Source organism: Ictidomys tridecemlineatus, chromosome 4 (genome assembly GCF_052094955.1).
Source record: "Ictidomys tridecemlineatus isolate mIctTri1 chromosome 4, mIctTri1.hap1, whole genome shotgun sequence".
NCBI lineage: Eukaryota > Metazoa > Chordata > Mammalia > Rodentia > Sciuridae > Ictidomys > Ictidomys tridecemlineatus.
The window spans coordinates 192,271,838-192,560,195 of NC_135480.1; the positions used below are offsets into that span (position 1 = coordinate 192,271,838).

At 38.6% G+C, this 288,358-nt stretch overlaps 1 pseudogene; it reads left to right on the forward strand.

Annotated features, from left to right (window-relative positions):
* The first annotated feature begins 52,145 nt into the window (after nucleotides 1-52,145).
* LOC144376714 (DNA-directed RNA polymerases I, II, and III subunit RPABC4 pseudogene) lies at nucleotides 52,146-213,789 on the forward strand (annotated as a pseudogene).
* Nucleotides 213,790-288,358: the final 74,569 nt, after the last annotated feature.

The following is a 288,358-nucleotide window of genomic DNA, read 5'->3' on the forward strand; positions in this document are numbered from 1 at the left end:
TTTTTTTTTCTGGTTTCCAATAGTTTCCTTTCATGAAAGCATGATTCAGTCATTAACTGAATATGAAAGGGGGACCCTCTGCATATCTTCAAGTTTCTATATGTGTGCCTCTCTACTTTCTGGAATTTGTCCCATGAATTCTGAATGCTTTGTCTTCTCTAGACTCATCACTCTGTGTTCTAAATACAGAGAGTCACTGGGCTCCATATTCTATCTTTCTAGTTATGACATGGGAAAATCAAAATAATAAAATGAGGCAATTATAGGACTCATATCTGTGCTAACTTTAAAGAATCCTTATCTTTTTGCTTAATAATGAGTGTCTTGAAAAGTGTTGATACATGTATTTTAAGACTCGTGTGTGTATGTGTGTGTGTGTGTGTGTGAGTGATCCTTGTTTTAGGCGGGAAGATAAGTTATCCTTGTTACTCCACTTTGATTAGAAGCACATTTCATATAGATTTCAGGAGGAGGAAAGCAAATAGAACAAAAGAGGTTAGAGACCATACCTGCATTTAATTTCTGGTTTTTCCTCTTGCTTTGTGAACTTCTAAGTTTGTTTTCTTTTCAAGACCTCAGTCATTCTACTAAAGGTAGAGAAAATTAAGACCTGTCACAAATGATTATTGTGAAAATTAAATAAAGTAGTGGCCACAGCCTAGCACAGCACCCTATGGCGTCCTGTACAACTCATCTGTTGAATGTGTGTCAATAATCATAGTTCCTCCCATCACTGCTTCTGCTTAGTCACAACTACTCAAATAATTCCTGTGTAATCCACAATATGAACTTCAAGGCAGAACTTTATATTGTTATTGTTGTTTGTTTGTTTTGTTTTTAGTGTTTTTTTTTTAATAATGGGGTTGAACTCAGGGGTACTTTACTATCGATATGCATACCCTTTTATTTATTTTTTATTCATTTATCTTTTTATCCAAGCTTGTAGTTATGCATAGTAGTTATTACACAAAATTATACCTCTATGGAATTTAGTTCCAGTTCATTATGTCATCTACTCCTGCCCCTTTTTCCCTTCCATCTCCACCCCCTGGTTTTTCTTCCTCTACTCTGCTAGAAGTCACTTTGTTCATGTATTAATTTACATTTTATTGATTCATTTTACTTATGCATAAATATGAAATTCCCTATAGTATCCTTATATATTCATACAGCATGATTTTTAAGAAGTCATCTTGCATTGTCTCCCTTTCCCATCCCTCCACTCTGCCTCACAATCTCCTTTTTCCACACTACTTATCTTCCCTTTGTGTTATCCCAGTCTTCCCTCACTCTTTCCTTTATCTTACTCTAGCTTCCATGTGTGAGAGAAAACATTCAACCTTGAGTTTCTGAGTGCGGCCTATTTCACTTAGGATGATAGTCTCCATTTCCATTCCTTTACCACCGAATGCCATGACTTCGTTCTTCTTTATGGTTGAGTAGAACTCCATTGTGTAAATCTACCACAACTTTTTAATCCTGTCATCTACTGAGGGGCATCTGGGTTGATTCCATAATTCAGCTATTCTGCATTGTACTGCTTTAAACACTGAGATGGCTAAATTGCTGTAGTATTCTGATTTTTGATCTTCTGGAAAATTTCTGATCTTCAAGGAGTGGGATGGCTGGGTCCTATGGTTGTTCCATCCCTAGTTTTTTAAGGAATTCCATACTGCTATCCAGCGTGGCTGTACTAGTCTGCACTTCCAACAACGTATAAGCGTTCCTTTTTCCCCACAATCATTTCAGCATTTATTATTTATATTATTTTTGGGGGGGGAGGGGGTACTGAAGATTGAACCCAAGGACACTGGATCACTGAGCCACATCCCAGCCCTATTTTGTGTTTCTAGAGATAGTTTTTTTTGCTGAATAGCTTAGTGCTAACACACTCCACTGCCTGTCAGGTGAGGGTTCAAACCCAGGTCCTTCTGTTCTTTTCAGTATACTTTCCTATTCTTCCTCATATATCCGGACATGCCCACCTGTCGCCTGTCTGCATTTATTCAACATTTATTAATGTCTCCATCTGAGTCCTCACAGGAGTACAGTTGACAGCAGATGGTCTGTAGATAGAACTCACAGAGAAGAAGACTTGGCGCATGGAAACTTAAGGTATTCAGAGAAGGCAGGTCCAAAAGTGATTTCCAATTTTAGTCATGCAGTAGAATCATCTTGGAGATTTGTTACAACCATTGATGATCAACTGAGTCATAATTTTTGTGGATGAGGGGGAAATGTATTTAGTTTTTGGTTTCTAAAAGTCCGTAGATGATTTTCAGGTGCACTGGGATTGATAACAATGGACTAGAGGGAGCACATTGAGCATAGTAGTAGTGAGGGGAGAAGTGTCATCAGGTGACTAATGTCATCTACACCTGCACAACTATTAATGACCTAGACTTTACTCCATGGCATTTGGAACCAATGAGCGATTATAAGAAGAGGAGCAAAGCAATCTCATTCACATTTGAAGCCACTGGATGGAGAAATCTACTAATCAGCAAGTAGCCACATGGGAAGAAACCAGTTGCAAAGATAATGGTGAACATGTGCACATAGGCTCATGCACACACAAGTGCACATATATATACAAAAATCATGGAACTAAAGAAGGAAGTAGAAAGTTATGGAAAAATCTTATGAGTTTAAGGACTTGAGGCGGGATTCATGAAATTTGTAGTGGAAAGGGGAGTCAAGAATAATGCCCCATATTTTTGGCTTTGTCTCCCATTCGGTGAAATAAAGTAAAAAGAATATCAATGAAACAGGACTAAGGTAGAAATTCAGTTTTGAGCATTTTCAGTTAGATGTGCTTAGGGGATGTTCAGTTGGACTGTCCAGAGCTATCAATAAATGCATAAGTCTGAAGTCCAAAAGGCAAGACATCTGGCCTGGGTCTGTGGAATCAAAGGTCCTCTGCAAGTAGGGTGGTAAATGAAGTCATACATTGTCCTTTTTTTTCCCGGTTGTCATGGTAATGGCGGTGATTAGTCAATTCATTTAACATTTTGATTGGCGGTTATATTTATTTATTTTTTGCTTTTTCTTGTTATTTGTTTTCTTGATTTTGTTGAATAACCATTCTAAGAACAGATAAAATCAGCTCTATAAAATATATCTGCCTGTAATTACTTTTTTGTTGTTGTTGTTATCATTTTCTTTGGAAAGGGAAAAATAAACAATACATGTATAGTTTTTTTATTATGTTTTGAAATCCTCATGCACATGGTAAATATGGAGTGGTAAAAAGTAAGAAGTAAATTGTTTTGGAACTGGAAAGAAAACTGCCTAGGTCATCAACATATACTTTCAGTCTGGTCATGGTGGAAGGTGAAGATAAATTTCAAAACTAAGCATTTATTCTGGCAAATGTTTCCAAGCACAAGGGTTTGTTCTACTTTCTATCATAAAACCATTTTTTTTTACATTATGGATATTTTGCAAGAAAGTGCCATAAACTGTGGCCTGGGGGTGAGCAGATAACCATTACTCCTGGGACTTTCTAAAGTGCTCTGGGAAATGCATGAACAATATTGGAGTCATTGTGATGATGTGAGCAATTAAAGAACAGCGCTTAGATGAAGTTTCGCAAAGTGGAAGTAAAACATTTTGATATTTGGAAGAGATCTTAATCACACTGCTACTCTCATTTTACATATGGAAAGATCAAGCCTTAATGAGGGGAAGTGACTTGCCTGAGGATACAGATGTGAGATTAGAGCAGCTTTTGTCTGTTTCCAGAGTTCTCCCATTACCAAATTCATCAACGGGGAAGAGTGGGTCCAACCTCCTGATATGAAGGGGAGTAAAAATATCATATACAAATAGAAATTAATTGTCCTCACCTGGGCCTTCCGATGGGAGAGGGAGCACAGTTCATTGCTCTTCTAAATTGTGTGCAATGCCACTCTCACGGCCAATAGCTTTTACTCCAATCATAGAATTGTAGAGAAAGGAAGACATCATACACAATGACGTTAGTGCTTAAAGTTGTTGAATGGGAGTTTGGAAATGGGAAAATTCAATGATAAATGAAAGTAGTAAATAAGGCTTAGTCACTCCCTGCATGGAACAAAAGAAAGTCTAGAGGTAGTCCCGGCTGTCCACATCATATTGAAATGTTGGACTATTTAAATGGTGGACCTCCTGAATTTCCTGAGGGAGGAAATGGTGCTAAAAGGGGGGAATAATGGCCTTTCAGATAGTAAGGCTTATGATTCCAGCACATTTGTTTAGTCTTTCTGCAACTCAGATAAAGCAAAAAGCTTATTAATTTAGAATTGGTGATAATTTGTACAAGGCCTATTCTGAAGTTTACCTTTGCTTTATCTGGCTAAAAGGATTTGGAAAGCAAATTAACAGTGTAAACAGGACAGCAGGCAGCAATATTTAACCTCTTTAGCAGAGCAAACTTTCTCCCAGTATTTTTAAAACACAATTTATACATACAAAGATGGCATGCTAGTTACAGATTATTCTTTTCTATTTATTATAGCAGGGCCCTCATAATTTCTACCTGTGAAAGTTAGTTTAGTGTGATCTAATGTAAATGTTCCTAAGAGAAGTTGATGTACGTTTATTTTATAACCATCAAATTTTAAATATCAAGACTAATTAGACAGGCTATGAGTGCCATAATGAGTTCTACTTGATAAGCCACGACTTTGCTTCTATAAAGCAGGAAACATAGGGCTTTTGGCATTGTATGGGGTGGGATAAAGAGTGGATATGAAAACAGAGGCCTTGAGTTCAAGTTCCTCTTCTTGCATTGATTAGTTTTGTTATCTCATACATATGTTAGGTCACATGGGATTAATTTCCTCTGTATTAGAGTTTCCTAGAAAGATACCCCAATAGAATATGTTATAGATATATGAGAGAGGATCTGTTAGGGACAGTTCCTTCAATCATGGTGGCGGAGGATTCCTATCACAGGTTGGAGGCCCTGGAATGCTGAAAGCAAGGCTCAAAGTCTGAAGACCTCAGAGCCAGGAAAGTCAGTGATGTAACTCTCAGTCTGGGTTTGAAGGCCTGAGAATCTGGGTTTAGAAGGATGCTGGTATAAAGTCCAAAGGGACAGGGATGCTGGGATTCTGGAATTCAAGGCACCAGGAGAATAGTCTATCCCAGCTCTCATACAAGAGACCAGTTTGCCTTCTGCATTTGGCCTCTCCTGGATCCAGGATTGGATAGTGTCCACATCTCTGATCTTTCCTTCTAGTCCACTCAGACTCACAAATTAATCTTCTCTGGAAACACTCTCAAGGATATGCCCCAAATATTGCTTTTCCAGGTTCCTAGATATTCTTCAATCTAGTAAAATTAGTATCTAAAATCAATCATCACATCCTCTCTAGCACTATTTCAGATGGGGATGAAAATATCTCTGCCAAGGGACTCACAGGGCTAATGTAGAGACAGACTTCACTAATTGAAGTGGAAGTGCACTAGGAGGTACTCTCAGCCTAAGAAGTTATCCTATTATTACTTTAGTATAATGAGAAGTTGAAATTTTGAGCAATGCCACCATCTTTTATAAATCAATTACTTATTTTTTAATCCAGAAATGTCACTGTTTATCACTTTATTGGTAACATATTATGCTAGCTAGAATTGCTAGATTTTAACTCTCAGACCTTGATGAAGACTCTCGTTTATGGCTTAGCCACTATGGTTTGTTCAATTTCTGTACCAGGTCTTATTCATTTCTGTATCCAAAAAGCTGGAATACAGCAAATACCCAATATAGGTATATGATTGAATAAATAAGAAGGACTATATGAGATGAGTTGCAAGAACCCACTTTATACCAAGGCCATGATCATGGAACCAGCAGCTCCCTAAGCCCCATCTGAAGGAAACTGTCACACTCATAGTCCCTCCATTAGGAAGTTGCTACTTCCACCATTTGAATCATTTACCACAAGTTATTTAATTAGAGTGGACACCAGAGCCAAGGGCAGACATATCCATAGGTTAGCTAGTCAATAAAGTTGTGCCATGGGAATCTATGTTCCCTGACCACAGAAGAAAGGACAAGAAGTGGCCACTCAACCTGAAGCCAGACGAATCAGACATCATGACCACCAACATCCAATTCCACCTTTCCCTTGACCGGACACTCTGAGATTTGTGCAGGCAGCAATTACTTAGGAAATTTGACTTCATTTTTAGCTCAGAAGTAAAGCCTGATTCGTCAAGGAAATCATAGGAATCTCCTTCCTCTCTTCAATATTTGATTTATACATAGAACTTTCATAAATCTGGTTAGTGAAATATATAAGGTCAATGTGGGGAGTGGGTCTCCTGGTGAATGTTTAGGACATGTTTCTTCATTCTTAAAAACTTCAGTAAGACCAAGGTGTTGCCATGTTTGAGAGACTTAGATCAGTGACAACAGCGACAATGAAGGGAAGCAAGGCTTAGAATCTAACCAACATAGTCAAGATAGTGAGGAGGACAACTGCATCATCAGTGAAATATGGGCTCAGGTGACTCAGAAGAGGCCCTGCTTTAGGATTTCACATCGTTAGACAATGTATTTTCCTATGGTTTAAACCAGTAGGGTTTTCATAACCAAAGACGCTGTAACAAATAACAAATAATAATAATTAAATAGTTAATCGATACATGGACCAATTACCTATGTTGCCGCCCCATGAATAATAATGAGCTAACTTTTCCTTTTCAGAAATTAGAACTTGAAACTACATAAAGAAGGAAGTTTAGGTTAGTAGCTAAAACCCCAAGGCTACTAACTGAAGAAAGATTTTGCAGTTTCCTTCCTAAGTCACTGCCAAACTCAAGTCACAAGGAAGCAATGACTGAATAAGCAAAGGTGGTCAGCTGGCAGAGACAGGAGAGCACAGGAAAAGGTCAGAGAGTCTCTGAAGGAGTGACTATAGGCTCCCTATAGGTCTCTGTAAATGGAGGGAATATTGGATCCTATAAAGTATTTTCTTTATGTCTTTTCTTTTCCATTTCCTATTCACACATATTTTATTTTGTGAGTTTAAAAACGTATCAGTTTGGCCCTTCATGGTCAAAACAACTGAGCAGATACACATATCTACTGGATAAATAGCAACAAAGTGATTTAAGAAGTGAATTTGGGGTTTTCATTTATAAGAATAAAACAAAACAAAAACCACCCAATAAAGCATACAAATATCCCATCTATCTAATCTCTCTTTTTTCTTTTTTTTTTTTTTTTTTTTAATTTTTTTTTATTTTAGTTTTTTTTTTTTTATTGATTGTTCAAAACATTACAGAGCTCAAGACATATCATCTTTCATACATTCGACTCAATTGAGATTTGAACTCCCCAAATACATAATACAGACTCACTTCTGTTACATACTCACGTTTTTACATAATGGCATATTAGTGACTGTTGTATTCTGCTACCTTTCCTATCCCCTACTATCCCCCCTCCCCTCCCCTCCCCTCCCATCTTCCCTCTCTACCTCCTCTGCTGTTGTTCAGTTCTCTCCCCTTTTTTCCCCCCACCCCCTTTCCCCTCATAACCTCTTATAATTTTGTGTATCACTGAAGGTCTCCTACCATTTCCATATGTTTTCCCTTCTCTCTTCCTTTCTCTCCCCCCATTCGTCTTAGTTTACTGGTAGTCTTTTCCTCATGCTCTTCCTTCCTGTTCTATTCTTAGTGGCTCTCTTTATATCAAAGAAGACATTTGACATTTGTTTTTTAGGGCTTGGCTAGCTTCACTTAGCATAATCTGCTCTAATGCCATCCATTTCCCTGCAAATTCTATGATTTTGTCGTTTCTTAGTGCTGCATAATACTCCATTGTGTATAGCTGCCACAATTTTTTTATCCACTCGTCTATTGAAGGGCATCTAGGTTGGTTCCACAGTCTAGCTATTGTGAATTGTGCTGCTATAATCATTGATGTGGCCGTATCCGTATAGTGTGCTCTTTTAAGGTCCTCAGGGAATAGTCCAAGAAGGGCAATAGCTGGGTCAAATGGTGGATCCATTCCCACCTTTCCCAGGAATCTCCATACTGCTTTCCAAATTGGCCTCACCATTTTGCAGTCCCACCAGCAGTGAACAAGTGTGCCTTTTCCCCACATCCTCGCCAACACTTATTGTTGTTTGACTTCATAATGGCTGCCAATCTTACAGGAGTGAAATGGTATCTTAGGGTGGTTTTGATTTGCATTTCTCTGATTGCTAGAGATGGTGAGCATTTTCTCATGTGCTTGTGGATTGATTGTATGTCCTCCTCTGAGAAGTGTCTGTTCAGGTCCTTGGCCCATTTGATGATTGGATTATTTGTTATCTTATTGTTTAATTTTTTGAGTTCTTTGTACATTCTGGATATTAGGGCTCTATCTGAGGTGTGAGGGGTAAAAATTTGTTCCCAGGATGTAGGCTCTCTATTTACCTCTTTTACTGTTTCTCTTGCTGAGAAAAAACTTTTTAGTTTAAGTAGGTCCCATTTGTTTATTCTTGTTATTAACTCTTGGGCTACGGGCGTTCTATTAAGGAATTTGGAGCCCGACCCCACAATATGTAGATCATAGCCAACTTTTCCTTCTATCAGACGCAGTGTCTCTGTTTTTATATCTAGCTCCTTGATCCATTTTGAGTTAACTTTTGTGGCTGGCGAGAGAAAGGGATTCAATTTCATTTTGTTGCATATGGATTTCCAATTTTCCCAACACCATTTATTGAAGATGCTATCCTTCCTCCATTGCATGTTTTTAGCCCCTTTATCAAATATAAGATAGTTGTAACTTTGTGGATTAGTCTCTGTGTCCTCTATTCTGTACCATTGGTCCACCTGCCTGTTTTGGTACCAGTACCATGCTGTTTTTGTTACTATTGCTTTATAGTACAGTTTGAGCTCTGGTATCGCTATACCTCCAGATTCACACTTCCTGCTTAGAATTGCTTTTGCTATTCTGGGTCTTTTGTTTTTCCATATGAATTTCATGATTGCTTTATCTATTTCTACAAGAAATGTCTTTGGGATTCTGATTGGCATCGCATTAAACCTGTAGAGAACTTTGGGTAGTATCGCCATTTTGATGATGTTAGTTCTGCCTATCCATGAACAGGGTACATTTTTCCATCTTCTGAGATCTTCTTCTATCTCTCTCTTTAAGGTTCTGTAGTTTTCATTGTATAAATCTTTCACCTCTTTTGTTAGGTTGATTCCCAAGTATCTTATTTTCTTTGAGGATATTGTGAATGGAGTGGTTTTCCTTATTTCCATTTCAGAGGTTTTGTTGCTGATATACAGGAATGCCTTTGATTTGTGCGTGTTGATTTTATATCCTGCCACTTTGCTGAATTCATTTATTAACTCTAGCAGCTTCTTTGTAGATCGTTTTGGGTCTGTTAAGTAAATTATCATGTCATCTGCAAATAGCGATAATTTAATTTCTTCTTTTCCTATTTTTATGCCTTTAATTTCTTTTGTCTGTCTAATTGCTCTGGCTAGTACTTCGAGAACTAAATTGAATAGAAGTGGTGATAGAGGACATCCCTGTCTTGTTCCAGATTTTAGAGGGAATGCCTTCAGTTTTTCTCCATTTAGGATGATGCTAGCCTGAGGTTTAGCATATATAGCTTTTACAATGTTGAGGTAAGTTCCTGATATCCCTAGTTTTTCTAATGTTTTGAACATAAAGGGATGTTGTATTTTGTCAAATGCTTTTTCTGCATCTATCGAGATGATCATATGGTTCTGGTCTTTAAGCCTATTGATGTGGTGAATAGCATGTATTGATTTCCGTATATTGAACCAGCCTTGCATCCCAGGGATGAATCCTACTTGATCATGGTGCACAAGTTTCCTGATATGTTTTTGTATTCGATTCGCCAGAATTTTATTGAGAATTTTTGCATCCAAGTTCATTAGAGATATTGGTCTGTAGTTTTCTTTCTTTGAAGTGTCTTTGTCTGGTTTTGGGATCAGGGTGATGTTGGCCTCATAGAATGAATTTGGAAGAGCTCCTTCTTTTTCTATTTCTTGAAATAGTTTGAAAAGTATTGGTATTAGTTCTTCTTTGAAGGTTTTGTAGAACTCCGCTGTATACCCATCAGGTCCAGGGCTTTTCTTGGTTGGTAGTCTTTTGATGGCTTCTTCTATTTCTTCCTTTGTTATTGGTCTGTTCAAATTGTGTGTGTCTTCTTGTCTCAATCTGGGCAAATCATATGCCTTAAGAAATTTATCGATATCTTCGCTATCTTCTATTTTATTAGAATATAGGGTTTCAAAATAGTTTCTAATTATCTCCTGTATTTCTGTAGTGTCTGTTGTGATATTGCCTTTTTCATCCCGTATATTAGTAATTTGAGTTCTCTCTCTTCTTCTTTTTGTTAGCATAGCTAAGGGCTTGTCTATCTTATTTATTTTTTCAAAGAACCAACTTTTAGTTTTATCAATTTTTTCAATGGTTTTTTTTTGTTTCAATTTCGTTTATTTCTGCTCTAATTTTAATTATTTCTTGTCTTCTACTACAATTGCTGTTGTTTTGTTCTTCCTTTTCTAGGTTTTTGAGGTGTAGTGTGAGTTCATTTATTTGTTGGTTTTTTCTTTTTTTGATGAAAGAACTCCAGGATATGAATTTCCCTCTTAAAACTGCTTTCATTGTGTCCCATAGATTCCGGTATGTTGTGTCTGTATTATCATTTGACTCTAAGAATTTTTTTATCTCTTCCTTTATGTCTTCTGTAACCCATTGATCATTCAATAACATATTGTTCATTTTCCATGTGGTGTAGGATTTTTCCTTCCTTTTTTTATCATTGATTTCCAATTTCATTCCATTATGGTCAGATATGGTGCATGGTATTATCTCCACACTTTTATATTTACTAAGATTTGCCTTATGGCATAATATATGGTCTATTTTTGAGTAGGATCCATGTGCTGCTGAGAAGAACGTGTATCCACTTGATGATGGTTGGTATATTCTATATATGTCAGTTAGGTCTAGGTTATTGATTGTGCTGTTGAGTTCTATAGTTTCTTTATTCAGTTTTTGTCTAGAGGATCTGTCTAATGGCGAGAGCGGTGTGTTGAAGTCACCCGTAATTATTGTGTTATGGTCTATTTGACTCTTGAACTTGAGGAGCGTTTGTTTTATGTAGATTGCAGCTCCATTGTTTGGTGCATACAAATTGATAATTGTTATGTCTTGTTGGTGGATGGTCCCTTTTAACAGTATATAGTGTCCTTCCTTATCCTTCTTAATTAACTTAGGTTTGAAGTTGATTTTATTTGATATGAGTATGGCCACTCCTGCTTGCTTCCGAGGGCCATGTGAGTGGTATGATTTTTCCCAACCTTTTACCTTCAGCCTGTGTATGTCTTTTCCTATCATATGAGTCTCCTGAAGGCAGCATATTGTTGGATTTGTTTTTTTGATCCAGGTTGCTAGCCTATGTCTCTTGATTGGTGAGTTTAGGCCATTAACATTTAAAGTTACAATTGAGATATGATTTGTACTTCCAGTCATGCTTCTTTATTTATTTATTTTAGTTTGGCTAGTTTTACTTTTTTGGTTATTTTCTTCCTCCTTTACTGAGATACCTCTTGTTGTTAGTTTTGGGCACTATTTTTCAATTCCTCTTCTTGTAGTATATTGCTCAGAATGCTTTGCAGTGCTGGTTTTCTTGCTGCAAATTCTTTTAGCTTTTGTTTATCGTGAAAGATTTTAATTTCGTTGTCAAATCTAAAGCTCAATTTTGCTGGATACAGTATTCTTGGTTGAAATCCATTATTTTTCAGCGTTTGAAATACATTGTTCCAGGATCTTCTCGCTTTCAAAGTCTGTGCTGAGAAATCAGTCGTTAACCTAATTGGTTTACCCCTGAATGTAATCTGTCTCTTTTCTCTGGTAGCTTTTAATATTCTCTCCTTGTCCTGTATGTTGGCTATCTTCATAATTATGTGTCTTGGAGTTGGTCTATTATAGTTTTGAATGTTTGGGGTCCTGTAGGCTTCCAGGATTTGGCAATCCATTCCATCTTTCATCTCTGGGAAGTTTTCTACAATTATTTCATTTAATATGCTGTCCATTCCTTTGGTTTGAATCTCTGTGCCTTCTTCTATCCCGATGACTCTCAAGTTTGGTTTTTTAATGGCATCCCATATCTCTTGAATAGATTGCTCATGGGATTTAAGCATCTTTTCTGTGTTGACTATACTCTTTTCAAGTTGATAAACCTTGTCTTCATTATCTGATGTTCTGACTTCTACTTGATCAAGTCTATTTGTAATATTCTCGTTTGAGTTTTTAATTTGGTTTATAGTTTCCTGCAATTCTAGGATTATATTTTGATTCTTTTTTAAGATCTCTATCTCCTGGTAGAGCTCGTTCTTTGCCATTTGAATTTGTTTGTTTAACTCATTTTCAAAATATATTTTTATTGCTTGGACTTGCTGTCTCATGTCTTCTCTAATATTCCTTTCCATTTGAGTTAGGTATGCCTTGAGTTCTTTCCCTATCCCTGCTTCTGATGTTTCTATGTCCTCTTGTAGAATTAAGTTGTCTTGCATTGTTTGTACTCCTTTTTTCCCTTGTTTTCTCATGTTGTCCCCGTTGCTTTCCAGCTCTATTTGATTGTCGTGTTTCTGTTCTCTTCTATAGATTTGTTTCGGTTCTGTATTACTCTGATGCCTCTCCTTAGTGTTGTTAAACTATGCCTGCTGACGTGGGTTCCACTGTGAAGGCAGATCCGACGTCCGAGCTCCAGTGACGACACTACTTCGCTATGACTGGCCCCAGTTCCTTGCCGGGGTGTCCTGAGGAGGTGGTATGACTGAACTGTCTCTGTTTGATTTCAGCTCCCAGTCGCGGCAGGCAGGCGGTCTCCAGCCGCCCAGTATCACAGGCCGCAGGCGGGTGATCGGTCACCTGCGGCCGGATGTTCTCCTACCGCCCACCTATGCGGGCAGTGGGTGAACTGTCGCCGGCGGGCCTGCAATTTCCAGCTGCCCAGTCTCGAGGGCCTTGCCTCTAGCCTCCTGGTTTCTCCTGCTAGCCTTCTGTAGCTGCAGGGCAGGCCGCACGAATCAGTCGGCCTGGATCTCCGGGGTCCCACAGTTGGCAATTGGGATCCCAGGCACTCTGTCCTTTGGATTTTTCGTGCTTGCCCCTCCCCCAGCTCTAGCTAGACAGGTTTCCTTTTGGCTGCAGATGTGTAGGGGGGGTTGCAGGTCAGGTGCCTCTAGTTCCCCCCCTAGTCTTTATGCAGGCTCACTCTGATTCTCCCTCCCCGGCAAGCCTAGGAGAGATTTTATGCGAGTTCCCAATGTATGGGGGATGGGCTGAGTGCCACACACCTGTTTTGTTGTTGAGATCTGTCGGAGAATGGCGGTGGATATTTCAGCTGTTCAAGATGCTGACTGCTGATTGCCTTGGCGGAGTGTCCGCTGTGGGGGATGGGACTGTACCGCTTCCTTCCCCGTCTAAACTCCCGAACTCAGCCCGGGGGTCAGTGTGGGCTTGGCTGGCGGGATTCCACCTGGTCTCAGCCAAGCCTCTCCCTGCTTGCTAATTAATGGCTTCCCTGGGGCGCCACGCCTTCTGTAGCCGCAGGGCAGGCCGCACGAATCAGTCGGCCTGGATCTCCGGGGTCCCACAGTTGGCAATTGGGATCCCAGGCACTCTGTCCTTTGGATTTTTCCTGCTTGCCCCTCCCCCAGCTCTAGCTAGACAGGTTTCGTTTTGGCTGCAGATGGGTAGGGGGGGTTGCAGGTCAGGTGCCTCTAGTTCCCCCCTAGTCTTTATGCAGGCTCACTCTGATTCTCCCTCCCCCGGCAGGCCTAGGAGAGATTTTATGCGAGTTCCCAATGTATGGGGGATGGGCTGAGTGCCACACACCTGTTTTGTTGTTGAGATCTGTCGGAGAATGGCGGTGGAAATTTCAGCTGTTCAAGATGCTGACTGCTGATTGCCTTGGCGGAGTGTCCGCTGTGGGGGATGGGACTGTACCGCTTCCTTCCCCGTCTAAACTCCCGAACTCAGCCCGGGGGTCAGTGTGGGCTTGGCTGGCGGGATTCCACCTGGTCTCTCTTTTTTCTTAATATAAGTATTTACCTATCCCTCTGCTCTATATTCCTAAAAATGCTTCAGTTTTCAGTAAAAATTCTCTTGGTGCTGACTGCTGTTGACTTATAAAATGCTCCCAGTGAGTTAAAAGTGGAATGGGTTTCTGGAATCCCTGGGTTCATGTCTAAACCTATAGACTGGTAGCCATCAACTAAAACCAAATCTGCGCCCCCCACCAAAATAATTGGTAAGTCTAGAGACATTTTATTTATCTCAGCTGAGGGGCTGCCCTGGCATCTTGGAATCAGAGACCAGAGATGCATCCAAATCTACCACAAACAGAACAACTCTCAAAATAATCATCTCTAATCCAAAATGTCAAGGGCCAAGGGAGAGAAGCTCTGACCTAAGAGGATCTAATACACAATAGAGAGATATCCTTTGGAAGAGGAGACCAAAATACTATAAGTTATGGTTTTTGAGCTCTTCTGTGGGACATTGCATATTTTCTATGATAAGCAAGGCTCAGATTTTATTTGTATGGTGTTGTTATAGGACATAGTTTACAAATTCCGAGATAACTGAAAGTGGAACCACCCTCATTTGGATAGTAAAAAGCAGTGCAATAAACAGTTCTGAAGAAGAGGTGCATTAGACAGATATTCAGAGGTGGTTCATCCGTAGCTTTCTGTGCTTTGGAGCGCAGGCATCCACAGTACCTAGGGAGCTCTCTAATTGAGAATGCACACCCTGGCTTAAGAGTAGATGCTTCATGACCCTAATTTGGAAATGCCTGAGTAATATCCTTGGCTTCCTTCCTGCAGTGGACATCTGTTGTTTTTGTCTCTCTAGCATCCCTACCCTTTTCTTTTGGGAATACCATTCAAATTTCCTATGGGAAGATACCTCTCTCTCTAGGGGTCTTTCCTATAAAGTCTTGATGGAACAATCCATCAGAGATCTTTTACTTTCCTACTATCTTGTGGCCAGGTTCTCAAGCTAAGCCAGTCTGTCTTCATCTCTTCAGGTTTTTAATCTTGAGTGAAGTAATACAAGCACAGGGAACTTTTGAAGCTGATTCATAGTGAAGTGGCTAAGTGCCATTAAGAGAAAGCCTAAAGCTCCTTCTACTTAGATTGCCCATTGTCCCTGTTTTTTTTTCTTTTTTTAACTCAGTTCTTTCAATTGACCCCTCTTTTCTGTAAGTAATCCTCGACTTTTTCAACTAGAGAATTGGTCACTGGGCAGGGAAGGAACAGGCACAATTGGGTTCTCGTGCTATTTCTGCTCTTAACTGGTTTCTCTGGTGGTAGGAAGACATTTCTCCTGTTGTAGCCTGCCTCCTCATCCCTAAAATAGAGTCCTTCATTTTGTGAGTTTAAAAGAATATCAATTTGGCCCTTCATGGTCAAAATAACTGAGAAAAGATACACATATCTGCTGGATAAATAACAACAAAATAACCTAAGAAGTGAATCTGGGTTTTCATTATGGATTAGGTCCTTTATAAAGGTCCTTCTAGCTCTTCGGTCCTAGACTTGTGTTTAATGTCAGACCTTGTCTTTTATGAAAAGGTAAACTAAACGTTCAGCATAACCAGGAGGTGGTGCTCCAGTACCAGGATGATGCACCACTAACAGTCCAAACAGTGCTGCCCCTGTTGGGGCTGAGGGATTCCAAGAATCCTACAGGGTCATTTCCACACCGTCTGGTTGATTGAGTAAATTTTCCTCCTCTGTTGCTCAATACATCTTTGTGTGTGGCTAATGTGGAAAGTCAGTGCTAGGGATAGATAAGTCTCCTTCCTTACACATTTCCCTGTTGGCCAGTGTGGGAATCTTATTCCTTGACATTTGATAAGTCACTGTGATGTTGGATGGAGATGGGTGGTAGCATTGTGCACATGGATAGATCCGTCTAAGTGAGACAAGCAGCTATATACACCACAAGCCTTGCATTTCAGTGCCCACTCTGCCAGGCATTGGCTGTGTAGCTTTGGGAACTGATCCCATATTTTGCTTCAGTTACCTCCTCTGTAAATGATTACATTGGATGAGATCAGAGGTTCCCAAATTTATATTCTGGCAGAGGAAAAACAGTGAGAAAGAATCTTTCCTTAAATAAAGTCATACATGAAATTCTTATCCATAAATACTTCTGGAAACTCTACATTATTAATGACAGACACTGAATTTAAACAGGCTTAAAAGTAAAATGGGGAAATATACTGTCTTAAATAACTAGGAAATCTAAGGGGAACAACAATGTCAAACATGCCTTGTTGAAGGATCAAAAGCTGACATCAGGGATTCAGGCTTCCATTTCCTATGTTCCTCCTTCTACTTGGCTTCATACTCAAAGGGAACCTCGACACGTGGCAGCAAGATGACTCTGGAATAGAGAGAAAGGGAAAATAGGTCTGTCTCCCATCGCAACTTCCTATCTCTGCATCAAACTCCTGCAGATATGAAGGCATATCCTTATATAATGGCATGTCCCTCTTATTGGGATAAAGTGAAGAGGTCCTTCTCAGTTCTGCATGGAAGAGAAGGAAGGGGATGGTAAAGGGAAGAAGGAGGTATGGAAAGGAGAAAAGAGAAGCAGTACTCTAAAAGTAAATGAAGCTGGAATTGTGATTGAAGAAGAGACGTCCAATTTTTTTTTGGCCAGATACTCCCTCAAGTATCTTCATTGAACACCCAAGTTATGACATACAACCTGAAAACTATGGAATTAGGGATCTATAAAGTTTTGAGAAATTCTGAGGGTCTAGACCTAAATGGGGGAAAAAGTGAGCTACTTCTGTCTCCACCCTGCCCTATTAGTCCCGAGTTTCCCCCCATTTTCTGTGGCCTGGCTATTTATTCACATGACAATCAAGGCCCTTGTGATGTAAGCTTTAGGCTACTTGCCCAGCTTCATCCCCACTCTTTCACTTATCTGTCAGCACAGATGATTTTCTTGGCATCTCTCATATATTTTGCTAGTCCCGGTTGCTAGTCTCTGCTCAACAATCCCTATGTGCAGAATACTACCCCATTCCCTCTCTTCTGTTTCATAAATTCCTCCCTCCCTGAGATTCCTGTGGTATGTCCCTTGAAGCATCCTGTGATTCACCTTCTTCGCCAAAGTGTTAATGATACTGCTTTTGCTTCTGCAGTGACATCTCATCCTTGTTCATACGGTTACTCTTGCTAAACTGAGTTGAAGGATCATTTTGTGGACCTAGCACTATGAATGTTATTTCGAATAAATAAATTGTATAGATGTTAGGCTTGAGAGAGTAGTTTAAGATGAAAAACATATTCTTTTCTGAGACCTCTGAAAATATACAGCAGTAGGCATAATTAATATGTCTCTTTGTTGAAAAGCCTGAACTAAGTTCTAGGACAGGATCATTCTCTACAGTATGATTCAGTCACTGTCGCTGGATGCAAGTTAGTCAGTAAGTAGAAATATTATGTACCATTCCCATCTATATTTATCTGGAGAGTGCAGTATATTTATTCTAGAGTATCCTCATTACTGTGTCCTGAAGATGCTGAAGCATATCTTGAAGCTATATTTCAGCTCAAGAGAAAAGCACACTATTATCTGATGATGACATCTACCATCATTTACATCTCATACTTGTTCATATGGTTACTATGACACAGGAGGGAAAACTTTGATAAAAATATGTCAATTGGACGACTTCACTTCAACCAAGCATTCTCAATCTTTTAATTTGAGTTCCACATTCAAAGGATAATGTTCACAGGCCCGACAGATTCTAAGCAGAGTGACAGCTCACAATCAGGTATCTTTGCACAGGTAAAGAGGGTGCAGGTTATATGCAATCCTCAGCTTTTGTTTTGGTCAGCTATTTCACTTCTGTGATGAAAGGACCTGACCAGAACAACTGTAGAGGAGGAAAGGTTTATTTAGGGGGGTCACTGTTTCCGAGGTCTTAGTCCATAGAAATCCAGCTCCATTCTTCAGGGCTCAAGGTGAGGCAGGACAACATGGTAGAAGAGTATGGCAGAGGGAAGCATGATGATCAGGAAGCAGAGAGAAACTCCACTCACCAGATAGAAATATATAGCCCAAAGCCACGACTCAGTTCCCACCTCCTCCAGCCACACCCTGGCACTTCAATTACCACTCAGCTAATCCCTATCAGGGGATTAATTTACTGATTGGGTTAAGGCCCTTAAAACCCAATCATTTCCCCTCTGAACCTTCTTGCATTGTCTCACATGTGAGCCTTTGTGGAACACCACATCTAAAACATAACAGCCTTCCTAAAGAATGCATTTATCCTAGAATAAAGTGAACTCAACCCTAAATTTTGGATGCAACCCAAGCCTGCCATTTAGCTTGCCTTCTCTACTGAGTATTCAAACCCCAGTGTGTGGTACCAGAGGATAAAGCAGCACTTCATCCATTTTTGCATCCAAACTTTCTCTCCTTGTAAGATAAGCACAAACTATTTCACATGTGTTTGTCCTTGAATTGACACCAGCAATAATCATCTCATTTTATCTTTATTACAATCCTATGTGACATGTCTGATTATTCTAACTTCTGAAAAAAATATGGAGGGATCAGAGAAAATATGTATTTCAACCAAAATCAAATAATTTATAAATCCTAGAGTTGGGAACTCAAGTTGCTCTAAATACAAAATGCATTTATTTTAATTATGCTTAATAACTATTTGTCAGATGACCAAGTGAGTGAATGAACTATATTTGGTTTATAAAACCTGAACACCTCTAACTCAATTTATCTGTCTGTCTGCCCAGAAATTGAATATTGTTTTACCTTTGAACTCCTTATAGAAAAATATCAAAATACAATCCTGCTTGGAACCTGACCTTTATATTTCCTAAACTTTCCCTTTGTTTGAAAATGATCATGTCAAATACACATAGCATACCAGAAAAAAAATAGATTAAAATAAACTTATCGAGGTCACCCTTCAAAGGCTTTCTAAAAATATCTTGCAAAATATGTGTTTGTGTGTATGTACGTATTTTCCTAAAAAATAATTGCAATGTTCTCATTCTTTCAAATTTTGGCCTATGCAAAATATTTCTTGGATTAGTAATACAAGGGGATGTGTCATTTCTTTCTGGAAAACAGAACAACTTAATATTTTAAGTCATATTTTTAGCTTGATCCATTATACCTCTTAGAAATGCTCTTGATACAGATATACTTGGCTCTTAAAAAGCCATTATAATTCTTAATTCCTTGTCATTAGGGTTACAAGGTATTGTCTTCATTACCTACTGCACACAGTATCTCATTTTCCTCATACAACCCACTCTCAGCCACTGTCCTTCTACTCTAGCCTTCTGATGTAGGCACTGACCACTCACAAAATGCTCATTTTTTAAAGGATACAAATTAATGTCACCAGGTGGATGTCTCAGTAAAGAGATTTTGATGCCAACTTCCTCAGATCTGCATTCAGCTGGGTCTGCACCAGCATCTCCAAATATAATCTGTTCAGCATTTCTGTTGGTTGATCCTCTTTGTCTTTTGATACATCTCTCTTTGGCCCACCATTGTAATTCAGCTCACTCTTTGCATTTTACTGAACCTGGGGGAAATTCCTACCCAAGTATTGTCCTCATACCTCTCTGCTCAAAGCTTCATTGAAACCTCAGAGCTACCTGAAGAGAAAAAATTGTCTATGTATATTTTATTCTTGTATCTATGATAAAAGCTTTCAAAGCATATAGGTAACAAATAATCTATGAAGAACTTGTGGTAAAATAAAATTTTAGTTATTAAATATATGAAAAAAAATTTATCTGTCAATGAAAATGAAAGAAATAGGTGAACACATAAATGGACAAATCAATGACTGGGAAGACGTATAGATGGATGGATGGTCATTTTCCATGTTGTTTGGAGTGAGTACCAACTGATCAGTTAAATCTGTGCAGAGTGGACTGCAATTATTTCTTGTTGACAAATTATCAGATATATTGATTTGAAAATTATTTTTTCTACTTTTCTATTGTTTAACTTTGTCCTATATGTATTTAATGTTTTAAATCAAATCTTCTAATATTTTGTGAAAACATGACAGTAGGTTAAAATATCTCATTATTTGACATTGAATCCTTCACATATATAGATATATACACATACACACACTTATACATGTGTAAAATGTTTCATGATTTTTTAAAGCTATATGCATTCATTATGTAATTCCAGCACCAATTATAAGAGCTAATAGTAATAGTATTAATTCTGAGGCTCCCAGATGGTTAGTGATATGTCTAAAATCATGCAGCCAGTATGGCCCAGAATGAGTGCCACTCCTATTTCCACTACTGAAAACTAATATTCATTTTATACTTTTCATGTGCCAGAACCTTCCAAAGACCTTCCCACTCAGCCCAATAACAGCCTTATTATGTAAGTGACATTATTGTTGACATTTTATAGTTAAGAAATCTGTGGTTCAAAGACTTTAGTAATTGTCCCCAGTCATAGAGCTAGTAAGCTGGGAAGGCAGAATCTGAACACAAGGTCATTAAAGATCTAGAAGATATTTACAGATAAACAAAAATGGCTTTTGTCCTATAAATGCAGGGAATGTCAAATAGGATCATGATTCTTAAAATACTGGACTTTCAGTTTGAAAAGGATTTTGCAGGACAGCTGGATGCATCTGGAGTGAGGCTGCTTGGGTTTTATCCTACCCCAAGAGGTGATAGTGCTTTGAATCAGGATGATGCTGTGGGGATAAAAGTAGCCCCGATGCAATAGTAGATATGTTCGAGAGGACAATACGCAGAAACTTAGTGTTCGGTTGTGAGTCTATAGGAGGGAGGAACCAATGACATTTCTCAGGGTTTTTTTTGTTTTTTTGTTTTTTTTAAAGAGAGAGTGAGAGAGGGAGGGGAGAGAGAGAGAGAGAGAGAGAGAGAGAGAGAGAGAGAGAGAGAGAGAGAGAGAGAGAGAGAATTTTAATATTTATTTTTTAGTTATCAGCGGACACAACATCTTTGTATGTGGTGCTGAGGATGGAACCAGGCCGCACGCATGCCAGGCAAGCGCGCTACGGCTTGAGCCACATCCCCAGCCCCCATTTCTCAGGTTTAATTCCATGGTTCTAAGATTTCCCATTGTTTGAGATTTTATCTTGAACATGTTATAGAAACATGTTACTATGTTATACTTTGTTGGAAAAAGAAAAAAAATATTGCTTCTGTGTAAATCTTTTGCAGCCTATTTCATCTTACAATATGTGAATCCCTTAAATAGAAGTCCGAGTCTCCTCTTCATAGGACTTCTTCACTACCAAGAATCTGATTTATGGTTACCAAGTACTTCTCATGAAGCAAAAGATACAAGGAGGCAAGGCATTTGATATCTTACTCCAAACTTGCAAAAGATGGAAACCTATGAACTGAAGTCAGCCAGGATTAGTGACACCTTTTATTTGTTTGACCTTTCAGGGAGGTGAAAGATTTGGGGAAGCAAAGTCATTTTGAACATCTTGGCTTCTGTTTTTTTTTTTTTTTGTTGTTGTTGTTGTTTTATTTTTTTTAGTTCTAGTCCTCACCTTCCTATTAAATCAGCATTTCCCTTTTCTAGGAAGGCTTTTATGATTTCAGAACACACAGTTATTTCTCTCTCTCCTTTGACCCCTTTTGACTCCCAATAATTCTTGTTATCTAGATACATCTCTTAGCCTTACCTTAATCTTGCATTCCCTACATCACTGTATAAGATTTATGGGAAAATAAATTTGAGGTATCATATAAATATTTTGTGTATACTCTGATATTTTGTTCTCCAACAGAACTCCAACTCAATCCTATGTACACAGGTTAATAATCTTACAAACTTTTCCATTTCCCTTAGAATCTAGCACAGAAATTCATGTGCACTTCCTATGTATTTCAGTTCATCCAACTTTGATTGTATAGATGTTGTGTTCCAGATTCTATGAAGGAAAATTTATCATAATCTTATGAAAAAATATTCTTCATTGTTTTAGATAAAAAATTATTATCATAAAATGTCAAGATGATCATAATGGTAGTAATGATGATGATAAAAGTCTTCATCCACTAAAGGCCTGCAGGAAACAGTATTCCAATATTTACAAGGTATATGAAAATAAAATTATGAAAATGATAATGCAAAGGTTGAAGGAGAAAATAGAAGCATGATGTAATAAGTTTGTTAAATCACATATGAAATGGTGTAATATTTCATGGTTGAGCAACTGCTAACATATATAAAAGAAAGAATAGCCCGTAAACTACTAGTATAAATATAATAGAATATTAAAATAGTCTATTAACCTAAAAGTAAGTTTTTTGATGTCTACAAAAAATCTGTTTTGATATAAAAGCACAGATAAGTTAGAATTAAAGTAAACAAAATATATTTAACAAGGAAAACTTTATTAAAAGAATGCTAGAAAAACTATATTAATATTGGATAAAACGATTTAGAGTAAGGATATTATAAAAGATGAAGAGAGGCCTAATGGTAAAGAGTTTGATTAATCAACGTAGTGTAACAATCCTGAATGTGCATGCATCTGGTAGTAAGTTTCAAAATACATAAAGCAAAAGCTGAAAGAAATACAAAAGAAATGGAGAAATCTACAAATCTAATTGAAGATTTCAATACTGCTTTCTCGTCATTGATAGATTAAGTAAATAAGCAACAAAAAATTAGTAAGGGCACAAATGTTTTGACTAACACCACAAGCCAACCAGGCTGCTAAAAATTTATAAAACATAGCTGGGTTCAGTAGTGCCTACCTGTAATCCCAGAGGCTTGGGAGGCTGATGCTGGAAGGGTTACAAATTCAAAGTCAATCTCAGCAATTTAGCAAGTCCCTAAGAAACTTAGCAAGACCCTGTCTCAAAATAAAAAATAAAAAGAGGCTGTGATGTGGCACACTCTTTTTGTGGAATATTCACCAATGTAGATCATATTTTAATCTATAGAAAGAATGACAATTAATTTTAAATTATTGAAATGATACTTATTAGGTTCCCCAAATCCCCCCCAAAATTTTTTCACTAGAAATCAATAACCAAAGATATGTGAATCACCAAAGATTCGGAAAATACAACTACTATATTTGCTTGGTATATATTTTGGTAAGAATACTGGAGAACTACACCTTTTTCATTGTTTCTGACCCTCCTAAGATCTGATTTTTGAGCAAACTTCAAGTATACCATACATTATTAATGAAATCGCCATGCTATGCCTGTTATTTTAGTTATTAATCTTACCTAAAGTTAGTACCTTTGACCAACATCTGCCCATTTACCCTTACCTCCTCAAACTCTAGCAACCACCACTACACTCTATTCTATGAATTCATCTTTTTTACATTTCACTTCAAAGTGAGATCATGCAATATTTGCATTTCTGTGTCTGGCACACTACATGTAGCATATTGTTCACTGGGTCCATACACATGTGCAAATGGCAGAATGAACAACATACATATACAAGCTCATACACACATAGATGACTAGGTATGTAAGTAAGTATACATAGCTATATAGACATAGATAACAAACATAGGTGTAGTTATATATGTACTACAGTCTTTCTATATCTTGGCTATTTTGAACAATGTTTTAACTAACATGGCAGTGTAGATATCTATTAGAGTTGATGATTCCATTTCTTTTTAATATATGCTTGGTATTTCTGGATCATATGATAGTCTATCTTTAAATTTCTTTTTTTTCCCATGCTCTTTTCCATAGGAAATGTACCATTTCACAATCCCATCTTCAATGCATACAGGTTTTTTTTCCTTAATATCTCCATAGAATTACTTGCTAGTTTTGACTTTTCTGTCAAATGGCTATCCTATTTTGCTCTAATAGATAATCTAATTAGTGTAACATGATATTTCATTTTATTTTTTATTTCTAATTTTTCCTTTTGATAAGTAATGTTGAATGCCTATTTGAGTACCTGTAGCCTATTTGTAAGTCTTACTTGGAAAATGTTTATGTATATCATTGTCTACTTTGTAGTTAGGTTGTTTTTATGTTTGCTTATTGTTTTATATTTTGTTTTGTTTTCTAAAGAGTTGTGAGTTCTACAATTTTCTTGTTATTAGCCTTCTACTAGAAAAGGAGTTTACAAATATTTTCTCCCAATCTGCAGGTTGTTTCTTTATTGAGTTAATTACTTCCATTGCTGGGCAGAGCTTTTTAGGTTGACATGGTCTTACTTGTTTGACTGCTATTGTTGCCTGTTATTTTGGGGGTTTTATTAGAAAATTATTGCCAAGAACCATGTCAATGAACTTTCATTTCATTCTTTCTTCTAGAATGTTTAGAGTTTCAACTCTACTGTTTAAATTTTTAATACATTTCCAATTCATTTTTGTGAATGGAATAAGATAAAATTCCAAATTGGTGATATAAATTCATACCAAATAATCAAGAATAAAAGGGAGAAAATTAAATTAAGAAAAAAATAAGGATGAAAAGTAATTGGCACTAAAAAATAAATAGATAAAATTAATAGAACCAAAACCTAGCTCTTTTGAAAATCAATAAAAATCATTAACCTCTATACATAATACCACCACCACCACTAACAACAACAACAACAACAGCAACAACTAAAAGGAAAGAAAGAAAGAAAAAAGTTAAAAAGATAGAAAGGATATTATTACAAATATTATATCTATAAAAATTTCAAAGAAAATATATAGTTATATCACGAACAAGTTTATATTAATAAATTTGAAAACTTAGATTAAATAGAAAAAATTCTTTGAAAACCCACTCACTAGCTCAAGAAGATATAAATACACAGAACAATTATATCATCTATCAAATAAATTAAATTTATAGTTAAAATCTTTACTATGAAGAAATTTTAGTCTCAATTAGTGGTGAGTTTTGTTATATGTTCAAGAAAGAAATGATACCATTTTAAAACACATTCTTTCAGAAAAATAGGAAGATCCAATTCTTAACACACAATGACAACAGTTTTATCTTAGCAAACACAGCCAAAACTATTACGAAAATTTAAATTACAGACCAACATCCTTTATAAATATAGGTGCAAATTCTTTTAAATTTTTTAGTAAATTGAATCCTTTAATATCTGAAATATTTTGTATAAATGAGTTTAAATTCCAAATGCAGAGTTAATTTATCAAGAAAGAAACAATCAATGTATTCAATCATTTAATGTGACTTCAGAAAACATGCATTTCTTTCAATAAATGCATAAAAATAAGTTCACAACATTCACTTTCTATACTTTTTATTTAATGGTTCATTTTAGTTATACATGGAAGCAGAATCCATTTTGATATAATTATACAAACACTGATCATATTTTATTCTAATTAGTATCCCATTCTTATTAACTCTTAAAACAAGTCTTAGTCATCTACAAAACCACATCAGTAATAAAAATGAATGGTTAAAGACATGATATTTTCCACAAAACAGAACACAGTGCAAATGTGTTCAATACCAAAACTTTCATTTAACTTTGCATTAGTAGTCTTAGTGCAATAAAACCAAAAGAAAAAGAAAAAGAAAATCAACAAAAATAAAATGCTTATATTTATAGAAAGAGGAAGAGAACATAATTATCTTAGTAGGTGCTGAAAAAACATTTGATAATATCCAGTGCCATTTCATCATGAAAATATTCTGAAAAATAAGAATACAAAAGAATTTCCTTGACATAATGAAAGGAATTATGAAAAAAAATCTTTATTTTTACCTCAAACTCAATGGTAAATGGATTGAAAGCTTTTCCATGAAGGTTAGAGAAAAACAATATCTGCTGTCACCACTGCTATTCCAAATTTTGTTAGAAGCTCTAGCCAGAGTAATTACACAAAGCAGACAAAAAGGTATTCAAAATGTAAAAGGTGAACAAAAATATCCATATTTACAGATGACATAATCCTACATGTAGAAAATCTGAAAGAATTCACAAAGATACCACTAAAGTTAATAAATTAATTCAGTAACCTTTTTATGGATATAAGGCTACCACAAAAATTTAGTTATCATTCTATATATGATCAATGAATGTTCCAAAAATGGAAATTATGAAAACAATTCCATTTACTATACCGTCTAGAAGAATAAAATATCTATTATCAAATCTCTCCAAGAAAATGAAAGACCATACACTGTAAGCTTCAAATGATTGATGAAAGAAATTAAAGAGTAAAATAAATCAACAGATGCCATTTGTTTATAGATTCCAAGATTTACTAGTGTCAAAATATCAATATTACTCAAAGCAGGCAACAGATTCAATTCAATCTGTATCAAAGTTTCAATGACCTTTTTTTTTCTTTTTTTTATTGGTTGTTCAAAACATTACATAGTTCTTGATATATCATATTTCACACTTTGATTCAAGTGGGTTATGAACCAATGACTTTTTTTAATAAATGGAAAAAACAATTCTCAAATTTATATGGAATTGCACATGTCCCAGGTAGCCAAGATAATTTTTAAATAGAAGAACAAAGTTGGAGAATTTATACTCCCTAATTTCAAACTTACTACAAAACTACAATAATCACAACAGTGTAACTGTAAAAATAGACACAAGGACCAAATAGAATATAATTAATTATTCAATTAAACAAATGAATGCATAAATAAATAAATAAAGTGTCTATGATCATCTGATATTTAACAGGGCTCTCAAGATTATTCAAAGAGAGAAAGAATACTCTCTTCAGCAAGTGATACTAGGGCAACTAGATTTCCACTTGAAATAATGGAAAACATTTGAATATCATATATTTGATCAGGGCCTAATATCCAATATATAAAAATAATTCTCACAATGCAATCTCATAAAAATAAACATAACATTTTGAAATAGTCAAAGAATGTCAATAAACATCTCTCCACAGAAAATATGTAACCAACCAACAAGCAAATAAAAACATGCTCAATCCCATTAGTCATCAGTGAAATGAAAGTCAAAATCACAATGAGGTACCAATTCATTTGTGCCACTGGAAGTTATACAAACAACAGAATATTTTCCATCCATAAAGAATGAAGCATTGATTTATGTCACAGTGTAGGTTAACCCAAAATTATGCTAAGTGAAAAAATACACAAAAGGTCATGTAGTGTGTTAGTCATCTTTTTTTTTGTCAAAATTGGGAGAACATACCAGAGAAAAACAAATTAGAGAAGGCAAGATTTATTTTGATTCATAATTTTGTAGGTTCTAGTTCTTAATCAACTGGTTCCATTGCTTTGAGACTGAGGCAAGGCAGAATATCATGGTGGAAGAGTTTGGCAGAGGAAAGCTTCTCAATTAATGGTAGACAGAAAGCAGAGGTTGGAAAGTAAGGAAAGGTCGTGGTGCAAAATATGTTCATCCAGGGTACTCTCCCAGTGACCTACTTCATCCATATAGACCCCACCACCTACATTTTACACTATCTCCAAATAATGCCACTGAATATGAATTCCTTAATTAATTAATCTATTGATGAGGCCGGATGCTCATGATCTAATCACTCCCCCCATCTCCAGCTCTGAACTTTGGTCTATTGAGGAGCAAACTTCAACATGAGTTCTTTGGGGCATATTTAATATACAAGCCATAACACATATTCAGAGTAGTTAAGTCCACAGAGTCAGGAAACAGAGTACTGACTGACTTTTGGGGGCTATGAGAAGGATGTAAGGGGAAAAAACTGATTAGTGGGTAAGGGATTTTACTTTTAAATGATGGAAATGTTTTAGAAGATGATAGAAGAAGTAATGATAGTGAGACATTGTGAGTGTACTAAATACTTTTGGATTTTAAAACTTAAAATTGATAGTTTCAATGCTGGGATGTAGCTCAGTGGTAGAGCATTTGCCTAGCAGGTGAAAAGCCCTGAGTTCAGTCTCCTGCACCATGAAAAAATAATCTGTTAACTTTATATTTTATGATTTTCATCTCAACAAATTATTTTCAAAAAAAAAAAAATTAACAAAAACAACTGAAATTAACTTTTAAAGTACTATTAACAATTACATAAAATTATGAGATATTTAAAGGACATATTTAAAATATATACCAAGAATACACTGAAAGCTAAAAAATATTCCTGAGAAATACTAAAAACTTGAGTGAATGAAGAGATATACCATGTCCATGGATTAAACATGAACATTTATCATTTCTTTTTGGTGTCAACACTCAATATACTTTCTTCTAGTTTTAAAAAATATACATATATTAATGTCATCCATAGTCACTCTATTAAGCATTATCACACCAAAATTGATGAATTTTGTTGTATGTAAATTTTACATCAGTAAAATTATTTTTAAGAAAGATACTAGGATAAATAGATTACAACTATCATTAGTGACAAATTTTTTTGTCAGCTCTCTGTATATCAACTTATAATCTGCTCAACAATATAGTGTCATATCATAGGTCTCTTTAAATCAGAGCCCTCTCCACTTTGGACTCTGAATCAAGGTGTTGTGGGTCAATAATCTTAGATTCTCAGGTCTATGTACTATCTGAGGAAGATTCAATAATTTAAAATTACCTGATGTCCTAACAATGGGTCTCACGACCACACCTTAGATTTGATCTTGATGCAGTTCTCACATGTCACTGCCAGTACCTAGGATTTGATATTTGCCTAGGGGCCATGTCTTACTTTTCTTATTATATGCCAGCTGGAGTAGCTGAGGATTATAAACAGTTTTATTTTCCAACTCTGTAAATCCTGGATTGGAAATATTTTTTTTTAAATTCTTTTTGGAAATGGAACAGATCTTTCTTAATTTGTTTTTCCCTTCACTTAATAGATAGATAAAATAACCAATTAATGGAGTTAACATTACCCATGAAAATCTCCTCAGCAAGATTCACAAGTTCACTAGTTCCATTTTTTTTTCTGAAACTTTCCACTTTGCTATTGTAATAACATTCATAACACATGTCACCCTTTTTTGCAACCTCCAAGAACAATTTCCATACTTCTTTGCCATTCTCCACTAACAGTTTCCTTGACTCCCTTCTGGCCTATGCTACAGCCTGGTCCTGAAGCTGAAGCCATAAATTTCATTTTCTTTCTATGGTAGCACTAACCTATTTTATTTTTTTATTTATCTAGTACTATCTAATATTTCTGCATTACTCAGTGGTTTGAAAACAACAAAGATTTTCTTTCTAATTTATGATTTTTGGATCTGTTGTTGGTTCTTTTGCTCCATATGATATTGACTAGGGTCAATAAATAAGGGGACTTTGCTCAGTTGGAGGCTTGGCTGAAGTTAGTACATCCCAGAGGGCTCAATCAAACATCTGGGACCCACAGTGCAGAATGCATGTGAAAGAGTCTCAGTTCTCATGTGTAAGTCCTCTCTCTGTGTCTCTCTTTCTCTGACTCCTCTTCTGTCTGTCTGACTGTATGTCTGTCTCTCTCTCTCTGTTCTGCACACTATATCCTATAACTGGTGAGAATGGGTAGGGAATGTGTATGTTGTGTATGTACACATTTCCAACTCATTCTTACCAGTCACAGAGTATGGCATATTCTCCCCAGGTCCATAGATTAAATCCCAAAGATATGTTTGAAAGTATTTGTTTTGGTTCAGATAGTAGGTTGTTTGAAAGCTCATGTATGAGAAAATGCAATAAAATTTAGAGGTGAAATGATTGTGTTTTGAGCATCTTAATCTAATTAGTGCATTAACCCTCTAAGAGGGATTAATTGGGAAGTAAGTATGGGCAAGTAGTGTGTCACTGGAGGAAGTGGGTCATGGGAGTGTCCCTTTGGGGGTATAGATTTTGCTCCTATCGAGTAGAGTCTCTGTGTTTCCTGATTCCATCTCCTGAGTTGCTTTCCTACTCCACACGTTACCACCATGATGTTCTGCCTCACCTAGAGTGCAGAGTAATGAGTCATTCATTTGTGGACTGAGAACTCTGAAACCATGAGCCCCCAAATAAACTTTTCCTCCTCTCAGTGTTCTTGTCAGGTCTTTTGGTTGCAGCAGTGAAAGAGTTGACTAAAATAGGACTTTATCCAATCTTCCCCAAAGCATTCTGAAGGCCCTGCATTTCCATGGGAAAAAAAAAAGTTTTCATTGCTAAAGGGCTCATCAGAGCTTTTGATGGCTAATATTCATCATGAATCACAAAATGTGATGCGTGTGATAGTATCTTTTAAATATATTTTCCCACAGGTTTCTTATGTCACCATTTTTAAGAAAAGATGTTCCATGGGATAAGCTCGGTGAGGTTCTGTTACAGTGCAAAGAAGTGGGAATCAGAGGCTCACAGCTTGGGTCATTTGCTTATGGACAGTAGGAGCAGAATCTGGGCCTGTCTCTGAATTTCTAGTCCAGAGCTCCATTATTATCCTTATGGTCCAGGTGTGGACAAGTACCACAAGAACGTGATTTCTCCTGCTACTGTAAGTTCCTTGTGGTCTTTCTTTATTCACCCTTTCCATGCCCGGTCCATTCTGCAGGACTCCACAACTGTGGAGTGACACAAAGGAAGGCTGATGAGAGGTCAACATACATCAGGGATGGTCAGGTGTCCTGTTAGAGCCTCCGGAACAAGTTGCCCCATGGTCACCAGTCTCATCATGTGATCATTAAGAAATATATGACATCAATGCCCTCTTATTACCAAAGATCCAATGATGCAGGGATTTTTTTTTCTGGGGTTAATTCTCATATTTCACAGGTCACTCCTATACTTTTCGGACAAACTTCTATGGTACCAAAACCAACCTCCAAACCTCCTTCTTTCTCCATGAAAACACACATTTGAGCACCTACGTGTGTTTTCCAGACAACCTAAGTGCTTTGGACACATTCTTCTTGACCAACTTGGAGTTCTGGTCGTGTGTAAAACCTTTCCACTCTTTCATGTTTTCCAGACAGTGTCTAGCTGGAATGGAAACTAGCGCAGAACTCGGTGTTTGGTGAAGGAAATGACATGTGGATCTCCTAGAACTGAGGGGTGATGTCACACCCCTCAGATGAAAGCTCTGTCACTTTGTGTCTTTATGGCCAGGGATAAGTGAGGTGGCATGGAAAGAGCACTGGACTGGGAGTCAGGAGGCCTGGATTCCAGTTGTCTTGCTGCAGCTACCATTCTGCTTGATCCTGAGTGCACATGTTTACCAACTTTGCTAAATTCCTGATCTATATCATAAGGCCTGCCCACGTGACTCCTGTCCTCATAAGCTAGATCTATCAACTTAAAATGTCACAATGCAGAAATATAGAAAGAGGATGTAGAAATCTGTCATTTGGACAAAAGACTAAACCCTCTGTGCAGTCTCCAAAATGGCCCTCAACCCCATGGATGGAAATTGCAAAGAGACAGAGTTTGATACTAAGGCTAGAGGGACAATAATGTAAGTTCTGTAGAAGAAATGGAGGAATCACTTAATTTTTGCTTGATGGAGTGTCATTCATTCATGAAGAGTTTTATTTTTTGAATATATATATTTTTAATTATAGATGGACACAATACCTTTATCTTATTTTTATTTTTTTTGTGATGCTGAGGATCAAACCCAGTGCTTCACACATGATAGGCAAGTGCTCCATCACTGAGCAACCCCAGCCCTCGTGAAGAGTTTTATACAGAAGAGTACATATCTTATTTTTTTCTTTTTCATTTTTTAGATTTTTTTTTGTGCCAAGGGATTGAACTCAGAAGTGCTTAAACACTAAGCCATATCCCTTGCCCTTTTTTTTGGGGGGTGGGGGTGGAGAGGACAGAGATAGATTAAGTTTCTTAGGGCCTCACTAAATTACTAAGTCTGGCTTCAGACCTGTGATTATCCTGCCTCAGTCTCCCAAGTCACTGGGATGACAGGAAAGTGCCACCATGACCAGCTAATGATTTATATTTTAGAAAGATCTCCGGCCTTTATGTAGACAGTAGATGACAGGGTTCTATAAGTGTGAGCAGTTAGGGAAATCCAGGAGAAAATGATAGGGCTATGGTGATATGGAGTAGAATTCTTTGGAGGTGTGATAGGAGTTGATACTTCCAGTTCAGGTATGTGCATTTTGCAAATTCCAAGCGTAGATATCAAACAGAATTGTGAGTTAATGCTTTTGTCACCCAGATAATTTTGGGCTAGAGGTAAAATTGAAGAGTGATAAGTAGTTAGTTGACACATGATAAGCTTCTGAGAGGGGATCTTTGAACTGCCTCATGAGGGAGGAGAATGGTTCACAGATTGAGATGGGGAGGAAGTAAAAAGAAGCAACGTGGACCAAGTGAGAAATGCAGAGCCCTCCCTGGGTAAGGCGGAGGTCCACTGGACAAACAGCGTCTGAGCTTGGTCACTGCTCACCATATCTGGAATAGCAGTACTGTCCTTTCTGAAGACACCCACTGGCCATGTTAAACCCATGGACATTGGGATTCAAAATCAATAAACTCTTACAACAAAGAGTAGTTTACTTGACAATAAACGTAGAGCCTATGGGTTATTTCTTCTTCCCTCAAACTAGAGAAACCCCCCCCCATTCTCCCCCCTGAATAACATTGAATTAATCCGTGTGTGTCTTCTCCGAGTCTGGCAACCTCATCCAGAGTAATTCAATTCCGACTTCAGTGTCACAACCCAAGAGGCTAGGAGACATTATAAGCAATTTAGAGATTCCCTGTCACGTTTAATTTGTCTTTGGTCAGGAATTCTGAGTTTATTTCTAAACTTTTATTTTAAATCAGTTCCCCAAATGAGGCAGGATGTCCTTCCTTCAGCCTTTGCTCAGCAGCAAGTGTTCTTACAGCACAGGCTTCAACGGACCCTCAGGACCATGTTGCCTGAGGTTTGGGAATCTCAGGAAGTTCTTGAAATTCTTCTCTTCTGTAAGCATCGTTTTTTGTTCTTTATGGTCCTTTTGTCTCTGAATCCTTCCTGACACTGACTAGTTTGATATTTTTATTTTTAGAAGTGATGCATTACTTTTCTATTTCTATTGTAGTAAGTTACTATAAACTTAGCCACATAAAACAACTCAAGTTTATTATTTTACAGCCTCCAGATCAGAAGTCTTGTAGAAATTCAAGGTGTGAAAATCTACATTTTGGAGAAGCTAAGCAAGCATCCAATTCAGTTTCATGTGCACTGTGGGGATGTGGTTTGTCCCCCAAGGTTTCATGGTTTGGTCCTCTTTGTGGAGGTGGGAGGTGGTAAACCTGTAAGAGGTAGAGCCCAGGGGCAGGTCCTTAGGTCACCAGGGACATGCCCTCAGATGGCATTGCAGGACCCCAGACACTGTCTTCCCAAGTCAAGATGTGATCTCTTGCTCCTATCAACAATCCCACCAAGCGACACCATCTACCATGAACTGCTCACTGAAGCACATTGATGAGCACTGTGCCTCTGAAACTCCAGAACCACGAGCTAAACAAACCTCTGTTGTTTAGGAAGTTAGAGTTTCCCAAGTGTGTCAGTATAACAGTAAAGAATGGACTAGTACACAGTGCTGAAGCACCTCCATCTCCCTTTATTTGCTATGAGTTGGGCCCACTCTTGCCTCTTAGACATCCCTACCTTTCAGAATCAGCACCATAGTGTCCGATCCTTCTCACCTGCCACCTCTCCTGCTGCTTCTCCTATTGTTGCAGCTATCTGGACCTCTGTCCCTTCCTGAGGCCTCATGTAATTAATTTGGGTTTATCCAGATAATCCAAGATAATCTCTTCATCTCGATGACTTTAACCTTAATTATAATGGTAAAGTTTCTTTTGCCATATGGGATAACCCATTCACAGGTTCTGGGTATTAGAATGTGTATCACAGGGGACATTATGCTACACTTGAGAGAGATGAGAAAAAGAATAATAGTTCTCTTTGGCCATGAGGGGAGAAAAAGTACATAGTGTTGTTGGTTTGTATCCAGGAGCAAGGTTCCTATCTGCAAATTCTTTCCACTATGAAAATAACAACAATAATGGTAATAACAATAAAGATGCCTTCAGCTCAAGAATGAATGCAGCTGTCTCACAGAGTAGATCCAAACACTGAGAATACTTAAATACAACAAGCTATACAAAGAAGATGTAGAAGCTTGCTGTTTCAAAAATCAGGTATGTGACATTGAGAAAAGTAGTTTGTCTCTCTGAGCCACAGTTTTCTCATTGGTTAGCTGAAAAGAATAGGCCCTATTTTCAGTGAATATTCAATAAGATATTTATTGAGCACATAGCATAGTATTTATATATAAAAAAATATGCAAATTGGGCATGGTGGCACATGCCTGTAACCCCAGCAGCTCTGGAGGCTATGGCAAGAAGATCGTAAGTTCAAAGCCAGTCTCCGCAACTTAGCAAGGCCCTAAGCAACTCAGCAAGACCCTCAGCAAGTCCATTTTTTACTGTTATACTGACATACATGGCCTGGGGATGTGGCCCAATGGTTAATCGACCCTGGGTTCAACCCCTGGTGTCCCCTCTCATCCCCAAATTACAAAGAGAGGTCCAATTTGAGTTCCTATATTCCGCAGATGAGAAAACAGGCATTGAAATAAAAATAAGAAATTGGCATGAGGCTGTACAGTGGGTTAGTGGCAAACCCCAGGGCAGATTACACAATGGTATGAGAATTTGGAGGGAGAGTAATTACAAGAACAAAATTCCACACCTGCTTTCCACCACATTCCACAAGCAGCTTGGGGACTGAGCTTCTTGCCTCCCTTCCACCCAGGCATCCCACAGGAATTAAAGACAGGCCTGCTGGTTTCATCTGATGTGACAACTTTGGTCTTCCTCTGGCATTTAAGGTTCCCACATTCCTCTTGAACCTCTGACCTTTTAGCTAATGGGATGTCAGCTCACTTAGCACTAAATGTTTCCTGCACATCAAACCATTTTGTATCTGCTTAGGAAAAAAATGGAGGCATCCAGCCTCAATTGACATGAAACAATTTTCCACTTGATGTCAACCCCAAATCACCAATTTCCTGCTACAAGTGACACTCAGTATTGGAAGGAACTTGGAGTCAGTATGAGTTATCATTGCCTAGTTTGCTGCCCTTCTAAGACCACATCCTCCATCTGGGGAGGAAACGGATTAAAGACCTGACTTCGTGCAATTAAATATAAGAATTAAAATTTACCCCATTTTCCTATCAAAGTGATATCTTATTACCTAAAGGGAGAGAATAAGCTGTCATTGAGTTTGTAATTGCATTGGGTCAGTAAGAAAAGAATCTTACATTCATTTGGTAAAAAAAAAAAAATAGAGAACTTCTGTGTTATAGAAACTCAAAGATTAATAGAATCTCTGCTCTTCAAAGAATCACACAGTCCTGTGGGGGCAGCTGAATGTGTACACAGTCAGTAACAAGAAGAGGCATATTGGGTCATACGCAGCTAATATAAATTGTGTCTTATACAACTGGCATTCATACTGTGAAAAATCTTCATTTTCAGGAAGTTTCCCAAAGAAATCCAGTAAATGAATGTAACAGTAGGGGCCCTGCTCTGGCTGCAGTAGGAACAAGGAGCCAAGAGAGCCCAACTGTGAAGCACCTCTCCTCCCAGCCTCTCCCCAGCACTCTAGGTTCTGGTAGAGCTCTTCCTAGGATGTTCAGAGAGTACTGTTTACAGTACTTGAAAATGACTTATTGAATACACTGATCCGTAAGTACACGTAGAAAGTAACTCCTTTTCCATTATTACCCCTTTAACTCACCCTATAGACTAAACTTTCCCATACACCAGGCTTATGTCTCAAGGTATCCTCAAAGTTTTTTGGACACTTCTCAGGTCTCAATGCATAAGCCGTGTTTTCCAGGTACTAAAATGTCCAGTTCAATGTGAAACTGAAGCCAATCTCAGACAATTAAGACTTTCCCACCATGTTGAGGAAAATGACATGATCGCTTCTGTTTTAAGACTAAATATTACACTCACACACACACACACACACAATTATGCAATTATACATATATACATATAGCACTGGGATACACACATTCATATTTTCTCTCTCCTCTCCTCTCCTCTCCTCTCCTCTCCTCTCCTCTCCTCTCCTCTCCTCTCCTCTCCTCTCCTCTCCTCTCCTCTCCTCTCCTCTCCTCTCCTCTTCTCTCTCTCTCTCTCTCTCTCTCTCTCTCTCTCTCTCTCTCTCTCTCTCTCTCCAAATACAAACATATATAACAATTCCTTCCTCCATTCATCTGTTAATGGACACTCCATTTCCACATCTTGTCTACTGTGAATAGTGCTACAGTCAAAAGAGCAGTACAGACACTTGTGTGAAGCAGTGACTTCACTTCCTCCAGTTGTCTGGAAGAGGGATTGCTGGTCCTGTGGAAGTCCTGCCATTTGCAACAATGTGGGTAAACCTAGAGGGCACTCTGCTAAGTGAGATCAGTCAGGTGTAGTAAGTAAAATACTGTATGATCTCATTTATATGCAGAAACTAAAACAAAAAAAATCAACTATGAAGAAGCATACAATAAAATGGTGCTTATTGGTACAGGGTTGAGAGTGGGAGATAGCAGGGAGAGAGAGAGAGAGAGAGAGAGAGAGAGAGAGAGAGAGAGAGAGAGAGAGAGAGAGAGAGAGAAATAAAGGAAGAGAGAGAAATGAAGGAGGGATGGTGGGAAGCAACTTGGAAGGACAGGCAGGATAAAGACAGTGCCACCTTCTTCTTCACTGCTTCCCCACCATGCCCCTCATTCTTTGATTTGTCCCTGAATGGTCAGGGTAAGGTGAGAAAGGAAAGAAGCAAAAGCTGCCTCACCTGCCTCTCGGGGCACTGCATGGTTGTATAGTACGCACACTGCACAGGGGTTCAGAGCCAAGAGAGCGGGAAGTCCAGCTCTCCCCACTAGGGGCGCTGTCTACTCTGGTGAAGGGATGCATCCGCCTGGGATGGTTTTCTTAAATGAACGCAGAAGTGTCACTTTATCACTTAGTTCTTAGTTCCTTGCTGCTTCCTCCAGGAGGTGTTAGAGGAGAGGCAGCCTTGCTGATCAGTACAGTTGGATGCTGGCCCTGCACTGATCATGGGAGGCTTGAAGGCGTGCCCCTGCCTTGCTGAGGTGCCCTGTGAGCTGTTGGGAGTTCCCCTGCTCCCGCTCCTCCATCACAGCACCCTCTGGCTGAGGATCCCTGACCCCATTTCTCCTCTGCTGCACATTATGAGCAATCACCACTCCAGCCTGCTCCATTAGATTCCTCACTCTGAAAGAGTCCCCTTTCTGACTCACCCATCTTGCCAGCAGTGAGACTCCCCACCCACCCTCACCTCCCCCTGCTAAAGGATCCTTCTGCAAATCTTTCCCCGTCAGTCCCTCTTCAGACAGAAGTGCAGTCCATGTCCCAGGCTAAATCCCAGGGTGTGCATATTATTTTCTGAAGGCTCCTTCCACTGGCTCAATCTTCTAGAATCTCCTCTGTACATATAACGGGGGCGGGGAGGAACCAAGGGACAAAACCAGTTCCGTGTTTATTCCTTGCCCTGCATCAACAAGTGGTGATGTATATTCTGTGATTTTGGAGTCTTCTGAAATTCAAAGTCATCTGGAAAGTTCTTGGTACCTAAAACCTAATGACATGGGTAAATCTTTTATATAGGTCTTGGTCTTACAGTTTGAGGTCTTCTTGCTTAAAATATGTTTTATATAATACCAGAAGGGCCCTGCTTGGAAACTCAAAGATACAGGATATACCTTCTAGATGCCATCTATATTGGTTTCTTATTGATGCTTTAACAAAGAAATACAAACTTCATGACTTAAGGCAACATAGATTTAATATTCTGAAGGCCAAGTCTGCAGGGGTCTGACAGGGCTAAATATTAAGGTATTAATGGCCATGTCATTCATTCTGGAGGCTCTAAGAAATAATCTGATTCTTTTTTTTTCACATTTTCTGGATTCTGACTCATGACCCCAAATCACTTCCACTTCTACTCCTCTCATTATAATAATATCTCCTCCTTTGTGACCTGGACTTCTAATGTCCCTTTTATGAGGACTATTGTGATTACACTGGAGCTACTTGGATGATTCAAGGTCATCTTCCCCTTTCAAGGTCCTTAAATTAATCACATTTGAAAAGTCCTTTTTGCCATGTAAGGTAGTGTATTCACAGGGCTAGGGGAGCAGGACATGGGTGTCTTTGGTGGGAGGCATTTGCTTCTTGTCATACCATCATTAATAGGAGTTCATATGTAGAGAAGATGAAAAACAGTTACAAATACAGGCCTTGTAAAGAGTGAACTTGGGTAAATTACTTAAACCAATTCAATCCTCAGTTTCCCCATCTATAAAATGAAGATAATGTTAGTGCCTCCCTAATACAGATGTATTAAATGTGTTAATATTTTTCAAACACACTGAGAACAGCACTTGGTATAATAAGTGCTACATAAATGTTTTGGTTTTAAATCACAAGGGAGTGCTGTCTACATTGCAAAGCTGATGTGAAATCCAGCTGCTTCATTTTTGGCTGATACTGTTACACACTCTAGGATTAATAGCATCAGGGTCTTATTAATTTAATGTCTGTTAATAAATCTCTGGAGTGAATCTGATACAATATTCCATGTATTTACTATCTTTTGCAAAATATTCTAACATATTAATGACTCTCATGTGAGATTAGGAGTGATTTTCATATTCTTTGTACTTGATTTATATTCAATGTTTTCTTTAATTAGCCTATGTACCAGTTATATTCAGAGAAAAAAATAAACAATGTATGAAGCTCTGTGTGTGTGTGTGTGTGTGTGTGTGTGTGTGTGTGTGTGTGTGTGGAAAGGGGGAGATATCAGAGTCACTGTCATTGCAGAAGAACAGGAAAAACATCTTCATGCTCTGCTCAACTCACAAATTAAGTGAACACAAAAAATAATCTTTGGCTGTTGTATATATTCTATACCCAGAAAACTCACATTCAAAACCTCCTAGAAATGGACTCCAATCACCCTTCACACTTGTAGTTCTTTCTTTTCCCATGTTCCTACAAATCGATGCAGCAAAAACTATTTAGCAGCAGAGAGGAGAAATTCTGCAGGACATGCTGGGTCTAAACTCTAAGCAGCAAACCATCTTCCCCCTCAGGGAGTTAACAGTCTAAAAGAAGAGGCAGAATTTTTCACCACAAAAGACAACATGATGGTCTAAATTGTAATTACGGGGAAAATGCTATGAGAAAACCAAGGAGGGCATGACTGGTTGTGAAAGGGTTGGGGCTGGATTCCTGCTCTTGTAAGCTGTGCAGTTAGTGTTCACACTGCAGAGGTCTGGAGGTGGGGAGAGTTTGTCGCTCTGATGCTGCTCTTTTGGCATTCTTCATCGTGTTTGAATGAGGGACCTGGATGGTCATGGTGCACTGGTCTCCAGAAATTATTTAACGGGTCTTGAAAGAGGAGCTTGGGGGTGAGGGACAAATATAAGTGGGAGCTTCAAATATGTCATTGCTAAGAAATACTCAAGGCCACTCAGAGCCACAGGGCTGCCATGTCCCCTTTTAGGCTTTGCATGCCCTGTCAAGTGCTGCAGGAAGAGGAGAGGAGAGGGAAGGCGGGGCGGGGAGACATAGAAGTTGGATAACAGATTGATGGATGTTGATATAAACACACAACACTTTTGTATATGCGCACACTTAAAATCTTACCATGGCCACCTTTGCTTTGTTTAGTGTACCATGGTCCACGTCCATTCATCTTATCATTGATTTCCAACTGTAGCTGTAGGGAAAAAAATAAGGTTTTCTGGGAGTTTTATTTCCCTTTCCTTCCCCCTCTTCCTTCCACTATCTTCTTTTATTTACTCCCTGTCGTCCCTTCATCCCCTCCTTTTTATCTTTCTTTATGTTAAATTTAATGAGAGTGAACAAATATTTTGTTGTTGTTCTTTTCAGATATACATGACAGTAGAGTGTGTTTAACAGATTTGACAGACATGGGGTATGGCTTATTCTAAGTGGGATCCCATTCTTGTGGTTGTACAGAGGTGGAGTTACCCTGGTGATGTGTTCATATGTGAACATAGGAAAGTTATGTCTGATTCATTCTACTCTCTTTCCTTTTCCCATCCACTCCATTCCCTTAATTCCCCTTTGTCTAATCCACTGCACTTACATACTTCCCTCCCATCCCTTATTGTGTGTTAGCATTCACATATTAGAGAGAATATCCGGCCTTTGGTTTTGAGGGACTGTCTTATTTCACTTAGCAAGATAGTCTCCGGTTCCATCCATTGACCAGAAAATGCCATAATTTCATTCTCCTTTATGGTTAAGTAATATTCCATGGTTTATATGTACCATATTTTATTTATGCATTCATCTATTGAAGGACACCTAGGTTGGTTATGTAGCTCTGTTATTATAAATTGAGCTGCTATAAACGTCAATATGACTGCTCAGGGTATGTTGATTTTAAGTCCTTTAGGTATATACCAAGGAGTGGGATGGCTGGGTCAAATGGTGGTTCCATTCCAAGTTTTCTGAGGAGTCTCCATACTGCTTTCTGTAGTGGTTATACCAATTTGCAGTCCCACCAGCAATGTATGAGTGTATCTTTCCCCCCACGTCCTTGCCAACATTTATTGTTACTTGTATTCTTGGTAATTGCCATTCTTACTAGAGTGAGATAGAATCTCGGTGTAGTTTAACTTGCATTGCTCTAATTGCTGGAGATTTTGAACAGTTTTTCAACAAGTCATCTTAAATTTGTTCATTTCAGCATCAGTGGATATTACTTGGGTGATTTCAAATGCAAAATTTTACATTTCATCCCTAGAAATTTTGATCAGCAGGTCTAAGTTGGTTCTGGAGGAGTTACACCCACTAATTCTGGTACCTTCTCTGAGAAACACTACATGAGTCTCGAGCAGGTCTCTAACTGGGCTGGTCCTCTGCTTGAGGGAAGTGCAGTGAGTGTTTCATACAAATTACACTGTTTCCACCTTGACCATGGAAATGAATTTCAAATGAACATGGAGGTGCATCCTAGAAGGGAAAAAAGCCAAAAAAGAGAAACTCACAGCCCGGTGTGGTGTGAACATGAGAAACACTGGTTTCCAAGTGTTCACCCTGCTCCCACTGGATGGTGCTCCACATGTCAAACAGAATTTCTCTTGAAATACAAACCTCTGCAAGTGACCTTCAGCCATGGCACAGCTGCCTCCATATGGAGCTTCGTGGTGGAAACAGCATGAACATTGAAATGAGAAGAGCTGAAATATTTGTCTCTGCCCTGTATGGGTTGTCCATCCTGGGGTTAATCCCTTCCGCTCTCAGTGCCTTGGTTTCAAATTTATAAAAGTGACAGAGTGGTAAGGAACACACGGGAGTTGCAGCTGAGATATTCAATGCCAGGTTCAGAACTTACGCTCTGAAGTCAAACAACTGAGTTCAAATATGAGCCTCTCTTCTTAACAGCTGTGACTTTGAGCAGGTGACTTACCCTCTCTGAGATAAATTAGGATTCTGATCACACCTCCCTTTGGGGTCATTGCAGAGACTAAGTAAGGTAATGTATCATAGCCTTGACTAAGCCCTGGGCTCCTAGGAAGAGTGCCATGAATACTGGTTATACCAAGCACTGGGTAGATGCTTACAAAGCAGAGGGAATTAAAAGGAGTGGGGAAAAGAAGACTGGCAAGTGGAGCCAGTCATACAGTGCATGTGACTGAACTGTCACGTGGATCTTCTCCCCAAGTATGAGCTCTGTACCCAGTGATTTTCCACTGTGGGGAGAAGCAGGGATGGCAGACCAGATTAAGATAATTGTTTTCCTTGGAAGCCGAAGAATCAAAGTTTGCCTCTGGCACCTCGGTGACTACAACCTCAATTCAATCCCCAAATCCCACTGAAATAGTGAATGAAACTTAAAAGCTGCAGAAGAGGAGGAAGAATTGAGGAAAAGAGCCAAAAGGCTTTAGGCTCCAGTTGATCCTCTGCCGCCCTCTCCCCGCCCGTCTTTTCCCCATGCCTCTGCAAGCTTCCCCTCTTTCTGTATCTTTTGGGGCAAATAGCCTTTCTACCTGTGGTTTGCTGCAGTAAGCTTTTCTTTTCTTTTCTTTTCTTTATGGGCAAATGCAAGGTAAAGGTAAGCATGCCTGGGCACTGAGAGGAAGACCCTGGAGGAATAAGTCCTGGACTGCAAAATGCAAAGGAACCAGCTCTCTCTCAAGGCCCTAGATACATTATTGCAACTGCCTCCATGTCCTGGATGTGCTGCCACCCTTCAGGGAGTTATTAGGGCTCCATTATCAAGACCATGAGTTGTCAGGTTTGGGATAACGCCAGTCATGCCAACAAGTCCACAACCCACTCCCTCCATGAATGCTCATGAAGATACTTTAAGTGATAACAACAGTCTTCAAAGAGAAATTAGAATACTACAAGGGAGGGACAAATGAGGTGGACACTACTGTGGACAGTACTGTGGTACAGCGGGAAGCATCTTTAAACAAAAGACATGGACATGGAATCCTAAGGTTGGAAGTGTCCTTGGTATCATTGCTTAGGTGGTGAGCACACCTGGGATGCCCATCTTATCTCATTAAGGCCCTCTTGTACTCAAGAACACGTGCTACAGACTGAGAAGCCCCACCCAAGCTGCCTACTCAAGAGGTCAGGCTTTCCCAGTGATAACAGACTTGAATCATTTTAGTTCACATTCAGGAAACATCTCACCAATGATGATGGGCTCCATTTGCAATGGCGGTTCCATCAATGCTCTTTCCATCTGGATGAAGGAGGTGTGTATGGACCTGGACAACCTCTGCTGAGATGTATTTGATGGTGTGAGCTGGTGTCTAATCAGAGAAGTTCTGCAAGCAACCTGGTTACTTTAACTGTGCTGCCAGCTAGTGTATATTAAAACCGTGGCCTTTGCTAAAGTAATGTGAAATTTCAAGAGATTAGAAATAACAGAGAGGAATTAAAAGAGGGATGGACTGGAAGATGGAAGAGTTTGGATTTCTGTTTCTGTTTATTAATGGATATTAATAGGAGTAGTAATAAGAGTAACAACAACAAAACCAACACTGATCCCAGGTTTTATGGAACTCTTAATATGTCCCAGTTGTTGGGCTAAGAACTTCATGCAGATGGCCATGTTAATTTCTTACAGGAGTTCTATGAGAAAGCGTTATTAGGAGTCTCATCCCAGTTTACAGTTGAGGAAAGACTTGAGAGGGAAAGTAACTTTCCCAAAGTAACACAGATAGAAATGAATGCAGGGCTCCCGCTCTGTGGTTTCACCTGCACCACACACTCACCTGCAAGTGGGGGACCTCTGTAAGTCATTGCCACAGCTTGCTGTCATGTGTTCTACCCTAAGCCAAGAAGGTGGGGCAGTCAATGGTTTTTATAGTGTCTTTGTTTTGAAGAGTCTGTTTTCCCAGGGGATAATTGAGAGGCTTCCTGGAAGAGGTGTGTAAAGACCCAGAGTTTGTAGAATTTGTTTCCTGGATTCCTTTTACTTCATCTCAAACTCCCGTCCTGCGATTCCTTGATTATTTATAGAAGATTTTCACAAAGGGGGCAGCTCCATACTCTGCCTTGCAGATTGCAAAGAGAGATAAATAACACATTCCTCATTCTCTTACTCGCTGGGGAAATTGGGGGCTGTGTTTACATCGCTTCCTTGGTATTTATTCTCCTGCTGACTGTTCCATCCCTCTATTTCATGTTGTTATTTTACTTCCATTAGGGGAGCAGAAAAAACATGAGAAGCCATTCTGATCCACCCCAATCCTCAGAGGGCATTGCTCGGTCAAAGCCAGCATCCTCTCCCTTGTAATTTTCCCTACAAACATCTCATTCAAGAGGCATTTTCCTCTCTCTGAATACTAATGTCCCAATGATGATAAAAATAAATAAATCTCCCCCCTCTCACACATACAAGCAAGCAAGCAAGCAAGCAAGCAAGCAAGCAAGCGCGCGCGCGCACACACACACACACACACACACACACACATATCCAAAACAAAATAGAAAGAAAATGAGAGAACAGAAAATCAATTGCATGCTTGATTCATTTCATGTTTATATCCTTCTGGATTTCCTTCCTGAGCTCCTGGGAATTGCCTAGTTAGGAGTTAGGAAGGGCTGACTGGGTCACTACAGATTTAATGTAGCATTCCTGTCTTCTGTGGCTTTTTGTCCTTGGGAAGGAACTGGACTTTATTAAGAAAACTTCTGAACACATGAACCTCCATTCTTTACCCACCAGGTCCGTGGAGACACTGATACAGTCCATTTTATATGGGGGACTGATGAGATTATTTGTTATTTTTCAGTATTTTTCCAGAAATGGAGATTTTTTACTTCATGAAAACCCTGTGGTTGGTCAAAACAATGTTGGTCATTTGAGTCCTTATTTGGTTAAATTGTCTTTACTCTGACTTTTCAACAAAGGACAAGCATAAACTGAGCGTTTAGCTACATGCTGAAGCAGGTTTCATGTGTTATTCCATCTAATATATTTAATGGACAAAAATGAAGAAAATAACAGTCACCTAATTTTATAGATGGAGAAACTAATACTCAAAATGCCAGTATACCATGTGGGGTGTTGTACTCCTGCAATCCCAGCTACTCAGGAAGTTGAGGCAGGAGGATCACAAGTTCAAGATCTGCTCAGGAATCTTAGTGAGCCCCTCTCCCCCTTCCTCCCTCCCTCCCTCCCTCTCCCTCCCTCACTCTCCCTCTCTCATTATCTAACACACACACACACACACACACACACACACACACAAAGACACACACACAATATAAGTATAATTCTAATTGGGAGATTCTGAGAAATCTTTGCAGCTTGTCAGCTGATTGTTCCGATTTATTTCCCTACGGTAAATTTTAAAAGATAATGTGCTACAGTTCACATTTGTAGATTTTAGGATATTAAATTGGGGTCTCTTACAAGCTGTATCTTGAGAAAAAAAAAAAACCTTCTCTCTGAACCTTACTTTCCATCCTTCTCTTATTGTATTTTATTCCCTGTATCCTAACTGTGTGAAATCTGGATACAGACGTAGGAGACAGATATTTGTTTCCACCATTTACTAATACTGTGCCTTAGCTCAGCTTCCCCCAAAGCAGTGTTGGAGATGAGGAATTCTGCACATAGTGTCTATTAAGGACACATTTCTAGGAGCGGCTGATGACGGAAAAGCTTTCTCTCTGTGGCATCCCATTTGTCACTGGTAAGAGCTACCTAGGATGGAGATGAACTCCAGGGTCCTCTGGCTCTCTGCTTATGCTGAGAAGAGCCTTCAGGTAAGGTGGCAGGTAAGATCTGGGCAGACTCTGTGATCCCAGGGATGAGCTATTATTTTATTTCTTATTTCTCCATCTCTAAAATGAATCAGCTACACTCTACACTCTTTTATAATCGTTCCACCCATATTTTTTTAAAGAGAGAAAGAGAGAGAGGTTTTTCAATATTTATTTTTTAGTTTTTGGTGGACACAACATCCTTATTTTATTTTTATGTGGTGCTGAGGATCGAACCCAGCACCCAGCGCATGCCAGGTGAGCATGCTACCGCTCGAGCCCCATCCCCAGCCCACCCATATTTTTTTTTAATAAGAAGTATATACTTCCCAGTAGAACTTATGATTGTTTGTACAGGAATCTTGACTTTACTCAATAACATATTTCATACTCCTATAAGAAAATGGTTTTAGAAGGAGCTTAATGAATATCTGACAAAAGAATGGATGATGAACAATTGTGCATTCCTCAATTTTTGGATAAGTTTTGTTCAAGACTACTAGACTAATCTGCTAACTATATGATCAAAGTCTTCTCTAATAATACAATGCACATGTTGCACTTATTATGTTGCTGTCGTCATTGGAAATATACCAATAGACAAAAAAAAAATGTAAAACAACTTGAGTGAAAAATGATATATAAACCTACAGAGATATGACAGAGTATACCCTAGACCTTGAAGCCTCCTAGTTCTCAACCTCCCTGTAGGAATGGATTTCTAAGAAAATGACCACTGCTTAGAAGGAGGAGCTCCACAGGTACCAGATGTCCTCTGCTCTATCCTTCTGTCCTCTAAGCGTCTTCCATTTTGGAGACCTGCCTAAGCAATGGCCTGCCCAACAGGTTAAAGGAACTGTAACTGAAGTCTGAGTATCATGTGGGTTTGAGGATTTTATTTATAAAACTAGCATTTTCCATGATGAGAAAGTAACAAAAATATTTTGCTAAGTGAAAGAAGTCACAAAAAATACACATCAGATGATACCATGTGTATGAAATGTTCCAAGTAGGCAAATAGACAGATATATAAAGTAGATTAGTGGGCTGGAAAAGAATGGGGAATGACTCCAATGGATACAAAGTTTCCTTGGGGCAGGATAAACATATTATAAAATTAGGTTATGGTGTTTGTTGTGTAACTCTGTAAATATACTAAAAATTTTGAATTGTACACTTTAAGAAAGTAAACTTTATGGCATATAAATTACATCTCAGCTGAGCTTTTAAACATTGCCAGTGAAATCCCCAAAATGTCTAATATAGGCAAATGAAAATATTCTCTCCAGGGATGAGCTTTCATCTCAGGGCCTGCTGGATTCTCCCAGATAAAACCTCACTGAAGATGAGCTCACAGTCTTTAATTACAAAGCACACAACAAAATAATCCAACAGGAGTGAGTCAGTAGACATAACAAACAGAAGTACCAGGCTTCCAAGACCTGTATTCTGGCTCTGTCAGTTATTCAGTCTTTTTGAACCTGTTTTATCCTCTATGTCAATGGGAATAGCAAGACACACCCTATAAGATTTGTCATATAGATTCAATAAATAGCCAGGCATGTGGTGCATGCCTGAAATCCCAGAGACACAGGAGGCTGAGGCAGGAAGATGGAGAGTTCAAAGCCAGCCTCAGCAAAAGCAAGGCACTAAGCAAGTCAGTGAGACTCTGTCTCTAAATAAAATACAAATCTGGCTCATTGGTTGAGTGACCCGGATTTCGATCCCGACGACCCCCCACCCCCCAAAAAAGAAGATTCAATGAATGAAAGTAAGTCAAGAATGGAAAAATGATGCCCAACATATTAGGCATACTGTATGAATCTTAAGAGTAAGTAACTCCCAACAAGAAAAATAACAATATAGGAAGATAGCTGGATTTAAAAATATATTGATAGGCAAACAGAGTAATAATTCACAGGTGAAACCATCAGAGTTGATACAGATATGGAAGGGTATTTGGTTTAATGGGGAAATGCTCACATGGACCATAAATTTAAAAAGATATGCTGTTTTGATCCTATGATATTGGCAAAAATTACCCTTTTTTTGGTATATCATGCAGAGGTTGCTGAAGGAGTAAAGAAAGGAACTTTGTCACACACACTTGGAGAAAAATCTGCATTAGAACAAATCTTTCTAAGGAGCATTTGGGCAAGTATATATCAGAAAAGATTTGACGCCATTATGAAAACTCATTACATTTTTTAAGAGGCAAGAACTTCCTTGAGTGAAAAAATTACCCAGACCATATAGAGATATTTGCATAAAAGAGAAGGTGGGACACTACAGCTTAGACCGAGGTGGGATTTCCCTGACTCTAAACTTCCCACAGGGAAAGGTTGCTGTGAACTATGTCATTGTTTGGGAGGGATGTCCTAAACAACATTCAGTTCATCTGTGGAAAAGGTGTAGATCTTTGGAAGCCCTTAATTAATGCAGAAGTCTAAATTTCAACTCTCATGCACAAGTATGCCCAGATATTCCTCTCCTGACTCCACTGGAGAATGAACCCCAATCTTTCCATTACTAAGACCCCAGCGACCCTTCACATTTTTTCCCGCCCTGACCTGGTCTTTCTAAGCAGCTACAGCATCTACTCATTTCTTCATCATCCGGATCTCGATTCCTTCTTTAAACTTTTGGTCTTGAAAGTTTCTCTTGTTTTCTTGTGAATTCAGCTCTGTATTTAAAAGGTCTCAGAATCTAGGGCTTCTAAATATTACACAGCAGTGGATCTTTTCTGTTCTCTTATTCTATGGCAAAATAAAATAGAAATTTTATTTTATTTTTTTTTAATTCGAATGATATATTTTACTTGACTCAATATATCAAAAGTATTACTATTGGAGCATCCAAGCAGCATAAAAATTGAGCAATTAAAAACAATGTTCTATTTTCTTTAAGAATCTGGTAGGCATTTTACATTGCATTTGACTAGACATTTGCAAGGGCTCTGTAACCACATGTGTCCTGGGGCTGCCACATTGGAGAGCACACGGTGATGCAGTAATGGGGCTGTCATCCAAGGACCCAGTGACTTCTTGACAGGATTTTTTTGGGTCTAGTCCTTTCCCAGTTCTGATTCTGGGTCTTCCTCATAAATACTTAGTTCCCTTGGAGGTGATTCATTTCTTGCAGGGCAGCTTGGATTAACTAAATATTGATAACACTGGTGGTATATCCAACAGAGGGGATCTTAATTTAGAAATCTAATTGTCAGATTAAAGTCTGTTTCTCTGAATGGGGCCTCTCTAGTAGCTAAAATTCTCTCTCATATATTTCTGTATTCTATTTCCTACAACTGTACCCTTTGCCAGAGTATGGGCTCTGTGCATGCTTATTCGAAGAACTATGACTTTCTGGTATCAGGAACAAGAAGTCACAGTGCGACTTATTAAACTATGGAGTAGTAGGAGAGAAGATTTTCGATGCAACAGTTGGCATCATTTGGAATAATTAATGCATTCTCCATATCACAAAAATTAATTAACATCTAACAAAACTGAAGCCACTTTTTAAGTTCTAAAAAATGAATATACATGTTTCAGCACAATAGTTTCTTGTAATAAATTTCCCTTAAATTATATTTCAGTAGAAAGATTTCTGTGTCTGAGATATTTCTCTCAATATATATTATAATATATAATATAATTTCACATATATTAATAACATATGTGGTAATATATAACAATATGTATTAATAGAGAGAATATATATATATAGAGAGATAGATATAGATAGATAGATAGATTATATATAGAGAGAAAACCTCTCCCTTGCAAAAGTTAGTTCATTTTATATATGATCTGAAGACAAACATTTAACTGCAGTAGAAAAAACACTTGGCTGGGATAGATATTTTCTAACAATGTGACCTTCAACAAGTTACTTTCCTTCACTAGGTACAATTTTCTTTTACCAGCTTTAGAGACTTGTTATGAGAATGATACACAACATTTAAAACATCTGGCCTTTAGAAGGTGCTCAATAAGTCAGAGCCTCTACTATCACATCAAAACATGATACTTCTTTTCCACCACGAGTATTAACTGCCTTGTTGCCTTGTTGAATTCATTTTTCAAGTTCAGAACCTAGACAAGTGTGTGTGTGTGTGTGAGTGTGTGTGTGTGTCTGTGTGTGTGTGTTTTAATAGGGCACAATATGACATCTTGGTACTGATACTAATCCTGTAAAACACATACCAAGATGGGTAGTTATCCCATCATGTTAGTACAAGACAAGATTGAGTTTGCATAGTCTCTTAAGGGATCAAGTAAACACAAAGCAATTCTACTTTGTTGACATTTCCAAATCAGAGCCAGCAGCAGAAATACAGATAGTACCATAATGTCGATGGCTTGAGATTCCCTAAAAAGCAAACGACTTGGTATGACAAAAAGTCTACCACATTGACTGCTGTGAAAACCTCAGGATGTCCAGATGAACTCTTCAGCCCTCAAGGGTTGGGGTATCTCAGTGTCCCTGTCTAGATGGTTAGCATCTCACAAAGACATTTTACCGCATTACCACACTACTCTCATCTGATGCCAAGAATGTGTTGGAAAAGCCAACAGGAAATGAAAACTAGCCAGTTTGGAATTTTTTCTCATGTCTTTTATTTCCCAATGTATGCTTCCATTGATCCTGTAGTGTTCTTGAGGCTGGGATGGACAACAATAGCCTCAGGCAACTTACGGTCTGACCTTGGCAGAGATCTTTTCCTTTGCCACTGAACCTGGTCACGATGGTTCAGATTCCCATGCGTGATGAGCCATGGAAGAATCCCATCTGTAGTTCTTTTGTCTACTTATTAAGAGAAAGCTATGGAAAGGGTGATGGGGAGAATACCCCGTTTGGAGTTTTAGCACTTGTAAGCTGAGAGGTCTTGGGAAAATAATTTTACATCTCCAGACTATCTTTCCTATCTATAAAATGGAGTTTATGAGATTGAAGCTTGAATCCTGGGAGAGACATTTATGAAAATACTTTATAAATGTTAAGTTTCTGTACACATCGTTTGGAAACAGGAAGACAGAGAGAGCACAGGATCACTGGCCTCCAATCCCCAAAAGGAAGCTGCTAAGTGAGAATTACCTAGAGAGGTTATGGAGAGCCCAAGGAAGACCAAGAAGTGCAGCTCCAGAGAGGTCAAGTTCAGAACAAGGAAGGTGTTCTATCAGCAACATGGGTTGTGTTGTGTGCAAGCTCTTTTGTTTCCATGAAGGCTTCAGTCTATACCTGGGCTGTCCTGTCCAGTGAACACTGTCCAGGGATGGAATGGGACATCAGCTGGGGATGGTTCCAGGGAGATCCCAGGTCCCCTCAAGATACAGGATTCTATGGTGTCAAGCAGACATTCTCGATTACTTGAAGAGACTTAAAATCCCAGTTCATTTCCAGGTGATGCACTTGCCTCTCGATTACTTGAAGAGACTTAAAATCCCAGTTCATTTCCAGGTGATGCACTTGCCTCTTAGAAGGCCACAGAGTGAATCATTCAAGAAGCTAATAAAAACATTTTGTTTCTTTAGTGTTTTCCTTTTCTTCTTTGGGGGGCACTTGTTTTTCAAGGTGCTGGTTTTTATCTGAGACTGATTTTAGGCTGATTTTTTTTTTTCTCATTATCACACCAGAGCAAGATTGCAGAAAGTAAAAGATGGCTATTACATTCTTGAATTAGCATTCTTTTTCTCTGGCATGCTAAGTATTTACTAAAGAAATTTGAAAATTGGAATTGGAATTGTCTTTATAACCTTTCAAACTTAACGCATTCAACTATATAAGAAAGAAAGAAATATAATCATCTGGCCATAAAATTCAAGTTTCTCATGCTTCTATTTTGTCCTTGACTCATCCTTAAATCTTAGGAAAGTTAACTTTTCCATATCTCAGTTCCCTATCTGGAAAATGGATATGTTAACAGAGTTTTCTGAATAAGTCCATTCTCAGGTTTATCTAGCTCTTGCCTTTGGTAACATTTATTCCATATTATTTTCCAAGGTCCTATAGAACTGCACTAAAGCATAACATACAGATCTATTGATAACTCCTTACAGTATAAGATTATAAATCAAACCTGTTAGAACATACCATCTTTGCAGACAATTATTGACCAGTGCTCAATCCTGGTGTTAAAAGGAATCCTGCTATATTTCTATAATTTAAGAGAGCACATTCAACAGAATAGTTCATCCCCTCTCCATCTCAATTAGAAGTTATTTAGAGGTAAAATTGTTTTTCATGGGTACTGATCTGATAGGAAAATAATTCCTAAATATTCCCCTTGGATGATTCAAAATGCATTCACTCTCTTACCCCATGGTTTGTCTTCTTTTGCTGTGTATGTCCCTTTGTGGGTTCATGCATTCCTATTATTTTCCAGGTTTGAAATTCTTATTTGCAGGGTAGAATTACAAAAGAGGGAGCAATTGAGAACATCTGCTCTGCTTTCAGATACTGGCAGGCGCCTGCGTCATGTTCCTTTCTGGATCTGGACAATTAGGTCCAACTAGAGGAAGAATTGCTTTTACCTTTGACTGGGACTCTCTTCCTGGCAGGGAATGAATGAAATGTGCTGAACACAGAGGAGCTCTTTTCTCACCCACTGCAGGGATGTGCCCGCCACTCATTCTGATTAGGAACACCTATGTCTTGCAAGACAGAAGTGGTAGAAATCTCAAGCACTGTCAGGTCTTTGTTTTCCTAAAGCTCGGTCTGTGTTTGAGGTGGTGTAAATAATGGCTTAGTTTGGGTTGCCATGGGGTGGGCAAAGTGGGCAGCAGAAAGGAAATTCTCTTACCAGGAGTTTCCAAAATGAATGGAGGCTACAGGAGCTGGAGACACCATGTCAGTCACTGCAATAGATTCATGCTGCGTAGCAGCACCAATGTTCCCTCAGGAGCAGAACATTGCAGACAGCTGTAGAGGGTCAGAGCTGGAAGGCCTGCAGATTTCCAATCCAGTTGTGCTAAAGCAAACCACGACCCAGACACCAGGTTGGCACAGTATTAGTGATAGTTACAAAAGCATTCACCATATGTAAGGCATCATGAGAAGCAATTCAAAAAGACAGATTCCATCCTCACGGAATCTTTCTGAGTCTGGTACTTTCTTTTTTTATTATTTATTTAGGTATTAGGAATTGAACTCAGTGCCACTTAATCACTGAAAGAAACCACCTCTGAGCTCAGAGCTATACAGTTAAAAAGTGAAGTCTTAGGATGTGAACTGAGTTTGAGACCAATATCTGTGCCTCTAACTGCTCCCATGGTAGACAAGCTTTGGAGACCAACCGGAACTTGGATGGGAAAAGAACTCTGCAATTAACCTGTTCCCAATAGAGAGGACAGAGCTCATCTTTCTGAAGATCAATTTTCTCACCCATAAATTACAGATCAAAATAACTGTTTCACAGAGCAGCTGTTGTAATTCATTAGTAATAAATTGAAATGCTGGTTTAAGTACTTGATATTAAAAAGTACGGCAATCATCAAGACTACAGGCAACAATAAATGTTGGCGAGGATGTGGAGGGAAAGGTACACTCATACATTGTTGGTGGGACTGCAAATTAGTGCAATCACTATGGAAAGCAGTATAGAGAATCCTCAGAAAACTGATAATGAAACCACCATTTGACCCAGCTATCCCACTCCTTGGTTTATACCTAAAGGACTTAAAATCAGCATTCTTCAGTAATGCAGCCATGTCACTGTTTATAGCAGCTCAATTCACAATAGCTGAACTATGGAACCAATCTAGGTGTCCCTCAATAGATGAATGGATAATAATCAGTGGAATATTACTCAGCTTTAAAGAAGAGTAAACTCACTCAGCTTTAAAGAAGAGTAAATGGATGGAGTTGGAGAATATCATGCTAAGTGAAATGAGCCAATCCCACAATACCAAAAGCCAGAATATTTTCTCTAATATGCGGATGCTAATTCACAACAAGGCGGGGGGGGGCACTAGAGAGGAATAGTGTTACCTTAGATTAGGTAGAGGGAAGTGATGAGAAGGTAGGGGAGGGGATGTGGGGATAGAAAAGATAGTAGAATAAAACAGATATTATTACTTTATATGTGACTTCATGGCCAATATGATTCTGCAACATATACACTTAGAAAAATGAGAAATTATATCCCATCTATATATGATATATCAAAGTGTTTAAATGCATTCCACTGTCATGTATAACTAATTAAAACAAACAAAAAAATTAACAAAAAAAGTACCACAAAAAATGAATGTAGTTTCCCCTTTCTGAAGATATTTCAATGAAACAGTTACCATCACAGGACATCATCCCCACCTGGTGGAGTGGTGGATCAGCTGGCCTTTCTAATGCCCGATAGCCCAGAGCTTCCATGATGCTGTGAACCACTTACCCAGGATAACAGGATTGTGCTCTGCCTGCCCCCCAGCTCAGGGCTCTTGCTTCACCTTCAGAGTCATCGGAAACAGAGAAGTCATAGTTTCTTATTCAGACTTTCCCAAAAGGACTAGGAATCTCAAATTTAAAAGCTTTGCATCATTAATCAAAGTTTCAATCCTGTCAATAACTGCCACCAGAAACCAATAAAAACAACCAACCCTTCACTGAAGAAAGAATGTGCTTTGGACTCTTTCTTGGAAAAGGAGAGACTCAGATGTGGCAGACAGGCTTCTGGGTTGTAGGTGTGAGGGCCAGTGGGATCTTATCTGGGCCCTGTCACTTCTTGAATGGCTCTATCCTAGACCCCACCTGGACTCATTTACTCCTTTAAATGACCAGATTAATTGAGAACTGGAAGATCACTAGAACCTTTCCCCCTCCCCTCTCCCCGATGGTAGAAACTTTCTAACCCAGTGTGTTTGCTTCTCCTGGTTACCTCTCTTCCTGACCCTTCCTTCATACTGTAACAGTTAATACTTTTGTCATTTGACTGAGCCATAAAGTGCCCGCGTGTCTGATTCAACATTATTCTGGGTTTTTCTGTGAAGGTACTTTTGGATAAGATTAACATTTAGACTGAGTAAAGCAGACTGCCCTTCCTAACGTGGAGGGCCCCATTCCATCAGTTGAAGACGTAAGTTGAACAATAAGGCTGATCTTTCCTCATGTGAGAGAGAATTCTTCCTGCTTGATGGCCTCAAAATTGGGACAGCAATTTCTTTTCTATCTTCAGACTTGAACAGTTTCTTAAATCTACTGGCCCTCAGACGGGGAGTATACTCTCACTCTCCTGAGTCTTCAGTTTGCTGACTCACAGGGCAGACTCGCCAATCTTGGCACTTGCCAGCCTTCAAACTCACAGGTCTTAATTCCTTATGATAAATCTCTTTTTAATAGCACATGTACACATACCCAAAAGTCTTACCTGCCCCAAAGAATCTGCACTCTGTTACCCAATAAACAAATACAATTTAAGATGAGATTAATGGATGAAAATGAAGTTATATAAATAACATTAGCAGTGTATAATTGAATACATCCAAACTAATTTTTGTATTAAATTGTTCTTGGATATCCTTGTCGACCCTAAGAGTAGACTGTATTAATACAACTTTGCAGATACAAAAATAAATAAATAAATGAAAGAGGTGATTGGTCATAGAGCAGGAACAGATTTCCAACTTAAATTGTCCTCAATAAACAGAGACACGCATCTCCATTGCACCAGAACAGATTTCCAACTGATACTTGTATTTAACAAAGGTCTTTGAAAACTCACTCTTTTTTTTTTTTTTGTGCTGGGGATTGAACCCAGGGCCTTATGCATGCAAGGCAAGCACTCTACTAACTGAGCTATATCCTCAGGCTTGAAAAGCCACTCTAAAGTAGGGCATAACCTAAGTGAGTCAGGTCAGATAGCCTGACTGGGGAGAAAGATGGCTGTAGTCTATGGTTTCTTTTCAGTTGAGGGCTAACCTTGGCATAGGACCTAGTCACAGGTGCAGTAATCGCAACCCTGACCACCTGTTCAATGGAGTGGTAGAGAAGCAGTCGAAAATACAGCAGAATGGAATGTGTGCTAAATTTTAGGCTCTGGTATCAGAATTCATCTTCTCCATACAATAGTTTATCCTCTTTTATGAAAAAGACTTTGATAGGTACCTTGGAATGATCCAGGAGAGAGAGAGACTCAGGTCAGAAATGTCCACGCAACAGTAAATGCCCTCTCATTAGACGCTATTAAATTAGTATAAATTTTTGTTTCACTTGTGAAAATCAGATCAGGACATGAGCATGTGGGCTGGAATTAGAGACAAAGGCAGGAAGAGCAAAGCAGTTTGAGACTGTGAGATATGAGGGCAATGAAAATATTTAGGTGTTGGATTGACTTACAATATTTTCAGCCACCTGCAAACTTGTATATTATTTGAAGTTATTTTCTTCACAGCCTTTCCAATACACATTTATGATTCTTCAGATAGTTAAGTAGCAAACTTCAGAGAGACAGGTTTTAGTTTTGTGGGGAGAAGGAAAACCAAAAGAAATGAGTTGAAAAAGTATGGGAAGAAGAAGCACACAGAGATGCTGAAGCCAAGAGACAAAGATGATTGTTGAGAACAAAACCTTGCCAGGAACTCACAGACATATTTAAATCAGCTTTGGATTTGAGTGTAAATTTGGGGCAAGATCAAATCTCAAGATTGAAAGAAGCCCTGCCTATTATCTGAGTTATAGTTCTACACAAGTCAGTGACTAGAATGTTCTTGAGTTCATCTGTTCTGTTTTAACAGTGTGAGATCTTTGTGGAAACTAGAAAATGAGGCTGTTAAAAGATGGTATCTGTCTTCTGAATGCGGTGGTGCAGGCCTGTAATCCCAGCAGCTCAGGAGGCTGAGGCAGGAGGATCATAAGTTCAAAGTCAGCCTCAGAAACTTAGCTAGCCTTAGCAACTCAGTGAGACCCTGTCACTAAATAAAATATTTTAAAAAGGGGCTGGAGATGTAGCTCAGTAGTTAAGTACCCCTGGATTCAATCGTTAGTACCAAAAGATAAAAAATGAAAGAAATAAAAGATGGTGTCTGTAGAATGAATAGGACATAACTTTCCTGTGTTCGTATGTGAACATGCACCCAGTGAAACTCCACATCATGTACAATCACAAAAATAAGAAGTTATACTCCACGTATGTATGATATGTCAAAATACATTCTACTGTCATGTAAAACTAAAAAAAGGAACAAATAAAAATAAATAAATAAAGATGGTGTCTGCCATGTAACAATATCTGCATGTCTTGGATTGAAATGGAATCGAACCTCTCCCAATGTGCCCAGCATTGTGTGGTTGAAGAGCTGAGAGCATCTAGCAATGGAAGTGATTTATGATGAAAACAGCACTTATTATCCTATTCCCCACATCTTTCCCACGTCCACCCTGACCACTGTAAAAGTGTATCTGGTATAACGCATTCCACTGTGGTTGAAAGATGCATCTGGGGTCTGTAGCATATTCCCCTTCCTCATGTTTCCATTACTCAGGGAACATTTTCAAAAGATGAGATCTGCTCAATTTTAGAATAGTTTCCAGAGGGATGTGGCAAAGAGCTGCTTCATCTGATTCACTTAAAATTAGACCAGAGCGAGGAATCCCAGGGTCCCACTGGGAGCGGTTCTGTGCGGGTGGGAGTATAAGAGGAGAGTCATGCCCATTTCTGTTGGAATACAGGAAGCGCTCTGCCTCATTGCCTCATATGACTCCCTGGTGCTGACCATGGCCATTCCAAATACTGATTCTGTCCATGACAGTGCAATACAGTACTTTTCCTGAGCCCCCTGCCCCCAACTTCCTCTCCTACCTCTTACTAGCATTGCCATTCAGGCTTTGTTTATATTAATTCTGGAAGAATTAGTGAACACTTAATGGGGAAAAAAAATAGTGTCACTGTGAACTCAAGCCTGTATTTCAGGTTCTAAGAAGTCACCTTTAGATCATGTTTGTTAAAGATTTAAAATGCCTCCATTGCATGTGGTTGTATCAATCAGCCTAGAAGTCAGAGGGTCAGTATGATCAGGTTCTCTGAGGGCTCTCCTCTTGGCTTGCAGATGGCCACCTTCTCACTGTGTCCTCACGTGATGGAAAAAGAAAGAGATTACTGTCTCCATTCTTCTTATAAGACCAACTTCTTATCAAACTGTCGTCACTTCTTATGACCTCACTTAACCTTAATTACAACCTAAAGACCCGTCTCCAGCTGGGATTCAAGAAGTTAGGGCTTCAATGTCTGAATGGGAGGAGGGAAATACTGTCCATAACCCTGGGATTTCCCAATTTTTTTTTCTGTATTTAATTTCTTAATCCACAGAGATAGATAAAAGAACTGGGTGAGAATTCTCAAGGATTTCCATATGTATATGCTATAGAAGGGAATTTGGACTCATTTGTCTAAAGCAGGTAAGTTCAGTGATCTGACTTGTTCCTGGGTTGGTTTATGAGCTGGAAAGAATTTAACCACTGCAGAGAGGCGATTGAGTTCTCATCCTGAGTAGATTACTGATTTGACTTATGACTTTAGCTTTTTTTCCAACTCTGAAATGAGGATTTTTCCTTAGCCTTCCTAATTCTCTGATATTTCAGGGATCTGAGATGTGTGGACTGGCATTAGATTGTCTTCTGTCACAGACACACTGATTGTCAAAGGCAAAGGATACTCCAGCCCCTTGGGGGTTTACATATTCTCTGGCCTCACAGCCATGATCCTGGAATGGAGGTGACCTAGTTAGGATGTTAGACTTTCTTGGAAGAGGTAGAAGGCAGACGCTGAACCAATGTCCACCAATGAAATCATGGGTCCTTGGGTGGAAAGATTCATGGGCCAAAAAGGGCAGTTCTTGGAGTGCCCTTTCCACTGGCCTGTTTCTATCTTGGGAGGGCGTGGATGAAGAAGACATCACAGTGAGTTAGGGAGTCTAGATACATAGTAAAGGACAGAATCATGATAGTTAACCCTTAACTCACAAGCACTTTCTTCATGCTAGATATTTATAAACAATTTACATTTATTCTATTAAATTTAATTCTTAGCATAGACCTTGAAATATGTACCGTTTTAGTTTCTAAATTCCAGAAGAATAAAATGTCAGAGTGATTCAGTGAGTTGTTAAAAATCACATTGCTCAGAAGGGACAGAGGTCAGATTCCAACAAGTCAGTTGAACTTAGATCTCTTACTGTCTACTCCATTTTTCCAGGGCAGGAAAACTGAGTCTTCATAATGTCCCCCATGTCTCCAACAACTAGGCAGTGTTCCAGGAGGGCAGGGATTAATGCAACCTTTTACCTCTAGCATTTAGACAATGTAAAAAGTATTTGAAAATACAGGTTGGTAGAAGTTCCAAATGAGGATCCTCAAACTTCAAGAAGGAAACAAAGTCTTACTCAAAAAGCATGAATTACATGTGTGTGAATAGCAACTATGCAACAAAAGGAAAAAAGTGAGGGAAGTATACCAGGTGCTAAGAAGAATGACTATGTCAAAAGTTATCCCTTGCTGGATGCAGTGGTACATGCCAGTATCCCAGCTCAGGAGGCTGAGGCAGGAGGATCATGAGTTCAAAGCCAGCCTTAGCAAAAGCAAGGCACTAAGCAACTCAGTGAGACCCTGTATCTAAATAAAATACAAAATAGGATTGGGGATGTGGCTCAGTGGCCAAGCACCCCTGAGTTCAATCCCTGGTTATCCATCCTCAAAACAAAAAATGTTATCCCTCTCATTCTTGGTTACTTTAAAATCCCAAAGTGCTCTACTTACTGAAAAGCAGGCATGAACACACCTGTCTTCATCACAGCATGCTGTCACATGTCTATTTTCACATTGCACTTTATCACCCATCTTTCCTGTATTCCCTGAGGACCCAGCAATCCCATACCAAGCATACAACAAATGCCTAATGCTGGCTGAATCACTAAAGGCATGAAGAATTCCTGACTCCACCCGACTGGCTATATTCACTGAATATTGTATTTAATCTGGTCCTATCTGTTTCCTGGTCACTCTGTAAGCACCACGTGGTTCTGAAAGGCACTAGAGGTATGGATATGGCACGATGTCCCAGGAATGTCTCCATCTGTGGGAATGACAGAAAAATATTGAAGTCACTGAACCCCCTTGTCTCTATATGTGATATGAAGACTAGCAAACTTCTTACAGCTATTCACGGGATGAAGGAAGTGTCTACCAAAATAATGCATGTGAAAAATGCTTTTAAGTTACACAATATAATTCAATGCAAGGTCATAGCTATGATTTTGGTTTTCATTTTGGTTATAAGGGTAGTTATTATTCCAGCTTTTCTGAAATGTAGATCATTGAAAAAGTCATAGGGGTCAAAAGAGGATTTGGGCTGACATCTGAATAACTTTATTTTGATGCTGTTGCCTTTGATCCACAAGGCCCTCCATTTCTGTGGTTTCAATAACCGCCTCTTAATACTCAACTTGTACAACTTCAGGTGATCCAGTACTTGAAAACATGAAAGGCAGAGACTTTGTCCTCCTGCAATTTCTACAGTATGAAAACATTTCACGTAACAGAAAAGAAGGAGGCACAAATTGTGCATGAGTACCTGCATATTTTAAAAAATAAATAAATTCAGGAGCATGTAATGTACTGAGAAGATCATCTTCTTGACAAAATGCATTGCCTGGATTTAAAGATGAGGGAACAGAGGATGGCAACAATTAGCCCATATTCTTCCAAGAGAGTATAAATCAAACAGCCAACAGGGGGACCGGTAGGAAAGAATGGGGAAATGGAAATGGATATTCCCTAGAGTGTATATCTTTGTGAATTCAATTTTAGAACTATAATGGATTATAAGTAAAATATATATATATAAAATAAAAATAAATGACAGATAAACCCCAAATAATAAGAAAGAAAAAGAAAGCAATGCATTTCCACATGGGTCAATTTTAGAGCTAGAATGAGGGAAAAAACAAACAAACAAACAAACAAGGTGAACCTGGAGAACTCATGATGCCCAAGAACAAGGGAATGTCCCACCAGTGATGGGCCATGTAAATATGGCACAGGAGGCAACCAAGTCTGTGAAAAAGTGAGCCACAAGGTAAATACTGATAACGAGCCACATAATGTAACGTGTAAAATAAAGATAATATCCATTATTGTATGCTGACATAATTAATGTAGTAAACAACTAAACGAGAGAGAGGGAATGTTCTTTCCTTAGCAGGATAGGATCCCAGTTAATAAATGGAGGTAGACAGATTCTTTTACCTGGCAAAGACCACAACAATATACAGGCAAGATTTATCCATAGAAACTAACATCAGCAGGAAAGGGATGAGGAGACAAAGATATTGGCCTATAAGCTTCCGAAGTGTCATTGTCATAAGTGAAAAATAAGAATAGAGTAATTAAAATAAAAGACCAAGGACCTGCTCCAGGTTAGAGGACACTGAGGAGACAGGGCACTTAAAAGAAACCTGCGATCCAGGATTGGATCCTGGATCTGAAAAAAAGAACACTAAGGAAACCCATTGACAAATTTCCAATGAGGTTTGTAGGTCAGTTAATAGAAATGCCTCCATGTTGATTTCCTAACTTCAATCATCGTACCAAGATTATGTAAGAGGCTCTTATCTGAAAATGTCTGGGGAAACAGAAACAATGTATATGGTTTTTAAAAAATTTCTTCGTCAACTAAATATATTTAACTCAAATTAAAAATAAAAACAAAAAAAAAAACAGAAAAGAAGAAGAAGAAAAATAAAGAAAGGAAGGAAGGAAGGAAGAGAAACTACTTCATTCTGGTTACCAGGTCCCTGAAGTTAGAAACAAGTGGTCATGAGATCTGTTGCCAGAATCCTGAGGTTGTACTTTGTTGTCTCCTAGAATTCAGCGGGAATTTATGTCTGACTTCCCCAGAATCCCAACAATTTTATATCCAGAATTTGGGGGCAGTGTAAAAGGCAAACCACCAACCTGCAGTGTGCCAGCCCCAGTGCTGGTCACTGTATTTACATCTCTATGTTCCTCTTTATTTTGCCTCCTGTCATTTTCCGGTCCTCCACTGTGTACCATGATTTTAATTCTGTTTTACAGAAAGTGTTCCAAAGCAGTCTATTTCTCTTTCTAAACACAGACAGCAAACAGCTTAATTGGAAATTGCTGTTTTTCTTCTCCCGACGATGGTAAAAATCATTTTCCATTTCTTCAGGCAGTTGAGAGTCATTGCCCTCCAGGGAGTGAGGAACGTTTCCCTGGACTTTATTTTTCTACGTGCCATAAAATTAATTACAGTTTTGTTTTAGTTCAGGGTTGAGGAAGGGATGACAGAGGAGGAGAAGTACATTAGGGCAAAGGAGTAAATAATACACAAACCTATATGGTGCTTTGAAAGGTTGCCAGAGACCAGGTGAATAATTGATGACGATCGGATGCACCCAGATCTCTCCCATGAAACGGACCCTATGCCAAAATGAATCACAGGCTGTCTTCCGTCTTTTTCCCTTGTGTGCATGTGTCTCTCTGTGTGTACACACACTCACACAGGAGACTATGTATTTTGAGCCAACATCACAAATAAGAAACCGATCATATTATTGTTCATCCATTCAGAGTGCCTGAGTAAAGAGACTCATTCACCTCTGCTCTTATTTTCAAGCTCAGTGCCTTTGCCTTGATCTTGACCCACATGTTCTTGTATGTAATGCTGTGCACCTGGTCTTCCTGTCCCAGATCTGGCTGAACTCTGCTTCCTATGGAGTTTTCCCTCCTCTGACTTTACCATGGTCTTCTCAACCAAACAAGTCCATTCTGTACTCAGTGCCCACCTACAAACCACAGCCCACATGTTTTACCCTATTCTACAACACTTTTGGGTATCTAGCCTCTGCCCTCCATTAGAATGGGCACGGCAGACACTGAATCTTTTTTCTCGAAAACTTATTCCCTGCACACGTCCTGACATTTATCATTGTCCTACCTTTGCCCACATAGATCCTCTTTGCCCTCAGCAAAGAATACTCTTTGCCCTCAGCCTGCCAAAATTCTCTCTCACGTGTCCACTTAAGTGTGATCTCTCTGTTGAAACTCTCCTAAATTCTCTAGGTAAAAATTCATTATTTCCTTTTGCATTTCTATTTTCAGTTATTCTCTTAGAAAGCTGCTTCCGATTGCATTAGTTGGCCGCTATCTTTACTCTTAGTCAGGAATCTCCTTAAAGATAGGTAGGATAGGTGTACTTTTTTTTATTTAGTATGTATTCTGCTTTGGGATGAAGAGATAATAGTTCAGAAAGACTGCACACAAATGGTGTAGGAAATGTTGGAATAAATAGGTTAGCATATGTAATTTAGGATTATAGAGAACCTGATTCTATGGAACATAGTATACCACCATGATTCTAGAGAAAAGAAGTGCTGGTCTGTGTGTATTTACATGGAGACTCGACAATATCCTTCTTTATCATTGACCCCTAAAAACTGCTTAGCAGAGTTGGACAGGCTGTATCCATTTTTCTTATGAGAAAACTGGGAGTCAGATTTCTGGCTTACTCAAGTCTGCCCAGAGGACTTAAAAATACACAGAATTGGTAAAAAGTGACAAGAGGATGCCACAGAAGGGGAAGAGTGTGGAAGACACCAGATTCGGGGACCCATAGACTGTCTCCAGTGTAGATCTACCATGTAAGAGCTCAATGGTCTTGGGTAAGTCATTTGAGTTTTCCAGTTTTCTTCGCTGTTCATATAGTTATAGGCAGAATTTTGAGGGGCACTTGTACTTAAAACATGATTGTTGGAGAAGGCCCTTCCCGTTGTGTGCTTCATTCACAGTGGAGGCCCCATCCAACTAGAAGAGCACACTGCCCCGGTCTCTGAAGGGTTGGATTCCATCCTCTATGTGGATCTTCTGGTGCTGACCTTGGACCTCCAGGGGCTGCTCCCTTCCTTGAGTGAGCAACACATCAACACACTTTGAGCCAGTATTTCATCCTGCAGGCTGTGAAGAACAAGCTTTGCTATGGTCATAAGAGACAGGTTAGTGCACAGGTTAAAAACACAAGCTAATGGGGGAGGGCAGACTGCCTGGGCTTGCACCTTGGCTCTACCACAAACTAGTGGTGCCTCAGTCTCTCTCTCTGCCCAGTGAAAATAATAATTGAACTGATTCTGCAATCTGCATTTGGGGTAAAATTGGGAGTTCATAACCCACTTCAATCTAATGTGTGAAATATGTTATGTCAAGAGCTTTGTAATGTTGTGAACAACCAATAAAAAAATAAAAAATTAAAAAAAAATAATTGAACTTATCTCAGAAAGCTGCTCAAGCACTAAAGGGGTCCTGTATGGAAGTCTCTGAGAACAGAGCCTCTAGTTAATAGTAGCTATTTTTATTCCCATGCCAACCAGTCAGGCCTACTGGGAGAATTGAAAGAGAACAGTTTGTAAACTCTAATGTATTAATGGAAAATAAACACTTAGTAGAACTAATATGGTTTTCTATTTAAAATTGGAGAAAAAATTGCCCTCTTGTTCCAAATCCTTCTGGGGTCATAAGAGAAGAATCCCAAGGAACGATTCATACCATTTACAGGACATGATTTTCTCCTCTACATTTTCAAATTGAATTTTCTAGTAAACTTTGCCTCAAAAGCTGTGTTTGAATCAATTTGCCATCTTAGACTTCTGAAAACTTTCTTTTAAATATTCTCCCTCCTAAAAGTAGAAAAACATTCAGGAGTAAACAAACATGAAATAACAAGTTAGAAAAATAATTTTAATCTCTCAAGTTTTCACACTAGAAATATATGTACCATATATTCTCTGCAATAGCTTCTCCCTATAATTTATGTGTTCAAGTAATAACTTAATGGGGTTGGGGGTATAGCTTAGTTGGTAGAGTATTTGCCTCACATATGCAAGGTCCTGGGTTCAATCCCAGCACCATACAAAATAAACATGAAAAAAGACAAAACAAGTAATAACATAAGTTAAAAACCCAGGTTGTTAGTAAGAGAAATTTCTATTTTATTTTTGAAAGCATATATATGCCAAAATGGATGGGCGACCCAAGCTGTTCTTCCCATTTGCAAAGTATTAGATAATAGCGAACAAAAGTCTACTTTAAAAACAGCGCATTGATATACACACTTGTTGAATATGATGGAAAGCAACTTGGGAAATGGTATGAGGCATTTTCCAAATTGGTTTATGGTTGTTGTACAACTACCTTATTTTTAGTAATAGGGAGGAGGCAGCATTTCAGGTGTAAACAGCAGAGACATAGGGATTGTGGCCCAGGTTCGTGGGAAGTGGCTAGCACATGGTGTGCTTGAAGGCAGAGGAAGGGTGAAGAACTGAGAGAAGCTGGGTGAGCCTCCTTGAATGGCTTTGATCCGTGCAGCTCCATCTCTGCTCAAAGCCATTCAGAACAGCTCTCCCCACCCCAAGGGCTTCACTTCTGAGAATGAAGGGCCTCTACATTTTTCACAGATGACTAGTTTCATGTTTTGCTGTATTTAAAAAATAAACTCGTGCAGTTAAATAAACTAGGAAAAATTGGCATAACTTAAACATATTTCACTCGTATGGGACTTTCCAGTGCCTTTAATAGGGTAATGACACTTTGTGACTATAGCAGGAGGAGGAGGAGGCATCCATTGTTCCCATACATTAGACTCTCAGGCTTCTTTTCTCAAGAGTATATTCCCAGACTAATGTTCTGAAGAGTAATTGGAAACTCACTGGATTAAGACATTAGCTTAGATTTATTTGTTCAACAGCAAGAATTGAGTGCCTTTGATATGCCACTCATTTGTGCTGGTAGAGACGGTAACACATAACCCCTGACTGTTTTCATGGAGCTCACATCTGGGAGACGGAGTCTGCAGGTATCAACATTTTAACAGCAGGTTTGGAGGTGTGTAGATCAGTATCCAGAGTATACCTTGGAAGTAGGGGCACTATCTTACTGACTTTTCTATCCCCAGTGCCTGATATGGCATCCAAAATGGAGCCTGTTGAGTGATGGATGTTCAATGTTGGTAAAATGTAGGAGGGGGAAGGAGAAAGGAAACAAGAGAGGCAAGAAAGAAGAGATTTGGAGAAGAGAAGAAAACAGATGGGCAAAGACCAGCATGGGAGCATGATTAAAATGCAGGTTAACCAGCACTGAAAAATCCTGACAGTTTGTACAGCAACTGGGACCATTCTGACTGGGAAAAGCGAGGCCAGCAATTAAAGTGAACTATCTCAAATTATGAGACAGCTTCAATTTGGCCCCATTATAGACATAGACATATTCTAAACAATAGAGTAATATGGCTTAAAAATGACCTCAAGAAAATATCTAGAAGGTGTTTTAATACAAATATCCTTCCATAACTTCTCTGTCTTACCCTGTATACCCACTTTTTTATGTTGCTAGATTTTGTTTATTTTATAAATTTTTAGCGCTTCTTAATGTCATATAGCCTCTCTAGTTAAACCTCTTGAAATGTCAGAGATTAATTTAATTTAATACTCAGTTGTAGGAATAGTTACCCCTTGTGTTCCTGCTATATTCATATTTCCCCTCTTGTCAGTATATCCAGAATAGCTACAAGGGCTGAGGGATTATTATGGATTCTTTGAGGTCTGGAAAAGATGCTTCAAAGAGTTTTGACCAGTATTGGCAGATGCCCCTTACCCTCAGTGGTTCATTCATTTACTGATGAAGGTTTGAATACCTTTGATGTGCCAAAATTTTTACCAGGAACACTGAGGTGGGTGAAAATGAAAAGCAAAGGTTCTCTATTTATTATTTTCATAATCTGTTTAATGTGTACCTGCTGAGAATACATAACATGAATATGATAATTATTTCAAAAATTGATTCTCTGAAATGTGTGTGATAGGTATAGATTCATGAAAATTCCAAATCATGAAGACACAAATCTAAGTGTATACAATCTGTATGACGGTCAATTGTAACTAAATAGTCCCAAGACCCTTAAAAATTATGGATTTTCCCCTTGGTCATGTATCTGGTTAGTCTCCACACAGGATCTCTTATTGAATCACTTTGGGTTTGGAGCAATCACCCAAGGACATTCCCACCATTGCAAAGGTTGACTCCAGCTTCATTCATTCAGCATGCGTGGGGAGTCCCTACTAAACAGGTTAAGGAAAAGGACATGGAGCTTGCTTCTGAGTTTCCTCATTGAGGGATTCTGGTTGAAAGCCTTCTGCCAATTACTATTGTAAATATCTCATCTAAGTACTCAGCATAGGAAATTCATGTTCCAATTTTCTAATTGAGTAACCACCATGACCAATCTCTGGGCAGAACCATCAGGAAATAAGTGCTATTTAGTTTTGGGTTTCTTTGTTGAGCTCCATATCCACACAATAGGAGGATTATACAAGGAATCGAGAGATAAACGGATAACATTTAACACAAATACATTCTTTTCAGAATGGAGCAAATTATCTAAGGTGGGAGACATGGCAAGTGTTTCACAAAAACCAGTAAAGAAGATTTAGGGTGTGGATTTGACATTCTCTGACTTTTTTTTTTTTGTCCTCATCATTGGCCAAAATTGTCTTTCAAAGGCATTTATTTGATACCCACAATGTACAGGGATTTGCATTTGGCACGGGATATGGAAAAAGTAGAAGAGAGTCAGCGGTCTCTACAGATACAACTCGAAAGGGCACCATTCACAGAGACTGCCTCATTCATGGCACCCTCTAAAGTTCTGCAGTACACACTCTCTATAATGGAGCCAAGTGAGACTGAGAAAATTTCCCCCCTTTCATGTATGTGAATTCACAGTGGGGATTTAATAAGGCTAAAACACATGGCCATGAACAACAACAACAAAAAAAATGTTGATAGAGCTAGTCGTGAATTCTGGAGCCGAGGGTTAAGAGAGCTGGGTGAAGAGTTGATATTTGTCAGGCTCCAATTCAAATCCAGTCTGCAAAACAATATGAGGAATCTGTGATGCAGGCTGATGGAGGGCAGAGCTGATCCAAGGAGAAATCGGGAGGAGAAATTGGATTTGAAATTTGTTAATAGAAAGTTGATAGCTACGAATATGAACTGGATGACTTTTCTCATGAAATAGAGCATAGAGTTAGATCAGAAGGAGCAGAGGAAACTGAAGTTGAGGAAAAGGATTTGGTAAGAAAACCTGTGAAAGGCTCTAGATGCATATGCATTATCCTCAACAAATACTGTGCAGTGTCACTGGGGACCTGTGGTGGCATATCTCAGACCACAAAGACTCTGTGGATATGATATTTGGTTTGCCATATAAGGGCACAAATCTGTCATTTTTTTCACAGATTCCAACCTTCTGTTGCTCAAGATATGCCTCAAGTTCATTCAGTTCAGTCAAAGATACATCCCGGCGGTGAAGGATACCTAAACCCTACAAAGTCTCAAGAATCATTTTTTTAAAAATGCTAGTTATTTACATAGCAAAGGAGTTTAAATTACCTACTATTTCATATTCAAGGGGTAATTAGACTCAATGAACATCCTATGAAATTCAACAGATGGGCAGAAATTAGCAGACATGACTTCCACTGAGTGGGAATTTAATCCAGCCCCCACACTGTGATAGTGTGAGGGGCGAGTACAAATATAAAATGTGATAAATACTGTGTACAGTGGGACCACGTAGACAAAATGACAGGAGATCACCACTTAGAGGAGAGCGTGATAGAAAGCCATCCTGAGGGCTGAGATCTGCGAGATGAAATCGTGCAGCATCATAAGGAGGAAGGACAATTTCAAGCAAAGTGAATGGCATCTACAAAGTCTTGGGGGTTGGGAAAAGCTAGAAAAGTTTCAGGAGTTGGTGAAATAAGAGGAAGAGCAGAGAGAATGGACATAGGAGAAGTCGGGGCCACATTATTGTCTTGTAGACCATCTAGGACTGGGAATCAGTCTGGAGTGGCTGGGAGAGGCACCCAGCAGCTGTTGAACTAAGTTAGAAGCAATCAGAGAGCGAGATGGAGGAATTCAATGACACGTATGCAGATAGAATCCACAGGACTTGTTTGTGGACTGGTATGTACAACCAAAGACATAGGAATGAGAGATGACTCCCAGAATTTGTGTTTCCGAAACAGGGTAAGTAATGGAGACATTTACAGAGATGGGAAGACAATGACCTCGTGCCAAATTTCAGGAACAAATTATAGTTTACATTTTAAATGTGCTACATGAGATACTGATGAGTTATGTAGTCAAAGATAAGAAGGGCAAAAATATGAATGTGAAAGGTAATGATTCTTAGTGTATTTAGAAAACCAAGAGGACTCTCAGCAAGATGAGTAGAAATGTGATCTGGTCACACCTGGTCAGTCCATGGCTCCACCTTGGCTTTTGGATAAAAACCTTGATGCTGAGCTTGGTGTCCAACCTCTATGGTGAGTGCCCTATAAGAACCGTTACTGATCTCACTCTCCAACACTGTACAGTCTCCTGTTTTATACTGTATCCATTTGAAAAATGCAAGTTACCTTTTCTTTCTCTCTCTCTCAGACAAACTTCATCTAAATAGATGTTATGAGAAAGAAGAGAGTAGAAAAGGAAGGAAGTTATGCATAAACCTGATCTGTGAATTATTGACTTATGGCCCAAGGCTGTGGTATTAGAGATCATTTTTTAAATGAAGAACTAAATACTTGCTAAGCTCCTATTTTTTTTTCATTCTTTCCGTTTACAAACTCACTGTACTAACTAGGGATGGTGAAGAACTGGCTACCAGATAAGTAAATTGCTGGATGGAAATGGATTGAGCTCTCAGAATGCTGAATAAATACTTAGAACTTCTGGGGGAGGCATGGATGGGATTTTGATAATAACAGAAAAATACCAACTATGTCACTGAGACAATGACCTCCAAAATCCACTGGTTGAGTTCCCTATAGTAATCAGGGCGGACATTCAACCTTGTATGGAGGTTTTGGGGAGTACGGGGATAATAAGAAGGTAGTATAATCTTCTGTCTCAGAGAACATCTAGTATCAGGAGGAGACATATGTCATACAATAAAATATAAGGTGGGAAATAAAGGATAGTTAACTTCTTTCAGAGTCAAAATGGTGGAAATACAACCTACAGCTGAAAATAATAAGAAAGAACTTCAGGAACAAGAGCCTATTTGAAATGGCTCTAAAGTATGTATGGAAGGGTTCTTCCTACAAATCTTCCTGCCTCTTTCTCTTGCCATCACTCTTGCTCTCCATTTCATGAACCAACCATGGGCTGAGCAGATTTCCTCTGCTGGGCCATTCCTCCTTCATATGTTGTTTCACCTTGGACCCAGTGGCTTTGACTGTTGATGGACTGTGATCTCTGCCACCATCAACTGAACCCAAGATAAATTTTTCCTCCTCTAAGTTGTACTTGTTGGGTGTTTGGGGCACAGTGATAGAAGAACTGACTGAAATGATTTAGACCACATGGAAAGAGAAGGCTATTTCAGGAGGAAAGTAGAATGGATCAGAGGGTAGAGGATCAAGGTGTGCTTGCCAAAGTAGAGTAGTTCAGTATACAAAGAAAATAAAATCCAAAGTAGGAGGTCCAGACAGAAAAAAAATACATTAAGTACAGAAGTAGGAAAACTTATAGATTTCTTCTTCAGTGTCTAATCTTCCACCTTCACATTTTTGAGTCTTTGATGAGGTTGTCCCCACACCCAGTACTGCAGAGGGAGGTCCCAATCAAATGGAACCTCTGCTTGCATTCCGTCCTCGTGTGGTCAATATTTGGCACACAGATGTCAACTGGCAAGAGTAAAGAAGATACTCTTCTATTGGCTTTGAACAAGGAAACCTCTTCATCTTTAATGAGTCCTGAAGGTAATACTCTGTTTCTCCTACTAGATGTGAATCAGGAAACCCGAGGCTCTGGGGCCAAGGGAAAGGAAATGAAAAAGTAAAACTGGCACGGAATAGGGAAGGCCAAAAATAAAAAGAGAAAAACTGAGTCCCGATGACATTTTCGTTAGAGCCAATGGATTAAGCCTCACATTACAACAGTACTATTTCTGGACTCTTAAGTGACATGAGCCAACAAATCCCCTGGATGGCTTAAGCCAGCTTGACGTAGATGTTCTATTGCTTACTATTTGAAACAACTTGACTCAGAATCCTTGAAAGGCACATTGAGATTTTGGTTGGTCACAAAGGATCTAGTGATCTTTGTGGCCCCATGTGTGCATTAATCTGGAAAGTCAGCCAGATTATGGCAGCAGGCCCCGTTGAGTGACATTGGCAGGGTCCTTCAACAGAGGCTATGCATGGAAGCCAGACTTTTCAATGGAGAGCCGTCATTTCATTCTTGCTTTGTCTCTGTCTCCCACAAGAGGAAAGGAAGCAATTCTGTTTAAGTTACATCCCCTGGGCTGGAGACTGATACCATGTTTTTCTCCCCCACCAACACCATGAATGTATTCATTTCCCTTTAGGTATTTAATATAAACCAGAGAAGCCACAAACTTATAATAACTTTGGTCAATTTCAATTCTAAGGCAAGTTGAATTGGGGTGAGGGGGGCATGCTTCAAGTACAAGACACTGTGATTTCCATGAAGGTCACACTTGGAGAATTGCTTTCTCAAACTTCCCTTCCAGTGTTTAGATGACGGCACATGGTCCAGGAGTGTATTACGAGTGATCCTCTTGAACCTTGTCAGAAAGTCCTCATAAATCATATTCCAGAACATGGATTGAACTTCCACAGACATATATGTGAAACTCAAGACCTTAGACAAGTGGAATGAATTCCAAACTGTCAGTTCCTAGCAGTAACTTTCCTTTTCAATTTGGAGGTGGAAATTTGGAGAGAGAACACTGTAATGGAAATTTCTTTGAGAAACCAGAGGGGTCTGTCTGATTCCTGGAATATTTTATAAGGAATGATCCTATATTTTGGAAAAGTCTGGGTTATGGACCTAGGAGTGGGGGGGATTTCATTATGCCCCAATTGGCTAACCCTAAGTCATTTTATCGATGGAAGAAGTTCAATCATTCCATTTTATGGTAGTGTATGAAAGAGACAATATTTTTTTAATAAAATGATAATATTCATAATTTACTGAGTTCTTGCTACCTGTCAGTTGCTGTGTTATAGACTAGGCATTATCATTTATGGAGCCCTTCACATGTACCAGAAACTAAGGAGTGATGTGTAGCAATATTTAACACACTTAAATCTTATACCACTTAAATAATGTAGGTGCTAATATTATTATGAATTTTTAATTAAAAAAATTAAGCACGGAGATGTGATAAATTTTCTCAAGTCCACTTAAGTGAACTATGTCTGCGGAGAGAGTAAAAGGGAAGCAGCATGCTCCTCGCTTGTCCCATCACTTTTAATTTTCTAGATATTAATCCTCTGTCAGAAAGAGTATCTAGCAAAATTTTTCTCCCATTCTGTGGATTCTCTCTTCACATTCCTAATTGTTACCTTTGCTGTGAAGAAACTTTTTAATTTGATGCCGTCCCATTCATTAACTTTTGGCATTATTTGCTGAGTTTAGGTGTCTATTGAAAAAAATCATGGCCTGTGCATAAAAATTGGAATGCTGACTGTATGCGTTCTTCTAAGAGTTGCATATCTGCAGTGTGTTTTTAAAGTATACATGACAATGATATAGTTTTGATATAGTAAACATACATGGAATATGACTTATTCCAATTAGAATACTACCATTCTTGCGGTTGCATGTGATGTGGAGTTTCACTGGTCATGTATACGAACAGAGAAAACTTACATACGATTCATTCTACTATCTTTTCTGTTCCCATCCTCCCTCCCTTCCCTTCATCCCCCTTTGTCCAATCCAGTGAACTATGATTCTTCCCCCACAACACACACACTTATAGTGTATTAGTATCTGCATATCAGAAAGAATATTCGGCCTTTGGTTTGTTGGGATTGGTTTATTTTAGTTAGCATGATACTCTCCACCTCCATCCATTTATTAGCAAATGCCATGATTTCATCCCTATTTATGGATGAGTAATATTCCATTCTGTATATATACCCCATTATGTTTTTCCACTCATCTGTTAAAAAGCACTAGGTTGGTTCCATAGCTTAGTTGTTGTGAATTGAACTGCTATAAACATCGATTTGGCCATGTCACTATAGCAAGCTGATGTTAAGTCCTTTGCATTATATACTAAGGAATGGGATAACTGGATCAAATGGAGATTTCAAGTTTTCTGAGGAATCTCCATATTGCTTTCTAGAGTGGTTGTACCAATTTGCAGTCCCACCAGCAATGCTAGTTAACCTTGCTTTCCACATCCTTGCCAACATTTATTGTTACTTTTATTCTTGATAATTGCCATTCTGACTGGAGTGAGATGGAATATCAGTGTAGTTTTAATTTGCATTTCTCTAATTGCTAGAGATGTTGAATTTTTTCATATTTTTTTAACCATTCACATTTCTTTTTCTGTGTATAGTTCCTTTGCCCCTTTGTTAACTGGGGTGGCAAAGATTCTTCTATAAGTCAGAATATGTAGAATACTAGAATTTGTAGATTTTTCTCAATCCTATCACCTTGAGAAATTTTCACAGCCCCATTCCCATATGAGTTATTTAACAGAGTAGGTGTCAGGCAATAAGTTATCATGATTTGACTACATTAGCTCAATACAAATTTGTTACTGTCAGGAAACTGCCAATGAGGAAAAAACAATGGTTAGGTTAGAATGAGAACAGGCTATAGCTGGATACAGAATCATCATTAACAGGAAGGCTGTTAGGAAATCGCTCTGCAGTTCAGGTTCCCATTGGCTCACACGGACATCATGCTTTGCACCTTGCAAAGAATATTTTCTCAAGTGTGTCATTTCATTAAATTCACCCAAGTACTCAATAAGGTGGGCATTCTTTTTAAATAGTCCAAAAAGATCAGAGACATACCAGAATTTATCAAGGGTCTGCAGTTAGCAAGTATTGGGTATGTGGCTCCAATTCTGGCTCCAGAATGCAAGCACAGTTCATCATACAGACTCACATGCATTTCACAGTTAAAGATGGGTTAAAAATCCCGTGGGTCTTCATTCTGTCCACTCTGGTCATTTCATCAACAGGACCTCCACTGAATGGTTTGGTTTTTCTTCACTTTTGTCTGTATTTACAGTTTTCTTGGCCACATTCACGAGAATTCAATCCAGTTGAAATTTGGTGAGGCCAAAACTGGTGGATGTATGAGTGACCACAGATTCTCCAGGATGTGGTCAAATTTGGGTTCCTTGATTGTTTGCTACCACCCTCATCCTGTCCACCATCCCTCTGGACCTTCTACTGCCAGGGAAAAATCGCTTTGTTCTTGGTTTTGGCTATTATACTAGAGATTGGGCAAACAGTCTCCATGGGCCATCTTCTCTGTGCTATTTTTATAGGAAGATTTTAAACAAACAAAGTTCTTTCACTTTCTTCAAAGTCTCCACTTTAAAATCTCGCTTCCTTCCCTGGGTGTGGGCTTCATCTGCAGGCTCATTTTCCTCTGCCTCATCAATAATAAACTTGAGGTATCAATAGATCATATAGATAGAATGTAGATGTAGAGAAGACACAATACTGAGGTATCTTTTGCTGTTGCTCTTGTCCTTCTTTTGGGGGGCCTTAGGCCTGAACTTAGATCACTTGAGACTCTGCATTCTAACTTGGGGCTACAGTGCTTGTTCGACCCTTTGACTTCTCAGATTAGAGTAGGGGAAACTGCTGCTCGCTTTCTACCCATTCTATATGGATGTATAGGATGGAAAGAGAAAGTCTTCCTCTACTTTTCAAGCTTATGTATACTTGAGTATATATCTATCTCCCTGCCTGAACCATAAGTACCTATTCCAAGAGAAACAAGATTGGACCCAGATCTCTTAAGAGACAAAGTCAGTACTTTTTTTTTTTTTCCACCTCAGATTCACACTGAAGCTAAGATTTGGAATATAATGAGGCAAGACTGCCACTTGGATCCCAATAGTATCCAGCTAAAATTCTCCTTAGCCTAGGCAGATTCTAAAGCCATAGTTAGGATTTCTAATTTGAATCTCAGGGACAGTCAACCAGACTGATTTAAATGGCCCCATTCCCAGGAACATTGAGTCATACTTTTCAGGTGAGCATATTACCACTCACTTCTAAGATTACATGGACCACAATTTTCTTGTGCCACTAAGTGTCACCATGCTACAATATTCTGACAAAAGAGACGTGAACTGAAGTAGTGTGTAGGAGCTACGCCTCCATAAAAAAAAAATGATGAGCCCTTCCTTTTCTCTTTTTTATTTTCTGATGTTTTTCGCAAGGTTTTAATGGATACCATTCTAGCTACCATTGTCATCCATGAAGATAAGGGACATACCCCAGAGATGGTGGAGGGAAGAGTGAGAAGATATTATGCCACTTATATAAATATAACCACCAGACCAAATTCATAAACCCCTCACCCTGATCTAAACCAAGAATTGATCTCCTTATTTAAAGGTGTTGTTGTTTATTTCTTCTATACACAACAGAAACTAATTCAAATTAATCTAACTGGATACATCTTCAAAAAGATACACGGAGAGAGTAAGATGTTGAATAAGTAAAGGAAATTGCTTGCATGGAAGCAATCTTATGCAGCTATTGAAAGTTATGTGTTGTTAAGACAAAAAATATTCCAGAAATGTACATTCTTCCAGCATTCCCTGATGTCTTTGTATCCAAAAAGCTTATTGGCAACCAGCTTTAGTCTTTCCAGTCCTGTGTCTGTAAAGGGCAAGGTTTGTAATCAAATCCCTGGGATCTCTATTTTCTAGATGTTGGACATTGGAGAAGTCCACTTATCTCTCAAAGCCTTATTTTTACATCAGTGGAATAAATTTGAGGTATCAATAGATCACTGTGTGCAAAGAGATTTTATTTTGCCTGAAACAAGGAAGGCACCCGTGTAGTTAGACTTCCCGTGGGTTCAGAGAGTTCCCTACAGTTCCAGGAGCTTCATTTCTAGCTAGGCTTAAAGGAGCTGGCGATATCCTGCTGATACAAATCTGTCCTCCATGTTCCCTCTCTTCTCTCCTCCCTCTTTGAACACATAGAGAAATAAGTCTCAATGATTTCACAAAGATTCCATTTGCATTAAATGGAGTGCCCATGACCCAGGGGGAATCGAGAACCTATCAGTGGAAATCTCTAAGTGGAGAGGTTCCTGTCGAGGGAGCTGTTGCGTTAGAGACCTTGTCAGTAAGAGCTTTTGTCTTAGAGGTTTGTAAATATTTATATTCCCAAACTACTATGAGAGGAACAACAGCCATTCCACATGAATGGATCACGTTAAATGTACCCAAAGTCTGTAATTCAAGCTGTCAAACGTGAGGAAATACCAGACGTAAGGCTGCCATTCCAACCCGCTCAGAATAAATAAGGACTTTGGGTACAGCTCTTTAGCAGAATGGCTCAGAGACATATGGAAGACGTTATTTGAGAGGATGACTGAAGAGAAGAAAAACACATTAAATGAATTCAAGAAATACCTCGTCTTTCCTCCAGAGAGGGAAGGAGCTGGGGCTTGAGGGAGAAGATTGTTGGCTTAGAAACAGGGAAATGGATTAACATTAAACTAAGACTGAGGGGTGGCACGTGGAGGCTTTTCCTGTTCCTGAGACATTTTTCTGTTTTTCATTTATTGCTTTGGGGGTCTGGAGATATAACATCAATACAGGAGCCAAACCATGTGTCTGAACAGGCTGCGTGAAGGGTAGGGGACTTGTTTATTGCAGAGGTTCTGCATGAAGAGTGTGGCAGTTTCCTAACCCATAGAACACAGGTGGAAGGTGGGCTCATTGAACTAAAAAAAAAAAAAAAATTCAGGGAGAAATTGACCAGTGGGTCATATAAATATGATTCAATTCTCCAGTGTGTACTGGACACCTAGGTTATACAGGGCATAGGCAATGAAGCTCAGAAGGAACCTGGTTTGGTGGAAAGAGTGTTAGCTTCTAGTCCTTGCTCCAAAGCTCACAAGCTTTACAGAGAGGACCAAATCACTTCTTCTTTCTAAAACCAGCTCAAAACCTTAGGTTTTGTTTTTAAATGAATACGTACCAAATTGGATGGTTTTGTTAAAATGTGGGACTAAACGGACTTGCTAAAGCTCTTTGCTCCCCCTTCATGTCTGGACTGAGGAGAGGTCCGGATGTGATGTTACATTCACTTCCATCTGGTCCCTCTCTCTAAGGTACCTCCATCTGTGATAGGTATACCACTCCACTCTTTCTAACTCAGGTGTGGCCAAATAACATGTTTTTCCAGTGTGCTATAAGCACAATGGCATGTGTCTAAGCAGAAGCTTTTCAAGACAATGAGAGATTCACCATATCTGCTTTCTCTTCACCTCTGTCCTAATGATAATCTGTGATACAGATAGATGGTAACCCATCTGTCTGCATCCTGCAGTGAAAATGAAGCTCTTGCTGTTGAGCTTTCATGGGCATGTAGCATACAAGAGGAATTTAAACTAATAAGTCACTGAGATTTGGTAGAAAGAGAGGAATCTTTTTTTATTGCAGCAAAACCCCACCCATACTGACTAGTATTAACGGAACAGGAAAATCTCTAATCTGCAAAATACACAGTCTTACCTTAGATTGGGCTAAGTCACAGAGTGTGTTATAGCACACTGGTCCCTGACTGAAAGGGTCAAAAGAATGAATTCTTAGTGTTCATAGTATTTCAATAGATTAACTCCATCCAGTCAAGAACTGTAAGCCAAACCATAACAACTAGCATTTTTTTTTTCATTTACTCCTCCATGGGAAGGAGGAAGGAAAATTAAACTCAGAGGCCCAATAGATTCTCCTAAATTGGAAATATGATGACACATTGATCAGGTAGGTGGCCTGCTCAGATATCTTTCCAAAATACCTCCTGATTTACTTTAGAAGACGGTCTAGAGTAAATATGACAGAAGTTGAGTAAGATTAACTAAGAGAAAACAAAATAATAAGAACAAATGAGTAAGACAATAGCAGTAGAGATAAAGAGGAGAATAAAAATAGGAGAAACCCTTTGTAGGCAGAATTGTCTAAGAGTCTGGATATGCAATGGAAGAACAGTCGAAGAAGAGCAAGAGAAGATGATGATTACATCATTCACACAGAGGAGCACCTCACAAGGACAATCTGTCTAAAATGTCGGGCACTACATTCAGTCTTGGGATTTTTTTTTCTTATGATCCTGTACAGAATATCAGTGATCACATGGTTCTGTCTTTAAGGATCATATTTAGACATAGACCACTGGGTGAGACACATCATTCATCTGGCCACTTGGGACCCTTCTAGTAAACTTCTGGACCATTTACTGGAAGACCACATTGTTTATGGGTTCATGGGAGGTATTCACAGGCAAATTAAAAAAAGTAAGCATTTGGCCACAGTTGTGCATCCTGAGACAGAAGACTCCTGGAGCAAGTGCCAGGACATGGTCAGCGGAATTCAACAGACCTGAGTTCAAATTCCAGCTCTACCACTTTCTTGCTGTTTGGTTTTGGATGAGTTCCTTAAAACCATGGAGTTTCAGTTTTCTCACCTACAAAATTGGTTATAATAATATGTACTTAAAAGGATTGTTGGGATGATCCCAGGACTTAATCAATATAATATGACCCCAACAGAGTAGATATTGCATAAATACCATTTCCCTTTCCTTTTCCTTTCCCACACACCACTTAAATGATGTGGAATGAGACTGTTTCTGAAAGACACCCATGAATGATATGTTTGTTACTGGACAACTCACCCCTTCATTTGGGGTGCCCACAAACAATCTTTTGTGGTAAATCAAAGGGATCTTACCATCAAAGAAAAGAAAGGGACCAAGCATTTCTGTTTTACTACCCATTTAAAATAGCTTGGGCCAGAATGACATTTTGCTCAGAGGAGAGATGACTTAGATGGATATATGTGCAGAGAAGGAGGAGGAAATGGTCACTGTTTCCAAAAGACATATTGTCTGCTGGGGGTGAGACGAAATGAGGAATGATGTGCTTTGTGACTCAGATGAGAGAACCCTGACCAGTAGATCAAAGTCAGCTTCAGGCATTTCTCAGTCCAATTCACTGCAAGTGATCGCCCCAGTTCATGGTGGTAGTGCTCTGTTTCTGGACATATGCAAACTGACATTGGGAGAACACTGGTTAATTAAGCAAGGAATGGGTAGGTCCACCCTTGGTAGATGCTTAGACTAGATGCAACTCTTTTCAGCAAACCTGTGAGGAGGGTCTAAGACAATAAGGTCCCCGCTCTCATAGGGAGAGGAACAGATTGAAAGAAAAGAGTGTCTCTTCCATTAAGAAAAATCGACAAATCCTTTCATTCTAGGATGGAACTTTTTGACAGCTCTTCCTATGCATTAGTCATTTCAGTCACTGGAAAGACATTATTCATTGTTAACTTTGTTTACTATTTCTTCTGATCCCCTTAACAAAGAATTATCCATTTGCTTTCAAAAGAAAGTGCTCATACAAACTTGACTTTAGCAAAAGTGCACTGTCAGTATTAACCATGAAATAAAGAAAAGGAAGGCAAGTTGATGAATTATGTTAAGATATATGAGTAAACTGAAAAGTGAAAAAATGTTATGTGAGAAGGGAATCAGTGAAATTTATCCAGCAAACTTACACAATAACTAGCTGCTTGATTTCTGTGGTTCATTTCCCTTCTATGATCCTCAGTATCATCATCTGTATTTGAGGATTGACTTATAAATTCCAAGTTCACTACCTGCACCAAAATTCCATAATTATGTTAATTATATAGCAAATACCTATTAAATATATATCACGTGTCAGATACCATCTTGGTAACTGATAGTAGAGAAATTAAACAACAACGACCCTGCCATGAAAGAATTTTCTTGTGAATAGAGAAATAAGTATATGATTGTGTGGGAAGATATAAAGACTTGTATTTTCTGGGTACTATGGGAATAAAATGAGTGAGCACTTGGTTTTGTGTTGAAGGCTGGAGGGAGGCTTTAAAATTTCACATATCAGAATAATGTAGACAGTCAAGGTGATTCTCTTGATAATATAAATTCTTACATCCCCTTTGGCTAGAACCATGCACAAACATGTGTCACAAGCCAGAAAAATGAAAGCCAGAAGACAATTGTTGGAAATAAATACTGTGTATCTCCTATAGACCACACAGTGTGTAAAGCACATATATTGATTGACTCATGTGTCCTTTTTACAATATTATGGAGAATGGTATCATTTCCATTAAACTTCATATATTAGGAAACAGTGCTAAAATTCTAATTTAAATTACAGCTCAGATTCAATGGTAATGGGAAACCATTACCATTCTCAACCATGATTATGAGAAAGATTATGAAGCCACATTTAATAATAGCAGATGGAATGATATGCTTAGTTAGCAATTTTTAGAGTTAATATTATTCAACTTTTGTTTACTCCTGATACTGTTTACAAGGACTGAAATTCACTGGGGAACAAAGGAAGTTGTGGGTTCCTTCCATTATGTTGCTGGCATTCTAGAAGAAAATATAAGGAACAATAAACACAATGAAAAATAAATTATACAATTTGTTAGACATTGAAAAGAGCTTTAGAAACAAACCCAAGCAATGTAGACAAAGGTAAGTGAGCTCTGCAAGAAGGCAGCAGTATTGGGAATTTCAATATGGTAGACACTGTGGGCTTTGTGGAAAAAGTGGAACTTAGGTAAACACTTGAAGAAGGTTTAAGGGTGGCATCAATAATGGTATGGAAAATGGAAATGACAAGTGAGTGTCAACTCTTCCTGGACCCATTTCAAATATAAGAGAGATTTTATTTTCAAGCTATGACTATTTGAAAAAGAAAAATAGATTTTCCTTCTCTAAGCTCTAATTCTCTCATCTATGAAATGGGCACCAAATTCAGCACCATTTGTTGTGTTGATTTATGGGATGATGACTGGTTAGGGAAGAGGTGTGCAGCCTGACATGGAGTTGGAGTTCTGTTAGTGGTTCATTGCACACTCTTGAAACTTTTATGTCATTAAAGGTAAAAGAAATAGTGAATGTTTTGCTTTGAAATCACCCATTTCATTGTACAAATCATTCTAAAAGCTACCAGCCAATATCACCTGGTTAATTGAATGTCTCAGACATGTGTTCTAAGCCCTTGCTCAAGTATTGACAGAGCTTTGAATCACTTATTCTTCAGACTTTCAGGATTTTTTTTTCTTTAATCTTCTCTGTGGCCCCAAATGAACTAGACCTTACCATCTCTCCCTGTGCATGTCTACTTTGTGGGTTTAAGGAGTATATATACTGTCATTGAAATGCAATGGTTTTTTACAATTTTTTTGTGGGTGAAAAATGGAAAGATACAAATTGATGAGCAATGGAATTGTTTTGTATGAGAGAACTTTAAAGTAGGAAGAGGAGATGAACTTGATTGGTAGGCTGGTGGTATTTCCCAGGCTCCAATATAAATTCAAGCCATTGAAAAATTTTTTTCAGATACCTCTTTGAAAGCAGGAACTCTGCCTAAAAGTGATGAAAGGAAATCTCACTGCAGGGAATGGACAGGAGTGTGTATAAGCTTTTGCTTTTGTTCAATTCTTGCTTATAGAAATGTCTGCATATTTATTTGGATCCTTTGTATATTGTGCAAGGGATTTTAATATCCCAACACATTTAAGTCTACAACAAGTCTAGGATATGGCAAGTTTATCTTTTTTATATAAGGAAACTGAAGCTTTTAAATATTCTTTCTCTATAAAGAAACTGAGGCCTATTCTGGTGAAGGTTTTGCTCACATTCACAAAATGTCTAAAATTCAGAGTAAATTTAACTCTGAATCTTCCTCACATCTACAGGTTTCCAAAGCTTTACACTATTCCATTTTTTTTTCTTTATATGGTACTGGGGATTGTACTCAGGGCTTTGGGAATGCTCGACAAGTACTCTACCAGTGAAATAAATCCTCGGCTTCATATTCCATATTTTTTAATCAGATAGATTCTAGAAGAAAAATGTAAAATATAGATTGGCACTTGATATCAGACCATTTAGACAACTTTCTTTTCAGATAATTTTTGTAATGTTGCAGAATATGTTTTAAGAAAAAAAAATAAGAAAAAGCTTTCAAATAGAAAACTAACCTAATGCAAGAACGAAGTTCTAAGGCATTATCTTTCATCTTAGCATAGCACCTAAAGATGACATATGAGTAACTCTGCATTTTCTACATTTTTATTTACTGTTGACTCTGGATTGTAGGAAGCTGAGACAAAAAAAAAAAATTCTGAATAGCTTCCTGGTGCTTTGACCCCCAGTCCAACATTTTTGAGCATACATTTTGTTACTTGCTTTCAAAGACATTAGGCAAGTTGTTTTTCCCTCCCTCAGACTAAAACGAGATAATTTCTGCCTCCCCAGGGTCAACCCTGACCTTCATTTTTCATGCTTTCTCGAAGGTCTGATGGGTGTTTTCTCCCTCCCCCGATTTTAATCTGTTCTTTTTAGTTATACATGACAGTAGAATGTACTTTGGCAAATTATACATACATAAGGTACAACTTATTCTAATTTGGATCCTGTTCTTGTGGTCGTACACAATGCAGAGTTACCCTGGACATTATTCAAATACAAAGCTAGGAAAATTATCTTTAATTAATTCTACTGTCCTTCCTATTACCCTTCCCCCTTCTTTCCTTTCATTCCCATTTTTTTTCTAATCCAATGGACTTCTATTCTTCCCCTCCATACCCTCCCTTGTTGTGGGTTAACATCCACGTGTCAGAGAGAACTTTTCGCCTTTGGTTTTGGGGGACTGGCTTATTTCACTTAGTATGATGTTCTACAGTTCTATCCACTTACCAGCAAATTCCATTATTTTATTCTTTCTTATGGCTGAGCAATATTCTATTGTGTTTATGCATCAAATTTTCTTTATCCGTTTATCCATTGAAAGACACCTAGGTTGTTTCCATAGTTTGGCTCTTGTGAGTTGTCTGCTCCCCTTTGGGAGAAAGTTCTTTAGGTTGGCCATTTGGAAGTAGCACTCCCGATTAGGCTCTTTCAAATTTTAAATACTAAAATTAAAGAACTAAGAGCCCTTGGAATTCACCTTGCTCTACTTTTAATGATCATATGAGGGATTCGAGGACCACAGAAGGACAAGAATTGGCTTCCCAAAGTCACAAGTCAATTCAGTACAAAGCAAAGGCCAGATCTAGGTCCCCATTTCAATCTAGGGACCTGCACTGTCCTCAGTGTGATTAAATCTGAGGTCAAAACTCAGAGAGAAATGCTGTCTTGTTGCTTTTTCTGTTAGTCCAGAGCAGACAAGTTTTTACTCCAAATTGAAAAATGGTCATTCTTCTTAAAGAATATTTAAAATAAAAAAGGCAATCACCCTGCGTCTGCAGATATTGGCGTTTCAGAACACTGAGTGCATAATAAAATAATGCTCAAGGAAATTCACTATTGTCCAAGTTCAGTGATTGTTTTGACTTCCTCAAACGCTCTCTCACCAATATTAATACTCTATTGAAAAATATTCAAGTTCTTCTTTCTTTGGTCTGCATTCTGATATCTAAAGGAAAACACATTGCTTTAATGCCATAGGATAGTTTCATTAATATAATGGCCCAAATCAGGAAATGGAGGAACATTTTTTAGACTTATGATTACCTGGAATCATGTTTCCCTCCAGACCCTGAGTTTCCGGGGACAACAAGCAACAACATCACATGATAAAGAGGAATGAAGTCATCTCATGTCTTATCAGATTTACTTAAGGAGAGAAGGAAATCCAAAGGAGAATGAGGAGAATGGAGCAGAGAATACTTACCATGGAGAAGGTTTCATGGGATTTGTCTGACTGATTCCCACCTCCCATAGTCCCATGACATGGTCCTTGTGGCCTACTATTTAAAAACAAGGGAACTGAGGCCCTGAAACACTCATGAGAGAGTTCCAGGTCATTATCAAGCAGGTAGGAGAGTAGGACTCAGAACTCCAGGACTCAATGAATTCAAACTCTGGGCTTTTCTTTGATTGGTTACAGTGACTCTAACAAAGAAATGTGGAATATTTATTTTGAAAGATTGAAAAGGTTACCATATGGTGGAGGAAGTTACTATTTTGCATTCAAAACTCAAGACAAAACCAGTAAAAAAAAAGACTCAAGACAATTTTAGAGAGGAAGGAACAGATCTCTCAAGCCCCCATATCCCTAGAATATTGAGCAAGAAATATAGATGATCATGATGAATTCAGAGATGCCATCCTAGAGGTAAGAGATGTCTGATATCAGATTGATCTGCCTTGGAAATAGTATGCTTTTTGTAAGTGTGGTCAAGGAGTTAAGCAAAGACTTTAACAGGGGTATAGGAAAGATTGAAGTCTTACTTAGGACTGGGAAAACTCTAGAAAGACAGCAAATTCTACAATTCTATGATTTACCATTTGATCTCTAGCACTTAGGTTAGCATAGAAGGCACATTCAATTCCTGTAATTTTAGGTTTCCTAGTTTTGTCCAAATGCATATTTTTGCAAGAAAAAAAAAGTCCTCGGCAGTGCTATATTATGGCTTTTGGCTGAAATTGCATGCCTAAAATGTGCAACTGAAATATGGCTTCATGGAGGAGCTCCAAGTTTTTCAGAATTATGTACTGTTTGAGAGGGGTCAACCGCAGAACTGCACATCTCTGCAGTGTCTTCAAACATTCTGAATTGCTGAGGTCTGCGAAATCAATTTGGAAACCTCCAGAATGGGAGGTCTTTGGATTCCTGTCCTCAAACTGCTATCCAGCAGAATAGGAACCAGAAACATTGTGCACCCCCTTGAAACCACCAGGTTAGAAACTTGCTTGTATTAGAAGAAGGAAGACCCAGGAGAATTATCAAGTAGGTAAACTTGTCTTTGATGCCATGGAACCTCCATAAAACTACAAAATATTGGAGGTGAAAAGTCTCAACAATAATTTTTTTTTTTCTCAACCAGGGACACTAAGCTGAATCTGAGAAAAGGAAAGGAAATTGCTAAGAAAACACAGTGATTCATTCCAAGATTAGTGCTAAATTCTAATTTCCTTGTCTCATTGGGTGCTTGAGGAATTGCAGAATTTCAGGGGAGACAGAAGTTCAGACATTATTACCTCACTGGAATTTCCCTAATTCTTAGGAATAAATTTGCCTGCAGAAGCATTTCATGGTCAACTGAGTTTGTGAATCAGTGACTACTATATTAGGTCCTCAGACATCCATCATGCCCATATTCAAAGCTGTGAGAATGGTCACCACAAAGAAACTTATTTGATCTTATTTGTCTCCTGGCTCGCTTAAGGTCAGATTCATTTTCTTTCTGGCCACCTACTGACATGCTGGGGGACACCTGTTCTTTGCAGAATACAGTTTAGAAGCACTGGGTTTGACCATTCCAACTGGGTACTTGGTTTTTCTACCAGTGGAGTCACCATCTAAGGGTCTAGCTTGAGGGTTTACAATAGTGGAATACTCACTCATCCCTAGGTCTCCTCGTCAAACTCTTAAGTTCTTTGAGCACACAATTGTGGCACGTTCACTGTTCAGTCTTTCAGGCAAGAAAACAAAGCTTCAGCAATGACGTGATCATTGCTCCACAGGCGTGCTTCAGTTCCACTAGCCTTGCTATGACTCTGGTCCTGCTTGGTGCTAATCTCTCTGTATAGAGGATGGATCTGCAAGGGACTGAAAAGGCTGATTATTTCCCTCCTTACTTTGTAAGCCAATAGATATACCCCAGTTCTTTTGTGGCCACTTCACTACCCTGGGTCTCCTCAGCCTTCTGGCAACTGAGTTTAGTTAAAAGCATTGGCTACAACATAATTCAACAGATCTAGGTCCCATTTTCAGGTACTCCACTTGGGTGATGCATGAAATTTTGGAAAAATGCATGGCCTTTGCAAATCTCACTTTTCATATTTAACTCTAAAAGAAGTATTTGTCCCCTATATTTTAAAGCCCATTCTTACCCATAAAACTGTGGTGAGGGAAAAAAATGAGACAATACATATGGCCTGTAATGTGCTGTTCAATATAATTCCATAGGGCTCACATAGCCCTGTGGCTTTCTTTCCCACAATCTTCCTAATTTGTAGAAATCTATTGTAAAACAGCATCATTAGGGCCTATTTTGGAAATATTTGGTTAAACACAGAGTGCAAACAGGAGAGGTAATTATGTTCCTCTTCCTGGCCACTTCTAAGGACATAAGCTCCAGTTCTTCATGTGTCATGAAGTTGCATTTTGACTTCTCTTTCTGTCTGTACTGCTTCATTCACTTCTTCACAGGTGTACCTTAAAACACTCCTCAATAAACCACCTGTGTGCATATCTCCAGTTGAAGTCTGCTTTGATGGACACCCTGGCTAGGATACCTAGACTTATCTTGGATTCTGATGGAGAGAGAGGCCCTGCGATTATGAAGAAGGAATGATGAGATAGTCCATTTTAGGCAGGGATGGCAATATGCCCTTACTTCATACTCTTTATGGAAAATATATAATACCTGTATTTAATTCACCTGCTCTGCAGACCTCATTCTAAATTTTTTCTTTCTTTCTTTCTTTTTTTTTTTTTTTTTTTTTTGTACCAGGAATTGAACTCAGGGGCACTTGATCACTGAGTGACATCCTCAGCTCTATTTTGTATTTTATTTAGAGACAGGGTCTCATGCAGTTGCTAAGCACCTCGCTGTTGCTGAGGCTGGCTTTGAACTTGTGATCCTTCTGCGTCAGTCTCCTGAGTGGCTTGGATTATAGGTGTGTGCCACAGAGCCCAGCTGAAGACCTCAAAGTCTTTTCTCTTTGAGGATGTTGTAATTCTGTAAATTTGGTCGCAGCTGAGAGAGATAAGAAGGGAGTAAGCACTAGTTGATATTTATTTACATTTGCTGTTTTTCTCTTGGGGTTTCAGCTTCCACCAATACAATGCATCAGTTGAAGCAGATGATTTCTAGAGAGTTATTTGACCCTGCCCTTGTAGTTTTTTGCTTCATGGAGTTTTGAGGTCTTTCTTCACGCAATTAATAAGTGACTATAATGCAACTGTCTTTTGCCAATCCTGTTGTTTCGAAGATAAGTGAGCTTGCTAGAGAACGAATAGAATCTCATGAAAATTTTCAATCTGAACAGTAAGACATGCAATTATCATCAATATGAAGAGTTACTGAGTAAAAGTGAAAGTCCATGACGTTCATCACAGAGGAAGAAACTCAGCAAATCAAAAGCAAGGACAGTCTTCCATGGGAAATGTCCTTTGAACAGCAGCATGAAAAGTTATCCACAGCAAAAGCTAATGAAGGAGGTTTCAGACAGAGCAAACAAAAGAGGCAAATTAGAGGTTTCAACATGCCTGAGCAAATGAAAGAAAGTGATCTTTGAAAAAGTGTTCCAGTTCCGAAGGAAATCATGAAAATATACTACGTGCCAAAGAAAGAAGGATCACCTTACATTTTGTCCCCTAACCTAAGTAGTTTTCATTATTATTTGGAGGTGTGGATCAGTGCATCTGCATGACCTGGAAACCTTCTACAAGTGCAGATTCTTGAGCCCCACAAACAAGGTCACTGAACCAAGGTCCTGGTGGATGGGGTTCAGGGATATGGGTGTCAGTACGTACGTGGGTGATTTTTTAACACGTGCTAGAGATGGAAAAGCATTTATGTATGTTGCTTCAGGCACTGAAATTATCTTTCTAATATATCTGATTCAAATATTGGCATTTGAGGCTGCATTCACAGAAACCCAGCAAATGAAACACCACAAATATTTGGTACTCAGAATCTGCATATTCAGAACTCAAAATCCTTCTGCAAAGTCCCCCAAATTTGTGAACAAAACATGACCTCACTGGACTCTAAAATATAGCTCCCTAGAGAGCATGATGTTTATGGGATTTAGGAATATCAATTATATGACAAAGACACTTTCCTCTCTGCAAACAGCCAACAATAGCTCTGTTTTTCCATAAATGTCACTAGTGGGGTGGGTCAGATATGATTTGGTTGGTGCTGCCATGTGAAATACCTCTTATGTGTCATTTTTTTAAAAGAAGTGGGATAATTTAGTATCTCCCTAATCTTTTACATTAGCATGCTGTAACCTAGGTCCAGATAAGAAAAACTGTCCTTCATTGCTAAGAGTCATGTTAGCACCTCTTTAGGGCAGTAAAGAAAAAGATAAATGATAATGGAGGAAGAAAAAAACAATTTCCATAGTGCTTTCAGCCGTGACTAAAACCCAGTGTATGAGGCAAAGGCTTTTATTGAGAGACCATAACAGACAATGCATCATAAACATCAGGAAGAACAAATAGTTTGCAGGGAGACAGCCCTTCACTCACAGGTGCCTTGTAGAACACTTGGGAAATCCTTGAGGTAAGAGGCAAGTCAAGGAAAGCCTCAAATATTACTGTTTTATTTAAGGTCTAAATTGATGCCCCTACTTTCCTCTTCTTTCTTCATGATGATAGGCAAGAAAATTTTTTTAAAAAGGCAGGTTCTGCATATTCTTTTTATTTATTTATTTAATTTTCCATGCTGTGGACTGAACCCACAGATGCTTTGCTACTGAGCCACATCCCCAGCCTTTTTTTTTTTTTTTTTTTTTGAAACAGGGTCTCGCTAAGTTGCTTAGGCCCTCAGTAAGTATCTGAAGCTGACATCAAACCTGTGATCCTCCTGCCTCAGCCTCCCGGCTTGCTGAGGTTACAAGGACCACACCCAAACCAGCTCTGCAAATTTTGTTAAGACTCCTGGGAGAAGCAAGGTATGAGGTAAAGAGCATTAGAGGAGAACTTGCTGCTTTCTAGGAGATTTGGGAGAACTGGCTCTTCATGGTGCCTACATTTAATCTCAGGTCCAGGCATTTTTACATAGAGAGCTAAACCCAGTAAGACTCTGAAAAACTACCATGTCTCATTTGGCTGTTCCTGGTCTCTTAAGAGGGCAATTTGGGGTTTCCATAGCAAAAGTTTTTCTTCACCTCACACCCATAGATAATTCTTACACTGGCCAATTCCCTTATTTTAGAGCAATTGGATATTTGTGTTGGTTTTCTTCCATCTAGACTAGAAGCTTTAAGAGGATGCTAAATATCTTATAGGCATCTCAATTTTCCTTTAAGTAATTATCATCACACTAACAACACAGGGTCAAATCAAAGTTTATTTTCCTTGTGTTAAAGCATGCTTTGAGATCACAGCAAATGAAACCCTGGTTGGACTCTCAGAGAAAGTTTCAAAGCATCCAGTGAAGGTGGACCTTTAGTGCATGCTTATCTGATGTTTTCAGATGTGTTTATGATGAAGGAAGTTAAATCATGTCAGGATTTCATAAAAAAATGCATAGCTTAGTGGGTTTGCAACAGGGCTAAGGGTGTATAGCAGTCCCCATATCAATATCTACCTTTCCCATCTGTCCAGGGTGGGGTATCATGCCATCTAGTTGCTTTCAGAATAAACTATTCTGGAGGGCTCTGGAGTTATTGTATGGATGCTTCAGTGTGAATTGCTTGACATGGTGAAGAAGGGAGAGCAGTAGATATTTAGCAGGGCATCTGGAGCTTCATGACTGCTGTCGGCTACCTGGCTGTTTAAGGTTAGTGAATTCTTTCCCTGTATTGGGTCTTGCTCATATTGATCTGCATAATAAGGGGGATAAAAGGAAGTGATTTCTAATGTCCTTTCAGCTCTAAGGTTTAAAGATCTCTGCCAATTTTAAAATCACCTATTTATGGTTTTACCATTTTTTGCATCTGATTTTTCTGTCTTCTGTGAGTCATAGAAAGCTTAGTGTCATAAATGTAATGGGATGGCTGTTTGAATTGTCCATTAATAAGACTATTCATCACATATAGGTTATTAGCACAGCCACTAAAATAGAGAAAATGCTAATTTTAATGTCTTATAATAAAGAATACTGATGGGCTAATGGAGAGGAAGATACACTATGAAGTTGTTGAGATGAATGAGACAGAATAAAATTAGCTCAGGAGAGGAGAGGAGAGACTGAATTCCCACAGCAGAGATCAGGGATGACTCTATGCCATAGAGCATTTTAACTAAGAATTGAAGAAGGAGAATAGGGATTGATTTTTCAGAGAGGAGAGCCCTTGAAATTATGATTGTTATATAGAACATTTTTTTATGGACACATTTTATTGTGGAAAGTCTGAGTTTCTAGCCAGGTATCATGCAGGAGAAGGAGTTTATTTGCATAATTCAGGTGAGATGAAGACCAGTGCAAAAATTCAAACTTCTTGGAAAAACAGCTTCAAGGGTTGAGAGTGACACAGATGAGGTGAGGAGGAGAATGAGAACTTATGGAGAAGAGAAGCATCTAGTAGGCTTATTATCAAGTAAAATATCATGGTAATACCATAGTACTTTTCTTTAGAAACTCAAAAATTCCTTCCCCAAACACTGAAGGCATGGGGAATTCTGGCTGTGATAGCACTTCTTTTGAAAGCTCTTGAAAAGTTAGATTATTTGTGTTGAGCTTTTATAGTGTTAAAGAGAAATCATAAAACTTGCACAATATACTCTGGGTTAGGGTAATATAGAAATCCAGCTGGTAATATTTCACTAAAAGTTTCCAAACATGTTGGGGCCACAGAATAAGTGAAGCAATTAATTATAACTACAGATGCTTATTGTCACTGTTAAACTCAATTGAGCCTGAATTTTGAATAGTCTGGCCCAGGATTCAGTACTTTTAACCAATTTTGCAGGTGATTTAATGCAACTACTACCACCTTGTCTGAGGACCTGCAATTGGGAAAAACTTATTGTATAGGGGATATAAAGAAAATGAGGCGATCAGAAGGCAAGAAGTAGAGTGATAATAGAAGGAGGTGTTCATGTTTGTTTAAGAAAGAGGGGGGAAAAGGAGATTTTTGCATTCCCACCATTGTAGCAGATTTGTCTGAAAAAGACAGGCTGGGGAAAGAACTGCAAGTTGTATGAAGCAAGAGCAGTTCCATTCACCTGGGCTTGGCTGAAAACACAACAAACCATCTTTTTTTTTCCCTTCTATTTTCTATTTCTGCTCTCTTCTGAGACAGACAGCTCTGGGTCTCATGGAGGTATGAATCAGAGCGTTCTGACACATGCAGCTAATAGAACAGGCATTAACTTTAAAATTAGGAGCTCTGTGCAGAATGTCCATGATTTCATTCTTTAGTTTAAGAATATCAGCCTCTCTTAAGATGAAAGATATATGAAATTTTTGTACAAGTTTCACTGACTCTGTTACAATGGATCTACTCCCCATTTAGTCTTCTTATCTTACCTTTCTGCAAAATCTACTATTTTTGCACAGAAGTCAGATCACAGAATAAATCCCTATCAGCCTGATAACTGAAATACAGAGTCTATTATCTATATTGTTTTTAAGTAAGAATTTCTCCTTTTAAAGTGTCTATACCTCCTACAAATAAAGAAAAACATGTATGCACCTATATTTAAAGTATTTCTCCTTCCAGGGAGAGAATCTTAGATTTTTAAAAAGATTATGAAAATGTCATTTTTTTGAAGAATGAGGACTACTTAGAGATCTCAGTTCGGGGACTGGTTCTGACCTATAAAAAATTGTGTGAGTTTTGGATGAACCCATAACTCCCACTCTCAGTTTGCTTCCACATACTATGGAGATATGAATGCAAATGACATATTTTAAGATGCCAATGGAGAGCCATCGACTGCAGAGATCCTTGTATCCACAAACCATCAGATGCACACAGAGGCTGGCTTCCATGACAGATTCCCTGCACTTTCCATTTGAGAGAAGGAGAATAGAACCACCATTAATTTATGCATTTTAATGATTTTTGTAATTGAATTATTGCATCTACTTGAGGAAATGTATAGTGTTTTTCAAGCCACTGATCATCATTACCACGAGTATAAATTCAACACTGCTGATCACCTAATATATAAATGCAGTATTTTGTTTAATCATCATAATCCAATTAGACACCTATTGTTCTATCCATCATATTAACAAATAAGAAAAACTTAGGACGACTGAGTGAGCGAACCAAGGTTCGAGTGGGTGCCAGAGCCAAGGTTGGCACTCTGGGGAAAAGGGAAAATTATGCATGAAAGCTATTCTGGCTCACATATAAAGACAACTGGAGAGAAAAAAAAGGTTGGTTTTATTCTGTGTGACTTCAGGGAGCAGCAGAAATACAATCAGAAGGTATGCATTGTAAGATGGTGAGTGTCCAGTAATTAGAAATGTTCAACTACTCACTTATTCAAATATTCACTTGCCTACAATATTATAGACAAGATTCTTGATTCAGATGGAGGGGCTAAGGTGGCTGACTTCAGGGATTTCTCCCCAAACTTAGAGTCTGTACTTGCATAGTGAAAATGATCTGTTTGCTCAGTATTCACTGAAGACTACCAAGTGGAGAGGTGGAATTGACCCAGACATTATCCTTTTGTCACAGACTGAATCGTATCTCTTACACAAAAACCGTAGCCTGAGTCTGTCTCAGAGCACTCCTAAGACAATGAAGATGTTGTTGAAGTGACTGTTGCTGATCTCAAATGTTGGTTACACTGCAAATGTTGTCTGCTGCTGAGCATCCCCACATGAAAGTTGGTTTTGCTGCTGATATTGCTTCCTCCAAACTTGTGAACTTCTAGGTAGCATAATAATACATTTTTCAAAAGACAATGGGAAAATCTAATAAAATAATGCATATAAAATGTCCTGGAACCATATCTGGCACATAGTAAGCTTTTAATAAAGATTTGTTGAGTCCAGTTTTGTTCCCATAGGCACAGAGATGGCTACTCAGATCCTCATTATGGATGGGCCTACCACCCAGATATGGGGAATAAAGTAAGTAGCCTCCTGCTACCACCAACTTCAGGGTCTATCTATCCCTGTCTTCGAGAATTGCCTCACTGAGCGCACACCATCCCCACAACAAGTTGCATCCAAAGATGCAGAAGAAAGAGGGTAGAAAGACACCGTCATTTTGTCATAAGGTGAAGCCCTTTGACCAGCTCCTTCTAGGCTGGTTAAGCCTTGCTCAAACCTGTGTGGCTCTCCAACTTTGCTCACTATCAATTCTGTACCTCTTTCTTCCTCCCACAAGTATTGATCCCTAGTAAACATCTTATGCTTGAAACTCTATTTTAGTGTCTACCCTAGAAGATATAACATGCAACATCTGCCCAAGTCCCATGAACCTAAATGCAAAGTGAAAAGGATATAGAGTACAAAGCAACACAGATGCATGTCCCAGGTTCTGTAGTGTGCTGCCTGTTGGGTATCTCTGCAGCCTTTAGTTCCCTGACTTGTAGCAGGAGGGTTTGGGACAGAAAACCCCTAGGGTCCATCAAAGGCTGACATTGCAAGTACCGTCATTTCCTTCATTTATATTCTCATCACTTCCTCAAGGAAGTTATCTTTTGTTTTCTTTCCTGTGTTCCTAAAGCATCCTACCTTCATGGCAGAAACCCTCTCATCCCGTTGGTCTCTCATTTAGCTTTAGCAGGTCTGTTTCCCCACTGATGTTTTTGGATCAAAGATATTGTCTTTCACCTAAAAGTCATCTGCAGTACCTACTGCCTGGTCTAGATTTTTGAAGGTGTTCAACAAATAGGTGTTCAACAAATAAAAACAATATGGACACTCAAGTTACTCTAACAAATATATAATGAACGTCAATCCATAGCCCTCTTTACAAGCATCCTCTTTTTGGGGTAAAGCCCATCCCATTTAGTGAAGATCAATTTGTTTTCAGATGAATTGCTGCAGGACATAAACATAACTGAGTAATAAGCTCAGTAAATGAAGACATAGCCCTGTATTTTAATCAACTGTCATGAGCAGGTGGTTCAATGTGAAAAAAACACCATTCTTTTCCAACCAAGCCTGTCTTTATAAAAATGAAATTATAATTGCTCTGTATTAATTTATTTTCTTTGTAATAAAGTAAAGATGGGGGATGCCAAAAGACAAAGGGAGATGAGATAGCTGGCACAAGACAAGCCAAAGAGCTAAGAAAATTCAAGAAAAAAAAAAAGAAAATTATTAAATGTCTTATACATGGAAAGCATGATTCTGACCATTTTTCATACATTCCTTTTAATAAGTATATTCTGCAGCTAAGAACCTGAAAGCTCTGGTTAGCTGATGTTTTATCCTGAATCCTGAAAGAATGGTCACAGAGTTGAAAATAGACCCGTGTGCATCTTTCCTCCAGTGAATGGATCTGTCTTAATACATAAATGGAGATAGGAAACTTGGTGGTATCCAGCATATCCACTCATTCGTGAAGACCAACGGCAGATATAAACTGATCAAAGGGCAAGAAAGCAGGCAAGGAGAGAACGGAGAGAGATAGGGAGAGAAAGAGACATGGAGACAGAGAGGGAGATAGACAGGGAAACGTCAGAGGCAGGTGAAGGGGACATTACCTGTAATGATGTAATCATGTAATCTTATTGAGTAGAAGGTACTGGGTTAAGCAAGAGGGTATGTGTAATTACAAAGCATATTTCCTGCCCACAAAGAGCCTCAAGTGCATAGCTGGGGAGACGAGCCACACATGTGCATAGAAGGAGAATTAGCTACCCAAAGCAACAAGAAATAATACCACATTCTGTCCATAATAAGTTCAAAGCCAAGAGCCCGCCTTCAGTGGGATGGTCAAAAAGGACTGCAAGAAAGATCTCCCCCCAACTTCTAATTAATTTGGTGACAGAGGTGAATAATTTTCTGTTTTCTCTTTCTTTCTCTGATCTCTCCATTTCAGGGTCTCCCCCTCCAACCAATTCTTCACAGTGTACAGGGTGGAGAATCCTGAAAATAGAGATCACACTTTGACACTCCAGAGGTGAGCAAGCAGTTCAAGGGCTTCTTGGCTCATCCAGGAATGTTCCTTGCTCTACACAGCGGAGGTTTTTACTTGACTGTTTACTAACCAAATTATTACTAATCTATCATAAGAGAAAAGGAAAGAATATCCGGTAGGCTCCATTTCAAAGAGTTGTATGCTTTTTTTGTCCTGGAAATTGTCCACAGTGTATTTTCAAATATGAATTTCTGGGTGGATGTAGAATTTGCCTATAAGTGTATCCAGCTGTATTCCCTGAGTATTTTCAAAAGGGGAATACATAACATGATATGAAAGAATCATAGAAATAATATTCCTTAAAAATGCTATTCATTTCAAACAAAGCCTCTTAGCAGGAGAAAGCTTTTCATTAGAAAACCAGGACTCCAAAAAATGCAAGGTTCTTTTAAAGTGGAAAGTTGTTCCGGTATAAAAAAAACCATAGAAAAACCAATCCTATCTGTGAATATTTTGCATGTGGGTGTGTAATATAGACATAGAGGTTTGATTTCCTCTGCAGAGAAGGAATGCAGTGTTGTGACGTTTCTGAAATCCTAAACCCAAGCGGGGGTCAAGGCGGGGGATCCTTAGCGTCTGAGCACAGATGCCAAGGTATGCTTTATGAATGCTGAGGCTCAAAGGTTTGCTTTTAAGGACGCACACAGGTTTCCCTCCTGGCCACCCTGCATCCGGCCTTTCTTAAAAGGGTCTCCCTTGGAAAATAAAGTCAGTGATTTTTTTTTTCCAATGGACCCACAAAGCAGGAACAGATGTGACATGAGTAACCTCTACTTTGTGCATACCTCAGAGAAAAATGACACGCACTAACGCAGGGATCTGGCTCCAGGCCAGAGAGAAGGACAATTGGAGTTTAGGCCTCTAATGACAGGGTTCACTTTGACTCCACTGTTTTTATGCTTGGGTAAGGAGTGCAGGTGGGAAAATGGGGTCTGTGTTTACTTATTGCAAACACAAACTCAGTATTGTAAAGGCTGCCATTTTCTTCAGTTTTATTATCACTTATTTCCACATCAGAGTATGCATACTTTTTATCTGACCACCTTTTAATCTTTGGGAAAGGTGATCAAGCAAAAGGTGGCCTGAATTATAGAATTTTGAGTTAGAATTTTGACTCTGCCACATAACATCTGCCCCACATAACACCATAATTACAAATGTATTTATTTTCCCATGCCTTAGCTTCCTTCTCTGTTATAAACACAGGATAATATTATGTATATTACTATTAATAATATTGTTTCATTGCCCTTGGGACAATGTCTAACACATTCCAAGGATCTGCTATATGTTATTTGTTATAATAGTTAAGAATAAACTCCTATCATGTTTTACATTTATTTAGGTCCATTTCTTATTTCCCTTACCAAAAAGTAAGCCCCCTGAGTATAGAAAGCATGTCAGATCTGCCTTAACATTATATTACAATTCAATTTTAGTGGTATTCTGGTAAATGTTCAACAAGTGGTTCTCCAAAAACAGGAAGTTTAGATTTGTAGTCTTTGCCAATTTTTGTGGTGTAAATACTCCCTCTATGGGCTTTTCAAACTACCGATATGATGTCAACTAGCTCACAAAATTCCTAAAAACATAACAGTGATCTCTTGTGAGGTAAAATAAGGCAGCCAGCTTCAGCACACCACTGAGGGCATGTAAAAAGGAAAGATGAGAAGAAGAAATAAAACATGTGAATAAACAAATGAATAAATTAAGCCTTTGCCTCAATGTTATGAGAGTCACAGCATGCTACTGTATATCAGTTCTGGAAATACTCTCCTCAGGAGGAATATTTACTGAAGACTTCTACTGCACACTTCTACTGTGTTTTCCCGGGGGGGGGGGGAAGATTTTAGATCCAAAAGTCTTGGGTGCTGTCACACATTATATTTTTCTTGCAACAATTCAATGCATATGAGGAATTAAAGACACTAATAAGTCTTATAATAAAGTAACTCATTAACTATATGCATTTTGACATTCCTCAAAATGTCTGACTACTAAAACTGTTTTGGCTTGGTAACTGATCACATTCTGAGGAATTAATATCTCAGCAGAACACATATTGGAAAACACTGACAGAGCTACTTCCTTAATTATATGGAAAATGTAAATGTCTTCAGTAATTTGGAGAAACTATACTTTTCGAAACTTGGAACCACATATACCTTGGATAGCCACCAAATGAAAAAAAAATATATATATATATTATAAAAATTACAGGGACTATCTGCCAAGAATTGCCCTTGCAGGATCCTGCAAGATACATAAAATTGTCCCCATTATATTGATGACAAAATGGAGGCTGAGGACACTTAATTAACTTACTTAATATCACACTGTGGATCAGAGTTAAAATTTAGATCTTTAAGAATTAAAATCTAGATCTTTCTGGTTTCAAAACTAGCATTCTTTCTTCAACATTTTACATGAGCTGTCTTTATAAAATTATGATCATCAGTTTGTGTAGCGCTTCATTCTGCAGAGCAATTTCACTGTTTTCTTAGTCTACTTTTGCTTTCCTCTACAATCACTACTGCAAAATTTTTACTGTCTCTCTGCTACCTTGCTTACAGAGCATTATTTTACTTTTCAACAAGAAATATAAAAAGCATTAGAAGCAATTCCTTAACTGTCCACAAACTGACCTGAAAATTTGGTCCTGTGTATACCTATCTTCCAATTTCCCCTCTGTTACCAGCGCCCCGCCCCCAAAAAAAAGAAAAACAGAAAAGAATAAAAGTCAGCAACAAAGCTTCTCTTCCTGTGCACATCTCCAATCTTTTCTTGATTTTTCAAGTTCTGCCCTTCATGTGTACCCCTGTTTAATTGTCTACCTCCTCTCTCTACAAGCTTTACACAATAATTCTTGGCATGGTTAACTCTAGTTTTCTAAAAAACAAACTAGAAGGATCCTTTTCTCCATCCTCTTCCATTTGTCTTTTCCTCTCTCAAGATTCCTAAAAGTCCCCTCTCCACCAGCCTTCTGCCCCTCCTCAGTTCTCAGCCACTCGGAACCTGTTCACAGCACTGAGGCTCTTACAGTGAGGTCATCAGTGACCAAGTTGTGAAGCTTGGGCAACTTTCAAGTTGGTATTAAACGAGCCAATCATTTCTTCTTGAAATGATACCTGCCAATCCTTTTGCTTCCTTGAGAGCTCACTCTGCTTGTTTCCCTTCTTCTTTTCTAATGACTTTGTCTCATCTTCCAGCGGAGTCTCCTCTTCCTTTGCCTGTCCTTAAATGCTAGCTCTCCTTGATTCTGGACTAATATCAATAGCCATGCTGCTGGAGAGGTCTCACCTACTATCATGGATTCATTCATACTCTTTATGATGATTACTCCAGATTTATATTCCCTCCAGAGGAACTCATGGTTTCAAAATCACGTCTAATTCCTTGCAAGAGATTTCAGCTTGAAGGACCTGCAAATATGTCAAACTCTAAATTATTAATAATCTCCTACTCTCAATATGCTCCACCACATGTGTTCCTTTTTGAAAATAAATTTCACTCAGGCTTCTAAGTCCAATGAATGAATTAATTAACAGCAATCCTCAACTTTTCTCTCTCTTCTCCTAAAACCGATCCATCAATAAGTCTCTTTGATTCACCTACCTAATAGTTCTAAAATTAATCTATGCCTCTGCCACACACCATGGGCATTGGATGATCCAGTCTTTTCCTACTTGTCTATCAATAACAGCCTCAAACCTGAGCTTCCTGCCTCTATCCATGTACCTATACAGTCCATTGTGTATTTTAGCACTAGAGATATATTTTTACAATAAAATCAGATATTTTCAGTCATATTAATAAAGACTTCCTAATGATTTCTCTTTGATTTCCATCCACAACTTAACAAGTCAAAGTTGTTTAAAATATATTCAGTTGGTTGAAACACTTATACTCCTTAATACACTTCACTAGCAGTCACATGTGTGCGTGCTTGTTTATCCTGAGCAATTCTTGTTCATCCTCCATGTTTCAACCTAGTTATTTCTTCAAGAGAGCCTTGCCTCCTCCAGTGCCTGAGGCTCCCTTCCAAGCATTCTCATATATCCCTGAACTTCCACTGGCATTCATACTCACTAAGCATTTTTTTGCAAAATCATGAACTCCTTCCTCAACAGGAGGAATTATATGTTTTTGAAAAAAGTGCACAAAACCTAAAAATGCCTGCACAGAGCATTTCTTAAAATTAAAGAATAGTCAAGTAACGAGCTCCAGGATTTCCATGGCATTCTGGAGATAATGTGCTTATATTATTCTAATGTATGGCCATATTATTTTAATAACCTATATTCATATAATTTGCATTACACAAATTCATATTATGTCAATATAGGACAGAAGAATTCCAGTTCAAATGGCAATCTAGCACATGTGTTTTTCTAGGTTCCCTTCTGAATCACCATGAAAATGATAATAATGAAATTAAGATGTATAAATTCACGAGGATGAAGAAAACCAGAAACAAGATGAACTGGAAAAGAGGCATCAACAAATTTTTGGAAGATGGAAAGCAGATGAGTAAGTAGTAACTGATCTAACAGACTGGAAAATCCTGAAACCCAAGTGCCTTTCAAAAGAGACTCAAATAGAAAAAAAAAAAGAAGAAGAAATTGATTTGCATCGTGGACTCCTGGAAAGAAAAAGAAATTGGAGGTATGAGGTAGCTTGGAAGGTCTAGAGCTAAAATACAAACTACTAATGCATCTATAGAAGTTTGACCCAATATGGTCATCTATTAGGTGCTCCATGTAGCTAGCCAATTTCTATTGTGTAACCCTGAAGGGGGCAAGAATTGCTTTCTGTGGGGACACAGTATAAGAAATGCTTGAAAGCGGGGTGGCCAGTCAAGCAGAAGCTACAGTAAAATGCCACATTGAAAATGAGGGGACTAGGAATATGATGAATATGGGCAACACTCTCCCATCCCTCTTTCCCCGGCCAACTAAAATGTGTACAAAAGATGAGTGGCTGGGGATGGTCTCCTCACTGGAGACACTGAGTGGGCCAAAGGGACAAACACAAGGTAATGACTTTTAAGGACCTCAGTCAAACTTGGTTATTATTGTGAGATCACCACACAGGGAGGGAAATCCAAGAGTCAGCAAATCCCATGAAGGCACTAGTTTTTGTTGTTGTTTGTTCCCAGTGCTGGGGATCAACCCCTGGGCTTTTACATCATACACAAACCCCCTACTACTGATCTACATTCCCAGGCCCCCTTGTCCTTAAATATAAATGGATAGTCAAGTGTTCCATGGTGTTATGGTTAGATTGAGGTGTACCCTGAAAGCTCATGTAAGAGACATGAGCAGGGGCTGGGGCTGGGGCTCAGCGGTAGCGCACTTGCCTGGCATGTGTGAGGCACTGGGTTTAATTCTCAGAATCGCATATAAATAACTAAAATAAGGGTCTATCAACAACAAAAAATAAGTATTAAAACAGAGAGAGAGAGAGAGAGAGAGAGAGATGAACAATGCAAGAAAGTTTAGAGATCTTCCTCTAATTGTTTGTGTCAAGGGTTTTGGTTACAGCAGCGAAACTGTTGGCTAAAAAACATGGCATTTGAGGATTTGAGGACAGGTTCCATGATGAAAGCCCAAAGCCAAAGTGTAAAACTACATTCAAAAGTTTATAGTAATTGTAAATTAAGTTATTACACCTAAAATTCAAGAATATGATGCTACAAGGAGGAATACCCTGAAAGCAGAAAGTAAAATGAGGTATTGGAAAGTAAAATCATGATTAATTCTCAGAGGTATTTTCAAAATGGACTTTAAAAAAATCATGTTGAGAAAATATCAAAGAAAGTAAAGAAAAATAGATAAATATGCAGAAAACGTGAGCAAAAGATGTCATAATAAAGAAGGAAAAGAAACAAGGAAGAGAGGAGCTATGTGTGCAAGGTGTGTAAATGTGGATAAAGTTACACTTTATATACCTTTATTTACCTGTAATTTTGTAGCGAAATTTCTGAACACTGGGGATGTTGAGGAGACCATAAGAATTTTCTGAGAGAGGGAGGGAGACTTCATAAAGAAAAATTTTAGGATCAAATATCATCCCTGTTCTCAACACCATATGCCAGAAGAAAATGGAGCAAAGTATCTAAAAGGGTAAAGGAAATTCCTAGGCTTTCATTCAGGTGTAAAGGTCAATAGGAGCAGATAGATACATGCAAAACCTGAAAAGCCTATCTGTACACCAATAAAATGAACAACCACAATGTAGACAAGTACAGGTTGGGATTCAGAAAATAGTGGCTTCTATTATAAAGAGAAAAAGAAAAGGAATCCCTAGGACCACGAGGAAGGAAAATTCCAAGGCAAGAACTGTTTTTGTGAAACTTGGAAAGCTGTTGCACTGGAACTTGAAGATGGTGGTCTCTGGGAGAGAGGTCCCCAAAGATGATAGATTGGTGACTAATGACAGACAGAGATAGATCTTTTTGTTTTTAAATCAAAATAATAAAAATTTCACTTTTCTGGTGAATATTTAGAGGAATAAGAAATAAATCCCTGAACAAATGAATTAAAAAGGCCATTCGAAACCCAAGGGAAGGAAAATTAATACAAAGAAAGGAAATAATTATGTCATATTTCATGGCTCAGCTCTGAAAATATTTTCATAGGCTAATAACATAAACACTAAACGTTGATTTAATTTTTGAAATATAATAAAACTCTCCTGGAAAGCTCAGAGAAGAGAAGAAGCTGTGTGCTTTCATGATGGCACAGGGGATGGGGCACATCACAGGACAGCAGCCCAATCTTCCTTGGACAGAGTTAAAAGTCAAGGAATAATGTCAAAAACTAAGGCTAAAAATTTATATTACATAATTTAGAAAAAATGGAGAAAGAAATACTTTCAAAGGGCTGCAATTGTGTGCCTCATAGAAACAGGAATCGGTGGCAAGGGGACAAAGACAACTGTTTTATTAAAAGTGTTATAACACGATTTGACTTTTTAAATGAAGTTTTTATATACTGCTTTATTAGACAAAGAAGTGGGATGGGAAGGGGCGGAACACATAGAAAAAAATCAGGATTACACTGTACTTGAGTCGGGTGTTGAATTTTAAAAGTGCTGATTATATTACCTATGCTTTATAGTATATGTAAACCTTGCAGGTTACTTTACATGCATCAAGTCCTTAAAAAATATGTTAATACCTAAGAGTGTATATAAAAAAAACTAATAAAAAGGAAAATTTGAAGATAGAAAATTTCATCTGTTTTATTAAATGTTTAAAATTTTGGAAATGGAGCAAGGGATGGTGGCTTGTGCCAATAGCTGGGAGACTGGTTGGGCAAAATCACTTGAGCCCAAGACTTCAAGACAAGCCTTGCCATCCTATAAGTCCTTCTCTCAAACAAAAAGCAAAATAAAATGTTTTGGAAATGGAAAAGAGATTTTCCTAAGCATCTGGAGACTGTTGGATCTCGTCTCCAACAACTTTCACTTTCTTTGATTAAAAACCAAATCAGTAAATGAATAAAACTCAAAATTCTCTGATAAACTTTCATGGGTGGAAATATTTGGTCTGTTGGAAGAAAAGGTGCTGTTGTGAGACCCAAGACCCTAAATACCAGTGGGTGGAAGAAGAAAAGCTCTACACATTGTATCATTTCAAGAGATCCATTCTTACAGATCCTTGTGAAGGTACTTTGGGGTCACATGTGCTGCTCATCCTGAAATTTTGCTGATGAAACAGTAGAAAATGTACACCAACCTGGATATAAATATCAATGCTCTATTCTTTCTTATGGATCTAAAGTGGGCAGGGCCTGTACTTTCCTAATTGCCAACTTCCCTGCTAATCTGCAAGGACTCTGTAGCTTAGGATCTTGTGTCTATTTACTCAAGCAACTGAGAAATTGTAAGCAATACCATTGTCTTGGAACATTGGTGTAATTCCTACTGATTTTTTTGCTATTGATTAAACAGGATTAGACCCACTTAAAATTCTATAACTTAAAGTCAAACTTTATAATTGCTTATTTATCTGCCTTCTTCTAAAATTATATAGTAACAAAGGCATAGAATTTAGAGACAGAGATTCTGATTTAATTTGTGGTCCTGTCCTTTACTTTCTGTATCATTTTGAGCAACTCTCTATGGCTCTCCAGGCCTAAATTCTCTCATCCATTAAATGATGATAATAAAATTTTACTCGTAAGATTGCTATGAGGAAGGAATGAGCCAATAAACGTGTATTTTATAGACTGCAAATTTTTATATAAATGTCATTCTTGTATTTGTGACTGAAGTCGTTTCTGATATATATTTTCCATGTATCATATGAATTTAGTCCTCTTTGTACTTTTTCCAAATTGGAATTACAAGAAAGAAATTTATGCTAGTATTCATGGGTTTATATTGAAATTATTATGATAAAAATTGTCACAAATATTTATATCTATCTTCTTATGTCACAAATGCCCAAATAGGTGAATCATCTATATTTGTCCAAGGTACTATTTGTCCTGCCATTTTTCTGATGAATTTCCAAACCAATCAGCTCTATTACACAGTTAGTCATTAAAATATAAGGAAACATTGAGTCATCGTTTTTTTTTTTTTTTAACTGTGTACGTTTTGAACAAGTGTAGGTGAAAGGTAGATGTAAAGTTCAAATAAGTTTAGCCATAGAAGAAACTAACTATTAAGTTACATCATTTCATTATCAGATCCATTTGTGTTCGGATGACACCTCTTTTAGACCAGTTCCAGTCTTTGCAAGTGTAGAACAGGTTAGATTTTCAGTTGATTATTTATAAGAACATGTGATACAGTAGAATGAGCCATGGTTTCATAGTGATATGCCTGGAATTAAAAAACTGACTCAGCCACTTAAATCTCTCTGAGCCTCAGTTGCCTTCTCTGAGCAAAAAAAGTAAAAAAGATGCTTATGGGGATTAAGGATATGGACGAGAAAATGCTGGGTGGCATTCAGGTAATGTTAGTAATCATTGTTTTAGAGTCTGATTTTAGACATTTGAACCCCTAGCACTCAGCTGTCACTCCTGGCCTATGCTGAGATTTACATACTAAATGGGATGCGAGGAAAGTGATAACAGCTGGTTTGCCATAGAAGACACTGGTTGTCTTTGAGGGTGCATCAGGGAGCACAGCTCCAGAAGGAGAGAGTGGCTGGGAGACATCTGTGTAGCTGTGTCACACACGATCTGAGAGCCGCAGATGTCGGAACAGTGCTCAGTGCTTTACATGTGCAGTGGGGACAAAAACAAAGTCAGACGACAGACCCAGCTTGTCTGCTGGCTGTCCTTGCACCACCATTGTATTCAAGGGGGGCTGAAGTCAGTGGGAGGAGGAGGACATCTTCATGGTTCTGAAACCTTGAATGCCTGTGGATATCTGCATGGTCCCTAGTAAAACTCAAGGAAAGCTTCTGTTTAGTCAATTGTTTTTTCTTCTGACAAGAACAACTGTAAAGGATGAAAAGTTTATTTGGGGGCACATAGTTTCTGAGATTTCAGTCCATAGGTGGCTGACTCCATTCCTTGGGGCTCAAGGTGAGGCAGAACATCATGGCAGAAGAGTGTGGTGGAGGAAAGCAGCTTAAACCATTAAACCAGGAAACAGAGACTCCATTCACCAGATTTAAAATATATATATGCCAAAGTCGTGCCCCAATGCCCACCTCCTCTAGGCACATCCCATCTGCCTCCAGTTCCCATTCAAGTTAATCCCCACCAGGAGATTCATTCACCGATTGGGTTAAGACTCTTACAACCCAATCATTTCACTCCAGAATGTTCTTTCATTGTCTCACACATGAGCTTTTGGGGGACACATAATATCTTAACCATAAGAGCTCTAATGCCCTGCTTTTGGAGTGCCTTGGACTTCAAAGGATAGAGAAGGTGAGGAGAGAAAAGGAAAAGAGACAGAAATGAGAAGCAGGGGGGCTGCAATGACTAAGGTTTATGCACAGCCTCCCAGGAAAGCCTCCCAAATTCTCAGGCACATCGACAACCTCATTCAGGGTGACATGAGTGATTTTCCTGTTGTTGCCCTAGAGATGACAGGAGAAATGATGCCCAAACCAAAGCAGTGAGAGGAAGAGGCCCATAGGAAACTAGGTGTCTTCCAAGATTCAAACCAACTTTGGGCAGTACTTTTGAAGCACTTGGATTCATTTCATTCGTGTGTGTGTGGGTGTGTGTGTGTGTGTGTGTGTGTGTGTGTGTGTGTGTGTGTATGGGGGTGGTGGAGGCTTTCAGATAACCTAGAAATTATAGATTCTTTTAGTCATCTTTTTCGTAGCTGTAACTAAAAGACCCAACAAGAACGATTTTAGAGGAGGAAAAGTTTATTTGCAAGCTCACAGTTTCAGAGATCTCAGTCCACAGACAGCCAGCTCCATTCCTCAGGGCTCAACGTGAGGCTGAACTTCATGGTCATGAGTATGGTGGAGGAAAACAGCTTTCATGATTATCAGGAACAAGATAGAGACTCCACTCAACAGAGACAAAATATGTACCCCAAAAGCATGCCCCCCAATGACCCACCTCCCCAGCCACACCCTACCTGCCATAGTCCAGCTGGGCAAAATAACCAGGAGGTGACAAGCAACTTGAAGGTTGAAGCAAGCAGGAACTGCTTTATTGCGGGAGAAGTCAGCAGGAACTGAGCGGGAACTCAAGGTAGCAGGCACCCAAGGTAGTGGGAGCCACCTTTTTTGCAAAACAGCAGAGGTATACATACCTAACTGATTACACACAGCTTGACTCAATTAGCATCATCCAATTATAGCAATCAGCCAATAAGGAATCCCTGCCATCTTAATGGCTCAGTGGCCTTGCCTCACAAACCACTCCTCCTGGGAAACTGCCAGGCACCATCTTGACTTGATTTGCAGTCCCCAACACCTACCAGCCTTCAGTTACCACTCAGTTAATCTCCATCAGGGGATTAATTCACTGATTGGGTAAAGGATCTCATAATCCAATCATTTGTCCTCTCAACCTTCTTGCATCGTCCCACAAATGAGCTTTTGGGGGATGCCTCATGTCCAAACCATAAACATATGTGACAAACAGTGTTATTAACTTCATTTTAGAACGGTTAGAAGATGTTGAATAACTTAAGCAAGATTACTCAGTTAAGCGTGTGTATTGGGTGATATTAAAAATTGTGTGCATTTCTCTTTCCAAATAGAATCCTATGCTACCATCTAATAGAGCTTACCTGGGCTTGCAACATCATAAAGCACATTCAAACTTTTGGTCACAATCGACAAGTAGGATCCAAATGAATATACTCTTATTTGTTACGTCTATACAATGCCAGGGGAATGTATTTTTGAAAATTTCAGCGGACATATCTAATAGAAGTGCATACTTGAAACTTCGAGGTAGTCCAGTCTTTTGCGTAAACATAAGGAAAACTGAGGAAAGGGACTATCAATGACAGGCACTGAGATTTTGGCTTTATTAGAGGCAGGAATCAGACCTAAATCTCTAGATTTGACGTACAACCAAAAATACACATGAACACAAACTAAGGGTCCACACAACTCACAAAATCCATGGACAAAATTCATTTGAATAAATATCCTTCCTTTGCAAAGAACTCAACAGAAGGTCTAAGAATATTTGGGCAATTTTCAGCAGGTGTCCAATTCTGTAGAGAAATAATATCCTCATTTTGTTTGACAGGAACCTGAGGCTGAGAAGGAAATGATTGGACCCATATCATGGCAACTCCTAAATAGAAACCAGGATTGAAATTCAGTTCTACTGCATGAAAAAAAAAAAAAAGACTACATGTTTGATAAACAGCACTCTCGTTTTCAAAGCGCGTGTGTATTACTCGAGCTGCTCTTAAGGTTGTAAAAACAGGATCATTTTGTGCGTAATAAAAAGAATTCCTCTGGCTCTGACTCCAAGCCACTGTTGTGCAATCTTTGAGTCCCTGAGGGTCTCTTCCAGGTACTTCTGACAGTTGTCCAGGAAGGGTGCAGTATGCTCACCTACTGGCCTTTTCTGCAGAATTCAAAACCTCCTAAGCAAACTGATGCTCCCCAGAGACAATGAAGGGGAGCCCCTATGGGACATGATGCACATAAGTTGGAAAGCCAGCCTTCAGATAGACAAGAGCTGAAGCCTAGGGGTGAAGGGTCAGCTTGGAAACTCTACAGTGAACCCCACTAGTGATAAGTTTTGCAGCTGAATGTCTTTTTTTTTCCTATATCAGAGAAGACACTCTCACAATGTCTATAGAGTTGCCGTCTATTTGCCAAATCTTTTTAAAGTCCAGACTTTGAGATTTCCTACAGTTATAATAAAATAAAAATAACAGCAGTTTTCCTTCCTTCTTCCCTCTTAAGTTACTGCCTCTCTTCCTCCATGTTGTAGATGTTAATGTGTATTCTAGCCAAGGACAGAGATGGAGTTGGGGTGGGGTCACAGAAGCATCAGTTTACCTGGCTGGACAAGAGGTACTGACCTGCATGGGCAGTGGGTGAAGCACCAAAGGCAGAGGGGTGCTCGGTGGATAAGAAGGTAGAAGGAGGGTAGAAGATGAAGCCAGCGTGCTTGGGAGGTTACTTCCATTAAACAAATAAGTCAACTGATTGAGTAAATGAGTAAATATTTTGAAAATAATGAGAGTCAGTTTTATTACTGCTTGACAAATGATTTACAAACATAAAAAGGAAGAAATATTGAAAGAACACTGAGATATTGGGTTAGAATTGAAGGTTGTTCTAGTTTTTTATTGCTATATAATAAATCATTTCAAAATCTAGTTGCACAGACTAATCATGTTTTCAGTTTGTAAATCCTGTGTATCAGTGTTCCAGGTATTCATATCAGGCACAGATTGACCTTGTGCCATGATGTGTGAGTTTCCACTAAGAAGAATTTGTGATTGGGTGAATTCCAAAACAGGTGGCTGGAACCATCTGGAATTTTCAAGGCACTTGATCTCCTTGAATTGCTAGCCCAGGAAGTCTGCGCATTTTAGTAAACAAGGTGGAAACTGCATAGCTTTTTCTAATCTGGATTCCATGAACATGTAGCGTCATTTCTACCATTGCTACAGGTTACATGTAAATTATAAATTTACCCAGATTCAAGAGAAGGGGACCTAAATTTCCCCATCAATATTAGGAGTGACAGCAAATTTATGGACATTTTAAAACAGCCAGAGGAATTATCATGAACCGATATACCAATTAATGTATATTTGAAGATATATTTATATAAGTGTATATGTATATGTATGTCTATGTATACATATGTTTGCATATTTTCCTCCTTGATCCTCTGGGAGGTCCTGTACCAATGACAAAGCAGTAGAACTGAGCACAGTGAATACTCAGCGTTGACTTTGATATATCATGCTCAATGAAATAAATTGCAAGTCCATAAAGAAATAACTGATTCTAGGCTTGAGAAAGGAAAAGCATGAGATTAAACACAGAATATATTATCTTGCTAGAATGTCAATAAATGCTCAAGGAATAATGAAATATATAAAAATGACATGGGTACCAGTTTGAAGATGTTTCCAATGACCAAAGATGGGACAATTTGAGCATTCAAATAGTGATAATAACATATAAAAGATGATAAAATTAATTGTAATTCACTGAACTCACAGTGATTCACTATAAACAAATAACCATATAAATAAGTGAGTGAATGGAAATTTTTCCATATGCTAATACACGTAGAAGGGATGGTAGAAACAGATAAAGCACTAGTTTGCAGTCATCATAGTTGTTGATTTAAGCAGAAATCCCAAATGGGTGGTAAGACAGTGAGTGGAGTTCTGATAGAAATAGGATCTGAGGGTAAACTCTGACTATCTACTCCCCTCTGCAACACTCACCCATTGCAAATGATAACTTTTTGCAGCTCAGTGGAGAAATCAGACCATTATCAATATGGCCAGAAGATCAAGAGTGAAATGACCACTGTGGGTACCATCCTCTCAATGTACTCACTGGGTATAATCTCACACTGCCTATTTCTGTACTATTCCTATCAAGAAGGCCTATCCTGTCCCAGGGCATAGGAAATATTGGACAGGGACAGACTCTGGCTGAAAGTTGTTCTATAAAATTAAATGGCTCATACATCCAGAACATGGAGGCCTGAGAAAGGCTAAGATATTATTCCAGACTGAAGGAGAATGGTGAGCCCCTAAACCTGATAGCAACACATTTCTGAATGATTATTTCCAGAAGAGTAAACATACACTGTTAGGATGACTTGCAAAATTGGTGTGAGGCATGTAGATTGCATGTTAATGCTACAGCAAGGTTGGCTTTCTGTTTTAGAGGCCTGCGTGGTAGTGATAGAAGAGGATACCCTCTCTCTGGGAATATGCACTGCAGAATTAAGAAGTCATACAGATTTCATGCCTGATGTTGTTCTCAAGTGATTCAGAAAAAAGGTGAGTGTCAATGGGTGGGGAGAAGGAAAAAAAGAGGAGAGAGTACATGTGGGGAATCCATATGTTCCAGGTGGAATAACCAAGCCCCACATTCATTACCTCCTGTAACTCAGAGTGTGATCTTTTTTGTAGATGGAGTCTCTACATAGGCAATCCAGTTAAAGTGAGGTCATTAAGCTGGGCCCTCCTCCATGATGTTCAGTATCTTCATCAGAAGAGGAAACATGAATAAGAATTGAGGGGAGGGATGTAAAGAGGCACAGTAGAAGGTGGCCATTTACAAGGTAAGGACAGAGACCTAGAACTGATCCCTTTCTCCCTGCCTACACCTTGACTTAAGAGTTCAGATTCTCCAGAAATGTGAGAGAATAGATTTTTGCTGTTGAAGTCATTCAGTCTGTGGTACCTTTTTACAGAAGCCTTAACAAACATGTTCAATGTATGAAAGGAGTGAAGAATTCTTCATACTGTCCTTTAAATTATTAAAAAATACATTTTAAATGATAATATGTTGTATACTTGGAAATCTCTACAATAATGAAATGTAAATGTTCTCACCACAAAATAAGGCAACTATGTGAGGGAATACATATCTTAAATAGTTGATTTATCTCTTACACAAATATGTGTCTCTACATGTATCCAAACATTTTGTTATACATGATAAATGTATACAATTTTTCTTGTCATTTAAACAAACTTAAAAGTGGCACATTGTAATTTTACAAGCAATAATCTAGTAACATGCTATCTCTTTGATCTTCCCAGTACCCCGGTGAGATGGATGAAGAGGGCATTATTAATTTATTCATTTCACAGCCTAGGAGTCTTTGTCTAAGTGGGTTCCAAATGAGTCATCACAGTTAATAACTAATGGAGAAAAATGGAGCTGAGAAAGGAAGTCTCCCCCAATTGCCTGGGAGGAGTAACTGCTTTTATACCCTTAACATTTAATACAATTATCAGAGGGAGAGAAGCCAGAGAGACTGCTTTCTTAGAGTTTAGCTTTCCAAACTGTCTTCAAACCTGCTTCCTTTAAGAAATTACTTAAGGGAAGGAGAGAAGAAAAGAGCTGGAGAAAGGAAGGATGCAGGAAGTGGCTGAAGGCAGAGAAAGGAGAAGCCATTATCTCTGGCTGTTTGAGGCAGGTAGGTGGGAAGCAAATAGAAGCATTTCTCCTTCCCATCACAGGTAGCTGCTCATCCACTGACCTTCAGCTTATTCATAGCATCTTCACAACGTCACTGACAGTGTATTCCATGCAGTTAGTCTCAGTCCCTCATAGTTTCACCCAGGGACTTCTGACTGTTGTCCAGGAAGGCTGTGTTGATCCACTGGCCTTCTGTGCCCTTCATTTGAGACCTGCCGAGCAAACTGAAAACCTCCAGACACAAAACCATCCTGTGTCCCTCATGGGAGAGAATGCAAGTAAAATGGCTGAAAACGTAGTAATACACTGACTCCAACATTTTGACTTCTGTTTTCATTTGGGTCCATGTGACTGTTTTAAAGCCTGGATATTTGCAGCTTGTTTCTACCATTATATTCTTTGAAATTGTGGTGAGCAAAATAGGCATGGATGATAACAAGCAAGATTTGAAACTCTTTGGGGATAAACATTTGTATTATAGCATTAATCACTACCATTGCATCATTATTGTCCAAAGCCAAGGGGTGTAACACTTTCTCAACTTAAAAACAGTAGAGTCTTTTGATTTATGGAGGCACTAAAAAAGGCCTAAGAAAAAATAGCAGCTTGCTTATTTTAGTTAATATTTATAACACAATCTAATGTACTTATGTTGTATTTTTGGGAGGACTCTTGGGTAATTTTCCATGCTAAAGATTAGCCAATAGCTGACAGATGTCTTTACTCAAAAAAAGCCAGGTTGCATTGCTTTGCATATTACATGGACTCATTCTTGCCTGGCTTCTTGGATCTAGAAACTCCATCAACTTCAAAGCCTAAATTGCTTTTGCTTTTTAACTATCTATGGATTCCTGGAATACTAAGTCTGTGAGTGCTTACTGAACACCTTGCATGAACTCAGCATTGTATAGACACTATAAAATAATGCAATATGAAAGGTTCTCTATTAATAGCAAATACAATTTGTTGAGGAATCACCAAGAGACCCTATTTTACTTATTCTAGTTCGCCTAATTTAACTTACACAATCCTTTAGAAAAGATGTTAACAACTTCAGTTTATAGAGAACACAAAAAGGATTTATATTGTAGTCAAAATCAACCAAATAATAAATGGGAAAATAGAGACCAAAATCTAGTTTTCTCACTTTCCAATCCTATGCTTTTCCCAATAGTTTCAATGTCCTCAGTCAAAAGCTTTAAAAATAATTTTAAAAAACTCTGAAAACTCAAATAAATTATGAAGTATATGGATGATGGTGCATAAACTGAAATAACAGAATAAATAGAAAACAAGCAGAGGAAACGTAATTGAAGAAGATGGGAAAACTATTTTCAAAGTGTTAAAAAAAATACTGGTAGGTCTGTATTGCCCACAAAATTAACTTTAAATAATAAGGCTAAAGTAAAGACATTATTATATACATACATAAAAATTAACTGAATTTCGGATAGGATCTTCATTAAAGATATTTCTAAAGGATTTAATTACAGAAAACAAACAAAACAAAAAAACAACAACAAAAAGAAAATCCCAGAAGTAAAGTCTATGATGGAAAGAAACAGTAAACATTTGGGTATATGCAAACAAATATGGTCTGAAAAATAATTAATTGAGTCTAATTTGAGATGAAAAACAAAAACAATCCAAGATGCAACATAAATCCCAGACAATAATAGCACATGTGCTGGAAAGGAGCAAGATGTAAAACCGTTTTCAAGTGCATGTGTTGCTCAGCCTGAGAATAAAGATTTTGATTAACGGAGGACTCTGTTAATTGTGTATGTCATTTTTGCATAACCACTAGAACATTAAAAAGAGGAGATTAAATGAGAGCACATGTGTTCAAAGCCCTCAAAACAAAACAAACAACCCAACAACAAAAACCATGAAAACAGGGGAGTAAGATTCCCAGGCCAGAGTAAAAAATGGGTAAGGCAAAGAGAAGCTGGAATTGCAATGAAAACTCAGAAAGAGGAGCTTCCATGTCTAAGAACTGTTCCAGGAAGGTAGACGAGAGACCAGCAGGCCTTCCAATTGGAGATCTAGTGCAGTGGAGCCTCCAGGCTCTCTTTGCTTACAGTCAATTTTTAATATCATCTAATACTGTAAATCTGAAGACAGCTAGCCAGAGATCTGTCCTCATCAGCAGTTTGCAAAAGCAGGACCCTAAGTTATACTTCCTCAAAAACTGGCTCAGTAAGTTTGAGGTAGGGGCATCTTTATCACATATTCCAAGAGATAGTAAAGTGTCTGACCTCAAGACTACATGCTTGAGTGTCATGGTCCTACATGACAATGCTAAGGTTCCTGGGTGATTTTGTTTCTCAATGAAAATGAATACCAAGACCCTTAGTCTATATAAATCAACCTCTGGGAGAGTCTGAGAAGAAAAAGAAATTGAGCACTCATTTTTATGAAGTTATTCTTCACATCGATGAGATAGAGTTCTCAACTGAAAGAAACAAAGCCCTTGGTACATTTTTGAGTCAATGTTTGGGAGTTTAATACTTCATGGGATGCAGCTCACGTGGGCTCTCCTGGTGGCAACCACTTTGTTTCTGCGAAGTATTTCTCATCCCTTTTCATTTTACCAGAGTGCACAGAGGAGTTGTTTTATGCAATTTGAGACCATTTATATTCCTAGTCTTTGGAGTTATAAACATTCAAAAACCTAAACACTTTTCGAAGTGGGAATACTTGTTAGAATCTATTGCTTTGTTTAGAAGCTGGGGTGTCTAACTTCCTCTAGACACAAATTCATACAAAACACACGATTTATTAGTTTTTGCTTCTGGAAAAATTGATCTTAAAAAGTTTCTTATACTATTCATTTAGCTAATCACTTATTTACTCACTACCACGTTCACTTCGTCTTTCTCACCCATATGTATTTATGCACATGCTCAAGTACCAGCTTACTTACATTTTCCTGTTAGCCTTAACTCCTTCCTCACACTCCTATTGACTTGATCATTAGCCTATGAATCCACTTCTTCATATAGTCTTTTACAGATGTCTCATTATTTGATTCTATAATTCATGTATTTGTTCACTAATCTATTTTCCAATTCACTTAAAACACACACACACACACACACACACACACACACACACACATATTAACCGTCTTCATGAAAGCTGCTTTTGTGTTGACTCCTAAGACAGAGATTGGCAACATTCTCATGGTGCTTTCCCAGAACTCTTAAATTATTTTCTCTGTGTCTCCCATCATCATATATGAATTGCACTGCCAAGTCCTTTCTAATTTATAGATAACTGAGGTCCTTATTTGATACAAAATTATATAGTAGCTTCTAGATCCTAATCAGCTAGTCTTAGAGAAAAGTTCCATTTTGTAGGCAGAACTGGACCCACTTTCAGGGCTCCTAGATTCCCTGCACCTGTGCCAAGTGAGTGCATCTTAATCAGGACCTTGGTATGTTTGCTCCCTAAGTCCTAGTACCCTCTTAGTCTCTAACCAGTCTACTTCATAAGAAGAAGTTTCACCCTGGCTTCCTCCTCCATGGTCATGTTATGTTACAACTCATCACAAGTGACCTGGCCTTGGTTAAGCTGAAGGACTGTACTCTCAAAGAACAAAACATTTTTCTTTACCCATTAAGTCCCACGTTCTCAATTAATTACCTTAATTGTTTCAAAGTTACCATAAGTGCTATATTTGTTTCTCAATTTAAGTTTGTATGGACATTCCATATCTGGGACAATGGGACAAAATGATAACATTTAATAATCACACAATAGTGAGATGTTGTTTAACAAACATCTGTAATTCTAAGAACTGAGTACTAAGATGGTAGGAAATTATTTGGTGCTGCTTATCAATGTATCTGAGCCCCTGTTAGGCTTAATGAGTGTCTGCTCACAGAAATGCACATGGCATGTATTGTCATGGAGCAGGTGCAAAAGATCTGAGCATAGAAGATACATAATAAGTTCTGGATGTGAGGAGCAGGTGTGATGGATACATAGAGGACATAGTATTTCAGCTGTGCTTTGAACATAAGTAGGGGTTTGCCAGGGAATAAGGTGTGCATTTCCCAGCCAAACAAACAGCATTTGCAAAGACACAGGTAATATAAAATGAAATTTTACTGTGGTGGATAATAGAGTGAAGGGGAAAAGGAATGGAAATGAGTAACAGTGGGTAAATGAGGCTGGGAAAGCACATTGTACTGTATGTTAAGGAGCCTGGACCAAATTCTGAGAGCAATGGGTGGCAAGGTAGTGATTCACCCACGGAAGTGACCTGGACAGAGGAAGTCCTCTCTCTTGATCTGGAGGTGTGGATCACTTAAATCAGGAGGCTTTGGGGTGAGGGACAATATGTAGGGTTATAGTTCAAAAGGGAAATTTCCTTGCTTGTTGGGAAATATTGTCGTAGTATGAAAGAGAGTTTGATATGACATTTGGGCCATATTATTATCGAAGAACCACATGTCAATCAGAAATACAAGAACCATACTCTATTTTTCCTAACTTCAAATCATACACACACACATAGACACACACATACACACACATATGTGTGGCTATAGGTATATATTACATCCCATCTAATATATATTATCAATTACATCCTGTCTAATATATATTAGATGGGATGTAATTGATAAAATATGTTGGCATATATATGCTATCAATTACCCTCATATGCTTTTAAAACTTACCACTTCTTCCTTACTCCTATTGTCATTTGCCTGGTTCAGACATCCATCTTCCCTGATCTGAACCACTGAAACCCCCCCCACCCTGTTGCTATTTTTATTGCCTCCTATATCTTTACCATGATTCTGTGTCCCTTATCCCTTGTCGAAGTGAATGTTTTGGTTTGGATATAGTTTGAATATGTTCCCAATGACTTATATGGTGAAATTAATCCCATTGTAGGGTGCTAAAAGAGTGGAATTTTAACTCTCCTCTATGCAGTTTATATGTGGGACTTTGGGATGGTAATTAGGGTTGGATAAAGTCATTAAGGAGGAGATCTCCTGATTGAATGCTGACACCTTCTAGGAAGAGAGAGAAAGGGCAGGAAAGGAGACACATGCACACTTCCTGCCTCCTGCTTGTGATGACCTGGGACACCCTGAACTCTGTCAGCAAGAGGATCTTTATCGGAGTCAGCTCTATGGTGCTTGGAATTTCAGGCTCATAACTGTGAGGTAAATAAGTTTTTTCTTTATAAAGTTAATCTGCTTCAAGTATTTCATTACAATGATAAAAAGAACTAATAATCTAAATGGGTAATTTACTCTTTAATGTTTTACAATACCTACTTAACACTCCAAGATCAATTGTAACCTATAGTATATTTATGTGAGATGACTCTTCCAGCACCATATTTCCCATTATTTGACTGTTGAATTTCTACTAAAACAATTAAATTACCTAAATAAGAATCTTTTTCTTATAGTCTACTGTTAAAAAAAAAAGTTGATTCCCTCTTTAATGCCACTGTAATATGGTATAAACAACTCACCTCTCTCATCTTTCTTCTCTCTCTCTCTCTCTCTCTCTCTCTCTCTCTCTCTCTCTCTGTCTTCCCTCTCTCTCTCATTTAGTTTAGATTGACATGCATGGAAACAATGTCGTAACCCATTGCATGTTTACAATGTGCTTTGATAACACCTCTCTTACACTTAGTACCTTTATTTATATCCGTGTCTGTTTTACATACTAACTCTCTCCACCCTTGGAGACAGAACCTACATTTTCATTTATTTTTTTTAAATGCCTGAGAACTGGTAAAGTGTCTGTTTAAATAGAAATATCTTTTGCTTCTTCTCCCATTTGTTAAATGAGCAAATGAATGAATAACAGAAATATATGAAAATGAATCAATCAAAATGTAGAAAGTGTTCAGTTTCAACTAAGATGTAAAAAGAAAAAAAACTTCTTGTGTCCTGGTGCTTTGGCCCATCCTGGTAATTCTTTTCACTGTCTTGGAAAGGTAGAAATGATCGTTGGCTCATTGCTACTCATCCATTATGAGTTTCCCTGTTGTAAATGTGGCAGAGTAGATTTAATATTGATAAACTCTAAGCGTATAGCAATTGATACCTAGGGAGAAATTGACTCAAAGTGTTTCCAACTATGTGGTAAAGAGTGACTTGCCTGAATAATCACTGGGGTCAATCCTAGAAGAGCCAAGAAATTCAAGTGTTTTCCCTCCATTCACCACTCTCTGGCTGAGTCTTCTGGGAACGGCTTTGTCCCATCCCAGGTCAGGTAACTGAGAGGTCACAAAACCAGATTAGGTGGGAAACCCTTCACAGACCAGGGCTAATGACCTGCAAAATTCTAGGAAAGTGAATTGGAGACTCCTTCAGGTCCAATAGAGAACATGGAAGCCAGTTAGGAAATGAAGAAAAACACCTGGAAGTACTCACGAGAGCGATGAGTACTTCTCTAGGAAATGAGCTGAAAGAATCAGGACCAAAAAATCAGTTTGGAGATAAAACTTTTAATCTGCATGAGTAAAACATCCTCTCATAGGTTACCCTGTGGCATTTTTGGAGATGATATTGGCTCTTAAAAGTAACTTATCTCAGCAGGGCGCACAGCAGTAATCCCAGTGGCTCAGGAGGCTGAGGCAGAAGGATGGCAAGTTCAAAGCCACCCTCAGCAATGGTGAGGAGCTCAGCAACTCTGTGAGACCCTGTCTCTAAATAAAACAGGGCTGGGATGTGGCTCAGTGGTCGAGTATCCTTGAGTCGAGTATCCCTGGCACCAAAAAAAAAAAAAAAAACAGTAACTGATTTGTGACAATAGGAAAGGAAGGAGTCAGAAAAGACCATTGACTTATTTGGTAGAGGTGACACGTGATATTGAAGATAAATCTGTAGAAAAATTTGTGTATTGTCGTAAATGAATGTTTCAACACCATATGAGGTAGCTACTATCATTCTCTATTTATAAGGGGGGAAAAAAGCGTGATACACAAACACACACACACACACACACACACACACACACACACACACACAGAGACCTGAATTTCTGAAAGGTTAAATGTCTATAGAGACTCTGACTAGAATAGAGGCCTAGGGGTGGGGCATTTCATTAAGTAGTTATTTCCCCTTTCCACAGCACAGTGAAACCTCCTTAAAGGCTTCTTTCTGAGAAAGATTAGCTGTCATGGGAAAGATACAGAGGATGCCACTGGTCTGTTGGACTTAGGTCAGACATTGACCACTTTAAGGACAGACATTGACCACTTCAGTGTCAATATTTTCTGCGACTTTGAGTCTCTCTCTACACCCCAAATTGCCTCATTCTAGAAAGACGTGACCATGTCTGATTGCTATGGCTTAGATAAGCATCCCCCACAGGTCCATGTGTTAAAGGCTTGGCCTCCAATAGCAACCTGTGGTGCTATTGGAGGTGATGTTACCTTTAAGGGCTGGTTCATAATGTCAAGTCACTAAAGACTGCCCTTGGAGGGGACATCCGGAGCCATGCTCCTTCCTCTATGTCTTCGCTTCCTGGCTGCCGTGAAGGGTACATCTTGTTTCGTCATTCACTCTTCAGCATGATGTGTTGATTTGCCATTGGCCCAAAGACAATGGAGACAAATGACTGTGCTTTGAAGTCACTGAAACCATGAACCCAAACCTTTCCTCCTTAAAAGTTGATTTATCTCAGGCACATGTTATAGTAAGATAAAGCTAACACCCTGGCCTCTCTTTAAGACTCTTTTCGGAATAGGGATGTCTCAAGTTTCATGTGGAATTTATAATAAAGAGGTTTCTGCTTTTATTTATTCTTCATTGTTTTATGGATATGACATCTGGTGCTTTCACTATTCTAGAAAAGGCAATGAAAATTTGATAAAAATATCGTTGTTGGGACACAAATTGGCAGGAAACAGAGTAGTTTAGGCACAAAGACAGCTATGCCATATAATTCACAAATCTTTTCTTCATTGTATATTTCATGGCTGTGTTGTGTACCAAATACAAAATCCTACATTTTCCAACCAGATAGACCAATGTAGCCATACAGTTAAATTGTCTTGCAACTTAACTACTGATTGTTCAACTTTTTCGGTTATTAGCCACTGTCTCCATGAAAATCCTACTTTTATTTCACTTTATGTGAAAATAAAGACCTTCTTTAGAGATGAGATTTAAATGAAACAAACACACCCATTATTATTTATAAAATTATGTCAAAATTCATGATTGGATATATTGAATGTTAGCTATTAATTTAAATCTTATAAAGTAAGTTATCCCATCCAGTTTAAAAATATAATATTGTAAATATATTTACAGATATTAAATATATTTATACATAGAAATTGTCTGCATAGGTATATCAGTTTTCCACAAAAACACTTACCAGATCCTGAATCACAAAAACACAGAATCCAGAACCTGAAAAGAGTTTGAGTTCAGGAATTTTTTTTTACTTGAACTTTGCTCATTTTCTTTTTTGCTATTCCTTGATTCCTTTTAGAATCTCAAAAATCTATAGAAAATGGTATCATATATACACAACTGAGACAAACATAATTGATAATTAAAAATATAACATTTTTTAACAGGCAACTCAAACCACATACAGAAAACTCATGCATTAGCCAAAGCACCTTGCTTAAGGGTTCTCACTTTGATATCCTTTGAGAGGACTGAGTTCAGTGTAGAATATCTAGCACTTCAGAGAAATCAGAATTTTGAAAAACAGGCCAGTATAAGCTTATTTCTAATATAAAAATAAATAAATAAATAAATAAGAAGTGTTTTATCCATTTATCAGCTCTACATATTTTTGGACTTTGTATGAAGGTGCCTATCACAGATACCTGAGTGACACTATGTTTTAGTAGTTATCTGGCTGACCACTGGCATGACCTGAACATTTATGTTTCTCTGAACATAAATGTCCGGGCTGGGGATGTGGCTCAAGTGGTAGCGCGCTCGCCTGGCATGCGTGCGGCCCGGGTTCGATCCTCAGCACCACATACCAACAAAGATGTTGTGTGTGCCGAGAACTAAAAAATAAATATTAAAAATTCAATAAATAAATAAATAAATAAATAAATAAATGTCCGTAGTTCCATTCATAAATAGTCTATTCTCCACATCTCACTGTGTCTGAGGATATATCTTTGGTACTCTCCACCAATAATTTTCTTGAACAGATCTGATTGAAAAGCAATCCAGGAACATGTCTCTCTTTCCAAAGTTTGCAGAAAGACTCAGTCTATTGCTTAAGAAACTCCAGAATGTGATCTATAATTATCACATGACCCTTAATGTCTTGTTTGCCCAGGATCACATAGAGATACAGGAAAATGAAGGATTCCATGTATTTGCAAAAAGTGTAAATAGATGTGTAGTGTAGCTCCACAGATGTTTATAGAGTGCTTACTTTGTCCCCAGGACTCCACTGACTTCTCTCATTTTCCATCTCTGACAAACTAAGGTTGGTGCTGGAGCTCTGTGGGGATCTCACAAGCCACATGTTAAACCCTCACCTACTCCTAGATTCCATCTGGTAAGGATGTCTTGACATTGGCACTAATGGGCATGTAGGGCTGATTCTCTGGTGGTCGTCAATGAGCTTTGCAAGATATTTAACAACATTTCTGGTCTCTCTCACTAGATAGTATCCATTACTCAGCTGTGAGAACTAAAAATGTCCCCAGATTACCTATGTACCCTGGGAAGAAAATCTAGCCTTGGTTGAGAGTCACTGAGCTAGACCTTTATTCTCTATAGACCCTACTCATTCACGTGACTAAGGCTTCCTCCATCCCAAGACCTCTGAACCACTCCTGGTCCTCTGTATGTTTCTTCTCCTTCCTCCAAATCACTCCTATATAATCACTGCTTATGCCTAGATGGAATCATTATTTTCACAGTAGAGCCTACACTGAATGACCAATTGCACTACTATAAAACCTCTTTTCTTTTAGGGCTTAATTTGTAGACTCATGTTCATTGCTGGGATCAGGAATTAATTTCTGAATCCCTCATGCTAGTGTATTTCTTTAGAATAGGGGCCTTAACTAGAGTATTCACCATTATGTCCCCAGTACCTAGTGAGAAGACTGGTATATGATAGACTCAACAAGAATTTGGTATATGAATGGGCGAGAACAAAACAAAAACTTTACAATTTTCCAGAAAGTGAAATCAGATTTACAGCCTCTGAAACCAACAACTATTTGCTGAGTACTGATTTTGCATAAAGCAGGATGCTGAGCCATGGAACTCAGCAAAAAATAATATACAACCTTTGCCTTAGGAACCATAGCTTGTGGATGAAATTTACTTGTAAGTAGAAAAGAATGCTAGAGCCCCCTAAGTGGTCAGTAGAGGTCTCAACAACCTGTCCTTGAGTATTTTCAAGAGTTTCAAGGTTCTTCTACTGAATGAGACAAAGTTTCACAAAGAAGATAATTCCTGAGCTCGGACTTAAGGTTAGATAGGAATTGGCCCGGTAATCAAGGGTAGAGGGGTGAAGAGGTGTCAGAGTTGGTGTGATAAGTGGGAGCCGGTCTATACAATGGTGCTGGAGTTGTACAAAAATCCAGCTGGCTGAGAATCACCACCCAGCACCAAGTGAGGAATGGGGCTTAAATTGGGCAGCAGTGGGAAATGAGGTTGAAGATATAAGCAAGGAGAGAGCATGGGAACTCTCTGTGCTAAACTCAGAAGTTAGGAGTTGATCCTGAAGAAAATGCGAGGGCATAGAAAGGGACAAGTATGGCTTTCAAATTAGTCACACTGATTCTTTGAAGGTTTAGCCAGTAGAAAGAGGAGAATGCAATTTCATTATTCAGGGTCATGTTAAATAATAATAATAATAAAAATAATAAAACCTGTGCATATAACACTCAGTAAGTTCTCAGCAAAGAAAATCAGAAGGCTCACTAAGTGTGATGTCCAAAAATGCAGACAGCCCCTTTTTACCAATAGGAAGGCAAAAAGCTGAACACGGAGTCCTTCTGGCCTTGATCCCATGAACCCATCTTATCATTAATAGAAAGATATATATTGGGAGGTGTAAAGATCAGGAGGCCAGTTCCAGGTCTCAGGAAAAAAAGAGGCTGACATAGGCATTTTGGGGATATTGTGGCATTCTGAAACCTGATGATTGAGTGTTTGTTTTCTCATTGTCTTCATTTCTGCCTGGTCCTCCAACATGAATAATTGTCAAGGTTTTGCTAGGCCGAAGTATATTCCAGGGAAATTGGATCTGCAGTTTTGCAGAATTTCACAATGCCTTTTGCAGTTCTGTGTCAAATTGTTTGTTTAAATCTAGTTTATTTTACCTTCTTGATCCTGGATGTACTATCAGCTGAAATATTTATATCATTGCCTCTTAGGAGTTGTGCATTTCCCTTGTTCTGTGAAAAAATGTGCTGACCTGTTCTATGTATATGAGTAATTGTTTTTATTTTAATGATCTGAGTGCCTGAGGAAGGAGGCTGGCTTGCCTGGCTTGTTCTTTCCTGGACCATTTCTGGCCTTGTTTTCATTCCTCTCTTTTTACCAACCCAGTTCTTATTCTGATCTCCTAAGGGAGACCATTTGAAGTCCGAATCTCTATGTGATATCCAGTTGTATGAAAAGAGATATCAGGGTCATACATGTAAGTAAACATGCCTGGCTGCCCCATACAGAAATCTCCCTCCCCTTAGCCAGGTCCCAGGATGACGGAGAAAAGCTAAGTGTATTCTTGCTATTGTTCAAATCTTATTTCTGAATCCAAGACCCCTCCACACCCATTCCTTGTTACAGAAGATATTCTTTCTCAATCGTCTCCCCTTCTGGTTTTGTTCATTCATTCACTATAACTATCGAACATTCATTGTGTGTGAGGTAGTGAGACAATGAGGTGAATTTCAACCTCACGGAGTCATGGTGTGCCATAGAAAGTGAATTGCTTAGCAATTAACACTACCCCTGAAAGAGGGGGGGTGCCTAGGAAGGGATGCTGCTTGGGGTTCAGGAATTCATAGACACCATGCCACGAAAAATGCTCCTCCGGCTGAATGGAAAGAATGTGTGGAAGCAGGAGGCCTGTGTGGAGGGGAGAGTGCTGCAGGCTGGGGTATCAGTTGCTGAGAGAGTCAACTAGGGAGGTGGAGGCCTGGAGGATAATTTCATTTTTCACCTTCTGTTTCTACAACAGTGTGGTCAGGTATACTTGTGTTCAACACCAGCTTGAACTCCTTGCTTTTGGTCTTGACCAGGTTACTTTTCTAAGAGTTGAATGAAGTGATATGTAAATTTGTTTTATGTTTATTATATGTAAATTTTTCACACACCACCTGGCATGCAAGAACTGCTCAATCAGCATTAGTGCATATCATGAACTTTACTAGATTCATCCTTATCTTCATGATTATTGTCATGCATTTTTATCTCATCTCCTTCAGTTGGTTTATCTGAGATCCACATACTTCTGGAAGCCATGCAATCCTTGATCCCCTCTCCGCCCATCTTCTCATGTCCTCCCTTCGTCTTTCTTGTTCTTTTCCCTGTCCTCTCACTTCCACAATCAATATTCCACCATGGTTGGGGCCCAGTAATCAGGCAATAGATAATCTAAAATAATGGAGACTTGGATGTTTTTATTTACTTTATAGGCCATGCCAGAGAGTAGTTCCCATCACTTGGGCAATAGTGAGTCCAGTAATATTTCTCACTGAGCTATCAACATCAAAGAGAATATTTGATTCAATCCTATTGAGATTTTTCTATTTCTCTACATTTCTATGTCCACACTGTCATATCTGAAGTGAGGATCCACCCCCCATTTGATCAAGTGTGATGCTCTCTTCTATATTCTTTCTTTGTGGCCTCCAACTTGCCTGGTCCAATATACTTCCATATACTTGTGAAATATCAAAATGATCTTGTTGATAATACCACACTTATTATATTGTATCTATTTTTAAAAACCTCCAAAGATGATCTATTTTATGAATAACAAAGAAGAGTTTTGATGGCAAGGAATAATAACAAGCTCATATCAATTTAAAAGGTAACAGGAATATAGTGTTTCAGGTACCTGAACAATCCAGTGGTGATGTAGGTTTCAGCACAACTGGATTAATTGATTGTGCGATCTGTCTCTTTGCTACTACATTGATTTCCCTGCAAATGTTAGTGTTATTTCGTTAGCCAACTTCCTTCATGAGGGTAAAATCTTTAGTAGAGTCTTTAGTATCCTATTTGCATGCCACATCATCCAGATGCAGAGAGATAAGCACACGTCAAGGTTTGGGGGTATTTGTTCCCCAATGGCTCTGTCTTAAGCTATAGATCTGGCTCAGAAAACAATCAGTGGATCTAAGAGATATCAGGAGCTGATTGCCTTAGGTTCAAGTTCAATCCTCTTCTCTGAGTTTAACACTGTGGGGAGAGGTACAGAATTAATGCAATCTGTTAGAAGCACCTGCTGGAACGTGAGTTGAATGAATTTCTAGTCAAGCAAAACTAGCGGCTGTGGAGCCAGGCAGGGGATGCTGGGAAGACAAAAAACAATATGCCCCCCTCCCAAGATGTCATCCAAGGCTCATCCCAACCCAGCTCCAACCTACTGTTCTATTTTCTCTCATTCCTTTTCGTTTATTACCCTCATCAGACTGAATTAGCTGCCCAGAGTTTCCATTTCTGTATTTTTGCTCCAGATTGACTTTTTGCAAAGGCCAAGCTCCTGCCTCTGCTCTCTCTTCAATCCTGCCCTTCTCAAACACAGGAAGACCTATTTGGTCCGTAAGACTCACTTCAATTGCTATATTCTTGTAGAAACCCACATTTTTTTCTTTTGCCCCTATCTTCACCTGTGGTGGAGAGAGAAATATTGAATTTGCGGTCATAGTTCTGAATTTGCTTTCTGGAACTGTCCCTTAGGGAAAGTGACTGCATGGGTCTTTTTTCATGATTGTCCTCTCTTTGGTCTTTCTGAAGAACCCATTTTCTTTCTTCTTTTAACCAGGAGGAGGTATTAATGCTTTCTTATGAGTCAATGATGTCTTCTGTTATTTAAATATGCAAAACTCTACAGAGTTAAGTATTTGAGATAAGACTTAGAAAGGCCTATAAAACTCTTAATCTGTTAAAGGAATATTTACAGAATAACAACCAAACAATCTAGAAATTATTTCTCAGGTACATGAAAACCAGTGAAGGAAACCCATGAGAGTCCACTATAGCTCTGCTCTGAGGGATTAGTATACCTTTCTTCTCATTTGTAATGAAGTCTTCATATGCACAGCACCTACATTTTTGAGAAGTCATCCATAAATCAAAGTTCATGTTCTCATTTACATATATGGTAATTACAGAGATGAATTGCATGGATTTTTTCCTAATACTTCAGCTCCTTGCAAATTATTAATAAACTATAAATACATGCTTAATTTCACTTAATTTAACCATTACTGCATCCTCCTCAGTAGTCTACACAGCCTGTTGCTTGTATGGTTTCCCCTAAGGGACTGTAAAGATACCATTTTCCAATAGATTCAAGTCTGACCTCATGATGTTCCCAATTTAGGCTCCACACAGGTATGTGAGGTGACTTCAGAAAGCCCCAGGGTACAATAGTCTCAGTTTACATGGGCCAAGTCATCATGGTCATCTGCACTGTTATGGTTTATTTATGAGTATTCCCCCAAAGGCTCATGTGTGAGGAAAAGCAAGGAAGTTTGCAGATGAAATGATTGGTTGAGGGAAGCCTTAACATAATGAGTGCATTATTCCCCTGATAAGGATGAACTGGGTGGTAACTGGAGGAAGATTGGGTATGGATGGAGGAGGTGAGTCACTGGGGGCATGCCGTGGAGGTTTATATATTGTCCATGGTGAGGGGAGCTCTCTGTATCTTTTTGCTTCTTGGTGGCCACGCCCTGAGCTGCTTTTCTCCACCATCCTCTTCTACTGTGATATTCTGCCTAACTTTGGGCCCAGAGCTATAGAGTTGGCCATCTATGGACTGACACCTCTAAAACTGTAAGCCCCCCAATAAACTTTGTTCTCCTCTAATTGTTCTTGTCATGTATTTTGGTCGTGGGAGTGAAAAAGCTGAGTAAATCACACACTAAACTGCAGAGTCAGGAGCTTGTGATTAAGGACCTATGAAGAGACAAGTTAAAGTTCCCTGGCCACCAGAAGTTACCCATTTTAATGCATTTGTATCGAGTTCAATGGGGATGAATTTAAGATACGGTGATTGAGAAGTGGCTCATTCTATTGGCTACAGAGTCACATACATTCCCCAATCATAGTATCCTGGGTAAATGGAAGAGCCTGCCTGAGGGGGCACTTCCACACTTTAGCCTCCTTAATCATGCCCAAGAATCCTTCTTTCTGTCAGAAAAAAAGGAAGCATTAATGTAACAAAAATATTTTGAGTTGAATGGGTAGTAACCACTGACTCATTTGTTTTGGAAGTTCAATCTGTGGTTACCATGAGATTTTATGAGTCTTAAAATTTGTATTCTGATTTCCTTTTAGGATAAATAAGGGCCTAAGTTATTGCTGACATGGAGGCATTATGAAAATAAAGCATGGCATAAGAAGTCAATTCCAATTATGAACCAAGTCTATTGTAAGAACTGATTGTCTTTAATATTGATTCTAAACATTGGTGATGAATGGTGAACATCTTTAATCGGGCTTATAAAGATGTAAAAATTGACACGAATTTAATGCCTTTTCCTTTCATGAACCACAACATTTTTTTGACAATTTCAAATGCACTAGTAATTATGAGAAGCAAACAAATACATAAAATGTGATTCATGAAGGTCATTGTAACATTGGGATATGAACACCAGCAGTAGACGTTAAGAAAGTACTCGTCAAATCCTGACAAAAGGATGCAGAATTTGATTTGAGGAAATTCCCATTGGCCAAATCTGGAATGAGTTGAACAAAGAGAAAATATTATTGAATTGTCAGTCATAATTTTTTTTAAAAAAAAAATCCATAGACCCATTGACATAATAGATGAATAAGTAAATGAGTCAGAAAATAAAAGGAGGGAAAGGGGCACATTATGACCACAAATCCAGTGTATTAAAGTATAACAATTTAGCCAGGTATGGAGGTCCATGCCTGTAATCCCAGGGATTCAAGAGTCTGAGGGAGGAGAATTGCAAGTTCAAGACCAACTTCAGCAACTTAGCAAGAACCTGTGTCAATTTTTTTTTAAAAAAAAAGAAAAATTTTAAAAAGAAGATGAAACTAAATGGTAAAATGCCCCTGGATTCAATCCCCAGTACCATAAACAAATAATAAATAAATAAATAAATAAATAAACTATGCCAATTTATTTTAATATTTACAAGATAATTTTCTGAAAATCACAAATCTGAAATAGGTATCACCAATCAAAATGGGCAGGAGTACATTCCTTTCAGAAGGCTCCAAGAGGAATTCTGTTCTCCTGCCTTTTCTAGCCTCTGCAGTCTTCCTAGGCACATGGGCCCCTTTATCATCAATATCTGGAATGACTTCTCAATCCTTCCCACATTAACTCTTCTGTCTCCCTCTTCCCCACTTCAAGGGGACTTGTGATTACACTGGACCATCTAGATAATTCAGAATAACATCTTCTTAGGTCAAAAACACATCAGCCACTCTAATTCCATCTATAACCCAATCTCCCCCTTTCCAGGCAACACAATATGTATATGCAGGCTCTGAGGTTTAGGATGAAGCCATTTGGAGGAAAACACTACTCTATATTTTGTAAACATAAAAGGAATGATGTAAATTAAAAATTGCCACATGGTCAACACCATTGTATTGATTAAATGTGTAATACATCCCAAGAAGAAGAACAAACAAGACTACAGCAAGGCACATCGTAATGAAACTTATTCAACTAGCATTGAAAAACTTTTGTATCTTGTTTTCTGTTACTATTTATTTATTTACTTATGTTGTTACCAGGGATTGAACAAAGGCACTTAACCATTAAGCCACATCCTCAGTCATGTTTGTATTTATTTTAAGACAGGATCTCACTAAGTTGCTTAGGGCCTCCATAAGTTACTGAGGCTGGCTTTCAACTTGAGATCATCCTTCCTGAGCCTTCCAAATTGCTGGGATCACAGCTCTGCACCATGGCAACCTGGCTAAAAAAACTTAAGATTACAAAAAGGAAAACAATATGTTATGTACAAATAAAATCAAAGAATGCCACCCAGGCAAAATGGTACTTGAAGGATAACAAAACGACATTATTAAAGTGAAAAAAGAAAAAGAACAGCAAATCCTATGGAATTTTATAACCACAAAAAATCAAATTTACAATTTCAGGCAAAATGAAAAATTTTAAAGATTGAAAATTAAAAGAACTTGTCTCTAGCCATCTACTTCTAGAAGACATCCTTTTTAAAAATCCTTCACAGAAAATACCTACATAAATAGTTATCTGATACCAGACAAAGGCACCACGAATATACATTGGAAAAACATGACCTATTCAATAAATGGTGTTGGGAAAACTGGAAATCCACATGTAGTAGATTGAAATTGAACCCATATATCTCACCCTGCACAAAATTCAACTCAAAGTGAATCAAGGACCTTGGCATTAGACCAGAGATCCTGCACCTACTAGAAGAAAAAGTAGGCCTCACTCTACATCATATTGGCTCAGGATCAGACTTCCTTAACAAGACTCTTAAAGCAGAAGAAGTAAAATCAAGAATCAATAAATGGGATGGTATTAAAGTAAAAATCTTCACAATGAAGGCAACAAACAAGAACATGAGCAGAGAGCCTACAGAAAACATTGAACAGAGCTGGGTTTGTGTCTCAATGGTAGAGTACTCACCTACCATGTTCGAGGCACTGGGTTCAATCCTTATCACCACATAAAAATAAATAAATAAAATAAAGGTATTGTGTCCAACTATAGCTAAAAAAAATTAAAAAATTTTCAACATCTCTAGCAATTAGAGAAATGCAAATTAAAACTACACAGAGTTTCCATCACACTCCAGTCAGAATGGCAATAATCAAGACTAAAAGTATCAATAAATATTGGCAATGATGTGGGGGAAAAGATACACTCATACATTGCTGGTGAGACTGCAAACTGGTGCAACAACTATGGAAAGCAGGATTGAGTTTTCTTAGAAAACTTGTAATAGAAGCACCAATTTCACCATGTTATCCCACTCCTTGGTATATACCCCCAAAACTTAACTTCAGCATACTACAGTGACACAGCCACATCATTGTTTATAGCATCTCAATTCATAATAGCCAAGCTTTGGAACCAACCTAGCTGTCTGTCAACAGATGAATGGATAAAGAAAATGTGGTATATACACACAATGGATTATTACTCAGCTATAAAGAAAAATAAAATTGTGGCATTTTGGGTAAATGGATGAAGCTGGAGAATATCTTGCTAAGTGAAATAAGCTAGTCCCCCTAAAAAACAAAGAACAAATGTTCTCTCTAATATGTGGATGCCAACCCATAACAAAGGAGGGTAGAGAGGGGAAGTATAGAAGTTCATTAGATTAAACAAAGAGAGGGGGATTGGGAATAGGAAAGACAATAGAATAATCGGACATAACTTTCCTATGTTCCTATATGAATATACAAATAGTGTAACACTATATGTTTAACCACAAGAATGGGATCAAAAGTTTAATAGGTTGCACCTCATGTATGTATAATATGTCAAAATATACCCTACTGACATGTATCTCTAAAAATAACAAATCAAGAAACATCCTTCAAATAGCTGGGTGAGTTTGTACATGCCTATAATGCCTCATGACTGAGGCAGAGGGTCTCAAATTCAAAGCCATCCTCACCAACTTAGTGAGACCCTGAATAACTGACTGAGAACATGTTTCAAAATAAAATATAAAAAAGGGCTAGGAGCCCAGTGCAGTTGCTTACGCCTACAATTTTAGTGGCAGTAGGATCACAAGTTCGAAGCCAGCCTCAGCAAAAGTGAGGTGCTAAGCAACTCGGTGAGACCCTGTCTCTAAATAAAATACAAAATAGGGCTGGGGATGTTCCTGGTACTCCTTACCCCCACAACAACAACAACAACAAAAAAAAGAGTTGGGGATGTGGCTCAGTGGCTAAGCACCACTAGGTTCAATCCCTAGTACCCATCCCCCACAAAAAAGGAGTCCTTCTCACAGACATAACACAATTCTAGAAGGAACTTTGCATCTATATAAAGGAATATGCAGCATTGGAATTGTTACATAAAATAAAATCCTTTATCCTATTCTATTAAATCTCATTAAGAAATAATCAGCTGACTTTGATTTCCTACCAAGAAGGAATAACAGGGATCACATTTATCTTATTCTGCTGAAGCAACCAACCAACAATCAAAATTTATGCATAGATGGTTGTAAAGACAGCAGGAATGGAGAGCAGGGACCCCTGAGAAACAGGGAACAAAGTGCTCCCTCTAATTACCAGACTCATCACCTTGAGAGAGTTCCCAAGCCTAGCAGCTGGAATGGGGAACAGAGTCTGAGGTCAAGTGATTCCCTTAGTTGGGAGATGTGCTGAAGGTCTGAGAAAACAAGATGGTTGGAGTTCTCTGTACAGAGCAATCAAGAGGAGGTAACTGCACAGAGCGCTTTGAACATAGGCAGAGGGTGCCTCTTAATTGTTTAACCCAATATTGTTAGGGCATTAATTGTTCCAAAATTGATCTATAGATTCAATGCAATTCTGATCAAAATCCTAACAGGGATTTCTGTAGAAATTAGCACCCTGAATTTAAAATTCATAAGGAAATGCGTGGTACTAAGAGTAGCCAGCATAGTTTTGAAGAAAATATAAACCAATATGAAGGCCAAACACACAACTTGATATTATGGCTTATAATAAAATTGATATTTTTAAAGGCTTTTTCCCAGCATGCTGATGTTGCTGATGCTTGCCTCAGCGTTTACTTCTTTTGATCTCATGTGACCCAAGCACAGAAAGACACTTGTCTTCTCAGGAACCTCTCTGGTATCAGTTTTTGGTCACACAGCTACACTGATGTTCCAGATTCACATAACCTTGTTCTAGTGCTGCCTGTCCTTACATGTCCCCTCTGCCTCCCTCCCTTCCTCCTTCCCTTTCTTTCTTTTTTTTCCGTTCTAAGGAATGCTAAAGAACATTAAAAATATCTTCAAGATAGATAGATCTGCTTGGGGAAAAATGGAGATAGTGGTTAGTAAAAATTGTAATGTTTCAGAAATGAGTAAGAATTTAAGAGTAAGTTACTGAGGGCCAAAGGGTCCAAAATTCATTAAGGCTGCCATTGAATTTCAAACCAACATACTATATCAAGATTTCATCCATTATTTCCTATAAATAATGGGATTTGTGAGCTTCCTTGATTTTTTAAAATCATGATTATATAACATAATGATTATATAACATAATGATTATATAACATAATGATTATGTAACATAATGATTATATAACATAATGATTATATAATAGCTTCATGTTTCTTTCACCATTACTTTTCTCTTGAGTTATCATTTGATCCTGTCCTTTCTTCTGTTCATTACCATAATTCAGATTCACCTCAATACCAAGAACAAATTCTAAATTAATTTTCTTGTTGAAAGCAAAACTAATTTAGTTTAGTTCCACACACACACACACACACACACACACACACACACACACACAAAACGTTGAAACCCTACTATTTTTTTACATTAAGTTACATAAATTCATAGGATCTCCTTTAAACAAACAAACAAACAAACAAAAAAGAACAGAAGGAAATAAATGTGCATATGTTCTTTTTATTGCAAGTTCTTAAACTTTCTAATGTAACTTAATGTTTCTTTCCAATTTCAGAAGGTTATTTTAAGAATCAAGAAGGACCAAAATAAAATAATTTACGACTGGACAGTCTTTTCCAGAATGAATGTGTATAATATAGAACATGACTTTGGAAAACACAGTTCTGGGTTTGAATCTTAGCTCCATATTTCCTAACTAAGGAACACTGCCAATCCTCCTGCACGTTCTTGGCCTCTGTTCTTATATCTCTAAGATGAGGGTTATCATACCTATGTCACAGGATTGTTATGAGGTTAAAATGAGATTATCAAGATTTAGCTCCTGATTCAGGGCAGGACACCTGGTCATTGTTCAATCAAACAAATTTCCTCCCTGTAGGATGGAACAAGGAACCAAGAGGCTGCTGATCATCAAGAGAAGGGAGAAGGCTGTCAGCAGTAGAACATAACAATTTATAAATTTCTTATTTCACAACAAGCTCTGGGACATCCATCGTCCATGGAAATAAACAAGCTCTGAGTCTGGAGACCGTTCCCAGCCAACAGAGTCCAATGCAAATGCACCTGAATGACTAATGCATGCTACAGATGACTCACCAACCCCTGACTGCAATCTGGGTCCATCTGTTGAACAGAGCCAGCCACCCCACCCAAAAGGGGCCCATAAGGACTTCTACAGATCTCTCAGAAAGAGCGGATTCTGCTTACTTTCAAGATGTAATAGGTAAAGGCTTTGTTCCAATTATTCAGCAGCTGTGTGAAGGAAGCAGGCAAGATTTTCCAGGGATGTTTAGAGCTTTTCAAGATCCTCTCTCCCTCTTTCAGCAAATGGGAAGATGGCCGGGAAGGAAGAGGTTAGCTTTCCCAAGGTATCCCGGAGAGACATACAGATCTTTTCTCTTTAATCCAAGTCATTTCTATTTGGCAATGTGCCGCTCAGCAGGGCATTTGCCAATACCTCTTCTTTTCTTGGGAGTTAGAGGATGGGAATGAGAATTATTGGAATATGTCCCAGAGTCCTCCAAATACCACCCAGGTGCCTCTCACATGCTGAGAATTTCTCTGTATTTTTGGACACATGGAGTCTGATCCTTGGTTGTTAAACTGCCCACTGGTGTCTTTTCTCTCTCCATCTGCTGTGATTATTTGATTCCTTCTTTACAAGAATTTCTCTAGACAGGGAAGGATGAATATACATTACTTTGATTCGCTTCCTACCCTGAGCAGATGATGCAGACCAATTGTGACCTTTGTTAGTACTGAGATTAGAAGGCATCTCAAAAAAATTGCCTTAATTTAGTCTCCAAGCAGCTTTCACAGGTGGGAAGAATTTTCAGAGTCACTCAACATGCAACTACAGAAGGAGCATGCCTTAGATAATGTCCTTTAGAGGAAACTCAAAAAAAATATAATTGTAGTGTATATGGCCAGCACTGAATGCAGGGTTATGGCCCATGGTAGATACTCAACAATTGTTTGTGGAATATTATCCTTAAAGAACAATTAAATTATGGCATTTACATGATGGAGCTGGAGAATATCATGCTAAGTGAAATTAAGCCAATCCCAAAGAACCAAATGTTTTCTCTGATATGTGGATGCAAATTCACAATGGGGGCAGTAAGGAAGAATGGAAGAACTTTGGATTACACAGAGGGGAGTGAAGGGAGGGGAAGGGGTATGAGAGTAAAAAGGGTAGCAGAATGAATTGAACATAATGACCCTATGTGCATATGTAATTACACGAACTGTGTAACTCTACATCATATACAACCAGAAGAATGAGAATTTATACTCCATTAATTTATGACATTGATGGGCCTTCATTTATTTATATGCAGAACTGAGGATTGAACCTAGTGCCTCACACATGCTAGGCAAGCGCTGTACTACTGAGCCACAACCCCAGCTCCAAGGACAATGTTCTTATTTAGTGATTACAATAAAATCAAGATAATATATGAAGTTTTTCCATAGAAGGAAAATTAAAAGATCAGACATTGAGCACGGGTGAGAATCCTGCAAAACTTCTCTCTACCCATGAAATCATTGCTTTATAGAGATTTCCTTAATACTGAATAACTCCTAGGACAGTTTCTAAAATGGAAGTATTCCCCTACCCTCACTTCTTGGAACTCGGGTATCTGTTTTCTCCATAATTAATAAAATACTGTGAAATGAAATTGTTCACTAAGTTCTGTTCTATTTGTAAAGCTTTGGAATGTGCACGTTTGTTATATTTTAATGTGCTTAAATAAATATTTCACTTGTTATGTCAGTTGGTGAAATTAGCTACATGTCTCACACTGAGGTGGTTTTATAAATTAAGGTATTCAGGGGGGAAAAAAGTGGAGTATAGACAGGAGTTTTGGAAAATGTGGCTTCTCCTTATATACAATGGCACTTGTTCTCAAACATGGTCAACGGCCAAGCTCAGTTGTGGGGCAGAATGGAAGGAACACTGACAACCCACGTGGTCGCTCTCTAGTTTTTCCTATCACCCAGGCTTCTCACAAATAGGGGCCCTGCTTTGTTGTTTTAAAATTAATTGTACTTAGATAATTTCATCCTGGATTTCCAGTGAAGAAGGAGGAATATGGAAAGCATTTTAGGTTCAATATAAATGATAGAAAGGAATGGGTTAGAGCAGGGGAGGACAGCAGGCCCTGAGCCTGCAGAGAGCACAGGCTTGGGAAAGCTAGCAACCTGGCTGTCGGTCCCAGCTTAGCTCCCTCTTTGAGGCAAGTTCTTACACCCCATTTTTTTCCACCTCTGAAAATGAAAGGATTTGCTACAACCACTTTGAAACAATCTTTGGTAGAATGTCCTACAACGAAATCGATGTATATCCTGGGATCCAACATCTTACTGCTAAGGCTGTCCCCACAGAAACAAGTCTACATGTTTCTCAAAAGACATAAGCAGGAGAATTCTTGGCAGCGTTATGTACAATGAAAATATTTTTTAAAAACTGTGTTCGACAATTGTAAACGTTCAACAATTCTAAACTGTGCTACTGTCATATAAACAAAAGCAGAAATGAAAAAGAACATGTGAAAAATTGAACGAAAGTGATAATGTTACAGAAATGCCCCAGGCACAAAAGATTCTCTACTATACGATATCACCAACTCAACAACAGAAAGATCCAATTTACAGTGAGGGAAATGGTTCACGACGGAATGGATCTAGAGTGGAATCTGCAACGTGCAAACAAACGACTCTGAGGCTTTGGAAAAGCGGATATACTTTTGAAATATTACTTTCCCCGTTTAGCACATAAAAGATTCACTTATTCATTTATTTATTCATCTATAAATAAAATACTGGACTGGGGACTGAATCCAGGGGTGCTTTACCACTGAGCCACATCTCTAACCCTTTTTATCTTTTAAAGTTTGATACAGTCTTACTTGATGAGGGCCTCACTAAATTGCTGACAATCAATTTGTCAATGAGGGCCTCTCCAAATGACAATCCTCCTGTCTCAGCCTCCCATGTTGCTGGGATTATAGGTGTGCGACACCATCCCTGGTCACGTATAGGACTTAGCATAGTGTCTTACAGTTAAAGATTCATGGAAAATGGTGATTCCTGTTACTAGAAACCCAAAATGACATCCAGGGCTCCTATACATTATTCTATATTGGAAATAAATTTATTACGCAGGTCTCTATCGCATCCTTGATCACATGCAGTTTAGTTTGCACTTCTTTCTTTCTCCAATGCCTCTTTCCACCCTCCTTCTTCCAACCCTGATTTACATCTTCCTCTTTATTTTTCCATCTTGTTTTAATCTTTCTGCGACTCTCTAAGCGCCTCCACATGGACACAATTCATCCAAAAACTAAAAGAAGTTGGTAACATTTTATTTTATTTTTTTTGACTCCCCTTTCTCTTTTTCTCCATATTCATGGTCATGGGCGCTGCCAGTGATATTAGTGTGTATATGTGATAATTCCACGTGGGTTCATTCCTGAATTCAAGGTGCAACAATGTCATGGAACAAATGTTTCACGGCATGTGAAGAAAGGTAATTGTGTCAAAATATTCTAAGGCTCATTTGATGTGCTGTACTTGGGCTGGGGGACCATAAATCCTTCACATCTCAGCATCTCACCCCGGTTCACCCGCACCTTTAGAGCTCAAGTTCAACACTAATAAGTGTTCCCTCCCCCCTCCACCATTGATCATATATACTGTTTTCCCTCTTGCTGAACCTTATATTTTCTTTTATGTAATCTTATTTAAAACATATAAATTATGTCCTGCACCTCCTTCATTTAAATCCCTCCAACTATAGCCCAAAGCAGTCGGAATGAATCAAAGTCATCACCATGACTCAGGAGGCATGTCATTATTGTTCTTTCCAGGACACACCTACTGTCACTCTCTCCCATCATTGCAGTGACCTGGCTTTGTTTCTCATATATGCTATAGTTACATGGAACCATCTTCACAAACCAAGCCCCTATCAGAACATACCTCTTTCAAATTTTACAGATAACTCCCACCCACCATTCAAGTCCAAGTACCACATATTGAGGGAGGCTTTCTCCAGGACCAGCCTAGTTAAGGTAAACTGTACCCCACCCTAGGATACCACATAACCCTAATTTATTTTCCTTGTAACCGTTTGCATTAAGCCCCCTTATCTTTTTGATCATTTACAGGTTTATTGGTGGAGTATATTGGGGTCAGGGCCCATATGGCTAGAGGTATTACTAGTTCTAGTAGCAATTCATTAGTGGTCTTTCCTGTGACTTAGGTTTTCACTAGTCCTACTCATGGTTAAAACCAGTAACTCCATGATCTAGCCATAAGAATTTGTGTGTTTAAAAAGGGAAATGTGGCCTCAAGTGTCTTCTCTTTGTCTCTGATTCCAACATAATCTTACACACTGTCTTCCACTCACTGTGTCAAACCATTTCCCAGGCTTGAGTTGAGAGTAGGAAATTTACTACACATTTCTCCCTTCTTTATTGGCTTTCATGTGATCTGAGCAATGAAATCTCTGAAAAGGAAGTATATTCTTGGCAGGTTTCTGGAATATTAATAGGAACATCAGTGTCTGAGTTCCAGCTGATTAACAACCCTGGCGTGGTGTATCTGGGATAGACCAAAAATACTTTTTGGACTGTTGTTTCATTTTGTTTATTTATGTACATTCTACGCACAAGGAAATCAAGTACTTGACAGCATTGAATGATGGACACTGTGCTTGGGCATTTTTTGAACTACAAACACTGTGCATGCTTAATGACTGTGTGTAGACGAATCTGAACTTCCTTTAGGAATCCCAGTGTTGCGTTTATTGAATATTTATTCTGCAAACATACTCTTAACCAAAAACTACATGATAATCCCTTAAGATTCTCTTTCCATCCTTAAAGTGGGCGCAAACTTAGAAAAATCAGAAATACAGCAAAAGAGATTGACACTGAGGTGCAGCATAAATATTTTGGAATTTGATCTGAACTCAAATCTGTTCAATGCATAGTAGCTGTCTGACTTCGACAAATAGTTAACCTCTTTGAGAACCTGATTTATTCTTGGCTTGGTTGTTGTTCTAGAATGTAAATGAGTTTATTAAGTCTCTGGGCCAGTCAATTGATGTCAGTTCTCTTCATCCACCCTAAGTTCCTGCAATCATAGTTTTTGCTTGGGAATGCAGTCAAGGGAAGGAGACAGGTCTTTCTCATGTGCCTCCAAGAAACCACTTGCCCTGCTCGAATGCTTACAGACCTTCTATTGTTACTCTGGAGTGTATTAATCTCAGATGGATGCAGCTTGTTGTGTAAATGTGAAGCCACTGAAAAGCAGGATGGATTTGCAAACAATTAAGTAAATATGGCCGCATGCTTTTCTCCAGACCTAACCACAACATGAGTGCAGATCAATCAATGTGGGTGCTGCTGGAAAATGGAGCATTTCATTTTGTTCTTCATGCAAACTAAGAATTAGTCTTTCATATTGAGTCATATTTCACTGGACAAGTGGGGTGGAGGTGAGACTTGGCTGAATTATTTGTTACCTCTCAAACAATTTTCAATAAGAATCTGAACAGTTTAGCATGGATGAAGAATTTTGAGTCACTGGACAGGGAGAGTGGTCCTGTGATTTTGTAGGTTATTTTTTTTATGATAAACATTAATAGAAAAACCCACCTTATCCTATCTGAAAAAATTAAACAACCATCCCCACTATTGTATCTTCTATCTCCTAAGTATCTGTGAAGGCAAGAGTTCTGACTAAGGGGTAAAAGAGATAATTACATCCATGAATACTTTCTCCAATAGGGTTAAGGTAGGGGGTCACTTATATTTATGTTCAAATGTAAAATTAATTGGTAACTATTGAGTATCCATGATGAAGTAATTTAATTCTGTCTTCTAAAGATTTCTCATTTGTACAATAAGTAGAATAAGTTATACGGAAGTTGTTATTGAAGGGCAAAATACTAAAAAATTTAATGGATTATTTTCACAACTAAAATTCTGATTAAAGACATATTTATTTACAAAGTAATTGAATTTGTTGATTCATTTTTAACAGATTTTTATTGGAGTACTTATTACATATCCAGTCCAGTTTTAGACACTAAGGATAAATTATCGAACTAAAGTTACAAAATACAATATCTTTGTGGAGTTTGTATTCTAGCATAGGTTACTGATACCAAATGTATTTTATATACACATATAGAAAACATTTATTTGTAGATAAATATATAATTTCTTTATACAAACACACATACAAACGTATAGTGTCTAGTACTACAAATCTGATGGAAAACACATTTGAACAAGGTAAGTCTTCCTGAGAAAGTAATGTTTGAACCAGAATTTAAATGACTTGAGCCCCCTGAAAAATCTAAAGATATGCACTAAAGACCAAGTGGATACAATGAATTCATTGTATTCTTGTTTCTTCCTCTGTTTAATAACAACATTTCTCAATACCCTTAAGATAAATAAGTAGAATGCTTAAATTATTCTAGAGGAAATACATAGTGAATAATATTGTCTCATTATGACTTTATGGTAAGGCTGTTTAAGAGAAAGCATGAAAAACTAAGGACTTTGAGACAGCCATCAGTGTTTTAGTCCCTCTGGTTATGATTAGTTCATAAACCTTAGATGAAATCCAACCTGAATTTCTCTGTTTCTCAGTGGCAATTTTGGGGGTCAATATTGGGCTAATAGTTGCTCTTCCTATCTCCAAGTTATCTGTGAGTATCATTTCAACTCCAAAATGTGTAAAAATCCTACATGGAAGCAAGATGCTTTAAAACAAATGATGCATTTCTCAGTAGACTAGGAGCATAAACAATAAATTATTCACCTAAAAAGCTCTTGAATTGTATATAGGCAATCTGCAATCTCTTCAAAAGTGTCTTGTGAATTCAGTGTCATGCCTAAGAACTTCCAAATTATTCGTGCTCATAGATCTCAACAGAGCTGCACATGCAAATCAAAGCACATTGCCTGGATCCATCCACCACCAGCAGATGAAGCAGCCACAAGAGACCATTTTGGTCTCATCCACCCTTTTATTTAATTAGTTGATGTCACATGCACTGTTTGAAATGCATACTTTCACAAATATTTCATGATACATCCAACATGCAAACATCTTCAGATATATTTTTAAGAGAAATGACAAGGAAAATAAGATTTAGCATAAATGCTGTCAACATTTTTATTCCTTCTGTGAAATTTAGCTTTACATAGCATTGAACAAGAGTTTAAGCAGATTAGTAAATGGATTTATGTTCCGCTATTTAGAATTGAGGCTTTTCTAAAAGATCCATCTGTGCTTATTTTTATGACCTTTGTAAAATGTGCACATAGGTACTGTTTTTTAAGTAAATATGGTAGGCTGAGCATTGGTTCCCAAAGATGTCCATGGTGTAAAATCTAGAAGCCTATGAATGTAACCTTACATAGCAACAGATTGTGCAAATGTGTTTTGTTTTGTTTTGTTTTGTTGTGGGGTATGGGGTCTTAAACCCCGGTCACACTTCCACTTTGTTATATCCCCACAGGCCTTTTAATTTTTTTTTTCTTTTTCCTTTGAGACAGACAGGATCTCCCTAAATTATCAAGGTCAGCCTTGAACTTGTGATTCTCCTGCCTCGGCCTCTGCAGTAGCTAGTATTACAAACATGTACCACCACATCTGGCTGCAAATGCATGCAAGCCAAGGAATGCAAGGAATGCAGCTCTAGATGCTGAGAGGAAAGTGGATCTGCCTTGCAGACCTCCCTGCTTTTTCCAGTACTGTCCAATTTATAGCTTGGCTTGGGCTCAGTGAAACTCATTTTACTTCTAATCATCAGAATTTTAAAAGAATAACTATACATTGTTTTAAATCACTAAGTTTGTGGTAATTTGTTACAGTATCCACAGAAATGAATAGCATATGAATCTTAAATCATTGGTGATATACTTCTAGGAGACACATATTAAACAAGATTCAGATTCACTAGTCCTCAAACCTTGAGAACATCTGCTACATCTTCAGCATATCAGAGGGGCAGAAAGTTTCTATTCTGGAAGCCAATAAAACCAGATTAGCATTCTGGATCTATTCAGAATGATACCATTTTTACCTAATTTCTCTGTGCCTCAAAGTTCTTACCTACAAAAGGGAACCAATGAATTGACTGCATTCTCTTAACTCACAAGGCTTTGCTTGCGATGAGACAAAACAAAACCTTGTTCAGCACTTAATGTATTGTTATTTCTCTTGATGACAATGAACCCTAAGCCAGGAGGCAAAAACATCAGTATCTACAACAGACAAAAGCTAGGTTGCCACAAACACTAAATGTAAAATCTAGGTGACATAGGAATTTGGCCATTCAGAAAAAGGGAGATAGAGAGTGTCAAAGGAAGCGCCTATAAACCATTGAAATGCAGAAAGTGCCCTGAACTATTGCAGCTTCTGAGCAATGTGGCCCAAACCCTTGGCCCACACCCTTGACCCATGTCCTTCCTTGCAAAAGTAACATGAGGGTGCAACGGGCAAGTTCAGGGAAAACGGGCTGGAAACTGTGTAAGTCTAGTTCAACACCCAGCAAATGGCCCTTGATAAATATTATCACCCCACCAATGCTTCTTACTCATGAGAATAGCCCATATCCCCCCTTGAAGGTGCCTCTACTTTCTTAAATGAACTTTTATATATGCCTTGCACAGAGTCTCCTGAAATTATTTTCTGTCACAAAGGCAGCAAACCCTGATGGTCCCAGTCAAATTTCCCCTTCCCTCTGGAAACTCCTCAGACTCTTCTTTTGAGACATCTTTTCTCTCATGACCAAAATGAAAAGAGAAGATATCAACAATCAGGATCATTGTTATTTATTTGTTGGAAAATGTGTCTAGATGGCCGGATCCCCTGTGCTCTCATTTCTACACTCATGTTGTCATATAAACTCCAGTCTCCCACACACAAGTATAGAGCCTAGGAAACACACCTATTCACACAACTCTCCTTGGTAAGAATCATCATTCTGTGCAGGAAACCTGGACTCCACATAGATGAGAAAATAGTCACTGTAGAGTTATTTTTCCATTAGATGGTTCAATTTTCTTGTACAAATTGGCAATACATTAACGTTATCTCTCTCAGTGAGCTAAATTGAAGGTTGAATTCTACTTGAATAAAATTGTATTTAGGAGGGCTAGGGATATGGCTCAAGCGGTAATGCACTCGCCTGGCCTGCCCAAGGCGCTGGGTTCAATCCTCAGCACCACATAAAAATAAAATAAAGATGTTGTGTCCACCGAAAACTGAAAAATAAATATTAAAAAAATTCCCTCTCTCTCTCTCTCTCTCTCTCTCTCTCTCTCTCTCTCTCTCTCTCTCTCTCTTTCTCTCTCTCTCTCTTAAAAAAAAAAAGAATTGTGTTCAGGAATTTGTGAAAGTACAATGGTTAGAACATAGAAAGTGCTCAAAAGATTACAGTTATGAATAATATTAATTGTTAGACCCTGGGAATATAAAAGAAAATAATATTTGCTTTATGTCTTCAAGGACATTTTAAGCCTAAGTACTAAACTTTGAGTGTTCACAGTAAATAGATGGATAGATAGATAGATAGATAGATAGATAGATAGATAGATAGATAGATAAAACCAATGTGTTCTAAGTTATAGACCACTTTTGTCCAAAAATATATATATATAATATGAGCTTCATATTTCATTTTTTTTCTAGTAGCTACATTTAAAAAAGGCAAAAATAAATGGCTAAAACAGAGAAGAAAAATAAAATAAAATACTGAGGTATATTTTATTAACCCAATATATCTAAAATATTATTTCAAAGTGTTATTAGCATACAATATGCATGCAACATTTTACAATCTTTTTCTCCCTACTTTCTTTTGAGATTTAGTATGTTTCTACCCTTAATTGGGTGACCAAGCTCTCCAGTTTCTCTGAGACTAAACAAATGTGAGTCCTGCTATCATGCAAGAAGACCTCTCAGTCCTAAGCTAATAAGGACAGTGGCTTACCTCAGTCTTACATCTCAATTTGAATACTAAAGTTTTATGAGAAACACCTAATCAATTTTTAGATTCCATTAAGTTCACAGTGGAAAAAGATGATTCACGTATTAAAGCTCTTCCAAATGATTCTTGAAAGATTGTCAATAATTAAATCGAACAGTTGTCTTTAACTTTAAATGAATTGAGACTGAGAATATTAAACAAGATTCAGATTCACTAGTTGTGTTACAGGGCTGGGGTTCTTATGGGTAACTAAGGTGGTGCAAAGAATGGCCCCCACTTCAAACCAATATTCTTATGATCAAGTCAGAATGATTTCAGACATATCATATGGCTCAGAGTAACAGGCCTGAGTTTATTAGGAGGGAAAGGAAAGGGGACACTCTCAAGGGAGAGAACGGGTCCTCCCAGAGAGGAGAGAGGGACTACAGCCAGTTTTATTGGAGTCTCGGGGAAGTTTCCAAAGAGTTCCACTCAGATTTGCCTTTTGCCTTTTGACTGACAGCAGGATGCCAATAGACTCTCAACTTCCTAGTGCCATGACAGCTTGAGGTCACTTTGTCCCATGCTGACCAGTTCTAATTGGAAACTGTTCATATAAATTTTATGGTCAGGTGAAATAATCCTTATCTCCTGAGTTTTGGGATCTGGTTTATGCAAAGGGTGACAAATGTCTCTCTCTTAATTGTAACTTGTGTTCTTCTTATTGGCATTATTTGGGGACCTGCATTTCTCCCACACATAACAGGTAGTTTGCTGAGGAATATGACATAGCTTGTCTACTTAAGCCAGGAAGGGCTGCAGGTAACTGCTTCTTGAAAAATAAAGCACGTAGGGATCAGCACAATGGGCTCATTTTATAAAAGTATTCCCTTAGCCCTGTTTTCCACCCCTCATCCCGGTCTGCTCCCTATCAGTTCCTCAGTGGCACTAGCTGCATTTCAAGCAGCCCTGTATGTCCAGTGGCTATTCTATCCGTCAATGAAGTTCTCTTCTATAGAATTACATACCAAAGAATCTACGCTTTTTGGAGATTTGTTCTTCCTTCCCAGACTGAACTAGGGAACTTATTGTCCTGCCTGTATACAGAGTATTACATCATTGCACAACATCCTGAAGGGATGTGATCACTGCCTTAAAGATGCAATATTATATACAGTAACTTTACAAAGAGTAGGCTTAAGAAATGTTTATTCAAAAAGACTTTGGGAAAAATGGAGTGACCCGGGCAGAAGAGCTGGAAAATGAAAGCTAAAGAAAGCCATGGGGAGATGAAAATACAGAATAAATGAAGCATGTGGATATTCATCCACTCAACTGTGAAATTACAAGGTCTAAGCTGACAGCCAGGAGACCTGGCTTGATGATGGGCATGCTAACCGTGGTGAGTTCGTCTTTTTCCATTCTGGACCAGACTTCTTTACACCTCCAGCAATATCAGGGACTGAACCTTCAGAGACTCCCTCTTTACTCTGAACCCACAGAAATGCTGCAGCAACAATAACATATAGGAAAGAAAGAAAGAAAGAAAGAAAGAAAGAAAGAAAGAAAGAAAGAAAGAAAGAAAGAAAGAAAGAAGGAAGGAAGGAAGGAAGGAAGGAAGGAAGGAAGGAAGGAAGGAAGGAAGGAAGGAAGGAAGGAAAGGAAGGAAGGAAGGAAAGGAAGGAAGGGAGGGAGGGAGGGATGGATCCATTCTGAGGGACGATAATTAGAACACAGAGCTAAGCTAAATACATGTGCTTTCAAGTTAATGCTGCAATGGCATAAGACGTATGTACTAGACAAGATGGAAATTATATGCTCAGTAGGGATAGGAAGTGTGGAATCTGGACCCCAGGAGAATGGGAGCTTAGTTAGGGCCATAAAAAATTTAATTGCAGGATCTATGTAATAAGAAAAAAAACCTAATTCTGCAGGTACAGAAAAGTAATTAAGAAAGCTTTTTTTTCTGATGATGATTTATGAAGGAAAAATACATTAACAGTGAGAAATTAGTAAATTTACACAGTAAAACTAGTATATGCCATACACACGCATCAAGTCAGAATTTGATAGCAACATGGAGAAGGGATCACAAGTGAAGAAAATCTTGTTAAAAAAAAACAGTACCCTAAGATCATTGTAAGCTCCATGATTTGTGTACAAACTAATGACAGAAACCACACGCTATAGAGATAATTCCAAAATCCAGAGAATATGTGTCTCTCATTGACAGCAGGGGATGGTGTGTGGGGAAAAGACCACCACGGAAAATAAACACATAGTCCAAAATTACAAATTACTTAGGGAAATGGTCCACCACGTGGGAGATCAACAGAAAAAACAAAGCATAAAATTAATACCCTGGGAAATTGAAATTAGAGAACATAACAAAAAGGCTATCAAATAAATACTTTTCAGATGATTAAAGAGAACATCGAAAGAAAACAAAATTAAAAAATAAGAAATTTGCAAAAAAAAATGAATAATTAGAATTTGAACACAACAGAAACTGTAAAGGAAAAAATTATATAATCTTATATTTCAAAAAAAAAATCAATGACTGGGCTATATAGTCCATTTGTTATAGCTAAAGAGAGATGTAAGGAATTGGAAGATTAAAAGAGGTAACTTTGGCCTGGTGTGGTAGCACATGGAAGGCTGAGGCAGGAGGATGGCAAATGTGAGACTAGACTGGGCAGTTTAGCAAGATTCTGCCTCAAAATAAAAAATATGGGGCTTGGGATGTGGCAAAGTGGTAAAGTGCCCCTGACTTCAAACCTCAGCATCATAAAAATTAATTAATTAAAAAAGTATTAAGGTAGAATTGCTTAAATCAAAACACGGAGTATAAATAAACATCATGAAATAGAGATAAAGATTTGCAGAGCAGAATATTAGAAGTTTTAATATTTTATATTGGGAATATATCATTAATCACCTAAAACAATGCATAGCACATAATAAGTACTCTAAAAATACTTGCTGAAAGGATGAATGAATGAAAAAATCCCCAGAAACATTGTGTAGATGTTTTCTAGTAAAGAAAAAATTAAATTTACATACAACTTGAAGTATTCAGAATTGAAAAAAACACATAAGATTTCAGTTTAAAAAATAAAGAAAGTTCTGAAGAAGAAAACCTAAAATAAACATTCACTTAGAGATGACACAGTAAAACAGTAGACATGGTAAAGTCTAAAAAAAGGAAAACACGGGTTGGAGATATGGCTCAAGAGGTAGCGTGCTCTCCTGGCATGCGTGCGGCCCAGGTTCGATCCTCAGCATCACATACCAACAAAGATGTTGTGTCCGCCGATAACTAAAAAATAAATAATAAAAAATTCTCTCTCTCTCTCTCTCTCTCTCTCTCTCTTAAAAAAAAAGGAAAACACATATAATAGCAAAAACAAGTTCAGAAATAATTAGATATTCAATAAACTTTTTATCAGTAATAATAGAGGCCAGATTGAAACAATATACTCAACATACCTAAGGAAAGTAGTTTTAAGCTGATGTTTCTATAATAGTTAAATGTCACTCAAGATTGAGAGTGCAGTGAATAAATTTCAGCAAACATTGAAGACTTAGATTATCACAAAAGTTTGGCTAGAGAATGTATTTCAGAAAAAGGTACCACAAAGGAATTAGAGCTATGCAAGAATAAACGGTGAGGAAAGAAATTAGTAGATGTGTTAGTAAATATAAATATTTGAGAACAAAAATAATAACTAAATTTAAATAATTAGAAACAAGGTATAAAGAAAGCACAATAACATGAATGATTGCTACAGTGCTATTAAGTATTTTAGGTCTGTAAATTGTTTGGCAGGAGTTCAGAGACATTGATGAGCCATAGACAGTATTTTCATGTTTCCTAACATTTGAAAGTAAACACTGAAACACAGAAATATCACCCCCCACACACACATACCTTCAAAAAACCAGCAGAGTTATAAGCAAGCAAGTTCTAAAGATTTGATGTATGGACCATGTGACCACACTGCATAAAAAACAGAATTCAATAGCAAAAAAATATCTAAAGTATTTCTTATATTTCATTTTTCAAAGACTAAAAGTAAATTGTCATTTTAAAAAATGCACGATAGAAAGTAAGATACTTAAATGTAAACCACAATAACTTTATTATATCTTATGTGATACTGCCAATGTACTCTATAGGAAAATGTGTAGCCTTAATTAAGAAGAAAGATTAAATTTAAATAAAAACTAAACTTGAAAACTGGAATAACAAGTAGAGGAGGGAAAACTAAAAAAAAAAGTAAGAAAAATGTAAAAGAAGCACACAATAGAACTACATTGATCCAAGAAGGAAGAGAAAAAAAAAAACAGTTAAAATTCTAACTGAGAGAGGTTGAATAAAAAGTACATCCATAATAAAATGTGCACACATTCCAACTGAGCCCAAACATTTGCAGCAATGAAATGATAGTGTGGGTAATGCATATCCTATATAGTATAGGATATTGACTATCTATGGTTTCAGCTGTATAAGATCAACTGTGATTCAAATGTTAAATAGAATATTCCAAAAACAAGCAACATACCCTTTTAAAATCAGTGTTGTTCGGAGTAACATTATGAAACCTCATGTCATACCTCTCCATCCCACTGAGGACTTAAATCCTCTTTGTTGGAGTATCCACACTATATGCTACCAGCTTCTAAGTCACCTAATAGTCTTCTGGGGCCAGTGAGTGCCTGTGTTGAGGTCACCCTCATGTAAAAGCCTCCCACTGTGCCACGATGCCTTCCTTCTCACCCCACATGATCTCATTATACAGGTATTGCACCATCTTACCCCATCACAAGAAGGGCAAGTGCAGTACACTGATAATGTTGGGGAGAGTGACCACAGTCATATGTTGTTATTATAGTCTCATAACTTTCATTACAGTATATTTTCTAATTATTCTATTGTATGTTAGTTATTGTTAGTGTCTTAGTGTGTCTAATTTATCATCTAGACTTTGTCTTAAGTATGTAAGTATGGGGGATAAAAAGCTATATGTAGGGTTAGATACTAATTCTGACTTCTGGCATCCACCTGGTGTCTTGGAGTGTATCTCCCATGTATAAAGGTGAACTGCTATACGAACTCTTTCAGATGATGGTAATAAAACACTGTGTTCCTCAATCACTTATAACCAAAATTAAATTAAATATAAAACCTGTTAAGTAAACTTTTAAGAAAATTTTAGATAATGTCACTTTGAGACATTGATATAAAATTTTATAAAATTATTAACAATTGCTATTTCAGGTGTTCTGGACCCTTAATATTCAAATAAAAGTTATCTCCAAAAGGCTAGAATTTATTAGAAAAATCTATTATGATAGTTCTCTGATCACTAACAAACTAAAAGAATAAAACATGGTCTTCACAATAGATGGGAAAAGATGGGTTGATACAATTTTTAACATCCATTTATGATATTAAATATATTGGCAATATAAGGAAATAAAAATATCCCTTTTATAGTTAAATTTTCCCATCAAGAAAACCTACAGCAAAATGTACTCAATGTTGACAACAAAAGTATTCCATGTTACAGTAGGACCAAAGCAATGATGCCTATTGCTGCTTCTCTCAAATGTGCTATGGGTATCCACGCCCTCACAGCAAGAGTATAGAGAGCCGGGGGCGGTGGGGGGGGGTATAAAAATTGGAAATAAAAAATGATGATTTTCACTAACTCTGATTGCTATTTAAGAATGCCTCAAGAGTCTAAAGTACAAAAAATAAACTTATTAAGATTGTTTTGTACAAAATCAAAAGAATCAACAGTGTTCCAAGAAATGGTAGCAATTTATTTAAAAAACCTAACTGTTGGGCTGCAGATGTAGCTCAGTAGCAGAGCATTTGCCTGGCATTCAGGAGGCCCTGGTTCCATACCCTACAAGCCCCCTTAGATGTAAAAAGAAAGAAACTGTTTTAAAGATGTTATTTATAATAGTAAACAGTTAACTATACAAAATGAAGAAAATAAGCAGAAGATATAGATAAATTTCATATACAAAACATATATGAATTTTATATGCAAGAAAATTATGAAACTTGTTCAGGTACACAATGGAACATTTAAATATGAAGAGACTGATCCTTGGTAGATATAAAAACAATGTTATTTTTTTCCCAAATTATTTATAAAATCCCAAATTAATCTTTAAAAATACATATTATTTTAATCAAAATAAAAAAAAATACCTGTGAAATTGTGTACATGTTTAAGTGTGTATTTATATATGCGTCTGTGTATTTGCATGTGTTTATATGGTTGCTCATATGTGTGTATATGTGTGTGTGTGTGTGTGTGTGTGTGTAACTTGCCACATTGTTCCTAATGATCATATGAAAGGCTATAAGGTAGACATTGTCCAAAGATATCTTTAAATAATAAGACAAGGGGCAGAAGTGCTTGGCTAGAAATTAATAGTTTATATAAAATATGGCAATTAAAACTATGTTTAGTTAACTCAGGATAGACAACTTTAACACTAGAAGAAGAGTCTTGAGAGCCCATAGATAAATGAGAAGCTGTTGTGTGATAAATGTATTTCAATTCAGTGTGAAAGGCAAAGGGTTACCTGTTCATTACACAGTGCTGAACCAACTGACTATCCTTATAGAACAAATAAAATAAAATTACTTTTCAGTTTATTCTAGTTGGATTAATGATCTAAATATACATGGCAGAGCCATGTGCAGTGGTTCAGGACTGTAGTCCCAGCATCTCGGGAGGCTGAGACAGGAGGATCACAAGTTCAAATCCAGCCTCAGCAATTTAGGGCCTTAGCAAGGCCCTAAGCAACTCGGCGAGAACCTGTCTCTAAATAAAATACAAATAAAGGGCTGGGATGTTGTTCAGTGGTTAAGCACCCCTGAGTTCAATTCCTGGTACCAAATAAATAAATAAATAAAATCTAAATATACACAGCAGAAATTAATTATATTTAACAACATGAGAACCTGTCTCTAAATAAAATACAAATAAAGGGCTGGGATGTTGTTCAGTGGTTAAGCACCCCTGAGTTCAATTCCTGGTACCAAATAAATAAATAAATAAAATCTAAATATACACAGCAGAAATTAATTATATTTAACAACATGAAAAATTATTTCTGTGACTCCAGATTAAGGAAGCACTTAACAAAGTGCTAAACTTGTACAATAAAAACTATAAAAGTTACTGAGGTAAATCAAAAGTCGAAATAAATGGCAAAATATTTCATATTCTCAGAAGATTCATTAATGTTTAGAAGGCAATTCTCTCCAAGTCTTCCTATATGTATTCAACATAACCCCTCTCAAAATCCCAGCAAACATTTCATTTACTTATATATTTATCTATTTATTTATTTTTGAAATTGAAAAACAAATCCTAAAATTTATGTGGAAATACTAAAAATAAGAAAGATCAAAATAAAATTTTTGTAAGAAAATGAGATGGAAAATTATTATTATTATTGATTTTAACTTATATAAAAGAGAGTACACAAGACATGTGGTAGTAGTTTGAGGAAAATAAATGGAAAAAATTGAGGGTCTATAAATAATATTTTTATGGCCAATTTAATTTTGACAAAGACTCCAAGGCAATTCAGGGGAAAGAATAATTTTTTCACCACTGATTCTTGGAAAACTGTACATACACATGAAATGAATGTTGACCGTTATCTCACACCATACACAAAAATTAATACTAAATTAGTAATAGTTCTTAACTTAAGAACTGAATGTAAAAAACTTATAGCAGCAAAGCTAGGGAAAATGATCTTAGGTTGATTAGAGTGTTTTTATATATAATACCAAGTGCATGACACATAAGAGGGAAAATGTTAAATTGAACCTCATCAGGATTAAAACATCTTTTACTGGAGAAAAGATTAAGGAAATTAATATACAAGTCACAGCATTGGAGAAAATGTTTGCAAAACATATTTCATAAAGAATTTTATCTAGAATATGTAAAAACACTAATAAGACAAATAATCCAATTAAAATCTGTGGAAGGGTTAAATAGATATCAAATAAGACAATTAAATGGACAATAAATTCAACAAATTACAATGAAATAGCACTGCACATTCACTATAATCTCTATCATCAAAGATGCAAATGGTAATAAACCTTAGGATGTGGAGTAAAGAGAATCTTCCTATGCTGATGGGAATGTGAGATGCACGTGCATCCACTTTAAAAAGCAATTTAGGCTTAAAGGTTAAACATGTATTTACTGGCAACCCAGAACTTCCTTCCTAATGTATATATCCAAAAGAAATCAAAGCATTTAGCACACAGATTTGCATGTTAATTTCCAAAGAGAAAATATCAATAACAGCTTCAAAATGGAAAAAAAATGCCAATATACACCATGGGATATATTCATCTATGAAAAGGAACAAACCATTTATATGAGCTACAAAGTCAGTAAGCTCAAAAACATTATGCTAAGTGAGGGAAGCCAGACAGAAAAGACCACCTATTGTATAGGCTAGTCATATGAAATGTCAAGGAAAAGTAAACTTACGGAGATGGGAAGTGGGTAAGTAGTTGCCTGAGTCAAGGCACGGAAGTATAGACCGAATGAATACAGACAGGAGCCAGGCATGGTGGCACACATCTGTAATCCTAGCAGCTAGGGAGGCTAAGACAGGAGGAGCATGATTTCAAAGCCAGCCTCAGCAATGGTGAGGCTCTAAGCAACTCAGCAATTCCCTGTCTCTAAATAAAATACAAAATAGGGTTGAGATGTGGCTCAGTGGTTGAGTGCCCCTGTAAATCCCAAATATCAAAAAAAAAAGTAAACAAACATACAAACAAAAAACAGTATATAGATGTAACTGTTTTTTGAGGTGATAGATTATAACAATGGTTACAGAATTTCATAAAATTGTAATAATAACTGAATTTTATATGTAAAAGTTGATGAGTTTTATGGTGTGCAAATTGTTCCTCAATAAAGCTGTTAAATATAGTATACCATGGTAGGTATACAAGTACCAACTGGTGAATGGATAAAGTGTGCTATATCCATATGACAGAATATATATATATGTGTGTGTGTGTGTGTGTGTGTGTGTGTGTACATATAGTATGTAAACATAGTATATAAATATAGGTATACAAAAACCAACCATAGGGTAAAGTTTATTAAATTTGAACTTGCACTATTTGTAAACCATGCAAGCTATTTGCTACCTATCAAATTTTATACATTAAAATGTAAAACCACTGTGTAGCTACCAGTGAAGAACATATAATAACTTGGTGGCATTCTTGAGGATTCTCAGCTCCCTTGCCCAGGATGATGAGGGTGGGGAGGGGCAGAATCATATGATAAGAAAAAGACTTGGAGTTTTATTTGTTTTGTTTAAGAGCTGTGCAAATTATCTATTTGAGTCTCATACGTCCCTCCTGTAAAATATCCTAATGCCATCAAATTAAGTATTGCAATAGCCGATGTAAATATTTTGAAAACTGTGGAGTCCTGTATAAAGTGCCGAATTGAAATTGTTACTTTAATTAGGCACATTTATGTGTCATTTTAGGCATTTTATATAATGTTACTTCATTTAATGCTCAAAAAAATCAATGAACAAAATGTGTAAGTAATAGCCTCATTTTACAACACTGGTAAAAAGTAATTTGTTCGTCAGACAGTGAGTAGCAGGGATTGAGTCTGGCTTGGTAAAATCTGAATCCTACACTATCTTGTGTTTTTACAACAAAAATTTAAAAAGCTGACACATTCTTTATGCTTAAGGACTTGTTGCCTTCAAGTATGCGTTGGTCAGCTAAAGAATCCCTACTTAGGCTCAGGAAGGTCAATATCAAGGTGGGTTCCAAGTATCCATCTGCCTGAGGACATTTCCACCTGATTTTTCTACCAGCATGTAGGACTTAGGTAAATGTCATCTTCATCTCCCCAAACCCACTCTTTATAAACCTTTTAACTCTCTATTTTTCACTGTAGTTTCAGGATTCCAATTCTGGTGCTTTGAACTCATTTCCATTATAACCAATCCTGAAGACCTGTTGAATCTTGATTGCAGACATTTTTAACTCTGGTTTCCTCTTCTACTATGTTGTAAGACCAATTGACACCTTTGTTCCTTCATGCCTGCACTGTCACAGCATCTTCTAAATCACTCTTTCCATTGAGCACCTCCTTACCTCCAACCTATAGTTAACTGTTGAGCAAAAGTCCTAAAATGCCATGGCTATCATGCAATTTTCTAGCCCTTTGCATTTTAAGATCAATTAAGATGGAAAAATCATTAAGGCTCACTTAGTATAATGAATGCCTTTTCTGAAATTTGAATTTCCTAATTTTTAACATTCTATGGTTTTATGGTCGAAACCTACTTTTACTGAAATGGACTTGGCTGATCACCAGGTAGCTGGTTAGAAAAGGAGAGTATTATGTATAGAAGGATGCAAAGACCTTGGAAGGTAGGGAGAACAATACCATGTCTTCCTCTAAGAGTTCTGTAGATAGGGAAATCCTGCCCCCCACACTGCTTCTTCACTGTATATGTCCCTCTTCTCTTCAAGACTTCATTTTAAGCTGGGTGTGGTGGCTCATGCCTGTATTCCCAGGAACTTGGGAGGCTGAGGCAGGAGGATCACTAGTTCAAAGCCAGCTTCAGCAAAAGTGAAGCACTAAGCAACTCAGTGAGACTCTGTCTCTAAATAAAATATAAAATAGAGCTGGGATGTGTCTCAGTGGCCGAGTGCCCCTGAGTTCAATTCCTGGTGCCTTGCCCCACCACACTAAAAAAAAAAAAAAAAAGAGTCTTCATTTTATTCTTCCTTCCTCTAAGAAGAGGCCTGTCACAAGTTGAAGTAGGTTCCTCTAATACCTGGAGTCAGCGATCTCAGAAATTTTGCTCCACAACCCTTGGAAATGATTAGACAACTAATTTCTATGCCAAGTCTATGATGTGATCTCCAACCAGGACACTATGTTTAGACGGTTCACCATTTGTCCAACATGTACCTTTGTCCCTGAAATATAGGGTATGTTCAATAAATACCCATTGAACAAGTAGATGAAATAATTAGCTGATAAATTAATGGGTGGATCAATAAAGAGAAAAAGCCTGACTGATTTTGGTGAGATCTTGGTCAAATACTTGGAGTTCCCCATCATTACATGCCCACTAATCGTATGCTAAAAGCTTTATGAACACTGCTTCTGCAGAGCTGCCCTTAGAGGTAGTGGTTTATATTTCCATTTTATAGAAGAGGAAACTGAGACTCAACAAGGCACAGTGGTTGCCCTGGACCATTGTGAGATGCTGCCTCATGTATGGAGACACCCACACTGTGGCATAAACCACAGAGTTTGCATCAAGAGCAAAACTAAGAAGTGAAACATCTTATCATAGGACCAAAGTTTTCTGATAACCACTAGGACACTGCTGTGATGGGTTAGGAAAAGTGGTATTTTAACCATTAATGGTACACTTAATGACATTCTTTTATTTCCTATTTCTGGGAATATTAGAATATCTGCCTTGATTTATTCCAGAAGGTCTTAGTTTACATCTTTGTCCTAGTATAATTGCTAGTAGGGTTCTCTTTTACTCTAAAATTATTTAGTAACGAAGTATTTGGTCATCCAACTTTACACATCTTTAACCTTCACCCAAGCCATGGATATGCATCAAATACTCACAATATACCTGATTGTAATTTGCAGATCTGGCATTAGATATTCAGTCCCTCTTTCCTCTCCTCCCAGTCCCTCCCCTCCTTTGCCTTCTCTCACTTTCCCCCATTCTTTGATGTCTTTGGATTCATAGAACCTTTCCTCCTTCCCAGAGCTGCAGCTGAGCTGTGAGCTTCCTGGTCCTTCCTCATGCCCAGAGAGAGTAAGGAAACTCAGAAAGATTTCAGAGCTCATTCTACATCTTAAAGAATTCGGGGTTTCCTTTGTTTCAGATTCAAAAAAAAAAAAAAATCCACATCATAAACTTAACCCTTTCTCCCCTGAGAATGGATTTGATTCCCAAAGTGTAATTTTCTATAAGATATTTGATATGTTCTTTTATTTATTTTTTTTTCTTTTCTTTCAAACACCAGAAGGATAAAGTTGATAAATTTTGGTTCTAAAAAGTACGAACCCAAATTTTGAGAATTCCCAACATGGATAAATACATTTGGCCTTTGGAGGTTGACACATAGCCATATCTGTTATCTGAATTTCACGTGGATCATATTTCTTTGCCATTCTCCCCCAGTTCTCTATCAGCAGGGTTTTTTAAATAAAATAATACAACCACCAAACAGTGAAAATTGGTTACATCTGACTTCATTTTAGATCTGTGGTTTATAAAGTTTTAAGATTTAGAAAATCTTGTCCTGCTCTTTTGTGTTTCATGAAAGTTTCTGAAATATGATTTTTTTTTCAGAAGTGTGGCCTAAAACGTTTTCTGTTTAAACCTTGAAACTGGCTTTGGTTTCCTTCTGTACAGTCTAGAAGGTGGTTGGGGCAGCCTCAATCATTTCATACTCAGACCCTTCTTCAGAGGATGGGGGTAGCTTGGGTTTGTATTAAACAAGATTTTTTCAAATCTCAGAATAGTTTTACATTGATACAAAAATCTCAAAGACCATGTAGAGAGTGCTTGTATATTCCTTCCTCAGTTTTCCCCACCATAAGCATCTTTCATGACTACGATTCATTTATTTTACTTAAAGTGCCAACATGAGTACATTGCAAATAATTAAACATCAGTGTTTTTTTTTTTTTTTAGATTTCATCAGCTTTCATTAATATCCTTTTCCTGCTCCAGAATTCCACCAGGACGGTGCATTACATTTAGTTGGCAACTCTCTTTCCATGACTCTGTCCTATGATAATTTCTCAGTCTTTCCTTGTTTATGATGACCTTGAAAGTTTTGAGGAAAACAAGTCATGCATTTTGTAGAACATCCCTCAGTCTGGGTGTTCCTGATGTTTTCCTCATGGGATTTGAAAAGGAAACAAAAAAAATACCTTAGATGAATGTCATCCTCTTTATATGACACAAAGGACACCCTACCAAACCATCAAGGATTTTCTCCGGAGGAGGTTGTCCCCGATGACCAGGGACAGTGTTTTCCAGGTAAGGAATGGATTGCATTTCAATCAACTCTTCTTTATTAGTCCAAGAAGGAAGAGGACAGGGATTTGAGGTGTTTTATCCTATGTCAGGAAACACAAGATCTTAAGGTGGCCTAGCCACCAACTTCCTTTGTGACTTTACAGCTCCACAGCTTACCTATAATCTAGGGGCCTAGGGAAACATTGAAAGGAAAAAGGACAACTTTTGAGATCGTTATTGTTCGTATTTGATCTTCTTGCCTTTTATTTTTATCTTTGTGTGTGCGTGTGTGTCAGAATCCTAGCAGAAAGAAGGGTGGGAAAATGGAGCATGTCCTAAGGGTTGCATTGACAAAGGTGAGGGTATGGGTGTTTGCCACCTTCCAGGCCTAGTCTCGGCAGGGGATCTGCATCAGCTAAAGAGTGAGAGGAGGATGCCAACCAGGACCCTTGAGACACAGATACTGGTAAAGAAGAGCTTCCTGAAAGACCCAGTGACCATTAAGGAAAAACCACAGCTAGCCCATGGTGAACCTGCAGACAGGGAGCTGATAGAGTCAACCCCCTAACTGCACACTCCTGTCTTCAATCATCTTCATTAACCTACCAGATGGCAGAAGGCAAGGAATCTCAGCAGACACCTGGGATAAAGGATGTAGATGTAAATGTAAAGAAACAAACCAAAACGTATAGCATATCTATATTTTGAATGTTCTGAGTAACAACTGAGTTAATTCATTTCCACATGTAGCATGTTGACCTTATCTAATGTAACCACTACTTGATTGCTTGTATCTGGAAAACTCCATGAATTCCCTAAGAACCCATGCTAATAGGATATAGTTTTAAATTTTGAAATCTACCGATTTTGTCTTTTATTCTTCTATCTCAGGACCCAGATCTGATTTCTCTTACACATCAGAGGTTGAAATACATGAGATTAGTTGCAAGGTACTCTCTGGATCTCCCTTGTCCAGTTCAATAATACAAGTTCCTTGAAGATTAGGTAGGAGATTGCAACTCGTTATTCTAAGAATTCATTCAAATCTAAGATCCGTAATTCAATGGAAATGCAAGCCATTTCCTCAGAAAAATTAATAACTCTAAGGTTCATTGATGTTGCCTTAGGAATTAGCATAAACAGATTAACAGAGAGGAGATCAAGATCTTAAGGGAATAGACCAAGAAAAAAAAAAGTTTAGCCTCCTCTTTCAGGATCACAACACAACAAAATATTAATCAAATGGCATAGTGATAATTTGGGGCATTGTGGAAGTGAGTTAGGAATATCAAGTTGCATCAGATGTGCAATTGTCCATTGCATAAAAATGATCCTAATTGTAATTCTAGAAAGGGAAGGTAATAAGAGAAACTTTGCAAATGTTTCTTACACTTGACAAAGGTTTGATATGACTTACTCACAGCATTGTGAAATAGACATTATTATGCCCGCCTCAAAGATGAAGGAAAGGAGGTTCAGGCTGATGAAGCACTCAACCCAAAGTCACTCTGTCCTAGCACAGTGCCAGGCACGTATTTGACACTCAGCAAACAAACCTGAAGGAAATGAAGCTTAATTAGCTTAAGTGCTGAGCTAATCTTCTAGAAAGGACTGTCTGACCATACTGTTTCCTGGCACAGTAGTTGGGCACAGAGAGAAGTCAGCCAGGGTTCCTTTTTCATATTCCAAAGAGACTCATTTGGATACCTGAATGAAAGCAACTTTTATATTCTGTAATGACTATAACTCACTTTCTATTACTTAATAAATGTGAAGCCAGATAGCATTTGCAAATGGGCTGGTATGACTTGACAGATGGATTTGGAGCCTGAAGCAGGGACCAAAGTTGCTAAAAGCTGCAGGTGTCGGCAGAAACAGACTTCCCAGCCATTCCTTTTTCCTTGGATGGTGATAATATGAGCTTCCTAACTGATTAGAAAAAATTTAAAACTGTTGCTTGATTTTTTTTTTTCAGTTTGCATATCAGAAACAGCTAACTGGTAGAAGTTAGAAAGTTTATTCCTTCTCCTTCTCAAGTAGTTCTGTCCGCTTTCCTCTTGTTGAGGACAATTTAGCACACTGAAAATAAGATCCTCAGGCCTAATGGATCAGACATACCTGGAGATATGTCTTCTACACCTTTGCAGAAAACTGGAGAATTCAGGAGAACAAAGAACATTACTATTTTTTTGCAAAGCTTAATTTGTTTAGTTTATACATTATTTTAGTATTATTTTAAAATAAATAAATAAAATAAAGCAAAAAAAAATCATGAGACTGAGTTCTTTAAATTCTTTGCCATGGTCTGTATAACAGAGAAATATGTGGGTTTAGTTTGGAGTTAAAATATACCAGGAGAGATATTGCATAGATCGTGGGTTTCATTTTGTTTGCTTTTTTACTTTGGGATCTTTTATTCTATATTTTGTCCCCTTTCTTGCTCCTATATAAGAAAGATTACCTGTTTCAAAATTCACCCTTTAGTACAGTGGTTCTCAAATTTTGGTTCACATTAGAATCTTCTGTGGAGCTTTGAAAATATAGATGCCCAAGTCAATTAAACACCTAAGTTATGGTTTGGTTTTTTTTTTTATTGGTTGTTCAAAACATTACAAAGCTCATGACATATCATCTTTCATACATTTGACTCAAGTGGGTTACGAACTCCCATTTTTACCCCAAATACAAATTGCAGAATCACATCGGTTACACATTCACATTTTTCCATAATGGCATATTAGTGACTGTTGTATTCTGCTACCTTTCCTATCCCCTACTATCCCCCCTCCGCTCCCCTCCCATCTTCCCTCTCTACCTCATCTGGTAAGTTATGGTTTGGATGTGAGGTGTCCCCCAAAGCTCACGTGTGAGACAATGCAAGAAGGTTCCCAGGAGAAATGATTGGGTTTTAAGAGTCTTAACCCAATTGGTGATTTAATCCTCTGATAAGAATGAAGTGGGAACTGAAGTAGTAGGGTGTGGCTGGAGGAGGTAGGGACTGGGGGCGTGGCTTTGGGGTATATATTTGTGTCTGACAAGTGGACTCTGTCTGTGCCTTCCGGTCACCCGGTCACCATGATGTGAGCAGCTTTCTTCCACCATCCTCTCCTGCCATGATGTTTAGCCAGCCTTCTATGAACTAAGACCTCTGAAACCATGAGCCCTCAAATAAACTATTCCTCTTCTATAATTGTGCTGTTGGGTTCTTTAGTCACAGCAGTGAAAAAGCTTACTAAAACAACCTATAGTGGCACTGAGGTATTTTAAAACACAACACTAGTGTGCAGCTAAGGCAGACAACTGCTGCTTGGCTACTCACAATGGAAGTCTCCAATTTTCAGACACACAGAAGTCTCCAAGGTTAAGTTTAAACCTTCTTTGGATGGGAAGTTGAAACAAGTCCATAGCTTGCTCAGAATCACACAGTTTTGGCTAAGATTCAGGACACCTGAAATCGAGGTCAGAATATTTCTAATAATATCATAACTGGAGCCTGAGTTGCTCATTAGCTCCCAGAAAAGACAACAGAGTTCGAGATGTCAATATCTTTAATAAAATAAAGCAGAGGTAGACTGGAAGTCAAGTTAGCCCCCCCACTGGCTTTTATTACCAACATATTCTCCTTGGATTTGACTTAAATCAAGAGCCATGGACTCAAGTACACTGAGGTCAGGCAGGTGGCTGACTCACATAGGACAATGTGATTCTCGATGAAGGATTACGTCCACCCCATAACTCTCAGCTTCAGATTGTTCATAGATTTCAATGTAAACAAAACAACTAATGAGGTGGATTCTCTTGTAGGCTGCCTGTTTGGAACACTCACCTTGAATCTCAACCCGTACATGCAGCATGTATTACTGGATTCAGGAAGATTCCCAGTGTGATCTGATCAGGCATTTTGCCTAAAGTCAGATACTGAAGTCAGAGGCTGGAGATGGTGATTCCAAGGACAGGTGTTCATGGTAACAGAGCAAGAACCAGGATACTACTCTTGGTCCCCAACCTCATGTTTTTATGAGTGCTGTTAGAACATAAATCCTGGAACAAAGGGACAGATTTAAATCCAGTGACACCACTGCCCTGCTGGAAGACTGGCAGCGAGTTACATTCTCCTGAGTAAGCCTTGGCTTTTTCCACTATGAAAATTCAAATAACGAACTAGTTACTTCATAATGTTGTTAAGGGAAATTGAATAAAATAATGCACGTTGGATGTTTCGCTCATTGCCAAGTGCAGACCGAGGGTACCTCAGCTGGTGCTGTTCTTGTTCTTTTGTCGTGGCTTGTTGCTGCCATCCCAAAGGAATGCAATTTCAGAGTTCCCAATGTTTCAAGGACTAGATAATTTCAAATTGGCCCTTCCTAGCCCAGCAAGCCTACAACTCTCTTTCCCTCCAGAACACAAATCCACTTGAGTTCACCATAGCTCTGTGCCCATCAGTTCTAACTACCAGTTTGGTGTTTGGAACTCGGGTGTCACAGGTTTAGAACTATCCAGTTTGTACCTCCGGTTAGAGACCTGCTATAGGGTCCTCCAAGATATAACAAATAATAAGAAAAAATTCATTAATGGGAAAAAAAAGTGATTATAAGAAGAAAGTAAAAGTAACCAAAAGATTCAAAAATCTTCAGACCTGTGTACCCTGGAAACAATTTAGTTTTTCCTTAGCCTGAGAGAAAGCAGTCTGGCTTGGAAAGCTGGCTCATCTCTTTTCTGTCTCTGTTTGAAGTGTCTTACTCTGACCCCGTCCCATTTGTCAGTGTCTAGTAGACTAAAGGAAGGCCATGTAGGTGTGGAACAAGGACAGTGGCCATGCTTTCCGAGGCTCCGGAAGCCCCAAATGGTATTTGAGGGTTCACCCTAGGCATTTTAAACAGGACAAGGTTTCCAAGGGACACAGGATGCACCCTGGAAAGAAAACCCCCACATCCCCTTCGCTGGATGCAGCCACAGGGGGCGTGAGGCATAAACTGGCAACCCCTTGGTCCTCTTGTGGCTTTGGCTGCTGGGTTTCAGAGCCTCTTTCCTGCCCTTGGTGCCGTCCTTGTCGATAACCACAAGGTGGCATCGCAGATTAAAGTGAAATACCGCGAACCTGCTTCTCTGCTCCCAGGTGAGGCTCTGGTATTCTGCACCTGGGAGTGAAGAGGACCTCTGTCCCAATCTGTTCATTTTACAGATGGTGACACTGAGGCTCAAGTCTGAGGAAGTTCTGATACCGTGTGTTAAGTCTCCCGAGCCCAAATCAGGAAGGGAAATGCATTCCCCTTTATCGGGGGTACCCAGGCAATGAAAATTGTTCCTCGATTTAACAAAGTGTGAAACATACCGGTGTGATTAAAGAATCATCATCTCTGCTGAAGTGGATGAAATAAATTAGGATGTAAATGTCACAAAGGCAGGGACTGTGCCTGTTTTACTTGCCACCGAGGATCCTGGAGTTGTTTCACAGAGTACTGGTTTATGGTTCCTACCGTGTGAACATTCCCTCCCCTTAAGTTTCATCAGCTGCAGACTAGAATTCTGGAAACAAATAGGGGCAAAAACATTGCTTTCCCATGACCTCTCATTTACTCAACTATAAACAGTTCTTGAGGTACTCAGGGGGGCAGGAGCTAAGCAGCACACCTCCTCTAGGCCTGGCCCTTCTTTGTCACTGAGCGGGTGACAAAGGAGCCCTGCAGGCCCTCCTGCTCTCATAGGTGTGTAGTCTCTCACATGGAGAATGTGGAGGTGGAATATGGATGTTTGGAGAATCTTCTTTCTTTTCCTCCTCTCCCTGACTCTCTCCTCCACACAAATCTGACTCTTGTGAAGTCAAGTGGTCTCTGACATCCAGTGGTAGAGCCCAGTCCCCCAGATGAGCCTTCGGCATCACTCGGCTGTTCTGTTGCGAGGGGCCATTTATCTTACCAGATTCATCTTCTCTAAGGTTCCTTAGGAGAGTCCCTTTTCTTTGGTCCTCAGATCCTCCATGTCTAAAATCCTCTCAAAACCTAGCACCCTCTGGTTCTAGATCAGCTCGCACTCTCCCCTCCTCGCACGAAGCACATTAGCAACTGACTTTTCTCTCCTTCTGTCTCTGAGTTCCCCGGTAAAAACATTGGCTGCCCAGTGAGGAGGCACTCCTGGTTGGATTTGGAATGTGTGTTCTTTGGAAAGCTCTAAGGTTGCAATTTCAGAGAAAAATAAATATCATCATGCTGTTCTAGAAAAAAAAAATCCTTTTCCATCTGAGAAAATGTCACTGAATCTCAGTAGAAAAATGGAGAGAAAAAAGCATCACTTGCTTAGATGAAATTTTTCTCTTGTTTCATATTTTAATGCCCAGATGACTCAAATGACTCACTCAGGACTCTGAATATCTTGGAGGAATGGTCAAAGAGAGACAGATACTTCGATCTAAAATTTTGAAATCCCCTGAGGTAAACATCTCCAAGAGAAGAAAACTCACCAGTGTTGGGAAGGAATATTCAACTAAATATCCATTTAAAGGTATGGGTTGTTTTGGTGCAGGTTCTGTTGTAGCAATATCCTACCTTACCATAACTATTCTGTAGATTTTGTCTCCTAAGCTACAAGGAGGTTTTGTTGATGGTTCTTTAAGCCTTGGTTTCTCCATGTCTACAATTCCCCATCACAGCTTGGAGTCTTCCTCTTCTCCTACCTTTGATCCCTTTCTCCTCCTTCTTGAGTTTCTCATTTAACAGTATTCCCCTCTTCTCCGGGGTTCCAGTGTCCCTTCTGAAGGCTAGTATAGCCTTTGTTGCATGAACTTCAATTCTGTTAACTGCTCTGATTTTGTAGTCCACCTGGACTTTACATTTCTCCTTGGTGTCACTACTCTTGGCCTCAATGAAGTATGGGAACATAGTGAATCTTCACATAGCAATGAAAGAGAAAAGGTTTGCATTAGAAGTCAAAAGTCTAGCTTTGTAATTGACTTACCCTGAGATCATCAGCAGGACATTTCCCTCTCTTAGTTTCTGTATTTTTATCTGCAATTTCCAAAAATTGAGTTATAAGATGGTGAAGGTCCCTTCTTATTATATGATGTCGTTCTGAGTGGAGGACAAGATGCTTTGGCAATGTTCATGTTGTTCTTCAAGGAATATCTTCTGACACCAGCATCAGGTGCTCTCCAAATACAGAATGTCTGGCAAATCTGGGAACCCCACAGATTGGATTCAATATTATATGAGCTGATACCTCTAACATTTTTCTTCTGACTCTCACCCGAGTAGCACTTGAGAAGCAACGTTCCTATGATGTTAGCAAAGCCCACAGAGGCATTCATGTGATCCAGACAGCCAAAGTCCCAGAAAAGCTGCCATCTGTAATTTGCACATGTCAAGGTGACTATAGGTTGAGTTGATTAAATGAATGGGCTTCCTTTCTCCCACTTATTTCTTCTCCCATCTCTCTAGCAACCTGATTTTTAATTTTTTAACCAATATTTTCCCTGAACTAAGGCTGTTGATACCTTGACAGCTGCTGGTAGAAAGAGTATTTTCCAATGGCCAAAGAACCAAAGAAGCCACATCCCTAATGGAAAATTCTAAGAACCTGTGTATAGTATTTTGAGCCACACAGATCTGAGTTCTGCATGACTGAGCTCTGTCACTCAGTGGTTGAGAAATTTATGAGCATCTCCACGCCTCGGTTTCTGCATCTGTAAAGTGGAGATGATAATATCTACCTTGCATAATTACTGGAAGAATTAAATATAAAATTATATTCAAAAGCCCATGGTCAATTTTAAATTACCAGTAACCATAAATTATTGTTAACTAAGAGAGTCAAGCTTTGATTTACATATTTAGCATCTTTAGAAACCACATAATTCCAGTGTATACTCATGGATAGAGATTATATTGATAACAATGTGAATTTTGTTTGAACATTTTTAGATCTTACAGAGTGTGGGTACATTTTTGTGAATGGAAATTTTCACTGCTCTGGAATGAAAAAAAAAAAGAAGGAATTGGGTCGATTCTAATTTTGCCCCTTGGTGTTTCCTAGAACTTAAATTATGGAGGTGAGTTGTGTTGATTAAACACACACACTCACACATATACACAGTCACACACATGCACACAAATACACACACTCACACATACAATTCCATCTTTAACTTTATATCATTGTTCTCTAAAACAAAATATAAAAAGAAAATAAAAACAAAGAATGCTATGCATCTTGATTGTAATGTAGTGATGCTAACATCAATCTTACAGGGTTATCTTGAGACATAAAGGAGGTTGAACTGCAGGACTAGAGCTTCATAAGTGGTCACATGACACATGGTGATTACACATTACACATGTCCTGGAGGCAGCCAGGATGTGTGAAGGTTAATCAGGGCTTCAAGGTCAATAGATTTAATTTCAAATTCAGCCTTTGTCTCTCTGTTTGATCTATACAGCATGGCCTATCTCTTTCAATCCCAAAGCCTCCATTTCCTTGGGTATAAACTGTGATATTCACAACAGGAGTGTGGTTCGGGAGGAAGTGAAGTGATGGGCAGGACTTTGCTTTATAAGCAGCAGCATGTTCTACTATTTGGCAAAACATGGGTTCTATTCTAATTTATAAGACAAATGAAGGGGTTCTCCAGAGCAGCTGGGGAGTTGTTCCTCCACTGATGCTTTAGGAGCCAACAGCAGAACTCAGTCACCCAGGACATGCTGCACTCACACCCCATCTCCAGAGCCCTGCATCCCAGAGCCGATGATCTCTCAGGTGCACACAATAAGGAAGAAATGAACATTCGCTGTATGGTGAGTTCTTTGCAAGAGGAATCCAGCACTTTAGACGATCTTGGGTTGGATGCAAACACCCTTCTTCTCTGAGATTCAGCTAACTGTTCAATGAGTCTCAATTAAAAGAATAGAAAAAGATTGATGAACCAAAGTATCTACTCTGAGTACTTGGCCATCCCTGATGTAAAAGAAGAAAGGAAGGAAACAAAAGGCAGGATAAAATCAGCCTTTTTGTACCCTGGGCCTCTATTTCCTATACTAACCTTGTGGGAAACAGACACTGGCAATGAGCATAGACGTCTATTTTAATGTCATATTAGGAGTAGAATAGTTTCACCCAGAAGCCTGACAGCACACATGATAGGCCAAGAATACTAGATCTAGATCTATTAGGTGTGCGGATTTCTGTCCTATTCATGTAAACTACATTAAAACTCTTGTCTTTTTTTTTTCTGCCAGTTGATAACTTTGTTTTGTAAAATGAGCTCTTCAAAGACACATACCATGCCTTCTGCCTCTTCTAATTCCTTGTGCTTGGTGCAGGAATGCCCATGAGAAAGTTGTATGGAGGACTTACAGAGGGACTGTAAGTCTTTTCTTTCCCTAAGAACTTGTGTTCTCCTTTATTTCTCCTTTTCTTGTAATTTTCTGCTCAATATTCATGCCCCAATGTTAGATAGACATCGCTTCCTCTGAGAAGCAAGCCCCCCCCAAATAACAATAGAGACATAGAGGTCCCTTCTCTATGATCCCAATGCCCAGTGTGCATTTCTCCATCAGAGAACTTAAGAGCCTCTGCAACAATTGCCGGTTTCCATCCTTGTCCACTTTCCTATCCTCAGCTCCAATGTTTTGTCTCCCTTTTCCTTCTTCATCTCTGAATCCTGATTGCCTATGCTTAAGCCGAGGTTAAACAATGAAGACTATCTGCAAGATTATAGGCAAGGATTTCATGTTCCTGAAAGTAGAAATAAGCAAATAAATGAACAAGTAAATACACAAATGAATGGAATGAAGATTCAATCAATTAATAAAACTGAAGTGTTGATTACTTGTCACCATTGGGTGGTATTTTAAGTAATTGTGAGACTTCTGCCTATTCTCCTTGGGCTGACCTGCCATAGATATCATAAGATCCATTCAGCAGTAAGGAATCCTCACTACAGAATTTGTAGGAAGCTATTAGGAGAGAAGCATCTGCTTACAGTCACAGACACAGATGGAGGAGGCCTAAGAAAGCCTGTTTTTCTCTGTTTGCTTAGTAGTATCTTCCTTGGTTTTAGTAGATGTCAGTGACATCCAAAGAGTAGCATGATTATTACTGCATTGAGTACACATTGGGGACCTTCCCAAGGAGTGTTCAAGAAGCAATTATAATGTTTTAAAGAAAAATAACTACAGATAGTACAAATAAATATTATAAATGATTTTCTCTTTTTATTCTATTCTGTTCCATCCTCTTACTTTACTAGGTTCATGACTGATCAGAAAACAGCACAGTTGGGCTGGGGTTACAGCTCAGTGGTAAAGTGCTCACCTAGCATGTGTGGAGCACTAGGTTCAATCCTCAGCACCACATAAAAATAAATAAAATAAACGTATTTTGTCCAATTACAACTAAAAAATATTTTTTAAAAAAGAAAGAAAAACAGCACAGTTAAGCAGACTGAATATCTAATTACTAATGAAATAAGAGGACACTAGTAGAAACTAACTATCCTGTTACAAACAACAGGAAAAAATCTATATAAATTATCTAGAGTTCTTCTAATCCTCCCATGATCTCCCTCCCAAACCCCTTATGAATCAGCCTCCTTATATTAGTGAAAACATTCAGCCTTTGGTGTTTTGGATTGGCTAACTTCACTTAGCATTATATTATTCAACTCCATCCATTTACCTGCAAATGCCATGATTTTATTCTCTTTTATTGCTGAGTAACATTCCATCGTGTATACATATCACAATTTTTAATCTATTCATCCACTGAAGGGCATCTAGGTTGGTTCCACATAGCTATTGTGAATTGTGCTGCTATAAACATTGATGTGCGTGTGTCCCTGTAGTATGCTGTTTTAAGTCCTTTGGGTATAGACCGAGGAGTGGGATAGCTGGGTCAAATGATTGTTCCATCCCCTGTCTTCCAAGGATTCTCCATACTGCTTTCCAGATTGGCTGCATGAAAGGAGGAGGAATGGGGATAGAAAAGATGGTGGAATGAGATGGACACCATTACCCTAAGTATGTGTATGAAGACACAAATGGTGTGAAAATACTTTGTATACAACCAGAGTTATGAAAAATTGTGATCTATATGGGTAATATGAATTGCAATGCATTCTTGCTGTCATCTATAATAATTTAGATTAAAAAATAAGTAAATAATTAAAATAGAATATCTTCTTCTAATAAGTCTCAATTGTCCTGAAAAATTTGTTATTATTTTGTACTTCCCTGTATTTTCAGTAAGAATACTTAGATATTTTTAATTCATACATATTAAAAATAAAAATACATATCAGGAAATAATTATAAAGAATAAAATCATCAAGTCCCCAACATTTTAAAATGTCATGTGTTTTCCATTATCATTTATTGGTGAGTTAAACATGTGATTGCTTTTTTTTATTTCTCAAAAGATTTCTCCATTTGACAAAAATAAAATCAATATGCATTTCAAAAGAATCTATATAAAACAATTGTTTTAAAATTGTATTCAATAGAAGGAACATAACTATGAGAATTAAACAAAGGCTAATACAGTAACTCTTGACATCACTGACTTCCAGCCTGGGAAAACATTTTGGTCCTCAGGGTAGGGAAAGTGAGGTGTAGTAGCCCAAATGGAGTTGAAGAAAAATAAAGTTCTAAGCTACTGAGACAGACAGGAAGGAGGGAACCCTGCAGAGAGAGTCTCCAGTAATTTAGATCTCCCATTGACTAGTTACTAAATTGAACCTAGTACAGTTTGAAAATCTTTGCAAAATATAAAATAAAATAGGGAAACTTGAACAAAACAACTACCATACAGTTATGTGTTACACAGCTGTAAGCTATGAAATTCTGAAATTTGCCCAAGGCAAGCCAGAATGAAGACACCTCATTGAATATCTCAATTGAAATCTTAAGAGTCCTAATCTTAGGTAGAAGGCAAATCTAGCCACAAAGTAAATGCTAATCTTCATGCACCTAAAGACTTATAAATTTCAAGGGAATTAAGTGAACTGCCTGACAGAACAAAAATCAGCACACTAAGATGACAAAATCCAGGCACTCAGTATTGAAATATCTACATGTTCAGTATATAACTGAAAATTGCTAGATTAACAAAGAAGAAAAACTGTAACTTATGACCGGTAGAAATATTAATTAATGAGAAATACCCAAGAAAATTTAATTGACTTAAACAGAAATTTTAAATATATTCAAGGATTTAAAGGAAAATGTGAACATAATTAGAGAACAGGGATCTTGAAGTAGAAACAAAAATTATTTTTAAAAACTCAAAGATAATTCTAGACTTATAAACCCAACATATAAAGCAAAAGCATTAATGAAATGCATTTTACAAACAGACTACACCAATACAACAAGGTAAACAACCTTAAAGACACAGCAAAATGGGTAGTCTGAAGGACCCTCCTAACTGAAAAACAGAGGTAAGAAAAACTTTAAGTTATCAGCATACCCAAAGATCTGAGAGACAATGTCAAGCATTCTCACATTTGCCCAACTGAAGCAGAGACACATCGAGAAGAAAACATATCTGAAAAAAATAATGGTCTAAAGTGTCCAAATTTGATGAACAAAAATAGATCCATGTATACAAGAAACTCAATGAAGCTAAGAAAAAAAAAATAACACAAAGAAAACTGAACTTTGGCACATCATGATCAAATTGATGTACACTGAGACAAAAAGAGAACCTTAAACACAATCTGGAGAATAATGATGAAATTACCATTAACTTCTCATTTGAAAAAATGTAAATAGTATTCAGAAAATAATAAAACAACATGCTAACCTAGAATCTATATCCCACAAAAAATCCTTTAGCACAAAAAAATGCCCCATATGGATGAAATGGATTATTTCAAACTATTAATTGCTGAAATGATTTATCACCAGCAGATACAGTAAGGGGAAAAAAGTAAAAGAAATATTAAAGGAAGTTAGACTAAAAGATAATAATGCTCCATGGGAAACAAAATATATGCAAAATAATGAACACTAGACACAAAATTATAAAATATTTTTTGTCATTTTACAATTATTTTAAAAAGAACTGACTGTTGAAGACAAAAAGTAATAATAATCTATTGTTGGACTTCTAGATAGAAGTTGTGTAAGTCAATTACTAACTTTCAGCAATGTAACTTTATGTTGAAAGACACATATAGGTCAAAAGTTAAAGGACAAAAACACAATGCACATGTTAACTGTAAGAAAATAGGAGTGACAATAATAGTCAAAACAGCCCTCAGAAAAATGAACATTTCCAGAGAGATGGATGTGGTTCTATGGCAGAGTGCTTGCCTAGGCTGAAGGAAGCCCTTGGCTGAATCCCCAGCATTGCAAAAACAAAGCAAAACAAAACAAAAAAGTTCTGAAGAAAAATAAACATTTTTCAGAGAAAAAAAAATAAGGACATTTTACAACAATAAATGTGGTCAAGTAAATTCACTTAGAAGAATTAACAATCTTCTAGGATTGTTACTGCATGCAAGTAATTACAGAGTTTCAACATGCACAAGCAACAACTGATTGAAATAAGCAGGGACATGTTTAAATCAACCTGGGAGATTTCAGTATTCTTTCAATTATGGACAGAACATGCAGCCAGAACATCAGTGTAAAAGACTCAAACACAGTAAGGAATTTGTCCCATTGACATTTAAAGAACACCCAAGAAAAATATAAAGCGCGCGCGCACACACACACACACACACACACACACACACACACACACACACACATATATATATATATATATATATTTATGTATACATGGATTGTTAACCAAGATAAACCATTGATGGGACAAGAGAAGAGAATCGATAAATGTAATGAAAAGATTAGAGGAGGAAAAAACAAGGGCAATGCTGAGTTCTGATCTTATCGTTAATGTTTGCATTATGTTACTAGAATCTTAAAATGACTATTACTACACTCATTCAAATCTGCTCTGTTAACTTTCTGTGGGATACTTATCTAGTTTCTTTGTAACCCTGAACATAATGCCTGATTTTGAGTAGATCCTTTAATTTTTTCCTCACTATTACTCATGAAGCTAACACTTAGCAAATGTTTCAGTTTATAAAGACATCAAAGCAATATTTGTCCAAAAATGTTTATGTAATTAAAAATAATTTCTCTGATAAGATATACCTTGATAGTACTTTGTTACCTTTCATCTCTTACCTTTCTCATTTTAGAATGTGTCTTCTCTCCAAATGTAGAGATTCTGAGTATTAGAATTTCTTATTCTTACTTAAATAGTTGCCATTACTTAATTTATTATAATCTAAAATGGATATGTAGAGGAAGTACAGCTTTCAGTGATGTGTTTATTAGAGTAATAACCTGACATTATTAGGGAAGTGGCAATGAAATAATTGCTTATTTGGGGAACAGAGTATCAGAAAAATGCTAATGCATTTGTTGTGCCCAAAATGTTATGCATGCTTGTGAATCGTGAATTAGCAATGATTGAATTAATGTGAATTTTTTTATTATTACATTTTTTTATCCCAATACATGTTCAATAGCTTACAAAGTCCATTTTGGAGTTAAAACATGAATTCCATAAAATGATTATTAAAATATCAATAACAATTAACTAATTGTTTTAAGAATGACACATATACGTTATGATTTTACAACTATTTCTGACTTAATTTTAGAATTCAGAATATTTAATTTAATATTTTTAAGTGCATTCTGCAAAACTAGTGTTACATGAGCTTTAAGTACCATGAGAATACTGAGGAAGAAGAGAATTTCAGTTTTAAATAAGTTTTGGAGACAATTGACCCAAATAAATTCACAGCATTTTGTAGACATTATAATATATTGAGATATATTATAGATCTCTACACCCTGGGCCATTGTATAAAGTCCTCCTCGAAAACTTATCACCATGTGCATAGTGTCCTATAGCAGCTGCAGTAAACTGACACCAACTGGATGGCTTAATACAATAGGAATTTGTGCTCACACTCTGTTGGCTAGAAGGCCAAAGTCAATGTCTCAGTAGGGCCACACTTACCCAGAGCCTGCAGGGGAGAATCCATCTTTTGCCTCTTCATGCTTTGGATGGCTGTCAGCATTCCTTGCGTTGTGATCACATCCCTCCACTTCTACCTTTATTGCCACATTTCTTTCTCTCTGTGTGTCTGTTGAGTCTTTCCTGTCTTATTCTTCCAAGGCTACTCACCGCTGAAATTTCCTGGGTAAGTGCCTCCTACCCAAACCATCAACTTATATCATTTTCCATATAAAGCTAGTAGCAACTTTTTGTCATACAGGATAATATCTACAGGTTCCAGAGCTAGGATGTGGGCATATACTTATGGGGCTTACCATTGAGCCCACTGCACCTTATATCTTGTTTATTTATATTTGTATTTGAAATTTTATTTTGACTTATTAGTGTATACCATTCACTATACCATATACTAAAGACCCATCTACAAATGACTTTCTGACAGAAAAAAATTGAGAAGATTCTGCTACTCTTCTATAAATGTGGTTTGAAAAATGCTAAGGATACATTAAAATATTTATAACATCATATAATAAATAAAATTAATTTTTATTTATAACTTAGTGAACATATGGTTAAATTTCTTTTATTTATCAGGCACTGAGACATAGAAGTGATGAATAAACATATTTCCTTCAATCATGAAACATGCTTTAAGATATAAGCAACCACACCCAGAGAAACAAGAAAAAGTATTGGATGTAAAAGCAAGAAAAGAAATTATTTTTGAAGTGGAAATACCAGGTTAATAAGATACAATAATTGAAATAAAATTCTCATCATGAATTAATAAAATAATGGATAGAGGGAAGATAAAAATATCGAAAAGCAGAACCAAGAATATTCCTGGAAAACATTAACAAAAGACAGAGATAAAAGCTAATCTTTAAAGTTAAGAATAGTGAAGAAGAAATGCAGAAGTTTCAACTTCCTCATAAATAGAGTTCCAGAAAGGGTGTAGGGGAAAAGGAGGTTAAAGTTGAAAAAATGATATTTAAAAAGATGCCCAAATTAAAAAAAAGGAACATTTCAGATAAAAACTCTCAGAGTGCTAGATAATATGAATAAAGAAATCAAAAAAGAGAAGTAAACCAATAACTGACAATTGCAAAGCTGTCGGTAAATGAGACAATTCTATTCAATTCTAGAGAAAAAAGGGATAGATACACTTTTGAAGAAGATGAGTATAACAGAAGGCTGAGGTAGTATTTTTTATTTTTAAAAATAGATTTCTTGAGATCTAATTCTCATGTCATATGAATCATGCATTTAAAGTATACAATTCAATTTTTTAGCATATTTAGGTAAATATAATTTGAAATAAAAATAAGAGTGTAATAATATCAGTTGACAGAACAATAGATCAAAATTTTATAATATATGCACACAAGAAAACACACCAAAAATTAATAAAGCAACTCTATAATTCCAGTGAGACATTAATATGGCAACAATTTGTAGACTGAGATTGCAACATGTTTCTCTTTTAAATTAAATATATTTTTAAAACAAGCAAAAGTAGTTTAAAAATTGCAGAAATATGGTTAGTGGGTACAGCCTAACAGATACCTACAAAACCCATACCCAACAAAACATACACATGCTTTCAAGAACATAAGAAAGTCATAAAGATTAGCACATAGGAGCCTACAAAGTGCCAGTACACTTTAAAAAATTACAAAATTGGACTGGGGTTGAACCTCAGAGGCAGAGCACTTGCTTAGCCTATGTGAGGCACTGGGTTCAATTCTCAGCATCTCATATAAATAAACAAAATAAAAGTCCATTGACAACTAAACAGATGCTTTTAAAAAATGCTACAAAATGAAAACAGAAAGTATAAGAGTTACAACTTAAAAAGATAATAATAAGGGGTTTATTATTTTTTAAGTGTCTCAGTGAAGACTTCACTCTAAATTGACATTTGAATAAAGACTTGAAGAAGAGAGAGTCATATGCTTGGTGAAAGAACACAGCTGGCAGAGAGCATAAACTATTTTAATACTTACCCAATGGACAAAATTTCAAGTCAGAAAGTACTGCGTATTGCATATGAGGGTGAGGGAGTCCTCTGAGAACACACCCCCTGCACTGAGGTGGAACCTAACCTAGCGCAGGCCATTCTGCAGGAAAAGCTGGTAGTACTAGTAAAGTTGCACATGCATACAACCAGGGACCCAGGATCTTTGTTGCTGGCTCCAGAGAGAGCTAACACAGGTTCAGCAAGGCACTCATGCATGACGAATCTATTAAAAAGATGTGTGTGGTATTGGGGAAATAGACCTAATCCAAATATCTGTTACCAGAAAATTGGGTAAATTAAAAAGGAGAGGATGCTCACTCTGGAGTACAGTTGTGGTCAGAAGAAAATAAAATAGACCCACTTGGAGGAAAAAAGTTAATTGTGAAAGCCTAGTATTTATTGAATAAATTAAACGCAATGTAAGTAGACAAAACATAAAAATATGATTTTATTTATGCAAATTAAATATAAGTATACGTGAAACAAGAAAAAAATTTTCTCAGTTTGACCAAATCTCTAAATATCCATCAAATACGTTGGCCTAGGTGCTTTAAGGAGGAAAGGTAAAAGGGGCAGTTTTAGAGAATGAACTAAAAAGGAAATGAGAAGAGGTATAAAACAAGAATGGTGTCTTGAAAGAATCAGTGATAATTACCATAAAATAAAGGGTAAGATTCACTCAATTACATGCCTCATCTGAGGTTCAAAAAGAAAACAATGTGAGCTAACAAAAATCTGAACATGAAATTATACAAGTAATATGTAAAGAGAAAAATAATAACACGAAAATCTAAAAGAGACCAGAATATTTAGAATGTGTGTGTGTGTGTGTGTGTGTGTGTGTGTGTATTGGCATGCACATGTGTTTCTGGTTGGTAATATGTGGATGTTTCAAACTGTTTTCAATATTTTCTTTATTTCTCACATTTATGCCTTGAAACTCTGTTTTGGTAATCAGCAAAAACAAACAAAAAAGCTAAAAAACAAAAGTTATTGCCTAAGGCATCTATAGTCCATTTTGACATTTGGGTTTTTAAGGCCATAAAGTTTGAAACAAACAAAAACTGAATTAGAAGAGATCAAACAAACAAAGAGAAGGGCTGGTGAAATTATTAAACCCAATAGCCAAGGAAAAGCAAAGTCCTCAGCTGCTCACGGGCGGGCTCACCCCGCCTCCCGTCTGAAGGCCACCACCGGCCTGACTGCCTCTCGAGGCTGCTGCCCGCTGTACTGTTGGTTTCTGTAGCATTTGTCAAGTTCAGCTTCTTCCCTGTGCTCTCTAGCTGAAGAGCTAAATAAGGAGCCTTTGGTTCTCTCCTAAAAGGGCCTCATCACTGAGGCTCAAGTTTAAAAGGAGTACCATTACTAAGCCCGCAAAAATGATATGCCAATGAGGAGATGGAAAATCCCAGATATGCAGTGCTTTCTAAAGAAATAACAATTTTTTCAAAGGGTAATTCCCTGAAGTCAAGACTTGGCCATTTTTAACTTCCATGAGCTATTTAAAAGATCGGACATTTGAACCTAAACCAGGAAATCCAGTTCCTACTTTTGTGATCATGCTGCCTGAAACATAGGCCATAGTTGTCCTGTCATACCAAGAAGGACACAAGTCTAGATCAGTCGGTCCTAGGAAATGCTGACAAGCCCTTTTAAAATCAGAGTGAGAACAACTTCAACTCAGTTCCTCTTATGGTATCTTTTGATAGTGACAAAGATCACTACAATGTGGGATGTGGGATGAAACCTTTAAGAAATATTTCCCAGTAGTACTGTTTCCTTTTGTTCAATAGCATCAGTATCACTTTTTATTCTCCTTTAAAACAAAGTTTATTTTTTTATCTTTCTATAGCAATTTATTACATATTCTTACTGTTTTTTAAGCTTCTTCATCAAAAAAACTAGGTGCTAACTAGGCCATATATATTTCAGGAAGCAGTGCTGGCTGTTAGTTGAAGGGCAGTTTCAATGTCACCGTTTTCATGTTTTAACTGACATATAGAACCAGTAACTAGGTATACCATTTTCATAGACATGGTAAAGGTCTCAGGTGTCTTCTCCCCCAATGACTCTCTTTTTATAAATGGGGAATGGCTACACACATTAACTTTATAAAAGGGTAAATGATATGTTGAATCTTGTACTTTTGTTATTCCATATACTATTAAGAATACTCCTGTGTTTTATCAAAATAGATCATGATTCAGATGATATAACTGAGCCTTAGAGAATATAAATATACTCCACATGTTTGCAAAGTTAGAAAAAAGATGGACATAGTTACTGAGCCCAGATATGTCTCTTGACAAAACCAGTTATTCTATCTACTATTTTACTGCCTCCAAGAAAAGAAAGGGAGTTAAATTGATAAAATCTAGGTTTAGGACCCAATTGTGTAGCGTATAATCATCTTTCTCCTTTAATTACTTTATTTACCAAAGAAAATCTTATTTCAGCTTACCATCAGATGACAGCTTATTTTGAATATCCAGACTTTGAAATTTTCCAGTACACATGGAGAACACTATATTAAATGAGGATATTCTAAGAATTTAACCATTGTGAAAAAGATTATTGTGAACATTCTGATGAACCTTTTATAAAATAATGTCTGGCAATTTCTTCCAGGTGGCCTACAAAGGAGAAGGGTTCAGTTCAGTACTACAATCATGTATTGAGAATCATTTTATGGAAGAGGCACTTGAAAGCCTTTGAGGACACAAAGGGAAATAAAACTGTCCAGGACTACAAAAAGAAAAAAAAATACAGAAAAGCAAGGAATTACAATTAAATGTGGCCCATGTCACCTTTGGAGCAAGCCCCAGGGAGCTTTGGCAGTATAGCAGAGGGCTCCTGAGGTGTGCAGGGTGGGTGTGAAGGGCTGGTAGGGAAAAAAAAATCCTCTGAAGAAAATCCCGCTGAAACACAAACAATGAGGAAAAAGTTGAAAGTCCCCTGAGGAAGTTCTGTGAGCAAAGACAAAGGTGCCAGAAAAGAGCCTGGTGGTCAGAGTGATCCATCTTGAGCACTGAGGTCTTACAGAAGCCCAGTGAGAAATGAGGTTTTCCCTGCAAGCTACCCTTAGGAATCAGGACTGGATTCTCTGGATTGGGGCCATTGTGATGAAATGGTGATTGGGAGCCTTGTATCATTAGTGTTCTCCTTTGTCTTCCATACACAGGAGGAATCCAGAAGTTCCAGAGAGAGAGGTGACTTTCCTCAATCCCATGTTTACCTATTTGGCAGAGGTGTATATTCAGTCCTTCAACAAATAACTGCTGGCAATGGTAAAAAAACAAACTACAAAAAAAAAAAACAAAACAAACAAACAAACAAAAAAACAACGGCAGACAGATAGTGCTTTGCCCACATAGATTTTCCTACCACTGGGAATTTTTAAGCAGCTACCCTTTACTGAGCCATTTTTATGTACCAGAAAAATGGCAATGAGCCATTTAAGTAAGCCATCTCCACAACTGTCATATTCACTACTTCCCACTGGAATCTAAACTTGTAAGAATGGGTAACTTGTTTATCTTGTTTCATTGATGATTTCAGAGACATTTCCTTTGTATATAGTAACTCAATAAATATTTGTAAATAAAATAAGTCACTTCATACATTGGGCACTTTTGTTATCCCAATTTTTTCATGAAGATTATATAATTCTTCTGACTCCCATGCTGGTGTTCTTGGCTCTGAAACATATCTTCCCTTGCCCTAGTTCCCATCCTACCTCACTCTCTGGGGACCTGGAGAAACAGCTGCAAATAAAATCCCATTTCAAAGAGCTTATTCCTTCCTCCCAAAGCTCTGACACAATCACCAGATGCACGGAGAACCAAATGTGTGCCCCAGAAGTCTCTTCTGAACAAGAAATGGCCCCACGCTATGGCTGTGCAGTAGTGCTCATTCTGACATTGAGAGACAGAACTCCGCGACAATGTTCCATCTTGAGACAGGATGGCAGAGGCCTCTGGAGCAGATTTCCAAGGGACTACATGTGCATCTCAGGGTGATTACCAGGCCCTCTTTAGAGGCTACAGGCCTGATGTGGAGCCTGGGACACTGGCTCTAGAAAAGGATGCACGTGCTCTACAGGTTTCATATGGGACCCAAAGCTGCTTTGCAGGATTGCTACACACAAATGGGACCACTTGACTTCCCCCACACCACCCACCACTGCCTCTCACACTTCTCCCTCTCTGACAACTGCCCTGATCAACCCTCCGAACTCACATTAAATACTATGTTTAAAATAATAGAAGTGCATTTGGAATGCTATGTCATCAAAGGATCACAAGGATGGGAATAATCTAAAAGGTCAATGAGCCCCATGTCCCACTTAGTTCAGAGAAAATGATCCTTTTAAAGCATCATAAAACTTGGATGGTTAATGTGATGTGAACAAAATCAGTGTTTATAAATGAAATGTTTAGTTTCTGTTCTATGATGCATAAAATAGTACACCTCTGAGCGGAGCAGCTGGTAACACCATCAGTAAGTTTCTTTAATCTACAAATACCCAGAGTCATCCACAGGGCTGAGGATGGGGAAAGGGAGAAAGGACTTTGGTAAACAAGGATTGATTGAAAAAGCAAAGTCTTTAATTTGACTCTGCATTGAGCTGTTAAGTGAATAATTTACAAAGTAATGAGTAAGGCTTCACAAATAAATGGAAAACTTTATATAAACAAAATCATAGTGTCCCCAATGCCTTTCAACACCAGAAATTCAGAGGTTTGTTAAAGGGGCTGAAGTATGCAGGATTTGGGCTTATTAAGATCTATTAAATTATCAAAAGAATATGTCAGACTTTTTGATTTTTGTCAAGTCAAGGAATATAAAGTGGCCTGTAACTATTTTCATGTTGTTATAGTCATTTATTTCTGTGTTGTTTTTCACTTTTTATTTTTGTTTTTAATTTTCCCTAATTACTGGTGAAGTGTAACACATTTTCAAAAGTTTATAGCCCATTATGTTTTTCTCTTCTGTGAATTGACTGTTTATAACCCTTGCCCAAATTAATCAACATGTTATTGATTTTTAAGATTCTTTATGTATTATGAATTGTTATGGCTTAGATCTGGTATGTCCCCCAAAAGGCTCAGGTGTTGAAAGTATTGTCCCCAATGTAGCCACATTCAGAGTTGAGGCCTTTTAGATAACTATTAGATCATGAGAGCTCTGACCTTATCTGTAGACTAATCCATGGATAGCTGAAAGGACTTCCGTGAGGTGGGACTTAGTTGGACAAAGTAGGTCACAAGGTGAATAACCTGAGAAAGGTGTATCTTCTCTCTGGCCCCTTCTTTCTTTCTCTCTGCTTGTCATCTTTAATGAGATGAGCGGCTATCCTCTACCATGCCCTTCCGCTAGGATGACCTGCCCCACTTCAAACCCAGACCAATGGAGTAGGCCAATCAGGGACTGAACTTCTGAAACTGTGAACCCAGGTAAAACTTTCCTCCTCTAAGCTTTTCTTCTCAGGAACTTGGGCCACAGTGATGCACAGCTGACCCATGGATAAATGTTTATTGATCTACATATAAAACATTTTATAATCAAAGATTTTGTAAGATTTACTATGGTAAGCAAAACCATTAAAGTTTTTATTTTCCCCAAAAGGCAAATAATGTCGCTACTACTTTTTGTCTTCAAAGAAGATGATGATGAATAATAAAGAGCACGTTCATTGCAATCTAGACTGATGCACACAGCCTGCATACTTCACTGTTTTCATGCAAAGTTGGGAGTTCCAGGTCTCTCCCTCCCTCATCATGTCCTTTTCTTTCTTGGAGGACTGTGTTTGCTCATGTATACTCCAACAGGGAAAGGAGAAAAGGGCTCAGCGGGAATGTTAAATATGGGGCATGTGCCTTGTTGGGGCAAAGAAGAGAAGAAAATCAAACTAGAGTTTATATTAAATTCAGTCATTGTCAATAAATTATAAGAATTCTCTGTTAACCCATCTAATACAGAAAAGCCCAAATGGGTATAAACTATTACTGAAGGCCATTTACACAAGAATCCCTTCCTGAACACAGGCAGGCACATGGATTGTTACTGTGATAATAAAAGTTTTCTCCCCTGTTCACTAACCAGCACTTGTGAGAAAGCCTCTCTCATCACACATTTTACATCTTTACTTTTTTCTTGGAGTTTGTTGAGTTCCTTCAGTTGTCTGGAAACAACTTCTGAGATACTAAGCAGTCATTAAAGTTGAATTCTGCATTATGTTTCTTCAGACTACCACCCAGGATCTGGCTCTGTATAACCTTTGTTCATTTCAGGTCACTCCATAATGCTGCCTCAGAACCTCAACTTTAGCCTCAGGCTACATCATGACTTCCAGAAATCCTTTTTGGTCAGCACTATCTTCCCATGGTAAAAAGTCTTCCTATTTTTTTTTTTTAACACATGGAATGTCCTTTTTCCATCTCATTCTTCTTATTGAAATGATACCTTAAGACCAGGCTAGAGTGAAAAAGTAAAATCTTCTCCCAACTACTATTTTAAAATGTCCTTTTACATGCACAAATATCACTCTATAAATCACTGCAGTTTGCACCCTGTAGCAGCCAGGTGGGTATGCCTTGCCTACCTGGGAGTCTGTGAGCTCCTTGAGGACAGGGACTGCTAGGTGGCAGACAGCCTGGGCTTGCTCATGGAATGTTCTTGCTACACTGTTGGTAACAGGGTACAGGCACGTTGCCAAGAATGTGCTGTACTTTTCTCACCTGAGGGATGCATCTTCTGCTCAGGCTTGATGGAACTAATGATGACCAAAAGACATCTACTTTACCTTTCTCACCTCCTCAGCAGTCAGAAACACTGATCCAAAAGCAAGCAACCATAGAGCATTTGGGGGAAACAGAGTGCTTGTGATATGGCAAATGCATCCACCACCTTTTATGTGCCAGACTTTCATGAAGGGTTGATTGGGTATGGGGCTAGAGAAGTGACCAAACTCATGGTACTGACTATCAGAGAGTAGATATAGAGGAAGTGTTCCTTAAAAAAAAAAAAAAGAGCAGGGAAAGGAGAAAAATATTCAGTGGAAATGTTAAATAGGCGGGTCAGGGTGTGCCTTGTTGAGGTGTGTTTAGCAATGACTGGATTGGGCACATGTATAGTGTGTTCTCTCTAGGTAGCAAATAAGCATGTGCAATGCCCCAAAGTGAGGGCAAACACAGAATATTAGCAGATGGTCTCGTAGTCCTAGATAGCTGGCACAAAGAGAAAGGAAAAGGTTATTGAAGATATGGGTAGGGAGACAGATCAGATCAGGGCGATGTAGGTCATTTTAAGGACTGACATCTACTGTAAGATGAAAAAATGTAACGAGTTTTTAAAATAAGGAGAAATGGCATCTGCTTTATGCCTTAAAAGAGACATTTACTCTACTGAGTTGAAAGTAGTGGAGACAGAGTGGCAGATAAAACACTATAGTTAGGAAGACACTGCAACATTCCAGCAAAAGACAGTGGCACCTTGAATGAAAGGTGGAAAAGGAGAACAAAAGGTTTGATGCTATATTTGCTAATGAGTTGGAAACAGTGGAAGAAAGCTGACAAAAAGAAGTCAGAGATGACTCTAGCAACCTGCACATTGAAACTGTCATCTTCTGAGATGGGGAAAATTGCTAGAAAGAAATATTTTTGCTTTTTTCTTGTTGTTTTGTTTCTTATCTGTTGGGTGTACGTGAGGAAAACTAAGGGTTTGGCTTCAGCCATGTTCTGTTTGAGATGCGGATTGGACACTCAGGAGGAGATACTGATCAGCAGTTGGTTTAATGAGCAAGTCTGAAGTCTAGAAAACAGGCCTGCACTGAAGAAGTATATTTGCTATTCACCAGAAGGAGGAAAATCACCACCCCTACACCCAAACAATCAAGCCTAGAGGACAAAGTGTACAAAAATTGGGACTTAGTCATTTCAATATTAAGAGGTTCTGAAGGAGACTGAGAAGGGTGATTAGACAGGATAAGAAAGTCAAGGAAAGTTTGGTGTTCTAGAAATACGCGAACAAAATTTTTTCAAGGGAAAGCCATTATAAGGTATGCATTGACAAGTTAGCTATAGCTTCTGCATAAGACCTAGCTGATTGCTTGATCACTTAGGACCTCTCCAGAGAAGCCATATAGAGCTGCTGCATATCAGGAGAGCTTTCAAAGGTAGGACAGCAAAACAGAAAAAAAAAAAAGGAATTTGTCTATTGACACCTTTATAACCTCTTGCCTTCCATTGGCAAATTGTTTCCTGGTGAACATTAACTCTGGGATTGTACAACTAGCCCGTCTATGAATCAAGAGGCTCCATGGATCCTATCATGGATGGGGCTTTCCAGGACTCTGTGTTGGACTTGAGTATCATCTCTTTTCCAGAGTCTTCTGAAAACTATTTCAGGCTTTCTTTCTGTCTTCTTTCTCAATGTCCACACTAATCAATAAAGGACTTCAACTTGGACTTAAGAATTCTGATGTTCCAGGTTTGATTCTACCACTTATCAGTCAAGTAGATCTGAGTACACCGTCTTTCCCATCATCCAGTTTAATCATGCATCACCTGCAAAAGATATTTCCTCACTGTGTTAGTTAGCTTTTCTTCACTGGAACCAAAATACCTGATAAGAACACTTAGGGAAGGAAAAAGTTTATTTGGGATTCATGTTTTCAGAGTTTTGGTCCAAGGTCAGCTGACTTCCTCACTCTGGTCTGAGATGCAACAGAGCATCATGGTAGAAGGACATAGAAGAGGAAAGTTGCCCAGCTCATGGGAGCCAGAAAACATAGAAAAGGAATAAGAAGAAAGGACTAAAATATAATTACTAAATGCACAACTCTCCCAAGACCTACTTCCTCAAGCCATGCCCCACCAGCCTGTTTACTCCTGCAGGGGACAGTGTACCGCCATTAGCCCATTCAAATTATTAACCCATCGAATGGACCAATCTATTTATTAGGTTACAGCTATCACAATCTAATCATCTTCCCTCTGGACATGGCTACATGGATAACCCAAGAGCATTTTGGCGGATACCTCATATCTAAACCATAACATTCCAAGTGTCACCTGAAGAGATTTAACTGGATGGTAGTGTGATAATACTTGATAAATGCTAACATTGGGAACATCTGAATCATCATTATTATCATTATTCCATCTCTGTTTCCTGCAACTGAGCCCCAGAGGCCAAGGATGACGCGTCTTTCATCTACCCTCCAGATTTCTAGCATAGTGATAAGCCATACCATGAAATCTTTTGACCCCACTGAACTTGGAAAAGCAAAAAAAAAAAAAAAATTACAAATCCTTTGCTCAAATCCTTTTGGGAACTCAGCTATCTATAAATAAATAAATAAATAAGCACATGAAAATAAATTACAAATCCAACTGCATGCCTTACCCTGAACTATGTGTTTGACGTTAAAAGCCAAGCCTCCCACTTCTGCAATTGAAATATGAAACATTGTGTGTGATTATTTTTCCCCGTTTAAAGACAGAGCCGTGGTTACAGAAATAATTTAATAGACCGTGCGGCGTTTCCCCTGCAAGTGTGCCAACTCGGACTGCACGTTTCCAGATGCTGTTGTTTGCTGTAGTTTTTTTCACTCTACCTGGCCAGGGAGCTGAACGGCTTGCCTCTCTCAGAAGCTCTGGTCAGCAATATTCTGCTGTTTTGTGTGCCAGGTAAAAAGAGCACTGGGAGATTGCTCACCCTGGGGTCAGCATTCTGGAGACCTCTGGGATCCCAAGCTCAGCACCTGTACTTTATGCTTAAGAGCCAAAAAAAAAAAAAAAAAAAAATGAGGGAAAAGTTGAACGGGCCAAGATAGGACAGCAGGCAATAAGCCGAAAGCAGATTTAATAAAAGATATTATTCCTTTCTACTATGTTCTTCTCAGTTATTTCATGGGAATTGCCACTGGGAGCCCATGGGGCCAAACTGGGGCATGGCCAAGCACAGGCTCAGTGAGCCTGAGGCTTTCTAAGACTGACTCCTGGGCTGTAGGCAGAAGACAGAAGGAGTGGACACCTCTCCTGAGGTTCTGCAGCCCTGGGACTTTCTGCAGCAGGGGGGGACAGCAGGCTACAAAGTGTGATGTCTGAGTACAGAGGCATCCATTCTAATTGTAAGGTACCATCTGTTTGGACAATTTTTCTCTCTGGACTTCAGTATTTCCATCTATATGCAGAGGAGCCTCCTGTGGCTAAGGCATCCTTCAGTTTTACACATTCATGATACCCACTGTGGAGGCGAACAACACAATAACATGGGAAAGTCAGCATCCAGTTGGGAGCCCTGAATCCTGGGCTCTCATCCACCATAGCCTTTACTACCTTCTGGTTGTATAATTTTACCCAAGTTTTCTGCCTCCTGAGCATCAGTTTCCCCAAAAGAAGGAGCTAAGCAAACTTACCAAGCTCCATTTGATGTTCTGGGATCCCTTTTCACTCTAGACCCTTGTTTTATAGGGTATATTCAGGCTGTGCCCTGTACTGCATCAGCCCCCCCCCCCCCCCGCATCTGGAAAGAAAGAAACAGTGGGTATTCGGAAATGCTCTTTAAAAATTCTCACCTCTGAAACCCTCCAAGGTTCAACTCCCTCATTTCTTTCTGGTTACTTGTCCTCTGCCTTGAGAGAGAACAGGAAGGCACAGTCCTAGCAACAGAGATGGGCAGCCTTGAGGGGAATTAAAATTTGTACCTTCCTCTATTTTTGGTTCTGCCTTTATGTGTGTGGAGAGGGAAGGCGAGTGGAGGTCAGGTCAAAGCTCAGCGTTACTTCCTGATTGTCCCATTGATCAAGTGCTGTCCACTGACATGTGTAGTCAGTGCCCCAAGTGCTGCATTGCTAATCTTGGCCTCCACTCCAATCACATTTACTCAAGTTGCTCCGATTGCCTAGAGAAACCTGTGCGTCTTCTCCCTATGGGAGGCCATGACAGATAAGCACAATCATAATGCTGCTCCTGAAATACAACAGTGATAACAATCAAAAGCTGTTGATTGAGAGATCATTGTGGGCTGAACTGTACAGCCAGGTGTGCCCACACAGAGCTCCTCTGCCGCTCACAACTGTCGCATGCAAAGATGTGGAAACAGAGGCAGAGAATGTCAGTAATAAAATAACGGCATGGCTGAGGACAGACTTGTGTTTTTGTTTTGTTTTGGTTTATGGTGTTATTGTTGTTACTTGGTTCATTACCTTTTTTTCTTCTTTTAGTGCTGGGATTTGAATTCAGGGCCTCTCTCACACACTAAGCACACGTTCTTCACTGGGCTACATGCCCAGCCCAAGAATTGCATCTTGATGTGTCTGGAGGGTCTGTCCTGCAACTGATTCCTAAAATATAAACCTAAACCACCTCATGCTTGCCTCTCTTGCACTACTGTTTACTCCTGTAGGGGAGAGTGTACCCTCATGAGACAGAGAGGTATCTAACACCTAAGGTTAGATTCCATGCACAGATTTTTTTTTTTTTGATCTTTCACATGGTATATACTCAAGACACAGTATCAGTTCTCTCACTGCATCATCACACTGAAATGAGGAAAAGATGTAAAGAGAAGTTAGGAATCTTCTCAAGGTCACACAGTCAATGAAAATGTCAGAGCTGAGATCCAAACAGAGGTCTATGAGAGCTTACATTTTCATGAAGTGCTGCATTGCTACAAAGCCTCTATGTAAACCTCAAGTTTAAAAACAAACAAACACAACAACAAGAACAACAACCAAAAAAAAAAAACAAAAAACACTTTGCGGGAGAAAAGGCCTCAGGTTATAATTTGGGCATGATGAACTGGGAACAACTGGGAAAAGTGACCTGGAACTAGCAGTCTCTGGGAGGTTGCATGTAGAATCAGAGGGGTCACTGCATGGTGACAGAAAGAACTGCTGGAAGAGTCATTTTCTCTTCCACTTAAAAGGCCTATGACTTTTAAGTATATATTGATTTGAATCCAAATACTTCAGTGCTATTCTTAGCCCAGCACCTTAATTACAATGGATTCTCAGTTCACCTGATGGCTCAATCCCTCCCCATCCTTTTCCCCCGACCCTGTTTTCAACGCTCAGATCAGAATAATGCACTGGAATGGCTTTCTATAAAAATAGTGATCTACAAGCAAATATTTTAACAGTATCATAGTCAAGATCATCAAATTTAAGGATCCAGAGAGCCATTTTTCTGACAGACTTAATTTCAGTGCCTAACTTCAAAAATATAATTATGTAGCATTTATGGTTATCTAATAATATTAATAATTACAACAGTAATGATAATGATAATGATAATGATGATGATGATAATAGTCACCTTTATGTATCTGGAATATTTTAGGCAGTCTAAAACAATCATATGCATTGTTTCCTTAAATCTAATCCACATATAAATAGCATTATTATTCCTAATTTGCAGAATTTGGACTCAGAGAAGGAATTTGCCCAACATCACACAGCTAGTGAATGAAGGAGCCTGAGTCCTTAATTATTAGTATAAATGGATTCTTCTAGTAAAGGGTAAGAAGGCAATTCAACAACTCTCTGGTGTGTATTTGGGTTAGAGGGAATGACCCCACAAAGAATACACTTAACTATTGTAGTAGAATAATGAAGTTTTTGCTGTGAGTACCTTATATTTTTTTTAATGGATAGGGAAATTTAAGTGACTGCTGTAGGTTTTATAGAATTTTCACAGCAGGGAACAGACCTCAGTGGACACTACCACCAGCAAGTCCCAATGCCTCTTTCATATGAATAGTACTTCACGGGCCTCCAGCAAAGCTTGTTTGCAGAAATGTGTCCTCAAAGCTTAGTCAGGCAAGAACACTGAGCACAGAACGTCTCCATGTCAGGCGTCAGGTCACAGAGTTAATCAACAAAGAGCCAGGTGTCCAATCTTTTGTCTTCGTGAGCTAGATACAAGCCTTTTTATTACAGAAGAGGGAAATTTGAGGTGCTGTAAACCCAAATAACAGTCATTTGATAGCAAAGTTAAAAGTATTGCTAGGGACCCTGTGGAACCCCACAGAGGTCAAACTCCTATTTGAGTCGTGCCTCAGAAACATCATAACCTCACACAGGTCTTTCAGGAGAAGCTGAAACTATTAAGTTCATCCTGTCGTGCCCCGAAAAGAGCTAGGTTATGAAATTCCAGCTCTCAAGGGCTGATCATGGTTGCCCTGGGTTCATCCGTCTACCAGAATGTTCAACCCAAGTGGAATCCCGATCCCGGTGGGGGCGGGGAGAAGTCTGAGGGGCAGCATTGTTATTTACACCACGGATCCTAATTCCTTCTTTCCATTTCACAAATCGCACTCCAGGATGAAACATTCAATTGTGGAAACATCCGAGATCAGTTTCTCTTGGTGACTTCCATCCACACGCTGAGGCAAGATGGGGACCCAGCCTTGAGCTCTCCCAGGGAAGCCCATTTGGATGTCAGTTCCAGGCTTGTGATTGAAACAGAGAATCTGGGGATGTCAGTACCAAGCTTGTGTGTGACTTAGATTTTGTCCATGGGTATGTTTTTTATTCTATCCTGGTGATTCTTTCCAGACAGAATTCACTGTTGTGGTTTCTACAGAAAGAGGAGAGCTGGAATAAAAGGCCTCGGTATGTTCTTTGTGGGAGCTGGAAAGTGAGGAGGGGTATGTAAAAGCCTGGCTGCCCCATCAGAGCACAAGGGTGCAGAGGGGTCTTCGGGCAGGGGCGCTGAACTGGGTGCCAGTGGAAAGGTTGGTGCAATCAAGGGGCCACACCTTGATGACTATCTACTGTCTCTCAGTCTGACTCCTTGCAGCTCCCTGAATGGCAGGCCCTCTGCCTCGGGATCTTGTCCAGGCTGTTATCTCTACTTAAGATGTTTCTCTTTAAAGTGGACTCGAATCTTCTTCAACATTCATACAGATGTCATTTTTGCAATGAAGCTGACCCTGATCATCCCATTTCAAAGGCCAACTTGCATCCTGTCTCAGACTTTTTACTTTTTTCCCCTTACTCATCACTTTCTAACTTACGTATTTCCATTGCTTCGCAAAGGATTTTCATCTACTTTGTTCCCCTATCAATCCGAACCACACAGGGTATCGGCACTTAAATATTTATTGTAGATCGACAAGATTATTTATTTCATATTGTTTTCTTCAGTTACTTTTCATTGTATTTGTGAAACTTGTTAAATATACTACCTTTAAATATTACTTTTAAAGGCATTTTAAAAAAAACATACTCAGGGGATACTCTAGCTGTCCCCAAGTCATTTTAGTTTTATAGGTATATAGTGAGCCAAACCATCCAAGACATATTTGATGAATAAATGCACGTTAAACTAATGTTAAATGCCCTCTAAGGAGAAAGGGGGAAGAGGCAAAAGTGTGAGACAGATAGTAGATAGATGCCTGAAAGCTGGACATTGGCAAATATTACTTTATAAATGAAAACACGAGATTATGAAAAATTAAGTGACTTATGCAGGTTATGTATATAGTAAAAGGAAAAAAGCATTATGCTTAATTCATTTTTATTGACCCCAGAGTCTACCATCTTCAAATTATCCATTCTGCAGAACTGATCACTGTACATTATATGTTGAGGTGTGTCATTGCAACTTTGGAACCAACACGTTATTTTGCTAGGTCTTGGAACTGCTCCTGTCAGTTTTTAAACTACCAATTGTCCTCCAGTGAAGGGAGCCTCCTGCCCAAGGTAACAGCCCTCTCCAGGATCAGATCTCATCCAATGACTTTTCAGAGTAGGCTCCAAATGTTTGGCCTCTTAGCCTCATGTGGAACAACTCTGCAGGGCTAGCCCTTCTCCAGTGCTCCCCTGGAACTGACTGAGACCTCTGTGCATATGCATCAGACCCCAGCTTCTCCCTGTACCTAGTCCTGAAATCTCCATACCCCATCCCTCCCACACTGGTGTGTCTCCTCAGAGCACTTCCTGAGGGACTTTTGAAGTACAAATCTCTGCCCCAAAATATGAACCCAGGGAACCTGATTGAAGTCAAAACACTAGGTAGTCTTGAGTTCAGAAACTTTTGATAGTAAATGAGTAACATATGCTTAAGAAGGATCTCAAAAGTGGGCCTTGTTGGGAACTTGCAGTTCCATGAAAGTTGAGACATGCTCTTAGCTTTCAGAAGCACTTTGCTGAAAACAAACTATGGTATACGATTTCACTTGTGGGACCATGTTTTCTCAATGACCTTGGTTTAAAATTATCAGGTGGACAGTCATGTATGGTAAGAAGCTGTCCCTGAAATGTCTGTTAAATAAAAATACAGCCACCTATGAACTAGGCATTATAATGCATTACAAAAGAGCCAAAGGCACATAAACCTCGTTCTCTCCTCCCGTGGTTCTTGATTTAGAAGGTGGTTCTCTAGCTTCTGCGTGTCAGAAACAGGAGCTTGTTAAAATTTACATGACTGGTCTTGCAATAGAGCCAAGGAATTATTCCTGCTTGATTCTAATGTTTTGATACAAATGATTCACCAACTTCTTTGGGGAAATATGAATCCAGAAGATGATATTAAGCAGGCATTGCTTGATCCGACCTTACAAAGCACTAGATACTGTGTCAGGCTTTGTAGAAAATACACATACACATAACACACACACAAAAAAAACATAGTCCACAACTGTGAAGTATAATTCCCTAATATACAGCATCTATCAGACAATGTAACCATGGGGATAGTATTCCAATTAATCTGCATGCATTTACTAAAAAATAATTATATGTCAGATACTATACTAGATTCTGGCAGCACAAAGATTAAAACACTCAATTTCCCTCTTTAAAAAGCCAAATTAGAGCCAGAAGTAGGTCATGAATTTGGGAGTAGGGGTTGGTGGCAAGAGTTCTCTCCACATTTGCCTGAATTGAACAAACCGTTTTTGAATTTGGAGAATTTCGTAACCACCAGTCTGACTGGCTTACACTAGCAGTCTTCTGGATTTCTAGGAAAACCTCTGGTGTGTGTCATGAAGAAGAAATGTCCCAACAAGGAAAAGGAGTAAATGAAAAATCCTCATCACAAATTCGCAAGAGAAGTCTGTGTGGTGTAACTGAGACCGTCACAGTATGTTTGCAGGCAATACCAGATACATGATAGGTGGGCCTGCTGACCTTCTCTCCCTCACCCTTAGGGGAAGACAACATGAGTCAGTCCTAGATCTCTTTCTTGCACAGCACAGTTGGAACTGGAGAATCATTTTTGAAAACACTGACTTCGACTATGGGACTTAACCATGGTTGATAGAAGACACATTGTCTAGTTTCCTCTCTTGTCTCTTAATGCCATCATTTACACTTGAGAGTACGGAATTGAGCTCCAGCTCTTCTACAAAACAGGGATGCTCCACTGACCTTGTTTCTCTGCCCATCAGTTGACTAGTCATTCTAGTGGATTACTGTCTTACTGTTGCCACTGGGTGTTTTCAAAGACCACAGGGGAGAAGATACAGGGCTCAGAATTGAGAAAAGGAAAGCAGGCAAGGTCTGGAGGGCTCAAGAACTGCAGGGCTTGACTTGACAGGAGAAGAGTCTTGTTTTTGTCTAGTGCAGGGGTCTAGAGACAGCATTTTGCTGAGTCAAATAGAGCTAATGCAGTACAAACTTTTCAAAATGAACAAATTCTTATTTTGGAATATTGAAAGCATGCTGGACGGGGCTACATGTACAAGAGTCCCTGGTGCAAACAGAGTGCTCAAAAAATGAATCACTTTGGATAAATAAACTAAAGGCAAACACAAATGCTCCTGTGAATGTCCCTTCTCCCAAGAATCATGCATTTCACTGAAGAAGAGAGATGGACACAGTATGGTGAATGAGAGGAGAAGTCAGGGTGAACAGAGTTGAAAGATCTTCTAATAGAACCCTCTCCAACATCCACCAGGTCCCCTATTTCCTCTTTTTGGAAGTTCTAAGTTCTCTGGTTTATCTGTTTTCTTTGCCGGGTGCTCCACCTTGGCCTCTTCCCAAGTGCCTCCTGCAAATGTTTATTTTTATAAATGTTGCATATACAGGGCAGGAGATAGGGAGAGGGGTGAGCCAGAGTCATTTACGAAAGCACTTTGGCACTCTGCTCTGGAGATCATTTCCGCAGGAGGCTGCCCTGGACAGAGTGCACTTACTCTCAGACCTCCCATCCCCACTTCCAAGCAGAAGTCTTTGCAAATTTTATTTACAGTCAGAAGCTCCAAGAGGTTCTGAGCCAAAAGCCTTCTTTCCTGAAAAGCTGCTGGTGGCCTCCAGCATTCAGCCCTCACCTTTACCGAGAGCATTTTCCTGTTTGCTCCAAACAAATAACTAAGCATCTGGGCCAGAGGAACTGTTGACCTGATTATTCCCCATTAGCAGACATGTAACGGGAATCTACCTGTGAAAATCCCAGCTCAGCCACTGAGGCCACAGGACAGCATCCTGAAAGGGCAGAAAGAGACTATCTTTCAAGGACATGTCGTATGTTGCCATATTTATATATAAGTCATTATCAAATCCTGATGAAATGGACACGACTATCTACAGATTAATAAAGAAAGAAAACAAGGACTCCTCTTTTCTTTATCTAAATTCACTCCCTTGGAGAGCTCTTCCCTCACCGAGCTTCAAATGGCCCCCTGCACACTAACAGTTCTATCCCCCTGACCCTTTTCTAGACCACTTTTCTAAACTTCAGCTTAGTATATATAATTGCATACTTGATATTTTTCTTTGGATATCTCAAATTTGTTATTCTTAGACCTAAAATCCCCATATTTCTCCACCAAACCTGCTTTTTGGATGGACTTTCCAGTGTCAGCTCACAGCATCTTCATCTTTCCTGCTGCTTAGAACAAACAGTCTCTTTTGCTTACACTCCATGCCTAATCTCACAGCAAACTGGTTTTCCTTGCCTCCAGAGTGCATCCTGCATCCAGCTGTTTTATCCCCACCACCTGCCTCATTGCCAGCCAGGTGTACGTCTCCATCTTCCCTCACTCAATTCACTCTTGGTCTCCCTGCCTTGGAGTTTGACCAACAAGGCTTGGTCTCAGCTGATTAACCACAGTGATCCTGGTAAACATCAGATCATGTCTCTCTTGTACTCAGAATTCTCCAGAGGCTTCTTGGCTCACTCAGAGAAACATCCATAGTCCTTACCACACTGACAGGTCCCTCTGGCCTCTGTCCCCTCCTGTGCTCGTCATCGACCCCAACCCCTGCCACTCTGCTCTGGCCACTCTGCCCTCCTTGCTGTTTCCATCTGGAGTTCCATCCCCAGACTCTGGATGGCTCATTTCCCCACTCTCTGCAGGGGGTCACCAACCTGGGACTTTCACAGTGAGGACATACTTGACCACTCCACTTTCAGCTCTGCCTCAGTATTCGTTTTCTGTTCCTCTTCTTTTTTTATTTGTTTCCATAGCACTTACCTCCATCATGTATTTTATACATCAGATTATTTTGTTTATTCCTCCTCTCTCTTCCAAGTAGAAAGTAAGCTCCTTGAGGGCAGCGCTTTGTGCTACTTCTCCCATGTATATCTCCCTGTCTATACAATCTATCATGCAAATAATATAATATAAATAAATAAATAATGCATAGGCATTGACAACAAATAATTGTGGGACATGTCACATACAGCACTTTAAAGATGGGTATGTCATATATTGGACCTTCAATTAATACCTAGTAATGAAAAAAAAACATTTATAAGTACATAAATTCAAACAAAGGGAAAGACAGGCATTGCTGAGATTTGGCCTTGGCAAGGTGGGCTTCCTGGAGAAGGAAAATAAAAAAAGAATTTATTGAGTACTTGCTGGGGGAAAAGATTATGCAGAGCATCTTACAGCCATTATCTCTAAGCAGTTTTCATAACTCTGTGATGTAATTTTGCAAAATGTTTGCATCTCTTTTATAGATTTCAAAAGAGAGCTGTCAGAAGTTTAACTTGTTTTCCAAAATTCAATGAAACCATTTGTATAGTGGCCCAGAAGCCAGCTATTTTCTCTCTGGGACACAATGTTATAAATCTCTCCTAGGGATGAAACTATCCTACTTCCATTTAATGGAGAAAAAAAAATCAAAGTACATCACTTCAGAATAAAACAATAAGTATTCATAAACATGTTTGTTTATTTAATATTATTATTAGTTCCTTATAACAATTCTATTATAAAAATGTACCATATCCATACAGAGAGAAGTGCATGAAGTTTTTTCTACTCTCAGTGAATTCATAAGCCAGCCCTGGTGATGTTGCCATAAAATCGTAAGTATTGTGATAGCATAGAGAAGGGAACACTGATTTCATCATCAATGGAATCACACAAGAAAAATCTCGGAGGCTGGTGACATCTGAACCACATTCTGTGGGATGGTTGCTAAACTTTTAGATTTTGCAAAATGAAGGAGGTAAGTTCCAGGCAGAGGCTGCAGCTTGAGCACAGGATGGAGCTTTGGGACCATAGGGTCCACTCAGGGGAAAGATCTTAGCAGGGAATAAATGTGGATGCAGAACTTGGTTTTAATGGTGTTGGGAAATATGGATGGGTTTATTCCAGGCTGTGGTCAAATCTGTACTTCATTGAAATCATTCTGATAGTCACCAGGGAGGATGGATGACAAGGGACAGAAGAGGGGACAGGATGCTGGGTTAGGGGCCTTGCAACATCTGGGAGAACATGACAAAAACATCCCTAGGGCAGGGGAAGTGAGGTTGATGACTCAATCACATACTTAGAGAGTTTGTCAATCTTTCTCAGATTTGGTTGTCCATTAAACCACCTGGGGGCCTTTAAGCCACTCTGATACCCAGAACACAGATCAGAACAATTATGTTAGTATTTCTGAGGACAGAGCAGGACATCAAGCTCCACAGGTGATTCCACTGTATAGCTGGATTTCAGAACCACTGGTTTTTGAATCATCACATCTGGATGAAAAAAAAATTTATAACTGGGGAGAAAGAAGGAAGACGTTAAGATGAACTTTTTCAGTACACATGACTTAGAAACTTGCTACCAGTTCAATGTTTTATCTTTAAAACCAGAGTTGCTATGACTGGTGCTTAAGTAGCCTGGAGTAAATGGCAGATGTCTTGGCTAGATGAAAAGGTAAATTATGGTGGAGATCAAATAAGACAGTGCATACAAACACAGAGAAGTGCCAGGAACATAACGAATGTTCCAAGTTTTTTCCTTGTTAATTATTTAATTATGTCAGGCAAGAACAAGACACAGAAAGAAGTACAGTGTCCTGATGAAGGACATCAAGTTTGATTTTCAAAATGTTTCATTTACAGTGCCTCTAATATATCTAATGGTCACTTGAAAACAATATTTCGATGTTCAACAAGAAGTTCAGAGCTGTCGGTACAAAGTGGGTACTGTTCAGTGGCAATCAAATCACATAAATGGCCCAGGTTATAGCAAGACAAGTTGGAGGAAGATTAATGTGTCAATTAAATGCAGATAATTTTTAAGGCTCATTTTTCTTCCATTGTAAAGAATTTGTGGCAGAATTAAAGAATATATCCATACAGGTAAATACATATTTTAAAATGTGGATCATAAGAAGCATCCAGAATGCAAGAAGCAGAAGAAACAGAATTCCCATAAAAGTTTTTAATCAAGAAATAAAAGAGGTCAGATTTGAGAAAATGATGGTGACAAATACCCAGAATATATCATTCAGAAGCTCAGTATTCCCATTGGTATAATGAGCCATTGAATTAAAGGGTATTTATATAAATGATAATTTATTATCCCACTTTAAATATGCGCTTCCCAGTATTGAATACAAAGAGAGGAAAGTAGTTACATGTTTAAAAAAACAGTACTTCTCTAGAGAAAACCGTGGTTTTCTAGTTTTAAGGCTAGAGATCAATTTATTTCCTGGTTTCTAATTGAAGGAATATAAGAATATAATGGGAGGTCCCCTCTTCAATAAATCTAAAATGCTTTCTAAAATGACTTTTATGAGGCTGCTTCCCACAAATTCTCTCTGTTTATACTACTCCATAAATGTGTATTTACTAAAGACCAGGTGATAATAATAGTGTCTAATATGACCATAACAATGAAATCAGCCACCATTTAGGGAACATTTATTATGTACCAAACACTGTACAAAATTCTTTATTTATATTGTTCGGTGCGTTCTCAGAAGGAGTAAAAGGGCAAATTTTATCAGCTATGTTTTCCTTATGGACAATCTGAGGTTCCAAAAAGCCAAGCAACCTCTCAAGTTCAAACTGCCCCTACAACTGGGTGTGGTTGCACACGCCTGTCATCCCAGTGACTCAGGAGGCTGAGGCAAGCGGATCACAAGTTCAAAGCCAGTCAGCAATTCAGTGAGATCCTAAGCAACTTAGCAAAACCTTATCTCAAAATAAAATAAATAAATAAATAAATAATAAATAAAAAGGGCTGGGGATGTCACTTACTGCTTAAATGTCCCTGTGTAAAATCCCTGGTAGGAGGGATTAAAAAAAAAAAAAACATTAAACAAAACCACCAATACATGGTATGGATAGGATTTAAAACCAAGACTATTCATTTCCAGAGTCTATAAATACGGTTTCCAATGTGTGCGGTGAAAAATGGAAATCAACTTATCAGTGAGGAAGAAAAGACTCCAAAAGGTGAGATGGATTTCCTTGGGTTCCATGACTTGACACTAGATGCCCCATGTTGAGTTCTTTGAGCTTTAACTTTATTATTTTGTATTCTATGTGAGCACATAAGATGGTTCTTATGTTCTTGTGCCCTTATGGACACAGAATATTTTGGGAAGTATAAAAAAAAAAACATCAGGTAGACCATTTTGGCTTAATTCCTGATGCTGGAGCTTTCAAAAAACATGCTCCTAGTTACTTTCTCAAAGCATGAGTTGCACTTCCAACATGAGTCAGTGGCCAATGGAGAAGCCATTGAGTGGAGGAGCTCTTGTGGTTCAGTAACAAACAGTCAGAGCATTCTCTCTCCAGGGAAACAATGTCAACCCTTTTAGTCTTGAATCACTTCTCTTCTCTCTCACATTCTCTATTCCTTTTCAGCCATAAGGAAAATCCTATCTGCATTTCAAAGAGAAGAATCCTGCCAAATACTCTCCCTTCATCAATCTCCATTCAGCTACCAGCAGAATGACCCTATGAATAAAAGTATTGAGTTAATAAATCAGCATCATTTTAAAGCACTTTCTTTTAACAGGAACTGGGAAAGATCACCTTAGAGGAAGGGATATGTATAGTGAGTGCATTGTTCAGACCTGCAGAACCCATCCTCACAGCCCTGTTTATAAATCTGATACCAGTCATGCAACCTATTACTGAGCCTTGGTCTCTCCTTTATAAAACAGCAAATTAATTTTGTTATTTCCTGTAGTAATAGAGAGAATTGTTGAGGGTGTTCTGTGTTTCAGTGGAGAAAAGCCTATATACAAATACTCCTAAATTTTCTCCATCCCTCAGTTACCTCATTGGGATAAGGAACTGGATATTTTCTCTTTGAAATCTGCTTTGAAAATCTGTCCTCTGGCATAACTTTTACCATGCAATAATCCAGACACTAAAGGCTCTGACCATGCCACAGAGACCAAGGGATGGCCAGAGCTGCCATAACTGGATGGACACTGATGTGTAATTCGGGAAGATATCCACTGAACATTTTCATATAGCTCTTTCAGTAGTAAAGTCAGCATCCAGATTTCTTTTATCCAACTCCTTTGAGTCATTGGGTTACACAACTTTGAAAATTGGAAAGCTCCCTAAAGTCCCAAAAAGGTTTAAATAAAACAGTGTGCATTAGGTAAGTAGCATGGCTCCTGGTTCTGGGTATGGATCAAGTTTCCAGGTGCTTTTTCTTCTCCTGTAGATTTGATGTAGCATTCTAATAGACGGTTGCATTTCATCATTATTGACCATCAATAATGCCAGTCACAAACTTTTGTGTATGGGACTATGTGTAACACAAAGGTGAAAAAGAGTCAACTTGTTCCCAATAATTTTCCAGGCTAATGTTGAGAAAAAGAAAAATGTGTGCATATTTATATTGTCAAGTAGGAAAGATACATCAATACCTGGTATGGATAGGATTTAAAAACAAGTCAAATAAATGGCTAAAGTAAGTTGGTATAGATCATATGCAATTAATCATTTTTATTCAATACAGAAGCAATTTATTTAGTTTTTTAAATCATGAACTTGATGGAGACTTGAGTGAGTTCCATCTCTACTTTGAACCTTTGCTTTTGCATCTGAAATAGAGAAGGATCATTGAGTGACATGATCAATTAAGGTCTTCTCAGGACTGATACGAGCTGATCCAGGCTCTTCTATATATCAAGATGTTATAAAGCAGAAATGCAGAAAGATCCTCAAAGCCTAAGAATTCTTGTGCCTGAGAGTCTAGGAGACTCAGGGAGAAAGAGCTCTGTCTCCAGAGCCTTTCCTACCTCTCAATAATTTCATTTTGTCCAGGGCATCACCCTGGAGGTGAAATACATGCACTTTCCTGGTGACAAAAAATTCTCATCCTTCTAGGTACTATTCTGACTCTGTCTTCAGCTAAAACTAAAACCAACTTTAGAGAGAGCAAGCCATGTTCTTGGTCTGCCCAGGTAAACCACAATGAGGCAACACCAAAGTTTGGATCCATCTGTATGAGTTTCCCAAAAGACCCAGAGGAAGATTTACCTGGTCCACATATCTCACTGTGAGAAGGAACGATGAGATGGAAGGAGCTCACTCCGAATCCAAAACAACACTACAATTCAGCTCAGTGTCACAAGAGCACAATCTAAGATGTGAAGGAATGCAGCCAATCTCACTGCAGGTTTCCTTAACTACAAACCCTCATACTAGAAGCCAAGTCAGGGTAAGGGAAGGAAAAAATGAGCTAGTAATAGCTAATATGTTCTGTGCCCATGTGCCAGGTGCTGGGGTAAGTTCTTTATCAATCATTTCATTTCAATGTTCCTCATTGAAAGAACATTATGATTTAATGAGATCTTTATAGTAATTCTATATACAAAGAAACTTGGGACACACAACTATTCAGTGTGTATGCTGGAAAAGATTCCTTGTCTTCGTCCCTGTATCACAGTTCTGTGTGACATTCCACCCACAAGGTCCATGTGTGACAAGACCATTTTTATCCAGATTTCCCTTGCTGACAATTGGCTATTTACCTGAAATGAAGTCTCTTATACCTGGCTTCTTATATTCGCTGGTAACACTGCCTTTGTCCAGAGCATCACCATGTCCACACCTCTTACATCTGCCCCATTATCTCCACTCACTGACATGACCCTGACCCAAGGCATGTTTGCCTCTCATCTTAACTGAACAGTGAAGCTTCCCCTTGCCTACACATCTTCCCATGTAGCATATGGGATCCTTCCTGAAGCCAACCCTGGCAAAAACAATTGAAATGTTCAAACTTCACTTCATTGAGAATACTATACAGTTTCAAGTCCTCTGAAGACCCTCAATAAATATTAATTGAACAAAACGCATGTGTATTCTTAACTCTAAATAGGTCTAACCCTTGCTTCAACTTTTCAATGACTCTGTTAGGCATGTCACAGTTAAGATAGAAACAATTCTTCCATGCTCCAGTCTTGTGTAGCCCTTTGGCTTCATTCATTGATTCTCTCTCTCTCCCTCTCCCCCCTTAATTCCCTCTCCCTCTGTACCTCTCTCTCTCTTTCCACTCACTGTAAGTTTCTGCTGCCTTCATTAAGTCACATACTTTTTCTTGACTCTGTAACTTAGCAGATGCTTGTCCGTTGACCTCATCTCGCCTCATCCCTAAGGTACCACACCTCTAATAATCCCCTTCTATTCTCAGCTGTAGATAAACTTTCATGAGAGTCACCTGTACAGTAGGTCTCCCCTGAATGCTCCTTCTCCAGGTTAGCTCTCCACTTGATATGCTTCCACTTCCTCTGCACAGACCCCTGTCATACTTTGTTCTTATATTTTACTTCATTTGCCCCACTAGATTGTCTGTCCCATTAGAGCAAGAGCTGTGCCTTATTTATCATTGCGTTCCATGTTCCAAGATCTATTATATTTGTTAAATAAATGAAGTAATAAATAAAGGAACAGATGAGAGAAATTTGGGTTGGGAATCAAGGAAATGAGACGCTCATGCTATTGTTTCCCTTGTGTGCCAAAGGTTCTTGGAAATTGGGAATATAAAAATGGCTAACAAAGAGAGAATTAAGACTAGTATTAAAGTCACTAATAGGATTAGCAGCTCTCCTTATTAGACCCTTGCTTCCTGAAAATAGAATGGCTGTACTCTCCACAGATGTACTGTAAACATTTTGCACATATGTCTGGAAGTATCATAGTTGGGTGGATTATACCTCATCAGTAGCCTCTGGGTAAAATGTCACAACTCAGATAACTGAAAAGAAGGCTGTTTGCCCTTGAATGTACTTTGATGTTGACTGAGGCAATGAAATTCTCTAGAAAGCAAGGGGTAAAATATCTTCAAAGTGTCCTATATCAGAAAAAAATGAAATGTTCAAACTTCACTTCATTGAGAATACTATATAGTTTCAAGTCCTCTGAAGACGCTCAATAAATATTAATTGAATTGAATTAAGTGGAAAACCAATGAATGACTCTTGTTTTTTTTTTTTTCCTCAGAGGAATTTACAGAACTCTAAGAACTGCCTATACTTTGGGATAATGGAAATTTCTAGATGTCCTGTAGGGAGGCAGAGGGAGAGGGGTGAGAGTAGAGAAAATATTAGAATCAAACAAATCTCAGTTCAAATCATAGTTGTGCCATTAAATGATTGTGTGTCTTCAGGAAACCTACTCAAACCAGTCTTGATTTGCTTGTCTCTAAACTGAAGATATTGATACTTATTTTTTAGTTATCATAGGTTCATTATCAGAACAAAATGCATGTGTATTCTTAACCCTAAATTACAATATACCTTAAATAAATTTTTTATCTGTTATCACTATGTCACATCAAGATGTTCAAACTTAACCACTTCCTGATCATCTTATGGTTGTTCTAGAGAGTTCACTCATCTCTGTCACTGTCTATCTGTATCCATCTGTCTCTCATTTGTGTTATCAAAAATTAAATATTTCCCTTTCTTTGCTTTATCCTTCAGAGCTAATATCAATAAATCATTCTAATTTTTTGAGAACTCCGTTTCCACCTACTGGCTTGCCCAGGTTTTTGAGAGCACCTGTCAGTCAAAAAGGAGATAGAAATTCACCTTTGGACTGAGAGATCCTGAGACTTTTAGAGATGAAATTAATAAAGTCCCCAGAAAACAGAGGTGAATAGATTACCCCACCTCTTAGTTTGGCTTAATTTAGAAATAGACTCCAGAATCACATAAGTAACAAAACCACCTAGTAGAGCTTATAATACAGCAGCTGCAGATGAGAAAAGCAAGCCCCTTGTAAGGGTGGTAGGTTAGTCCAAAAGAGGGAGAACTGGGAGACCAAATGAAAACAGTGATTTTTCCCACCCATTGTCCAGTAAAGTAACATGGATTACTGCCAGTAGGATCCTCACAGTTTTATTAATCAGGAGAGATTGAGTCAGAGGTGGAATAATAGGGTAAGAAAAACATATTTTTCTCTCTCAGTGGTCCCTTTGTGAATCTGTGAGAAACATAAAGTAGATCTCTTGATCAGGACACCACAGTTTTTCCAAGCCCTGGCCAAGACTATATAATACAGGAAGGCGAAATGAATGGGGAATTAGCATGAATAGGGGATATTTGATTCTTGCTTTCCCTGATTGCCAGCTTTATGATCTTCACAAATCACTTAATGTCTCAAAGCCTTATTAGTTGTGGGAATTTAATATATAATCCATTTAGAAGAGCTTTGTAAAATACTCCATGAATGTTCCAGTCCCTATTGTTTAAAGCAGTCGTTCCCATCTGCCATTAATTGTGTGCACTCACACCCTTTGGGGACATTGGCCATATTGAGAGGCATTTAATGCTGTCACAGAGGAGAGGTACTTCTGCCATTCATGTCAGAGGCCAGTAGTGCTGTTCAATACCTATGATGCACAGGCATTCTCTAATCATCTTCCAACAAAGAACGATCCGGTTCCAATTTCAGCAATGTGGAAGTTGAGAAACCTTGATTTAGAATTGATATATTCAAAGTTTAAAGGTAGCATCTGAATAACAACAAAGATTTTTTTCTTAAATGACCAATCAGTAATAGTTTGCAGTGATCAGTTTTATTTCCTGTTTTTTAAAATTTTTCACAGCTTTATTGAGGCACAATTGACAAAATTTTATGTCTTGAAGGCATTCAGCATAATGTTTTGAGATATATACATCTTTTAATATGGCTACTATTATCAAGTTAATTAAAATATTCATCACCTCACAAAGCTATTTATGTTTGTGTTTGTAGAGTGTGAACATTTAAAATCTAATGGCATAGCAAATCTCAAGATAAATTAGCAATATTCTAATACTATATGTTAGATTTCCAGAACTTATTCATCTTGAAACTTCACACTCGTTGGCCAACATTTCTATTTTCTCCAGCCTCTAGCCCCTGGTAACCATGATGGAACTCTTTGCATGAGTTTGCCTATTTAAGATTCAAGAACACACAACAGAGAAAGGATAGTTTCTCCAATAAATGGTGTTGGAAAAACTGGGATGTCCATTGGTGAAGGAAATTAGGCCCTTATCTCACACCAAATAACAAATTCAAATCAAAATGTCTTAAGATTTAAATGTAAGATGGCCAGAAGAAAACAAAGGGAAAAGTATCTTAATATTGGTCCAGGAAGTGATTTTTCAGATAACATCCCCAAAATAAAAATAAACAAGTGGCATTGCAGAAAATTAAAAAGCTGTGCAACAAATAAAACAATCAACACAATGGAGAGACAACCTATGGAATGGGAGAAAATGCTTACAAAGCATACATCTGGCCAAGGGTTCATGTGCAAAATACATAAGGAACTCGAAACACCTCAACAGCAAAAAACCTGATTTTTAAATGGGCAGAGGAACTGAAGAGATAGTGCTCAAAGGAAGACAGGTAGATAATCATCAGATATACAGATGATCAACATCACTAATCAACAGGGAAATCAGAATCAAAATATAATGAGATATCACCTTATACCTATCAGAATGACTTATCAAAAAATGAGAGAAAAGTCAGTGTTGGAGAGAATGTATAGACAAAGGTATGCAAACTGGTACAGTCACTGTAGAAAACAGTATGGGGTTTCCTCAAAACTTAAAACAGAATTTCTCTGTGACTCACCATTCTCACTTCTGAATATCTAAAGGAAATGGAATCAGTGCACAGACCTGTCTTCACTGCAGCCTCTTTCATAATGGTCAAGATGTGAAATCATCAAGATGTGAAATCATAATGGATAAAGAAAATGGGGTGTCCATACAGAATGGAATGTTATTTGTATTTAAAATTAAGATCTGTCATGTGTGACGTCATGGATGATCCTGATTACAGTTAGATATCAGGTAAATTATATTGCTGGTTGTTAGATCTGATGACTTTTCAAAAGAATGTTTATTAATGTGTGTGTGTATGTGTGTGTTAAAAATCTCCTTTGAGTATTTCCTATTTTACCTATAAAATAACAGCTTGTAAAAGGCCATAAATAGCAACCCTATGAGTTGTGGAATAATATTTTACACTGTGTAAATGACACCATTTATGACCTCTTAGAACTACTGGATTTTTACTAGGATTCATAGAACTTTCACGCATCATCTTTGATCCCTAGAACACTTCTGTAAGATAAGGAGAGCACTGTCTCATTGAACAGTTGAGGGGACTGATGTCAGGTGTTCCACAACTTAAATAAGGTCACAAAGATATTGACTAGTTAAGAATTTCAATGTGTGTACCATTAAATTCAATAGATATATAAAAGCTGATAAAGATATGCATTTTCATTAAGATTTAGTATTCATTTTGGTTCAACACTTCAGTTAACATCAGGAAGAATGTGTTAGGCATTGACAGTAAGTTTGGGGACATCCAAATAGCAATTCCTAACATCAAATTTTCAGAGATTAATAGAAATTTTTAACTAAGTATCGAGTGTGTAAAATGTTAATAAAAAGTTTGTTGATTTCTAAATTATAACAAGGAACAGATGTTCAGAGGAATTTTTTACAGAAATTTTTTTTGCCATTCCATGAAACTTAAATAGTTAATATACATAATTAATTCTTTCCAATATAACATATGCTACATGCTCAAATATGCATGTATCCAAATATATATTCTATTCCCAGTAGGATTTTTAAGTCCCTTGAAAGCATCAACTTTTTCTTATATAATGCTTAGGATACGGCCTAGCTCATATTTGTTCTTAATTTAAAAAAAAAAATTTTAGGAAAGGGTGAAAGGTAATGAGTGCATATGTTTAAAAGATGATTTAGAAAGTCAAGAAAGGATTACACTGATAGAATTACAATTATCTTTAAAATATATGGTAGTTTATGGTTTTAAATTAATTTGTAATGATTAATATCATCCCTCTAAATAAATAAAACTCCAACACTGAATCAAGTGTGTTGCCATATGCAAATTAACTTATCTGTCAGCATAAAATTGATGAGAGTGGAGCAATTGAACCTGGATTCCAGCCCTGTACTTCATAGCTGAGGGTCCTCTTTAAGCATCTTGGAACTTCATTCACCATGCCCTGGGCACACGGGAGTGGAGTCTGGGTCGTGGCTTCATTTGTAGGACAGGTATGTCCAAAAGGCCAAATAAGAACACCTCTGAGAAAATGGAACTGCAAGATAAGTCTGTAGCATCCCAGTCTAGTCTTACCATCACTCAAATGCAGCCAGTTAATAGTTCTCCAAGAACATGTGAATTCATGCATCATAAACAAAAAGCAATTTTAAATAAGAATCTCCTAAAGAAGGCAAAGAAATGGAAAGTTGATGGTGAGGGGCAGAAATAGAAAAAAGAACTGGAAGGGGGAAAAACAATCCCCATTTATTTGACTCCTTTGATTTCTTTCTGACAATCATGGCCAGTTCATTTCCTACCCATAGCTTGGATCCTGGATGCCAACTTTAATTGGACTCCTTTACTGCGAGGCACACAGCTTTGGTCCCAACATTTTGGAAGCTGAAGCAGGAGGATCGCTTGGGCCCCAAGAGTTTGAGAATAACCTGGAAAGCACAGTAAGGCCCCATCTCAAAATATTAATTGATGAATTAATTAAAATAAAGATCTCCTTTATTAACACAGCAGTCTCCTCTACAATCAGAAAAATATTAAATGTTATTAAATGGAGAAAATCTATAAATAAATTGTAAGTTTTCAATTGCTCACCATTCTGAGTTGGGTGATGAAATCTTGCATTATCTCACTCCAGTACGCCTAGGATGTGAACTGTCCTTTAGTCCAGTAGATCCACTAGACACCAGGACACCCGCGATATGCCCTATCTGCCTGTTAGCCACCAAGCAGTCACTTGGTTGTCACATTGGCTGATGCTGTATCCCGGGACTTGTGCTGGAGAAAACCTTTGTACTTTATACTGAACACAAAGGGCAGAGAGCAATGCCGGCAATATGTACACACCAAAGAAAAGCCCTAATGTGGTTCTCTTAAGTAAAAAGACCAAAGTTCTTCTATAGGCAAGGCATGGGTTTGATCTCTGATAGTACAGGTCAAAAAAAAAAGTACACATTCTTGTCTTAAAAAGGAAAACAATGTATGCTGAGGTCAATAAAATCAATGGCAAAACATATCTTCCACAAATCTTTAGTAAGTGATCCCTTGAAATGAATGGCACCAAGCCACTAGTTTGGACTAAAATATATGCAAATTTCTGAACATGCTGTCTCCCAATGGAGAAGCTGCTGCTACATTTTTGGAAGAGTTGAACTACTGTGTCTAACTCATAAATTAAACTTTATCATAGACATTTATAAGAAAAACCATAGTATCCCCAGGGTTCAATATTCTCTGTGATTTCAGATATCCACTGAGAGTCTTGAAAAGTATCTTTTTACACTAAAGGAGACAATTATAGATTATTTTCATTATAAAATATTCACAGTTTCCCTGATTTACCTTATTGATATTATGATCTGAACAGTGCTTTGGAAAACAGGAAGAGTAAAAAATTTGTCCAAACCAGTAGATTGGGGCCACAAAAAAAAATGAATATATGTCCACTTTCAGCCTCAAATCCTATTTGAGCGCTCAACAAACAGAGCAGCTTTTCATATTTCTTCTACACACTATTCTCAAGCTTCATCCATCACATCTATTTCACTAACTCCTCTTAGGTCATAAAGCTTTACTAATGGTTGCTTATTCACAGATAAAATCTCCCTTTTAAAAAAAATCCAGCACAGGGTCATTTCTTCAGTGTTTGCCTGTAAGTCTTTAAGATAAGTTGCATTCCTAATCATCTTTCTTCTTTTCCTCCAGTTTCAATGAATGGGTACATTCCTTTCTACCTAAAGATGATTCTTCCATCAGTGCTCCAGTGAACTTCTCCAGAACTTATCCCTGTCAATCACCCCCTCCCTACTGCATCTCATCAGCCTTGCCCCTCTTATCCCATGAGTCCTTCTCCTTGACACCACACAGAGACCAGTTGACCCACGTTAAAAGACTGAAGTTTCTCCCAGATTAACTGCAAACAAAACTGAATATATGTCCACTTTAAGTCACTAACTATTTGTTTTCTGCCCTTCAGCCAGATTTCTATAAGTATTGCCTACCCTCCCACTTTCCCATTTCTCATGTCTCATATTCAAATCCTCCCTTTGCCATCTGGCTTTCTTCCTTTCATTCATTCTTCTGCACAATGGCTTGAAATGGTTTGAAACTCTTAAATAGTTGTTGAATGAATAAACCTTGATTTGTTCCATATCTTCTCAGTCTTTAGCTAAGTTTATCAAATACCTCTCTGTTACTAAATTCAGTAAATATTTCTCATTCCTCATCTCAGTGGACTTTTTCAGAGTGCATGAGCCTTCACCATGATTCCTCGTTTCCTCTTTTTCTCTGCAATAGCTCCATTGAGATATAATTCACATGCCTTAAAATTTACCTTTGTGAATTGCACAACTCAGTGGTTTGGAGTCCAGTCACAAAGTTGTGCAATGCTAACCAATATCTAATTCCAGAACATTTAGATCACATCAAAGAAAATCTATATCCTATAGCAGTCACTCCCAGTTCTCCCCTTTTGCCTAGTCTCTGGCAACCACTAATCTATTTTCTGTCTCTGTGGATTTGGCTATTCCAGAAATTTGATGGAAGTGAAGTCATCTAAAATGAGGTCTTTCATGACTAGTTTCTTTCTCTTAAAAAAAAAAAAATCTCCAAGATGTAGTCATGGTGTACTATATATCAATATATCATTCTTATTTACAGCTGAATACTATTCCATAGTATTGATGTATCACATTTTGATTACCCATTTATCTCTTGATGGACAATTAGATTGTTTTCAATTTTTGGCTAACATAAGTAAAATTGTTATGAGGATTCCTGTACCACTTTGCACATGGAACTACATTTTCATTGTTCTTGAGTATGTACCTAAGAACAGAATTATTTGAGTCACATGGTCATTCTATGCTGAACATTTCAAAGAACTTAAAAACTGGTTTCCAAAGCAGGTATGCCATTTAACATTTCCTCCAACAGTATATGAGTATCTCATTTTCTCCATCATTTACATCATTGTCAATTTTGTTGTTATTTGTTCCTTTAGAACTTAACCATCCTAGTGGATAGAAATGGAATCTTATTGGGATTTTCATTTGTATTTTTCTTGTGGTTGACAATATTGAGCTTTCACGGGGTCACTGATCATTTCATCTCTTTTTTGGAGAGAAATAACCATTTAGATTTTCCCATTTTTAATTGTTATTTCTATGTACAAATGAGTTGTTACATTGTTTTTTATATATATTTTTTGAATACAAGTCTTTTTTCAATAATAGATTTGTAAATATTTTCTCACAATCTGTAGGTTCTTTTTGATTTTCTGATGTTGTCATACAAAGCAAAATCTTTATAAACTTGATCACATCCAGTTTATTTATTCTATTTTCACATAAGTATTTGGTTTCATATGTAAGAAATTTTTGATAGTTTTCAGGATTTTTCCCTCTTAAACAGTCTTTTTTTTTTTCTCTTTTCCTTGTTGGACTCCATTCTGCCTGTGTTGGTGTGCTTCATGGTGTCCCACAGGTCTTTGATGATCTCTGTTAATTTTTCTTCCTAGCTGTATTACTCTGATTCTCAAACTGCATGATCTCAATTGACCTGTATTTAAATTTGAAGACTCTTATCTATTAGCTCAAATCAGCTATTCAGCCTATCTAATGCATTTTTCACCTTAGTTAGTGTATTTTCCAGAATTTCTGTGTGGCTCTGTTTAAAAGCAATTTGCATGTCTTTGTTGATATGCTGTTTGTGAAACATTATTTATTTCTTTACTTACATGTGATTTTCTTTTGCTCCTTGAGCATAAAATATGATTTAAAATCTCTATCTAGTGAGTCTATCATCTGGACTTCCTCAGAGATGGTGCCTATTGACTTTTCAAAAATGTATTTGGGTAACAACTTCCTGTTTCTTAGTGTGTCTTGAGATTTTTGTTTTGTTTGTTTGTTTCTGAAAACTGGACATTTTCGATAACGGAGTGTGGCAAGTTGAAATAGTGTCCCTCCCTCCCCAGGGTTTTAGGATGTTGTTTGCTAATGTGGTGAATGTCACTGCAGCTCGTCTGTTCAATGACTTTCTTAACCCATTCTCAAGTCTGTGCTGTGAGGCCACTGAGACCTCTGCTCAGTTCTCCTCATGTTCAGCAAATGATTTGATAAAGATTTCCGTCAATAGCTTGAGCTAATCAGTGTCTCACACTTTGCCAAGGAGCTCTGTTTGGGGAGAAGGGCACAGTCTCCATATTCTGGTAGTTTGCAACTCTGCCTGAGCATTTGGTTCCTCCTTATTAAGAGCTCACCGTCAGCTAGAGTAAGATACTAGGACCTGCTCAAATTTTTCCTATATATGCTCACATCCCTGGGCATGCCGAGGGCTTTCCTGATGACCATGAACATATTGGAATTTTTAAAAGCCCCTTGTGAAAGTCTCATTCTTCAGTTTTTATTTATTAATTTTTTAAAAAGATTTTTGGACAGCCTCTTGTTTACTCCAGTTGGTTCAATGGATATCATCACTACCTCCTCCAGCATCTACTTAAATAATGCTGATGGTTTTTGACAAACACCCTGATATATAATTTTTCCCACTGACTGAGCTGAGTCAAGTCAAAAAATAAGAAGCCCTGTGAATGGAGCTTCCATGAGGTTGTGAGGCAGAGCAAGTAGTGACAATTCCCTAGGAATGTGGCTCTGGGGACCTCTCAGTGTCTGCAAGGCTGCTGGTTTCCACAGCTACCATGGTTGTGAGGCTGTTTTTATGGCGACTGATGGAGAAGAAGGCACAAGGAATAGTACATGTCAAAATTATACGTAGCTCTCTGTTGTTCTCAGATTCATCTATTTCTCTTCGGTAAACACAGTTCAGATGGTTTCAAGTTTTATATCACACTTTAGAGTTCTGGAAGAAAGTTTATTTTGACAATTTTTCCAGCGTCCTCTTTGTTTTTTTGAAGGAGCAGATTTTCACAAGTCCCTAACTTACCATTCCACAAGGACTCCTCTTCACTACCGCGTCTCCTTCTAGTTATTCTTATGAAATTGGAGGGTCTTTCTTCTGAATGTCTGACTCATAGGTGGTGTTGGGTTCCATGTGTGTGTTTGGGAGTTCTATGTTGGATTCCTCTCCCTTCCCTCACGTTTTATCATCTCCTGTGTGTCCTGATCCACTGCTAAGGCTCTGCACAGGCGATTTCTCATTTGTAAAACTCTGGCCCACAGGTTATTTCAGAACTCTACACTTATTCATCCAAGTGTCTATGGATATCTCCTGACTGCCCCCACAGACATCTCAAATGCAATCTGCTCGAAACGAATTACATCATGAATCTTTTCCTCCTCCCTCATACCTGCCATATAAACCCACAGTCACCCTGGACACCTTCCTTGCTCCGTCCACTGCAGCAGCTCAAGCTTTCATCTGATAATGCCATCCTCCTGCTTCCTGACAATGCCACTTCCCCCTTTAGGGTGCCTGTGACATTTAAAATGCAACAGAAGTCCTCTGTTGGGATTTACAAAGACCCTCAGGATGGGGATTCTGATCTCCTGGGTCACATCCTCTTTCCCTACTCTCACTCTGAGACACCTTGATTTTCCTTCCCATATTTATCCTATCTTGTATATGCTTCTTCAAAAGAAACCCTAGCGTATTTGTTTTTTTTTTTTTTTTTCTGGTACCAGGGATTGAACCCAGGGGTGCTTTACCAGCCCTTTTGATATTTTATTTTGAGACAGGGTCTCAATAAGTTGCTCAGGGCCTCACTAAGTTGCTGAGGTTGGCCTTGAAGTTGTGATCCTCCTGCCTCAGCCTCCAGAGCTACTGGGATTGCATGTGCACACCACCACACCCAGCTTTACATTAGTTCTCACATATTTTGCTCATACTGCCTTGAGTCGGAGTCTCTTACTTGCAACCAGTGGCTTCTAAACAACATAGGGGGCTTCACAGCATAGCTGAAGCAATCCAATTTCAATATTGTTGGGAGAATCCATGTGAATGGATACCTAAAGCCCAAGCCAGGACCTTGCAGGTGGGAGCTCCTCTCTAGATGGCAGCTTAATCTATTGTCATCAGTGGTGGTCAGTCCCCAGTGCAACCGGTGATCCCTTAACAAATTTCAGCCTGCAATCTTGTTTCTCCTTGGTAATCCTTCACTTCCTCTGACTGTTCCATTTCAGTTCTGAGCAAGCAGGCTGCTCCTGTCTGGAGCTGGCCGATCCTGAAGTCTCTCTTTGGCTTTGTCAGGCAAGCTCAGGCATGCACAGACATGTCCACGAGTTCCTCGCAAGGTGGTCAGTGCCAAGGCCAGCACATTACTCCCCCTCCCTTCCCACCAGGTCCTGTGCTCCAAGCTGTTGGACATAAGTTCATGCTTTCGAAACTTCAGTATTTACACAGAGTCTGTGCCTCTGATTTACCCAGTGTCCAGCTGCTGATACTTATCTTGAAATTTCTAAGTGCAAGACTGCAATCAAAGCGTCAGGGCACAGAAATGAACAAATAAAGATGTTTGGGGATTGCCTACTTTTCTCATGCGATTTGCACATTTTTCTTGGCTTGCATAATCTGAGGTGGCTGGGACCATGGGCCCCTTCATTCCTTGGCCTAGTGATACAGCACATGGCAATTTTACAAATACAGGAGCTGGACATGGAGCAGAGGCCTCACCCCTTCTAGGAAAGCGTCCACCTCTGTGCCTCCCAGACGCTGTTGACGCATTCAGACAAGCTGGACAAAGAACGTACAGTCTACATTCCGTGGCCTTTGAAGGAAAGATGTTGCAATGTACAGGCAATTGGAGCATTTAACTAATTCATCAAAACATTCACATTTGCTAGTAATACAATGCATCTATGATGAGAAGGACTCAGGGGGAGATCTGTGGATTAAGGGTAAAACGGCTCATGTCTGCTAATTTCTACCATTCGGCTAAGCTTTGAAGCAGACTTTTCTGCATTCATGGAAGTGTTGAAGGGTTGTTAAAAATGCATGGGCTCTGGAACCAGATGGATCTGTGGCTCAACCTTGCTAGCTGTGAGATCTGAGGCCATATACCCTTTCTAAAGCCTGCTCTCATCTGGAAAGTAAAGGCAGTAAAATGTATGAAATATGATATATCAAGAGCTTTGTAATGTTTTGAACAACCAATAAAAAATAAAAACATTAAAAAAATTGTTTTTTAGTTGTTAAAAAAAATTAAGTTCTTAGAGCTTTTATGAGGATTCTTTGAGATAATGTGTGGCACTTAGCAGGTATTAGACTCAGTGAGTGCTTTAAATGAACTTTTATTTTTCGACTACTTTTTTAAGTGACTACCATGTGCCAGAAACTTTGCTGGGCACTTAGCATTGCCTTATACCTTGGAAGTGGATGAACATTGCAAAGAATTGGGGGGACAGAGAGAAGCATATTTTGAAAGAGAAAAGACTTCAGTTTAGATCCAGTATTAACTTACCTTTGACTAATCCACATGACCTTGGGCAAAAGCCACCTCCCTGGACTTCACTTTCTTTAGTTGTAAGGCAAAGTGATTATTTCTATTCCAGAGATCAAACTGGAAGATTTAGTAAAAATTACTTTTTGTTATTATTACTATAGGTGGCATTAATGTAGAGTTTCTTAGTTCCTACCACTTTTTAAGCATGTTATAGTTACCCTATGATTTAATCTTCACAACCTAGAGAATTATTATGCAGATTTAACCAATGAAGGAATGCAGGAAAGGAGTCACTAGGTGACTTCTCCATAGCTCAAAAGCAGAAACCAGTTAGTCTGCCTTAGAGTCTCAACTCTCAATCATCACACTTTATACTTTAGTGGACTATAAAACCCTGTATAAATATGGAGTTGTATTACCACCCTGGAAAGTTTTACCTAATGAACTAGGATTTTGCTCATCACTGTAGGATCCAACGTGATTCCAATTAAGGGAATGAAAGCAATTGTTCCGCAGTGGATTTTTTTCCTAATATTTTGTTATAAAAAAAATCAAATAGAAAAATTTATCTATTTTTTTTCAGTGAATATACAAACATTTGACACTTAGATTCTATAATTAATACTTTGTGAGACATATCACATATGTAGACATTGGCAGACTCTCTCCATCTATCAATCCATCTCATTTGTGATACATTTCCTGTAAGCACAGATATCCCTATGTTTTACTCAACTACTCTAGTATAGTATCATTAATTAGAATTTAATGTTTTGCTATTTATTGTTTTCCAAAAAATTGTAAGAATTTCCCCTGACCCTCATGAATGTTTTTCATGGCCGGAACGAACTTTAGATTCCATATTTGCAAAGAAAATTTGGGAAAGTCAAAAAGTAATTAACATCAAGCCATAGGCTAATAGGCTTCTACTACTATTATTTTATTATTATTGTTGTTACCCCTGCTGTTGTTGATTTTCACACCTTCTTTTGTATTCTAACAGGCCAGTCTGCCCATCAGCTGCCTTCCTCTCAGCTCAGACCTTCCATGTCATCCCAGACTTAATGACTCCTGCTCAGTTTTTCCCACTCCCACCCTCACCCTCTTGTGCCCAAATCCAACCACAGTTTGCACTCTGCCAGACCTCCATATATCGAGTGGAATTCCAAGGCTGCCACAGAATTCCGCATGGTATCCAAATATCTGTCTGACCAAGCCAATTATTACAATAGCACCTTATATTTAGTTGGTGCTGGTTCATTATTTCATTCGGTAAGTATTTCTCAAGAGCTTATTTAACCAGGTGACCAGGAGAGGGGAGGACAGACAGTGGGATAGGGGGAACTGAGTAACAAAAGCATGAAATCCACCAACACACATTTATTGCATAACTTCTGTGTACACAGAATTGTGATCAAGGAGTTTAGAGTCAAGTTAGGGGAAGAAAAAAAACAAATTCCCAAGAAAGAATCTGAGACCAGCTGCATAGGGAGAAGTAAACAAATGTTCTGGGTGATCCTGTTCTATGCATGTCTGTCAGAGCTGTGTCAAATAAGGATGCCTGTACAATTCAACTGGACTTCTAGAAAGAAATGAGGTTGTAAGTGAACAACAAATAGATCCAAGGCCACGCTCCAATGGAGGGAATAAAACAGGCTATTTCTAAAGAAAGATAGAACCGTGATGGTCACTCTGCAAGTGTCCTGGTATGAATGGAGGGATTGGATGGACCCAGGAACTCTAGAATTGGAAAGGACTGCCCCAAGAATAGGTGTGATGGAATGAGAAAGATGGTTATATTTCAGAGATGGGATCTCCAAAATAGTTACAGCTGAAATTGTCCATCAACGTGCTGTATGTCCTCCGAAGGAAGAGATGAGTGGTAACAGTCTATTGAGTTAATGAAGAAATAGCAAGCAGCAAGCTCAAGGGAAGGTCCCTCAGTGTAATGACTAAAAGAAGAACTAACTGGAAGAACTCTGAATTGCAAAGCCTGAAAGAACTATGGGTAGCTTTTTGAAAGCAGTGTGGAATTAATGTAAGTTGGGATCCTAATGCTGCTGCATCCTTGCTGCCTTCGGGTTTCAGAAAAATAAAACTAGAATAAAATGTATTCTCAAGGAACATAGTATGGGTTAAACAAGAAGCTACATGAAACATGAATCAGCATAGTCCCTGATTCAGAGAACGTGCTTAAGATTTTAATGTATTGTGTACACTTGGGTCCTTATAGCCTATAGATTGTATAATTGTAAGAATTTCCCCTGACCCCTCATGAATGTTTTTCATGGCCAGAACTAATAGATCTAGCCATGTCCAACATTGCCCTTGAGCACCCATGAGAACTTTGAGTGAATAATATAAAAAGAATTTAAAAAGGCATCTTTGGAAGCAAATAAATTTTTAAAGTGTCTCCCTCTGAGCAAATTAGATAATATAATAAAAGCACCATTTTTACCAAACTCAGGCACACAGCTTGATGATCATAAGATAAATTTTAATTCCAATTCTTCCTCTCAGTCATGACAGTGCTGTTCACCTTTCCAGACAAAATCACTGGGAGAAGAGGAAATTAGACTACTTCAATACGCCAGAAAGGGAGGCAGTAGTTCCCATCAAAGAAGCCATTTGAAGACTGAGAAACCATCTCTTTGGGTGGTTATGGAATTGAACAGAGGCATTAGATAGTTTCCAGTATCCATTCCACCTCTCATACATAGGGGTTAAGGCTCTTCATTGTATAGCAATCTCAATTTCCCCATATGAAATTGTCCTTTGTGCCAGTTGTGTTGGCACATGCCTGTAATCTGGGCAGCTCTGGAGGCTAAGGCAGAAGGATCAAAAGTTTAAAACCACCCTCAGCAAAAGCAAGGTGCTAACAACTCAGTGAGACCCTATCTCTAAATACAAAATAGGGCTGGGGGTATGGCTCAGTGGTAGAGTGTCCTTGAATTTAATACCCAGTATGCAAACAAACAAAAAACTGCCCTTTGTACCTTTGTAAAGAAATAGGGACACCTTAAAGATTAGAACCCATATTTTCCATTGCACAGCAAATATTCCAACTCCCAGCCTCAACCTTAACAGGTTGAAGACTGCAGGTATATACACATGTTGACATGAGCCCTATTCACCCAGGTGGTTCTAGTACCCACCTCCTTCTTCCTTCTCCCCCCATTTCTTCCTCTTTCACATTATTTCATGATGAATCCACTGGAGAGGAGCTCTCAGCACTTCCAAGAATACTACTTGGTCAGAATGTTCCCAGAACTGGTACCTCCAGATATTTTACATTCTTCATCATCTTCAAAATGTCAAAATTTATCTGTGTTCTTCACCAGAATGAATAAGGGCTTATTTGCATCCATTCTGTGCCATGTTTCATTTCCTGGATGCTAAGCATGCCTTCTTTGTATGTCTGGGCCCCACAGACACCCTTGTATAAATAACCCCTGCCACCTCAGTCTCTGGACCGTGCCAGACAGGTCATAGGCACCCAGTTGTTCTCACCATCCCCCTTCCCACCTTCTTTCCAGCCTCCCCCATCCCAGCGCCTCCAACCAGTGCAAAACTACACATATAAATAAACACGCACCTGGCCAGTCCTCCAAACATGTATGAATCCCAGTATTAGCCACAGTTCGGGCTCATATTGCTGCACACTGAATCTAGAAGATGTATTTCAGAAGGTCTCACAGGATGTCCAATGAAACTGGGTTTTTGAGACGTATTTTCAATGGAGAGTCAGTGAACCCTGCTGTGCAGAAGTGCAGTCAAACAAGAGCAGGTTTATTTCTCAAGCAGAATTTTGACTTTTTATAAATTTTACAAAATAAAAGTATTATTTTATATAGACTTAAAAATTCAGATAAACAAAAAAGAAGGAGGAGGAGGAGGAAGAGGAGGAGGAGGAAATGAGGAGGTGGAAAATAAGAAGGGAAAGAGGAGGAGTAAGAGGAGGCAGGAGAAGAAGAAAATGGATGACTACCCAGATAAGATACTGGACAATTTGGTGGTTGTATCACTCCAGGATTTTTTTATGATATGCTCACCCAGTTTCTAATTTTTAGCAGTGCAGATTATTCCTCACTTTTTGCTATTTTAAACCACAAACATTCTTGCAAACATATCATTGAGAAGATCCATGATTATCACTTTTGAAAAGCAACCAAGAAGTTAACTCAGCACCCCATATCATCACACCCCATATCAATCATTTGGCAATCCAGGCTACCTTCACTTAAAAACAGCATTTCCAGATCTCGACGAAGGTCTCCATTTCCACCTCCACGATTCTACTCTAGCTGGGCTCATTCCTTCGTCCTGGTGAACTCGCTCCCAGCCCAAGACCCTACTGGTCTCTCACCTTTTCTGTGTCTCCCAAGTTAATCTCTCTTCAATCCATCACCCTAGACCCTGTTCCCCGGGACATCACCCACTTTTCCCCATAACTTCACAATTGGTTTCCTTGCTTCTACATTTGCTCCTTTTTTTCTTCCTTAACGGAATGAGAAAAAAAAAATTAATACATGAGCATTTGAATTATGTCAGTGCAATGAAGTACAATAAAGTACCTATTAAGAATACTTTAGTGCACACCTTATATAAGATCTTTAGTTCTTCCTTACAATAACAAAGTGGTACCTGAAACTAAGGTAAATGAGAAAACATTTTTAAAAGGAAAGTCGGATCATGCCAATCGCCTACTCCTAGGCCCCTCACTGTTGTTAACTTGAACATCTTGTAAGATATCATCCCTTCCTAGGTCTCTGGCTTCCTCTACCCAGGCCCTGGGCACACTCCGCCCTAGCCATGCTGGTCACCTCACTGTGCACTGAATGAGACAATTTTCTCCCAGCTCAGGATGTTTTCAGGGGCTTTTTCTCCTCCAGGACACTCTCCATCCAAATCTGCATGGGAGCCCTTCTTGACTTCATTCTAAAATGATTCTCCACCCATCACTCTCCCCCTCACTTATCAGTAAGCAGCCCACTTTGCTTTTCATCATGTTAGGAATGTAGGGTTTCCACTCTCTTCGCAAGAGAATTGGAGAAGCTCCACGAATTCTTCATTATTGCATCTCAAACTGCTAAAAAAATAAAATAAAATAACTTTACGCAGAAGAGAAAAAAATAATGACTGAGTTCTGTTTGGAAATGCAGTGAAAATTCTGTGTGCTGTATAAGTAGGAGTGGACATGCAGAAGGACATTCAACCCCCAAAGCAGCAGCCAGTGATATAAATCTATGAAGAATGTCACACAAAAAAAAATGAAATGAAATCCAGGGATCCAATCAGATGCAGAGAACTGTGCATATAGAATAATGTACAACAACAACAAAAAAGAACCAAAAGATTGATAGGTTTTGATGCTCAGTAAACATGGAAATTCAGAGGAGTATCTTCCTTTGCACTTGGATTTGACCCTTTAAGGTTTCTCAATATTGTATAGCTTTTCATTTAGCACACTTATCTTATGAACACAACTATATACATATGATTTTATTTTATTTTATTTTCCAAGCCAAGTTGTGTTTAGGCATCAATAATTAGTGTAAAGACTCTTTTGTTTAATTAAATGACTTGTTTAAAAAAATAATGATTAAGTATCTAATGGAAGACTGGATGTATTTTTTTATTAAAGTGTATGCATAACAGAACTCTTTAGATGCCTATTGCCAAATTGAACTTCAAAAAATTGTGTGTAATCTCTACTCTTATGAGCAGAAAATTGAAGGGTGTAATTTTAACGTGGCCTGCCTGAATTATTTTTGTTTATTAATGGCATGGCAAAATAATAATCTTAGAACAGCCATTGGTTAGATGTTTCATCTATTAATTATCTTTCCTAGAAAATAACCCCAAATAAGAATGATATAAAACTTTCTTTAGAAAAGCAGATCTTTCTGATCTCTTTATATATAGCTATGTATGTAAAGGAGATGATTAAAAACAAAACAAAAATAAATAAATAAATAAAGCTGAGAAAACATAAGCAGGACTTTGGTATATCATAAAAAGCTTGATCTCTATAATCATGATTTGAATTCAAATTCTGGACCGTCATTTACTCACGGAGCAATCAGGTACATTTTAATACCTCATCAGTATCCAGTACCCTCGTCTGTAATATGAATACAACCTTCATTTCCCTAGGTTGCAGTTAGGGTTAAATAAAACATCAGCCATAAAATGCATCTAGAACAGGGTCTGGTATACTCAAGAAATAAAAGCTACTTCCATCTGCATTCTTGTCCTCTTGTTGCCTACAGAGCCATACTCTGAAGCCTTGTGAGATAGGACCCAGTGGAACATAGAACTGTCCTTCAGTATGTGAGGGCTTATTTTTGTGGAGGAAGGGGATGCACTTAGCAGAGAACTAAAGTTGCCACTTAACAGACCCTGGCCAGTGATGGAATTTGGCTTCACCAGCTAGAACACTCAGCAAACAATGACAGTCCTCATGAAGGAATATGCATCTGACATAAGCAAGAAGGGGCAGAAAAGACAGTCGTGGGTAAATTTTAACTCTACATTATATCATTCCTGAACTATTAATGATCCCTGATTTTTATTATCATCACACACCTGTATTGAGTCATATTATACTTCTCAAAAGTGTCCACCTTTGTTATAGAAACTTGGCCTTGGGTGTCCACCGAAATCTGGAGTGTTTATGGACCTCAACATTCCTCCTCAGTACCTCAGTATTTGTCCAGGAGGGTGAAAAGTGTGAGTATTTTGTAAAATGTAATTTTTAACTACTGAGACTTTGGCTTAAAGTAAACCACAGTAAGAATAAAATCACTTTTGAGATCTGGTACTCATGAAGGAAACCCAATCCATTCCCCTTGACTTCTTTTAACATCATCCTTCTTTTAACATCACTATCTGAGCCAAACAATTGACTGAAGATTTAATAGAAGTTTAAAAAAAAATCTTCCCAGTACCTGCCCCATAAAGTGTATAGATTTGCATTTTCTCCAAAATGACTTGTATACATATATAGTCTGAATCCTGTACTTTGATATCACTAGGATTTACCTAGCCTTCTCAGCCAAAGTATGTCAAGTAAGGAAAAGAAATGGCTTCCACTCACATGAAAACCCTGCTTCCTGTGTGACCTTGAGAAAGCCACTGACTCTCAACCTCTGAGCATCACGGTTAAGAGTGCGGACTTTGCGTTACACTGATATGAGTCCAAACCTTGGCCTTTCCTCTGGAATTTTGGGTAATTGGTTAATTTCCTAAACCTTTTAGCATCTGAGGATCTTAAGTTCTAAAGTAGTTTCACACAGCAATTGGTTACTTCTATAGGGGAATTGTTCTATGCCTATGATGGTCCTATCTCCTGACCATTAATTGCAATGGCATATGTGTGCTGCTTAATCAAGTACCTAGTAACTTGTAAGTCCTCAGTAAATGTTCCATTATTATAATTATTAGATAAATATGCCCTAATTTAAGAAAAACTAATGTGGGCTAGTGTCTTGATTTGGCATCATTAGTCAAATATCTATGACACTGCTATCCTCCCAGTCACCCAAGCCAGAAATGTTTGTTGATTTAACAGTGGGTCATCTGGGCTCTTACCATGAGTGAGGCACATTCTAATTGTTGGGATGCTCTGACCCCAGGACAGATGTGTATATTCTCCCATGGTTCTTAGCACTTGTGAACCATCTTGGATTCCTTCTGTTAGGATACTTCTAAGCAGTCACAAGTGTCCAGATGCAGTTGCTTCTATTGCTGACAGAGCTCTCTGTCCCCTCATTCTACCGGACTCACACCAGCTCTGTTCTGGTGTCATCTTCTCATGCCTAGAGGGTCACTGCAGTCCCTTAGTCTTTCCCCAGATTCCAGCCTCCTGTTCCTCCAGCCACTCTTCACCACCAGTCACGCATCGTGTTTTGCTGAAACATAAGCCAGGTGCTGGCCAGGAAAAGACACAAGCTCTTTGGCATTTCTGATAAGGTGTTCTATGGTTTGACTCTGTTGACCTTCAGCCTGAATTTTGGCCCCTTTTCTGATAGGAACCAGCTCTGGTCACATGAAGGAACTCTAAATAACCTAGAATACATTGACTATTTGTATTTCATGTTTCCCTGCCACTGTATAGGCAGTTTCCTGGTCTCAGAAGGCCCTTGACTTTTGCCTTCTGGGAAAAGATACCCTTCAATATTTAATTCAAATGATATGAGTGTGAGTCCTTCTCAAAGAGTTGATTCCTTCATTTTTTGAGCAATCTCTGTATCTTGGATAGCTCTGAAGTAGAATGTGTGACTCATTTTAGTCCGCTTTTGTGTCAGGGTGACCAAAATACCTGAGAACAACAACTTAGAGGAGGAAAAGGTTGTTTTAGCTCATGGATTCAGAAGTCTCAGTCCTTAGATGACCAACTCTGACCTTGCTCTGACCTTGAGGTGAAGCAGAACCTACCAGGGGGAGGGCCCAGCAGAGGGAAGCTGTTTCCCTCAGGGCATCCAGGAGGCAGAGTGGAGAGAGGCTCAGGGTACACCCTTCCAGGAATACCCCTAGTGACCCACATTCTACAGCCACAACCCACCTACCTAGACATCTACCATCCTGTCATTTAAACTAGGAGTAACTGGTTAGGTCATAGCTCTCACAATGAAATCATTTCACCTCAGAACATTCCTGCATTAACTCAAGAGCTTTGGGGGGATACCTCATATCCAAAGCACAAACTACTCTTAGTTTCTTTTAATTATTTAATTGTTATCAACTCAAATGTTTTGCCTTTTCTGAGAAGACTTTGTTGACCACCATGTGAATTCTCAGCCTCATATTAGTTCTGTCCATATTTCCCGCCATTTACGAATATAGCTCACAGAATCTTATCAATAATCTTTTGCAAAATAACCACATACCCTTGTAAGTATATAATAATGATGTATTTTCTCATTTAATTTTTTTTAAGAAAAAACTGCATCTCATTATATAAAAACTATGTCAAATAAATACTGGTTTAAGAACAGGCTGACTATTCAAACCTTAAAATTCTCCACATTTTATCGACACATTAAATGAGATCAGGAAAGAATCACACCCTGGGACTATATCTTCAGGGTCCCCAAAGAGTTATCTTTATGGAATAATGACCTAACACTGCTCCTTAAGTGTTCATTCCACGCTGTCTGCTACTATGAAAAACATATGTCTGCAGAACATCTTTTGGACTCGTGATCAAAGTGCTACGGAGAACATTTTCCAATGTACTTCTCAGTGTTGTTTGTGACAAGTTTGTCTCAGAAATAAGATCCCAGACAACATTTGTACCTACCTACACTTTCTTCTACTAGATGCCCATGTGTCCAGGTGTTCAGGAAGCTCAGTGCTAATTCTGCACTCAATCCCTATAAATTAGCTGAACCAATATTTTTTTAAAATATGCTTTTGTCTTTCCATTACTAACCCCCCACTGTTTCTTTTACCATTCTTAATAGGGTAAAAGTTTTCTAGGAAGGATGTAAATAATGAACCACCTACTGATTAAAAGATTTGTGACATTGAGAACATGCAGTACGTGGAAGTAGAAGAAGTAAGCACTTGGGAGTCAACCAGTATTGCTCCCTTAGTTCTGGCCTCCTTCCTTGACTGTATACCGAGTCTCTTCTATGTCCATGTCACTGAATGTAACCCTACCTCACCTGATTGTGTGAAGTTTGAAACAGAACCTTGTTCTAAAAAAAAAAAAAAATTCTATGTGCCATATCCTGAAGCTTGATTCCCTTTCCTGCCCAAATCCATGGTGATCAATGAGACTATAACGGTCTGCCTCATGTTTGAGATATGTCCCTTGCTCATTTGGATGGCTGGAACTGAAACAACAGAAGAAGAAAGGGTGTTTGAGAGCCTCTTAGGAGGCTGCCAACTGAATTGTTTGGATTCAGATGGATCACACGCAACCCTTCAAATTGTTGTCAGCTCAGTATTCAAACACTTGGGTTTTTATCTAAACTAATTCCAAATTTTATAAAGTTGCTGAAAGTTTATTGTGGATAAATTCATACATACTTCAAAAAGACACAACTGAAATATATTTCAGTGAGACTGGGCAATATGGGGGTGGGACATGACTTACAGACATTTGTAGGTAGAATGATGATAAATATTTCTTTCCTGGAAACAGAATTTTAAGCTCTCTAGGAAGGACGTAAATAACGATCTAGTCTGGAGGTGAACCACAGGATCTAGTAGACAGCTGTTTTCTAGTGGAACATGTTAAGAAGAATCATAAGGTCACAATTTACACTCTTGCACAACATGAAGGAAATCACACTAGATTGGTGATGTCTGTCATGAACATAGAAGGAGTCAGTGGAGCACAGACAAGGCAAAGTTCATCCCTGGTCTGGTTTAGTGCAATCCTGTTCTAGTCACAGAGCAATAGTGCCTAGACCAATTCTGTATCCAAGTGCAAAGACTGATTTTCCCAACATCACGTTTCCTGACTGATCATTCTACTACCACTTCAAACCTGGCATCTTCCAGTGTAACAGAGAGGAGAGGAGCTTCCCTGCAACTTCTCTAAGAGTTTTATTCTTTGAAACAAAAGCAAAGTGATCACTGGGACAAGGTCTCCTCCCATTCCAGAGGAAATGGCCCAGATTGGGCTCCTAGACTTGGAGGTGGCCTCATCAGGACATCTCAACTCTTAGTCACACTCCACGGAGAAGGACTTGTGGATTCCTCAAAGATGTTCTCAAGTTAGAAGGCAAAGCCCAACCCTTCCTGCCTTTCTATAATTGGTGCTTGTTTGCAAAAAGAGTAAACCAGGCCCAGATTTTTATTCATCTGTGAGGATGTGGGTAGCTAATTTTTCCCCGAGCCTGCCAGGTTCCATGTTATATAAAGGAGAATTTCATCAAGAGGGGCCCTGCCTTAATTCAGGGAGGAACTAGCCAGTTCAAACATGCTTGTAACATATGGGAAGAGGCTGCAGTAAGTGGGAGTGGTTCTGGACCAGGAGCAGTGGAGAGAGGGTGGAGGAACAGGATATCCCCTCCATATCCTTCTCCCTCTGGCTGAGCACACCAAAACAAACCCTTCCTAGCACTTCAGAGCCACGACTGAAGAAGAAAGCTACCCATTCCTCCTACCTCTCCCTGTCTCACTCTTTTTTTTTTTTTTTCACTTAGTAGGATCTTAGCCAAATGGCTCTGAGCTTTCCCTGCACTAATTCAGAGCATATTTTAGGCTTCTAAGGAAACCCACCTCCTTACACACATGCATAAACAAAAATAAACATCTAATGTGAAAAATAGAGTGGAGAATTGACTCCAATCTCTAAGATCCAGTGTGTTTTCCAAGGAGGAAATAATGGTATAACCTGAGGCCGTGGAAACAAGTTCCAAAAGCTCAGATTTTAAAATAAAAATGGTGGAGCATGAGAAGACCACTGAGACTCGAGGTGACCCAGAAGGTCTGAACATGAATGACCTCTGAGTCTGATGCACACAAAAGGTTACAGGCTCTTGGGCAAGCTGTTGCTTTCTGGGCCAGAATTTCTCCTCTGCATTTTTCTCCTTCCCTGTAGCCTCCTTGCTCCCAAATAATAAAAGGAAGGGAGGAGAGGAAAGGATAGACAGGAGGGAAGAAAACAGTAAGAAAGGGGGGGAAAAAAGAGAGAGACTGAGAAAGAAAATATGGAGGGGAAGAGAAATAGTAGTAAAAGTATTAATCATGCCCTTCTCGTTATTCTATCAGACTATAAGACACAGTCTGTGGGAAACTCTTATCTATGTTCCCAATTCCTGGTACTGACATTTGCATATTATATCCGCTTAATTAACATTTGCTTGCTAGATACTAATTTTCAAAATAAGGCAATAATACCTGCTGTATTTTACTCTACAGTGTTTCTACGAGCATCTGATTGAGTGTTCAGTGTGAAACTGCTTTGTAAATAGAATAAAGGCCCTGATGACTGAGTCAAGGTCTCTGCAGACGGTTAGACCACAATGCTGGGCTCACCTACCTATTTGTATTATCTAGTAAATTGGGGGCTGAAGCATACACTTGGAAAAAGTAGCACCCATGTTTTAGTCAATTTTTTCACTGCTGTAACCAAAAGACCTACACGTACAATTTTATAGGAGGAAAAGTTTATTTGGGGGCTCACAGTTTCAGAGGTCCCATTCCATTGATGGCCCATTCCATTGTTCAGGACTCAAGGTGAGGGAGAACATCATGTTGGAAGAGTAAAGTGGGGTAAAGCATCTCATGTATCACACCAGAGAGAGAGAGAGAGAGAGAGAGAGAGAGAGAGAGAGAGAGAGAGAGAGAGAGAGAAAGAGCAAGCTCCATTCCAGAGACAATATATATCCCCAATAGATATCCCTCAATGACCCACCTCCTCCAACCATACTCTACCTGCCTGCAGTACCACTCAATAATCCATTCCAGGGGATTAACACACTGATCCAGTTAAGGCTCTGAAAACCCAATCATTTCACCTCTGAACTTTCTTCCATTGCCTCACACATAAGGTTTTGGGGGACACCTAATAACTAAACCATAACAACCCACAACTTAGATACAGTCATATGCAGAAATATCTCATAGAACTCAGTGTGGAAGGGAAGAACAGAAGAGAGCTGAACACTGGATTATAAGGAAGGAGTCGATTGTGGGTCTGGATGGGAAAGAATGTATCCTAAAAAATGGGGATCTTGTAATGATAAGAGGATCTGGGGAGGAAAAGGGTAGATGGAGTGAAGACAGATGTCTGTCTAAGCTCTGCCTCACTGGGGGACCCGAGAAAGCAGTCTTGCTGTGGGACTTCCCCAAATGAGGGAAGGCATCTCCACCTCTCTTTGCAGGAAAGTGCTGAGCGGTCATGTAGGATGGGGACATGAGTGCTGGGATCAATGAGTGAAGGACTGTACCTGGTCCAAAGGAGATACTCATGAGGACAACTTTTTGCCAACCTCACAGTGCAAAGGTTCACGATGACCCTCATCAAAAATCTCGGCTATTGCCAGGTGCTGAGGTGCACGTCTGAAATCCTAGCGGCTCAGGAGGCTAAGGAAGGAGGATTGCAAGTTCACAGCCAGCCTCAGCAAAATTGAGGGGCTAAGCAAATAAGGGAGACCCTGACTCTAAATAAAATACAGAAATAAGGCTGGGGATGTGGTTCAGTGGCTGAGTGCCCCTGAGTTCAATCCCCAGTACAAAACAAACAAGCAAGCAAACAAACAAAACAACAACAACAAAAACCCTCTGAGTGGTGGATACCAGTGGTTTGTTAATAGGCATGTAGGAAAGCCCTGGAGAAAGCCAAAAGATATCAGGATAAGAACATAGTGCACATTGAAGGGGTAGAAGAGACTGTGCTTTTTTCCAGTGTGCTTTGTTGAACTAGAAGCCATTTTAAATGTAACTATACCTTCTTTGCTGCCCTGAGACTTCTGAAAAATGGGAGCATTTTAGCTGTGGAAAGTAGTGTAATTCATGAACTGCACTGCTGAACTGGCTGTACTAAATTTCACCTGTGCAGAGTTTGCACACCTATCTGAGTACAGGAGCCATAACATTTTAGGACTCAACCAGGCCAGGTATTTTTCTACACAGTAAAGAAATATGGATCTTAAAATGAATAAAAATTATATGGAGCCTGAAGGAAGATTCCTTTCCTAGAAAGGTAATATATTCTTTACTAACGTTGTTCCTGTAGTATTTTTAAATTCCTAGGCAGCTTTTCCCTAGATCAAGAAATGTAGGGAACCATGAATTTAGCTGTCTTGGTTCCCACACCCATGGATTTGCAGAGTACACATATTCTCAACAGAAAAATAAGAGCAAGTTTTCTCTTTCCCATCTAACCCCACCAAAACAAGAATGATCCCAGGAACTAGATAGATCTCATAAGAAAGAATGCTCTTCTAGATGTTTCTAGATGAAACCCAGCTAAATAGGAGAGAATAGGCATCAGGTATCTCTTACTGATCAAGAGCCCAAACTCTGGAGATTATTCTTGGGTTTCCTGGGCTCACAGAAATGTGACCTTAAACAAGCCATGAATTGCTTTAAGCAGCAGACATTAATCTCTAACTGAAGTTAACCCTGACTACCTCAAGAAGATAGCAATAAAGACATGAGAAATAAAATACAAAATAATTAGGCCAACAACTAGCAACAAGTTCTTAACAAATTGTTAACAATACTATCGTGGTGACTGCTGCTGCCAGAACTCTGAACAGCAAGCAATTCTTAACCAGGTGACAATCCTACTTGTTGAAGGATACCTATATCCAACTCACCATTTTTTTTCTTTTTTATACTGATGAGACATAAACAGGGTTGTAAACATTACTGAGGGTTTTTTTTTGGTTTTATAATCACTGGAGTTCAAAATTCTTGAGATGAAAAGACAACAAACTATCTGAGACAGAGCACAGTAATTGCAACCTATAATATTAAGAACTGTTTTGGCCAAAGGAGGAAATCATTGCACTTGATGGTTCATGGCAGTCGTCACAGAACAGGAAGTTTTTTATAGACCTGGAAGAAAGCACAGAATTTGGGTAGACAATAACCAAGATATAAATGTAAAATGAAGGATGTTTTGGTCGGAGGAAGAAGAAATTGCAAAGAGACAAAGATTGGTTTATGTTGACAGAAGAACTGAGAAATGAGACTGAAATTGTAGGCTAGGTGCACAGGCCAGAAGTTTTAGTGTCATTTTAATTCTATAAGCAAAGGAGAAGCATTGCATGCTATCCCTGAGCCGTCTGAACCTTCTCTGAAGACAGAATGTTCAGATATCTCAAGATCATAATAATATCAAGATATTCAAATATATTGATTATGCTGTCTCAAGATATTAGGTACAATGACTAGGAAAGCATTCAAAAATTGTTTGAGAAAATGATATTGAGGAAACGATAGGAACTGGATATATGTATGGATAGATGGACAAAAGAACAAGAGTTTTTTCTCCCAGCTATTTTATACTTACCTTCTTGCTCATTCTTTCAATTGGCACAGTAAATATTAAAGAAACTGATGGGTCAGAAACTGTGTTTCACACTACCTTGCCTTGAATTTGCAGAGACTTCTCCTTGTTTTTCCATAGAAAGACTAGGAAGGGCTCTCTCACTCACCTGGGGAGATAAGTGATTTTCTATCTACCATACTCTCCTTATTGGAAGTCAGGGGTTTTATTGCTTCGTCATTTTTTTTTTCTGCTAAGTCATTGACTTATTTTGATAAGAAAGAGGACAGTTCTTTAAAAAAAAAACCTGGACCCCTAAAGCCAGTCTTTATGTTTCCCCAAGTGCTGCAATTGAAGCTCCCCTGCTTGGCTATTAATACTCTAATGGAACAGTGTGCCCTCTTACCGAGGGGAAGTCAGACATTGTGCTGAGCTGATTAGAAGTGATGGCATGGAGCTTCTTCCTGAGGACGGAAGTCTTGCAACCTCAAATACCAAGGACTATAAATCTCAGCAATATATAATGGTAATTGGTTTGAAAGGCCTAATCGACACAGAGAACGGAAGCCAAGTGCAGGATGCTCAGGACTGGAAGGCCCGGGCCTCCGCCTTCTTCCAGAAGGAGATGTGTCATTTTCTTCCTCAGTGCTGGGAACAGCAATAAAGGATTTCAGAGGTTGAGCCTCACTGAATAAATGTGGAAGCAGAAATCCCTGAAGGAAAGCCACTGGGCTCTAAAGTTGAAGCCCACCTCCAGCAAGTTAATTGGGGAGCTGGTAAACACTTAGACTCCTAGTTATCTTCTTATATGCATGGAAACAGAATCTCTGAAATTGTGCCAAAGTACCAGTCAAATTATCATCCACAAGTCCACAGGTGAGATATATATATATATATATATATATATATTTTTTTTTCCCCCAGAGTGATGTTGGAGGCCTACGGCTGCCAATGTGAACCCTCTGCTATACCATGAGTTCTTCCTCAGGCCCCTGCTCTATGTTATAATGAAAACACTCAGGCCTTGGATTTAGCCAGCTCATGTTCAAACTGCAGGTTGACCACTTAATTAAGGAGTGGGCTATAGGAAAGCTCTGCTATTTTTCCCCCTTTAAATCTCTTTCTCTTCATTTGTAAAACAAAGAAAACATTGCCTACCACTCTAGATTCCCACAAGGAACAGAGAGTAAATGAAAATGCCAGGATGGGGTTGAGATCCACTAAGAGATTCAAGTACAAAACTTGCAACATGTAATAACTCCCCGGAAGTGTGGGGCTCTAGTTTCGTTTTTATCTCCCTCAATTTGAAACTAACATAGTAAAATCTTCTTGAATACAGAGAGGTATTCGGGTTGAGATGCAGAGAATTGGACAGACTGGGTCTTAATTAACAGTTCCATTTCGTATTAGGCAAGACACTTAGCATTCCTGTGACTCAAATTTTTCATCTGACAGATGAAATGAGCACAAACCCCCCTGTTTCTCGTAGTTACTAGAAAGGTATGTCTTTAATGTCCTTGACACCTGTGGATCATAGTACATGGAGCCAATTGTATTGCACAGCTCTCTTGATGTGGAACTACCACAGCCTCGCACCCTGTTTAGCGACACTGCTATTCTTCAACATCGGACAACTGAAGCTTTCTCAATCCGTGGAAGCTGATCCTCAGGTTCCCAATCTATCCCTTTCCAAGCATATAGTATAAATCCCCAACCACCCATCCTAGCAATGAAACTAAGGGGTCACTACTATCACTTAATACCTATTTAACTTCCAAGGGATGCTTATCCCCTCTAGGCCTCACTTTCTGCCTTTGTGTAATGACCATAATGATCATATCTATTTAGTTAAAGTAGTGTTCAATGTTGGAATGGGTACATCCTTGGATTCTAGTGGCATCCTTACCATAGTAATTTTTAAATAATTTTTTAAATATACTTTTTAGTTGTAGTTGGACACAATTATCTCTATTTTATTTATTTTTATGTGGTGCTCAGGATCAAACCCAGGACCTCGCATGCTAGGCGAGCACTCTACCACTGAGCCACAACCCCAGATCACCATAGTAAATATTTTAAGGTATTTTTTTACTCATGTCCTTGTCAAATATTGTCAAATACTTGAATATCTATTGGCTATGTTTGGAAGATGTTTCTCTGTGAAGTTTTTCAGGGACTCAAGCTGCCTCCGTCATGTTGTGTCAATGTTCGACACACCATCTCAATGGTTACTTTAGAAAGGGAACGGAGATCTTGGTGATGTAATGAAGGAGACTCAAATGCCCCTCCCCAGAGGTGATGCATGTCACTTCTGTACATTTCATTAAAGAGAATCACTCATGTACCCCACCTGGATGCCAACGGGTCTGGAAAATAGGCCTTGAGGAGGCAACCACCTTCCAAAAATAGCTTCTCATCATGGAGGGCAGACACAAGTCTCTGTCTCAGCCAGACTGTCACTACCTTATAAGGGGGATGTGGTGGTTCAGTTAAGAACATCAGACATCAGGTGCTCAGCTCAGATTCTGGAACATGGCACATAATCTGTTAACTATTAGCTGAAGTTGTCATTCTTAGAACTACAAAGTTAACTTCAATTTTGGTAAACACTCATGGAATCCTTTGAATGCTAATGAAGTATTTAGACATGGCATTGACAAGCATGATGATAATCTATCTTGATATTCGTCTGATTTTCACTAGCTCAACGTATTTATTGGGTGCGCCAGACCCTCTCTATGCCCATTAAATGGAATGTTGGAAGAGAAGCATGAACATGCAAACAATATATAAATGGTTGTTTAGAGTACAACTGTGATAAACTAACTAAAAGAGAAGCACATAGTACTAAGAAGTGCATATCTATAGGATGATGTGAATTCAAGAAAGTCTTCTCTAAGTGCACCGTACTAAGAAGTGCATATCTGAGGATGATGTGAATTCAAGAAAGTCTTCTCTAAGCCTCGAAGAGTAGAAATTGGCCAAGTCAAGGCATGGGGAAGAAACTTCAGACACAAGGAATGATTATGAGCCTCCTCTTTTCACTGACTCAGTCTTAGTGATCATTCAGCTTGGACAGCAGATCAGATGGAATGTTCCAAAGAACCATCGCTTAAAAATATAATAAATAAAAACATCGTGGTAAATATGTGTACAAGGAACATTTTCAACTTACAAGGACCACATAACATCCAAACACTTCAGCAGTCCCAAGAAACTTACAAATGTTATGTGTTTATCCAATTCCAACATTTTTTTTTCTCTTCTTTGGAATTTTTAACCAGTGCTTCTCTATGTAACTTTTCTCAGCCTGATTCGGACCACTGAGTGTGTTTGAAATAGAAACATTTCTGATTTATGCTGCCCCTGGATGAATATACAGTCCTCACCAGTTTACCCACAGTCCTGAAAACATAAAGTATATGCATGCAGATTCTTGAGCACATGCACATGTGTACACACAAAGTTGGAGAGTAGAAGAGAGAATTAAGCAGACCTAAGGAATTCAGGCCATTTCCTCATTGTGTGATCTAAACTCCTTAGCATGGCATTCAAGGCCCTTCATAACCTGGAGTCTACCAAAATCTGACAGCTGAGTTCCCTCCACCGTTGTCCCAGTGTGTGTCCTCTGTTACAGTCTAGCACAAGCACCTGTTCATCTGTGGCATTTCCCCCATGCATTCATTTTTATTTATTTATTTATTTTGTGCATGAGATGTTCAACGTGAGCACAGGCCTCTATCCTCACAGTACTGCATTTAACTCTTTCTCATTCTTAGAGGGGATCTCAGCCTCTTTCAAGAGCCTTTTCTGATTTTGTGTTTGCCTCCTATGTGTGCACCATGTAGTGTTAGGCACCCATTCCCCGTGCTTACCCTACTCATCCCAGTTTTTCTATTTCTGATGCTATATGTGGCTTCCACTTTCCGTAATTAATACAAATACCACAGCATGGGCGTGTTGTGTATCCCAGCATCTACTACAGGGTCAATGCATAAAGAGCGTGTAATACACAGTTGGTAATCAAATGATTTTTCTATTCCTATGTCCAATCTGAGCCCCAATTTTTCCACTTGTTGAAATTGAAATAATATTTTCCCTGCTAACTCTACTCATCCTTCTACTAAATGTGAAAATCCATGAACAGCGCTTAGCAGGGAGTTTCTTACACAGTACATATGAGTGAGAGTTGAAAAACATTTCAGTGCCTACAATGCCCTGGATCATGAACATAAAAATACCTTGTAATGATAAACACTCTCCAAGTAGGAACATGCACTTAATAATATCTATGTGATTGTTACAGTATTAAGACATGAATGCATTCATATTTAATTATAATAATGATAACAATATGAATGATCCTGTTCATGTTCTTGAAGAGTAATAGGAAATGTAAGTAATGTAGAGTTTGCAAACATAGGAGTTCTGAGCGAGACGATAGTACTCTATGCATAACTAGTTATGAATTCCAGGGTCAGTGAATTTAATACATTTTATATCATTGCAAATGTTTGCTCTACTCGCAGGGAAGATTAAAAATAAAAAATTCCTGTGTTTGGCTCAGGAGCTTCCTTCTCTCCTGGCAGTGTGCATCAGACTAAATGTCACAAGAATATTTCAGCATATGTGGGTAAATATTTATACTCATTTTAATCAGATATTCCAAATTCCTTGTTGTTTTTCAGTGGAGGCCTAAACCTGGTGGTAAAAGTCATGAACAGAACTTTTTCATTCTCACTAAGCAAAAAAGAGATTTTCAAGGATTCTTGACTCCAGGGTGCTCTATTTTTTCTCCTTCCAATCTCTTTGGGTTGAAACGTTGAAAGAAGAACTGGCCCTCTGCCATGGAACTCTCTACCAAGCCACTTCGAGTTATTGCTCCATGGTCCCTGAGATCCAGTAGAAGATTCAGCTGTGAGGTCAGGAAGGGAAAAGAAAGGTCTAAAAGAAAGAAATTTAGATGCTAAAATATGAATAATATCTCCTGGAAAATGCAGAATGCATAATGTTGCAAAGAGTGGGCAAGTCCTTGGACTAGGTTTCTCATCTTAAGAAGAGAAATAATGGCTAAGACAAATCTTATTTAGGGGAGATGAGGAAAGCAAAAGAGCCAGCCACGGGAGAACACTGCTAGGTTGTGGAGTTTTGATAACTATACAAAGCCTGAGTGGCAGACATTTTTTTGTGATAAAGTACATAGAAATGCTTTGTATATTATATGTATGTCTCTGTGTATTTATATGTATGTGTGTGTGTGCACACACCCACAAAAAGTCTTCTGGTAATTTCCCTTGCATTCTAAAATCCACCAATAAGAAAGGCTCTCCTTTGTGGAAAAGGCATAAAGACCTCTGGTACTAGAGTAATGGAAGAAATTAGGCAAAGATTCTGCCTCATTCACTAGAATAGGTGAAGTAGCATTGGAGACATAGAGTTAGCCTCATCTTGAGGCAAGACAGCCCAGTTTCATGCCCTTTTGTGACTTAGTTCTTGGCTGCAGAGTTTCCCAAGAGGGTTGAAGATGAAGACTGCCCGCCAGCCTGTCTAAGTGGAGATTCTCTGGTTGTGAGCACTGTAAGATTAAGTAGTAGGAGAGCATAGAGGAAAGAGAGATCATCAGCTGGAGGACTCATGGAAATCCGAGAACTGGCATAGCAACTGACCTTTCAAGGATGGGGCATGTGAGCATATATCAGTTGAGGAGAGGCTATTCCAGAGGAATGGTTTAAGTAAAGGTAAGGAGAAAAAAAGTATTTGTCATGAATTTTGCTATGTTACTGTCAGGAAGTTAAAATTTGCACTAGTACCAGATATAAATAGGAAAGCTATCTGAGATGAGCCTTGATAAATAGTCAGTATGTGGAGAATCTCTAACTTAGGGAAAAGCAGTATGGGCAGCCACAAGTGGACTCAAGAGTAAAAATTCTCAATCAGAACCTCCAGTGGGTGAGTAAAGTGGCAATTCATACTTCATATGTAGACACAGGAGAAAGTCTAGAGACAAAGTAAAGGAATTCATAATCCTGGATGACATGCAAGTGACCTATAGTGACAAAGGTAAAGCACGACACTTTAACACAAAGCAAATCCTCAGATAAACTATGGGTTTAAGTTAGTAATAATGTATCAGTGTTTAGCCAGGTATGCTGGTGCGGGCCTATAAATCCAACAGCTCAGGAGGCTGAGACAGGAGCATTGCAAGTTCAAAGCCAGCCTCAGCAAAAGTGAAGTGCTAAGCAACTCAGTGAGACTCTGTTACTAAATAAAATACAAAAAAAAAAAAAATAGGGTTGGAGATGTGACTCACTGGTGGAGTACCAGTGAGTTTTGAACTCACGGAGTTCAATACTGGTTTCAAAAATTTAAAAAAATAAAATAAAATAAAAATAATGTATCAGTATTTTTATCAATAGCAACAGATGTATTACATAATTGCAAGATGATAATAATAAAGGAGAAGGAGGCATATAAGAACTTTATGTGCTTTCTGCCTCAGCTTCCTGTACACCTAAAACTTACAGGAGAGTCTAATGATGATGGAAAACAGCTCACATGATGATCAAGAAGCAGAGAGAGACTCCACTCACTAAATACAAAAGATATACCCCAAAGGCACCCTCCCAATGTGACACCTCTTCTAGCCTCACCCTACCGGGCTTCACTTACCCTCAGTTAATTCCATCAGAGGATTAATTCACTGATTGGGTTAAAGCTCTCACAACCCAATCATTTCACCTCTAAACCTTCTTGCATTGCTTGCCCAAACCATAAATCTAACCCATCAGCTTTACCTGCCTTACTCCTACTTATTCTTCAGAATCTCAGTTTATACAGGGAGCATATTCCTTCATCCTTCCAATGTTCTGGACCCCTTCTATATGATTTCATACATGCTGAGTTTATTCTTGATTTCACTATTATACTGATGTTTGATTACTGCTTTCATGTGTATTAAAAATATGTTATTTTACTAAGCCACTGAGTTTACCATGTTTCTTATAGCAACTCACACTGCTTACGCTAACTAATACACATGTGCAAAAAAGAACCATCTTGTGAATCAGAATAGTGTTGTCTCATTCACCCATAATTTCTATTATTTAAAAGAACCTGATTCACTAGAGGTAGAGATAAAAATTAACTGATTTACATATTATCATTAAAATTATTTTTAAGAGACATGGGATCATGCTTAAGAATTCTGGCTTGAAAATCCAATGGTCCTTGGTTTTAACTGGAGGCATGGAGTGGGGAAGATATTGAGTCCTTGGTATTAACTCTTCCTTTCATTTTTGCTTTATGATATTGGCCCTGTCATTCTATATCTTTGAATTCTTTCTTCTGCTCTGTAAATTGGGAATATAAATGATTCCTGTGACATGGGGTTATTATGACAAGTAAATATGATGTTGTAAGTTCTTCACTTGGGTTCCCTAGAAACAGAGCGTGATTCAAGGACTAAGAACTACTGCTTAGCCTGGCAGGTGAAATCCCAGAGTAGCAAGAATGTGGGAAAGAAAAGTGAGGTACAGAAAAATGGACAGAAGTGTAAAGTGATGGACTGCTGTGGTGTCCACTGAACCCTAAAGGGACAGTCACACCATTAGAGGTGGAGCTACCTGGTTGTATGGGTTGTCTCTAGACAGAGTGTCTAAAGAATGCACCCCTCAGAACAGTCCATGTGACTGAGCAAGGAAAGGGGATTTATTTTTCTGCTTTTTGTTTTCCACATTGAACGTCCCTCTTTCTGGATTAGCATACCTGTTCCTTTCTACAGTTTCCCACAAAACCCAAATCTCCTTCCCCTGCCACCCCTCATGTGATGCATTTCCCCAAGTCTGGAAATGACAAGAAAAAAACTAAAATTTAGAGCAGGTTGTCACTCATTCTGTCATATATATTATGCCATATATAATATTCATTATGGGAACTGGCTTGTGTGACTATGGGGGCCTGGAATCCCCACCTCTGCCACCTGCAAACTGGAGAATCAGAGAAGTCAGCAGTACAACTCAGTCTGAGGTCAAGTGCCTGAGAACAAGGGGATCCAATGGTGCAACTCCCAGACTAAGTCCGAATGGTGGAGAACCATAGGGTGATTAGGGTTCCAGGTAGTGAAAGTCCTGAAATCCCAAACACAAAGAAACAGGGGCTGTGATGTTCAAAGCAAGAGAAATTAAATCTTCCAGTTGAGGAAGGAATAATGTTGTTCTTTTTCCACTCTTGTCTTCTTTAGGATGTTCATTGGATCACTGGTACCCATCCACATTGGTGACCATGGTCTTTACTTAGAGACACACCTGAAGTCATGTTTTGCCAGCTATCCATGCATCCCTCAACCAAATCCAGCTGACACAAAAAAACAATCATCACAGCCAGACAGGCATGTTTGCAAGCCACTTTATGAGGAAGGGCTCTAAGGGCTGAGGTGGAACCAGTAGATGAGGTCCTAGAGAAAGTGGCACTGAAAGAATCCAATATGGCTCAGACAGTGTGTCCAGCAGAGCATGCCAAGAAATGAGCACGGTATCTATCACAGAAAGCACCTCATAAAAATGAGTTATTATTTCCTTCCATTATGAAGAACTTTGTTTAAAATTATTCTCTCTATGCTGGAGAAGATAAGGTGGAATGAAGAAAGGAGAATGGTACCCCTGGCAAGCCATGTAAGAGAAGATAAATTAATTTTATTATGAATTGGATTATTATAAGTACTGCATGAGGAATAAGCTATACATACATTACTGACATGCTACAGGGTATGGTATACAGAAAGAACAGAAGAGACAGCTTATTTGAAAACACAGACAAGTTTTATTTGAAATGTTTGTTGCGTGAATGGAAAAATGAATTTCAAAAGTTCATCTTTGGTGAGTCTAAAATTTTAGAATATTACAGTTGGCAGAGATCTCCAAGATTGGCTATTCCAAATTCCTCTTCAGGTAGAGGAAATATGGAGGCTTAGGGAGATAAAATAAATATTCTGAGGTTCAACATTTGGTTGAAGGCCAGGCATTCACAGATTATTCATTTCTTAATGATTTACTCTCAGTCCCTGTTAATAATAGTTTGATAAAAAGGAAATCTGATCATGATAACAGTAGGAGTTACTACTTCTCTAGTACTCCAAGTGTGTCAACTACTTTATACATGCATGAAATATTTACTATTCCCATTTTACACCCAGAGGAACTGTGGTTTCAAATGACCAAGTGCCCTGCCCATTTATTAAAAGGTAGAGTCAGAAACCAAACACAAATCTTGCTGTATCTGATGTTCTTTACTTTTGTCACTGAGCTACAAAATCTATGGTGCTCAGTGACAAATATCCCCTTGTGTCAAACTTGCAATATTCATGTGAAGGGAGGAGGTGAAAGACCTAGAACATACAATTGCAAACAGGGACACAGAGGGAAAGTAAGAGGACTAAGCCCCAAACCAGCAGAAAATGTAAAACCAAGGTTCCCCTCTCCTTCCATCTGCTGAATTTGCCTTTTTTTTTTTTTAACAAGAAAAAGTCCCTCCTGGGAAAGGCTCACTCAACTCCAGATACTTTTCCAAGACATTCTTGGAGCTGAGACCAGCATATCCAATTTGGCAGTGTGAAGTGTGATTTTAATTAGGCCATTTCCCTCTGGAGGCTGGGGGCTCTGCTGGCTGAACTTCATAAAGGAGTCTGTGGGTGGGCAGTGCACAAGGAGCCCAGAGGTGAGGAGCATTCAGGACAACCCTCCCAGAGGGGACTGGCTGTCGTTTTGCAAAATTTCCCCTATTCCTTCCTCTTCTCAAAGTAATTGGAAATTGCTGCACCCAGAGAGAGAGATGTGACCTCCCTTGGAAAGGGCCTTAGAGCTTTTGGATCACAGCCAGCTAATATCCAGGGCATTTGTTTTCCAGCCAGCCACAAGACCCCTGTATGGATCAGTCACTCAGTTCAGACAGGTGTCCACCTTTCTTGCTCCATGGAATCCCTTTTAAGCCAAGAGAGATTGCTTTTGCCACTACCCAAGTGAAAAGTTCATGTTCTTCCTGTCTGAGAAATCATGTGGTCCCAACCTTCTCTCCCTCTGCATGTCTTGTGATTTAGGGTTTTGACTTCTACACTGGAGAACTGGGCAGAGATATATTATGACTGCTGACAATGTCCCTTCCAGGCTGGGGAAATCTAAGGTTGTGCAGCTGGGTTTGTGTGTGGGCCAGCTTACTCAGGAGGGGCTGATCAAAAGCTTCCCACAGGATAGAAACCAAGTAGCTCTCAGAGAAACTGAGATTTGAATGAGAACCCAGGAGGCACCTCCTGCAAGCCTCCCCTAGTCCATCATCCACCCTTCCAAACTGCACATTCACCTTTTATCTTGTGAGAAGATGAGGAAATTTCCAAAATGGAAATCCAATCATATCAAGTTTCTGCTTTAAAACACTCCAAGGGGTCCCCAGTATGCCCGCATTAAACACCTTACCGTTGCACCAAGGGGTCTGCTTGCCATGAACCCCACAGAGCTCTCCAAAACTTTGTTTCCTGTACCTCCATCCTTACCCTCTCTGGTTCCCAAACTCTATCGTGCTCTTCACACTTTCTTGCATGCCATTCCAACAAACTATAATACTCTCTGAGACTTCACCTATCTGTCTCTCTTTCTGTTCCTCCTCAATCCATGTGCTCTACTTACCTGGTTAAATTATGCTCATTGCTCATATTTCAGATGAGATGTTACCATCTCAAAAGAGCTTTCCCTAAGTACTCCTTCCTTGCTTGTTGATGAACCTAGGAGACCCAACCTAGTGACCGGTTTTGACATCTATTTCAGTACTTATACTATAAGTAAGTCTCTGCTAAATTTGCTCTCCCCCCATGAAACTCTAAACTCCACAAAACTAAAGGCCAGGTTTGAGTTTTGTTTATCATTATATTCTTAGTTTGGTGTCAGGCATATTGTAGGCATGCAATAAATATTTGTTGAATTAACAAATGAGACCCCAGAGGGCATCCTGTTAAAATTTTAATGATCTTTGCCATTTCCTGGGAATTAAATACTTCTCTTGAAAACATGCAGAATCTGGAGAACTGGTGCAGCTTTTTGCTATTAATTTTCAAGTAGACAGTGAGGACTGTTCAACTAAACACTGAGTTTTTGGTACATTTTTGGTAAACACTGAGCTTTGGTAATATTTTTAAATATTGACATAAAGTATGGAAAGAACAAGTGTGGGTATATTGTTTTAGGTCTGTAGTTCTATTTATGTAGTTGCTCAAAGAATACAAATAACACATTAACTTGATTGGATTCATTTGTGTTCATGATATACAACTCAGGGCTTAGGACATAGGACTATTGGTAAAAATGAACTCAGACTCATCCAGAAGGTCATGGGACTTAGCCAAAAGGAAGGTAGCTGCCCTTTTGTGTTTATCCATGTGGTAAGGTACTGAGCTGAGCTTAGACGACTATTCAGCAAGGTTAAGAGGCAGAAGACAGTCAAAGAAAGAGTCTGCCTAGATGAGGACTTATTTCCAGTTGAAACAAGGAGATAAGAACTTTGAAATAGAAATTAATCAAAAATATTTGTCATGCATGTTTCCTTTCCATTCTTTAAAGTATTTTATGCTTTGTGGAACACCAACAGACTCCACCGGATTCCAGCTCAAAGTTGGCACATGGCCAGGTCTAATAGATACACATGATAGGTAGACTCATAGATAGGTAGGTAGGAGGTAGGTTGACAGATGATAGGAGATAAGAAACAATTTATTAAGGAAATGGATTCAATCCATCATGAAGAATGAGGACTTCCATGATTGACCAACATCAAGCTGGATAATCAGGGAATTTGGTAACATGCTCAGTTCAAGTCGGAAGGCTTTAGAACCAAAGGTTCTAAATGATGGTGTAGCTCTCTGTCCAACGTTCAAGGGTCAAGAACAGAGGGGGCCACTCGTGAGAGTTCTAAACCCAAAAGCTAGACAAGAAGGGTTGGAAAAGAGGGGCTCATGGGCTCAAAGTCAGCAATAAGTCACCTTTTGCTTTTGTTCCCTCTGGACCCTCCGTGGAGGGTGCCTGCTCACAGGGAAGGAAGGTCCTCCTCTCTCAGTCCACTGACTCAGATGCCACTTTCTTCCAGAAACATCTTCATAAGCATGCCTTTGAAAGCACAATCATTCTAATTATATGCGGTACCCTTGGGTTTCCTTTTCATTAGAAAAGGGGTGAGCTAAGTCCCTATTGAAGCATAAAGAAGAAGTAATGCTTTACCTGGGGGTCCCTTAAGGAAGTCCAGTTGATAATCAAAATCAGTGATCACAGCTATCATGCTCAAAGGATCACCATAACCCAGGTGATCCCTCACTTTGCTCCTTGGCTGATACTTTTTATCACAGCTTTTCAACATAGCTTTTCATCAGAGAGGAGTAAAATTGGTAGAAATTTTCCTATTCTTTAGTATCTTAGGTACTTCTCATGATCCTCAACTAGTCAGAAATTAACAATAGTTTCTAATAAATATAGTAGGCATCAAAGTACAGTTATCTCTCAGTATCTATGGAAGATTCGTTCCAGGATATTCCATGGATACTAAAATCCATGGATTCTCATGTCCCTAATATAAAATGGCATAGTGTTTGCATGTAACCTATGTATATCTTCTCATAAAACTAAAATCATCTCTAGATTATTTAGAGTACCTAGTACAATTCAAATGCTATATAAATAGCTGCATTACTATATTTTTAAAGAAATAATGGTAAGATGAAAGTTTACTTGTTCTATTTAGAGATGCAATTTGTTGGTGAATATTTTTGATCTGCAGTTAAATCCATAGATATGTAACTCCAGGTACAGAAGTCCAACTATAATTAAATGAATGGCTTGAAGTTCTCTGAAAATAAATTATGTTTCTTCAGAAGACAGAAATTTTCCCCACTACAGACAATGTTCATGGAAGTGTCAATGGTGAGAATAATTTCTGGCACACTCAACATCATCATTGGCAAAGGCCCTGAATCAAGTGGCAGGCCAGAGGGAGGGAAAGAAGCCAAAAGAAGAAAAGGACATAAGAAGGCACACAAGGACATACTGTGAAGAGATGTGTGAGCACAGAAAGGCTCTAGACTGTTCTGCCAAGAATGGGAATTATTTTGACATTTTAAACAAGAGCGATTTTTGAGCACTTAAATAATGAAACTTGTGTTTACAATTTATACATGCATAAGAAATGGTTGGTAACAAATATCTTTTCATCTTGCAAGATTTTGATCCATATCTTAAATTGATTTCCTTCTCCACTTTTTATCCTGTTTTATTAGAGGTATCAATCTAAATTCTATGTTGAGTTGTCTTGTATTACAGTCCTCTTTGAGTGATATTTTTATTATATCAGTTTTTGTGAAAAATGAGTGGTGTGGCAGAAAAGTTCTGCTACAAGGAGAATTCACCAACTCACAATCTAACCCCTTCTAACATGAAATAGTGTGTGGGTATGTATGTGGGTAGGCATGTGTGTGTGCACACAATTATTCAGAGAGAGTAAAAACAACATACAGAAGGATAAGTTTATATTCCTCTTTCTTGTTTTCTTTGAACTCTGTTAGCATTACAGAAATATATAGAACCAGACATACATTTTCTTTTCCTTCTTAAAAGTCACATGAGCAACTATGGGTTTTCAAAGTATCATCATCTATGTGCACTAAAACAGGTCTAAGGGAGGTAAGAGATGAAGTGAGGAAGTTATAAGGAGTCTATTACACAAGTGTGTATAAAAGATGCTATTTTCAAAGACTAGATCTATGTTTATCCACTCATAAATTCCCAAGCACTTAGACGAGTCACCAAGCACATAATAAATTTTTATTGAAACCAGATAAGAATGCATATTCTAATTCAAATTAATTTAAGTATTGTCCAGAGTTAAATATTTTCCAATTTTTTAGAAGTAGCTCAGGTCACAACAGGGGGCCAACTCTTGTCAGACCTTTTTATTAGAGATTGCTGTGAGATATTTTGTAGCTATTTTTCTTAAAAGCCTTTTAATGATTTGGAAGTAAGCAATGTGGATTAGTTACTTCAACTCCAAACATCTGTTTCCACATTGTTTTTTAAATGGGGAAAATAATAATAATACTTACTGGATGAGGTTTTCTTGGGAATGGTGAGTAAATGTTGAGTGTGCCTTCTACAAGCTGAATTTGGATCTGTGATTGACTGTTTCCTCCCTCTTTTCCACACACAGTCTCCTGTTTCATCTTTGTCTTAACATCATAATTTTCCCTCCCTTATCATGGTCCTTCTCACAGAGCTACACAATTATCTGTTCATGTGCTTGTGTTTACATTAGAATGCAGATTGTGCCATTTTATCTTCACTTCTACCAATATCTGGACATAATAGATTTTCAGTAAATTTTAATAAATAAAGTGATTGATTCCTATTTGCAGGTTGTATTCACTATAGCTTGGGAGTGAATTACCCACTTTCTCACCCACTTTCTTAGGAATCCGAAGGTAAAACAAAACCACGCACAGCTTTTGATCTTTGGGTGGAAGTGAGAATTGTCCGAAACATCAGCAGCCCAGTTGTGCCCAGATTTGGAAGAGCATGTCTCTGGGACATATGGGTTTCTATGAGCAAGAGTCACAAGCTATCACGTGTTGATGAGTCATGCAAGTCTTCAGCATCAGCCAGTTTTGTAAAGAGAGAGAGAGAGAGAGAGAGGGAGGGGGGGACTTTCATTCATGAAAAAATACATTTTATCAGAGAAAAGACCTATTAGGAAAATATACTCTATGCATGTATGAAATAAAGCAACACTGCACTGTCATCCAGCAGCCTGATTTTTTTTTTCTTTTACATGGTGTAATCTGTCACTTTGTAAGCCCTTTATTTCTATTTGGAAAATTGAATGGCTGTAACTAACCCAATGGAATTGTGCTTTGTAAACGTTGGCCTCCTACAAATCAATTTCACTTCCTTTTCTCTAGTGGTGCCATAGCTCATCCTAGCAAGACAGTCACTTGGCAATTGTTTTTGAACTCCTGCAAGGTTCTTAGCAACACCTTAAGTGATGGATGGCTAGAAAGTTGATGACTGAGAGTGGGGAGAGGAAGGTCTGCGGCTGCTGTAAACATCATGGTAGTGAAGCTACAAGAAGAACCATAGCCATCCCTGAAGTCAGGAAACTCTTTTATGAAAGCAGAATTTTTGTAAACTAAACTATTTTATCCAAACTACTCTTATTAGCTAAAATCAAACTCCAACTTGAAATTTTACTCATTATTTATTGTAATGAACAAATTAGCAATGTTATTTATGATCCCTTACTGTGCAGTGGGCACTTTGCATTTTACATCATTTAATTACAAAAAAAAAAAAAAGGTTGCAAGAAGGGGAAAAAGTGAGCTTAGTTTGGGAAAAGTCAGAATTATCTCATTTGGTAGACATATTTATTCTCTTCCTCTTTACTCATTTAAAAAATATTATCAAGGCACTGAGTTATATATTTTAAAGAGATAGAAATAGCTTAAAAATAAGCAATAGTCATTTATCTCCCTGGATTATTATTTTTGAAATAGTAGCCACTTGTAACTCCATTATTTTTTTAAAAAATACATGATTTATCTTATGGTTGTAATATCTTCTGTTGGTACTTTTTGCTTGCTGAAAACAAAGCTTTGCATTTTTTTATTTTTTTTATTGGTTGTTCACAACATTACAAAGCTCTTGACATATCATATTTCATACATTAGAATCAAGTGGGTTATGAACTCTCATTTTTACTCCAAATACAGATTGCAGAATCACATTGGTTACACATCCATTGATTTACATATTGCCATATTAGTGACTGTTGTATTCTGCTACCTTTCCTATCCTCTACTATCCCCCCTCCCCTCCCCTCCCCTCCCATCTTCTCTCTCTACCCCATCTACTGTAATTCATTTCCCTCCTTGTTTATTATCCCATTCCCCTCACAACCTCTTATATGTAATTTTGTATAACAATGAGGGTCTCCCTCCATTTCCATGCAATTTCCCTTTTTTCTCCCTTTCCCTCCCACCTCATGTCTCTGTTTAATGTTAATCTTTTCTTCCTGCTCTTCCTCCCTGCTCTGTTCTTAGTTGCTCTCATTATATCAAAGAAGACATTTGGTATTTGTTTTTTAGGGATTGGCTAGCTTCACTAAGCATAATCTGCTCTAGTGCCATCCATTTCCCTGCAAATTCCATGATTTTGTCATTTTTTAGTGCTGTGTAATACTCCATGGTGTATAAATGCCACATTTTTTTTATCCATTCATCTATTGAAGGGCATCTGGGTTGATTCCACAGTCTAGCTATTGTGAATTGTGCTGCTATGAACATCTATGTGGCAGTATCCCTGTAGTGCGCTCTTTTAAGGTCTTCAGGGAATAGTCCAAGAAGGGCAATAGCTGGGTCAAATGGTGGTTCCATTCCCAGCTTTCCCAGGAATCTCCATACTGCTTTTCAAATTGGCCGCACCTGTTTGCAGTCCCACCAGCAATGTACAAGAGTACCCTTTTCCCCACATTCTCGAAAAGTTTTGCATTTTTGACACACACATACACACCTTCTAATCATGACCTTTCAAGTATAACTATGTCATAAATTCTGGTCTAAATAATTAAAATACTCTAATGGAGCCCTGGTATTACCAAATTACTGCACAAACTTTCTTAGTTGAACACCACAACTTCTTTTTCAGAACTCCTTTCAATAAAACTTTCAATGTGATCAAAACCAGTAGCTTTTCAATCATGTCTAATTTAAAAAAGAAAAGAAAAAGAATGTATCACTTCTAGCACTTTCTGCCTTCTGGATGTTACATGAATTAGTTTCTCCCTGATTCTGTTAATTGTTGGTTATCTTGGGGTTTTCATCTCCATAATCTTCATAATTCCCTTTTTCCTGACTTTTCCTGTATTGGGACTCATATTTTCTTGAGTTTTTGTCTTCTTTCTTTTTGATTTACTTTCTAATTTTTTAGAATTTCCTTCAAAATATTTTGTAAAAAACTTGACCAAAGGTACAATTTTAAGACTACGTATTTCTAAACATAACAAGTAGCATGTATGGATATTTTTATACACAAATTCAGGTGTTACATCTGTGTTCTAATTCCCAGTATTGTTACCAAGAAAGGTTCTAATGACATTTTGCTTCAATTTCCTTTTTAAAAGCCCTTTTAATATTGTTCAGTTTTCTTATTTCTTCTGTAATTTTTAAAGATAGTTTAATCTTTCTTTCTGGTGCTTTGAAACTACATGGTGATATTCCTTGATGTAAGTCTCTTTTGATCTGTTGTGGAAGTAGGCAAACCTCTTCCGTGATCAGTCATAAAGGAAATATGGCATATTTTGTAGATCATAAAGCCTTTACTTCTATTACTCGATTCTATCACTATAGTGTTAAAGCAACCACAAAAAATAATAAATAAGTATGGTTGTGTTTCAACAAAACTTTATCTGAACAAACAAGTTTCAGATGAAATTGATCTATGAATCATACCTAGCAAGGCAATCTATTGTGTTGTAGCTGTTGTACCTTTTGAACTTAGAAACCATTCAGAAGAAGGATATTTGTCATCTTTCTTTGATATTTGACTTTCTTCTTTTTCATCTGCACTCTATTTCTCTAACAACATTTAAAGAGATTATGGTCTACTAAGATTGGCTGCATTTGAATTTTTTAAATGTTTTTACCTTCCTCTGTTTCTCCAAGAGTATTGCATTTATCAGAGTTCTCCAGAGAAACAGAGCCCAATAGGATGTGTATATATGTCTATATAACTCCCTATACATCTATCTATTATTCTATCATGTGTGTAAATATCTTCTAAGTCCCCAATGTGTACACACAAACTGGAGACTTTGGAGAGAATATGGTACAGTTTCAGATCAAATGTAGGTGGACTAAGATCCAAGAAGAGATGATCTTGCTAAATAAGAGCAAAAACAGTCTGCTGGAGAATTTTCTTTTATGTAAGTGAGGTCTAGTGTTTCTATTCTATTCAAGCCATCAATGAATTGTATAAAGACCACCCAAATTATAGTGGACAATTTGCTTTACTTTAATGATTACAATTATAGTCTCATCCAAAGTTACCCTCACAGAAACACCCACAATATTTGACCAAATATCTGAGCACTTTGTGGTCTAGTTGACACATAAAATTAACCAACACACATTTCTTCTATTCAACCTATTTAAAATTTGATTTCATTATATTTTATTTTCATGAGTTCATTTTTATTCTCTGGGTATTCTTCTTTTATAAAATACAAACTTTTTGTTCATTTTTATAGTTTGAATTTCATTAATATGATGTTATCTTATTTCTATGAGGATAGTGTTCTTGTTTATTTTTCTCATTTTACCTCTTAGGTATCTTCTATTCTCTCCATAATATCTATTTCCTCTGAGCTCACATGTTCAGTTGCATCAGTTTCTGTCTTTCAGGATAAAAGATACATTCAAATGTCTAACTATTCATGCCAGATATTGAAACATCTGTGTTTATACCGTGAGAGGTTAAGGTAATAAAATACTAACTAGAATTTCAAGTTGTTGGGACAATTGGGACTTTTTGGTTGATAAGCCTCACAGAATGACACTAACACAAGGATCAGACCTTACTATCTATTGGAGATTTCCTCAAGTGCACCTATATCTGGGCATTTTTAGTCTGACCAAATCTCATCAAAAGGAATCGTACATTCTCTTGATTTGGGGCATATAAAAACAGTTTCCATCTCGAGAAATACCAAGTTGTAAAAAAAAAAGGTGTTGAGAACCTCAACATTTGAGTTGCAGATTTTTATTAGTTTCCTTTTTTTTTTTTTTTTTTAGTACAAATCTCATTCCTACCTCAGATTTTTCCTAGATATGACATCCAGAGCTTCTTTGACTCAATCTGTCCAGATTGTAATCTTCCCACATCCTTTCAACCTGGTTTGGAAAAAGGAGGTACCTGGTTTAGCATTTTGATCAAGGAAAGATATAAGAAATTATATAGGATTGTTTTTTTAGAGATACTTGCAACAAATTCCGCTGCCTTAATCTTCTCCTCAGTTCCTGCCTTTTGACGTAACAAGTGACTTCCTGGAGACTTTCTAAATTTTTATACAATGAGTCAGCCTACTTTCTTCTAGTGTCATCCTCCTTCAGCCATTTAGAATTGAGATTCCTCCCAGTTGTTAATGTGCTTCTCATTTATCTATCTGCTTCTCATCTTTCAAAATTTTGTTGACATATTTCATCTCCTTATTTACAGCTTCTTTTCTTTTCTCTAGGTGTTTCTGGGTTTGTATGATGTTTATTGCTGGACAGTCATGATAATGGTATTTCCGAAGACCCTGAGTAATAGGCATGCACTTAATATACCTATTTAAAAGGAAAACAATATCAAACTTTTGTTGTTTACTTACTACATTCTATATACTTTTTATGTACTACAGAGTAAGGAACAAGTATATGGTCTCTGCCTTCTTGAAACTTCATAATAGTGAAAACAAATGATCAGCAAGTAAAGCAAAAGTGCACAAGGTAGTTTTAAGCAATCAAAAGTACTTTTGAAATAGATAAAGCAAGACAAAAATAGCAAGGTACCTGCTGGGAGGAATACAGTTAGGGAATCCTCTAAAGCCGTGATTAACAAATACCAAAGGAAATGAGGTAAGCTGGAATTTGGAGAAATATACTGCAAATAGGCGAGTCAATACACACAAAGGTCTTTTGGCAAGAATGAGTGTGATGTTCAAGACAGCATGTGTTAGTCAACTTTTCACCACTTTGACAAAATATTTTGCAAAACAGTTTAAAAAAGGTAAGGTTTATTTTGGTTTATGGCTTTCGAGATATAAGTCCGTGGTCAACTGACTTCATCATTTTGTCCTGAGGTGTGTTAGAACATCATGACAAAAGGGCAGAGGAGAAGAAAACTGCCCAGCTCATGGCAGCCAGGAAACAGAGAAATACATATAGAGAGAGCCCAGGACGAGATACAGCCTTCTAGGGCATGCCTTGAATGATGTACTCCCTTTAACTAGGCCCCGTCTCTCAGTTACTTCCACGTGCCAGTAATGACATCAAAATATGAATCTATCAGTGAATTAATGCACTGATCAGGACTTGGCTCTCACGCTCAAAGCACCTTCCCCAAAGCCCCACATCTGAACACTGCTCTATCGAGAATCCAGCCTTTAGCACGTATTCCCAAGCCAAACCCTACCACAGCAAGAACATCACTGTAAATAAAATGGAATGAGAAAACACACACACACACACACACACACACACACAATAGACCACAAGGCTAAAAGGTGGGGGAAGGCCACATTGATTATGACCTTCTAATCTAGAACTCTGATACCTTGGCAAGAGGCTTGGAACTTATTAAAAATGAAATGGAAAGCCACTGAACAGTATTGAGCAGTGAAATATTAAGACATAGTTTTCATTCTTTTGATATCAGATGAAGACATGACCCTAGAGGGAAAGACTTGAATTTGGAGGGAGAGAAAAAAAAGGCCTATTGAATACCATGGAAATCATCCAGGTGAAAGCTCATGTCTTAAACTCATTTGATAATGGAGGAAGAAAGTGGAGAGGTCAAGTAAGCATGTGGTAAATGGTGATAGCATTTACTGTTGTTAAAAAGACCAGAAAAGAGACAGTTTGGAGGGAAAAAACACATAGATAAAATTGAAGAGGTCCCTTTTAGTACACATATTATTTTTAAAGGTGATGTTAAGCAGCAATTTAAATAACTGAATATGGAATTCAGAATTTTGACATGACATTGAAAGCTATGTAACCAGATGATATAACTTAGAACAGACTGCAAACTACCAGCCTGGGTCAAATCCAGCCACTCACTGTTGTTGTAAATAAAGTTTTATTGGAACACAGCCATGCTCATTATTTATGTAATGTCTGAAGTGCTATTGGCAGTATAATGACAGAGTTAAGTAGTTGCAACAGAGACCATATGGCTTCAAAGTCTAAAATATTTACTATTTGGCCCTTTACAGAAAAAAATGTCCTGCTTTCTACCTAGGGAGTAAATACTGAACGAGAAGAAAATGAGGACAAGGAATGAGCTCTATGTTTCTCCAACGTTTAAAGCCTGGGAAGATGAGCTTAATCTGGCAAAAGACACTGAAAAGCAGCAGCCAGTGAGGAGAAGAAAGCCAGGGGAAGGCTGTGATCTAGCTGCCAAGCAGAGCCTTAAAAAAAAAAAAAAAAAGAAGAATAGTCAAATATGACAGACGTTACTAAGAGGCAATTTAAGGTGAGCATAATGGGATTTGCCAAGATGAATTTGTGGCAACTTTGAAAAAATAGTGTCTATGGAGTAGTGGCAGCAACCTGAAATCAGAGTGGATCTGAGAGAGAAAAGAAGGTAAGTGAAAATCGAGAATATAAACATTCTCATGGGTTTTGCTGAAAAGACAAGCAGGAAAATCAGAGGATAACTGAAAGAGAAGTGGGTAAGAAAGGTGGCCCAGTTTGGTTTGTCAGAAAGCAGACTGGGAGATGGAGAACAGCATTAGAGAATTGATGAAAGTTTTTATAATCAGTTTCTGCGTAAAGGAAGGCAAGATTGAACAGAGAATAGCCAGTAGGTAAAAGAAGAAAGGATAGGGACATTTAAATACATCAAGAAAAATGACCATAGAAACACAATATACTGAAACCAAACAGTATTAAGAGGAAAGTTTGGAGCCATAGTGCCTAAATTTTTTTTTAAAAAGAGTAAATATCAAATGAATATTTTACTATTAAACAGTATACCTAGAGGAACTAAAAAAAGAGCAAATCATATCCAGATTTAGTAGATGGACGGACATAATGAAGAACAGGAGAAAACTATGTAAAACAGAAAAGCTAGAGGAAAAAAAATATCAATTAAAAATCCAATGTTTTTGGAAACATAAAATAAGCACAACCTTAGCTAGACTAGCAGAGAAAAAAAAGAGATAAGACTCAAATAAAATCAACAGTGAAAGTGGAGACATTGCAACAGATGCTTCAGAAATAAAAAGGTTCACAAGGGACTATTATGCACGATTTTATGCCAAAAAAAAATTGAATCACCTTGAGGAAATGGATAAATTCCTAGAAAAATACAACCTACCAAAATTAAATCAGGAAGAAGTAGGAAGCCTGAACAGAATGATAACAAATAGATTGGAGAAGTAATCAAAAACCTTCCAACAAGGAAAAACCCAGGAACAGATGGCTTCCCAGCAAAACTCTACCAAACATTCAAGGAAGAATTAATCCCAATACTCGCAAAAATCTTCCAAAAAATGAAACTAAAAGGAAGACTTCCAAATTCATTTTATGAGGCCTTGCTGCCTAAGCCAGCCCAGTGCATCCCAAGAAAAGAAAACTACAGGCCAGTTTCCCTGATGATTCCCTGATGCGGAAATCCTCCGTAAAAATATTAGTCAACTGAATTTGACAACACGTCAAATAGATTATCCATCATGACCAACTGGAATTATCCTTGGTATGCATCTCTGGTCTAATATATGCAGATCAATCACATTACCCGAATGAAAAGTATAAAACTACAACATTATCTCAATTGATGCAGAGAAAAGCATTTGACAAAGTTCAATGTCCTTTCCTGATCAAAAGTCTAGAAGTTTAGATACAGAAAGAAAGTTCCTCAACATAAGGAAGGCCATTTATAAAAATCCCACAACTGACATTAGAACCAGTTTATCCACTGCATATATACAGTAATCCAGGACAAAGCAAGGATCCTTGTCCTCGTCCTTTTTATTCAGCATAGCTCTGGAAGTACTAGCAAGAGTAATCAGACATGAAAAAGAAAAAAAAAAAGGCATCCAAATTGGAAAAGAAGAGATTAATCTCTACCTATCTTCAAACAACGTAATACTGAACCTATAAAAATCCAAATACTGTACAAGAAAAAAAATTAGAATTAATAAAGAAACTCAATAAAATCCTAAGGTACAATTACAAATCAGTATACAATTTAGTAACGATTATTTTTGTGGTGCTGGGCATCAAATCCAGAGCCTTGCACATGCTAAATACATACTCTACTAGTATCAGTAGAATTTTTGTACACAAATAATTACCAAGCTGATAAAGGAATCAACAAAACATCTCATTTATAATAGTATCAATAATAATAGTAAAATACTTAGTACTAAATTTATACTTATTGATTTAAATTAATGTTACAAACTATAGTAATCAAAACAGCATGGAACTGTCAGGAAAGAAATGGAGTAGTATAGAGAACCTGGAGATAAATCCAAACATCGATATGGTAAGTTAATATTCCAGAAGAGCAACAAGAGGACAAGATTGGGAAAGGACAGCTTCTTCAATAAGTTATTCTGGGAAAACTGACCTTCCATAGCAAAAAATAAAATTGCACACTTATCTTATACCATGCATAAAAACAGCCAACCCAATATTAATAAAAGTCCTCTAAGTCGTAAATCCATAAAACTTCTTGAAGAAACACAGGAAGAAATTTTCATGACATTGACCTTCACAATGATTTTTTGAAATCACTTTAGAATTTCAGGCCGCAAATGAAAAATAAATGAATGAAATTATATTCAATAGTAAAACTTCTGCATTGCAGCAGAAACTATCAACAAAATTAAAACACTTTAACATATTGAGGAAAATATTTGCAAACCATATACCTGATAAAGGATTAACATTCAAAATTTATAAATAACTCACACAAAACAATCCAATTAAAAAGTGGGCAAAGGACCAAAATAAACATTTTTTTCCAAAAACCACATAAAATCGGCTAACAGGTATATAAAAAGGTGCTCATCATTATTAACCATTAAAGAAATGAAAATTGAAGTCACTATGAGATATAACCTTGCAACCACTTAGTGTGGTTATTATCTAAAAGCCAAGAGATAACAAATGTTGGCAAGGGTGTGGAGAAAATAGAAATATTCTACACTATTGGTGGGAATGTAGATTGAAACAGCCATTTGGAAACAGTATACAGGTTCCCAAAGAAATTAAAAATAGAAGTACCATATGACCCAGCAGTCCCTCTTCTGGGCACATACCCAAAGGAAATGAAATCACCATCTTGTAGAGATATCTAAGCTCCCGTGTTCATTGCAGTGGTATTCAAAATATCCAAGATTCAAAAACAGCTTAAATGTCGGTCAATAGATGAACTGATATGGGAAATAGTGTATGCAGATACAATGGAATATTACTCCACCTTAAAAGAGAAAAAGATGATGACATTTGCCACAACACTGATGAAATTGGAGGACATTGGACATTATGCTAAGTGAAGCCAGACACAGAAAGAATATTGCATGATCTCACTTCCATGTGGAATCTGACAAAGAGTGAGAGAGAAAAAACGGAAGAAAGGAAGGGAGAGAGGGAAGGAGAGAGGGAAGGGCAACATACAAAAGAGAAAAATAGTGTATACCAGGTTCTGGGTCAAAGAAAGAAGGGGGACATGTATATGAATGATTATAAAATATGTAGGATGAACAAGTCCAGAAATCTAATGTACAACATGAGAACTATAGTTAATACAATTACACTATACTTGGAGAAAATTAAAAACTAAAGTATGTAGTTTTATTGAGTTACTAAATGTAGACCATATCAAAAGTTAAAAGTGAACCATGTCAAACCATTATGGCAGAAGCTGGTGAGATTGGGAAGAGACAGGGATCTGGAGAAGATGACCAGTGGTACTATGTCAGGGGAGAGTAAGGAGTTCTGCTGTGCTTATTGCACAGTAGGGTGACTATAGATAATAATAAAGTTTTATATATTTACATATATATATATGTGTGTGTGTGTGTATATATATATATATATATATATATACATACATATATGAACTAAAACAAGGATTTTGAATCCTTTCACCATAAAAAATGACAAATGCTTGAGGAGACAGCTATGTTAATCCTGATTTAAATATATTATACAACATACACATGTATCAAAACATCACATGGCATTTCATAAGTATGTAAAAATGTTTATGTTTTTATGTTTTATGTATCCTTTAAAAATAGAAAATTTGATTTAAAATGAATAAATACAATGGTTGTGACTACTGGATATATCCCTAAGTTAGAATATGTGCAATTCAATTCACAATAGATAAATAATGAAACCAGAAGCCCATTAAGAGATGAATGTATTAAGTAATTTGTGATATATGTGTACACACACATTTACACACACACACACACATAATGGAGTTATACTCAGCCATTAAAATAATGGTATTATGGCATTTGCCAGTAAATGAATGGAAATGGAGAATATCATGCTAAGTGAAATCAGCCAAACTCAGAAACTCAAAAGTTGGATATCTTGTCTTATGTAGAAGCTAGAGTAAAAGAAAACAAAAGGGGAGGGAAGGTTAGGATTACATAAAGAACCAAAAATACAAATTAATAGATGAGCAAAAGGAAATCTACTAGAGGAGAGGAAGGAGAAGGGGAGGTGGGGCCTATGGGAGGGAAAAGCAGAAGGGAAAAGGGGCAATCATGAATGGAAATTGACTTCCATGCACGTATGAATTGGTCAGGATGAATCCAACTATTATGTTTAGCCACAAGCTCCAATTAAAAAACAGAAATGTGCAGAATTGATTTAGGCAAGTTTTAGTTAGAATATCTAGAAAATACTTTCCACATTATAAAAAGAAATGATGTCTCATCGGTATCCATATCCTTTAAAATTGCAGAGAAAGAAATACTTGAAGATGATCAGTGCATCTATTAAATTAATTGCAGTGATGGTTTCTCAGGTAGAGGCATATATGCAAATTTACCAAATTATGTACATTACATAGGTGTTGTTCATTGTACAGACATTATGCCTCAATAAAATTATTGGAAAATAATAATAAAACATCAGAGAAGAAAATCTTTGTTTAATGTCTTCAAGGAAATCTATCTATCTATCTATCTATCTATCTATCTATCTATCTATCTATCTATATATATATATATAGAGAGAGAGAGAGAGAGATAAAGATATATATTATATACGTAAAATACATATTATTATGTTATAATAACATATGTAATATATGCAATACATAATATAATGTATGATATATATCATGTGGAAAGAAATTCACCATATGTGTGTGTGTATATATATATATATATATATATATAGTCTGGACAAAAGGAGAAGTTGACTGACACAGAATCCAACAATAGCTTCAGCCACCCCAGATGAATGGAGAGCTTTGTAACTGAGATGGTGCTTCAGAGATGGCCCTGGAAGAAGGGAGGATGTCAGGGCATTTTGTGCCCTCATTGATCAATCACTGGATCAAAGTGGTCCATGGACCACGGTTGCATTCCGACAATTCCTGAAGTGGCATGACCAAGTCTTTCATTCCCAAAGATTAATTTAGGTGACATGTCCTAGAAATCACTTTGGAGCAATTTTAAAGATGGGACTCCCTGCTCTTCCTGTTCTCCTTTTCACTCTCCTCAGTGCATCTCCCGGATTGTCCTTCACAGCTTTGCACGTCCTGAATCTCTCCTTGAGTCTACATAATGGTTGCTCTGGGTCTTGTGCCTTGAGTCTACATAATGGTTGCTCTGGGTCTTGTGCCTAGGAAGTAGCATGTATTTTACTGGCCTGGCTTGGCTCTTCTTCTATTAAAGGACATTAACATGACCATTAGCTCTACTTAAAGAAGTAAGAGATCTTGTTTTGATCCAGAGGTGCTTCCCAAATACTGCTGGTCCTCCTCCATAAAACTCTTAACATAAAAGGTATTAAGTGTAATATGAAGTCAATGACTGGTACTTTGGGTCTTTGAAAATGGAACAGGGTTTAAAATACTACATTAGAGACAAGAATTTTCGTACTGCTTAATGTCTCTCCTTGAATAGTTTCTATTATGTTCCTCTCATAAATGTCTCTTCTTTATGGCCTCTTTAACGTCAATTTAGAATCACAGGTGGAAAGAAATTCATGAGGCCCCTCATCCAACCATCTCCCAGCACAAAGACACCATCTACAAGTCATTTGGCCAGTGAATCTAGCTCTCCCTGCATGCAGAGAGGAGTGAGGGCCCTGTTATTGAGTAAAAAAAAAAAAAAAAAAAAAGATGTCTGCCTCTCTTCACAAGATTGCTTCCCTTTGTCTGTGTCTGGATCTCCTGGCTCTTTTGAGGATATCAGTCCTATAGGATGAAGGGAGAGAATCGAACATGAGAAGTTAGAATTCAACAGTGACCCAGTGTGACTGTATCTCAACTGATTACATCTTCAGGAATCTCTCCCCATCCGTTCAAGGTCTACACTTACAGGGGAGGTACACTTCCCTTCTGCAGGAGAGCCTTCCGGACATTGGGAGGCAACTTTCAGGCCTCTTTTCCTACCCACCAACCCCAACACTCCACTTCTGCTGGCCCAGCATGTCTTCCATATTCATTCAATTTAGTCAGCTAAGGCCACATTTGAGTCATCTGCCCTAGGCCCAGCCCAGGGCTGAATTCTTAGACTATATATAAACACATTCAAAACACCAGGAAATCGTTGCTAGTATTTTCATCATCCTGGTGGCTCTCTTGTGTCATCTCTCACTAAAATGGGTGCTTCCTCTTGGGTAAAGTCTATTTCATGCCTACATTGATAATAGCTCTTCACAGTGAATTCTCTCCATAGTACATTTTAGCCAACAGGTACCATTTGCTAAATATCCTTAATATTTTTCAGTCATTCTCTAATTTTTTTATTTACAGGAAACCTGTATCTACTTTAACCATCCTTTTTGTTTTTCACAGGTGAACAATCTAAGTCTTTAAAAACTCATGTGTATCCCCCAAGGTCTCAGGCAGTAGGATAGGGAGCCAGTCTCATATCTGTGTGACTCCTGAACCTCAGCTCTTAGCCACAAAGCTATCCCTTGTTTTGCCTTTCTTCTAAATAGTGTCCAAATGCCAGCCACCCCCAAATGCTATCACCATTATGGGCTGAGTTACATCCCTCACCCAATTGTATGTTGAAGCCCTAACCCTCTGTTACTTCGGAATGTGAATTGATCTGGATGTCTGAAGATGTAATCAGTTTAGATAAAGTCACACTGGATTATTCTGAACCCTTTGTCCTATAGGACTGTTAGCCTCAAAAGAGCGAGGAGATCCAGACACAGACAAAGGGAACCAACCTTGTGAAGATAGGCAGATATGGGAGCTCTGCAGCCACCCATCCAGGCCTGCTTGAGGCTGTAATTGGCCAGCTGGGGTTCTTCCCAGAGCCTTCAGAGGGATCACAGCTCTGCAAACACCTTGATTTCAGAAGGGTAATAAAATAAAACTCTGTTGTTGAAAGTTACCCAATCAGTGGCACTTTATTAAGGCAGCCTCTAGACATGACCACAGACACTCAGGCTCAGTATCAAGCTACAAATTCACTGACCAACAGCTCCTTAAGAACTCTCTGTGATAGCATCCTAAGCAGATGCTAATTAACATACCCAGCTCACCAGTCCTCCCCAACCCACTGCTCAATCCATTTCACCCACATTCACGGTTACACGAGAAAGGCTGCCATTTACTCTTCATTCATTTTCAGATAGCTATTGGGTGACGACAAGATGCCAGACACCGGAACAGGTGGTACTAGGGACAAAGAAGACAATAATGAAGGATGGTACTACTACATCATGCTTACCTCAAGCATAACAGTCCTCTCAGGGCTTTGGATATCCTGCCTGATGTCTTCTTCATCACAACCCCCTGAGGTAGAACTAGCAATATGCCCATTTGACAGGTGAGGAAAGTGAGGCACAGAGAAGATATGTGACTTTTATAAGATTTCACATTAGCCAATAGAGCCAAGCATTGAACGTGAGCAGTCTGGCTGCAGAGTCTGTGTCGTTAATGACTGAGATTTCCTATCTCTTGGGAGGAAGCAGCTCCTGCCTTCAGAACTGTGCACCCTTGTGGAGGAGGTAAAATGTTAAAGTACTTTACGTGTGAAGGAATAGAATGCTATAAGCTGTGATAAGTGATACAAGGAATTAAACAGCATTAGCCGGGAGGCTAGAGGATCAGGTTTCCTGGAGAAGAGGCACTTAAGCTGAGACCTGATGAAGGAGTAACATTTCTCCAGGAAAGGAGGTGAGACGAGGGGATGTTTAGGCAAAGGGAAGAGCATAGACAACTCACTTCCTCCACACCCCAAGTCCAACTCGTCGCTGAAAGCTGTGAACTTGTTTTCTGTCAAGCCCCAGTTTTTCTACCTGTCCACTGTCCTTCTACGTAACAGCAATGCATTCTACCTGATCTCTCTGTTTCTACTGCTAACTCCCTGATCAGAAGGACACCCAGCAGCCATAGGTATAATTCACCTACAGGTTGAAAAATGAAGTTCTGCTCTTGCAAACTCTTCAGCAGATTCTCCACGTCTAGGACATCTGAGATTTCAGTTGACCTGGAGTCTTTTCTTCAGCTCTGATCATAAAAATCTAGAAAAGTCCTATCAAATACTTCAGGAGATCATAGAAGTTTCATCACCTGCAGGACTTTGCTCTGCAGGCCACAGGGACAATCCTCTCCCTAATTCATTATACCCCATCTCCTTAGACACAATGACTGTTCCAACGCAGTAGTCTTCAAACTTAAGGGTGCATCACCCTCACCTGGAGAGCTTGTTAAACAAGGATTTCTAGGCCTCTCCTCAGAGACTTAGGCCCTACTGTGCGGCCTAAGAATTTGCATCCATAATAAGTTTCTTCCATAATAAGTTTCAACCTGACCTGCTCAGGTTGCTGCTAAATATCAGACAGAAAAGACTATCCCTTTCTTTGGAATCTACAAGTAGATGTTTGGAGCCAACTATGGTCAAAGTCTCTCATCCCCCAATTCCTGGAAAGAGTTCATGTAAAGGGTGAGATGTTGGCTAAAACAACAAGGAAAATGAAAATGGAAGTTCAGCAGGCAGCATGACTGAGGCCCTGGGCCTGATTTTCTCCAAAGCTAGTGTTACTTTTCTTTTTTAATATAAGAAAATAGATCCCCTAGTATCCATCCCTTTCTCCTCACCCCTATCTCTTGCACACTTTTTTAAGCAAATGAAAGTTAGGATTTTTTTTAAATTACTTTCAAGATTGACCCTGATTATAAATTCGGGGCCTTCAAAACCCTGTCTGACTTGTTCTGGGCCTATTCCTCTCTTCTTCATTTGAAATTGGCAGCCTCTCCTAATACCTTCAACTCCCTCAGGCCATTGCCCATTATAATTTTATCCCAGAAGTCTCCAACCAACTTGCCTCACATCTCTGCCTACCTAACTCCTGCTCAGTTCACCTTCAGGCCCTCAGGAATTAGTCTTTCACCAAAGGGGCAAGGTGAGCTTAGCCTGTAGATGCAAAGCACTACCTTTAACTTCCACACAAATAGATAAGGATTTCAGTGGCTCAACATTTATATGTCTTCTACTGTAATGTAAATTCCACATGGGCATAGACCTTTCTTGTTTCAAACTCAGAAAAAATAGAGTTCATCGAATTAAAAACTTTGATGCATGAGAGGAAGCAGACACACTGGGTTTAGCATCCCGTATATATAAAGAACTCCTACAACTCAGTGTCAACAAATATAAAAAGATAAAAATGTTTAAACAATTTGAATACACGTTTCTCCAAAGATGGTATGTAAATGGCCAGTAAACATATTGAATTACCTTATGATTCAACAACCCAGCTTCTGGGTATATATATCTAAAAGAACCAAAAACAAAGACTGGAATTGATGTGAATATGCCCACATTGATAATAACTCTTCATAATGGTCAGAATAAGGAAAAAAATGTCCATCAGTACATAAATGGATAAGCAAAATATGGCATATCAATGCCATGTAATGTATCTATCCTTAAAAAGGAAAGAAAATACTGATTCAAGACAATATGGATAAAACTTGGAGACATTGTTCTGAGTGAAATAACTCAGATTCAGAAGGAGAAATACTGCATGATCTCACAGAGAGTAGAATAATCAAATTATGAAGATAGAAAATAGAATGGTGGCTGCCAAGGGCTGGAGAGAGGGAGAATGAATACTTATTATTTAGTGGGTACAGAGTTTAATTTGGGGAAAATGACGTTTCTAGAGATGGATGGTGGCAGACTTTTGACACAACAATGTAAAAGCACTCAAAGTTACTGTATGGTACACTTAAAATTATGAAAATAATAAATTTCATATCATGTATATTCTACTAGCAAAACACTTCCACTCAATAGCAACTCTACCTGGCTGCTTAGCTCACCGTGGATCCTCAATAAATAATCTTACAAATAAATAGATAGTGAATAAATCAAAAGCAATAATTGAATCTATTTTCAAAAGAGAAAGAGCAAAAATTTTAAGTATCAGCAGAGAAGAAAAAGCACGATCTATTTTGAAGCCAAAAATAGATTACAGGACATAATATATACTAGTATAAGCCCATTTTCCTAAGGAAGAAAAATGCAGTCAAACGTACACCCACAAGGAACTCTGTCCATTAATTGTGGTTCCTTCTGGGGTAGAATTATGGGTGATGGACTTTTAGTTTCTATTTTATATACTTTGGCACTACTTGAATGTCTTTTAAATGAGCATAAATTACTCCTTATATTAAGAAGCAATCAATAAATATATTTTCATTTTGAAAAATAAAAGCAGAGACCAAAATGAAGTACAAAACTTTAGAAGTGGTTTGACCAGAGCAGGTTGCAGATGACTATAGAGCTTGCCAAGTTCAGGATACTGAAATTCTAATTTAAGAGGAATATATCATACGCAAGGCCCCCCAAAAAGGTGTTTGCTGGCTTTATGTTATTCTGAAAAGGTAATTACTCCCACAACCTGACAACCCACTCTGAGGATTTTTCTGGACAGAGCATGTCTTTCAATACAAAAGAAAGAGCGAGGAGGTTGGAAGTTCAGGAGACTAAGCTTAGAAGTAACCTTTTGTGGTTTGGCTATTTTAACCCTCCCGCATCGCATCCATCCCACACATTGCTCACAAGTTTGTCTAACCAGGAAACCCGACCCAGGAAAGTCAACCCTCAGGTGGAAAGAGAGAGGTGGCATTCAGCTGGGAGGAAGGATGTTATTGTAGGTGAATCACATCCGGTGGAAGCTTCAAGGGCAGCCGGGGAACCTCCCTGGTCTTGATTTTGTCAACCGTGGGATGTGAAGTTCACACTGAAGTCAAAGTTGAGAATCCAAGGCTGTTATAGGAGGGCGGAGGCCATGCAGAGAAAAAAAGCAGATTCTTCAGATGTGCAAAGGCATTTAGTGATGGGAAAAGGAGGAACATGAAGAATAGGTTTTGGTGCAGTTTTGTTTAGAAGAGGATATGGCAGGAGGGGAGATGTAATCCCCTATAAGTCAGATTCACCCAGTACTCGTTCCAGGTCTGCACTAGGTAGCTCTGGGGTTTGGGTCAAATTATTTAATCTCCTTGAACATTTTTTTCCCTCTGTACAGTGGTTTTCAAGCTGCATCTTAATGTGGAGGCAACAGCATAATTGGGGTCATCGATGATCATTTACCAGCTGCATGTCCTAAAGTTTGTCCTCCTGAAGAGCAAGATAGCCTGAGTCACCACAAGGATAGGTACTCATAGTGGTGTTCTCTCTGCCACCACAAATGTTATGGTGTCCTATCCACCAGTTGGCCTTCATGGTGTCAATAATAACTTTATGTCTGTGTTTGTGGACTATCCAAATTGTGACCAGTCATGATGATGGTTTGTGGACCTGCCTGATGTGCAGTCCTTTAGGGGTCATTCTTACTCATCATCTCCTGAGGCCCAGACAGGTTCATGAACTTGCCCAAAGTCATACTGCTAGTGAGCACAGAAGCTGGGGGATTTGACCTCAGGATGTATATTTCCAGAACCCTTGCTCCTAGATACCATGCTACACTGCCCCTATGGAGGAAAACATCTCAGAGGCTCCTCATCTTTTCTTCTTGTGTATTACAAATCACAGGTAATTTAACATGGACAAACGTCTTTCAACTTCATTGGTATTTGTGTTCCTCCTGGGGGGGGGTCTCTGGAAAGTGTTACTGACACTTTTGAATCGTCCTGGTGTTGGGTTTGCATTTAAGAAGCACCTGTTTGAAACAATGCACACATTTCATGTGCATTTCCGAAAATGTGGGAGTTTTCAAAATATTGAAAGGCACCTCTCTCAGGAAAAGAAGACAGAGGAAATGAACATGTCACGCTGGTTAATATTTGAACATACATAATTATTAGGGAAACCTACAGAGAACGTGGGCAGAGAGAATTCCACTGCCCCACACAGTGTGCCTCTGAGTCATGGGGATTTGCCTTCCTCCATATTTCCTGTGTACCCTTCTCTCAGTTTCCCTGCTGCTTTAGTTAAAGGTCTGGATCCGCCATCACAACAACCCCATGCCTGTTTTCCCCCTCTCTTACTCAACCAAATCAGTTGCAATTGATTCCTTGTTTTTACCCCTTATTTTTCCAGATGCATCCAGGGTTACTCTTCCCCTACTGATACTGGATTCTTGGCACTCAGTCCACTCCCAAATCAGTCTATACCTCATGCCCATCTGTTTTTCTCCTTTACCACTCTTTGCTCCAGCTACATGTCCCCATCTCCTATCCATTGCACAGTTTCAATGTCTTTTTCATTTTTTCTGCATACTATTCCCTTCCCCTTGGATGTCCCTCTGAGAAGTTCCACTCTGCACTGTCAACAAGTCAGTCTGTACTTCAATTCTCTGAATCCAAGTCAGCGTGGCTGGTTCTTCCTTGATGGCTCATAGCATGGAAAGGCTGGGCCTATGGATGTCTCAACCCTCCATCTTGCTACAGCACTCTCAGCTGCCCAAGATAGAAGCAAACCATGCTGAGTATCAGGGTCAAAAGAACACAGGACCAAAGAATTTTGATGCTCCCGTTCCTGCCTATTCAACACAAGCACCAAAAGCCATGGTGGGACTTGGGAATCTCACTCAGAGTAAAAGTCCAAGATCTTACCATGACCTACAAAGCCCTGTGCAATCTGAGCCCCCATCCTGCTCAGGCCTGTCAGCTACACTGGCCTCCTCACTGTTCCCAAGCACAGGTGACCTGCTCCCCCTCTGTGCTACGTAAATGCCTTTCCTGCCTGATCTTTCTCTAGCACCAGCCGGCCTCCTCCTTCACCCACTTAAAATGTTTGGATTACTCCCTCCTCCATTGTGAGGTTACCGGGAGAACACAAGGTACATTTCCAAGTACCACCCATCCCGGCCCTCCCTGTCCCCTGATTTGCTGTCCTTCATTATGCTTCTTGTCCTTGAGTTACTGTGTATTTTATCCATTTATTTATTGTCTGATTTTTTCCCCTGGCAGAGCATTAGTCATTCTATTCATTGCTGAACCCTTTATGCCTAGAAAACTACCTGCCACATAATAGGAGTTCTATCTTATCAATATCTTATCAATTGATATATAATATCAAGATTATCAATCAATGAGTGAATACAAGGTTACTATCCACCCTCTTGTTTCTCCTGGACATGTGAGAAGGTGTGGTTGACTCAACACCCGGTGTCAAGGGGTCTGAAGAGAAATAGAGGCAAACAAATACACAGGTCATTGTTCCCGCTCTAAGAGTCATTGTGTAATAGAGGGAGAAACAGAGAAATAAACAAATAAATAGCAAAAAAAAAAATGAAAATGACCTGGTAAAAGGACAGAATAAACTCACTCTCCTTTTGTGCACATTTTATACTTCCCACTTGTGCAAATGTTCTTTGAATTCCTGGTCCCCAACATATGTGTCATTTTTGTCCCCACAGCCATCCTCCACATCCCTCCCAGTTACCATGTCTGGAGGGAAGGATCATGGGATAGGAGGCTTGACGTGTGAATGAGTGGTTCCCGGTGCACTTCACAAGCTCCTGGTCCTTATCCCTATTAAGCGTATAAATGCCGTATAAATGCCCATGGTGATTTGGCTGTGATGTGATTGTCTTTTCCTGTTTATCCATTTGGCTGGCGCAGTTCGGAGGGATTTCACGGTCATTCACTCACTAATATACAGCGTGATAAAAGCAGGCATCTGCCTGTGAGGAACAGTTCTCCATAAAGCTATTCTGAGAAAAAGAGGTCCAGTAAGCTGAGCTCACACCCATTACTGGAGATGTCTCCAAATTTATTACTGGAAGTGGTATTAGGGAGAGAGTTGACACAGCCTTATCCTGGTATTCAACATTATCAATGGCAAATTGGAAGTCCTGACATCATCTGAGCCATGGGAACTTAGTCGCCCTACTTGACCGCCTGGAAGGCTGGATGAGGGCTGCCTCTTAATGGAGCCCATCTTCTTTGATATGGCAGTCTTCTAGAGGAAGAGGTAAGAAAACTAGGGCCCAGAGCAGAGAAGTGGCTTGCCTAAAGTCACACAGCTTTATCAAGTTGGAACCTGGACTAAAACCCACATCTGCATTCTCAGACTCCACCTGACTCTAATTTTAAGCTTTACAAAATAATTTCATGTCCACAGGAAAGAACCTCTCAAGATACACACTTGGTGATAATTTGTGCAAAATCTCATTTAGTATAAAATATGGCTTCTTTAAAAAGGTTTCCTGTTTCATGATATTTGGAGTAAATCACTCCCTAAAGATAGACAGTAAAGATCTTAGGTGCCACAGAGGTCACTAAAAGTCTCGATGCATACATGTGCACACACTCACTGTGTTTAATACCATTGTTTGAAATCACCCTCAAGACAGAAATCAGACCACTTCAAAGAGGGCTCAGAATCACAGAATCTCACCTTCACAAATGACAAAGACAAAGTCCAGTTAGTCCAACTCGCCACCAGATGTAAGTACGCCATTGCTTGCATACCTGTACAACAGAACTTAGAGCCACCTGCAACTTCTACTTCGTATACTAAGGTCACTAGTAGAGCTATTTCTTTTTGATTAAAAATAGTCTCCAATAAGAGGCCAGGAAAAAAATAAAAAAAAAACATATTAACTCAACAGAAGATTTAAGGGTGATGAGAAAATGTTGATCAATTTGTCTTTTCATCTGTTCAACACATACTGTGTGCCTACCACCATGTCTCAAATATTAGGGATGCAGAGTTCAGAAAAACCTATCCTCTACCCTATCTGCAAGGTAGTACAGAAATGTGGTTCTGAGATTACCAGTAGCCAAAATAAATAAAGAAGTTTGACTCATAAACTCATAATGTCTACAAAGACTGAAGAACTATAAAGAGCAAGGGATCATGATTCAGGGCAAGAGAGATGTCGAAAGGGCATGACTGGGTTCTCAGTCTGGACACATAATTTTAAACTCCCCAAAAGTGTGCTTAAGATTGTTTGGTTAGCCAAAGTCAGAAACCAGAATGAGCTCCCCTAAATCAAGGATTAGGCTTGATTCATTTCTGTCTTTCCAATAACTAGCTAGACTTGACACTTAGATGATACATAACACATGTATCCTGAACTGTTGAATGTGACAATTGAGGAATTAAACAAAGCAACAGAAAATTAAGAGCCAAAAATATGTGGTTTGGACTTCCAGTGCCAAAAAAATGCAGACTCTAGGAATCAGTGAGAGATGGAATACCAAGAGAAGCATCTTCAGAGGGGAGAGTTTGTGCTGGATTTTGATTAATGATAATCCTTCCCATCTGCTTGGTGGTTTATAAGGCATTTCTATATCCATAATATCAATCCAGTTCAAAACAAGCTGTGAGGTTGGCAAGGATTGTGTGTTAGCACTGTATAGGGGGAAATGGACACTTGCAAGGATTCACCCACAGATGTGCCTCACTGCAGTATTATTTGGGCTTTGCTTTAATATTTTGCCATCACTAGATTCTTAAAGTGTTTTAAATGTGAGCAAAAAAACTAGACCACATGCTAGATCTCTTGCAAAGATAGTCACAATAATACCACCATTGTTAGACGGCCCCCTTCTCAGTATATCTTCGTCGCATCTCCCTTTAACAAGTGGAGATTTCCTTCTCCATCCTTTAAGTTTGGACTAGGCCAAATTATGCTTTGCTTTGGCCAATGAAACATCAGCAAGCCTGACATTAGCAGAGATTTGAAAAGTTTTCATATGTCATGGCTTGCACTCTTCTCTCTGTTGGAATTCTGACATGAAGATGTGTAGGAACTCAAGCCGGCCTGGTGGAGAAGCATCCCGATTAGCAGCCAGCTACTCCCAGTCCTGAGTGTGAGACCATTTGAGACTGGGTCGTGCCAATCAAACAGCCAGTCAACTGTTGGGGACACCCTGCACACAAGCTAGGCCTCCCGCTCAGCCTTGAGTAATGAGGGTATTGAACTGGCATCACATGCCACACGCTGTGTAAAGCAAGTGAGCCTTACCTTTGCTCAGCAAGGAAGTGCTTCAGCTCTGGGCTTGGGCATTACAATGAGATTGCGCTATCCCCTCTTTTTTGTAACACTGCTCCTTGCCTTATTTGGGTAGAATATTCTATAGAATGTCTTTTCCCTAATAAATAGAGGGGTTCCGGGTGCACTCTCTCTCTTGTTCTCCTTCCTTCCAGCGTGGAAGAGGAACCCTGGGGTCGCACAGCATAGTGACCCCCACATAGTGAAAAAAGTACTTCTGTGTCAGTGTGGTCTTTTCATCGCCAGCCCAGACCATGCAGAGTGACCCTGATTCCATTGCCCCCATGGGACATGGGCAATAATCAACTGCAGCCAATATAAGTGATCCCACATGAGACCAGCAAGAAAATATCAACAAAGATTGCTGAACCTTAGAATCATACATAAATAAAGTAGGGTTGAGGCTTTAGGATTTAGATAGTTCTAGAGAACCAATGCTGAGGATATTCATAAAACATTAAACAACTGAGAAACAGAACCATCAGATTCCTGATACCATTAATGGGAATGAAAGCAGAATCCAACTTACCCACATTTTGTACAGGGCCACCTCAACTGGAACCCTCATTCCTAGATGCTGTTCAACCAAAAGTCTCTAAATTCTAGTAACTATTGAAATAAAGTGAGAGACAACATCGAGAATCTAACAGGGGGGAAATATCTTGCATTACATTTGCATTTGTTATAGCAGAATGACCTTAAATAAGTGTGGCTGTACCTAACCCTAGCCAAAGAGCTAGAACACAAACAAGACTTCAAAGAAAATAGCCATAATTCACAGTGCTCACTGGGATATGTTTCAGAGCCAAAGGAACACAAAAATAAAACAACTATGCAATGTTGAAAATACTTATTTAATGCATGAAAAAGTGCTTTAATTACACGGATGAATCTACAAAATTCATTCTATATGTTTTCCAAATTAGATTTTCAGTAGCTTAATTATATATATTCTTCCTAAAATGGCATTGTACATTGATTTTGTGAACAAAGAAAAAAATGTTTTTATCAGTAAATTTGCATTTGGCTATGATGATGGCTTTCTTAGTCTTATCTGTATTTAATTTGATATTGCTGGGATTTTTGTTTTGAAGAATGTTTTTACTTTCAGGATGATGCTTTTAGACTTGATATCTTTTGCTAAATTGCTTGCAATCTTTCTCAAAGATCTATATTAAGGTCAAGAAATTTAAAATTATTAATACCTCCAACTGCTCTTCTTAATAGACCCTACTATTGAAGAAAAAATATTCCTGTAGATACCATGGTACCTGGGAAGCTCAGAGCAATTCATGCTAAATAGAGAAAACTATCAATTTTTTCCCATTAAGATATGTAAATATTTGAGCCCAAATATTTTTTTCCAAGTGCTCTTTTCCTTCAATTTAACCAGATGGCTTTCTCAACAAATATTTTTACAAGACAAAAACTCATCAAATCTGTGTCTCTATTTATGATGCCAGATTTAGATGCTACAAAATTGTCCTTCTTGTCAATTTTATTCCATTCCAGCACAGAATATAAATTTATCTGGCTTACAGTAGGAACTCTTTTAAAAAAAGATTGTTGCTTCATGTCTGGGTTCTCCAAACTGACAGTTAGCCACACCTTCATGTACTGTTCATGTTTAATGATTGTTCACTCAAAATTACCTTGAAGCACCCTTGAAAGTGAATTCAGAAATTCAGTCTCCAGTTTTTGTTTTCTTACAGAAATGCTTTCCTTTTTTTTTAATGTTATTGATAAGGAAAGACTTAACTTGAAAGTAAAGATCAGTGCCAACAAATGCAACACGTAGTTACAGACTCGAATCAGTGAATGACAGAAACCCATAGACCACAAGCATACCAGGCCCTCTCTGGAAGGACCACCATCTCTTACCTCCCACTCATAGTGTGCCACGTATCACTGACCTCCTGACATTACCCCCGTGTCCTCAGCTGTAGCAGTGCCCTTGGCATTGCTGTATGGTAAGCCACAAGTTCAGCGTGGGTGATTGTTGGATCATTTTTTCAGTGCCTCCAGAGTGGAAGGGTTAGGGTTTTTTTTCTAGTCAGGCCTGTCTCTGTGCTGATGGAGGGAAAAACTTCAAATTTAGAAAGGTCTGGGGAGAAAATGGACTATAAATGATTGTCATTCAGATTTACTTCTAAGGTAAAGGAAGAATTCAGTGTACAGTGTGTCTCCACATCTATGGGATGAGGCCATGTTAAAATGCAGTGTGAAAGTTTCCCACCCCATCCCAGCTAATTTACATAAACACATGTTTTACTGGATGGGACAATAGGACAATTTTCCCCAATGAATTGAGTGATATAGTCACCCAGCTTTAAGGCCTTTCCTTCCTTAGCAGTCACATTCAGACACATAAGCAGTATTTGACTTAAAAATCCCACTTGAAAATGTTTTTATTTGATGAGACTTGAATAGATAAGGGGAAATTTAAATTAGTACAAATATCAGGAGCTACAAAATGCATGCATTTAAAACCAACATCAGATCATCTTTTATGCACACTTTACATATGTGAAAATGTGTTTGGAAGAGAGGTAAGACTTTTCTCTTCTCATTATACAAGTACACCGTGGAGACAAACTGAGATACAGGTCACATGGCTCCTTCCAGCATTGCTTGTTGGTTTACTGGGTTTTGTTTTTATTGTTGTTTATAAGTGATGCTTAAAATCCTTCAATGGGAGCTCGATAGCGTTAAGGTCAATGTTAAAAATCCTCGCCTGTTACTCAAGGTCCCATGACATTCACTATCTGTTACCCTTGAATTATCTTCTGAGGGCCTCTCCTTTAGAATTTTTCTTCCAGCCAAATATGATTAAAGAATACTTATAATGCATATTCCTGTAACATGTTCCTTGCCTATATGACTTTGCATGTGCTATTTTTTCTGCTTAAAATGTCTTTTAGCCCATGAATTCTATTCGTTTAGCAAGTATTTGTTGAGTATCTATGATACTTCTGAATCTGTGCAAGACATCCTAATTCATCTATGTATCTCTAGTGTCCAGCACAATGCCTAAAGCATAGTGGGCTTGTATGTTTTCCTTGAAGATAAATAAATAAATGAGGCCCTTTTATCAATTTGAAGAATGATCAGGAAGTAGAGTGGGGCAAGCCTTATCATTCCAGGTAAAAGGGATCAAATAATCACAGGGCATGGAGGAAATCTCAGGAATTTATCCTTCTTCCTTTAAATCTCTTACTCTTTGGCCTTACATGTTTGGGTGTGTCACAGGAAAGAAGGACAAAAACAAGGATATGAAAGAGGATCTGAACTCCCACCACATAATTATTCCTGCACTCCAGTTCATTGCTACAGCTATACCATAAGATACCTCAATAGAAAATTAAAAAAAAAAAAGTTAGACCTGACATGGTTAGAAATGGCAGGATCACTGGTGGAAATCTGATCCATCTTCAAAATCATGTTGCAATGCTACCTCCTCCGGGAAGCTGCCCTTCACCTGGGGACACACTTCCATAGGTTGGGATTCCTCCCTTCCTTTGTCCTGTAAAGCACGCCATTTCCACCTTTCTGTTAGCATGTGTTCATCTTTATCCGGCCTTTCCAGTCTTCCATGGCTTCTGCAGGTGTCCTTACCTCCTGTTGCATACCATGATCTAGGCGGGCACAAAGCAGCAGGACTCTATCATTTTTGCACCAGCTGCCAGCAAGTTCTTAGTGCTTGGTAAATTCCATTGGAAATGTTCATCTGTTATTTGGATATATTTTAGCTTAACAGTTTTCACCCAAGTGTCTGCACAATGTAGAACTCTTTATTTCTTCCATGTAGGTAGTGCTTTCCAATCACTTCCCCACCGACCTCCTGCCACATCAGTTTCTCTTTTGTTCCTTAGATACACTGACTCTTTTTACTTAACATTCTTCATACAAAATGTCTGAAACCCTAGTCTTTTCCCTTGGTATGTGCAGATGCGCGTGCGCGCATGCGCGCGCGCACACACACACACACACACACACACACACACACACACACACACATCTTCTGCACGGCTAGCTTTCTCAGCCTTCAAATCTTTATTTTATGTCCAAACTGCTCAAAGATGCCTTCTTAGACCACCCTGTTTAGACATATACTACTGGGGAACCATTCTTGTGTGGAAGGATGCTGAGCCGTCAGAGAACTATGAACTCCCTGCACGGGATCTGTGAAGGAGCTGTTCTAATCTCCTGACTTACAGCCTGTTAGCTACAACCCCCAGGCCAGATCCCTGCTCTATCTCCAGTCTGGAAGTACAGTTAGCACATGCCTTAGGCATGACTTTGACCAAGGACTTCTCAGGAGACAGTTGAGGGATCTCAAATGCCCACGTGGGCAAGCAGCCTGCCATCAGGAGCAGGCATGTGCTGTGGGCTCTGAAAGGGGAAACCTTCTCCGTGTCACAGCTGAAAGCACCACTCTGGATATTTAAAGCAAGCCCTCTTTTTAAAAATTGATGGCCTGAAAGAGGAGAAAAGGAGCCGCCTGTGTCATGCAGAAAGAGGAGCTGGGTGACCACAGTGGCGGTCCCTCGCCAGCTGATGTCACCACAAGTCCAGATAATGCACTTGCAGCAACGTGGCTGAAAGGGATGGGACCCTATTTCAATAACAGTCAAAGAAGTGGGTGGCAACAGAACCTGGAGGGAGGAGCTTTTCACAAACCTGATTGCCATATGGTTTTCTCTTCCCTGGGTAGTCGGATCACCCGGAGAGTAGAGCAGAAACCACAGGCAGCTTGGGCTCTGGGATCCTCCATGTTCCCAGGGCATCAGCACAGGCAGTGAGTGGCAAGTGGGCCTTTCTCTGTGCCTGCCTTGCCTGCCCTTCTAATTTGGGAGAGAAGAGAGAGAAGAATACCTGAAGCCAACCACTCACGCAGCATGCATCACAACCTTACGGATCCTCCCACACTCTCATAATTATCACTGCACAATAAGAAAAAAAAATGGGTCAATGAATGCACAGGGTTGAAAGAATGAGGTGGGTGATGCAATTAATTTTTAATGAGTACTTAAGTGTTACCTCTAGCATGACCACTCCAATGTCCTTTGGTGCTTTACCAGCCCCCAAAGACTGGCAGGCAGTAGGCATGAGTGTTTATGATTCCGTCCACCTTAGCTAAGCCCTGCCACAGCGTATCCCAGCAAGTCCGTGGATCTCTGTCACTGTTTTGTCCAAGTCACAGTCCCTGTTCTCCTGGCCTACAGTAGCCTTGCAGTGGTTTTCCTGCCATCGTGCTATTCCCCCATGATACATTCTCCATAGCCAGCTCAGTGCTTAAAAATGTCAGCTTTTTATTACTTAAGTAAAAGTTAAATGGTCAACCATCACTTCTTGGATGAAGCCATTGATGACCCACGTAGACATGTGAGTTCTGATATTTACCCACTTCTCCATTTTTCCTTGTTGGCACATGGCTTCATTGATATAACTTCCGTCAGTCACATTGACTTTCAGTTGTTTTTGAACATACCCAGAGGCCTTTCTGTCGCTGAGCTTTCATGGGTTCTGTTCCTTCCATTCAGCACACGCATCTCCCACTCAGGCATGATGACTCCTCATTCATGTAGCAGGTCTCACTTAGAAGTGTTCTCTTAATGAGTCCCTCAGCCAAAATCAGCAGCATCCACTTACACACGCACAATATCCTTCCCCATAGGAGCCTGGCATTCCATCCCCCAGGGTCGACCTTTTTCCATGGATAACCAGATTAGTTGCTGTGACTGCTTGCTTAGTTGTTCATATGGGGGTAGGAAGGGATCATGTTCATTTGTGTACACTGCTATTCCTGAAGAATGGAGGGGGGAAGGAATGGTCAGTAAATATGAGTAAAAGAAAATGAACCTTGCCTTTTAAGGCCCTGGGAATTGAATTCAAAACCTCAGAACAACATGGATCCCAAAGCAAAGGTGATGAGGAGGAGGAGGGCCATGACAAGGATCCTCTACCATTTATCAAGCCTGGCTAGGAATTAGGCACTTAGTTTCTGTTCTTTCCCAAAAGTGCTGAGAAAAATGAGAATCAGAGAGGTTAAGAGCCTTGTTCAAGGTCATGTATCTAGAAAGTGCCAGACATTGGATTTAAAACCAGATCTGCCCAACTCCATAATTTTTTTTAGCAGTTCACTGCAGGGCATCTTCTGACTCTTTAGTATCCTTGCAGCCTGGGAATAAATCAACAACTCAAGGACTATTCTCCCCAGGTATGTGGCCAAGACATGACCCCACGGACAAAGGGGGGTGACCTCATGGAGAGGAGGATTCCACTGAAACTTCACAAGCCTTCATCCTCCCTGGTGGGCAAAAATCTGTCACAATGGTGTGTTCGTCGGTAGGAATATTAGAACCTAGGGCAGAAGTTGCAAGAAAGAGGTGTGTGTGTCTGTGCTTTGTGATTCCTGCAGAATGACAGGTGGCCCAGGTCTGCCACCTACCCTCTTCAACCCACCTAGCCTCCAAGCCTTCTTCCTGTAGAAATGTCTGAAGGTGGCAAGAACCCTTAAAGCGTTTTAAACATCAAATATTATCTTTCCATTTAAAGGTTTTTCTTCTCAAGTGTCTTCAAGAGCACTTCATGAGTATGTTTCCTTAATGTTTTCAGTCTCCAAAAAATGCACACAAAGTGTTCATTGATGACATGTGAATGAATGAAGTTTACCACTGTGCTCTGGAGAGAAAGGGTTTGCTTAGCAAATAAATAACTTTGATATCATTGGACAGAATGTTTAAACAGCATACAAGAACAAGCCATTCTCCAGCACTTTACATACCAACTGCTGATAAACTTGTTACAAATCACTCCTCTTTATTTACTGAGATATTTCCCTGGAGACCTACTTGGCAACTCTAGTTTGAATTAATCCATTTTCTTTAAAAGATAATCTACATTTTATTTTTAAACTCCGTCTAAGTCAAAGCATTATGGACTTATACCAATAGATCTGTGTTAATCAAAATGAGGAAGGCTTCAAGAGTGCTCACATAATGCCTTCCATTTGTAAGTTTAACGGGTGGAATCAGAAGGCTCCTCTCTTTCTTTCTCAGGCACAACTGAAGGCTCAGTTCCCAGGAATCATATTCGGAGCAGAAACAGAAACAACAGCAAAATACAAAGTTGCACTTTGTGTCTTCCAGTTCAACATTTTTGGATCTAAAATACTGAGCTTTTGTAAAACAATGTGTCAGTACATAGTGGTAAGTGAGAGAAAATGCTACTCTGCACGTATCACTGCTTAGACACTGCAGAAATTGAAAAATAAATTTAAAGCATGTCTCTCGATTTTCAAAAGCTTACCCTTGCTACAAAAATAAGGTACTAATATGTATAGTATATAGACCAGTGGGAGCTTTGACCCCTGGGGACATCTGGCAATGCTGGGGACACGCAGTGGTTGCCATCACTTGAAGAGGGAGGCTGGTGGCATCCAGCAGGTGAAGGCTGGAGATGTTGTTCAATATCCTATTATGGTTGAAAAGCTACTTATCGCTGTGACAGTTCACTCAGCCACCCTGAACCATTGTTCCATTGTTGGTAAAACACTAATTCAGACAAAAGACTTCAGAGATACAGTTATAACATTTTGTAGCCTCACATTTCAGTAACTTATGCAACTCAGTAATTGATGTTACTCTGTGATGCCAGTTCAGCAGGACTCCATTGTTGACTTCTTGATACCTTTGTTTTGGTGATGACAGTTTATGGAATTTGTTGTAGGGTTTTGTTTTGTTTTTGTTATTTTTGGTTGGTTGGTTAGTTGGGTTGATTTGGTTAACTGGTTTAGTTCTTAGGGTTTTTGTTGTTTGTTTTTGCTGTGCTTTCCCCCTCCCCCTCTCTTTAGTTTATTTACATACATAAAATTGTGTGTATTCATGGGATAGAATGTGGTGCCTCAGTACATGCATGCATAGTATAATGTTCAGATCAGGGTAAACATAAATATCTTCTCCAACACTGATCATTTCTTTACAGTGAAACCATTCAAAATCCTTTTCTCTAGGTTTTGCATCTATACAAGCACATTATCATTATCTAGTCACCCAGCTGCTCAATAGCACACTCGCTCCTCGTTGATCAACCTTTCCTAGTCTCTCTCTTCCCCCTACTTATCCCTCTGATAAGTATCATTCTACTCTCAACTTCTGTGAGATCAACATTTTACATCCTACATATGAACGAGACCTGGTAGTGCTTTTCTTGTGTCCCTGGCTTATTTAAAATAATTATCTCCTTGTCCATCCATCTTGTCACAAATGACAGGATCCCATCCTTTTTCAGATACAAATAGTATTCCATTATGTATGTGTACTGCATTATCTATTTATCAGATGGTGGACACTTGGGTTTTTTCCATTCATTGGGCTATTGTGAATAGTGCTACAATAAACAAGGAGACACATATGTCTCTTCAACATGCTGATTTAATTTCTTTTGGATGTTTCTTCATTACTGGGATTGCTGGATCATATGGAAACTCTACTTATAATTATTAAAGGAATCTCCACACTGTTTTTCATAGTGGCTGTACTAATTTACATTCTTCCAACAGGATGCAAAAGTCCCTTTTTACTCATCCTTAGCATTTTTTTATGAAGTATATTACTTTTCAGAGTGTTTTTTATTATAAAACTCTTGTGAGTGTAAGGGTACCAAATAGTTGTTACATTTAATTCCCTTAAAAAATGATTCTATTAGATGATTTCTATATATAGCCAATCCTAAAATGATTGAGAAAGTTTCATAAAACTGTGACATTCTCAAGAAAATTTTGTTATTTAAAATATAATAATTGGGAGACCAACATTAGATGTCAAATAAAAGGCCACTTTTCTAACTTCAAGGGAAAACCCTTCACTGGTGTTGAGAAACAGAGTGCATTTTATCATAGAATCCTAAGGCCACCCTTTCAGTTAGCTGGTTATTCACATGATAACATTGTGTTGCTCAGGCTGTGTGTCTGCAATTGTACCTGTGCAAGGCCAGGGCCATGTGGTAAGAGCTCAAGTGCAACCTGTCCCCAGGTCTCCCAACTACAAAGACCAAACCAAGAACCTTTTATATTGGTTTCCATGAATGGAGACTCACAAGAAAGGCATTGTGGTGGTGTGGGGAGGTGGGTAACAGCTTAAGCAAAATAGATAAAAGCACCATGATGTTTCCTGTCCCAAGTTCAACTTCCTTCACACCAATTTCTAAAATTAGACTTGATTCGTTTCACAATTCTTTAATGTGAAGAAGGACATTCAAAAGGCTCAGAATAAGATCTATACACTGAATGCCACCGAGTACCCAAATCAATGCTAGGCAAACATATTAAATGTATTCTAAAATAAGTAAAATGTTTAAAGTAAATCCAAAAAAACTGAATGGTTATTTTCATGAAGAGCCTTGAATAATATTTCCAATGATAATCCTAATCAATGCAACGTCCTTAAATATAATTTAATCTTAATAATAAACATAATATAATATAATATAATATAAATATAATTTTCATCACCAATAAAATTCCTGCATCACAGTTCTACTGAGAGGGTTAAGGAATAGAAAGCATTTGAAGCTCAGAGCACTGAACCTGGTTCAAATGAAGCAGTTAATCAATGCTGACTCCTGTGCCTTTGTTCTTTTCTGTTAACCTCAATAAATATTCAAACCAAAATGATAGTTGGGGGACAGCAGCAAGAGATGAGACTGAAGACACTGTAATGGGACCATTATCTTTTCTTTTTTATTTCTTTTTTCCTTCTTTTTTTTTTAATTTATTACTGGGCATTGAACCTAGGGGTACTTAACCACTGAGCCACATCCCCAGCTCATTTTATATTTTATTTAGAGACAGTTCTTATGAAGTTGTTTAGAGCCTCACTAAGTTGCTGAGGCTGGCTTTGAACTCAAGATTCTTCTGCCTCAGCCTCCCAATCTGCAGGATTACAGGCAGGCAGCACGCACTCCACCGCCAGGTTATCTTTTTAAGAGTATTTTAAAGCCTACTTGATTCAAAAGCCATATTTGAGGGGTTCAGAGATTGAATGTGACCTTCCCTAAGGGTTAGCATCTGTTTGGTGGTAAAACTCAGGAAAACTTCTTTCAAAAAGGGCATTGGCATCATAACTTTCTAGATCATTCACTTCAGAAAGTCTAAAGTAAAGAATCAAAGTCATCATACTACACTAATACATGTGTCCCCATGTTTATAGCAGCACAATTTAAAATCACCAAACCATGGAACCAGCCTAGGTGTCCATCAATGGATGAATGGGTGTAGAAAATGTACTATATATACATAAAATGGAGTTTTATTCAGTCATAAATAAAAATGAAATCATGCTTTTTGCAGGAAAATAGGTGGAACTGGATACCATTATATTAAACAGAACAAGACGAACTCAGAAGTTCAAGGGTCATGCATTTTCTCTTACATGAAGAAGCTAAAGAGGAAAAAAAGAAAGAAAGTTTGGGGCAGATCTCATGAAAATCAAAGGGAGATAGTAGAAAAAAGGGACCAAGCAATGGGAGATGGAGAGGATGCAGGGGAGTCCTGAGAGTGATATTCATCAAATTATGCCTCTACATTGTGTATTGTATGCATGTCCACTTATGCGATAACGAATTTCATCACTATGTTCAACTATAATATACCAATAAAAAAAATGTTGGGAAAAGAAAGAAAGTCTAAAGTGACCAAAACCTGGTTATATATGAAGATCTGCAACTCAGATATACAACTTGGCCGTCTTATAAACTCGACTTCACCTTTTGGATTTGGGTTCTCAATTCCATGCTGCTTCAACCTGGCCACAGTCAACCAGCAGAAGGCAGCCCAGCTTCCTTTCTAAATTCCTCTACAGATTGGCAAGGTGTGGAGCGTTGATGAATGCAGAACTGCTTGAGGCAGTGTTAATAAAAATCTAGACAGGACCGTTGACTTGCTCACTGGGCCTTCAGAAGGATTCATCAGTTCCTTAAACACAACAGAACACATGTTGCCATCTCAGGGGACAAAGTTGCTGGAAGAGGTCTAAAAGATTACCTTTCCAACAGTCAAGGTGAAGGTGGAAAAATGGGTTCAGAGAACAGGCATAACTGGCTCTAGGTAGCACCATGTATCATGACAGGGTGAGAACTAGAATTCATGTGCCTTGGGTCTCTGACATCTTAAGAGACAGAATGTCTTGCATGCATATATACCCAGCCAATCCCTAAGAAAGAACTTGGAGGGCACTCTGATTTCACTTTGAAATCCTCCTTGCACAAAGTCTGTGGTGAAGCTATAACCTGAACAGGGAAAAAAAGTGACATCACTTCTAGAACATCTGCCCCTAGTAGGTAGCCTCTGTGACCAAGCCAAGGACACCTCTGATCTCCTTGGACATGCTTATTCAGCTACTTTCTTGGCTGCCACAAGCCTGACTCACAGCTTCAGAAATGGCGAGATGTGCACAGCAAGGAGTGAAACAAACACATGCCCAAAGCTGGGTCAGGTACCAGAATCATCCCCCCAAACCCCTTTAGCTAATTGGAAATGGCTTGAGGGAACCTCCATCCTGTAGCTGAGCAACAAAAAATGCTTCCAGTAGAGACTTAACCTCCCAGAGGTGAGCTGAGATCATTTCTGGCAATGTAGTAATCCTTGTTTATTTTTAGGTCGATAAATTAGATCTCACCGATGGACTGCTGTGCATACACAAATCATGTAGAAGCTCCTCTAGCTCTGAAAAGATATTCCAAAGAAGTATTTGGTATTTTGTCCCTGTCTGCATTGTTAGTAAAAAGGGATTGATTAAGAGTTCTATCAAACTCTGCTTTATCATTTTCTTCAACAAATAATTTTGAATTAATTTTGATATGCCAGGAACTATGTTAGCTGCCAGGAAACTGAAGTTAAGAACATCATATCCAGTCCCTTCTAGCTATCTGTTGGCACAGATCCCTGAAAGTAGAACTGTGTTCTGTTGGTCTCTAAAGAGGAGAATCTCCATTCGGAGGGAGCGCCCATTAGGTCACCTCACCATCCAGGAGGTGATAAAGAGGTTTTATTAAGGAAAAGGCATCTAGCATGACACTTAAAAGGGGGGTTAGTCAAGGGTGAGGTGAGGGAGATTTCAATCAGATGGAAGGATGTAAAAATGACCCTAAGCTGAGAGACAGAAACTTTGCAGAACCGAAAGCTCTTAAGCCTGAAGTAGTGAGAAGAGACTGAGAGAATACACAGAGCCTGGAGGGGGAGGGGGGGATAAGTGAGAAGAGCATCTTAAAGGAAGAAGGATTTGTTTTCTCACTGTTTCAGAGGATTCCACCCCTGGTAGACTGGCTCCAAGGCAGAAACATCTGGCGGAAGGGCACTGCAGAGGACAGCTGCTCCACTCCTGGCAGCCAGGAAGCACACAGAAAGGGGCAAAGGGAAACAACCTCTGATCCCCAAGAAAATGTTCCCTGTGACCTGTTCTTTTCAATCATGTTCCTGCTGCCTACAGTTTCCATTGCCATTTAGCTATCAATGGATTAATCCACTGATGAGGTCAGAACCCCTATGATCCAACTGCTTCCCAAAGCTCCACCTCTGGACAATGGTGCATTGAGGACACTGCCTTCAACACATGACCCTTTAGGGGACACTCCAGATACAAACCATAACATATGAATACTTATTAATCTTATTAAGTTTACTTAACTTTCATTAACCACCAATATCGTATTTGCCGCTGCACCATTAATAACATCATTTCTCTTAAAATTTTAGAGGACATACAGATGGCCCTTGTCATCACTCACATTAACATTCTAGCCATGGACACAATACGTTACATGTAAACCTACTCTAGAGGACAGAAAAGTTGTTTAAAGTTGTTTTTTTTTTTCACATATTGCATAATGGTTAACTCAGAAAACTTGAGTGATTCAAACATCGTAAACTACCGCAAGCTGCTAGGGAATTGTCCCTATTATATAGAACTTAACTTGATTAACAATTAGAAAAAAATGAAATTATTTGTTTCTGCATTATTTCATAAAATGAAATCAATTCCACCTAAATTTAATATTTGGATTCTAAAAGGGAAAGAAGCAAAGAGAAGGGAAAGGAAGAAAAAAGAGAGGGAAAGAGGGACAGAGAAAAAAATAGAGGAAAGAAAGAAAGAATTAGAATAAATAGAATACAAGATGATAGAGATAAATATTTTCAACAATTGCACATTCCAAGGCATTTTCCTTTGTAATACCAGAGTTAGAACCCATAGAAAAGAAGGATATCAATGACTACATCAATTTTAACTGTTTTTGCCATAACAAAAATAAATTGTCATCAACATACTTAGAAGAGAAATAACACAGAGCTATTGCTGATTAAAATTTAAAAATAAAACTAAGCAATGACAAGATCACATTCTTAAAAGAAAAAAACAATGTGTATATTTCGAAACTTTTGGAATGATTTTTAACAATCCCTGAAAAACGATCTTTACATTATAACACAATGAGTAATTTAAAAGAAATTCAAGGGTTTTTTTTTATTGTTGTTTTGTTCTGTTTTGTTTTTTGTCTTGGTCCATTTGGGCTGCTATAGCTAAACATCATAGACTAGGCCATTTATTAAAAGTAACAAATTGACTGCTCAAAGTTTTAGAGGTTGTTATGTCGAAGATCAAGGCACTAGCAGATCTGATGTCTGGTGAGTCCCTATCCCTTCTCTGTACCCTTACAAGGCAGTAGAGACGCGCAAGCTGTCTCCAGCCTCATTCATAAAGGGATGAATCTCATTTAGGAGGGCTCTTCTCTCATGACCTGATCTGCTTGCAAAGGTGTCACCTTGGAATACAGCCACATGGGGGATTATGTTTCAATAGATTAATTCGGAGAAGGAGGACACAAACCTTCACATCACAGCATTTCCTTAGCTGCCTTTCCTATTTCTTTCTAACATAAACATTCATCCAGTGAACATGCAGATGTGTGAATCTGCTCTTCCTTCAGCATGTGGAGATGATGTGCAGAATATCGATCGTTCCATAGAAGGCCCTTAGTCACCATCAAATCTCTTTCCTTCATTGACACAATCATTCAGGGATATTTAATAAATGACCACTCTGTGCATTTCCTTGTATGATGTTATCATGAGCTGTCAGCTAAAATAAAGGAAGCAATAGTATAGTTCTATTATTAATCAAGCAATGTTTATTGAATGTCTTCTATGTGGATGACTTGTATTAAATGTTCTGAATCTCATGATAAATAAGACTCCCCAGGATGGAGAAACGACATAGTCTGGTGAGAGAGGTAGGTGTGCAAAGGTTAAAAAAAAAAGAAAATTTAAAACGCATATTATGATGTGGCAAGTGATGGAAGAGAAGCTGCACAGTGCTCTGTGACAGACAAAAGGACATCTAAATCAGCTCACAGAAATCAGAGAGGGCTTCCTGGAGCAAGTAACATCTGTATGCAGGATCCATGGGCAGGAGGAATACAGGAGAACAAAGGCGCTTTTAGGCATAAGAAATAGTCCCACTCTTCTTTCTCTTGAGAGTGAAGCATCCTGGAGAAAGTAAGCCTGAGGAAGCCCCTGACAATGACCTCCCTGCCCACAGCCAAAAGGAGCTCTTTGTCTCTGGTACTATTCATCTGGTACTATGCATGCCCCCACTCTGGTCCAAAAGTGGCCGCCATGTGGGTTGGAAGGTGCTTTTCCTCTGAATCACTGCACCACAGCAACCATGCAGAACCTCAGGCAGAGGCAGAGTGGGGTTTCCCAAGCCCCAGCGTAGGGAAAGACTTGTTCAAAACCAAGCTGTGGAGGAGAAAAATGAAGACTGCATCTGACGCTGGTGGAGTCAGCCTCACCTTTTCCAGATTAGGAACACTGGCAGTATACAGGTCACCAAAGAACTCAGAGGAGTAACACAGCTGTTGGGGTACCCAGGATCAGGATCCCAGGATTAAGGCAGCTGGGTGTTGAGCCTTGATCTGAGATTTTGGAGCTCTCAGTTCAATTGTCAGCACTACGTGGTCTTTGGGAAAATCCTTCTTGGGGCTTCATTTTACTGAATTATGTATCATTGTGTGATCCTTAGAGATACGATTCTAAGAATATGCTGAAATAAATCACAGCCTAAGGGCTCTCTATAGATTTGGACCATTCACTGGAGGACCATGAATGGGTCTCCCATGGACTATGATGGGACCTATATGGGCAGAAGTCATAAACTTGCAACCTCATAGACACTAATATTGCTCAGGGATGGGTGTATATTGCATTATTCATCTACAATTCTTCTCCTTTCCCTTCGGAACTTTGCCAATCACTGCCTGGAGAAGAGTGTTCTTTCTGGTTCCAAAAACTTGGATCCAATCTTGTCACTACTTGAGGCAATGAGATGTGGGCAGAAGTAACAGTATGTTGGTTTCAATCCAACACCTTAAGACACATGGCTGATTTATGTTAGCCTTTTGGAGCTTCTTTCTGTCTGCCTTTGGGGGAGCAGCATGCTCTTAGTTAACTATTGGTTCTTCAGTCTGTGTCCTGGAATGAAGACCTGTGAAGGTGACCTGAACCCATCCCAAAGCCTAGAGGCCAGAACAGTCTAGCCAAGCCCAGCTGAGCCCAATCATGTAATGATATACAGACTGATGGATATACTGCAACCGTATTGCAGCAACCTATGAATCTCAATGCATTTTCTTTGCAAGCTACAAAGACTGAGGGTTGTCTTCCAGCAGTATTCTTGATTTTAGACCATTTAATGAGCCTTCTAGTCACCACTGATTATGGTAGAAGGGGTATTGTATTAGCTTTCTATTGCTTCTATAACAGATTACTAAAAATCTAGTGTCTTAAATAACACAAAGCTATGGTCTGATATTTCTGGAGGTCAGAAGTTTGAAATTGGTCACCCTGGACACAGTCCCCAGGCAGGACTGTGTCCCTTGCAGTTCTCCCCTGCCTTTTTCATCTTCTAAAGATTGCCTACATTCCTTGACTCTTGGCTCCCTTCCTCAATATTCAAGGCCAGCAAGACACTTTTCCTGCCATCATCTTTCTGATTACCTTCTTCTGCCTCTACCTCCTGGTGAAAGACACTTATGATTATATTGGACCTGTCTAGGTAATCCAGAATAACCTTCCCATCATCGCATCTGGTTCATGAATTCCTCTTTGCCATATAATGTCACATATTCACAGATTCCAGGAATCAGGAAGTGGCCATGTTTGGGGGTGCTATCATTCTGTCCAAGATAGGAATCATGACTAATCCTATATTCATGGGAAGAACAGTGTGGAAGAAGCATTTGTCTTAGGTTTCCTGCTGATCAGACCCCAGCATATAGAACAGACCAAATAGAAGACTAGATTTGGCAACTGCTTTTAGTACCCCACATTGTGCATCCTTGGCCTGACTCTTCTTTTAGTGCAGCTGTGAGGAACAGTTAAAATTCGCCCTTGGACTGCACTTTCAGGAGTGCAGCCTACGATTTCCCCACTTTTCTTATGGATACCCTCCTCTGGAGCTGCAGAAGATTGTCTACTCCTATTCAGGCACAGTGATCTTGATCCAATGGGTAGAAGCTGACACATAAAGGCCCCAGCCTCCGGGAGGCTAGGGGTAGAGGATCACCTTACATGGTTACCCAAGGAGGTCCTCAACAACACCATGATCATCAGCTCAGGAGCTCAGGATTGATTGACTTTTGCTCATTTCCTGTCTCCTCCTCCCCACTCTCACTTGTGCCTCGCAACTAAACTGCCTGATTCCCAGTCCTTATCTGGAATGCTTTACCTTTGCAGGAAACTAAACTAAGCCTCAGAACAGTTGGTGCTGACTGAATAGACATGTCTTAAGGCCGGAGGACATATATAGTCCAGATTGTGTAGGACATCTGGTCCAGCGTGGATGATGCAGCAGGGCTCTCTGGTCTCTCCAGGAATGGTCCAGTCTCAATTTAGGTATCTCCATGGAAGGGGAAGCTACTGTTGTATGAGACAAACCTTTCTACCACAGGAAAGTTCTCAATGAAAATATGCTTCCTTGAGACAGGTTCTCATTTCTCCTAGCTTAATTTTTTAAATGTATCCATAAGGTCATATATTCTTACTGATAAAAATGCTCTGAGATTTAGAGACCAAAAAGCACAATCTAAAACTTTCATCCTTTATGTTATTGCCACATGGCCTTTGACCTTACCACACATTCTTGAATGTCCTTAATATTGATGAAATTCTCTTTGCCAATACACTTAAAAGTCCATGAATAAACTGAAGATAATGTTTCATGAGCAATGACATGAATTAGTGAAAAATAAAACTAAACTGAACATTGGGCTATGTCACTTGTTAGTTATGTCCTTGAGAACGTCCTTTTAACCACCATGTCTCTGTTTCTTCATCTATATCGGGATAAAGAGAGTCACTTCAGAATGTTGTCCTGAGGACAAAATCTCTTTACTCATGAACTGCTGGGAAAAATATACCCAGAAAAATATTCTTTGCTTGAATAAATGATTTAACTCCAGTTCAAGACTGCAACTTAGGAATGAAATGTTCTCACTGTGAGCAAAGGAACAGACTCATATTGACAATAAATTGCATTTTCACTTTGAAATCACTAAAACATTCCACATTAAAGTGACAAGTGCTGTGGTCAACTCTAGCACTAAATGTCTACTCTGCCTTTAAGTATAATCTGATTATTTCTACTCTGGATCTATAGAATGGGGTAAAGATGTTGTTCCATGTGCTAGCATCTTCACAGTGTCCAAATCCTGGTCCTCTCCATGATTTTCCATGTAACTCTTCCTTTATTTAAAAAAAAAAAAAAAGTTGGGGTGAAACATCTGTCACAATAGGCAAAAGGTACGACTTACACAGTCGAGGGGAGAAATAAAGAATGTCCATGCACTTCTGTCCTTTTCAATGCTTTATTCATTCAAATCACTCAATACAATTTCACTCTATAGATTCTTAATAAAGAAAATGACAATCCTTAATGCTAGGCACTGCAATAGACATAATCAATTCACAGCAAACAATTCTAGATTGATTCTAAGCATTGCAAACACACTTAATCATGCCAGGTTCATGACAGACATTCCCTCTGCATGCTAAGCTCAAGTGTCACATCAAAAGTCTCAAGCCTTAGGCTCTAAGTCCAGCAGATGCACACTCACTCAGACCATGTGATCAGATCAGGAACCAAGGCAGGCTTCTCCTGGGGTGGAGCAGAGTCCTTGTCTCACCAGAGTCAAGAGGCTGCTGTAGTTTGAGAGCCCTGAGAACAACGCAGAGGATCAGGCAGATGAGAAGAGTTGGGATGTCAGTCCAGGTCCTCCTCAGGCTCTCAGGCTTGTGTGCATCAGTATCTGCTGGCTGAATGTCTGTTCATTTGCTCCATCATTTATACTAAATTTGGGGGCTTCTGACCACCCTTTCAATCCCTGTTAGCTACTACTTGATTTCTCAGTGATGTCATTCATCCTGAGGTTAAAGCATCTGGTCTGGTGGTCCCCTCCCTGATTTTCTTGCTCTTATCAGGGCGAGGGCAAAAAAACGGAGACTTCACTCTGCGTTTGTCAGGGTGGAGAGAAGTGACTTGTTTGTGCCTGAGGGCCATGCTGGAGGGCTCCATAGTGGTACCTGGTGAGACTGCAGGTTTCAAACTGGAGTTTTAAAATGGAGTTGCTTAGGCTATCCTAAGGCCTAAGACTATCCTTACATCATCTCATAGAAAGGGGCATCTGAGAGTCAGAGAAGCCAAAATACTTATTGTTTCAGTGAACTAGTGACAAAAAGCTATTGATGATCTGAGACAAACAGTCCTGACCATGGTAGCCAGTGCAAAGGTCCTAAGATTAATGGTCCTGTTCAGAGTAGATAAAACACTGATGTGTCTTCAGGAAAGTAATAGGGACAGTAGGAATCAATGAGGTCAGAGAGGTAAATGGGAGTCAGACTCATGGGATTTAAGAGATGGGGGAGAGTTCATCATTCATTCTTGTTCGAAATCGTAGGAGGTGTTTGAAGAGGAAAGTAGCATGAGCTGATTTCTGTTTGCTTGTGTGTTTGCTAGTTTTGTTGGCTAGTTTTTAATCATGCAGCTTTGTTAATTGGCTTTGGAGAGCGAGTGTGTTCTGGAGGCACTGGCCAGAAGACAATCACAGCTGTCTATGCAAAAGATGACCATGTCTTGGAATGAAACATCAGTGGTAAAAAAAAAAAAAAAAAAAAAAACAGATTCAGGACATATTTTGAAAGAAAAGTAGTTAAGACATGGAGTCAATTTAGATGTAGAATTTAGGGAATGAGAAGACTCAAGGATGAGTCCTATATGTTTGCCCTAAGTAATAGTAAAATGGTACCCCACATCAAAAGGTACTTTTCACACAAAACTATATTGAGATCAAGAGCTGTTGGTAGAGAGTAAAGGGGGAGGGGAAGAAATCCAAAGTGTGGAGCTATTCCCTGTCGAATGTCTATTAGATATTTGTGTGTGTGATATATTTATTCATCTACATATAAGTGTCACTTATGTCGTTGAAAATGTGAATCAAGATAATTGGCGGCACTACAGTAAGAGGGAGAAAATGCTGAAGATATCAGCAAATGTACGGTAGTTAAGGCTGGAAACCAGAGTGACCACACAATGAGCCCATGCTCCCAGTACCGGGAGGGATTGAGACTGAGCCCAAGTCTCCCCAAGAGGAAGACAAGGCCACAAAGGAATGCCAATAACGTGGGAGGGAACCAAGACAGAGTGGCATCTCGAGTGCGAACAGGAGGAACAAGGAATGGTGTGTCAATCATGCCAACAGGTCAGTGTCAATCCCTGCTGACAGGCCAACCAACCCGAGTGAGAGTCAGCACAATCCACCTTCAGCCCATGGATGTCCTTGCAGGAAAAACAAAACAAAGACATTAAGCCCACATCCCAAACTCATTTTACATACCAGCATTTGTTTTATTAATGTCAATTACCATCCCCCTCCCCCAATACTCAGAGTGTAAATTGTTGGTTTAGATTTAAAAACAAGAGGAAGACTGATCACCCTTTACTCCCATTTCTACCTCCCTCTTCCCTTCCTCTGAAGAGAGGCCCGTGAGCCTTGCAAAGAGAGCCAAGATGGCATGCACGTTTGCCAGTGTGTGTGGCCTAGCTGTCTGATTTCCATTAGGCAAAGCCTGGTTTCTCGGGGATGAGACGAAATCACAGATGAAAATTAAGCACAAGCAAAATCCCAAACCACAGTATTCAGAGGTCTTCTCATCACAGGCCAGGTCTAAACTTCGGCAGGGCTCCCAGAGGGAACCTTCCCACGGGTAGGCAAGACCTGGGCTCCGCGCTACCCTCCTTTCCAGAGTCCCATGTTCACTACGACTTAAAGAGAAGTGTCAGGAAAGATTTTTCGTTTCCAGATCATTGGCAAATGTTTGCTCAGATCTATTTTGGGGGCATGAGCTCACCACTGCTGTCTTTTTTTTTTCCCTAAAGAATTAGAAGAGAGTTTCAAAAACACATTTATTGCATTCCTCTCTCTTTATCCCTCTATTGCCCTCTGTCTTCTTTCCTCATTTCTCTTTGCCTTTCTTCCTTGACCTGTTTGGATCCAACAGTGATCCTATCTGTTCTGGCATAGAAAAGTCCTGTTGGGTGAGAGTAGAGAGGGATGCTCTGCCTTAACCCTGCCCCTGGGCTTTGTCAGCACCATTTACATTGCAAACAGCTATGGAACTGCCTGAGGACCCTGTGCAAATAACCAAGAGGCTGCCACTGGTGTAGACAAGGGGCTTCCTCACTGACTCAGGGGGAGGGCTTTCGTGCAATGCAAAGCTTGTCCTTCCTGGGCACACGCGGTATGTGAGACAGGATTTTTGTGGAAGAGCAAAAGGAAGAAGGATGGATGATATTGAAGATTTGAGCTGCACATCACCATGCCACTTGTTGTCAAAACATTCTTGTTGAAGCTCCATAACCACCTTGTAAGCTGTAACCTGAGCACCGGGTCTCTCCCCACTTTACAGTCAGGGACTGTGAGGCAGATGAGGCCAAGGGACTTGCCCAAGACCAATCAGATCTGAGCCATCTGCCTGGGCCATCTTTTTATTCTAGACCCAGTTTTCCACCTGTTCAGATTTTAAGAGGAGTGGGAAGGCAACAAGGAAACAGTGGCTGTCTTCTGAGACAAACTCTAGTTTAGAAAGAGAATGTATTCAAGAGAGTGAATTGAGATATATATATATATATATACCATTTGGGTCAAAAGAGTCCTCAATCACATCACGTGATTTTTCATCTGTTTTGTTTTCTACATGATTCCTATCTACCAGTCACAATCCTGGACATTTTGTAGAATCCTGGAGACTCCCCATAACAGTGCCATGACATCCTCTTGTGCAAATAGAAAATGTATGCCTTTTTTTTTTTCTTTTATGAAAATTTCCCTCAAATATTCTTCTCAGTAACAAAATGTTTTGTTGATCATGCAGGCCATAGACACAGGCCCAGCAGAAATACTCAGCATTAATTCCCAAATTCCATTTTCCAGAGTGAAAAAGTGTTCCACTTTTCCAGTTTTATACCTTAAAATATCATATATGAGGGATTTTTAAAAACCATATCATTGTGAATGGCATAAAAAGAACCTTTCTCATCTTAAAACTTCCTCCCGACCATTCTTTCCTTTTCCTGGGCCAAAGGTCTCCCTAATTTGGCATCACAAAATGAGGAGAACCACTTATTTCTCCCCAGCAAAATACGATTTACTCCTGTTTTGAATCACCTTCAAAAAAAACTAGACATTTGGTCCACAAAGTCGGGTTTCAGCTGAAAAATATGGAGACATTGACATCTTGGTGAACTGCAATAAATATTCAATTCTTTTGGCTGACTTACCTCTCAGCTCCTAGCAGCATCCTTGGTACTGGGCCAGGCCATATTTTAACCTGAGGCAGCTAGCCACTGTGTCCTCCAGGGTCCTCACCCCCAGACAAGGGTGGGGATGACTTGTGTCTACCCGTCCCATCTCATAAAAGATGGGTGTATAATGCTTGGGTCTTCTGTGCATCCCCTCTTTGCTTCAGAGATAAAACAAAGGGATCAGATAAGGCCATGCAATGAGTATGTAGTGGCAAGAGGGGAAGAAAGGAAAGAAGGAAGAAAGAAAGAATGAAAGAAAAGGAGAAGGAGAAAGGAGGGAGGGAGGGAGTAGGTGTGGGTGGGAATTTATATTTCAACAGTCTATGTTCCTCATAAATTGTCTGTAACGTAACTATTTACCAAGACATCCATTGTACCTATAGCTAGAGAAGAGTGGAAGCCATGGGCTTACTCTTTCAGGAGACCAACTAATCCTTCTTTAATGACCAGTGCAAGGATTTGTTCCATTCCCACCCGTTCTGAGTGCTGAAGCCCACTCATGTGCTCCACTGAATTATACCGGATATATCAAATTAATTCTATTAACCAGCTTATCCTTTAAATCTTTAACCAGGCCCTGATGCATATGCATTTGCTGGTCCAAATGTCTTCAAGCAATTTCAGAGATTGCTCGTTGGGGTTGCAGTTACACTGAAAGGTGAGCCAGTCTCTGACCTACTGCATTCCACAATGTTAAATAATCTGCTAAATGGTTGCAGCCTTTTTTCAAAAAGGGGTGCCACGTTTTTCTTTTTACCCCCCCCCCCGCCCCCACCACTGACTTGCTGGCTTGGAATTTGCCTTCAAACCAGTTGCAGGACTTGTGTCTACAAAAGATACAAAGCAAAAGATGTAAGAGTTAAGGTCTCCACTGAAGACTGAATTTTATTTAAAATTCACCCAAGCCTGCTATTCCTAAATACTGCCATTGGTCCTGCTGCCCCCTGTTCACCCCCCACTCACCTACCTGGCACATATGCACTTTCATCTTGTCTTCTAGAAAGCCTCTCTTGCCCACCTATCTCAGCTTTTCTTAGGTGCCCTTTTGTTTTCTTACAGCATCATGTGCTTAGCTCTATCAAAGTTCACCACAGGAATAGTAACAGCTGACATTGGGTCTTCACAATGTGCCAGATACTTTTCTAAGTACTATATAAATATAGCTTGCTTAATCTCTGTAGTTATCCTGTGAAACGGGTATTGTTATTTTCCCAGTTTGCTTGTGGGAAAACTGAGACACAAAGCAGTTTGAGAACTTGCTCAAGAACTCAGAGTCAGTAGGTGGTGGAGTCTAGGATGAGATACAGGTCAGATCCAATCACAAAGATGACTGCTGTTGTGTGCTACTTATGTGCACATTCTAACCTGTTTATGGACTTCCTCCCATTTCCTTCTCCTAGAAGTCCTGTGCAGTAGAAATTACATAGTAACCCCATTTTACATTTGCAAATATTCGCTTGCATCCATAGACTGAGAGATCCTGGAACCAGGATTTAAATTCAGGCCCCCTAAAGACCACATCTTTTATCTTTATAAACAATCTCCTAGTTACTTATTTCATTTTCCCTGGGCATCCTTGTAAGCAATTGCAAGATGATTCATCTTTTCCTGCTGAACCTCTACACAGTACATGGGATATACCAGTTTTTCTAAGAGCTTGCTATGCTCACCTGAACTGCATATATTTTGAGGCTTATCTTTGTACATTTCCCTCATTAAGGGAAAGAACGATTTCAAAGACAGAAGAGCATTTGCCTTAGCTTGGCCTTTGTTTTGAACTGTTCTGCCTTTCTGGAAATGGATGAACACACAGAAATCCTCATCTCCTCTATTCCTGTGACAGTGTGTAAGTTGTATGTCATGGCGCACACTATGCAATCCAGGATTATGCTGGTGTACTATGATGCAGAAAGCTACCTGCACCTGTAGGCCATTCACTGTGTGTTAAGACCAAACTGCACCGAGCCGCCTGAGTAACTAGCTTCAAAACAGAGAACATTGTGGAATTAGAAGGTTGCATTTCTGAGTCTATTTTCTAGATGTCTTACTCTGGGAAAATTACTTCACAGTGTTTTGCTTGCCTTGCAAGGAAAATGAGAATAGGACTTACCTTATAATATTCCATGGTGATTAAATGATATGATATTCATAAAGGGCCATGCACTTAGCTCTCAATAAAACATATTTTCATGATTATTCTGTTTCAGCCATCCTGGCTTATCTCTACTCACCTCCTAAACACTTTCTTGGTTACCGTGTACCCAGGTCTACGTAATGAGTTTCTGTAAATGCCAAATATTTTACTGGTGAGAAGCAAGGAATTATTTCAGGCCTGGGGATGTAAGTTAGTGCTTTAGCACTTGCCTTGCATGCATGAGTCCCTGGGTTTAATTCTCAGTGCCCCCATACACACACAATTTCAATAATAGCCTTTTATTTACTGAATTTTTGCTTTGTGTCAGGCACTCTGATTGAGGGGGCTTCAGATAAATTAACATACTTAATCCTCATAATACCCTAATAGATATGCACGACTCTTATTATTCCCCACTTTATAGAACAGAAAGCTTAGGATGAGAGAGGCAAAACTGGTTTGCCCAAGATCATGCAGTCACTATGTAGAAAGAATGGGATTCCAACTGAGGTGGTTTGACTCCACAACCTGATCCCATAACCGACTTGGCATGCTAATCTTTCTTCCATGTAATCTTGAGTTGAGTCTCCCGTTTGTCATAAAAATGGGTGACAAAGAAGAACAATCACTTGGAAGGTCAAATTTGCCCAGCTGCAAGCAACATTTGGGACCCGGCTTGCCAACACGGAAATGTGTTTCTTTGCAAGCTTTTATGAGTTAGGTTGTTGAGTTCCTTCACTGGCTGTCTTCTGTGTGCTCTTTACAAATGATCGTCAGTGAGTTTTTGGGTTCTGGGAAGCAGCTGGATGGCTCACATAACTGTCTCTGCACTGTTCTGGCACAGACGTCCAATGTTCTTAAACTTGACACAGATAAAATCTCGTGGCTATCGATCAGGCTAGACCCAGGGCTCTCAGGTTCTCCCCCACCACCCTTGACTTCATCTCACACGTGATGTTGGTGACCTTCTAAGCTTTCCTTAAGATCGTATTGATCACGTAATTAAAAGGCCCCTGATGTATGTCAGAAGTCTGGTTTGGATGAGGCTCCTGTTGCCTCGTGTGTTTAGCTTCGATTCACAATTCCAGGCAGACGCTCTTCTCAGTCTGCGCAGGCATTATGGTTAAAATGGTGCCGGGTGTGAAAGGCCACTTTCAACATGGTCAGAGCCTCCATTACAGGAAAACCACCAGGATACATCTTCTCATATGTTTCTCCCGTTTCCAGGAAAGCACGATTCTGACTTTTAAATAGTTCCACATTCAGAAGACAGTCCAACTGGAACAAGGAACACACATTCCAGAGTGGGCTTGTAACTTCTAAGAGGCATTTGTACTTGCTTTACTTGGTAATATGGCTCCGTGAGGGACCCAAAGGGCTCAGGAGGAAGCCCTTGGAAGGGTGGCAATGTATCCTGTCCTCTGATGGATTCATTAATGTGTTATATGTTGCTAAGATATGGGCCACACTTAGGAAACTGTATGGTCAGTTAATCCGTTAATGATCCACCATGAAGAGGGATGTCAAAGGCTTTCATAAATGAGATATGGTGAAATAGGGGGGAAGCCACCAGAGCCTGAGATTTGAATTAGTCTAGCCTAATTTTTAGTATAGTCTTATCTCAGGCTACTATAACAAAATTATAATAGATGGGGTAGCTTAAATAACAGTTCTGGAGACATGGTAGCCCAAGATCAAGTTGCTGGCAGATTCCATGTCTGCTGAGAGCCCACTTCCTGGCTTGCAGATAGTTACCTTCTTGCTGGAGAGAAAGAGACCTCTGATCTCTTCCTCTTATAAGGAAATCAAGAAAACCCCACCCCATGACTTCATCTACTCCTGATTGCCTCCCTAAGGCTCCGTCTCCAAATACCCTCACATTGGGATGGAGCTTCAACATACCAACGATAGAGGGGCACAGTCCAGCCCAAGGCATTTAAACTCTGTCCCCTTCCTGGGGGTCAGTGTGACTGTCTGTAATCGACAGGCTGGGTAGAAACAAGTTTCTCTGTGTAAATCCTGTGTGAGAATGAGTACTCCTGCTGCCAGAGCCGTTCTCAGCAGAATGCAAAGTCTGAAATCACTAAGAATGAGGAACTAAGGAACGACTTTCAGCTCTGTTTTCAAGGAGAATAACCTCATCACTCATTGGCTCAAGAGGGCAGCCTGCATTTCCAGAAGTCTGGTGTTAACTGATCTCCAATCTGAACCCTTGTGTATTATAAGGCCAATTTTCCAATCAATTCCGGCTGAAATTCAGAATGCTTGTTGAGATTTAGGAGCTGGTGGACCGTCTTGAGTTGCAGAATTGCCAGAGCTCATTCCTATTGCCATGTTCTGGACCCAGAGCAAATTCTAGTTATAATAATAATAAAACAAAGTGCTGGCAGAATTGCAGAATAACAGTAAGAGTAATCCAATCTGGATGAAAGGAATGCATTCAAATCCATTTCCAAAGCAGCAACAGTCAGACAGGGTTTAATCCTTGATGTCTTTTTAACTTATAAAAGGTTGTTGCATTTTGCGTTTTGGTATGTCTTTGGGGCAGGGAGCGGGTACACAAAGACAATGTCAAAATTTCTTTCCACTATGGAAAAAAGTTACAGAAGGCTTTCTGACATTGGTCCAACCTACTCATAATTGGTTTGCATTTTATTGCTGCCATTTAAGGTTACTTCTTGGGAGTCAGGACACCACAATCTCATGCCAGTGTACGGTGATTCAGTAGTTCTAAGAGACAGTTACAAATGCCATCATCTTCTTAGTGGCCACCAATGGTTCAACACCTGCTATTCATCTGGAATAGTGATTGCCTCTGTGCATAGAATTCTAACTTCTTGGGACACAATGAAGATCTATTTTACTTCTCTTTCTCATAAGAAGCTGACACTAGAGTAGTTAAAAAATCTGTCTAAGGACGTGTAGCTGACATCTGAAGCATTCAAACTTAATTCTGTCTGATTCTGGGATTCTTGCTGATTGTGGAATTCTGCACCAACCTCTACAGGGTACTGTTACCTGTTTTCTGTGACTATAAATTGGACAAATTACCTTAATTGCAGCATTTCCCATGAAGCAAGCTCACCCTTTGTTTCACTTAAACAACTTGAAGTAAATGTGTATTTTTCTAGTTATAAAAGCAAAAATTTGAAATTTTGACCTTGTTAAAATTTAGGAAAATCTAGAAAGTCACAGAGAAGAAAGTAATAGTTACTTCTCATTTTACAATTATGAAAACCCATGGCTAACATTTCCTGAATTACATAATAGTTAGGTGCTCAAATTCTGGAGTCAGAGGGGCTCAATCCTCGCCCAGGCAATTCATAGCTGAGTATATTTGCATAGAAGAGGATTGTAACTTTTCATTTTTTAAATTTTAGTTTATGAAATATTAGAAACATCTAAAATGTTATTTCTTTTCTTCACTTTAAAAAGCAAACATAATACCCAACACCTCCATAACATTCACTCCACCCGAGATAATCTTCAACATTT